The 256,196-nt window shown below is 35.1% G+C and overlaps 1 protein-coding gene across 9 annotated transcripts; it reads right to left on the bottom strand.

Annotated features, from left to right (window-relative positions):
• Positions 1 to 13,907: 13,907 nt before the first annotated feature.
• On the bottom strand, positions 13,908 to 229,509 carry LOC136034934 (uncharacterized). 9 transcript variants are annotated; one of them, XR_010619299.1, is made up of 14 exons: positions 229,091 to 229,509; positions 198,054 to 198,222; positions 188,796 to 189,100; positions 177,085 to 177,210; positions 147,272 to 147,444; positions 142,730 to 142,934; positions 131,548 to 131,704; positions 74,483 to 74,672; positions 61,569 to 61,806; positions 48,129 to 48,333; positions 41,115 to 41,186; positions 35,646 to 35,741; positions 22,147 to 22,205; positions 13,908 to 14,035 (listed from the first exon to the last, which is right to left on the bottom strand). XR_010619299.1 is itself a non-coding variant. In XM_065716462.1 (13 exons), exons 5-12 carry the CDS (start codon positions 147,436 to 147,438, stop codon positions 35,650 to 35,652), a joined length of 1,326 nt encoding a protein of 441 aa, XP_065572534.1. In that variant the 5' UTR covers positions 147,439 to 147,444; positions 177,085 to 177,210; positions 188,796 to 189,100; positions 198,054 to 198,222; positions 229,091 to 229,509; the 3' UTR covers positions 13,908 to 14,035; positions 35,646 to 35,649. The 9 variants fall into 9 exon arrangements, 7 of the variants coding, with proteins under 7 accessions (XP_065572534.1, XP_065572535.1, XP_065572536.1 ...); XR_010619300.1 differs by lacking the exon at positions 41,115 to 41,186; XM_065716462.1 differs by lacking the exon at positions 22,147 to 22,205.
• Positions 229,510 to 256,196: the final 26,687 nt, after the last annotated feature.

Below are 256,196 nucleotides of genomic sequence, written 5' to 3'. Positions count from 1 at the left end.
GAAAAGTGATAACAAAGTTGGTTGATTTTCTTCTTTGGCTTTGATGAAGGGAAATCGGAGAAGAAAGCCCTAATTAAGAAGTGTCTCATTTCTTTAAAGAAAAAAGAGATGAATGATTAAGTAAAGAAAACACAAAGAAAATGTGTCTGGGTAAACAATTGAAGGAGAAATTGATAAAAAGTAGATATGACTTTCCTATTGTTCATAAATCTGAATCCTTTTGATTAAAACCAATTAATTGAAGAAACTGACAATGCTACCAGAATTCACAAGGAATAATGGCCAAAGTTTTTCACATTTAGATTTATGTAAATTCTCCAGCTTATAAAAAGGCAGGGAATATTGTACATTTGTTCTTAGAAATTCTTGCCACCTTAAATAGTCCAACTAGTTTAATCCAATTAGTTTGACTTTTTCTAATCTTCCCTAATAGTTACCCTTCTCACTTCTTCTGCAATATTTGTTTGAATATAAATGTGTCTACTCTACCCAGTTAAACCTGATGGACTAGAATGATCTTTTAAAGTTTTCAAATATATTTCTTCTAAAATACAGCAAAACCGATTCATTCTAATAAAAGCCTCTTATAGAGATCTGAGCTAGAACTTGTGCCACATAGGATCTAATTAACCATACTTAGAATTAGTATTCAATGTCAGGTGTCAAGCGGAAACCACGTATTAGGTCAAATTTGTGATTTCCACTTTTTGACACAGTTCTACTCGCCGAAAGATTCTGCATCGAACGGTGCGGATGTCGGTTGCCTCCAACTCATAGTTCGGGAGATACAACCAAGCCTGAAACCACGTATCTCATATTAACATAGAGGGCTGTCAAGCGGAAACCACGTATCTCGCAGCTTCATCCACATGACATAAGTTGCTTCCAGAAGAAAAGAGTCGTTAGCAGTGAAACAACAATCACAAATACATTAAAATAGTTATTTTTCCTACTGAATCGCTAACTTTAATTAACAAATTTGTAGGCAAGCGTAGTGATTAAAAGAAAGCACTATACTATAACCCTTGTATATTTGAAAGGTCAGTCTAGAATAGAGCACTTTGAAAATAATCTTAGTAAATTGAATAATGACGAGACAATTACCGACGATGAAAAATTAATTTTGTATCAAGATGACCTTTGACGATTCGATAGGCATAAACCCTACTGCTAAATGCTGCTCAAAGTGAAGATAATTTATCACACCCTGTCTCAAAATTCACCACCACTAAAACAAGAAGAAAATTTGTCTAAAGGCTTAGAAATCGTTGTAGACTTAATAACTCAGTCGTATCGTAAGCAATGTAAAAGACTCTTGACCGATCTCGCTGAAAGTGAGCATGTACACATGGATGGTAAAAAGAGTGAAGTTATAATCCGTGGCAAGACCTACAATCTAGTTGATTTGGTATTGGATTCGACTGCAAATGGTAAAAGACTTGAATCATTTGACAGTCACTTGAATATACTTTTAAACTTATGAATCTTCCCAAAAGTCTTATTGGGATTAAACATATTTTAAATCGATTAAGAGAATATGGTTAAATATCAAAAGATGATATTAAATCATTTTAGGAAAATACTAGCATATCAAGTGGAGGTAATGATTTTCTTTTAAAAGGTACCAAACGAGGGCCTCTTAATATAAGTACATTACCATTTAGTACGTACAAGGGTAGTGGGCAATTTATAACAAGTTTAAGTTTAAAATGGCTCAAGTTTTGATACTTGTTATTAGAATTTTGATACAGTGGGGAGTTTAATAACCCCCAAAACACTTTCTCGGGTCACTGGACTTCAAAAGGAAATATCGACAGAGTAGTAACAGAGTGAACCAAGTTAGACTCTTCATTTAAATCATAAAGTTCACGGTGGTCATTACCGAAAAACTAAAGTCTTTTTTCCATTACATAGATTTTATACTCTATAAGACAAAGGCGGCACAATAGTCCATACAAGTATGTTTTACACTATGCTACTATGTTTTTGGTCACTATGCTTGTGCTGTTCCATTATAGTCAAAGAGAGACGTTGAAGTTGCTAAAGCTGTTGAATCCATCCTTTATTGTTATAGGATAAAAAACAGATCAATTTAGTGAATTCGTTAATCGACATATAAAAAACGTTTCATTGAAATATAATACAGTACTATGTTATAAACATAGTCTAATAAAGGTGGCATCGACTGAAAGATTTATAAGAGGTTTTAGACTTTTAATCTCGAGGAATAATACTGCTGCTTTTATTAAATATATAGACAAAATCGGGTTGATTTATAATCAACATGCTCATTGATTCCTGTCCAATCTTAGTCCTCATGAACTTCATCACAATGGTAATAATACACTTGACATTTTCTTAAACGATATTATAATGAAAGGCAAGTGAAAAAGAAGACACTCAATGTTGGTGACACAGTTCCAATCAATAGATATAGTAATATTTTTGAGCACGGAATTGACTTGTGGCCCAATGAGCTTTTTAAAATGTCAAAAATCTTAGACACTAAACCTGTAACGTAACGCTATGTCATGTCAAAGATGAAGAGATTTTCTGTGGTTTTTATCATTATGAATGACAAACGTTAAAAATAATGGAATGTATCAGACTGTTTGTTGGCTAAAAGCAACTCAGAGCTTGATTCTTGGTTTACCGCTGAAGGCGTTCACAACACTCAATGATTTTTCTGTGACACTCATGTCCAACGTTTCCGACCCCCCTCCCCTATTATGATTTGAATAGGATAAGTGACTTCTGGACAAAATTCCCCCCCCCCCACTATGAAATTCGATGTTAAGTGTGAAGTTGTTCTTGTGGAATGTATTCTTAAAAATATAAATAATATTCTGAGAAAATCTCATACATATAACATTAAAGTTAGACCAAACGATTGGATAGCTTATGGCGAGGAAAAGGAATGGTTAATTTCACTTAACTCTTATATGTACCCACATCTCACCCTAAAATAAAAAGAATATGGTAGCATGAATGATTTGTGTCGTCCAATCAAAAGAAAAGTCTCTGTTCGTAAGAATGATGCATTCCACTTAAACTATTCAATGTAACAAGGTAGAGTTTGCATTAACTCTCCCATCAAGAATGAAATGGTTCATCTCAACCATAATCTGAGAGATTTCTTTGGTATTAAACGGAATAAAATCAATGATAACAGTGTTGAGACCATTAAAAGAGATGAAACCTGTGATTTTTGCAGACTTTCCATCAGGCTTCTCATCGGACAATGTGTATTTCTTTTTAAACCTTTTGTTAAAACATCAATATTCTCTAATATCAATGTCCCCCTCCTGTGTATTCATGCACAAAAACCACTCACGATAATTGTCACCCCTACAACATAAATAACCTTCAATATATTCCTGTAAACAATTCGAATTTGGAACTCATTAATATTAAGAGTCAGTTAACCATAAAAAGTGAATTAAGCGAGTTTTAGAAACAACAAAAGGTTTGACTGCAGTTACTTGTTATTTTCAACACATTTAGTGAGACAGCTAATAAAAAATGTAATTTTATTCGTCCTAATATTTATTGATGTGTATCTATTATGAGACCACGACAATCAGATTATGGAATGGACTGTTACAAGGGTTGTTCGTCAATGTCAAGCTACGGTCTTGGCTGTAGGTTTACTAAGTTGTTTCACTCTGCACTAACCCTGACTAAAAAATTATTGCTCCAGTTGCCAAGGACTTTGCGTCCTCTACACTACACGATTTGGGCTCTGTGAAAGATTTTAAGGAAATTGTTTCACAAAATCTCAGGCCCTCGGAATCGCTCGGTGAGCGATTGAAATCAAGACTAAGCAAGCATGGTTTAAAAAGGGCGAGAAACATCTCATTACTCATCAATCTCCACTCAGGTCAGAAGCAAAAAACATCAATCTTGACAAAGAAAAAGAATAAACCAAGAGTAAAAATTCTTAGGTTGAAAAAGGATTTCTTTTTCTAGAAATGGTATATTTATCCCACAAAGAGTCTGATTGCTCGGTAGCCTCATCGTTGAATCTTTTCAATGGAGAAATTGTTGATGTAAGTGTCAAAAAAGGTTACTATGAACAATATTATTCGCAACAACCGCTCTCTGAAAAAGTGTATTTTCAAATTAATTCAAGTGAAGACTATTTCATGGATTTGATTTCCACATATAGAAATTCATATGTCGTTGTCAAACAATCTAACAATGAAAAACCTAGTGATGCTGTGGGGTAGTCCTATGAATGTTGTGTACTGCATAATTTGTTTTGACAAATAAGGGTCTACATTGGTGAGCACAAGCAACAATCTTTCAAATTATGCGAGTTATATACAATTCATGCCGTTGACTCCAGAGTCCTACAAAAAATTGAGAGGGTTAGCTATTGGATATGAATACAGAACATACACTGACACTATCAATATACTCAGGTGACAACAAATGATTTACATTTGGTTGGGAAAATAAATCATGAAATATTTAATATACCTTAATGGATACCTCCAATTGTTAAGATTGATATAAAGTTATAACTTGCCCCCTCCGATTTTATTTTGCGAAAAATACTTTGTGCTGCACCTGAGGGAACAGTCTCTCTTACTCAGGCAACACTTGATGTTAGGTAACAAAAGGTTATGAGTTCTTTTGCTTTGAAAATTAAAAAACCAAGAGCTTGTGGAAATTATATCACACTGTTCGTTCCTCACACTATAAAAAAACAACGACACATTGCTACGGGTCAACTTGACTAAACCGACTATTCATTTGTTAATGGCTAAATTTCTTAAAAATTGGCTTGGGCTTTCGTAAAAAGTGATAGTGCAATTGGATCATAGTCGAGTTCCCCACACGAATTTGAAATGCTGGTCGTTTTCTTTCTTGTATGTAAAGTAAATGGAATTCCGATCTACGTTATATCCTTTGATAAACCCTGCCCGACCCAATAAAAATTAACAATGAAATCCCTAAATTGAGATTCGCAACTAATTTAAAATGGTAAAACTGATACAATGTTTACAAAAACTCATGGTATCACTGTATTAGCTTTGTCTGCTACTCAAGACATGAGTATTGTCAAGATACTGGAAGTTTAAAGTGTACCTTTGCCGAGGCATTGACGGAGATTATGGCATGAATGCTAATAATTCAATTGAAAATTTATTGAGTCTGATAGTATTGCTCTATTATACTTGACACCAAGAACATAAATAAAAATGACCAATGTATTCAACTTAGAGCGGTACATGTCCAAATACAAAACCTATTGCATACCCTCAGATATCCTTGAACATATCCATAAAACTATTGGTAGTATTATCATTGTTAATAGTAGTCTCTCAACTATAAGGACGAGGCATTGGCTAAGCGTCTTTCAAACAGTGAAGAATATTGAATTCTTTGATTCTCTTGGCCTATCGGTTGTATTTTACACACGTCAAATCAAAAATTTTCTGGAGCAAAGTGGGAGATCAATTATATAAATCGGATACGAGTTCAAGATTTATCGACCAAAAGCTGTGGTTTGCATGCACTACTAAATTGCATTTTTTGGTGTCAGGGCTATACTTACAGAGAATTTCTCAGCATTTATGTAGGCAATCCTCGATTGAACGACCTTTGTTTTTATAATACATATTTCAGTGCCCTAAGATTAAAATGCTTTAAAATTGTGAATTTGATTTTTGAGAAAAAATGTATGCACAATAAAAGTACCCATTCACTGAATTTCTTCCTCCATGCATAGGTAACCATCGGCAATGGTAAGGGGCCACAGCTAGTCAGACTTCAGGATCTGTTGATCTCGGCACGCAAAATTAGGGTCATATTCTCTTCAATACAATTTAACTTCTTTTTTATTATATCTCTTTATAAAGTCATTAATGCTTTTGTGATATATATTAAAATTGAAGTGTTTCAATTTGCTTATTTGAAGCAATGTCACACAAGATATTCTCACATGAAGAATAATTTTCTGAACAGCAAAATAAAAATCTGTAGTTTTATAATCACTGTGGCCAGTATCTTCACATATGTGTCGTAAAACCCAGACTCTCGTATTATTCGAACAATCGAAGCGTATACCAGGTTCTTCCTGCCAAAAATGTAACTACGACGACACAGGTCTCTTCAAAATAAACTAAAATCAAATTTATGGTTTTTTCCAATCATACCACGGTAAGTGTTTTCCCATTAATCACATTTATCATGCTGAGAAAAAGAACAGAGAAAACTTCTATTGTGAGAGTCACAAGGATGTTCAAGACAAGAATAATATTCCTTAATTTGCAGTGTATATCCTCGATGCAATTTATATGGATTGCATAATCTACGCTTTTCGTCTTAGTCATCAAAAATAGTACCATTTTCACAGGAAGACCAGCAGCTCAGTGTATACAAACATAGTAGATATGTAGAAAATATTTGTCACTGTTTACTGTATCACTTCCAAAAGGAAACTGACTTGCAATCGATATAATGAATGTTCCTTTTACTTCTAGGAGGAGGAATAGTGACGTCACAAACCTGTTTAGTCAGGGTTTTTGACTTATAGGTTCTAGGTGGTATGCAGAAGCAAATTCACGATATCATTTTGTTTTATTTCAAGTATTATGTCAATAAATTGAGTAAATGCGTCTGGCCAGTGACGTAAAAGTTTCATATTTTTTCACTACATCGCCAAGTATTCTTTGAGAGAATATCTTCCTTTGAACTGATAACTCTTGAAAATAAAAATTTAGAATGAAACATTATTCAAGAGTCACAAGATTCCGCAAGATTTTTTTTTCTTAAATCCATCCCTTTTATCTTGACACTCTCACTACCGATTATAGACTAACCAAGCAAAAGCAAAAGAAATGGGAATATTAACAAACTCAATTATTTTTATATAATGATTCACAGCATTGTCGTCATTAAATTTCACTAATGCATTTAATCCATCTTGTAGTTTCTGTATATACATTATAATCACTTTTGTTACAAAACATAGATTTTCTTCAAACTTAAATTTGCTCAATTATATCACATATCTTGCAAACATCTCGTCCCATTCAAGTATTAGCCGACAACCCCTTGTAATTTCTACTCCAACGTTAGATACTCTAGGTTTTATTTCACCACTGCCAGCGTCTTCAAGTTCAAATACTTCAAAAGCCTCTATTACTAAAAAATATGCCAAGAACAATATCCACAATGTTACCACACTGAACTATTCTGAATACTCAGGTAAGAGGACCGTAAGATATAACACAACAAGAGATGTTGACCTTAAAAACCTTTTTTCACTGGATTATAAGGGTCCCTCGGAACCAAAAGAACTGACGCAAGATTACATCATCTATAAAAGAAAACATATGACTAAGATTATTTTCTATAACCGTAAGTTTCCGACTTGACTGTTGGACCCTGAGATTTTTTTTCATGCCATCATAGTTTTTCAACAAATACGTAACAACCAAAATAGTCTTGAAGAAAAAAAATTCCATATTACATAACAATCACCTGCATATTAAAGAAATTTTTTAAACAGTGCTGGGACCAAAATTCGAAGGGATACGGGTCCGGTCAGACAAATCTATGCCTCACTACCGAGAATAAATAATTCCTGAGACCAAACTGCCTAATCATGACAAAACACAAAATCGCGAAAAAAAGAAGAATGAGGACATCAAACAGCCATTGAAAAAATTGAAAATTATACAAATATTTTGGTAAAGACCTCCGCTTGACCGTCTGCAGTGCAGAATAAACTGACAAAAATATAAAAAGAACTTACAACAAAACAAAAAACTATAATATGATGACCGATTCCCAGTAATGGTGAAAGGGTAACTCTTTCACCCTTTCACCGTTTCACTGATGTCCCGAAAGAGAAGGAGCACAGCTCCTACTTAAAAATCAGCTGGAACAGCATGGCCAAAAAAGTAATCACTGGCAAACTCAAAATGGTGAACACAAATCCCATCCGAGAAACAAGAAAACTTTTTTGAGCTTCGGTATAGCCTCTTTAATCAAATTACCTCCAACGATTACCTGCTCGGATCTAGCCTGACTATTAAAAAAACTCATAATTTCTTCATCAAACTTTTTAGCCTGCATACTGTGAGGGGCTTTATACTGGGCAGAAACATCAGCCACTCATTCAGACTCAGGTATTTTTAAAGCACCAAAATCAGTAGATAGACCGAGGCGAGGTCTCTAAAGCAAATCTGGATAGTCAGCAATTTCTACCGCCAGTTCAGCTTTGATATTGGCAACATGATCACGGATTGCTTTACAAACCTTTCTTAAACTTTTCTTTTTAGACCAGAGCACTTCGTATCGGAGGAGTTTTTGTAGGAACTTTAAAGGACTCATTTGATTGGAAACTGAAAGGGCTAGTGTCCTTTTATAGTTGAAAGTATTATATAGTAATAGTTGAAAGTATTTGGAGGGCAACTAACCCCGCTTACACGCCCACTATTTATCCAAACGCATCCAATCAAAATTTCGAGATAGCTATTTTGTTCAGCGTAGTTAAAAGGTCCGGGAATTATTTTTTTGAGGATGACAACCCCAACTGCTCTCAGAGAAAATGCTGTAAGTTTCAAAAGTTTCAAAGGGGTATCAAAGGTTTTTATAGAGCATGCTGTCGTAAAAACTTCAAAAAGGGCCTATTCGATTACAAATAGACAGGGATAGTGCCCGTATTATAGTCGAAAGTGATCCGAGGACAAATGCCCCTTCCAAGCCTATCATTTTCCCAGACACTTCCGTTTAAAATTTTATATAGCCATTTTGTTCAGCATAGTTGAAAGGTCTGAAAATTCTGTCTTCGACAATAACACTCCCCCTCTTCGGGGTCCTTCGGGTAAGGGTTGTAAGTTATTCCCTGGGGGCATATAAGGTTTTTTTTATAGAAAAAGTTGTCTTAGAAACGTCAAAACGGGCTCATTCAGTTGCAAAATGGGAGGACTAGTGCCCTTCTTAATATTCGAAATTGATAGGACGGCAAATACCTTCCCCCTTGCGCCCGTAATTTCTCTAAACACTTCTTATCAAAATTTTGAGATAGCCATTTATTCAACATAGTTAAAAGGTCCGAAAATAATGTCTTTGAGGATGACAACCCCCACAGCTCCTAGGGCAATGTTTGTAAGTTATGCAATGGGGGCATATAAGGTTTTTTTTATGGAAAAGTATGGTCATATAAACATTCGGACGGCCCTCATTAAATTGGCAATCAGAAGTTCTAGTGACCTTTTTTAGAGTCAAAGTGATCTGAGGGCAGCTAACCCCCCATCCCACACACACATCGTATTGTCCTTAAAGTCTTCTATTAGAAGTTTTTATACAGCCATTTTATTTAATATAGCTCAAATATCGTATTACAAGGCTTTTCGTGTTGAGATAAACCCCCAGAGCTTAGTGGTAAGGGTTGCAACTTATGATCCGGGGGCATCTAAAGTTTTCATGGAAGGGATGATGCTCTTTTGGTTGAAAACTGGAAGTTCAAGTTCCCTTTTAAAAGTTAAGGGTGATGGAGGGCAGGTAGCCCCCCTCCCATTCACAAGTATTGTGGGAATAAGGTTTAAGTCAAGCCCTGGGGGCATATAATTCCCTTATGGAATAGATGGTCGTATAAACTGTATCGGGGGCCCACTTGATTAGAAATCGGAAGCTATAGTGTCCTTTTCAAGAGTTAAGTGATTTGATAACAACCAGCCCCTCCCCTCATTTTCCCAAAGAAATCCAATCAAAATTTCGAGATGGCAATTTTGTTCATTGTAGTTAATATGTCTAGAAATTATGTCTTTGAAAAAGACACCTCATCCCCAAAGCTTTCAGGATAAGGGTTGTAAGTTATTCCCTGGAGGCATATAAAGTTTTTTTTTAGAAAGGGTGGTCATACTTACATTGGATTGGTAATCAGAATTTCATTTGCAATTTTTAAGAGTCAAAGTGACCGAGGTATGGCTACCCCCCCCTCCCCAAACACGTCATGTTTTCCTGAGATGCATCCAATAAAAATGTGACAACATTCCTTTTATTCAAAATAGTCCAAAGATCATGTAACAAGGCTTTCGGAGTTAAAACAAACCAACAGAACCTGAGGGTGTGGGTTGTCAGCTATGCCCCTTGGCCATTTAAGGTTCTTATGGAAGACTTGGTTGTATAAGCTTTAGTGGTGGCTAATTTAGTTGAAATGGGAAGTTCTAGTTCCCTTTTGAGAGCAAAAGTGGTGGAGGTCAACTAGCCCCCCCCCCCCCCCCCCCCCCCAACCACTTGTATTTTTACAAAACGCATCTGATTGAAATTGTGCTATGGCAATTTTGTTTAAAATAGTCAAAAGAACATATGGGGTCTCATTTGATTTTGAATTTGAAGCTATAGTGTCCTCTTAAGTCTCAAAGTGAGTCGACAGAAAGCAACTCCCCACGCTCATCATTTTCCAAGAAAAACATAAAAATCAATTTGAGACATCATTTAATTTCAGTATTGTTGAAAGGTTTAGTAATTATGCACTTGGGGATATCAAAACTCCCTCCCGAGGCCTCAGGGCAAGGGTTGTAAAATATGCAATTTGTTTACGGGGATACCATAGGTATTCTGTGGTAGGCACAACACTGGACTGGGTAGAGAATTTAAAGTGCCGAAATCCTACAGGCAAGTGTATTCTCCTGATGAGCCCTTGTGTTGGGTTGTTGCCTCTGAATTATTTGTCTTTACTGTTTTTATTGTTTGGTAAATACTTATTGACGACATGACTGCCTGTCCATAGATTATTCTTTATGGTTGATTGTGTATGGCTATGCTGTTTGACCTGTGTGATTGTATGGATGAGTAGGGTCAAGGCCTCATTCAAGTGTTGGTCTATATTAATCACTAATTTAGGAACAGTCTTCCTTTTCTCCTTCTGTCTCCCTTTTTTTTTATGTGTTTGTGCTGTTGCATTTGTGCTGTGTGCTGTTGCATTTAGCGCTAATACCACTACTACTTTTACTAATGCTACTGCTGCTACAAAACTACTCCAACTATTACTAACACTGCAACAACTTGTAAGGCGTAGAGTATTACGGTGAAAGGGGCGTCAAAAAGGTGTCAAAAGCGAGCATCAATAATATTTTTGGAACGGTTTAACTTGTCAAGGTAAAAATTTCGGGGCATCATGAAAGCGGTGTTCAGCTGACGAAAAAGGTAATATGCACATGCTACAACCGCTATTAATACTGCTACTACCACTGCTAATAAGACACTAGCAACGCAACTACTTCTACTACCACCGAAACTATTGTAATAATAGTAATACTAAGGCTGAGCCTATGAAGATAAAATTTGAGGGAATATTAATGGTAAACGTGAACTAACAAAAAAAACTGTGCATTTAGATTGTCAAAATAGCGTATCTTAAGAATTCATTTGTGTATTAAGTTGGAAATCTCAGAGAGTAGGACGTGTACAACACTATTAATACCACTACTAGTGTAATATTTACTAGTTGTACTACGACTGTTACTATTGCTCCAACTACTACTTCTATCGCAACTACTTGGAAGGTTAAGAGAATTAAGATGAGAATTTCAAGAAGTGTATGAATATATTGGTTATCAAAAGAACAATTCGACTGTGTCACAGCAATGGGTAATAGTATTAAGTTGAATAGTTATATTACTGCTGTAACTGGTATCAAAATTATATCTAAGGGTATGAAGGTGAAAAATCAGAGAATATTTCTGATAATTTCTGTTGTACGGATGACAACTTGCCATCTGTATGCAGGTTGTCAAAAGGGAATATTAGTAATATCTTTGGAACAGTTTCGCTTCTGAAATTAAAACTTTCAACACTTGTTTGGGGGGGGGGGGGGGGGTGAGGGTGGTGTTGAACTAACCAAATGACAATATTTGCATCATAATTCTACTGCTTCTACTCCTATAATTACTACTACTGCTACTGCTAGTACTACTACTACTAAAGCTAAGACTACTACTATTAACTCTGCTCCTACTGCTACTACTATAACTACTGGTGTTAATACTACTGCTAATAAATCTAAGGGTAATAGAGCGAAAATGTTGGTCAATATTGTAACTCTATTGGAATAAATTGAAACAGGATATGCCCACATAGATTTTTAAGAGGACTTATCAGCAATGCTGACTGGTTGATGGCATTCAGTTAAAAATATCATCGTGTGTTGAAGGGGATGTTGAAAAAAAGGTGTTACGTGCATATTGCTACTAATGCTGCTACTGCTACCACAACTATTGCTACTACACAAGCTAAGGGTATTAAGGTGAAGTTTTCAGGGAATATTTAGGTGGATACTGAACTAAATCAAAACAAACTATTATCATTTAGATTGTCAACAGGGTGACAGCTTAGATTACTTACCTTTCAGGTAAGTTGTGACAGATTTTGAATAATTTACACTTTACTGAAGAAAAAATAGAACTTTTAATATTTTCTCATTTATGACTTTAATAAATAAAACATTATTAACATTTTAAGGAATAAATATCAGCATATGTATATTAAACTGACAACGTACATTCATGTTTTTCAGTAAATTGCAGATTGTGTTCTGGCTTTGGGAAGGCATAGTTGTTTTGAGCCATACTCTTGTTAATTTCTACTTTTTTTTTAGTTTGACTCGGTTATTTATTGTAATTTCTGTTTTTTGGGGGGTTTCATTTATTTATCGATGCTGATTTGTGGCAGTTTTAGGCTTGGTAGGTTATTTGATTGTGTTTTTTTCTAAATTTTGGTTTAATGAAGTTTTTTACTTTTCTTTGAAAAATTATTTTGAGGAAAAAGTTTTTAGTCAATTCTAATTAACGGTTCCTGTATTTCAGTAACGGTTCCTAAAAACTGTCAAACTTTAGCCTATAGAAAGGTATTGAGGAAGAGGCAACCCTTCATGTATGGAATAACTTCTGTTTTGAGTCTTAATGTTGCTCCTTACTTTCATTTAAAAAAAAGACTTGCTTTTTATATTTAATTTCTGCTTGTTTTTGAAATAATACAGCTAAACCTGGCTCACTTTCCATGACACATACCTCCCCCCGAACGGAAAGCTATCCCTTGGAAATTTCATCAAACATAAAGAGCACCCTCCCACGTCAAGCTCCCTCCAGACAGTTCTACCCTCACTAAGAATCCCCCTCCCCGTAAAGTTTCTGGCGTTCGATTCAGCCTGACAAATTATCCTTAGCATACATTAATTTGAAAAAGATTGTAATCTCTAATCGGTTGCCTGATTACTTGAAAAATACCCCTGCCGTGGAATTTTTTCCCAAATATCAAAGCACGAGGAATATAGCCCCCAGATATTTCCTCTGGAGCATCTTCACATGCAAGCCACCGAAAATATCCATCCTCAAAGAAGATTCTCCCAATAGGAATCCACCCCAAGCTTGATATACCACCCCTCCCCGTGCAAAATCTTTGTAAAATTCCCAATAACAAACACTATACGTAAACAATGGCAAATTTCATAATTTACAGGCTCTCTCCACGGACTTTGGGGGTGTGATTTTCATCTAAATTTTAGGAGGTGTTTTCCCCCCATTTCAGCAATCAGGCAAATTTTCTCAGGGTTCTAACATTTGATAGGTAACACTAAACTGGATGAATCTAAATATTTTGAATCAGCATTATTAGTTAATTCTTTTGATATACCTACAGGTATCGAAGTTCCGTTTTTTAGACTTTCAGTTACTATTGACCCGAGTCACTCCTTACTTACAGTTCGTTACCGGGTACTGTTCGATTTCAATTCTAAATAATTTTGATGATTAAAGAAAATTTAGGAGAAAATAGGCCAGTATCGTATCCTTTACAAAGGATCCATCAACCGATGACTATTACCGACTATCTCTAAATTATTGGGGTTGGGACCTAAATTACGGGTCTAAATAGTGACGTTAAACATATATCTTATGGAAAGTTTAATTACCCTAAACTTCGTTTCACAGTATTTTGCAACAATGCTCAATTTCTAATTTATCGCGCACATGTCTTCAACCACCTGGAGTAAACCGTCCAAAAGAAATAGTGTCCCCTAAAAAAGAAAATAAAAGAAGAAAGATTTAAGACCAGCAATTCAAACACTAAAAGAGAACGATCTATAACCTACAAAAAAGAAAAAAAAACACTTGAAAAGTTTACTCGGGTTGGTAAAAAGGCAATGGCGTTGATAAAACAAAGAGTTAGTCACGTAAACATGAAGAAAGGCGGGGTAGAACTGTGTGTATGTGGTTCAAATTTTGCTATACTTTCAGATAATTTTCTGCTCTGTGTTTTCCTTTTGAGTAGAATCGACCTTTCCGTGTGCAACTGGTCATGTCCATGTTTTGGACTAACAAGAGGGATGCCATTCCATTAATCTTTAAACGTTTTAAGCACTGGCATGGTCTAAGACATTCAATTCTGTGAATAAAATAAACTCAGGCCTTAACATTTATCCACTAGGAAAATCAGAATGACATACAATAGAGAATTAGTTTTCACAAATAAAATAATTAGGGAAAGAGAACGAGAGAGAGGATAAGAGAGAGAGAGAGAGAGAGAGAGAGAGAGAGAGAGAGAGAGAGAGAGAGAGAGAGAGAGAAAGAGAGAGAGAGAGAGAGAGAGAGAGAGAGAGAGAGAGAGAGAGAGAGAGAGAGAGAGAGAGAGAGAGAGAGATAGAAAGATGGAGAGAGAGAGAGAGGGAGGGGGATGGAGATAGAGTAGAGAAGATACAAAGAAAGCAATTGTTGTGACAGAACCCGAATTTATGTTATTTTTTTTTGGGGGGGGGGGGGTGGAAACTAACTGTAAGAAAGTTTAATCATACTCGTTGTAAAACCAATATACTTTTACTAATTATTATTTAGGGTTTTACATTTCAGGGTCTGGATTTCCTAAAACTTCTGTTGGCCAATTTAATCAATCTATCTGTGCGGAAACAATAGAAAAAAAAAATAATTATCTAATGATAATCATAACACAAAGAAGATCTAAACCACAAGCAATACAGAAAGACAGACATAGTAACATAACCTCACATAGAGCTATGCTTTCTTGGAAAATGTCCTCTATAGAGCGGAAAAAAAAAAACAATTGGAAACCAATATAGTAGCATGATTCTAAAGGAAACGATTAGATAAAAAAGTTAGACCATATTGAAATATAACTATCACTAAATATAGATGAAGAAGAGGGGGAGGGCTCTGGAGCCGAAAAGATAAACTGGGCAGCAGATTTCTGTTATTTTTCTTAAGAAGCATGTAATACCGAAAGACAAAGATTCAGCAACAACAATAAAAGACAGTTTTCTAGGTAGTAACATGAGCTTCAAGTTTTTCTCCTTTTTATTTGAATACTAGTAATTGAGGTTAGAGTTAATGTATTACGTTGAAAGTTTGAATGTTCCTCTTTATACTGAAAAAGTTAGGCTAATTTACTCCTTTTTATTCTTGTTACATTACTTTCGTAATATTTTATTCGTATTTGTCATTACATAGAACTTCTCTTTTGATTTGCAATTCAGTAGTAGGATCTGTGGACTTCAACTAAAACTATAAATAAAAAGTATATTAAAATAAATTAGAATATTAAACAGATTAAGAACATGATTTGGACGCAAAAGAAACAACATACAATTCAAAACTGAAGTTACACACCGGAATTTGTATTGTTTATTTAATAAGAATGTTTGACATCATTAATCTACTCATTAAACTGATATCGTCTTAAGAACTGGCTTAGCCTGCCTACCATTCCAGCGGAAAAGGCAGATAAGCTTAGCAGCGACTCCAGGGGTGAAATTGGGGACCCCCCTGGTACTATCTCTTTTTATTTTTCTGCTTGATGCCTACATCTCTGCTTAGCTGTAATATGACCCTTCTAATAATTGCTTGTGCCAGCCAGGAGATCCCTTGTATTTTGCTGCTTTCTTGGCTTGTAGCTTGATTAGTCTAGTTTAATCGGAGATCACTTTACCCTACATCATGGGTGATACATCAAAAAGAGCTGTAAGCATCCTAGTACCAGAAAGATGAGATCAGACTACTCCATCCAGTACGGTGGAGCTGAATCTATTAATGAACAGATTGATCAGCTCACTTTAAATCTGAACGCCCCAGTAAACAAACAGAAGCTACTAGAAGAATCACTCAATGATCAAACCCTTAAATCTACAATGGTAGAAGTTGTGAGTGAAGCAAGGTTTACTGAGGCTGGTTCTTTGGGTGAAGCTTCTGTTAAATAAAAAAAAAAAAAAAAAAAAAAAAAAAAAAAAAAAAAAAAAAAAAAAAAAAAAAAAAACTAGCCACTAGTAATGCACCTGCTGCTTCTGATGCTGACAATATGGAAATCATTAAACAAGAGGTATACACGAGTCTGAAAATGGATTTTGATGGGCTTGTTGAAAAATCACTTAAACAATATGACTTGAGGATGTCAAAGCTTTTGTCCCCTTTAAATTTGCTTTACTCAGGGTTTTCACAGCTACAGAAGTCCCTGAAACCAATTCAGTCTAACATTGATTGTCTGATTGGTCGGATTGATCAAACGAAAATTTCAAATCAGCTGATCCTATTTGGTTTCAAAGAAGACCCTTATCCAAAAGATTCTGAGAACAAACTCCTTGGATTTTGCAGTAATATACCTGTGACTCAGATTGACATTGTTTCTATTAGAAGGATTGGAAAACAAGGCTCAGGCTAGAGATCTCGCCCCCTTTTTGTGGAATTTAAACATAAAAAAACAAGTTTTTTAAATGAAAGTAAGGAGCGACATTAAAACTTAAAACGAACAGAAATTACTCCGTACATGAAAGGGGCTTTTCCTTCTCAACGCCCCGCTCTTTACGCTAAAGTTTGACTCTTTCTCTTAACTCTACATTTTAAAACAGTAAAAAAACTTTAGCGTAAAGAGCGGGGCGTTGAGAAGGAAAAGCCCCTTTCATATACGGAGTAATTTCTGTTCGTTTTAAGTTTTAATGTCGCTCCTTACTTTCATTTAAAAAACTTGTTTTTTTTTATTTAATTTCTGAACGTTGTTGAATCAACGCATGTTTTTATTTTGGCTCTCCGCAGAGGAATAATTAAAACGAAATTTGTATATTTATTTTTTTTGGCTAAATGGCTTTCTTATAATTTTGATCGAATGATTTTGAGAAAAAAAGAGTGGGAGAGGAAGCCTAGTTGCCCTCTGATTTTCGGTTAATTAAAAAGGCAACTAGAACTTTTAATTTTTTACGAATCTTTTTATAAGTAAATGATATACGTAACTTATAAATTAGCTTACGTAAAGAACTTTTGTATTCACATGTTTTTATTACATATGTGAGGGGGCTCACCCCCTTGTCAGTACCTCGCTCTTTACACTAAAGCTGAAATTTTGTCCCAATTCATTAAGAATGACCCCTGAATCACAAAAGCCGCTGAATAAATAGTTGAAATTACTAAAAATACTTTAGAGTAAAGAGCGAGGTAATAGGAGGAGGTGAGCCCCTCATATGGGTAATAATTTCTGTTCGTTTTAAGTTTTAATGCTGCTGTTTACTTCCAGCTGAAAAAAACTTTTTCATATTTATTTTTTCATTGTTTTTTTAAGTAATGCCAGTAAATCCTGCGCTCCCTTCATGGAAATTTTCTTCCCCCATGACAAATTCCTCGATGGAAAGTTCCCCCAGCATATCCCCCTCTTCTCAACCCCTGCCTCCAACCAAAAAATCCTCCTGAAAACGCCTGTACACTTCCCAATAACCATTACTATATGTAAGCACTGGTCAAAGTTTTGAGCTTGTAACCCCCTCCCACGGGGACTGTGGGGGAGTAAGTTGTCCCCAGAGACATAGTTATAAGGTTTTTCGACTACGCTGAATAAAATGGCTATCACAGAATTTTGATCCGTTGACTTTGGGAAAATAATTAGTGTGGGAGGGGGCCTAGGCGCCCTCCAATTTTTTCGGTCACTTAAAAAGGGCACTAGAACTTTTCATTTTCGTTAGGATGAGCCCTCTCGCAACAATCTAGGACAACTGGGTCGATACGATCACCCCTGAAAAAAAAAATAAATAAACACGCATCTGTGATCTACCTTCTGGCGAAAAATATAAAATCCCACATTTTTGTAGATAGGAGCTTGAAACTTCTACAGTAGGGTTCTCTGATACGCTGAATCTGATGGTGTGATTTTCTATAAGATTCTATGACTTTTAGGGGGTGTTTCCTCCTATTTTCTAAAATAACGCAAATTTTCTCAGGCTTCTAACTTTTTATGAGTAAGACTAAACTTGATGTAACTTATATATTTAAAATCAGCATAAAAATAAAATTCTTTTGTTGTAACTATGAAACATTGATACCTCTTTCCTTCGGTTGCTACTTTTTTGTTTTGCCTCTTTGTTTATTTTGTTTTTGCTTTTGTCCTTGTACTTGTTTATTACTATTTTTCCTTGAGATTTGTAGTTTGTTACTGTTCTTTGCTCTTGCATATGTTTTTTCCTTTGTTGCCTATAAGTTTTGCCTTTATAGTTTCAATCCACCCTTTGGTACTTCCACCTGCTTGTATGGATATTGTGTTCATTTGTAAAGATACTGTATGCATTTGTTAGGTGCGATAAATCTGGGTGATTTCTATTTCCTTTTAAATCCTTCTATTCTTGAATCAGTTATTTTTGATCACCCAAGTAGTGCTGGTAAACAAGAGGCACACACATTTGACCCTCTCCTTGAATCTGTGGTTAAGTTTAGTTGCAATTATCGCCCTACTATTGATTATCGTGATAAAATTACGCCCTCCTTCTCTTTAAATAGTACCTTTAATGTTTTTTGTTTGAATGTGCGTTGGATAAGAGATAAGTAGGATAGTCTGAAATCGTTCTTATGGTCTGATAATTCTTGGCCTTTTACGTAAAAGAATTACCAGAAAGATGGTTATCTGATAGTGAAAATTTAACAGCTCATGATTATATGGTTATATTGCTATCCATGTCCCTAGAATTGTAGAAATCTGCTCAGGGGGTACTTATTTATTAATAAAATTGGATATTGAATTTAGTAGACGGTCTGACCTTAAATCCTTGTTTACATCAGTAGTGTCTAATAGTAGAACAGTTTATTTTTTTTTGTCATCAATCTGAAAAGCCAGTTTGCTTGTGATACTGTTTATTTGCTTTATAAGCCCCCTCCTTTTCCGAAACATCTGCACTGAAATTTGCTTGATTAGCTTTCTTGCGTTGGGAATTTCTCTTAAAATCGTATTTGTGCTTTGGGAGATTTTAACTGTAATAAGTTAAATGTTGGATCAAGTGACGTTTATGACCATCTTTCTTATGTACTTTTTTCTTCTTGGCTACTTCCTTCAATGTTTTTCCTTCTCGTGTTGACCCCTACAAGAAATATTGTCACTTTAACCGATAATATTTTCATTTCTCATTCTCCTAATTTGAAGTTTACTTTGATCTTGTGTTCACGGATCTTTCTGATCGCTTCCCTATTGATCTATCATTTTATCTGCCTAAAGCTGAGATTTCTGTGGATATGCCAGGTAAATTTTCTTTTAGAACTTTTATAGACAAAGAAATTCCTAACTTAATGCAAAGTCTTCAGAGTAGGACTTCTGGTCTTGTGTTCACGGATCTTTCTGATCACTTCCATTTATATATAATTTTTTCTGCCTAAAACTAAGATTGCTCTGGATAAGCCAAGTGAATCCTTTCTTAGAACTCTTATAGACAAAGAAATTCCTAACTTAATGCATAGTCTCCAGAATAATGATTGGTCTAGTGATCTTGAAACTAGTAATATTGAATGTGTGACGAGTTTATTTTTGTGTCGTACGGGGACTCTGTTTAATAAGCATTTTCCTCTTAGAAAGAAGTCAAGGAATTCTAAACCCAAATGCAAAGGATATCTAGAAGTCTGATCAATGCAACACATATGCTCAAGGCTGCTCTGAGTCTCTGCTCAAGGCTGCATTTAAAAGTAAGACACAGGATGATCTTTTGAAGCGTTATAGAAATGTGCTTACTTCTTCAGTTTGGCAAACAAAAAGCTGTATTTTTCGTGTCAAATTGATGACTGTAAGGGAAGTTTGCTAAAAGTTTGAACTGAAATTAATGAAGCTCTTGCCCTCAAGGAACTCAAACAGCCTCCTCACGTCTTTAAAGGAAAGCTGATGGATCCACTGTGGACAGAATCTTCTCAGTGAGTGCCTTCAATTCACATTTCACCACACTTCTTTCAGTTTTCATTCCACGTCAGAGTAGAGTAAGTAGTGTTCCCTTAGCAGAAGTTTTTTTTCCTTTCCTCATGCAGTGATACTGAGATTTCTAGTATTATTTCTCAGCTTCCAAGCAGCTGTTCAGTCGACAGTTTTGGTTTGAGGAATAATTGTGTTGCGAGAGCAACACTTTGGTTTTGTCGTGTTTTTTTTTTTTTGTTCCTAGCACCCCGATTTCAGCTTATTCCTAGAAAGTGGTAAGGGTCTAACCTCTGCGGTTTTTACGGAAAGTGTGGACCTTAGGCCGGATTGATGAATATGACTTTACATTTTGGAAAGCTTCGTAGAACTCTTGCCTGGGGCCAAAAAGGATGGCTTTTGCTTGTCCTTGAGCCAGAGCCTATAGTGTGTGAAGTGAAAAGGAGTTGTATAGCCTATGTCAGAGAGGACTATCTGAAGTTATGCAGCCAAGCTTTCGTTTCATCAAACCATGTTTCTGCTTTCGAGTGGAAAGCTCCGTTCTAGCAGGCAAGCAGGCAGGCACCAGTTTCAAATTGAAGATGGACTAAAATCTATAAGTGTTAAATATATGCGACAGTTACCCTGCCCCACAGCCAATATATCTTCTTTGAGTGATAAATAGAAAAATTTAGAGAAGCAAAAAGTGGCATTTTCCCACGGGTCCGAAAGTGCTGTCATCTATTGTTTCTACCCATTTCTGTTCGTGATTTCAGCTGAGTTTATCATTCGGTTTTTCGCACTTGGGATTGCGGTAGAGAAATGGTATCAGATGTGCCTCTTAAACTTTAAAAGTTCTCTCATTGCTAAAGAAATTAGAGTTTATCCTTTGCTCCTTTCTAAGTGATGACGTTAGAAAGTTGGCCTACGGCAAAAAAGTCAACTTTTGAACTAAGACAGATAGATTTCTTTTTCGACCGGCAGTCGATAGCTTTTGATGAGCTGATCAAAGTATATGTCATCCAATTTTTTGTACAAAAATTCCTTCATGAGATATACCAGTTTGAAAGTTTAAAGGGGTTGACAACTTCAGTAGTAAGGTACACACTGAAACCAAAAATAGGCCGATACCAATTGTGAGACATATAGGGGAGTTGTAAGCAACAGTCGGCTGTTAGCTCATAATCATCCTCGGCAATGAGGGGTTCGCAACTCTTACTAGTTGGTGTACCTATTTTTTGTTTCCGTTGTATTTGATGGTAAGACCAATTTGGTTCCAGTGGTAAGACATGTTGGGGACTTGTAAGTAATAATCGGCTGTAAGGCTACAATCATCTTTAGCAATGAGGAGTTTGCAACTTTTGCGAGTTGGTGTACCTAGTATGTATTTTAGCATCCTTACAGATTAACAACTTCAGCGTTTAGTCGCAGCGAGGAAACAAAACCAAAGTGTTGCTCTCGCAACACTTTACTCGGCGAAGCCGAGCAAAGGTTGCCGCAACACCTCACGTTGCCCATGCAACGTAGATCTAGTTATTCTTAAAAATATTGGTCAATTTGTTTCTAACCCCATCTCACACAAAACTAACTTTTCTCTTTTTTTTCTAATGTTTTTCCTCATTTATTTAAAGTTGCTAATGTCGTATAAATGATTCATCTCTAATTTCAAACTATAGACATATTTTCTTCTTCCTGTCATCTCTAATATTGTTAAATAAGTAATGTATCGTGGACTCTCTTCGTTTGTATGTAGTACTAACACGACTGTAGGATTCTCTCATAACTAAAAATCGGTATGGTTTTTGTTCCACTTTCTCTACCTTGTATGCACTTTCAGATGTAACAGACTTTTTGCGTGTTAATCTGGACAAGGGCTTGTGCGTTTTGGGTCTATTTCTTGACTTTTCTAAGGTATTTGATATGGTTGACCACTCTGTTCTTTTGTCTAAACTATCTTTATTTGGAGTGCATGGAGTTTCACTAGAATGGTTAAGGTCTTACCTCTGTCAAAAAGCCAACCATCACTTGTGTTTCATTACCAATTTTATTTGATTTCCCAGCTAAAAATAAATAAATTGAAGCACAATTTTCAGACCTTGCCTACTTTACAAAATAGTATAGCCTAGGTGGCCCTGCACGACATATGGCACAAAGTGTGCCAAGCTTGGTGCAAAGAAACGCAGAATGGTAAATATTTATCACTCCCCAACACCTGGTGTACTGCTCAGAGTGCAATTTATTCCTTCACGCGCGGAAGGACAAAAGTGAAGGCATATAGAGAGAGGGATAAAATGTGGCACTCTTTTTTAAACAGCAAAAGACTGTGGCGCAGAGAAATACTGATTTCTGACATTTTATGCCCAAGATCTAAAGTTTTGGCTCAACATTACCCAAGATAGTATTGAGTGAAAATTCTTAGATTAGAACTAGCGGAAGCATATTTGGTCTCCCATTTATAGTCCATGTAACAAGAAAGTACCAATTTCGGTCCTTTTGTCCTGCAAAACAACGATTTGTCCTGATTAATGCAAAAATGCTACCATTATACGACTCTGAAATAACTATTTGGCTTAGAGCTATAAAAAATCTATAATTCCAGTATCAGAAGCCATTCTGCCGTAGAGTGGTGCAGTCGTCCATAGACATGTAAACAGTTAATACAAGATGAAAAGTTTTTTTTATAGATGCCATGTGCAGCAGAACTAAAAGTTACGAAGCATTTATTATAGCTTTTTTAAATAAAAAGTTAAAAATTTTAATCTAAAGCATTAACAAGCTCATTTTTAGACTAAATTTTTGTAAGAGATCCCCAGGACTGATATCTGTCAATTGAATCCACCCTTCTTGAAGAATTTTGACAAGTATCCGAGAGCACAAATGTGAACAAGAAATCAAAAAATGTTCTAAGGGGTTAAACGAAATTTCGAGTAGTTTGAATTAACATGAAAAAAAAACGAACAAACTTACTCTAAAAGGAAATTATAACAACATATACATAATAGTATTCGGGAGATATACAAATATATTAATTGTATATTTATATCAGTGCTGTCACTTACTTGAAGTACTTTTACTTGAAGTACTACTTAAGTAAAATTTTCCATTACTTGTACTTGTACTTAAGTAAAAACTCTAGGGTGTACTTATTACTTGATACTTAAGTAAGATTACGAAATACTTATTACTTAAGATACTTTTAATGTACTTGTTTTTCAAATACTTTACCTTTGACACGAAAATTTTGTGTGTGTTTGCCTTGGCAATGTACAAGAAAACATCACCTTTAGATTTAGAGCGAACTCATATATAGCTTTTGTGTGTCTGTGCTTTGGTAATGTACAAGGAAACACCACCCTTTAGATTCAGAGTAAACTCAAATATAGTTCCATGCCCTATTTTTGGATATGAAATAAGGTATTTGCTTTTGACGAAAAAAGAATTATAGTATGATTATCACTTGGTTTAATTTTTGTTAAAAGTTATATAACAAAGAAAATTGAAATTATTTCACAGTTCACGGGTCGACAGTGAGCTAGAATCCCTTGTTTTATGCTTAATGTTGCATATTGTAGTCCATTTGGGCTTATATTTCTGACATTACTGTTTAAGTTTTGTCGTCTCGTCAACTGAACCAGACTTCTACCATTTCATCATCTTCAGAACCATATTATTGGTAAAGCTACTAAAGCTGTGAATCTTTGCCCATCTAAATGTTGTCTGCAATAAACAAGTCTTGGGAATTCTAGCTGGATCCAATGCAGTGGTATTTTGTCAAATTCGTTCCAGCGAATTCAGGTATTCAGACGAATCTGACTTCAGATTTGTCACTCCATTCATAAGTTATAAGCCTTACTAAATTAAAGGAAAACTCATCCTTCTTAAGACTTGAAACCCTCTCCCCCTCGCCCTATTTGAGATAGGGTTCGTGCTACGAGAATTTGATATGAGCCCTGATGTTAGGCGTCTTTGGTCTAGTTTTCATTCGTATCCGTTACTCCATTTGCAAGTTATACTAAATTAAACAGAACACTTAAATTTTTCAGGGATTAAAACCCACTCCCCCTTGTTAAATTTGAGCTAGGGTCTTCATCTCAAAAATTTATATGTGTCATGGTCTTAGGCCTCTTTGGTTCAATTTTCATTCAGATTCATCACTCCAGTCGCAAGTTACTCTGAATTAAACGAAAAACCGTTTTTAGCAGGTAAAGCCCTCTCCTTCTTGTTTTATTTGAGCTAGGGTCTTCATCTTTCAGCTTGATGTGTCTCATGATCCTTGGCACCAAATCTGCCCATCAAAACTCCATCGAAATCCAACCAGCGTTTCTCCCCCTATACGTGATGACACAGACGGACGGACAGACAGACAGACGGACGGATGGATTTTGCAACATCTTAGGTAGCCATGTTGGCTAATTGGATCCAAAAAAAGGAAAACAATGCCATATCATCATCCAGGTATCATCACCTATTTTGATAGTGGAAAATATCCACCAAGATAGGTTTTTGAGATCTATTTTTCTGTCCGCCCGTCTGTGCAATCAAGTATAGCGGGAGAACTGCCCGTCAGATTTGTATTGAAATTGAACTATTTGGATTAAAATTGAGCTTAATTAGGGCGATGGGGCTTTAAGTGTTAAAACAAATTCGAGTTTTCCATTTAATTCACTGTAACTTGCATATGGAGATGAATTTCGATGAAAATTGAATAAAGATGCCTAATAGTATGATATGTTTTGAGTTCTGGGATGGAGACCCAAGCTTAATTAAAAGTTGAGTTTTTCATTTAATTCAGTGTAGCTTGCGAAAGATTGATGGATCTCAGTGAAGATTGAACAAAGGTGCCTAAGACCGTGACAGGCATCAAGTTTTGAGATGAAACCCTAGCTCAAATAGAACGAGGGGGAGTGGGTTTTAAGCGCTGAAAAAAGTCAAGCTTTTGGTTTAACTTAGTATAACTTGCGAATGGAGCAACGGATCCAAATGAAAGCTAGACCAAAGATGACAAAGATCAGGGCTCATATCGAGCTGTGATATCACAAGCCCTATCCAAAATAGGGCGAGGAGGAGGTGGTTTCAAGTTTTGAGAAAGTCGAGTTTTCCTTAAATTTAGTAGGGCCTATAACTACTTCCATCCACGAGTTGCCCAAAGCTTGGAAATAACCTTTTTCCAAAATAAGTCATACTGAAGCCAACCTTCAACCAAATATTCCGTCCCCAGAGAAAAATTACTTTGTATGGCACTCGGTATTTACCAAGTGACGTACAGTGATCCTAAATTCTTCAGGTCTGTCGGTCTGTCAGTCTGTCAGTCCCGGTCTTGCTAGTTTAGGCACTTCCAGATAAGCTATGACGATGAAATTTGGCAGGCGTATCAGGGATCAGATCAAATTAAATTTGAAATAGTTGTTTCCCCGATTCGACCATCTGGGGGGGGGAGTGGGAGGACAGTTAATTTGGAAAAATTAGATAGGATCTTAATCAAATTTGAAATTTAGAAGAATATCATGTCTCAGAGCTCTTACTTTAAATTCCGACCGGATCAGGCGACATTGGAGGGGAAAACCTAAAATCTTCGAAAATGCTTAGAGTGGATGGATCAGATGAAACTTAGTGGGAAAATAAGCACAAGTCCTAGATACGTGATTGACATAAACAGAACGAATTGGGGAGTTGGGGGGAGGGTTAAATCTGAAAAATTAGAAAAAAATGAGGTATTTTTAACTTACGAAGGAGTGCTCGGATCTTGAATTTCATCGGATGAAACTTGGTGGGTAAAATAAGCAAATGTCGTAGATAGGTGATTGACAAAACCGGGCTGGATCCACTCTCTTTGGGGTAGTTAGGGGAGTCCAGTGCTTTGGCGAGTTCGATACTTCTGGACAAGCTAGGACAATAAAATTGGTAGGCATGTCAGGGACCTGCACAAATTGAGTTGATAAAGTTGATTTCTCCAATTCAACCATATGGGGGGGGGGCTGAAGGGAGAGGAAAAATTAGAAAAATGAGGCATTTTTAACTTGCGAGTGGGTGATCGGATCTTAATTAATGTTGAAGATTAAAAGGGCCTTGTGTCTCAAAGCTTTTATTTTAAATGCCGACCAGCATTAAGCCTCTGATTTTTATTTTAAATTAATCTATTGATTCTTATAATTTTGCTAGAGTTCATCCCATGTGAGCTCTTGGTTCTTCCAACCTCGTCACAAGTGCCATATGAGCTCTTAGCTCTTGTTTTATTCCTTTTTTTTCAGAAGATTTTTGACTTAGTTTCATGGTTTTGCCACTTCATGGTGTGAAAACTGCTGTTAGAAATAGATAGGTCGCAACTTCTGCCGTATTGTCTTCTAGTATATTTAAATGTGTGCTTGCATCGTTCCTGGGTCCCCTTAAAAGTTCTGTTTCTTACGGTAATATTGGTTTGTCTTCTGTTGCATATGCAGACGACGTTCTTCTTGTTGCCCGGACTCGCCGTGGATTGCTTTCCAATATTACTATATTAACCAATGAACTATCTAAGATTGGACTGTTAGTTAATGCGTCTAAATGCCAGTTTATTTGTTTTAATAGCCCTTATGCGGTTGCTCCATTCGTTGCTGGGACTGCAATTCTGCCATGTTCTTCTTTAGTTAGTTGGCTTGGTCTGTGTTTCGGTCCAACACTTTCCACTACCTATTCATCCCTAGTGAATCAAGCCGTCAAAAACCTACGCGTTGCTTACGGAAAAATATCCCCCAAACAAAAGCCGTTACAACCGCAACGGTTTGTGCATGATTTATAACGCTTATTGCGCCCCTGTGCTTTTGTTTTTATCAGGCATGGCTCATCTGTTTCGTAAGAAAACTCCCCATACTCTAGGTGTGGCTTATTTCAGATATTGCTAATTCCTCCTCCAGCTTCCTAGATGGCACCAAAACAGAAAAATAATTGTTCGATTTGGTTTAAGAGATATGCCTTCTTGGATTCGGTCTTCCAATGATGATTTGTGTAAAGAGACTATATACTTTATTCACGTTTACGACCTTCTGCAGCCTTTTTACCATATTGATACTGGTTAACTAGTCCATGTTGTCTTTAGTTATTTTGAATTTTTTTCTTGCTGTTTATCGTTTTTGTTTACTTATAATACTTCATACTTTGCGGGTTTTTTTTTATACTTTTACGTATAATAAAGTTCATTCATTGATTCATTCATTCATTCATTCTGCAGTTTGATCAGCCGTATGGAATGCGTCTGAATCAGCGGGCTTGCTGCAGGCCCGTGATTTTATAATATATGTTTGTAGGGAATTTTACTGACCATCTGAATTGACTACACAGTATGCGGCTTGCTTGAGTGAAAACCAGCCAAAGGAGATAGATGCCATACATTTTCATAGCGTGTCTGAAATTTAACTTGAAAACTTGAGGCAGTTTCCTTGTAAAGGTGCCGAGGGCGAGACATGTCATCAATTAATTTTTGATTATTGAGCTTTGATTTCTCTTATTAAAAAAGTCTGCAACTGACTCACTTGGCTCCTTACTTTTAAATTGGAGTTTTTTTGTTGCTAAGGTTTTTACTTATTGAATCAGAGAATGAACTACTTTAATAACTTTTATCTGTTTTAAAGCCAATCCAAAGTTTATTTTTCTATTTTCAATATTTTTTTCACCATTCCGACATGTTTCAGAATAACCCTGTATTTTTTCACACGTACCAGATTTGACTGAACACTAATCGCCAGAAGTTCAACTCTGTGTGCACTGTATTAATCCTGTCATGTGATCTGTCTGATCCAGTCAGAAGTTTTTTGACTGCACTTAATTGTTTTGATAGTCCTTTTCTTTCAAGCCGTTGTGTTGAAAATTGTTTCAGATCATTTTTTGGACTTCCGTTGGGTGTCTACCAGGCAAACAAGGGAAAAACTATTTTACATATTACATATTTTACATATGTATTTACATTTTACATTTTTATATCACATTTTTATATTACATTTTTATATTACATTTTTACATATGTATACAACTATTTTACATATTTTTTTTATCATTCCCGCATGTTTCAGAATAACCGTGTATTTTTTCAAACGTGCCAGATTTGACTGAACACTAATCACCAGAAGTTCAACTCTACATGCACTGTGTTAATCCTGTCATGTGATCGGTCTGATCCAATCAGGAGTTTTTTGACTGCACTTAATTGTTTTGAAAGTCTTTTGCTTTCAAGCTGTTGTGCTGAAAATTGGTTCAGATTATTTTTTGGAATTTGTTGGGTGTGTACCAGCCAAACAATGGAAAACAATACTTTCAGTATTTTTTCCATCATTCCCACATGTTTCAGAATAACCCTGTATTTTTTCAAACGTGCCAGATTTGATCGAACACTAATTGCCAGAAGTTCAACTCTACATGCACTGTGTTAATCCTGTCATGTGATATGTCTGATCCAATCAAGAGTTTTTTGATTCCACTTAATTGTTTTGATAGTCTTTTCCTTTCAAGCCGTTGTGTTGAAAATTGGTTAAGATTATTTTCTTGGACTTCATTGGGTGTGTACCAGCCGAACAAGGGAAACGGTTAAAAACGATAAAATGGAAACTATGGTTCTTGATTAAGATTTCTAAGAGAGGAATGACAGGGGACATTTTATAGGCAAGGGAAGGGGCTAAGAAGCCTTCAGAATGGCTTTAAAAAAAGGTAGCATGGGCCTTATATCAGAAATATATATATATATATACATATATATATATATATATATATATATATATATATATATATATATATATATATATATATATATATATATATATATATATATAAAATAGCGACGAAGACCACACTGCCTTTCCATAACAAACAAATACAACGTAGAGACAATAGGGACATAGGGACATAGGGCCGAAATATCTACAGAAATAATTTCCACTGTCTTAAATATATATATATATATATATATATATATATATATATATATATATATATATATATATATATATATATATATATAATACTTGATATATTGATACTTAAGTAGAATTTTGGAAAGTACTTATTACTTGATATTTAAGTAAAAAAAACAATGAGTACTTAATACTTGATACTTAAGTAAAAATTTGGAGTACTTGTTGCAGCACTGATTTATATATACGAATGGAAACTTGCCATTTTTTTCGATATCTACCATTGTCTTTGTCGTTTCTTTCGCTATTTTTTTTTTCATTACTTTCATAATATATATCCCCTTCTATGTATTGAGAAAAAGTAATTTTATCTTTTCCTGAAAGGTAATTTCTTTTATTCCAAAGGAAATAAGAATGATATGAGAAAATACTACCAAATAAGAAAACATCCAAGAAAAGAAATGATTACAAATATGGGAAGGGAATTTTCAGATCGATTTGAGCAATTAGCGTCGAGGCTTAACCAATAATCTTAAAAGAAACCACATTGCCGCGATTTAATTCCTTCCCATGGTCAATTTTAATTTTGTTATGCAATCTATATGAAAAGAATTATAAAATTCTTTGTTCTTGTTTAGGACCTTTAAAATCACGCATCAAAATTTGTCAATAATAGTTGTTGGGAAATTAAATTTTGCCTAGACGTCTTTGCGTTTGTTTAAAAAAACTATGAACTTTTGAGTTCAAATGGTAGCATTTTGCGTTATTTATTCATCAACGTCATCATTTGGAAATAATCTAATCAATGTTTTAATTTCTTCTAATAGTCAGTCTTAATTCAAAGCATTAAAGATGCTTCCGTAATAGATAAGAAAAATGGAGATTAGCGTCGGTCATTTCCGTGTTCAAAATTGTGGTTTAATTTCGATTGTTGCTGGTTTTTTTTTTTATGTCAACCATCACATTTTTTTATCAACAATATTTGTGCTTAAGCGTCCGTCAGAAATGGAAGCCTTATAACCCTGCCATTTTATTCATCGTTTGTATTTGCATGTTACTGATGTATCAAATTTCAACCCAGTCAAAAGGAGGTAATACCTGATTGACTGTTTCGTAATAAAATATTAATGATAGAAAGGGAAGTAAAAACGACAAAAAGTTTTGGATCGCAGCCTTTTTTACAAGTAAAATGTAAGTTTCTCTGTGGCTATGCTTTATATGGATCTTTGCCAGGGAGGGTTAGGGGTGAGGTTTTGAGAATTATTCTTATTAGGAGTCTAGAAATGTAATTTCTCGTGGAACATGTTTTAAGAGGAGGATCAGAGGAGGTAGTATATACCTTGTTCTGCGCTTACGTTTGTTTCAAAAACAACATTTTAACTCATAGAAACAAAAGTTTAAACGGTAAGGATTGATGCTATTTCTTCATAGCCACCTACATTTAATACCTGATTGACTGTTTCGTATAAAATATTAATGATAGAAAAGGAAGTAAAAACGACGAAAAGCTTTGGATCTCAGACTTTTTTACAAGCAAAATCTTAGTTTCTCTGTGGCTATGCTTTATCAAATGTATCTTTTCCAGGGAGGGTTAGGGGGTGTGGTTTTGAGAATTATTCAGATTAGGAGTATAGAAATGTAACTTCTTGTGGAACATGTTTTAAGAGGAGGATCAAAGGAGTTAGTATAGACCTTGTTCCTGTACACTGTTCAACTCAATTGTATAAACATTCCAAAGCAGTAAATTGGAGGATTGCCGATTTTAGCTGAAACCCTGGGAATGCGAACTATTGCTTGAGGTTGCAGTAAAACCATGCCAACTGAGTGCAGAAATAAGGTGGTAGAAAAGGGAAACCAAAAAAAATGTTATTTCTAAAACATTCCACCGTTTAACTTGCTTCTGAAGTTGAATAAACTTAGAATAAGTAAAATATAACTTGACATTGCTTATTTTAAGGCAAAATCATATTCTCTTCCGGAAAATTTATGTGCAGTCTAGATGCGCTTACGTTTGTTTCAAAAACAACATTTTAGCTCTTAGAAACAAAAGTTTAAACGGTAAAGATTGATGTTATTTCTTCATAGCCACCTACATTTAATGCTTTTCAAAAAACAACATCAGAGAATTCCGTTAAAGTATTTATTGAGGAATCCGTCTATTTGATATCTAGAACCTCCGTTTACACGAAGCCCAGAGTAGTTTTCAGCCCCCCACCTCCAAAAAACATGACAGAAGAAGAAAGCCAAGGATAATAATTACGATAAAAATAGGTTATTCATCCTTCGATCATTATCTATCCTTATGATAGAACTAACCTATTTGAAAAGCCGGAATTACATAAATTACTTGCAGGTAGCACTGCCGAGAGGTAGTGCTTCAGAAGCACTACCTTCAGTACCTTCAGAGGTACCTTCAGAGCACTACCTTCAGAAGCACTACCTTCAGAGGTAGTGCTTCAGAAGCATACTGCTTCAGAAGCAACTACAAAACAGGCTCACTCTGAAAATTAAGGTAAATGCAATTCACAGGCCGTGTAAAAACTGTAAGAAATATGAGGTTATCTGGTGGAGGAGTAGTCCCAGAGACTTTTCGTCGTTTGTGCTCATGGCTGGGATTTGTTATTATTCCGATGTTTAACCTGCATATAATGTTTATACACCGTAATTGCGTCTTCAGTTAGCTACTTCACTTTGGTGATTCAGTGAATTAAAAAAAAAAACTTTTCTTTCTATTTGTTGTTAATAAAAAAACTTCTTATGAAAGATGAACTTTTCAGCTCTTTATTAATGACTCTGTTAAGTAACTGAGAGGAAGTAGTCAGCATGGACTTGTCCCAGATAAAGATAAGAACTGTTGCTTCAATTAGTGACAAAGAAAGTGTTGAAGAAAGAGGAACAGGACATATTGAGCATGTGTTCGTGATCAACTTGTAGGAAATAATTTAGAAAAGGATGAAAAGCTGTTAACAGATGGGAAGGGAAAGAAGATTTATTTTGCGTAGATTTAGAGACATTACAAAAAAGGAGTTAAAAAATGATAAGTTGTCAGACAGTGATTAAATCTTAAATGACTCTAATAGATATGGTGGTTGCAAGACTAAAGATAAATTACTGAAGATCCTGAATATGGTTTCTAAAAAAAAATTAAGTGCCTAACGATGTTCGGAAAATTTTAAGGAAACTCCTTCTCAGTATAGGTTATTAGAGCAAAATCGGCAGTTAAAAATAGATTTGCCAGAATTAATGTAGGAAGCAAATTACCGAGCTTGATTATGCTTTTATACTAAAAAATACTGCAGATAAATTTTCAAGAAAAGAAAAATGTTGTTTTAGGAAGAGAAGAGAATGCGTGGACTAAATTTTTACTCATAGACTAATCATCGAGAAGAAAATGAGCAACCAGACATCTTTAGTCTTCAGTTTCATTGATTAGGAACAGCCCTTTGATTGAACTGAAAAATAACTTCTAGTGAAGGTCTTGTCTTTCTAAGGCATACCAAAGAAGTACATCAAAGTGATTAGTGGTATTTAACAAAATAATATTGTCACTGTTAAGGAGGAAGCGAGGGCAGCAGTTGTGTGTGGGATCAGGGATTGAGAAGGGCTGCGTCTCATTCCTGTTTTTATGGATAGATTTTATGGAGTTTTCTCCAAGAAACAAGACAGAATATGGCAGCATGATATCAAATGAGAAGAACATAGTTTAATGCCCATGGAATAGGTTGCAAAATGGGACATGGGAAACTTAGTATCACACAGGAAGTTAAATTCTCCTAGACCTAGACTCCGCAGATGATTTGAATGCCAAACATAAAATACTGGCTAAGTGAATGAAGTTTTGGAAGTTTTGAGACTTCAAGATGTAAGAATATGTTTGAAATGTTAGGAAGACTAAACCGCTTAGACATGGATTACTGAATGGTAATGAAAAAGCTACTGATGTCGATAGCGTCACTTACGTGGGTAGTATAATTAGTAAAGATGGTGGATGCAGTGATGATGTTGAAAGTAGAATAGCCAAGGCTGAGGGTATTTCTTCACAGTCGAAAGCTGGGAAGATCTATTTATATAATTAGATCTGTGAACTATGATTAAGATATTAGAAGCCATGGTCACGACAGTGATTAAGTAAGTCATTTTAATGCTACCTTGAGAAAACAAATCTGCAGGATTCCATTTCAAAAAGGGAAGGTTGGTGTATAACTCTAATCAAACAGTTCGTGGTAACGAACTGTAGTAAGGAGCGACCCGGCTCAATAGCAACCAAAACTCTAAAAAATTGAATTTTGATATCAATAGCTACATCAAAAGAATCGCATTTTAATGCTGATTTTAAATATATAAGTTTCATCCAGTTTAGTCTTACCCATTAAAAGTTACGAGCCTGAGAAAATTTGCCTTATTTAGGAAAATAGAGGGAAACACCCCCTAAAAGTCGTAGGATCTTAACGAAAATGACACCATCAGATTCAGCGTATCAGAGAACCTTACTGTGGAAGTTTCAAGCTCCTATCTACAAAAATGTGGAATTTTGTATTTTTTGCCAGAAGACAAATCACGGGTGTGTGTTTATTTATTTATTTTTTTTTCCCCAGGGGTCATCGCATCGAATAAGTGGTCCTAGAATATCGCAAGAGAGCTCATTCTAGCGGAAATGAAAAGTTCTAGTATCCTTCTTAAGTGACCAAAAAAATTGGAGGGCATCTAGGCCCCCTCCCACGCTCATTTTTTCCCTAAAGTCAACGGATCAAAATTTTGAGATAGCCATTTTGTTCAGCATAGTCGAAAGTTATAATAACTATGTCTTTGGGGATGACTTACTCCCCCACAATCCCTGGGGGAGGGGCTGCAAGTTACAAACTTTGACTAGTGTTTACATATAGTAATGGTTATTGGGAAGTGTACAGACGTTTTCAGGGGGATTTTATTTTGTTTGGGGGTGGGGCTGAGGAGAGGGGGCTATGTTGGAGGATCTTTCCTTGGAGAAATCTGTCACGGGGGAAGAAAAATTCAATGACAAGGGCGCAGGATTCTCTAGCATTACTATAAGAAAACAATGAAAAATAAACATGAAAACGTTTTTTCAAATGAAAGGAAGAAGTAGCATTGAAACTTAAAACGAACAGAGATTATTACGCATATGAGGGGTTCTAAAAATACTTTAGCATAAAGATCGAGGTATTTAGGAGGAGATAAATACCTTGCTCTTTATGCTAAAGTATTTTTAGTAATTTCAACTATTTATTCTACGGCCTTTCTGATTCTTAAAGAATTGGGACAAAACTTACGATTTAGTGTAACGAGCGAGGTATTAACGAGGGTACAAACCCCCTCGTATACATAATAAAAATATAAGGTTATGAAAGTTTGTTACGTAAGTTAATTCTTAAGTTACGTATATTTTTTACTAATAAAAACGTTCGTTAAAAATTAAAAGTTCTAGTTGCCTTTTTAAGTAACCGAAAAATTGGAGGGCAACTAGGCCTCCTTCTCCACCACTTATTTCTCAAAGTCGTCTGATCAAAACTAAGAGAAAGCCATTTAGCCAAAAGAATTAATATACAAATTTCATTTTAATAATTTATGTGCGGAGAGCCAAAACCAAACATGCATTAATTCAAAAACGTTCAGAAATTAAATAAAAAAAACTAATTTTTTTAGCTGAAAGTAAGGAGCGACATTAAAACTTAAAACGAACAGAAATCACTCCGTATATGAAATGAGTTGTCCCCTCCGCAATCCCTCGCTCTTTACGCTAAAGTTTGACTCTTTGCCACAATTCTACTTTTTAAAACAAGTAAAAGCTTTAGCGTAAAGAGCGAGGGATTGCGGAGGGGACAACTCATTTCATATACGGAGTAATTTCTGTTCGTTTTAAGTTTTAATGTCGCTCCTTACTTTCAGCTAAAAAAATTAGTTTTTTTAATTTAATAAGACTCAAAAACGGAGAGTAAATGGATAATCCAAGAAAGCTTTTGACGCATTTTAGACTTAGAGAGCTTTTTAAGAGGGGAGTAGAAGTGGTCAAATATTCCCTGCATAAGTGAGTAATATCAAGTTCAGGTAGCCCTCAGGAGATCTGAGGACCATTTTTAGACCCAAGGAAACCATCATAAAGAAGATCAGAGCCAGAGAGAAGGAAACCATCATAAAGAAGATCAGAGCTAAGTCGTCTATTATAAAGTCATAAATAGCTTTCTCCAATGGCCCAAGAAATGCACAAGCCTAAATTTTGGATTTCTTCTACATCTGCTTTTGTGCGAAAAAAAAAACATTTCTAAGATTTTCAAGTTTGAATAGAATGACTAGAGACAGTGAATTGTGTTGACATAAAAAAAAAAAAATTCATTACTGACCAACAAAATCTGACTGATTTCAACAAAAAACTAGAAAAAAACCACCAGTATTTTTTAGGGGGAGGCACCCTACACTTATTAGGAAATGCTTCAAGGTCTTCAAGTTAAAATAGACACGGAGCTACTTTATAAAAAATGACATTTTGTACGAAAACAAAAGAAAACAAGAGGCCTGTCAATACATGAGGGGATTTTCGTGCAGCCCTCTGCTTATAAGGCCCTATTTGAAAATTTTATATAAAGTAAGGAAATGTACAAAACCAGCTACCTTGCTAAAATCCACTTTTCTTCTGATGATTGGCTTTAATGGTATTATTCAGCCTACTGTTATTTATGTGAAACTTGAAGTTATGTCTGTGTTTTCCTGAAATATAAAAGAAAATTTAATATCCGATTAAATAAGAGAACCAATTTTTTTTTAACTAAAAGTTAGGGACGACACTAAAACTTAAAAAGAACAGAAATTATTCCGTATATGAAATGATTTGTCCAGTCCTCATCGCATCACTCTTTACGCTAAAGTTGGACTCTTGTCACAACTCTAACTTAAAGCAATAAAAACTTTAGCGTAAAGAGCAAGGCGTTTAGGAGGGGACAACCCCTTTTATATACGGAATAATTTCTGTTCGTTTTAAGTTTTAATGTCGGTCCTTACTTTCAGTTAAAAAAGCTTGTTTTTGTTATTTAATGTTTAAGCGCTTTTCAACTAATGCAGGTTCAAATTTGGCTCGCTGTACATGAAAAATTAAAACAAAATCTGCGTAATAATTTTTGCAGATTTATTATTCATCCTGAAAAAATCTCTTTAGCATTTTTTCGTTTGAATAAGACTTCAATCTCTGATTGGTTTCTCAATCACTCCAGAAATGCCCCATTCCGTGGTAATTATTTCTCAGAAATTAAAAACACGTGGTAAAAAGCCCCGTGATAATTGCCCCCGGAACATCTCCACACGAACAATTTGGCAAATAGAATGTAAGACAATTAAAAAAACAAAATTCGTACAGTATTTCTGTCAAATCCCCCCAGTGTATCATTTCCCTTGGAATATTAATACCCCAGAAATGTTACTACCCGAGGAAGAATTTCTCTATAGAAATATACCTCAAGCACAACCATCCCATCCCTAAAAATGTAACTATACTTCTCAACAGCAAATACTACCCGTAAACAATGGGCGAATTTCATAAATTACTGGCCTTTCCCCATGGACTGCGGGGGGGGGGGTCATTTTACACCTAAAGACATAACTATTTACACTTTCAACTATACTGTACAAATTGACTATCTTAAGATTTGGATCAGTTTGTTTTGGGAAAAAGTGGGCGTGAGAGGGGGTTTAGTTGCCCTCCAATCTTTCTGGTCTCTTAAAAAGGGCACTAGAACTTTTAATTTCCATTTTATTACACCATCTCCCGATCTTCTAACACCTTATTTCGATACAATCAATCCTGGAAGAAAGGAAAAGACAAATAAACACGCATCCGTGATCTGTCTTCTAGCAAAAAAAAAAAAAAATCTTCATTTTCGCAGATAGGAGCTTGAAACTTCTACAGTAGGGTTTTCTCGTACGCTGATGGTGTAATTTTCATTAAGATTCTTTTAATTTTAGCGGATGTTTCTCATTATTTCTAAGAATGAGGTAAATTTTCTCATGCTAATAGACAATATTTATATATATATATATATATATATATATATATATACATATATATATATATATATATATATATATATATATATATATATATATATATATATATATATATATATATATATATATATATATATATATATATATATATATATATATATATATATATATATATATATATATATATATATATATATATATATATATATATATATATACTAGCTGGGACCCGGCGGCTTTACCGCCAGGCCCCAGCATGGGACGGGGCAGGCTTCTATATATGGATTCTCATTGTCCGTTGTGTTCTAACTGCAGACAGTGCTGGGTCCTGGTGGCTTCGCCGCTGGACCCCACCATGGCACACGGCAGGCTTCTATATATGGATTCTCATTGTCCCTTTTGTTCTAGCCACAGACAGTTTGCTGTCTTTTCATATTGCATTTTTTTTTCATATTTTTACAAAATTTTGCAAAATATTGCAGTTTTTTTTCAATTATTACAAATGATGATTCTCTATTTTGGCAAGGGATTACAACAATTCAAAAACCTTAAAAAAGGAAAACAAAACATTGAGGCTTAGTACATGTCATTGTTAGAAATCGGACTGCCTTCAAAAACCTAATATCTTTAAACAGACTGCCTTATGAAAGGCATTAAATTGCCTAAAGAGCAAAAAAACTGGTAATTGCAAAAATATTTATAAATATTTTAACAAGGGATTACAACAATTAGAAAACCTTAAAAAATAAAACTAGGAGTAAATATTCTTTAACGTACTGTCTCCACCACCTTCCCCTAAAGAACCAAAAAATGAAAAGCGAAAAGATTTAAAAGTTGCTTTTTTCCATAAAGTATGCATGGCTATTATAACCGAAAAAAAAATCTTTTTACAGTGAGCCCAACCCTCAGAACCAAAAATAAATAAATAATAATACTGAAAAATAAAATAAATTAATTGATACAAATTCCAAGAAATGTGCAGACGTTTTTAGCTTCTTATGTACAGGCATATACTATAAAGTCCTGCTTTATTAAATAAGTTTCGCAGAATGATAGAATTAGCATAATGCTATCCCAACAGTAGATGTCTTTAGGTCTCGAAATTAGCAAATCGGTATCCTGATTTTAGATTCCAAAGGGTACTGTCCCGGATAGTGAAGACCCGGTTTTAGGGAAAGCCTTCCTGTATTTTCTTTTACACCATCAAAAATACAGAGAGTTTCTATTTCACTGAAAAAAAAAATGATGTTTCAAGTATTTAATAAATACTATAAGAATGTGAAGCTTGAGTTGGGTAAGTCATATTAGGTGTAATCTGCTTAAAATGGCTGCTAAAGGACTAGCTAAGTTTTTATTCAGATCTTGACGACACCCACTGTAGAGGAATATCAAAAACACTTTTCTGCAAATAGCGCCGTAATTTAGAAGAATACGCATCTCAGTCAAATTGGAGGATGTCACTGCTGCAGAACATCTTAGAGACGGAAGCATCCGCCAATAATTAAAAAAATATGATTGTACAAATTTGACTCTTAAGGAAGATTGATGTGGGGAGGACATCTACTGGACGCAAAATATCAAAATAAATCTATCACATATTTTCTTTTGTATGCAATATTGCTTCAATTTTCCTGGAATAGTTCAAAGTAAGATCACACTGGTATCCTGTGTGCATGGAGGCACTATTATTCTATCTGGTGTGCATTAATTTTCCTGGGCACCAAAACAAGTAATTCGTATCTCGTTTTCAGATACTTTCAAATTTCTTGAGTATCGAAATAAGCTAGCTGCTGTTCTAGCCTTAAGAGGCCGAAGAAGTCTAGCCTGGGTATCGAACGACCGACTTCAGTTATCCATAGATCGACACCAGCACCTTTGAAGGCAGGAAGAATTCAGAATTTCAGAGATTCAATAAATCAACAATCAAATATTCCCGTATATTTGTGTTATAAATTTTTGACCAACTTGAAAATATTGAAATGCCTCAAATTTAAGTTGAAAGGTTTACTTGCTTTTTGATTTATTTTTCAGATTTATTTTCATTTTCTTTATCTTTAGACACTTTTTTCTCTACTGATTTCTTAAACCAGGCATTGGCTGTATCTTTTTAAGCTGCTATTAACACCATTTAAATTATATTTGTGAAATGAGACCAATTAAAGCCAAATTTTATCATAGCAGATAAAATGAAACGTTCATCCCCTTTAATCAACACTAATTTAGTGTTCGTTGATTATAGAACTTGAATTCGAGGAATCTACAGAGAAACAAGATACATGAAAGCGGAATAATAATCACATTTAGCCGACTTGATTTCACAGAGGAAACTTTCTTTTGCTCCCTCAAGGGGATTGTTGAGACAGTAGTATTCCGTTTGAAGCATTTAACATATATTTTATGTTGAAAACAAATATGTTCTTATATGTTTTTATGTTCTAAAAACCCTAGGGTTCTTAGAACAAATTTCCAATTTCCTCGTTCAAATGAACTTCGAGTTTTCATTTAGTTTCTTTTTTTATCGTTGGACACTTTTTTCTCTACTGATTTCTTAGAACCAGGAATTGGCTATATCCTTTTAAGTTGCTGTTCATACTATTTAAATTGTATTTGTGAAATGAGACCAATTAAAGCCAAATTTTATCATAGCAGATAAAATGAAACGTTCATCCCCTCTAATCAACATTAATTTAGTGTTCGTTGATTACAAAACTTAAATTCGAGGAATCTACTGAGAAACAAGATACATGAAAGTGGAATAATAATCACATTTAGCCTACTTGATTTCACAGAGGAAAGTTTCTTTTACTCCCACAAGGGGATTGTTGAGATTGTAGAATACCCTTTGATGTACTTAACATTAATTTTATGTTGAAAATAAATACCCGAGAGTTTTTAGAAAAAATTCAAATTTCATTTTTCAAATGAATTTTGAGATGATGCCCCAAGAAAACCTCAAATTTGCTCTTTTTGTTTACCAGGCTTCCAGTGATTGAACATCCTCATCAGGCATAAAGAACTCTTCAAAAAGTTTAAAAAATGACAGAAAGAAACATTTTTTGAATTTTTTAATATGTAATGGAGGGGAAAAGGGAGGAGTTTGAGAAGATTTAAGCTCAGGAAGGGAGGTTAAAGAAGTGTTAGAACAATGTCACATTGTTTTGCTGATGATCCTTATTTGACCGTTGCTAGGACCGAAGTTGAATTGTTAGTCGTTATGCTCCGGAACATTCAGTATTGAAAAGTGGATATGGTTAAATAAACTGAAACTAAACCATAATTGATCAATTATATATCGGAGACTTATAACTTGATTGTCCATCGATAAAAGGTGAAAATGTTAGCAGTTAGAGAACTAAATGTTGCAGTAGTAATCGCATTTGGGGAATGGTTATTAATGAGTTAATGAATTTTAATGATAGTATTGCATCACTAAATAGCGAACTAGCTAAGAATAATGGTATCACTAGAAATATTAAGCATATTTCACATCGTAATATACTAAGAATGTTGAACTTCTTTAGGGTGCACCCATATCTGTTACATTGTTATTTGTTGTTATTTTTTTATATTGTTGTTTGTTTTGGTAAAAACAACTTTTTTAAGTCACTCTTTGTTCTCTGACAACTGCTGCTGCCAGTATTTGTGACACAGAGCCAACAGTGGCAGCAGTTTTTGGATTCTACCACCACCAGTGTCAGCACCAATGCCACTAGAGTAGGTATCACGGCCGTTGAACCATGAGATTTATCTGCGATGCGCTACAGATTCTACGAGTCCTGGTCTTACCAGTATTTGTGCTTTGGGGGAGGGGTGCCACAGGTACAACCAGTATGGCTACTACAAGTGTGCTATATGTAGGGAGTATGCGCCACAGTCTTTGGCCCACGGTGTCACAAGCCCGCAATGCCCCTTCCACAAATCTTATCTTCCTTCGTGAACCATATCTCAAAACAGTTTAGGACCTCTTTCCTATACCTATAGAAAAAATTATGTACTCTCTCCCTCTGCTCCAGGAGAGCTCTTTACCTAGCCGAATAAATGATGAAAGGAAGACCTAGGTAAAAAAAAGTGAAAAATTCTTACTGTTAACTCCTTCAAGATAAGGAGTTGGACATGAGTAATATGCTGGACGTCCCTGCTTGCATTTGGCTGATGCTTGAAAAAAAAGACGGAAGTTTGGAAAATTAATTGGGAAGCTCTGTTTTGTAATAAAAAAAAATGTATCGTGTTAATTAGTTTAAAAAAAGGAGCATGATAAAATTCGAGTTCAATTAGTTACTGCAAAAATTAAAAGGTATCAAATGCTGGAAGTTGGACATTGTAACCTTATGGAAATCATATAGGAAGATAGATATTACTTGATCGAGTCTCGAAGATCGAGTTTGGAATATTCCTTTGATCTAACGTATCAACGTATCTAATGTATTCCTATGTTCCAAGAAATATAGGTAATTTTTTTAATCTGTCACGATTTCCAGTTGATCCAGAAGACAGAACACCTGAGTAATTTCTTGTGAGGCCACTTCCAGCTGTCGTTAAGCCGTTTAAGCGAGTTGAAACAGATACTATTGGCCTACTACCTAGCTTCTAAAATAGGTACGAATGGGTTCTTATTGTACTTTACTCGGGAAAGTCATATCACAAGACTATATATGTAAGGATTACCTCACTCTGGCAAAATGTCAATAGAAACTGTGAAAGTATTTCCAGGGGGGTCACGATAATCTGTTGCAACTTGATCGATCTCCTTTACAACTTTACTCAATGATTTGAATCAAGCCTGCAAAATTATTACCCTGCCAGCCATAGTGTGACAGACTTTGTGAGGTTTTGGTGGAATTAGTTTTTGTATGCTTAGAATGTTTTGGAGAGAAGTGTAAAATAATGGCTACCTTATAGCTTTATCTGATATTTAAACGTAGAGAAAATTAGTAAAAAAGTACTAGTCATCTTCTTTTAGTTCCGATGTTTGGGCATAAGTCACAAGGGTCTCAGAATATCTTGAGATGTGAGTGGCAAGTCGATACTACAAAATAGCAATTCCATTCGTTGCTTGTACATGAGAGAACATCAACTGGCTTACTGAGCTGGTAAAAAAAAAGAAGAAGAAATAACAACAACAAAACTAAGAAGTCTATTCCAGAAAACAAATAGCTTGATATGAAAATGAAATTTCTGAACATCTCGTAACGAAGTCCTTCACCTTCTACTAACCAGTTCTTCCAAAATAGAGGAGGAATTGCTACGCTCCTTCATCAATACAGCCTCTGACGTAGACCGTTTTGCAAAGGCAAAGAACTCTAGAATCATCCTTGTTAACCTCTTCTTGATGTTCTGCAGCATTAGCATTAGAAAATTGCTTATTATTATAGCGATGTCAGTCTAGAGAGAGATAGAGAGTGTTGTTACTGAATCCTAAGAGTGGAAGTTCTGCCAAGAATCTGCGGAGTATTTTACCACAAAGCTGTGTATAGTAATGTAAAAACTATTAAAAGCAAAGATAAGTCTACCTATGATTATAAATATACAAAGACAACGAAAGAAGAAGGATTTGGCATATGTTTCTTAGGGGACAAGGCCTGATTCCTCTTCAATTTATAGCGCTTACTGTTCCACCAAGGATTATGACTTATAAAAACCAAGACATTGTGTTTTGGACCTTTTTAACCAAAATACTCTATAGACTACTCTACCTTTTGTAAAGAGCTAATGGTTAAGAATACTCAAGTTTATGCTAAATTTATCGCCCAGACTGATGCAAGTGCCGTAATCTGTGTAAGTTGAATCATTTCCTCGCTAAAACCTCAGTAAGGCTCCTCTCAAGAAAACACATAATTCTTCTTTTAAGAATTTAGAATTTGTGTAGGTGCAAAGTATCTTAGTGTAAAACGTCTTTAACATTGCTTTTAAATAGAGGAATCAAAGGGAAACCTCTCGAAATTTAATTGACTGGAAGTGTGAATTCTCACTGAGTGAATAGACTTGAATGACTGCAATCACTTCACGTTTCAAAGATAAATTTTGTTTGGTTTTCATTGTTTACTCACTGGCTTGGCTTTCAGCCAAAGGAGAGAAGGGACTTTACTGAAAATTATTGAGTGTAAACAGAATTAGGAAAAAAGTCGAACCAAGGGCTGAATGTAATCGGTGTATCCAGCTGCCTTTGGCAAATTACGCTTATACAGAACTTCTATGTTATCCTATTGCTTAGCGTCTTCTATGATCCCTCAAACGCTTACACAGGAATTGGTTGAGGAGAGGGTAAGAAATAAAGCCTGATGAAAGATTGATTTATGCCCTTAAGGACCGGTTATTTCCTTGTTTTAAGTTTGTTAAGTCACCGTGTTTATCACAAGGCACTTTCACAGGAAGTGGTTTGGGGGAGGGAACTAAAGCCTTAAAACATGAATTAATTTACGCCTTAAAATAATGATTGTTCTTAGGGAGAAATTTGGGAGACTGGGTACACTGTAAAATGTTTTGAAGGAACGCTTTTTAAAAAAAAATCCAAGTCTCAGATTCGGTCAAGTTAGCTAACATCCTTCCTTTTAAAATGGAGCCTCTCGATTTATGTATTTTTTCAAATGTATGCTAAGAAAATATGTTTGATAATACAAGTTTTTTGACTAACAACTACTAAGCTTGATCTATATTTATCTTTGGACTTGTACGCACAATGTTGCAGCAAAGTACTTTGTATAGACGAAGAGGTGTTAAGAAGGGATTTAAGAAGTTCAAAAAACTATCAGACAGAGTAATGAGTGTTGCTACCGCTAATTACGAGCTCTTACTTCTCGTTAGTAATTAGCAGTTAGTAGTTAGTAGTAGTTAGTTGTTAGCTCGTTAGTTTACGAGCTCTTACTTCTCACCTCCCTCAAAAATTAACAACCGAGTCATTGAAAGCAAATAAAAAACTTTATTTTATTATTTAAATAGCTTCGATTTAAAGAATTATTCATTTTCAATTATCTGTCAACACGAAATACTTGCAGCTTCCTTTTGAAACTACAGTGTGTTTATCGTTCAAATTTTTATTCTTCATCATGACAGCATCAAAATTACTGGGTATTACAGAGGGTTGCAGAGGGGTAGCAACAGACCTAACGTTGAACCACACTTTAAATACAAGATAAAAACAGCAACATTTGTTCACATCCTGACAAAAGGTAAGCATTTAATGCAGTCTCCATTCACCTCTCCTCCCGAAACAAAACTTTCAGTTTTTACACTTTGAGGTTGAGCTTATTGCGTCTTTTCTTACGACACTGCTCTGAAATTCGGTATGCCCCAAGGATTGATCCTCGGTCCTCTTTTGTTTTTAGTCCATGTAAGTGACCTAACTCGTATCCTTAATTCAAATCATGACGATCCAAAATGTTGTATCCTATGCTTTGATAGAACATCTGAGGACATTACTAACGAGCAAGATGAACTTATAGCTTTCGCTGACAAGACCTGCTGCAGAATCGACATGCCTTCAGTCCAGCGGAAGCATGAAATCATCATAGAAGAGGCCTATTTGTGGATGGATGCCAACAAACCTGTCGTCAATGTCGGAAAATCTTGCATTCCTATTATTTTCTAGGGTAGGAACCCTTTACCCGGAAATAACAGAAATTGTGAGGTCTCGTGTGGAAAGGTTCAAAGACCAGCAACTGAATGTGCAAAATATTTAGGAGTAATAGCAGATGAAAACTTTTCTTTCCTTCCTCACATCCATGCTGTGGAATTAACGCTTTCAAGGAATCTTGGTATGATGAAGAAACTGAAGCACACATTCCCACGTAAAACCCTTACCCTTTTCTACAATGCAATCATTAAACCCCACTTACAGCATTGCGCAAAGCTATGGGAATCGACATTCAAATTCCATCTGAAAAAACTGGATTCCATCCACAAGAATGCCTTGAAGATAATCAAACACACAGAAGATTATCTCTCACTGAAATCACTGTTTGAGCTTTCTTGCTTGATTTTTGCTTTCAGATTCCTCTCCGGCTTTCTTCCACCGCCTTTTAGGAATCTATTCCGTTTGGTAGCCGAACAGCATCTTCTAATTACAAGACTATCTGCACAGATCCATATTCGACATACGCCAACGGTGAGGTTGGATTTTTCGCCTGACATCGTCTGTGCTAACGCTTACAATACCCTACCGCTTGAACTGAGAGGTAGGAGCTCCCTTGGTTCTTTAAAAAAGAGAATGAAAAATTAACTTGTTTTGAATTAGTTTAAATTGAATAAAGAATCTAAATATTAAAGTGATTTTTAGCCAATATTGAGTATTTTTGTGTGTGTGTGTGGAAATTGGAGTGGTTTGCTCCTGGATGAAAAGGCGGGGACTTGTAAGGATGTTTTTGTTGGTAGGGGCCATCGTTGTATTGAGAAGTGAAGGGAGAGCCATAGTGCGTATTTATTTTTGAGGTGATAAGGGACTCAGCATGCATTTTTTGTATATAGATGAGAGACTATGTATGTTATGACTGTTATAATTTTTTTTAACAAACCCGAATGAACTAAACTGAACTGCGAGGCAACACTATAGTGTTGCCTATAGTAAAGCTTCAATCTTCTTGTGTTTTACGTATTTTTTCCCAGATGCACTTCAATTGGATGCATTGGGGGGTACTATTAACTTCGGAAAGGCTCATTCGAATGTAAACGGAAAGTCCTAATTCCCTTTTGAAGAGTCAGAAGTGGCCGAAGGGTAACTAGCCTCCCACTCCCTCTTTTCCCCGAATGCATCCGATAAAAACTTAGATATAGATATTTTGTTCAAAACAGTTTAAAGTTCATATAACATTGCCCCTAGGGTTGGCAAAACCCCCAAAAGCCTGGGGGAAAGGGTTGTAAGTGATAGCCCAGGGGCATATAATGTTTCTATTGAAGGAATGGTCGTGTAAACTTTGGAGGAGGATCATTTAATTGGAAATTGAAAGGTCGAGTTTCTTTTTTAAGATTCAGAAGTCATCAGAGAGCAGTCCTCTCCCCACACACTCTTTTACCAAATGCATCCGATCTAAATTTTGAGATAGCCATTTTGTTCAAAATAGCTGAAAAATTATAGAACAGTGCCTCCTGGTGGACACAACCCCACCCCCCCCTCTCAGAGCCATACGTAAGGGTTGTAAATTATGTACCGGGGCATATAAGGAATATATGGAAGGAGTGGTTGCATAAGCTTTGGAGGAGGCTCATTTGATTTTAGATTGAAAGTTTTAGTTCTCTTTTTAAGAGTCAAAAGTTATCTGAGGTCAACCAGCTGTCCCGAACCCCCCTTTTACCATAGATGCAACTGATCGAAATTTTGAGAATGCCACTTTTTAAGAATAGTCCAAAGATCACATAACAATGACCCATGGCTGATAACATCCCAGAGCTCAGGGGCAAGGGTTGTAAGCTATGCTCCGAGGGCATATAATGTTCTTATGAAAAGGGTCGTAGTATAAACTTTGGAGGAGGCTCATTTGACTGGAATTGAAAGTTGTAGTTCCCTTTTTAAGAGTAAGAAGTAATCGGAGGGCAAGTAGTCCCCCCTCCTGCTTCTCTTTTCTCCAACTGCATCTGATCGAAATTATGAGATGCCTGTTTCGTTCAAAAAATTTCCAAAGATCACAAGACAATGCCTCTAGGATTGACACAACCCTCTGGAGTCGGGGGGCGAGGGTTGTAAGCTGTAACCCGAAGGCACATAAAGTATCATTGAAGAAGTGATCGTATAAATTTTTGAAGAAGCTCATTTCAATGTAAATTGAAAGTTCTAGTTCCATCTTTAAGAGTCAAAAGTGATCAGAGGGCAACTAGCCCCCTCGCCCTCTTTTCACCAAATGCATTCAATGGAAAAGTTGAGATAGTCAATTAGTTCAAAACACTCCAAATATAATATTACAATGATTCCAGGTAGACACAACCTACCTCTATGGGAATTATATTAAATGTCTACCCCCTTAAAATAGGCTATTATTAACTAAATACCTTGCAATAAATAACGAAGAGAAATTAATTAAAAGTTAATTAAAAAAGAAGTTTTTCAAAGAAAAGTCAAGGCAATATTAAACTTCCGATCAGCAGAGATAAATTCCTATAATAATTCAAACTCGAAACAACCAGAATTTACTATTAAAGAATGACTGAATACCAAAACAAACAAAAAATTAAATAAGCAATCATATCAAACAAAAATACAACAGGTACTAATGGAAATGAATAAACAAATCTTAACAAGAGTAAAACTTAAATGCAATATGTAAATCAAACTTAAAACGAACAAAGGGTTTTAAAACAAAGAGTTAAAGAGTTTGACTAATCTCCCCTCCCCTAGCTGTAAAAGTCTAAGGCCTACTGCGTTGTTAGCAATTTACTGAAAACTGCACATGTCTTGAACGGTTTTGGAAAGAACTAATGAAATTAAACTGAACATTTGATATAAAATGATACTAATTACTGAAAGATAATCAGTTCAGTGTTTTATTTCACTGAAATTTCACTGATAATTTTTATTTTCTATATTGTAACAAGTGCAAATCAAATATTTGTGATGTAATTCGTTTGAAAACTACAAAACTGTGTCTCAAAAAGTCCTTGGAAAGAACTAATAAAATGAGACTGAAGATTTGATATATAATGAAATTAGTTGCTGAAAGATCAGCCGTTCAAAGTTCTATTTCACTGTTATTTTTATTTTTATTTTCTATGTTTTAAGTACAGAAGAAAATATTTGTAATATAATTAGTTTTCGGTAAATTGTAAATGACGTAGTAGGCTTTAGATTTTTACAGTTAGGGAATATTTTTCTTCGTAGTAATTTTGTTTGTTTTAAGGTTGACTTGCATACAAGTTTTGCTTGTTTTAAGATTTATTGATTCCTTTATATTATTGTCTGTTGTGTGTTTGTTTGCTATGATTTTTTACTTAATTTGTTTGTTTTGGGTTTCAATCATTTTTCAATAGTAATTTCTGATCGTTCTGAGTTTGAACTATTAAAGGAATTTATTTCTGCTGATCCCAAGTTTAATACAGCCTCTATATTTCTTAAAAAAACTTCTTTTTTAGAATTCATTTTTCATTTAATACACTTAAACACATTTGACGATTTACCTGCAGAAGTAATGCTAAGGGTTTTTCTAAGCTTCCAGAACAAAGAAAGAGATCCTTCTTCTAAACTTAATGGGTTCAAGTTGTCAGAACTGAAAATGCCAAAACTAGCTTGAGAGGTGACCTTTTCAAATAGCTCGAGAAAATTCCGTCCACTTACCCTTGTTCCTAGGCCAAGGCCAAAAGCCTCTGAGGAAAACTCTTCAGCCTAAAAAAACACTAATTAATGACTTAAAAGATAAATTTGTTTTAAAACTAATTAAACTTGAAGTATGATTTTGGCTATAGATATGAAGTCGAAAGGCAAAAACAATGTGAAAAAAAAAAAAAAATTATGCTGAGTAAAATATCGATGATGAATAGAGAAAATTATATACATTTTTAGTGATTTGTAATACATAGGGTGGAAATACTAAATATACGAGTTTTCTTTGACCTTCAATTGGATGGACCTATTTGCACCTATTATGTCCAGTGAAGTAATTTTTTGACAAACACTCTTATCTTTCGCTTTCTATAATAAAAAATGATTAGAGCAATTTTTCAAAAAGATCAGTTAAATACGATATTTTTGTTTTCAATTATATGTATCAATTAGAGTTACTTGTCAAAAACTAGTTTTAAATTTCTATTATTTCATACAAAGACCGAGAAATCTCTTAAAAACAGAAATTCAAATTCAGCATAGTTTACAAACGTAACTAGGGTCAGCCTTCGACCTAGACAACTAGAAAGTATGATAATTCCACTGGGAAGATTAATTAAGAATGTGTCTTCTATGAAAGGGGAGGGGAGGGGTAAATTAAAAGAAGACACATAGGAACGGAATATTTCACTTCTAATTCCTTTCTGAGAGAAAACAGAGATCCACAGTAAAAAGTTGCTACTTTTAAACATCTTCTGCCCAAAATTTACTGTTTCGGTCTATGTGCAATGGTGTATTTTTGTCTCTAAGCATAAACCTAGTTCGTAAAACATAACTGTTACTAGCACAATTAACATTCAGCAAGTTTTATTTTAGGATCTTAATTCATTTGTGATTTAAGATCCATCCTAGATAGCTGACCTAAGGATTTTAAGGTAAAAATTCGAAGATTTTCTTTGCTGGGAAGAAGCTGTTAAGGTGGAGGAGGAGGGCTGGATGTCTGAAATTGCAGAGAGTACATTCTTTGGCTCAAATTTTTATGGAAAGTCATTCAGATCTGCAATAAGGGGAGAGAAATACTGTAAAACCTTCCTTAGTTTTCAAACAGGACACTTAAGATTAATTTAGGAGATATTCGATGAAGTGCTCATTGTCCATCACCCTTTTAAACATACAAAATTTGGAATGCAAAAAATGGATTGAAATTTATGTGTATATTTATAAACAAGAGGACGTAAATTGTTTTTTGATTTAAACAAGCTTGGATCGGAAGCCTCTTAGAAAAAGTTCAAAATTTATTTGTGCAATTTTGTTTTTCTGGTTTTTCATCCTCTCTCCCCTCAAAAATTATCTGTTTTTCTTATTAAGGACGAGGAGAAAAGAATAGAAAAGAAATCGGATTATTCATTGTAAGTAGAGTATGGTTATTTTTGTATAAATTTAATTATATTTTTGTTTAATTGTATAGATTTTTTAAAAAGAGAATTAAATACAAAAGTGAACAAAAAAAGCTTACTAACAATTAATTTTTCAAATCAAAGCACAGAGTGATGCAAAAACTTGAAGGTAACGTACATTCCCCTAGATGAACGGGGGACTATCATCGCTCTCAGTCCAAGTCATTTACGTTAAAATGTCCTTTGCATTTAGTAAAAACGGTACACGTCTTCAGAAGCGTACTCTTGATTTGATATTTGGAAAAATGAAAGAAATAACCTAGTTATGTTTCGGGTAAAATATATCTTTTTTCGTAAAATGGATGTAATATTTTAAAATAAAAAAACAAGTTTTATTTTAGCTGCAAGTAAGGAGTGAAATTAAAGCTTAAAACGAACAGAAATTATTTCGTATATGAAAGGGGTTGTCCCCTCCCCTCCTCAACGCCTTGCTCTTTACGCTATAGTTTGACTCTTTGTCACAGTTCTACTTTTTAAAACAATAAAAACTTTAGCGTAAAGATTGAGGCGTTGAGGAGGGGACAACCCCTTTCATATACGGAGTCATTTTTGTTCATTTTAAGTTTTAATGTCGCTTCTTACTTGCAATTAAAAAAAACTTGTTGTTTTTATTTAATTTCTGAACGCTTATGGATTATTGCATGTTTTGATTTTGGCTCACCGCATATGAATAATTAAAACGAAATTTGCATATTAATTGATGTTTTCTAAATGGCTTTCTCATAGTTTTGATCGGACGATTTTGATAAAAAAAAAAGGTGGGAGAGGAGGCCTAATCCTCCTCCAATTTTTGGTTACTTAAAAATGCAACTAGAACTTTTTATTTTGTTGTATGGACGTTTTTATTAATAATAAATATACGGAACTTACGAATTAGCTTACGTAACGAATTTCTATATTTATATATTTTTATTACGTATATGAGGGGTTTTGCCCCCTCGTCAATATCTCGCTCTTTACACTAAAGCTTGAGTTTCGTCCCAATTCCTTAAGAATGATACCTGAATCACAAAGGCCGCGGAAAAAATATTTGAAATTACTAAAAATACTTAAGCGTAAAGAGCAAGGTATTTTGGAGGAGACGAGCCCCCTTATAAACGTAATGTTTTCCCTTCGTTGTAATTTTTAGTGCTGCTCCTTACTTCTAGTTGAAAAAACTTTTTTTTCTCATTGTTTTTGTTTTAATAATGTTACGAAATCCTTATTCCCCTTCATGGAAATTCTCTTCCCTCATGATAAATTTCTCCATGAAAAGATCCTCCCACTTAACCCCCCTCCCCCGACCCATCCCCCCAACGCGAAGAAGTACCCCTGAAAATGACTGTACACTTCCCAATAACCATAACTATATGTAAACAATGGTCAAAGTTTGTAACTTGCAGCCCTTCACCCGGGGACTGTGGGTATTAAGTTCTCTCCAAAGGTATAGTTAATAGGTTTTCTGACTATTTTGAATAAAATGACTATCTCAAAATTTTGATCCGGTTTTGGGAAAAAATGAGCGTGAGAGGGGGCCTAGGTGCCCTCCAATTTCTTTGGTCACTTAAAAAGTGCACTAGAACTTTTAACTTCTGTTAGAATGAACCCTCCTGTAACATCCTAGGACCACTGCGTCGATACGATCACCCCCTGAAAAAAAATAAACACGCATTAGTTATCTGTCTTCTGGCAAAAAATACAAAATTCCACATTTGCGTAGATGTGAGCTTGAAACTTATACAGAAGGGTTCTCTGATACGCTGAATCTGATGGTGTTTTTTTGTTAAGATACTAGGACTTTTAGCGGATATTTCTCCCTATTTTCTAAAATAAGGTAAATTTCTCAGTCTCATAACTTTTGATGGGTAAGACTAAGCTTGATGAAATTTATATATTTAAAATCAGCATTAAAATCCAATGTATCAAAATTCTCGCTTTTAGAGTTTCGGTTACTATTGAGCAGGGTCGCTCCTTACTACAGATCGTTACCACGAACTTTTTGGTAGTGGAAAGTTGTGTGGGATAGCTAATTTCCTCGTTTTGAGGACTCTTTAGCTCACTACAAATTTTGGCACCATTCTTTGCTTTTAGTTGAAGATGCAATGTCTTGTAATATAATAGTGTAATAGTAAGTTTTTAATAGTATATAAAGCAAAATTTGAATTTTTTTCGATTTTATTTGATAACAAAGAAAGGCATTTGAGTTTAACAAGAGACACAAGGGAGCCTTTAATTTCGGCCAAATAAAGCTACCATGAGTTTTACAGGACCTTTGAAATGCTCAGTTCATGTACTGGTAGAAAGAAAACGGTCTACCAGAGCATTGGACCAGATAGGGAATCTCAAAGTGCTGAAATTCACACAGGCTGGTAGTATCTCTTTCATGAACTCTGGCTAATACCATCAGGTTATCGGATTTTTTTTTTCTGTTGGAATATATTTTGTGTGGAGGCTATGTATTTTTAATGTTCAAAGTTTTTACAATGTAATTCCGATTACGTCCACTCTTGACTTTTCTGTTGATATTATGTTCGTATGTATTATGTATTCGTATATATTGTATTAGGTATTATGTATTCTGGGCAAAGATAGAAAACTAATAATCTGCTCAACCGTCACTAATTTGTCCGCTATTTGTTTAATTACGATATAATTTGTTACGATTTAATCATAATTTTTGTAAAGGAATATGGTTATTGTAAAGACTTTAAAGTATATTTTCGCTGCAAAGGGAACCTGGTAAAAACCTCTGGATGCTAAACAGAGCAATTTGATAGTAATATTGCAAGTAGTGTTGTATAGCTTACTTGTTGGGTGCTTTTTCCAGTTTAGTTTTCCGGGTTCTCAGTCCGAGCCTAAAACAAACCCAATAATTCGACGATGGTAATAAATTACGTTTGCTTTGTTTCGAAGAACAAGGAATTCTGTTATGCATGCCATGCACTTTTATGCTTGCTGGGGTCTATGCTTGCTGCAAAGTTCTTCCTTTTGGAAATTCTTGATCAATAAGAATGTTAAATTTTTTTGATTACGGAAGGGCACAGGGGGCCTCAGGACCTTATGTAAAATTCAAACACTTCGCTCAATTTCTGGGTAGTTTCAAATTCAAACTGAAAAAAATTTTATTTTTCATCGTCATCCCCCCCCCACCAAAAAAAAGTCCTGACTGTAATTCATAGTTGCACTAAAACTTTTACTAAAACTTTCAACTTCACTAAAACCCTTTCACTAAAACTTTTAGAGAATAAATGTTGTTTTGTAACAGCTGGTATATTAACTAATAAGTCTGATGACGGTCGGGTCAGGAGAATTTTGAGGCTTTGTCAATTTTGAAGATTGGATGGGCTCTCATTTAGAGGTTTACCTTCTGCTCAGTTATATATACCTTATCCTCCTCTGTCTATCAAATAGGCAGCCAAGTCAAGCCCTTTAGCCTCAGTACTGCCTAGAGTTAAACAAAGGAAATCTGCAAAATTAATATCAGTTTAATGTCTCGTATACTGTTTTGGTATTATCCATTTTGATGTCTTAACCAAATGCATCAATGAAATAGAGTATCTGTTATCACAGCTGACCTGTTTACTGTTTACACAGCTGACTGTTTACTGCTGTTTACAGCTGACTGCTTACTATTACTACACACAGCTGACCTGAGGTAGAGGATATGACCCTAAGGACGATGATTTTAGTTTAAGATAAAACGAAAAATAAATAATAAAAACAAAGAAAGAAACCGAATAAAAGCCAAAAATTAATATGGAAATTATAATCTAATTTTTTGAATTTATTCATTTTTGGTCTTTTACAGGCCTCTAGCTTTTATGTTTTAGGTAGAATCTAGACATGGTCGCGTCTAGAACCCTTTTTTCCAATCTTTCTAGGTTTTCATGACCTTTTTTTAAATATTTAGTAATTAACATACGATTTTTGCATTTATTTTTTCTTCTTTTCTTATCGTTTCAATGATTTTACTTTAGTTTTGGTACACAGAAAAATTACATTCTGTCTTATTAGTTATTTGTCTATATATTATGTTTTGTTGAACAGCTTTAAAGGAAAAGATTGAAGAAAATAAGTGAATAGACATAACTTTTAAAAATCAAATTTAATCCTTTATCAGGCATATTCTCAGAAATCCAGTGAACAAAATGTCCTAATCTAAACATAAAAGATAAAAGAGAAGAAGCAGAAAAGATAAAAAGAAAGAAAAAAACCAAACAAAACTGAAAATAACCACTGACAATGCAGTTTTGTTTGTTTTTTCTTTTGATGTATTTTTGCATTCATTTAGACCAAAATATACCCAAAGACCAATTCCTATTCAGGCCTTGTTAGGATCAAGACCCTTGTGAGACTAGTATCGACATCACAACCAATATAAAATCTGAATTTGTGGAAGTCTATTAAGAGAAAATTGACATTATACGAGTCCGTATTGTTAGAGAGAGGGGAGCGGGTTAAACATAGAAGAAACCTTATTTCATTTTTTACTATAAGGCGTGATCGTGTCTTACTAGATTGCTAGCTACCGCTACAACCCGGATTATTTTATCGAATATGTTTTTTTTTTATTTATTACTTAGAAAGCCATTTGAATTATGTCAGAAAATATTTTGGAGGGAGAGGGGGCCGATAAAGCTCAAAAATAGTTCTGACTACGTCACTATAGATGATCAAAAGAAGACAAAGAATTGAATGGGTACATATGCATAGCATACATATGATTGCTAATTTTTTTTGGTACTTTCAAAAGAGCCATTTATTCTAATTTAACCCTTTGTGATTTAGAAGTCATTCTTATAGAATCAGAACAAAATTTGAACTTTAGTGCAAAGAGTGAGGCATTAACGAGGGGGCAAACCCCTCATATACGTAATAATTTCTCTTCGTTTTGAGTTTTAATGTTGGTCCCTATTTTCAGTTGAAAAAACTGTTTTTTATTTATTTAACAAACAAAAGACTTGGCATACTCAAAGGTAACTGGCATATCTTCTCTTGTTCTGTCATAAGCTATGGTATCTTTGATTTCAGATTTCAGCTGCTTCATAAAACTTGAGTTTGATCAATTTGGTAAAAGACTCGAGAACCAACCCATGACTAGTTAGAATAAAGCCAAGACGTATAGTCTTTACAAGAGCGAAAGCTCTCATAACTTTTTCAGAATTGTATAAAATGATTCATTTCACTTCTTGAAAGATAGTCTATTATCCATCCTAGGGCAGAACTAAGGTAGAAAGGCGTAGAGTAAGGTTTATTCAAACTGATAATTCCGTTGATTTTTGAATTTGATCAACTTGGTGGAAGACTTGAGGGTCAAGCCATGGTTAGAATGCAAAGACAGATAGTCTTTGTGAGATGGAAAGCTGGCACAACTTTTTCAGAATTGTATAAAAATAAATTCATGTCACTTGTTGATAGAAAGTCTACTACCCATCCTATGGCAGAACTAAGGTAGATAGGTATAGAGTACAGATTCCTGCACAGAACCGCTTTCTAATGCACATGTTTTTACATCTGCAGTGAACGGTGATACGGCTCACAGAAATTGACCACAGTGACAATGAATTTATCAGAGAAATAACCCCAAAAGCGTCACTGAATGCCCATACAACATTTAGGGGGCCTAAGCCTATTGGTTCACTTACCGTTGCCTGTAAAATGGTTCCCCGCTGATATACAGCTCTATGTTTGTGCTAATTAACACTGTTTCCAGTGGGAAGAATGATTATATTTTAGAGCTGCTTTAACGCAGGTGATCTTGTCCACAGGATATATAAGGCTCGTCGTATCAGTGCCACTAAGGCTATGCAGAAGTCCAATACTGTCGACAAAGTTTCTTGGAAGAGAAAAAGCCAGTTCATGCACAGGAAAAATTTGGTAAGGAAATTGGACAAATAGTTCCTTCATTTTTCGCCCTTCCATAGCTAACAGCTTAGACGAGTGTTGCGGTGTCATTGACCCAAATAATTACAGAAAATCGTCCATTTCTAAAGCTGGAATCGACAAGGACTGCAATACGTATGTCTGATTCTTCGTTTGTGATTCCAAGCTCAAAACTAAGAAGAGGTAAAGGTTCCATTTATTCTTCTCTGGACAATATCAACACGTCGACGATCAGGGAAACCTCCAGCTAATATTACGTTAAACTTTCTACTAATACTCCCAAAATTGCTCATAAACTCATAAATAAAAGCCACTGAGTTAGCTTTGGCAGAAGAACTTCTGAGAATCGATTGCCAGAAATCACCGAGTTTGATACTTTCACTATATGTCGTACTGACCTCCAAATTCTGCTCATCCCTTCGTATATAAGAACCACCACTGCCTTTAATGCAAGCGGGTGAATCAGTTGGGTCCTTAATTCCATAAATTCCATCATACATGTCATAAACCACAACCAATTTGCATAGATTTTCTGGGAGCTGACTAAAAATCTTACTTGTCAATTTTCTTAAAAAATCTGATAATGTTTCATTCCTTGACGGAGTCATAGTCTCCAAGAATGGCTTTAAGTCCATAATAAAAGAAAGCTTCGAATCGACATCCAAAAATTGCAAAGATCAGGCCCTAGAATCTAGGCAAGACATCGCTTTTATCAAGTTTATCAGATCATACTTTTTTCACGTTCTTAATCTGAGTCCGTCGGATTGGGCTTCAAATAATACCGTGGAATACTGAAGGAATTCCTGCTGAAGTATTTCTCTTAGCATGTCGGTTGCTGAAACTGTATTTTCGTCAAATTTCAGCAGAACTTGTTTAACTGCTTCTAATTCTTGGACTAGAATACTGCTTCGAAAGGACTAGAATTGCTTCTTAGATATTTATCTATTGCATCCAATCCTATTTTCTCTGCTGAGACAATCCGTTCTTTTTGTTTTCCTTTTTAAAATTGCACGCCTTGCAGAAGCCTTGTAACGGGTAGCGTTACAAGCTTGAAAAAACTGTAAATAAAACTCTCGAGATAGTAATTTTATAATATTTCAAGTAATTTTTAAGAGTCAAGCACCCCTCGGAGGTACCTATTCCCGGGTATGAATGTAATCAGCGGGTTCGATATGATTAGAAAGCGCTTTCATATTGCGTGAAACAAATGTGTCATGACGACCTGAAAATAAGTGTCTTTTTGTCTACTGGTGCCTGGACAATATTACCTTATATTCATTTCCGCTTTAAAATTAATGAATTCTGTAGATGGAAGACTTCTAAGGAGGAAAGATTTGTGAGAAATAAAATTTCTCGTAAAAGAGCATTCTTCATAATCCAGGGAGGAAAAATTCGTTTTTTTTTATTTCTGTAGCAAAAATACGAGAAAAAACAAGCCCCCTTTCAATATCAATACCAAGAAAAGATTTTTTGAATGTAAGAGAGGGAAAGCAGGGAAAATTGTAGGAAAATCCTTCCCCCAATTGAAAGTACTGGTATTCATACATGCTACTTGGTAATAACACAAGTCATATTCGTATTCGTTTAACGAAATAGCTATCGTAGCACTAAAAAATAAACGCTAAGTTACGCTATTTTTACAATCACAAAATGATCACTTGTTAGCAGCACTTATGAAATATGGCACAACTTTCAATTCACTTGCCAAATCCACTTAGGAAATGTGGTTCAAAGAAGTTTGTGAATCTGTTTGTATGGCATTTGATTCTAATTTTTTGTAATCCCTAGTATCTCTGCTGACTGATGCGAGTGGTGGAAGTATGGATCGGTGCTTCTGGCTTGTTAATAATGATTTCCCGAATTTCATTATTAGCTCATGTGATCGATCGAATGAGGCTGGCAAATTCAAGAGCTTAAGGGCACTTTCGCAATTTGCTGAAACTGGGTCCGAATATTATTCTAGCAGCCGTTTTGAACATCTTCTAGCTCAGCTGCCAAGTAACCTGTGTTCTGAGTTTTGGGGACCCCAAACAGAACACCAATACTCGAAGATAGGCCTGATGTAGGTTGTATACGCCAGCAGGAGCTGACGATCAGAGAAGCCTAGCCTGGGCGTACTTGTTTAACTCTGGATCGAGTAGTGACCTTTTTGCAAACTATTTTCTAAATGCAGCTTAAACGAGCAGTCATTTGTAAATCTGAAGCCTAGGATTGTTGCAGAGGAAACAATTGGAAACAGAAAATCTGGGATTGTGATGTCTCGCTTAAGCGGATTAAATCGTAAAACTTTTGATTTCTGTTCTTTCACTTGTAGGCTATTCGACTTCCACTGGTTGATGAAGTCTATGAAGAAACTTAAGTCAGACTGCTGCTCTGCTAGTGCATTTTCGACCATATATTTTAGAAGTGCAGACAAGTCATCAACAAAGTTGAAACGCTCTTCGAAATCTGCAAGGATGGGGTTAATGACGGCAAAAATAAAAGAGCAGCAAATTTTGTTCCTTGAGGGCATTCGCAGGTTAGTTCTGCCCTCTCAGAGCAGGTATCTTCTGCAAACAAAGAATTAAAGAATTGCCGTCTCCCCTGTAAAAATTCTCTCACTAATAGTAGTATTTGTTGGTAAAATTCTAGTTGATTGACTTTTGGCTATCTCAGAAAGAGATTAGATTAGGAAAATGAAACTTTCAGGGATGGGTTTAAAGGCTAAAGTACGTCCCGGGAAGGTATTTTGAAGTACCCATCTCCACTCCTTCTCCGTCTTGAGGGCCCTGAAATTCGCCTAAATGACAGGTCTATGCCTATTGAAATTTTGACCAAACAACATTTTACCTTAATCTTCAGTTACCAGTTGTCTTTTCTCTGCCTTTAGTTCTAAAAATGCAATTTCTGTTATTTGAGTAGAATTTTGAGCCATATGCTATTTCAGAAAGGGGTTAGGTTAGGAAAGTGAAATTTTCAGGGATGGGTCTACAGGCTAAAGTATATTTCTTTCAGATTTGTTAATGCAGTCATGTGTTTGATAAGGTTGAATACTTTCCAGTACCCCGCCAAAAATAAGTCAAAATTACTATTAGAAGCGTCCAACCATTGGACGATTAAGTGATACATTCGCACTACATATATTGCGGTGTTACTGCCACGTATGCAACCATATTGATACGGACCAGCCACAGGAGCAATTTGCTGTAACATGGAACGGTAGATAAAACCCTCAGCTACTTTTGCTAAGTTAAGAGTTATCGATAATGGTCTCAGTTGGTCACACGACTGGGGTGTCTTGACTTTCGGTATGACACGGACATATGCAGTCTTCCACATGTTCGAAAATTATTGTTCTAAGAAGTATTGGGTTATCACTGATGCGATAGGCTTGGCTAAGAAAGGTGAGTACTCTTTCAGTAATTCCACCTGGAGTACACCTGGGTACGAGGCACAGTTATTACGTGGATGTCCGATTGTATATAAAACTACCATTTCTGACACCTCTACGATTTCATTTGTATTACCGTTGTTAATAATGTCACACAGTTGTTCGTCACTTACGGTTGGGTGGAGAGTACAAATCTGAGTAAAGAATTAATTGACTTCCAAGGCTTTTATCAGATCTGGGTTATTGATTCGTGCTTCGTTTCCTTTCTTTTTTCCACTAAGCTATTTCACTGCGTCATGCCACTTGTGAGAATCTGACTTGAGGAGCAGCGCTTTTTTTCCCGTACATATCTTTCTAGGGAAGCTCGGAGGAGTGAAACGACTTTGTTTCTCATTTTGTTTGCATTCAGTGTGTCTCCTGCAGCATGGAGTTTACATCGTTCTTTCATCATTTATTCTTATATTAGTATCCAACCGCGGCTTCCTTGTCTCAAATATCGCGCGTTCTTTAACTGGAAAAAATTCATGGTAAATTTGCTGCAGAATCAAGTACAACATTTCAACTGTTTCATCAATATTTGTTATAGCACAGATTGGATCGAAGTCAAAGTTAGTGATCCGCCTGCCAAATGCTTTCACTGAGGGTTCTGTAAACCATTTTAACCTTTTTGTTTCGGTATATGATTTCTGCTCTTTAGTTTCCACCAGAGAACGTTGCTGCCTTACCTAGCGCGTGGTCCTAGGGAAACTGGATGTTCGTAAAACACCTCAAGATTCGTCAATATGAGGTCTAGTATGCGTCTTGCACTGCTGGAATGACATACATGAGAAAGTTCTCGGTAAACTTCTCGGTCTTCCCCACAGCCAGATTGTTTCATGACAGGTATCTGAAGGGTTATTAAGTTGTCTGCATGGCAAGTCTTCACGGCAATAGATAACAACTCCACCTAAACGTCTTGTGTCGTCTCTGTCACGCCTGGTATTGAAGAAGTTCAGATAGCCTTTTATAGTACCTGTTTCAGTAGTAATATCACCACATTCGGCAATCATTGCTAGTGATGGCGAGTTGATGCATAAGACAAGTTCTAACTCGTCTACTTTATTCGACAGTAATCTGGAATTGCCCAGAATCAGGCTTGGGAAATTCGTTTTGGCTCTTGGAGTCACAGGTTTTAGCACGAGAGGGGGGTTATCCGAGTTGTTCGAAGCCTCGTTGGAGCAGTAGGGCTTCAATGTTGGTAATATTCGTTTAAGTTCTGAGCAATGTATAGTAACTAAGCATGTCTCGTGTTGCTTATTCTTTGACTTTTTCTTTCCACTGTCATTGTGAAATACACTGATTACTGGAATACTGTAATCACATCATAAACTATACAGCAGTCTCTGTGTTCTCTGACCGTTCTACCTGCACGCTTCCCGCGCCATTTCTTTTTGCTTTTTGGGTTAAGCTTAACGATAGTGACATCTTCAAATACAGTTGGTATGCAATGAGGATTTGAATAGTAGATGGCGTCAAGAGTCCTGAGTTTAAACACTTACGTCTGTTGCGAGCACCTTCGGGAAAGTATGCTGCTGCTAGAATGATACATGAGTAAGCTCTCGGTAACCCTCTTCGTCTGCACTACTATCAGATTGTTTCATGAGAGGAATCTGAAGGGTTATTAAGTTGTCTTCTGTGACACTATTAAATTTGCTCCAAATATGGACACAAAAGCTGGATTTTAATCACCCTAGCAAAATATACAGCAACAAAACAGTGAAACTTTATCAGGTAATTGATTGCTTACTTCGATTTTACTAGCTATATTAATTTTACTAATTATTATTATTAGTTTCATTACTTTTAATAATTTTATCAGTTTTTGGTTTAAGAATGAATGTAGTTTGTTGACAGATGACTTCTAAAGGAGAAATTTTAATAAGAAACAAAATTAATGATATTTTCTAAAACAAGTTTGGAGTGGAAAAGAAATTTATTTAAAGGCGTGTATAGGAATCAAAGTTGGATATCCAGTTTAGATCAGCATTTTTTAATCACTGGGGATGGAACTTCGATTATGTAAAAAATTTAAGTAAATTTAACAATCATATATGTTGTAAGGACAGCGTTAAAACTACAGGTGACTTTCAAATGACTGTGGGACACGCAAACATTATTTTAATTCATTCATGCATGCACTACAAAACATAAAATTAAACCCACGACCTTAATGACAGTAACAACTAACAAGCAATGGAAAGTTGATCTTGGAAAAGCTTGTAACACATTAATTTACCAGAAGGCAATCGTAACTTAGAGCCAAAGTTGCATAGCTAGCACCAGGCAGTGGATTTGGAAAATGTTGAAGTTTTTAATCAGCCTTATACTCAGTAATTAAGGATAGCCAATTCACTACTTCAATCATAGAAAATAGAAAAAAAAAACATATTTTACAAATTTGATTATAAACACGATTTTCTCTAAATGATCTTTTTCGTAAACTTTCATATATCTCATTAATTTTTCCACGATCTCTCTTTTCCTACTTTTTAATGCTTAGTACTGTTTTTTTTTTATTATTCTTCTTGTGCCTTGGGACATTTCACGAACCTTTAACTAAGTTTAATCACCTGAAGGGCTTTCTTAACAGCAGATGACTTTAATAACGAGGCTGAAGAAAGAGGTTTCTCATGTAACTGTATTTTTCCATTGAACTTTTGAAGCTGAAAATTTGCGTTCCCTCTATCCAAATCAAAGATAGCAGCACCAGAGAAGTCAGTTTGGAATGATCCTTTTATCTGTGATCCTGCCTTTAGAGATTTTTTCCCAAACAGAAATCCTATCTTAGAGACAGCTTTGGTATTTATCCTAAAATAAAAGTCGTGTCTTAAGAAAATGGAGAGTTAAAAAAGGAAGGCATTTTCCTATTTCTAATTTATGCAACTTAAAAAGAGAAATAAATAGCCATGTCTGAAAAACATATTTGAAAAAATCCTTTTCTATACAAAGTTCCCATTTCTTGTTTCTTGGTAAAACAAACTTTTCGGAAATAAAGTGAAGGAAACCTATTTGTACGTTTTATGGCGTGTGACTTGATAAAGAAAAATAAATTGCCATGCCTGACATACAAAATAAACCGATGAACAAGTCTTTCTCTTTAAAATATATTTCTTTTTCTTTTTGTGTGTAAAATAAACTTCTAAGTAAGATAGATATACATGCAAGAGCTGAAAAATGCGAAACATCAGAAAAGGAATATTATGGACTGTGAATTAATTAATGAATTTATTTTAAATAGGTTTTAATCATTGATAGACCTGCATTACTTAGTGTTTAATGTATTTGTGTCTTCAAAATAAAAGTTCTTTAAATGTGTTCTGATCAATTTTATTATTTTATTGTATAAAACCGTTATTAAATTCCAACTTGAAATTCTGACTTAAATTCTGATCTGTTATTATATAAAAATAAGTTGTAAGTTTTCATGTTAATCGTATTAAGAGACAATTAATTCTAGTTTAAGGGCTTTCCTGTTGACAGTCAGACAAAAACAGTTACAATTGGATACGAAAATTTATTTGCATTGACAGTTTAGTGTAAGAATTAATAAAATTTATTAAAGTTTATTCAATACAATGAAAATTGGTATTTTGCAAATTGACTAGGATTTGGAAGATGTACCCAGACAGCATAATAGCGAAATATTATTTTGATATCTTATGAAATTGAGAGGAAATAGCCAGCTCGAACTTGTCCCAGTTAATAGCACAGATGGAGTTCAGTTACTGATAAAGAGAGTTTTGATGATAGTTTTGAGGAAACCTGATTAACTTGTAGGAATTAATATATAATTCAAAGTATTCGGAAGATAGATTTAGTAGTTGGTTTGACATGGAATCAAGAGTTGAAGAAACTTGGTGTGGAATTGGAAAGTTAGTTTGTTAAGTTCAAGAGGTTTCAAAGTCTCCTTTTCATCAGTAATTTAATGTTTAAATGCTGAATTACAATCAATATTAGGGATTGTGGAAATATGCTTTATCATTATTAACCTGGCAATTCGAGTCCAAAATACAGACTGTAATTGATCGTTTGTAAGGTGGTCGTTTGAACATGCAATTTTCCGATGCTACAACTTTTTGCGGGAGCAGTCGCTCGTAGATGTTCTATTATCGTATGCTTCCGTGGTGCAATTTCTGACATGTTCAAGCTTCTTGGGCTTCACCTTCCTTTTGCAAAGGATTACTAAATTTTGGTTTGATTGTCATGTTTTTATTATTCCTTGAAATACTTTAAAGAAGGAAATAACTGCTATTTAAAGTAATAGGCTCATAAGATAGAGAATGTCAAACTTATTATAACTTATTTTCCTATAGATAAAATGAAATATAGGCTCAAAGAAGTGTCACACGGCCTTCTGAACACGAGCAGTCAGCTAATTTAAAATTATTTAATTTGGGTCTTTCAGCATATTTACAAAAAATATTCGGAAGATAAGGGCAGAACAGTACAGTACTTGGGTGGTATATTAACACACACAGGAAAGTTAATAAGATGGAATAGAGAGAGATATAAAGAAGAACGGATAGACAGACCATATGACAGACAGAGAGGCGAGAAAAGAGGGACAGAGAGAGATAGATACACTAGGAGGAAAAGAAGAGACATAAAAAGAAGGAGAGATTCAGAAGAAAATTCTATAGCATGGTATTAAAGAGAAAAGTTTAAAATTTGGAAGCATTTTTTAAAGAGAATGTATTTCTCTAAGGAAAAAAACAATTTTGTGACAGTTTGACTGCAGTTGAAATTAAATTTTGGAACATAATTGATTTATGTTTATGTCACCTTAAATGCAGTTGAAAATTAATTTTGAATGCGAAACCTTTTATTAAAGCGAAGAGCATGGCTGTAAATGTTAGAAATAAAGCAATATTTCAGAAAATCTTTAATATTCAGATATAGACATTAAACATCGAAAGATAGATGAAATTAAAGATTATTCAATTTATTCGTAATTAGATCCAAATTTGAACGATAATTGCGTCAAGTTCAGTTAATTATTGCAATATAAAAATAATTGTTTCGACAAAGTCATTTTGGGCGGATTTGGGTGGGTTTAAAATTGCTATGATAAGAAACATCTAAAAAAAAAAAAAAATAACAACAAAAAAACAAAAAAACAAAGAACGTACAACATATATACGACACTGATCCCTTCAAAGGTTCTGTGGCCCGTAAAGGTGAGGGAAGATACATATACTATTTAAACAATAACTTTTAAACGGAAACATTTGCAAGAAAAGGAAATAGAAGGAGAGAGAGAGAGAGAGAGAGAGAGAGAGAGAGAGAGAGAGAGAGAGAGAGAGAGAGAGAGAGAGAGAGAGATAGTGGTTTGGATTTTAGTGAATTATGAGGATTTGTTCTGATCACTGAGCTAAAAAAGTTAATTAAATAAATACAAATTCATGACTAATATAATAATAATAGAAAGAAAACATAGAATAATACTAAGCAAAAATCATACAGAAACCAGAAAGTTTTCAAAAAGTGTTTTGAGGGCGCCAAACGAATGGCATTCTTGAGCCAAACCAGGAACATTATTCCATATAATATGACACGAAATTTAATTTAGATCAGATTTTGCTATTGGATCATATAAAAGGATTCTTTTTTTCTAACTAGGAAAATTAGGTTATTTACTCAAATTAAAAATAATACTGGCTCTACAATTACCTCGAGGGACATCATGACCGGCTTTTGTTTGAACGGGAAAGCGAATAAACAGGGCTTATTCTACCAGACACGGAAGAATTAACCCAAAGAAACGGAACACCTATTATGCCTAATAAAAAAGTTCTGAGAGAAGAATTTTGTCGGCAAAAAAACTTAAGGCTTTACAAACATTCAACAATAAAGCAGAAGGAATCAAAAGAATCCAGTGCAGAATGAAGATAGTTCAAAATCAGGAAAAAAATATTTAGAAGTAAGAAAATTATTAAGACGAGAAATTTTTGAAAAAAAAACGCAGTAAGACACCTATAACTAAATGAGCATATATTACAGTTAATAAAAGAATAGGAATAAGAAGACATGTAGAAGTTCATTCAATATCACTTGATCAAAGAGCTCGTGGTAACAACCTGTAAGTAAGGAGTGACCTGGCTCAATAGCAATCGAAACTCTAAAAAATGGAACCTTGATACCAATAGATGCATCAAAAGAATTAGATTTTTATGTTCATTTCAAATATTTGAGTTTCACCAAGTTTAGTCTTACCCATCAAAATTACAATCCTGAGAAAATCTGCCTTATTTTCGAAAAAAGGGGGAAACACCCCATAAAGGTCATAGAGTCTTAATGAAAAATCCATGGAATTTTGCATTTTGTGCAAGAAGAAAGATCACGGATGCGTGTTTATTTATTTATTTTTATTTTTTCCAGGGGTTATTGTCTCAACCCAGTGGCCCTAGAATATCGTGAGAGGGCTCATTTGAAGGGAAATTAAAAGTTCTAGTGGGTTTTTTTAAGTGACCAAAAATTGGATGGCAATTAGGCCCCCTACCATGCTATTTTGTTTCCCAAAGCCACCGAATCAGAACTTTCAGCTAGTTTTTGTGGAAGTATTGTTCCACGCAGAAATTTTTCATGAGTGAAGAGAATTTTCCTTGAAGGGGTGCCGGATTTCCCAGTATTATTTAAAAAACGACCAGAAATCAAATAAAACAACAATTTTTTCAGCTAAAACAAGAAGCAGCATTAAAACTTAAACAAACAGAAATTGTTAGGTATATGAGGCGGTTCACCCCCTCGTTAATTCCCCGCTATTTACACTAAAGTTTTTTTTAGTATTTTTAATTAAAAAGCCTTTGCGATTCCGGGGCCATTCTTAAAAAAATGGAACAAAATTCGAACTTTAGCGTAAAGAGCGAGGAATTAACGGCGAGGCGAATCCCCTCATATATTTAATAATTTCTGTCTGTTTTAAGTTTTAATGTTAGTCCTTACTTTCACCTGAAAAAAACTAGTTTTTATATCTAATTTAAGCAAGGACCATGACTATTGGAACGTAATAAGGAATAAATGAACACATCAAAATATTTAATATCTTACTCTTTTTTTATAAATATTTACATATGAGCGTCAGCTTTAAAGCAAACCATCATTTTAATCAGAAAATTTTGTCAAAATGGTTTCATGGTTTTGAATTGTTTAGGGACTTCTATTGATACTGCTTGGTTTGGAATGGCAAGATATGATTTTGTATTGTTTAGTATTGTCGAAAAATAGTTTTGACTGGGCGTCGCAAATGGGTATGATTTCATAATAGTCATCACAAGTAAGTATTTTAATGATCTTGAATAGCATGTATTGTTCCCTTTTATTGATGACTTTGGATTCTCTAAGAGCACTAGAATCTGAACATAATTTGTAAATACCTTCTTACATTCTAGTTTTAGGAAATATTCAAAAATTTCGATTTCGGATTATTGTTTTTTCAACTATTTAATTATGGATAGTTTTGTATTATGATACAAAATCTTTCTTCTATACTATGTTCATTAAGGAAATGTATTTATGCGTTATATGAAAATTAATTTTAAAAACTTTTACCACAAAATAAGTCTTTCAAAGAAAAGTAAAGAGCCCCATTAAGCCAAAATTGAGCAGAAATGAATTCAAATTACCTTCCAAGCGTAAACTACCACGAATCACCATCAATAAATAAATGAAACCCAAAACACATAGAAATTACAATAAATAACCAATTCAAACTCAAAACGAGCAAACATTGACATGAATAAGGCTGACAACCCCTATGCGTTCTCAAGACTAGAACATAGTTTGCACTTTACTGAAAAAAAAAATGACCGTGGATGGTTAGTTTAATATACGTACATTGAAATGTGTTCCTTAAACTTTTGATAATTTTTATTTATTAAAATTAAAAGAGGAAAACATCTAATATGTATTTTGTATTCAGTAAAGTGTAAATTTTGTTCTAGTTTTGAGAAGGCGTGGGGGTTGTCAGCATTACTGATGTTAATTTTTGCTCACCTTGGATGTGTTTGGGGAAATGTTGACGTGGGGGGAGCTGGTTTCCCTCCAATTACTTTTGGCCATGAAAAGGGACTCAGACTCTTCCAGTTTCCAATCGAATAAGCTATTTTCGAAGTCTCTACTACGACAAATCCTTTTACACGAAGTGTCTTGATCTAAAAAAAAAAAAAAAAAAAAAAAAAAAAAAAAAAAAAATTGGGCCCACATCATCCTGTACTTAGGGATCGGTATTACGCTACCTATGATACATTTTGGAAATAGTTGGTTCTAGATAAAAAAAAAATATGCATGCCTAAAAAGCGTTTCACCTTTATAGATATTATAGATTATACCTTGATTACTTGATTTCCTAATATACTGGGCTAACTGATTATTATTTCAGATTATAATGATATTTATTCACAGGAATCTCGGCAATACTTTTTAAATTTTAGTTGCTATGAGAAAATACATTTTTAATATACATTCTGTTTTCAGTAAAGCTCCATTTACACTCTAGAGAGTTCAGGGGGATCTGTTGCGGTAATTTATGTTTGCTACAAGTCTGACTTGATTTCATTTTATTTCTGTTCATTTAAGGATATATTTATTCATCTATAGTAGTGTATGTTATCTTTATATTTAATGGGATTATCCATTTTAATATTTGTTATATTTGACTGCAGTTATTTATTGATAGCATTTTCTCTTCGTGAAAAGTTTGAATTAATAAATAACTTTATTTTTGCTTGTCTAAGGTTTCTATATTTGCCTTTGCCTATCTTTGGGACAATATTTTTTTCGAAAAACACTTTTTGAAATTAAGACGCTCCTAAATTGCATTCTATCAGGCATACGTATTGTAATTGAGCTTTGCTGAATTCTCAAATTCAAGCTCAATTTGATGCTAAGTCCGATTATTACTCAGGGCAATATTTTGGATAAGGAATTGTTGTAACTTTTAAGCTCCAGGCACAATGATATACATACTTCAAATGCATTCTATCATCTAGATGCATTAAGGACCGTCTTAATTTGTATATAGCGGTCATATGGATTCTATAGGCCAGCGTTGGAAAGCCTATAGCAAAATTGCAGAGAATAGATTTAGCCTTTTCTTAATTCATGTATAAGACCATATGAAGAGGCCATGCCACGGCGATAAGAAGAATCCATGCCTTCCTATCACTCTGAACCAAAAGCCACTCAAAGCCCGTAGCGGATATCACCTCAGTACTGAGATGAATGAGGCAAATTGAACGGTGATCAGTTTAGCCTTTAGCTTTAGTGCGTCTACAATCGGTGTTTTCTACGAAATGGGAAAGAAAAACTGGTAATCTGGATCTGGATTTCGTATACACCGCTACTGCCGTTCCAGTTTCCCCTTCTGGGCAGGCAAAAAATAAATGGGCCGGAATATCAAAAAATAGCAAGTAAAGATGAACTGTTCTGTTTTCTGGGAATTTTTATCAAGCAATAAATTTGAAAGGTAAAACACGAGGTTTACCAAGAAAAGTAAGGAAGCTAAAAAAAAATCTAAGAAACGGTCAAAAGAAGAGACTATCTCACGAATCCCAACCTGGAAGGACGGAAAACTGGGAAAGAGATAGCAGTCCACATTAGCTAAAACAGCTTTACTTCCTGTCTCCCCGTTTTCCGTTCCAAATTTCTAGAAATCACCGAATGCAGACACACTCCATCACAAACTGAAGGATTCTTCTTACTGTTATTCCACTACATCAATTAAGACAGTGCTTTATAAGCAAAGCTTGTTGGAGGCTTAAGTTAAAGTTTATTGTCAGTTGTTAATTTCTGTTCCAACTATTGTTATCTGTGTCGAACATTCGCTCAACATCATAACGAAGAACAGTGACCAAAAATAATATACAAGATCTTCTGGTTAAACAAAAAGAAAGACAGAAAGTGGTTATTATTTTTGTTTTTCCATAAACTTTCTTGAATAGCTATTAGTTGAAACTATTTAGAACAATAAATTATTTTAGGAACTTTAGGTGACTCCCTGGATGTTGTGAGGGTGAAAACAGATCAGCGTTACTTCCAAATAATCTTCAAAATCTTTCGAGAAAAATTTTTTCGAGATCCCTGTTTTGAGGAAAAGGGTTCATTTAGTATTATTTGCCCTCCCCCTCCTAAGTAAAAATATACATAATAAATGCTGGTATTAGTGCGTTTCAAGAGTAGTCGTTGCGGTCCCGCCTTAACATCGTATCTGACATATTCAAGCTTCAAGTTACGATCAGACGTCGTATCTTGATTTTTCAATGTCAAGCAATGATCAAACGTCTTATCTGACATTTCCAAACTGTAACTTCCGATCAAACAGTGCTGATCTTCCCTTTGAGGATTAGATAAAAAAAAATTAATGCAAGAAAGGAGCGAAATTTAAATTTAAAACGCACAAAAATTATTCCGTATATAAAATGGGCTGTCCCTTCCTCAACGTCCCCCTCTTTACGCTAAATTTTTTATTGTTTTAAAAAGTAGAACTGTGACAGAGACAAACTTTAGTGTCAAGAGCGTGATGTTGAGGAGGGGACAACCCCTTTCATATACGGAATAATTTCTGTTCGTTTTAAGTTTTAATTTCGCTCCTTACTTGTAGTTAAAAAAACATGATTTTTATTTAATTTCTGAAGGTTTTTAAATAAATGAATGTTTTGATTGTGGCTAACTGCACATGAATAATTAAAACGAAATTAGAACTAGGACTTAGGGCACTAGAAATTTTAATTTCTGTTAGAATGATCCCTCTCGCGAGATTCTAGGACCACTGGGTCGATGCGATCACCCCTGGGGAATAAAAGCAAAAATAAAAAACAAAAAACAAATAAACACGCATCCGTGATCTGTCTCCTGGCAAAACTACAAAATTCTACATTTTTGTAGATAAGAGCTTGAAACTTCTACAGTAGAGTTCTCTGATACGCTGAATCTAATGGTGTGATTTTGTTAAGATTCTGTGAGTTATAGGGGATGTTTCCCCCTATTTTCTAAAATTAGACAAATTTTCTAAGGCTCGTAACTTTTGATGTGTAAGATTAAACTTGATGTATCTTATATATTTAAATCAGCATAAAAATAAAATTCTTTTGGTGTAACTATTCGTATCCAAATTCCATTTTTTAGAGTTTTGGTTACTATTGAGCTTGGTCACTCCTTGTCATAGTTCGTTGCCTCGAACTGTTTGAAAACAAAATTTGCATAGGGCCTATCAATTTTTTGGCTAAATGGCTTTCTCTTACTTTGATTGGACGATTTTGAGAAAAAAGGGGTGGGGGAGGAAGCTTTGTTGCCCTCCAAGTTTTTGGTTACTTAAAAAGGCAACTAGAACTTTTAATTTTTTACGAACGTTTTTATTAGTAAGAAATATACATGCCTTACGAATTAACTTACTTAACGAACTTCTATATTCATATATTGTTATTTTGTATATGAGATGGTTTGCCCCCTTGTTAACACCTTGTTCTTTACAATAAAGCTTAAATTTGTGTCCCAATTCTTTAAGAATGACCCAGAATCACAAAGGCCTTGGAATAAATAGTTTAAATTACTAAAAGTACTTTAGTGTAAAGAGCAAGGTATTTAGGAGGAGAAGAACCCCTCATATGCGTAATAAGTTCTGTTCGTTTTAAGTTTTAATGATGCTCCTTACTTTCATTTGAAAAAAAACCTTTTCATAGTTATTTTTTCGTGTTTTTTTTTCAAATAATGCTAGAAAATCCTGTGCCACCCTCATGGAATTTATCTTCCTCCATGACAAATTCCTCCAAGGAAAGATCCTTCCACGTAGATCCCTCCCTCCACCCCCCTCCTCCAACAAAAAAAATCCCCTTAAACCACCTGTGCACTTCTCATTAACCATTAATGTATGTAAACACTGGTCAAAGTTTGTAACTTGCAGCCCCAGCCCCGGGGACTGTGGGAGAGTAAGTCGTCTCCAAAGACATATTTATTATGTTTTTCGACTATGCTGAACAAAATGGCTATCTGAAAATTTTGATCCGTTGACTTTGGGAAAAAATGGGCGTGGGAGGGGCCCTAGATGCCCTCCAATTTTTTGGTCACTGGAAAAGAGCACTAGAACTTTTGATTTCCGTTAGTATTATCCCTCTTTTGACATTCTAGGACCACTGGGTCGATACGATCACCCCTGGGGAAAGAAAAAAAAAACAATAAGAAAACAACAAATAAACACGCACCCGTGATCGGTCTTCTGGCAAAAAATACGAAGTTCCATACTTTTGTAGATAGGAGCTCAAAACTTGGGCACACACAAGTGGGGTTCTCTGATACGCTGAAAAGTCATTCTGTCACTTTTAGGGGGTGTTTCCCCCTATTTTCCAAAATATGGCAAACATACTCAGGCTCGTATCTTCTGATGGGTAAGACTATGTTTGATAAAACTTATATATTTAAAATTAGCATAAAAATCTGACTCTTTTGATGTATCTGTTAGTATCAAAATTCCGTATTTTAGACTTTCGTTTACTATTGAGCCGGGTCACTCCTTACTAGAGTTTGTTACCACAAATTGTTTGAAACCGGCTTAGTAACCTTTTTTATGTATTTATCTCAGAAGATCTAAAATTTCAGATCCATCCAACCCTTAGAGATGAAAGTGACAAAAGGACTCTTTTTATTAAATCTTTTAGTTTTTCTAATTGGTTATGAATTTTATTATCAAGGATCGATTTAGTAATTTATTAGATCAGTTTGAATTAACCCAGACAGTTAATTAATCAGAAAAAGGTTCTAAGTGATCGTTACACAACTTTATAGACAAATTGCATGTTCACACTTCACAATTTGCCTATTTCCCCCCTTTAATGCACTCACGAAAAAACTGAAACCTATTATTTCTTCTTTCTCCGGTGAAGTTAATTACTACGCAGTTATCTGTGGAAGAAGAGGAATTTGAATTGTTTTCCAATGCTCTATTTTCCAACAAATTCAACTATAGAAGGGAAATTCGAGTAGGAAGTTTGGTTGTTACTCTGATGGAAAATTTGGAGCTTCTTCAATTTTGGATTATAAATTACTGATACACTCGTGGAATTTGGTAACTAAGGATATGGAAAATAAAAACATAATAGATTTAAATGATAACAGGAATAGAATAAAATATATGCTATTATAAAGAATAGAATAAAGAGTAGTTACAAAAGGATGCCATTATTGTGACTATTAACTTCCTATGTATAAGAATGAGGCACAAGCACGAAAAGGAGAGGGAAATATGAAAAGTGGAAAATGAGAGGAAATTCTGAAAAGGAGAAATGGAACAAGAAAACTGGCACGTACGCAGAGGGAGGCCTTCGGGCCCAGGATCCCCCCCCCGAAATTTTGTTAAATATTTAATTTCCCCATGGTTTATTGGGATTTCTGGCAAAAGTAGGGCACATATTAAGAATCTAGATACAGGTGTGAAGCCTTTTTTTTGGATTTTACAGCATGGAATTATCCGGTCAAGTCACTGCCCAATTATTAACTCATTTTCTGTCTAACTTTTTACCCTCTTTGAAGTAATTAGCGATTGTACTGTTATTTTTTTTTTTTCGTAAAGAGAGTTTGCTTTCCACAGCAATAATAGAATTATCCTTGATATTAGGGCGTTTATCCCCCATTTTCAGGATAAAGTACAGCATTTAATGGATCAATTTTGGAAATTATCATTTTTCATTACAGTCGACGTTTTCGCAATAGAAGACTTACCCCCCAAAGCATTCATATTGCACTGTTAACCCTAAAATTTCCCTTTCAGTGGAATATAATAGATTAATCACTGGTTCTAAATCGCTATGAACATAACCTGAGCCTAAAATGTACTTTTGAGGCTTCAGTCTTCTTTCCCCCATCCGCTACAATACTACAGATTAAAGTTAATCTGTATTTTCCGATGTACATGCTTTTTTGCATCTATTTAGCTACTAAATAAAAAAAAAGTGCTACTTTATATCTACTGTTTCGAAGGTTTCGGGCCCCCTCCGAAAAAAATTCCTGCGTACGTGCCTGCAAGAAAACTATAGGAAAATCTGAAGGACGATAAAACGAGGAATTATATGCAATATACTGCAGACTGCCAACAAAATTGTAAAAAAAGTTGAGATTAGGGGAGAAGTTTAAGAGGGCTCCAGGGAAAAATTCATTCCTAAAATTCTCTCTAAGAGCTCGACCCAAACAAAAAACTCTTTTTTTTTCCTGTTATTACAGTTGAATCTGGTTAGTAACAAGCACTAGTCCCCCTCTTCGCAAAAACAGGATATTTTCTAGCCGTGAAAGTATAAAAGAAACTTTTACTAATAGTTTAGTTACTAGGCTCTACAATATAAACTTTATGGTGAAGGTTTGTTTATTCTAATCAAAAACATATCTTTTGAAAATATTTGTAACTGTAAACTGTAATTTCGTTTGAAGTAAGTGTTGATGCAAGAAGGGCTCTGCAAAAATAGTAATTCAAAGCGAATTACTATTATTTATCAATACTTTTTAATTTCAGTTTCCTTACTTTTGGCATATTATCAAACTAGTATTTAAGTCATTAATTACCAAAAAACCTACAAAACTGCTTCAGTGACATATTTTCAATCAAATTTTTACTTTGGTGGCTGCAGATAAGTTTAAGTAAGCAGAAAGAGAAAAAATACAAAAGTTGTACTTCAAAGAATAAAAAAAAGCAAAGCGGTTGAAACTTATAAGCGGTGAGCTTTCAGAGACGACTTTGGCCCCTGAGCCCTCAAAATCTTTGTTTCATTGAAAGGCCTGACTCTGTATTGGTGGTCTGGAAGCAGTAATAAGTAATATTTGTAGAAGCTGTAGCATCGTAGGAATAGTCCACCACAGTCATTTACGGTCTTACGTATTTGATGACTAGTATTTAGTCATCAAGAACCATTCCTTAAATAGTCTATTATAGTACCAAACACACAATAAAATAAAAAATATTATTCCTTAGACCTATAATCTAAAATCTATCTTAAATCTATTCACATATGAAAACCGCAACATTTTAAGATTTTGTCTTTGGCTTGTTTCAAAATAACGAAGTTTGTAAGGCAGCATCATATTCTAAGGCCGTAGCATTGGCAAAATTTAGTAAAGTATAATTAGCTAAATTTGACAAAGCTTTTGTTCCGTAAAAATTCAACGACTAACAATGTTTTTATTTCCAAAAACAATTATTCCTTCAAAGGAAAGTTGTATCTTATTAAATTGTTTGGTGGCATATATTATTAGCCTATTTTTTTTTGGTTTCTCCCCATGTAAATTTTTTCGCTGTTTATTTAACATGACCACAACAAAAAACTGCAGAGATGCATATAGAGGTCTTTTTTTTTACTAAAGTCATATTTCCTAGTTCTCCTAATTTTTTCAGATGTATAAGGTTGTATAATTATCCACTTAATCAATCCGAACAATCATATTTTATTCTAACCATCCTTGATACTTTAAGGATCTCCTAATGTGCATATTAACCTCTACATTGACTCACCCCACTGTGGCATCAAAGTTTCCTTCTAAAGATGTCTTTGAAATTTCCATATCCATATTCAAATCGTCTACATATACCATCATATTAGCAGCAATCTGGAATTTTGTAAGGATGCCAAGGTCATTTGGAAAAGCAATCGTAAAGTCAACGAGAGGTTGAAATGCAAACCATTGCTTCAAGTTCTTTGGACCTGAAGAAGGGGAATTTTGATGATTATGTTTATTGTGAAAACATTGAGGGGGCAGTGACTAAGCTTTGTGTTGGAATATATAAATATATATATATATATATATATATATATATATATATATATATATATATATATATATATATATATATATATATATATATATATATATATATATATATATATATATATATATAGTATATATATATATATATATATATATATATATATATATATATATATATATATATATATATATATATATATAAACAGTTTGTATTTGCTGAATTGTGTCATGTTAAACTACTGAAGACATCAAACTAAAACCATTGTTTCTCCCCTGAAACAATCTTAGGCCCGTTGAAACCTGAACACTAGGATTTTCTTTCGGTTATCTCAAAGTTCATAGTGTCACACTAATGTCAGTGTTGCCAAGTTGGACAACAAAATTAAAGAAGCGACCGTAGCTAGTTCAATTTGACGGCCCATATCGTCCTTAAAAACTTAAATATTAACAAGCTGTTTATTCTCAAAGACAACTGCACTTTTTGAAAAAGCTGCACCTTCTTAAGATACTTAGATATTTCACCCAACTTTTTCTAAAGTCCGTCAGTGCTGCCACGTTGAACAGCAAAATTAAATAAGCGACCGTAACTAGTTAAATTTGACGACCCATTTCGTCCTTAAAAACTTAAACATTAACAAGCTGTTTATTCTCAAAGACAACCTCACTTTTTGAAAAAGCTGCACCTTCTTAAGATACTTAGTGTCATTTGTTCTTAGTTTATTTCCTACGGATATTTCACCCAACTTTTTTTTCCATATTTACCACCCACTACTGCCTAAAACTGCGTAAATACACCTTTTTCACTAAAATTCAATTTTTTTTCTAAGGATAAGTATGGTTGTGAAAGTTTCCTCTTACCCAGCTCAAATATACAGCTGTCATTTTCAGTGTCCCTGGTACTTGAAAATAGATTAAAACTTATTTCACAAGTAAAAAATAACTCAGCGTAAAAATCTCTCAAAATCTCAATATACTAGAAAGCATGCTTAATTTGAAAGTTAGCAGCTATATAAAAAAAATTTGGCTCTTTATAGTTTGGAAAAGAACATGTCAATCCAGCCCGTAAGATTTAAAGGAAACAAGTTGGTATTAGTTTGGACTCGTGAAATTCGATTTGCATTTTTATAGAACAAGTACAAAGAAATATTGTTTATATTTTCCCCTTTTGAAATCGAGCAAGAATGGAACAGTTTCACATGCTCATATTTGACTTTCAAATCAAATGGAATATTTTATGCAGCTATATTTTTTTTAGAGCGTTTGCCTCAAAGACTGTTATGAGAGATTTCTGGAAAATATTCAGAGCTAAAGTAATAAGGATTTCCATATTATTTGACAAACTGATTCTAAAAATATTTTATTCCGTGTTTATTATATGGAACTATGATGTTTTATTTTGTATCATATCCTATTCCGTGTCAAAAAATATACATGGTTACTACGTTACTACAGATCAAAAACAATTTTGTACTCGTATTGTTCTAGATCTAAACGTTAGGGTAGTAGAAAAGGGAAAAAATCATATTTCTTTTCAAAAATGATTAACAGGGAAGTTTTTGCTTAGACGAATCTTTTGTTTTTCTTTTTTTATCACTTCTGAATGCTTAAAACATAGGTTTTCTTTATATTTTTTTTCCTCGTTAAAAAGAAAAAAACAAGAAGAAAAACTCTGGACATAAATTAGACTATTGTGGTTTTATTTGTATTCGTTCTCACTGTTTTTACTAAACTTTCTTAACGATTTCTTGATTTTTATTTAATTTCTAATGAAAAAGGGTGCAACCCAAGGCCATATTTCAACAGTTTACCTATTAAGTGATTCTAGCTACATTCCTAATTAAGCAGAAATTAAATCAAACACTTCGTGGTAACGAAATGAATCGGCTCAATGAAACTCTTAAAAAAATTCTATAGATTCAATAGGTTTACTGTTACCTTTTAAAAGCTACAAACCTGAGAAAATTTCCCTGATTCTTGAAAAGGGGTAAACACCCCTAAAAAATCCAGCAATCTTAATAAAAATCGCACCATCAGATTCAGCGTATTAGAGATTCCTACTGTAGAGGTTCAAAACTCCTATTTACAAAAATGTGGAATTTCGTCTTTTTTACCAGAAGAATGATATCGGATTTCTTTTAATGTGGATTCTTTTTAGGTGTTAGGATATAAGAAGAAGCAATATTCAAATGGAATTGTAAGTTCTAGTGCCCTTATTAGGGGATCAAACAGAATGTGGGGCAAGTAGCCCCTTCCCACGACCCTTTTGTTTCAAAAGTCACCAGATCATAAGTTTTAATTAGCCAATTTTTCCAGCATAGTTGACAGGTGCAATAACTATGCTTTTGGGGATTAGGTGACCCCAAACAACCCCTGAAGAACGGGTTGACAGTTTTGAAATTTGTCCATTTTTCAAGTTTAGCATCTGTTATTAGGAATTATGCAGAAATTTTTCGGGGGGAGGGGTGAATTTTATGCTAGAGAGGATATTTCACGGGGATAGTTTTCCTTGAGGAAAGAAGTCTCCGCGGGTAAACTTCCAAGGGGACTTTTTATAAGGGGGAATTTGAGAAGATTCCAATATAAATTCATTTTATTTTCTTACTTTCCCTATGACGACTCAATTTTACATTTGCAGATGTTGAAGAGAAATTTTCAGGGGAGTTGAAGTTGCCTAGAGGATGTTTCAGTGGGAGATTTTTCCACGGGGGAATTTCTTCGTGGGAGAATTTTCAGCAGCAGAAATTTCCATGACAGAATTTTTCGTGGGGGAAGAAGAATTTCTGGGAAAAAACTTCAACCAGACAGAGGAGAGATCTCCGGCATGATTTTGAAAATGATAAATATTAACCTCTTTCAAAATTTTAAAAAGCATCACATGGAGAATTTTTAAGGAGAATCGTCCGCAAGAAACTTTCCTGGGGAACTTTTAGCGAAGAATGGAATTGTCTAGGGGATTTCCTTGTGGGATGGTATTTTACATGGGAGGAACTTTCTATGGATGAGTTTTCTGTAGGGTTATGAAGTTTTCCATGGAGGGAGAGCTAGATTTCCTGCATTATTTGAAAAGATGATCAGAAACTAAATAAAAAACCATGTTTTTCAACAGAATTTAAGGAACAAAATTTTTTCTCATGTGAGGGGATCGCTCTTTCTCAATATCTTGCCCCTTAAGCTATAATTTGACTATTTGTCTCAATTTTTATCAGAACAATTCCCGAATTACAAGGGTCATTTAATTAGAATAATAAACTTTTTTTAAAACTACTAAAAAAATTTAGTGTCAGGAGCTAGGTATTGAAGAGGGGCTCTTCATTTACAGAATAATTTCTTTTCGTTGTTTTTTTTTAATGCTACTCTTTGCTTTCAGTTGAAAAAAACTTGTTTTTATTATAGATTAATGATAAGCAGGGATAATTTTAATAAATTGGGACTTACCCAACATTTGCAACTACAAGAAATAAAAGATGCCCATAAATTGAGCTCCATCAAGACGAGTAGTTAGAGCTATAGGTCATTCAAGGTATGTTCTTATGCAAGTCAGCCGAAAGGGTCAAGTGTTAGACCTATTGGGAGTATGTTAATTGGAAATACGAGTTTAGAAAAAAACAGTCAATTAGTGCATGGTGGGCAGTCATTCATAGCGTGATATTCTTTTGTTTATGAAAATCATCATGATCAAAACGTGGAATATATGCGAAAGATTCGTGGAGGGGTTTGAGACAAAGGGACTAGACATATTTTTCACGCCTTTAAATTGCCATCAGAATTCGAGTTGAAACTTTCAGGAGATGTTGATTTAGATCTATAGAATATATTATGCTGACGTTTTCGAAGAAAATTAAAACACAACACTAAAACCTTAAAGAAAATAAATAAGGAATTTAGTAGAAACAGAGGCTTCCCTATGGGGTAGATCTTAATTATTTTTGATTATATACATTCTTAGTCTTCCCTATTGAATTTATCCCCCCCCCGCCTCACTCGGATTTTTCGATGTTTCCAAATGTAGCAATCATACCTGACATTTTTTTTTTTTACTATGAATTCTACAAAAACTAAAATTTTCAACTAAATACACGGTGTTCACACTTTAACTTTGATAGACAAAATTTTTTTAATTAAAAAAAAAGACAACTGTTTTTTGCAATGTTTATTCGACATGGCTAACCCATTCTTAAGTAACATTTGTTATTTTAGATGATTCTGCCATAACAAAATTGATTAGGTAAAATCATATGATATATTCTGCTCTTATCCGTAATTTACTGCACTTTTTTACTTAACTAACATATCCTTAGACTACATTTCCTTGTTTAATAAAATTATCTACTTTAATAAGTAGATTTTCGTGTGTCATAGTTGCTGTAGATACTTTGATATAAACATTGCACATATTCTGCTCTCATATGTAACTTGCAGTATTTTTTTTACTTGGTTAAAAAAAATGCTTTTTTAGTCAACACAGTCACCTCCAGCAATTTGTTTGGTTGTCATAACACTTTCTTACGTTATATTTTCTTTTTTGAGACTAGTTATCGCTTACATTTTAGTAAGTCAGAGTTGTCATAGACCGTAAGTGTATTCGCAAAATAACTTCTGTTCTCATTTGTAAGTTACTATATTTATTTTATTTGGTTAACATGTTCTTATACTGTAATTTCATACTCAGACAACCGATAGTGTACATTTTGTAGATAAGAGAATTGTATTGACAATTCTTTCAACAGGTCATTTTTTTTATCAGAAATGAGATGTCTGTTTTGCTGGATTTATTTGACATGAAATCTTCCAGTGTCCATAAAAATTGTTTCTTAAAGCCAGGGTTATTACTTAGTTGATATATTCTTAGGTTTCTTACCACCTTTTCAGACATTTCATATCCAGTATCATAGCAGTTCATTTACTATAAAACTAAGTTTCGAGTTGCATCACAGTTCATCTGTTTTATCCAAAATAATAAACGGAACTATAGAATACATGTTGCAATTTCTTGTAACTTGCAATATTTGTAAGAGTAGATCGAATTATTATAGATTGCTTTGGACTAATCTGAGTTATCTACAGGACGTAAAAAATATTATTTTAAACATTAAACTGAGTTGCGAGTTTAAGTATTTTTGGCATGTTTTTATATTTATATCTCATACTGATTTATAAGCAGTTCAGATGACAGTCCTACTGTTTTCACCTTGTGATTATTAATACGTAGCATTTAATTCAATCTTAAGAATCCATGCACTAAAAGACATTCTTGCGTCGTAGGTTATTTTTGATGTTTAAATGTACTTTACCAGCTCTATTTCAAGTGGTTAGTAATATCCTCAATTACATCTTAAAATCTTATGGAACATAAAGTATTTATGAAAGTGTTTGAACATTATCATCGAGCACCTACAGTTAAATTTCACTACCTACAGGACGGGCCGTGCCGGTCTTATAATTGTCCGATGAAATGTCTTACAATAGGCAGTCACCGAATGAAACCATGTATCGAATATATTCAATACAAATTTTCTCACATGAAAAAATGTAGGTGAAACGATTATTTCAATTTTTAACGTGATGACCTTGGAATGGAGGTTAACAGTCATTTAACCTCCAGTCATTCACTAGCTATTGAAGAGTGAACTCCTATAATCGGATTACTTTTTTCAAGTTAAAAGGATTAAATTTGATATTGTTTTGGACTTTTTATTGCGTAATTTGATGCAATAATAGACTTCTACGTGCGGATTATAGAAATTATTATGGCGGTCACTCAAGCAAAGTTTGATGAAGGAATGAAACGGCTCCAGGCGTCACTGGATAAAATATTAGCGGAACAGAAAAGTTTTTCGGTCTCAATAGTTGCTCTTCAAGAAGAAGTCAGGAAAATATCAGCAGAAAATGCTAATCTACAAGATGAAGCAAAAAAGCTTCGAAATGATCTAGAGCAAGAAAAATTGCGGAATAACGATTTGGAGAATAGGTTTTTGGAAATCGAAGTGAGAGAAAGGAGATTAAATTTGATTGTTCATAGTCTGCCTCCTGAAAAGCATAATCAATCAGTGACTAGCAACGTAATGTCCCTTCTTTCTGACAAATTGCAAGTTACCGAGGACATTTCTCTTACAAAATGTTATCGCCTTAAGAGAAATAGCAGTTCAAACATTGCTAGTAGGAAAACCAGTGTTCGACCGGCCCCTGTTTTTATATCGCTAGACACGGATCGTAGCATTCAGTCGATTCTCAGTGAGGTAAATAAGTTGAAGGGTAGTGGAATTCGCATTTGCAGTGATCTCCCACCAAAGCTAAATTTTCTACGGAATGAGCTATTGTCTAAGGGAAAGGAGATGCGTGATTCAGGTTCGGTTCATCTTACGCGTATTAAACAAAAAGGGAGCAAATTATCGCTAGAATGTAAAAAGTCTCCGTCTTCACAGTGGATTAAGATTGACTAGTTACGGTGATTAATAATGACATTTCATTTGGTGAGATTAATTTTATTATTTTACAATATGTAATGTTTCTCTGTTCATACGATAGCATTTTTTTTTCCTCTGTAGGGAAAAAATATTCTATGTTTTGTCCCTCTGTAGCTTATTATGTGTTTATTTTATGTCTTTTTCTATCTTTTTTTGTGTGTGTTTCTATTTATATGAAGTAATAGGGTGCAATAATTTTTCAGTGTCCGCATTTCATCTTACAAAGAATATGTTCCATTTCTCTCTCCTGTTTCTATTTATTTTCAAGCAGTTTCTTTTTCTTTCATTATTTTCGAGTTCTCACTGGTTCAGTTGTTTTTGCTACTTTAAGACTCAGACGGTATGCATTTTGCGAAAGTTTCTGCTAGTTCGGATCATAATTCTGATTTTGTACATTGGATGATAATTGTATTGGGGATAGACTGAGATACCTTGAGTCTAACCCTTTTGATTTTTCCATATTCCAGAGCCATGATAAATTTTCAGGAAATAAGATAAATGACGGTGGGCTAATTAACTTTCCAAATTGTAAATATAAATTACCTTCCGAAGTTTCTGATCTTCCCAGTACCGGTGTTGTGAGAACAAGATTTTTAAATTGTAGGTTTTTTTTTTAGTTCACAGTATGATCTTGTCGATGTAGTTCATAAACTATCTTGTCATGTCGTTGGATTCTGTGAGACTTTTCTTACAGACCTGACTTCTCAGGTTGTTTTTCCTGGATATCAATTTATTTTTAAAAACCGATTGACTAGGCGCCAGGGTGGTTTAGCAGTACTAGTTAACGAAGGTATCTCTTTTCGACGCGTTGCAAATCTGGAAGGTTCTCATGAGGAAATGCTTTTTGAAGTAATGGTGACTGAAATTAGTCTTGGAAAAAAAGATGTTTTTTTTGCGTAGTATACCGACCGCCTTCTTCTCCAGTCAAATCTTTCCTCTCTAAACTCAATGATTTTTTGCATCAACCCCATTTTCAAAATAAAGATGTAATCCTTTCCGGAGATTTCAATATTGACCTTCTAGAAGCTTCAAATGAATCCTCTGTTGAGTTATTGTCTTCTTGCTTTTCTGCGTGTCTGCTTCCTACTTGCCTGATACCTACAAGAATTTCATCTAGTTCTGCTTCTCTCATTGATAATATTTTTACATCTTTACCTATTCAAGCAAATTTTGCTGTTTTAAGTGATATATCGGATCATTTCCTGCTGATTTCAGATTTAGCTCTTACTTATAAAATACCACAGGTAAGTAAGGAACGTCAAGGACGGTTAATAAATAAAATAACATTAAAGCACCTGAATGAAAGTCTTGGACTATTGGATTGGCAGGAGGTAATATCCACGGAGGATTCAGATATGGCAACTGATAATTTTCTAAGAAATTTTAATTGCTGCCTTGATTCTAGTTGCCCATTTGTTACGATTAAAATTTGCAGAGAAAAATTTCCTATAAGGCCATGGATAACGTCTGGAATTTTGATATCAGTTAAGAAAAAAATCCGTTATTTAAAAAGCAGTTAAAGAATCCAATTGATTATAATATTAAAAATTTTAGGATTTTCAAAAATAAATTAACCACAATGATACGTTTGTCGAAACAATTGTATTATAAAAAGTCCTTCAAAGAAGCTCAAAATTCTCCTCGCAAAACGTGGTCTTTAATTAATTATTTTATAAAAAAAGAAAGTAAGTCGAATTTTCCTGAAGTTATTAGTTTAGAAGATGGTTCGACTACTAATAAATCGGAGAAAGTGGCTGATATTTTGAATACTTATTTTGCTAAAATAGGAGAGAAAATTGTTTCATCAGTAATGAACCAGTTTGATTCACGTAGTAATAAACATTTTTCTTCATACCTTCCATCTCCTCAAAGTAATTCAATTTTTCTTGGGCTTATTTCTCATTCTGAAATAACAAAAATAGTATGTGATCTAAATCCAGGTAATTCAGCGGGAATTGACGGGTCTAGTTCCAAAATTGTTAAAGAAATACTGTCTGCAATAATATTACCATTACAGCATATAATTAATCGTTCATTTAAAACTGGAGTTTTCCCATCTGCTTTTAAAGAAGCGCGGATAGTTCCGCTTCACAAAGGTGACTCTCCTGAAAATCCATCAAATTATCGCCCTATTTCTATTCTGTCAGCATTTTCTAAAATACTTGAGAAGGCAATTTATAAGAGGTTTTATCAAACAGTTCGTGGTAACGAACTGTTGTAAGGAGCGACCCGGCTCAATAGTAACCAAAACTCTAAAAAATGGAATTTTGATACCAATAGCTACATCAAAAGAATCGCATTTTAATGCTGGTTTTAAATATATAAGTTTCATCAAGTTTAGTCTTACCCATCAAAAGTTACGAGCCTGAGAAAATTTGCGTTATTTTAGAAAATAGGGGGAAACGCCCTCTAAAAGTCATAGAATCTTAACGAAAACCACACCATCAGATTCAGCGTATCAGAGAACCCTACTGTAGAAGTTTCAAGCTCCTATCTACAAAAATGTGGAATTTTGCATTTTTTGCCAGAAGGCAGATCACGGATGCGTGTTTATTTGTTTTTTTGTTTTTTTGTTTTTTTTCTTTTTCCCAGGGGTGATCGTATCGACCCAGTTGTCCTAGAATGTTGCAAGAGGGCTCATTCTAACAGAAATGAAAAGTTCTAGTGCCCTTTTTAAGTGACCAAAAAAATTGGAGGGCACCTAGGCCCCCTCCCACGCTAATTATTTTCCCAAAGTCAACGGATCAAAATTCTGAGATAGCCATTTTATTCAGCGTAGTCGAAAAACCTTATAACTATGTCTTTGGGGACGACTTACTCCCCCACAGTCCCCGTGGGAGGGGCAACAAGTTACAAACTTTGACCTGTGCTTACATATAGTAATGGTTATTGGGAAGTATACAGGCGTTTTCAGGAGGATTTTCTTGGTTTGGGGGAGGGGTTGAGAAGAGGGGGATATGCTGAGGGAACTTTCTTTCGAGAATTTGTAATGGGAGAAGAAAATTTCCATGAAGGGAGAGCAGGATTTACTGGCATTATTTAAAAAAAAAAAAAACAATTAAAAAATAAAAGGGAAAAAGCTTTTTCAGCTGGAAGTAAGGAACAGCAATAAAACTTAAAACAAACAGAAATTATTACCCATATGGGGGGCTCACCTCCTTCTAATACCTCGCTCTTTACGCTAAAGTATTTTCAGTAATTTCAACTACTTATTCTACGGCTTTTGTGATTCAGGGGGTCATTCTTAATGAATTGGGATAAAATTTAAGCTTTAGTGTAAAGAACGAGGTACTGACGGTGGGGTGAATCCCCTCATATATGTAATAAAAACATGAGAATACAAAAGTTCTTTACGTAAGCTAATTTATAAGTTACGTAAATCTTTTACCAATAAAAAGATTCGTAAAAAATTAAAAGTTCTAGTTGCCTTTTTAATTAACCAAAAAATCGGGGGGCAACTAGGCTTCGTCCCCCGCTCTTTTTTTCTCAAAATCATTCGATCAAAATTATGAGAAAGCCATTGAGCCAAAAAAAAAAAAAAAAAAAAATGCAAATTTCGTTTTGATTATTCCTCTGCGGAGAGCCAAAATCAAAACATGCATTGATTCAAAAACGTTCAGAAATTAAATAAAAAAAACAAGTTTTTTTAACTGAAAGTAAGGAGCGACAGTAAAACTTAAAACGAACAGAAATTACTTCGTATATAAAAAGAGGCTGCTTCCTCATCAACACCCCGCTCTTTACGCTAAAGTTTTTTACTGTTTTAAAAAGAAGAATTGAGAGAAAGAGTCAAACTTTAGCGTAAAGAGCGAGGCGTTGATGAGGAAGCAGCCTCTTTTTATATACGAAGTAATTTCTGTTCGTTTTAAGTTTTACTGTCGCTCCTTACTTTCAGTTAAAAAAACTTGTTTTTTTTATTCAATTTGACTTTCTTAAATCGTCTAATTTCTTCACAAATTCCCAGTTTGGTTTCCGGTCTGGACACAACACTGAACATGCTATCGTTCCTCTCATCCAATATATTCATGAATGCTTAGATAAGAGGTGAAATTCCAGCAACAATATATTTAGATTTTAAAAAAGCATTCGACACAATATCCCATTGTATTCTTTTTAGTAAATTGGATAATTGTTGTGTGCGTGTACCGGTGTTGGATCTAGTTAAATCTTATCTTGATAAGAGAAAGCAACGATTAGATGTAGGCAATTTCCACTCTTCCCCTGTACCTCAGTCTTCGAAGGTTGGGGTACCTCAGGGCTTTGTCCTAGGTCCTCTCCTTTTTTTAATTTATATAAATGATTTTCACCGCTCTTTTACATCCCCGTGTCTCAACACATATTTTGTTAATGATACGGCAGTTTCAATTTCTGAAAAGAATGACGAGGAGCTGGAGGCAAAACTGAATACTGCATTTTCTATTGTTCTTGATTGGTGTTCTTCAAATTTTATTGCTTTGAATGTATCAAAAACTAATTTCATAATTTACGGCAGAAAGTAAAATATCTGCCCTCGTATTACCCGAGTTACTTCTTCAAAGTATCTATTATCAATATCTCGTGTGAAAATGATAAAGTACCTTGGACTTGTGATTGACGAAAGCTTATCTTTTAAAACACACATTCAAAATCTACGATTAAAGATTTCAAGGTATGTTGGTTTAATGCGAAGGTTGAAGCTTTGTTTGCCCTACTCTGCTTTACGAAGTATTTATTTTGCTCTGATTCAGACTAATATTAATTATTGTTCTTTAGTATATTTACCTACATTTAAAAGCCATATTAAACCAATACAGATTTTACAAAATAAAGCCCAAAGAATCCTTAAACTGTTTATTCCATCACCTATTGAACTTCCAAATAAGTCTTCTACTGCATCTTTATATACTTATCTAGATATACTTCCAGTCTCTCAACAATTTGCTTTTGGAGCAATTCTTTTCAAAATCAATTATGACATTAAGAAATTACCGCCATATTACCTCCATCTAAGTTTGTTCTCCCAATCACAAGATTTACATAATTATAACACTCGACAGAAAAAGGTTATCTACATTGACAAGTATAATACTGAGAGATCTAAATTCGCTCCGTTTGTGTCAATAGCTCGGTGCTGGGATGCTCACAAGACTCTTATTGATAATTCTTCCTCTATCCATTTAATAAAAAGGAAACTTAAATTTCATTTAGTTCAGGATTATTTTTAATTAAGTATCTTTTTAGTAAGGCAAAGTTTTTGTATGATTCGTTGCTCTGGGTGATTATGGGCCTCTCAGCTATCTTCCAGTATTAATTTATATTTAATAATATGGAAATTTTTAATTTCTTCAATAGTATTGAATGATCCTGGGCTAGCTGCTACTTTCATATTATTGTTGTGTTATTTTATCTTTGCCGTCATGTTTATCGTTGTATTGTAGTGTGTTATTATTTTATCTTTGTCTAGGCCTAGTTCTTCGAGCTTGTCTTCCCATAGGCCTATGTCATTTATATATATATATGTATGTGCGATTAATAAATAAATGAACTTGAACTTCAACAGTTATCAAATTATTCAATTAGAAATATCAGTTAACTGTGACTGTAATATTTTTAAAGGGTGCTATGACACATATTGTACATATTCTGTATGTACATATTCTGAAAACTCGATGCATTGGAACTCAGATTCGAAAACAGAAAATAGATAAGATAAAGCAACACCAAATGAAACTCTACGAAGATCAAAAAATTTTATCAAGTTTTCTTAGGAATAATCTTCCATCTGACATTTTTCTGACAATTAGAGAAATGACCGTTAGATCTTTTCACAGTGATCTCCATTTGCCAAAGGTTCCGTTTGGCCGACAAGTTCAAAAGACATTTGGTTGAGAAATTTCAGGATTTGGATATTTTTTATCCTCGTTTTTGTCTGGGTCCTGCCACTAATAACTTGTCATCTAAACCCCTTAGTAGTCAACAAGAGACAGTTTTCTCGAAGGGTTTTAAATTCTTCTTTCCAACGTCAATTTCTTATTCAAAAAGAATTTGTAAGGTAGAGTCAGGAATAATGCCTTTTTTTATAAAGTCGAGGCTCCTCAGGAGCTTAGAGCCAAGATCGTAAGGAAACTAAACACTTTTAACACGAGAAAAATTGAAAATGATATACAAAAATGACATTAAAATACTTTCTGATTTGAACTAAGATAAGGTCCTTACTACCATTAGAGCAGATAAAGGCAACACTATTGTAATTATCGACACTGATGATTATGATCATAAAGTGAATACAGCTATTTCTGATACCACTAATTATAAAAAATAGATTTCGATCCTACGGATAAATATGTAAAGTTGATAAGAAAGGAGTTGGAGTCACTGAAAAACAATTTACACATTACCCTACAATTTTATAATAGATTTTTGTCCAAGAGGTTCTTTCGTACCCAAGATCTATGGTATAACTAAAATTCATAAGACGAGAGTCCCCCTCCGACCCATTGTATCAACTTTCTTGTCACCTGTTATAAAATTAGGAAAGTGGTTGTGGATGGTATTCCATCCACTCTTAGGAATACAAAAATCATTTTTTTAAAATTCCACCAATCTTACTAATAAGTTGAAAAAATTCACATTGGAGGAGAATTCACTTCTCTGTAGTTTTGATGTAGTTTCCATGTGTTAGAATTGTCATGAGGAAATGTGTGAAGATATATTAAGGATAAAATTACAAAAGCACTTTGATTTGATACAAGATGTGACCATGGCTAGTTTGAAGATTGAAGTCATTATGAATTTGATTATTCTTGCAAATGAATGTTTTCTTTATTTTGGTTTTAGAGATGAATTTTACAAATATGTGTTTGGTTTGGCTAACAAAATACCTTTTCTTGATATCCTATTTATTAAAAGTGATTCCCATTTACTGTTCTCAATATATAGAAAGCCTGCACACAGTGATAAGTATTTGAACTTTCATTCGTGCCACCGTATTTCAGCGAAATGAGGAGTTGTGATTGCACTGATGGATAGAGTTTCAGATTTTGTTCGAATTGTTGCATTTGAGGGGTATTTTTTTTTTGTAATAGTTACCCGATTAAACTCATTGATAAAATAACAAAAAATAGACGCATTAAACATAACAATAGGGTTATTGGAGTATCACAGTATACAGAATTAAATATGCCGAAAAGTTCCATTTCTTTTTGCCTATGTACCTATTTTAGGGAAGATGCTTAAACGAATTTTGCGTAACATTGATACATAATTCCAATCAGTGAAACCATTAGGTAGTTTCCTTAATTCTGGGGAGGATTTAAGCCGAGAAGCCTCCTGAAGCTCTTGTTTCGGCTCTGGCTGAACATACATTCTTTCATCCTGAACCTTTATATCAAACAATTCGTGGTAACGAACTGTAGTAAGGAGTGACCCGGCTCAATAGTAACCGAAACTTTAAAAAATGGGATTTTGTTATCAATAGTTACATCAAAAGAATCGCATTTTAATGCTGATTTTATCAAAATATATAAGTTTCATCGGGCCTGAGAAAATTTGCCATATTTCAGAAAATAGGGGGAAACACCCCCTAAAAGTAACACAATCTTAACAAAAATCCCAACATCAGATTCAGCGTATCAGAGAACCTTGTTGTAGAAGTTTCAAGCTCCTATCTGCAAAAATGTGGAATTTCGCATTTTTTTTGCCAGAAGACAGATCATGGATGCGTGTTTATTTCTTTTTTTCCCGGGGGTGGTCATATCGTCTGAGTGGTCCTAGAATGTCGCGAGAGGGCTCATTCTAACGGAAATTAAAATTATAGTGCCATTTTTAAGTAACCAAAAAATTGGAGGGCACCTAGGCCCCCTCCCACACTCATTTTTCCCCAAAAGTCACCGGATCAAAATTCTGAGATAGCCATTTTATTCACCATAGTCGAAAAACCTAATAACCATGTCTTTAGGTACGACTTACTCCCCCGCAGTCCCCGTGGGAGGGGCTGCAAGTTACAAACTTTGACCTGTGTTTACATATAGTAATGGTTACTGGGAAGTGTAAAGACATTTTCAGGGGGATTTTTTGTTTAGGGGGGGGGTACATGGAAGGATATTTCCATGGAGAAACTTGTCATGGGGGAAGAGAATTTCAATGAAGGGGGTGCAGGGTTTTCTAGCATTATTTGAAAAAAAAACAATGAAAAAATAAATATTAAAAATTTTTTCTACTGAAAGTAAGGAGCAGCATTAAAACTTAAAACGAACAATAATTATTACGCATATCAGGGGTTTACCTCCTCGTTATACCTCACTCTTTACGCTATAGTATTTTTAGTAATTTCAACTATTTATTCTACGACATTTGTGATTCAGAGGTCATTCTTAATGAATTGGGACAAAACTTAAGCTTTAGGGTAAAGAGCGAGGTATCGAAGAGGGTTGAGCCCCCTCATACACGCAATAAAAACATACGATTATAGAAGCTCGTTACCTAAATTAATTAGTAAGTTACGTATATTTTTTACCAATGAAAACGTTTGTAAAAAAATTAAAAGTTCTAGTTGCTTTTTTAAGTAATCAAAAAATTGGAGGGTAACTAGGCCTCCTGCCTCGCTCCTTTTTTCTCAAAATCATCCGATTAATTGTAATTAATTAATATGAAAATTTTGTTTTAATTATTTATGTGCGGAGAGCCAAGATCAAAACATGCATTAATTCAAAAACGTCCAGAAATTAAATAAAAAAAACAAGTTTTTTTAAATGAAAGTAAGGAGCAACATTAAAACTTAAAACGAACAGAAATTACTCCGTTTATGAAAGGGGCTTTTCCTCCTCAACGCCCCGCTCTTTACGCTAAAGTTTCTTACTGTTTTAAAAACAGAGGTAAGAGAAAGAGTCAAACTTTAGCGTAAAGAGCGAGGCGTTGAGGAGGAAAAGCCCCTTTCATATACGGAGTAATTTCTGTTCGTTTTAAGTTTTAATGATGCTCCTTACTTTCATTAATTTTTTTTTTTTTTATTCAATGTAATTTGATGAGGCCACAGTTATTCCTAATGATATGGGTTTTTATCAATGGGAGAGGGAGCCTATAGTAATTAGAAAATATCTTTGGATATAACATGACCCTCAACCCACAGTACCAAGGGAAAGGTCTTTAAGTTATAAAATTGTCCATTGTTCACCATAGTATTTGTTATTTGGAAGTATACATACATTTTAGGGTGGGAAGACGAATTCTCTGTGTTTTTTCACGGAAGAACTACCCATGGGGAGAGAATTTTTTCCACAGGGTGAACTTGTCAGAGGAAATTATACACAGGGGGGATTTGCCAGAATTCCTATTCTTTTTATATTTCTTGCTTTCTCTTTTCCATCTCAATTTGACGCATGGAGTTGTTAACGGTAATTGTCCTGGGTAAATTTTCACCGGGATTGAATCGTTTAAAAGATATCTTCGTAGGAAGGGTGTTTCTTCGTGGAGATGGGTCCAGGTTTTCGTGAGATCATTTAAAAAATATTACAAGCTAAATAAAAAATAAAAAATTTTCATCAGAAAGTAAGGAGCAACATTAAAACTTTAAACGAAGAGATATTATTATGTATATGAAGGGGATTGGTCCTCCTCAACAACTCGCTCTTTATGCTAAAGTTAAAATTTTGTTCCAATTCCTTAAGAACGACTCCTGAGAAACAAGGGTCGTTTAATTGGAATAAAAAGAAGCTTTTTTTCAAAAGCACTAAAAAACTTCAGCGTAAAGAGCGAAATGTTGAAGAGGGGGCAACCCCCTTCATGTACGTAATAATCTCTGTTCGTTTCAAGTTTTAATGATGTTCCTTAGTTTAAGTTGAAAAAACATCCTTTTATTTGATTTATAAAAGTGCCGAATACAATCAAAAAGAGGTTTGTAACACTGTGATGACTTTGATTATCTAAGCACTGGATCATAAGAGCCGAACATTCAGTCACTTTCAGTCATTAAGACTGTGTTCAACAGGCTTGCTTGCAAATATAGCTCATCTTCTTCAGACTTAGATTCTGATGTAGGTGACCTTGCCTGTTCTAATGCGTCCCCCACCCTTGTTAACAAAAGTGCTGGTTACGGCCCTGAGGATTATACATCAATTTCTATCTCTCTTAGAGCTAATTCTCTATTTATCTGAAGATTCTTTCGAAACAACTGCTGGAATACAAGGGTGGTTAAACTAGAATATTAATTTGTGTTAAATGCTGTAGTCAACAGTAACTAATTCCGTTGGAGCTCGTTGAAAAGAAGATTGAATCTTAGAAAAGGGCACTGGAACTTTTTATTTACATTTGACTGAGCCCCCTTCAAAGCTTATTCGACCACCCCTTCCACGTGAAATGCATCTGGGAAAAAATAAATGAATAAATATTAATACATTGAACCCTTATGGGTCTTAATATTTACTATTGGTAATGCAATACGACTGCCCCTGACTTAAACAGGAGGGTAGAAATTATAATTTCCCTTCTAATGAAAATCTTGGAATTGGGGTATTTTCCTGTGGAGGGGGGGTAAAAGTTGGCTCTTGGGGAGAAGGCTGCATGAACAGAAGATTCCTCTGAGATGTCAAATTTAAAATGAAAATGAGGATAATGATTCTATTTTGACCCTCCACACTTTTGAAAATCCAAATAATGTAATACTTTTTGATTAGGCAACTTTAAAGTTTGGAGCAAATGGCTTCACGCATTCTCTAAGGATAAAATTAAAATTAAAAAACAATCCATAAATAGAGCTTACTTTAAAAAGAGGTACTGGATATATTCCTATAAAGCCAATTTACAATAACTTAAAGCTAAAGAATTCAAATAAAACTTTTCTTCAGTTTAAATTAAGATCATCTGTCACAATTTTTAATGAAAATCAGGTCATTAGACAAGCTAAGACAATCACAAAGCAGAGAATTCTTGCCCAATCTAATTGGTGAATAGTCTTTCATTTGTTGTTATTTGGTTTTTTCGTTTGTTTGATTCAGTCTTTCTTTTGCTCAGTTACAGTTATTTCAAAAGATTAGATTTCCTTCCTTTTTCTAGCTCTGAAGGCGGCTGGGCATAAGCCCCTGACAAATGTCTGCCTTTATCTTTTTCGCGGCCGTTTTGTCCTCTTGCTGACATTACACTCATTTTTATCGGTTATTTAATTTAATTATTCTTTTTCTTATTTGTCAATCGCGCCAATCTTGCTTCTTGCCCTTTCTGTCATTAAAAGTTCACAAAACTAATGTAATTTTATTTCAGCTAATATTTCAACATTTTAAACTTATAATTACCGATACTACAATACACTTTATCGTTCTGATAACAATAGACCTAAGTCAGACAGACCGCTTTTTAGACCAGGTAAAAGCTATACACAAAACAAAATCATATTCAATTATTTTCTGACAGTCTCTTCGCGCTTTTATGCTCTGAAAATTGCAAGGTGTCTTAGAACATGTCAGTAAAATCTGTAAGATACCGGTAAAATACGTAAAATGCCGGTAAAATAGGTAAAATATATAATCTACGTAAAATGCTTAAAATACCAGTTTTATGAGGGTCGTAAAATTACGCTAGAATACATAAAATACCCAACTTTGCCGTAACCAATTTTACCAGTTACAACACTAATTAAGATAGCGTTTTTTTTTTAAATTAGTTCGACATCCCTCTCAGCATTCCATACAAGTTTTAACTTGTAACTCTTAGCCGTTCCGTGGAGAGTGCAGATATCTCATTTTGACAACGTGGATGCGTGTAGTATCTTTTGATTTGGTTCAATTCCCTTTAAAATTTTCAAAAATTTTACGCTTAATTCCTTCAACCTTATCTGAATGTGTTTTTGATCTAATTCCGCATTCTCCTCAGCAGTTCCTTAAAGCTTAAACTTAGTTCCAACTGCCGTTCTTGAGATGCAAGTTTCAACTTAATACCCTTTGCCAAATCTGAAATATGGCAGATATGTCGTTCTGACAAATTGCTTGCACAATGTGTCTTTTGATTTAGTTCAAGATTCCTTTAGTCTTCCTTTGAAACTTTCACTTTGAATCATGTAGCTGGTTTAACCTTTCCCAATACTAAAATTTGTGTGTAAACAATGGGCAACTTATATAATTTGCAGGGGCTCTGGAGAATCATGTAATCCCAGGTGGAATAGTTATCGGATCGTTGAACTATTTTGAACAAAATGGCTATTTGAAACTTTTTATCGGATATTTTTGGGGTTTAGGAGGTTGGCCACCAAAAAGGGCGTTGGAAGGGGGCTGGTTGCCGTCCTGTTGTTCTCAACTCTTAAAGTGGCATTATAGATTTGAAATACCAATCAATTTAGCCCCCTCGGAAGTTTTGTCCACAAACGAAGTAGCCTAATAAAAAAATAATACATTGAAATCATATTGCTCTTTATTTAAGCAGCACCATTGCACTACCTATGATTTAAAGGTGAAGAAGATCTAGTAGACAAGGAGGATTTATAGATGGTATGAAAAGGAATGAAAAATAATTCAGCTTAAGGTATTTATAGTAGGCACATAGATAGTAGGGTCAAGGATTTTTTTCTTAATGGTCGTATCCAAGTTAGACATAAGATGCTGACTATTACAATAACAATTTCAGATAAAAGAAAACCACCAAGTAATCTTAGAAAAACGGTCAGACTAATTTGTTATGGCTTTATTAGTAGTTAGATTAATTTGTTATAGCTTTATTAGTAGTTAGACTAATTTGTTATGGCTTTTTTAGTAGTTAGACTAATCTGTTATGGATTTATTAGTAGTTAGACTAATTTGTCATGGCTTTATTTGTAGTTAGACTAATTTGTCATGGCTTTATTTGTAGTTAGACTAATTTGTCATGGCTTTATTTGTAGTTAGACTAATTTGTTATGGTTTTGTTAGAAGTTTAAAGAGAAAAACGAAAATCTTTCAATAAAAAGAGAAGATGTGTTGACCCAAAATTAACACTTTTGCTAATAATTAAATAAATAAAAACAAGTTTTTTTTTATCTGCGAGCAAGGAGCGACACTAAATCTTAAAACGAACAGAAATTATTCCGTATTTGAAAGGGGTTGTCCCCTAATCAACGCCTCACTCTTTACGCTAAAGTTTGACTCTTTGTCACAACTCTATTTCTTTATTTCTTCTTCTAAAACAATAAAAAAACTATGGCGTATAGCGTAAAGACTATAGCGTAAGGGGACAGCCCCATTCATATCTTCTATATATATAAAAATAAGTTGTCTGTGGATGGATGGATGGATGTGTCAGGTGACGTCACCTGAAAAAACTGGATCAGGTGACGTCAAAACTGAAAAAACTAAAAAAAGGCAAAAACTACAAAAAAAACTAAAAACTAATAAAAAAAATAAAAAAGCTAAAAAACTAAAAAAACTATAAAGGTAAAAACCAATAAAAAACTAAAAAAAAAACTGAAAAAACTAAAAAAAGGCAAAAACTACAAAAAAAACTAAAAACTAATAAAAAAAGTAAAAAAGCTAAAAAACTAAAAAAACTAAAAAAAGGTAAAAAACTAAAAAAAATAAAAAATAAAAAAAAACTAAAAAAAAGGAAAAAACTGAAAAATAAGCTAAAATAAAGGTAAAAACCAATAAAAAACTAAAAAAAAAAGGAAAAAACTAATAAATGACGACACTCAAAGAGAAAAAAAAGGCAAAAACTACAAAAAAAACTAAAAACTAATAAAAAAAATAAAAAAGCTAAAAAACTAAAAAAACTAAAAAATGGCAAAAACTACAAAAAAAACTAAAAACTAATAAAAAAGCTAAAAAACTAAAAAAACTAAAAAAAAGGCAAAAACTACAAAAAAACTAAAAACTAATAAAAAAAATAAAAAAGCTAAAAAACTAAAAAAAACTAAAAAAACTAAAAAAAGGTAAAAAACTAAAAAAACTAAAAACTAAAAAAAACTAAAAAAGGTAAAAACTAAAAGAACTAAAAAAGAAAAAAATAAATGACGACACTCAAAGAGAAAGCGACCAGGACAAAAGGAATGTTCGATTAGCAATCAACAAAGCACCGGGACACAGGGAGTATAAATGACGACCCGGGGGAAACAGGGGGATATAAATGACGACCGGGACAAAAAAACTAAAAAGAAAAAAAAACTAAAAACTAATAAAAAAACTAAAAAATCTAAAAATCTAAATAAGCTAAAAAAGAAAAAAAAAGGAAAAAAATAAAGGAGAAAAACAAAACTAAAAAACGAATGTATATACAGACCGGGACACCGGGATACAAATGACGACCGGGACCCGGGACACAGGGAATATAAATGACGACCGGGACACAGGGACACAACTCCGGTACACCGGGATACAAATGACGACCGGGACACAGGGAATATAAATGACGACCGGGACACAGGGACACAACTACAACGGGGACACCGGGGGAAACAGGGGGATATAAATGACGACCGGGACAAAAAAACTAAAAAGAAAAAAAAACTAAAAACTAATAAAAAAACTAAAAAATCTAAAAATCTAAATAAGCTAAAAAAGAAAAAAAAAGGAAAAAAATAAAGGAGAAAAACAAAACTAAAAAACGAATGTATATACAGACCGGGACACCGGGATACAAATGACGACCGGGACCCGGGACACAGGGAATATAAATGACGACCGGGACACAGGGACACAACTACAACGGGGACACCGGGGGAAACAGGGGGATGTAAATGACGACCGGGACACCGGGACAGGGAATGGTCGATTAGCAATCACCATCAACAAAGCTCAAGGGCAATCATTAGAATCATGAGGTATAGATCTGAATACAGATTGTTTTCCCATGGACCATTATATGTTGCATGTTCAAGAGTCGGTAAACCTGACAATCTATTTATATGCAAAGACAATGGGACAGCAAAGAATGTTGTATATTCGCAAGTTTTACGTAGTTAAAACCATATATATATATCTATCTATATTCACAGGTGGGACATAGGGACACAACTACAATGGCGCGTAACTATTATGGCGCGTAACGACTTACGCGCGCGGGGGGGCTTGGGGGGGGCGCGAAGCGCCCCCACCAACTAGGTGTTGGGGTGGCGCGAAGCGCCACCCCAACAGCTAGTACAGAATAATTTCCGTTCGGGTTTTAAGTTTTAATGTCGCTCCTTACTTAAAATAAAAAAAAATTATTTAAATTCTGAACGTTTTTGAATTATTGCATGTTTTGATTTTGGCTCACCGCATATGAATAATTAAAACAGAATTTGAATATTTTTTTTTGGGGGGGGGGGGCTAAATGGCTTTCTCATACTTTTGATCGGACAAATTTGATAGAAAAAGGGGCGGGGGAGGAGGCCTAGTTGCCTTCCAATTTTTGGTTACTTAAAAAGGCAGCTAGAACTTTTTTTTACGAACGTTTTTATTAGTAATAAATATACGCAACTTACGAATTAACTTACGATACGAACTTCTGTATTTGTTTATTTTTATTACGTATATGAGGGGGTTTTCCTCCTCGTCAATACCTCGCTCTTTGCACTAAAGCTTGAATTTGTCCCAATTCTTTATGAATGACCCCTGAATCACAAAGGCCATAGAATAAATAGTTGATATTACTAAAAATACTTTAGCGTAAAGAGCAAGGTATTATGGAGGAGACGAACAACCTTATATCCGTAATACTTTCTGTTCGTTTTAAGTTTTAATGCTGCTCCTTACTTCCAGTTGAAAAAACTCTTTTTTATTTATTTTCTCATTGTCTTTTTTTAAATATTAATAGAAAATCCAGCGCCCCCTTCATGGAAATTCTCTTCCCTCATGATAAATTCCTTCATGAAAAGATCCTCCCGCGTAACCCCCTCTCCCCGACTCATCCCCACCCCAACGCGAAAAATTCCCCCTGAAGGCATTTGTACGCTTCCCAATAACCATTACTATATGTAAGCATATTGGTATGTGCCCGCCAATTATTTGGTCACTTAAAAGGGCACTAGAACTTTCAATTTCCGTTAGAATAAGCCCTCTTGCGACATTCTAGGACCACTGGGTTGATACAATCACTCCTGAAAAAAAGGAGAAAAAAAACAAATAAACAGGCATCCGTGATCTTTATTCTGGCAAAAAATACAAAATTCCACATTTTTGTGGATAAGAGCTTGAAACTTCTACAGTAGAGTTTTCTGATACGCTGAATCTGATGGTGTGATTTTCGATGGTGTGATTCTATGACTTTTAGGGGGTTTTCCCCTTTTCTAAAATAAGGCAAATATTTACAGGCTCGTCACTTTTGATGAGTAAGACTAAACTTGATGAAACTTGTATATTTAAAACCGGCATTAAAATGCAATTCTTTTTATGTAACTATTGGTATCTAAGTTCCGTTTTCTAGAGTTTCGGTTACTATTGAGCCGGGTCCCTCAATAGTTCGTCAGTAGTTCGTTACCACGAACTGTTTGATTGAGAAGTGTTTGAAGTATCAAGCTTCCTTAATCGTTAGTTTTACAGATTACGAAAAGGCATTTCATACACCTGACTAAATAGCTTTAATGAAGGTTTTACCCTTGCATGGCACACTAGATGAGTACATTTCAGTAGTATGTGCTATTTACGACAATAGCAGTGCTTTTGCTGGGATGGGAAGTGAGTTCCTTCGTTGGTTTGGTGTGGAATCATGACTTCAAAAGTGTTGCGTTTGATACCAATATATATAGACTGTTTTAATGGACTTAGGCCTAAACAACACAGCAAAGAATATAGAAGAGCATGACTCTATGGAAGAGAATATTCTGTTAGGTTTAATATTACAAAATGATTCGAGTGTCCTGGTTAAAAAAAAATGGCACAGTTAATGAATTTATGGAGGTTACGATAGTTTCGAGTGTTTCAAAAGCCTAGAAAATGAGCGCTAAGAATCCTGAGTTTCTTACAGAGGGAATAAATGAGTGTCGAGAGGTGGCTTTAAACACAGAGATGGCTGACTGAATGGACAGATTCCCTTACACAAATAGCATTATTATTGCGAGGGTTATATGCAATGAAGATGAGTATCTGAGAGTACCTAAAATTAGAGTGACTTAGAGTGCCCAAGGCGCAGAGTACTCTTTAGCAGCTAAAATGATCTGGAAGAATAAGAAAATAAGCTTCAGAGCTAAAATTAGGATGTTAGAATTCATGGTAAGGACATTGGTCATGTAAGCTCTGAAACCTCGGCACTTTGCAAGGTTAAGGAATGTATGTCAAATGTTTTCATGAAGTATTACCTTAGGTTACTTTTTGGTGCATGTTTGAACTACAATATATCGCATAATAGGCTATAAAAAATGTGGCTCAACCTTCTTTGTAGGTCAATAATGAGAAAAAGATTATTATAGTGAGGTAACGTGTAGAATTGAAGGATGATAAGTTATACAATATACTTTTCGGCAATAAGTAGGAACCAGTAAAAGTACAGCATTCTTGAATTGGGTTAAAAACAGGTTGTTAGAAAATATTCAAAGGAGCCAGAAGGTCTTATGAAAGGGGATACAGAGCAAAACTCTTAACATGAAGGGACGGGGGCAGAGCTTGCTCACTAGGATTATCTCAGGCTGTTTGGTTAAATCCGATTTATATTCAAATTTATGTTTAAATGTAAATATGCACAAACAAACTAAAATGTTGCTATGGTAGTAAAAAAAAACCTACTTATCGGTTATATAATGGACACTATAAAATTTCGACACAAGAAACTGGTCAAGTAACTTCTTTATACTGTCAATCATTTGGATGGCAAACATCAGATGTATAACAGGTTAGTTTGCTTTGACTGGTGATAGAAAATAATATCTCACCATGGATGTTCAAGTCAAGATTTGGGATTTGCCAGGGAACGAAGAACAGGCAATTATATTTCTCCAGGATAAGGGGCTGTTGCCCAAAACAAAAAACTATAAGTTGTAATTTACAATTTTCCTAATAAAGTATTATATTTTTATATATTTGTTTTATTTCATTAGCTTTATCAAAAGTTTAGGCTATATGTTTGAACATAAGGGGGGGGGGTGGAGGTAAAGAATAATATGTATTAAATACAGCAATTGTTAGTTTATGCATTTAATATATACTCTGCTTTACCCCCCCCCCTAATGTGCAAATATATAGCCCAAATTTGTTTCTAAACTATTATATATTCATCATATTTTGTTTCATTTGAGTAGCATTAATCGAACTTCACTTCCCGGGTGTCTATTATATAACCGATAAGTTCCAAAAAAACAAACACTTTTCTGGTTAAAAAGCCGTTTACTAAACCTGTTTTACATCTTTTGATAAATTGTTCCACATCCCATTCTTACCCTGGTAAAAAGTCTGTCGCCCTTAAGTGAAAAGCAATGTAATTTCTAAGATGGAATACCTTCCAGGTTTAGTCAACAAACAAGACACGAAGACTACCAAGACAAGGCAAAACAAGACTACCACCGAAGTTAAAAATATATTTTGCACAAAATAATTAAGGAAAATCCTGTTTTATTCAAAAGAGTGCCAAACTTTATTATTCTTCTAGGAATTTTCGTGGTAATTTATACTTGATTATCTACCTTCAAAAACAAAAAAAAATTGGAACGATTAAAACTGCTTATTAGCGGATATAGATTTGTCACTTTTTATGATATATTTTGAACGACAAAATGAAGGCGGATTTTGCGCAACATAGTTGAAGATAATGAGCTTTTTCATTGCTCAATAAAATTCCTTCGGAATTTGTTGAGATAGCTGTGTAACTGTTTGTAGGGCCACATGGCAAAACAATTAAAGGAATTTTTAGTGGCAAGGAGTTCTTACTTTTTTCAGATTTTATATTCTAATATGCTACTACTACTAATGACACCAAATTCCATCACCAAGCTTCCTGAGACCAACATATCTGCACATCTTCCTGTTCATCCCGCAATATATTCAAAGATTCAATCATTACACCCCCCTCCCTCTCATAAAATTTCAATTTAATTCAATTCCACTCTCTACTCCATTCAGGGCTTCTTGTTTGGCCATAAATGGGTGGTTAGAAACCATAATCTTTGGTAATCTGCCATCCCCTTGAAACGTGGCCTAGTCATCTTAGCTTTTCGCCCTAGAACGCCTTATAGCCCTAGAAAGTGGAATCAAGCCAGACTTTTCCCTGAAAATGTATTTCCTGAAATAGGACCATTTTTTGGGCTTTTTTGTGGGCTATTAAGAAATTTAAATACTATTAGGATTAGCCAGAAATTAACAAAAAATTTCTTGATATGAGTTGTCAATTGGATGGTAATTTTGTTTTACTATATTAATGTGGCAACAGATTTTACCAATATTCTCACCCATTCCTTTTAAATTGTTACAATTTCGATAATTGCGTAAAACTTTCAGAAACATCGATTGGTAAAACTTTAAGTAACATATTATTTAACAGAATTATTTAACAGATAACTAAGAGACAAGTTTTGACGAACATAATCTATAAAAAAAGGGTCAAGCCGCCACTGCCATTTGTGCCTTAATAGAAATAAAATTAAAAAAATAAGTTCTTTAACTGAAAGTAAGGAGCGACCTTAAAACTTAAAACGAACGGAAATTATTCCGTATATGAAAGGGGCTGTCCCCTCCCCAACGTCCCGCTCTTTACGTTAATATTTGACTCTTTCTTACAACTCTGAATGAATAATTAAAACGAAACTTGCATATTAGTTTAAGTTTTTTTTTGAACAAATAATAACCTTTTTATAACCTAAGTTTGATTTTTGTTATAGTTGTTTAAGAATGACTCCTGATCATTTTTTTTAGATAATGTCGGGGAAGCCATCTCCCCCTCCATGGAAAATTCCCTTCCCTCACAAGAAATTTCTCCATTGAAAGATTCTCCCTCGTAACTTAAATTAGCGATATTTGCGGAATTTATTTTGTAAGGCATAGTAACAAAACGGCCAAAAACGTCGAAACTATTTTTATGAAAATGAGAGTCACAAGTTGAGCAATTCTCAAATGACTGACATGAATGAAGGAAAAGATCTTTAAATGACAGGCGTAATAATTTATGTTCGTTTTAAGTTTTAATGTTAATCCTTACTTTCAGTTGAAAAAACTTATTTTTTTTATTTATTTAATAACAACCACAAGCCGGAGACAAAATATCTTTGGTTTATTATCACATAAAAATTATAGTTATGAAGCTGCTTAGGATAAAATTAAATGCTAAGGTTTGCCGGAAAATAACACAAACAAATTATTGCTTATACCGGCCATTATTTTACAAAATTCAAACTTTAGCGTAAAGAGCGAGGTATTGACCAGGGGGCGAACTTCAACATATAAGTAATATAGGGGAGTCGACCCCTCGTCAATACCTTGCTCTTTACACTGAAGTTCGAATTTTGTTTCTGTTTGTTTTAAGTTTTAGTGTATCCTTTTACTTTCAGTTGACAAACTTTTTTTTTAATTTTTGATCTTTTTTTTTTAAATATTTCTGGAATATCAAGTGCCTCCTTCATAGAAATTATCTTTTCCTATGAAAAATTCCTCCCTGAAAAGATCTTCCCATGTAACCCAATCTTCCAAATCCGCTCACTAGAAAAAATCCCCCCTGAAAACGTCTGTATACAAACCAATAACCACTATATGTGGTTATTGCTTTACATAACTATATGTAGTTATTTTGTCTACATAACTATATTTACCCATCGTTTTACACTATATTTTGCCCATTGTCTGCATAACTATATGTAGACAATGGGCAAAGTTCATAACTTGCAGCTCTTCTATCGGAGACTATCGGGGATTAAAAAACATAGTTATTAGATATTTAGACTATGCTGAAAAAAATAACTATTTAAAAATTTGATTCGGTGACCTCGAGGAAAAATGAGCGTGAGAGAGGGCCTAGCTGCCCTCCAATTTTCTGGTCACTTAAAAACGGCACTACAACTTTTAATTTTTGTTCGAACGAGCCCCTCGCGAAATTCTAGGACCACTGAGTCGATAAGATCACCCCCCCAAAAAAAAAACAATAAAAACTCATCCGTGATAATTCTTCTAGAAAAATACAAAATTCCATGTTAGCGCAGATAGTAGCTAGAAACCTCTACAGTAGGGTTCTCTGGTACACTGAATCTGATGGTGTGACATTCAATGAGATTCTATGACTCGTAGGGTTTTGTTTCTCCCTTTTTCGAAACTAATTTAAGTATTCTCAGGCTCGTAACTTTTAATGGGTAGGACTAAACTTGATGAAACTTATATATTTAAAATCAGCCTAAAAATCTGATATTTTTCTGCATCTATTGGTATTAAAACTCCGTTTTTAAGGTTTCGGTTAGTATTGAGCCAGGTCGCTACTTACTTACAGTTCGTTACCACGAAGTGTTTGATATAATAATTTTCGTAATAATTTATGTTCGTTTTAGGTTTTAATCTTATTCCTTACTTTCAGTTGGAAAAATAGTTTTTTTTTATTTAATAACAACTACAAGCCGAAGGCATATAATATCTTTTTTTATTATCGCATAAGAATTATAGTTGTGAAGCTGCTTAGGCAAAATTAAATGCGAAGATTGGCTGGAAAATAACGCATACAAATTATTGCTTATATCGGCCATTATTTTACAAAATTCGGACTTTAGCGTAAAGAGCAAGGTATTGACGAGGGGGCGAACTTCCTCACATACATGACATGAAGGGAGTTGTCCACTCGTCAATACCTCGCTCTTTGCGTTAAAGTTAGAATTTCGTTTCTATTCTCTAAGAATGACCCCTGAACCACAGAGGTCGTTTAATTAGAATGAATAACTCTTTTAAAATTACTAAAAATACTTTAGCATGTGCAGCGAGGTATTGACGAGGGGACGAACCTCTTCATATACGTAATAATTTCATTTCGTTTTAACTTTTAATATTCCTCTTTACTTTCAATTGGAAAAACTTATTTTTTTAAATAATTTCTTATCGTTTGTGAAATAATGCTGGGATATCCAGCCCCCTTTTTATAGAAATTATGTTCCCCTATGAAAAATTTCTCCATGGAAAGATCCTTCCACGTAACCCAATTCCCCCGATCCCCTCTACCAGAAAAAATGCCCCCCTGAAAACGTCACTATACTTACCAATAACCAATACTGTATGTAAACAATAAGAGAAGCTCATAACTTTCAGTCTTTCCCCTGGGGACTGGGGGGTTTAGGGCGCACTCGAAGACATACATAGATATTTCGACTAAGTTGAACAAAATAGCGATCTCAAAATTTTGATCCGGTGACTTTGGGAATAAAAATGAGCATGGGAGGGGGCCTAGCTGCCCTCCAATCTTTTTAGTCACTTAAAAAGGGCACCAGAACTTTTTATTTCCGTTCAAATGAGCCCTCTCTCGAAATCCTAGGAACACTGAGTCGATACGATTACCCCTGGGATAAAACAAAAAAACTTTGTGGTGGTGGTGGTTTGAATGATGGACTGGGAGTATCCTAGGCTAACCTCAGTGTTTGCTATCAATTTTTTCATGAATAGCTCGCAAGCCTATCACCCAACCAACAAGTTAGAATGCCCGTATTAGATACCGTTTCATCGCTTTGAAGATTGATAGCGTTCAACTCCTTCACCATTGCAGCTGCCCAGGTGAAAGATTCAAGCCTCATTGTCTACAAATTCATAAGAGCCACGGCAATTGTAAACTCACTCTTTGCTTGCCATCTAAATCAGCAGGGCACGCGAAAGGCTTGTATATATTTTACTATCCCTGTCGCTTCTCCTCAAACCGCAGATAATGTGTTCTCTTTATGTCATGGCGTCATAGGTCCGATGCAACCACTCTTGGAAACATACGAACTCTTCCTTAACGACTGTTTTTGAAGCCAAAAATATCAGTTTGCTAGTTAAAAAAAAAAAAAAAAAAAAAACAACATGCGGCCAGTTTCAAGGAAAAATAAAAATACATATAAGCAACAATTGTTCCTTGTTTGATTCATTTAAAAAATGTATAGAGGCTATTATCAGCAAAAAAATGTTTCATTGGGAGTGTTCAATGCTTCCTTCGTCCAGCATTACATGATCATTGTTCGTTTTCAGGTGGTAGCATGATTTTTAAACTACGTTGTCATTTAAGACGAGAAATTGCCACATACACCATACGTGGTTAAAAACGGATGTACGGAGGTTGACACCAACAAATTGGAAAGTTTCCCCTTGTGATTTATTTATTGTCATCGCAAATACCAGTCGAAATTAAAATCGACGTAGTTGAACTGTACATCCAAGTTGACTTTTTCTAGAGTCGAGTCTAACTTGAGACAATGAACTTATTTTCAAGATTTTCTCCAGTATTTGCATGTGCATTGATTATGTTAAATTACCTTAATTGTTCTATCTTGTTACATAGTTCAGTAACAAAAAGGCGGGTTCCATTAAACATCCTTTCTTAAATAATGAAGTTACGCATAAGCATAACCATTGTTTTTCTTTGTTTTGTTTTTCATGTCATGTGGTGGTAAATTTGAAGTCTCAATTGAATTGAGGAAAACACACATCCGTGATCTTTCTTCCGGCAAAAAAAAAACAAATTCCACATTTGTGCAGATAGAAGCTAGAAACCTCTACAGTAGGGTTCTAAAATACGCTGAATCTGGTGGTGAATTTTCCTTTAAGATTCTATGACTTTAGAGGGTGTTTTCCCCTTTTTCGAAACTAAGGCAAATTTTCTGAGGCTCGTAACTTTTGATGGATGCGATTGAACTTGATGAAACTTATATATTTAATATCAACATAAAAATAAAAAATAAAAATATAAGTAAAACATAACTTTACTCCTTGGGTGTGTTCAAATGGGTGTTTCAAAATGCACAACTAGAGCTCAATACTAGCTCAACTACAGTAAAAAGAAAATATTTCCTGTATTATTTTGAATAATAAACTGGGGTTGGGATCGACAAGTGAAAAAAAAGTAAAAAAGATAAAGCATTTATTTCGATTAGATCACCGATAACCATATTTCAGTGATTGGGGTATAGGCCAAGGGTACTAATTCTGGATGATAAAGTGAGGAGGTAAGGATTTTGTTCTATTCTCTGCATAATGATGCAAAAAGGTATTCTTCAAAATTCAAAGGAAAATTTTCGCTTGAGAAAAAACAAAACGTCAATCTAAAGATGTTTTTCCACTTCTAGAAGAAGAAGGGGTAATTCAACCCCTTTCTGTAGGTGTGCCTGCATAGAAAATGGGAAAGACACAAAACAGTTATTAATTACAATGATAAACAATATTATAATTATAGTTATTTCTAGTTAATAATTTAGTGATTTATGTGCTGATTTAGTAATATTTTCATGATGCTTTTTCAACGGGTGGCAACCCTGGTTCTCACAAGAGAGTTTCCGTCTTTCCTTCTTTTTGTTCTTCAAGTCAGTCGGCTAAATCAAGAGTGCAAGCTATCAGAAAGTTTCATTTAAAGCTGAATATTTTTATGCGTAGCTTCTTAAGCATACCCTGTTTTGTATTTTGGTTCTAGGACTAAGCTGGAACTTCCAAATGAAAATAATTTTATTTAACTGAAAGTAAGGAGCAATATTGAAACTTAAAATGAACCAAAATTTTTCCGTATAAGAGTAAGGATTCCCCTTTCTAAACACCTTGCTCTTGGCGCTAAAGTTTTTGTAGTACTTAGGAAAGCTCTTTATTCTAATTAAACGGCTCTTGTGTTGCAGGAGTTGCTCTAAAATAATCAGGAGAAAAATAAAACTTTAGTGTAAATCTCAAGGCATTGAGCATAGGATATCTCCCCTTCTATACGGAATAATTTCTGTTACTTTTAAATTTTAATGTTGCTCCTTACTTTCAGTTGAATAATCTGTTATTAAATTTTTGATCGTTATTCAAATAATGCCGGGAAATCTGCCTCTATACAAAATTATCCACAGGAAAATTATCCATGGAAAATTACTTCTGCATAAAACCCCATCCCTCGCAATATTTACCCCAGACAATCTTATTCTAGCAGAAAATTTCCTCCGGAAACTTTCTCGCGGACAATTTTACCTGGAAAAATTTCCTTACCCTGCTACCATTTGAATGAAGAATTTCTTTCATTAATTTCTAATTATTTTTTAAATTATGCCGGAAACCCTTCCTCCACGGATATTCTTTCCTGGAAATTCCCATCCACCAAAAAAAATTTCTCCCACAGAAAACTCCTGGACGTGGAAATTCTCCCCTGGAAAATACCCATGGAGAGTTCCTCCCACGGAAAATTCCCCGTGGAGTTTCCCCCACGTAGAATCCCCCCTTCCTATGAAAAATTCTCAGACAATTCTAAACCCTTTGAAAATTTCCCCAAGACAATTTCCCCAGAATATTTTCTCTTGTAAAATTGATTCACCAAAGAGAAAGTAAGACAAATATTAATAAATAAGAAAACATCGAGAAATACTTGCAAATTTTCTCGTGTAAAATTTCCTCTTTGAAATTTATCCCAAGAAACTAACCTGCCCACGGAAATTTCTCCCCATGACTACCCCACTTCCCCTTCTTTGCAGAAATTCTCCCTCCCCCCAAAAAAGTATGTATACTTCTTAATAAAAAATACTACTACTACTACTACTACTACTAATAACTCACTGCAGCACCAAGCCGCCTGAGGCCAACACAGCCACGCACGCTCCTCCTCCAGCCTAATCTATTTAAAGCCTCCCTCTTTACACCCTCCCAGGAAGTTCCCATTTCCTTTAAATCTTTATTCATGACATCCTCCCAACCCAGACAAGTACGACCTGCTTTCCGTGTAGCCCTAGACGGTTGGCTGAAAAGGACATTCTTTGGTAATCTGTCATCCTTCATTCGTAAAACGTGGCCTAGCCATCTCAACCTTTCTTTCATTATAGCCCCAGAAAGCGGGATTGAACAACACTTTTCGTACAATCTACTGTTTGAAATACGGTCAGTCAGCCGGGTACCCAGAACAATCCGTAGGCAATTTCTCTGGAAAACATGTAGTACATTTTCATCTGCTTTTCGGAGTGCCCATGCTTCAGAGCCATATTTGACCACTCATCACTGTAGCTTCCAATATTCTAATCTTGGTATGTGAACTTATCTTTCTATTCTTCCAAACTTTTTTTAACTGTGAAAAAACACCCTGAGCTTTAGCTATTTACTTTTAGCATCTTCACTGCTCCCACCATCTTTACTAATAATACTACCAAGGTAACTGAAGTTCCCAGCCTGATCAATCTTTTCGTTACCTAATGTCACCTGTTCATCTTCACTTATTCCTAGCCTTAGTGACTCAGTCTTCTTAACATTAGTTTTCAAGCCTATTTTAGCACCCTGAACTCGTAAAACCTCTAAAAATTCACTCATTTTGCTCACACTTTCATCTCCCCATTGATAACATTGATAACCTCCCCATTTGATAACAAATTAGCTACCTCAAAATTCTGATATGATTTAGGGAATAAAGAGGCGTGGAAGAGGGGCTAGTTGCCCTCCAATCTTATTGGTCACTTAAAAAGGGGACTGGAACTTTTAGTTTCCATTCAAATGACTTCACTTCTTTATCTCGTAGGACCATTACGAGATTGGTTATCGTAGTTACCAAGTGACATATAGCAATCGCCAATTCTGTCGGTCTGTCGGTCTGTCTGTCGGTCTGTCGGTCCCGGTTTTGCTACTTTAGGCACTTCCAGTTAAGCTATGACGATGAAATTTGGCAGGCGTATCATGGACGGGACCAGCTTAAATTAGAGATAGTCGTTTGCCCAATTTGACCATCTGGGGAGGATGAGGTAGTTGGAGGGGGGGGGGGTAATTCTGAAAAATTAGAAAAATGAGATGTCTTTAACTTACGAACGGGTGATCGGATCTCAATGAAATTTGATATTTAGAAGGATATCGTGTCTCAGAGTTCTTATTTTAAACCGGACCGGATCTAGTCACATTGGGGGGGGGCTATGAGGGGGAAACCTAAAACTTTGAAAACACTTAGAGTGGAGGGATGGGGATGAAACTTGGTGGGAAAAATAAGCACAAGTCCAAGATACATGATTGACATAACCGGAACGGACCCGCTCTCTTCGGGGTAGTTGGGGGAGGGGTTAATTCTGAAAAATTAGAAAAAATGAGGTATTTTTAACTTACGAACGGGCGATCGGATCTCAATGAAATTTGATATTTAGAAGAATATCGTGTCTCAAAGTTCTTATTTTAAATCCTGACCGGATGTGGTGACATTGGGGGAAGTTTGGGGCGGGGAGCCTAAAATCAGGGGAAACGCTTAGATTGGAGGGATTGGGATGAAACTTGGTGGGAAAAATAAGAGCAGAAGTCTTACATGCGTGATTTACATAATTGGAACGGATCCGCTCTATTGGGGGGGGGGCTAATTCTGAAAAATAAGACAAAATGACATATTTTTAACTTACGAAGGAGTGATCGGATCTTCATGAAACTTCATATTTAGAAGGACCTCATAACTTAGATCTCTTATTTTAAATCTCAACTGGATCAAGCGTAATCGGGGGGGGGGGGCAGTTGGTGGTTGGAAATCTTAGAAAATACTTAAAGCGGTGAGATCAGGATAAAACTGGATCGGATCTCAATGAAATTTGATATTTAGAATGATATCGTGTCTCAGAGCTCTTATTTTAAACCAGACCGGATCTAGTTACATTGGGGGGGGGGAAGGGGAGTTATGAGGGGGAAACCTAAAACTTGGAAAACACTTAGAGTCGAGGGATCGGGATGAAACTTGGTGGGAAAAATAAGCACAAGTCCTAGATACATGATTGACATAACCGGAAAGGACCCGCTCTCTTCGGGGTAGTTGGGGGAGGGGTTAATTCTGAAATCTTAGAAAAAATGAGGTATTTTTAACTTACGAACGGGTGATTGGATCTCAATGAAATTTGATATTTAGAAGGATATCGTGTCTCAAAGCTCTTATTTTAAATCCTGACCGGATGTGGTGACATTGGGGGAAGTTTGGTGTGGGGAGCCTAAAATCATGGAAAATGCTTAGATTGGAGGGATTGGGATGAAACTTGGTGGGAAAAATAAGAGCAGAAGTCTTACATACGTTATTAACATAATTGGAACGGATCCGCTCTATTGGGGGGGGGGGAGGTTAATTCTGAAAAATAAGACAAAATGACATATTTTTAACTTACGAAGGAGTGATCCGATCTTCATGAAACTTCATATTTAGAAGGACCTCATAACTTAGATCTCTTATTTTAAATCTCAACTGGATCAAGCGTAATTGGGGGGGGGCAGTTGGGGGGTGGAAATCTTAGAAAATACTTAAAGCGGTGAGATCAGGATAAAACTGGATTGGATCTCAATGAAATTTGATATTTAGAATGATATCGTGTCTCAGAGCTCTTACTTTAAACCAGACCGGATCTAGTTACATTGGGGGGGAGGGGGAGTTATGAGGGGGAAACCTAAAACTTGGAAAACACTTAGAGTCGAGGGATCGGGATGAAACTGATGAGTTTGTGATGGGGAGCCTAAAATCATGGAAAATGCTTAGATTGGAGGGATTGGGATGCAACTTGGTGGGAAAAATAAGAGCAGAAGTCTTACATACGTGATTTACATAATTGGAACGGATCCGCTCTATTGGGGGGGGGAGGTTAATTCTGAAAAATAAGAAAAAATGACATATTTTTAACTTACGAAGGAGTGATCCGATCTTCATGAAACTTCATATTTAGAAGGACCTCATAAGTCAGATCTCTTATTTTAAATCTCAACCGGATCAAGCAAAATTGGGGGGGCAGTTAGGGGGGGGCGGAAATCTTAGAAAATACTTAAAGCGGTGAGATCAGGATAAAACTGGATGGGAAGAATAGAAACCTGTCCAAGATACGTGACTGACATAACCAGACTGGGTCTGCTCTCTTTGGTGGAATTGGGGGGGATAATTTTGAAAATTGAGGTACTTGTAACTTACGAAAAGGTGACCAGATCGTAATGAAATTTGGTATTTAGAAGGATCTTGTGCTTTAAAGTTCTAATTTTAAGTTCCTACCAGATCCTATGACAATGGGGGGAGTTGGAGGGGGAAACCGGAATTCTTGGAAAACGTGAAAATTGGGGTATTTGTATCTTGCGAATAGATGACCGGATCTTAATGAAATTTGATTTTTAGAAGGAATTCATGTTTCAAATCCCAAACAGATCTATTGACATTGGGGGGAGTTGAAGCGGGAAATCGTGGAAAAACACTTGGAGTGGAAAAATCGGGATGATGCTTGGTGGATAGAATAAACAAATGTCCTTGATACGTGATTGACTGAATCGTACTGGATTCGCTCTCTTTGGGGGAGTTGGGGGGAGGGGCTCAGTGATTTGGCGAGTTTGGTGCTTCTGGACGTGCTAGGACGATTAAAATTGGTATGCGTGTCAGGGAGCTGCACAATTTGACTTGATAAAGTCGTTTTCCCAGATTCGATTATCTGGGGCTAATGGGAGAGGAAAAATTAGAAAAAATTAGGTATTTATAACTTACGAGTGGGTATCGGATCTTAATGAATTTTGATATTTAGAAGGACATCGTGACTCAGAACTCTTATTTTAAATCCTGACCGGCATCAAGCCTCTTATTTTCCTTTTTAATTCAATCTATTAATTCATAGAATTTTGTTAGAGCTCATACCATATAATCTCTTGGCTCTTAGCTCTTCTCGCCTCGTCACAAGTGCCATATGAGCTCTTAGCTCTTGTTGGGGTTGTTTTAGCCTAGGGCTTATACAGGATTTTCGGTCGGGAAGGGGGTGTCTCTCTTTTTTGGGAGGGGCTGGAGAATGAAAAACTTCTAAAAAGACATCAAAATTTGTTAATATGCATTTTTGTTACATTTGTAGGAGTCGGACAAAAAATTAGGGGCTTGGGGTTCAAACCCTGAAACCACCCCCTGAATGTGGCCTTGGTTTCCCCCCTTTTTCAAAAATGGGGCAGATTCTCTCAGGCTCGTAGCGTTTGAATCGAACTTAATGAATTTAATACAATTTAGAATCAGCATAAAAAAAGAATTCTTTTGATCTATATTTTTATCATCAAAATTCCATTTTTAAGAGTTTTGATGACTAATGAGTTGAGTCATTCCTTGCTTAGAGATCGCTACAAAGAACTGTTTGAAAGTGTATTTTTTGGAGGGACAAGGTCAAAGATTTTTGTTGTTTGTTTGTTCTTGTTTGTTGTTTGTTTACTAAAGTGTTCTATTTGTATTTTGATATAAGCGGATTATACATAAATATTATTATTATACAGAGTTGTTTAAACGTAAAATTGAGAATTAAATTGTTTATTTTTTGTGGTAAATGGTTTGTTAATTTCTTATGGTTTATGTTGACTGACACTTAAATAATATCTTGTAAAAAGTAGTCAAAGACTACTGTTATTTTCAAACAGTTCGTGGTAACGAACTGTAGTAAGGAGTGACCCGGCTCAATAGTACACGAAACTCTAAAAAACAGAATTTTGATGCTAAAAGATACACCAAAAGAATTGAATTTTCATACTGATTCTAAATATATGAGTTTCATTAAATTTAGTCTTCGTCATCGAAAGTTACGAGCCTGAGAAAATTTGCCTTATTTTGGAAAATAGGGGGAAAGAATCCTCTAAAAGTCATAGAATCTTAACAAAAATCACACCTTCGCATTCGGCGTATCAGAGAACCCTGTAGCAAAAATTTCAAGCTCCTGTCTACAAAAATGTGGAATTTCTTATTTTTATGCCAGAAGACAAATCACGGGTGCGTGTTTATTTGTTTTTTGTTTTTTTATTTCTTTTCCCCAGGGGTCATCGTATCGACCAGGTGGTCCTAGAGTGTCGCAATAGGACTCATTCTAACGGAAATGAAAAGTTCTAATGCCCTTTTTAAGTGACCAATTAAATTGGAGGGCACCTAGTCCCCTCCCACGCTTATTTTTTTCTCAAAGTCAACGGATCAAAATTTTGAGATAGCCATTTTGTTCCGCATAGTCAAAAACCGTAATAACTCTGTCTTTGGGAATGACTTGCTCCCCCACAATCCCTGGGGGAGTAAGTCACGACGCTATGTGGGAGGATTTTTCCTTGGAGGAATATGTCATGGGGAAAGAAAAATTAAATGAAAAGGTCGCAGGATTTTCTATAATTACTATAAAAAACAATGAAAAAATAAACATGAAAACGTTTTTTCAATTGAAAGTAAGGAGTAGCATTGAAACTTAAAACGAACAGTGATTATTACGCATATGAGGGGCTCTAAAAATACTTTAGCATAAAGAGCGAGGTATTTAGGAGGAGATAAATACCTCGCTCTTTATGCTAAAGTATTTTTAGTAATTTCAACTATTTATTCTACGGCCTTTTTGATTCAGGGGTCATTCTTAAAGAATTGGGACAAAACTTACGATTTAGTGTGAAGAGCGAGGTACTAACGAGGGTACAAACCCCCTAGTACACCTAATAAAAATCTATATATATAAAAATAAGTTGTCTGTCTGTCTGTCTGTCTGTCTGTCTGTCGAGTGACGTCATGTCTGTGTGTCGACTGATGCCATGTTTGTCGACTGATGTCATTATAAGGATTGAGCTGTATGTCGTCATGAAGTTGTTTGTCCACTGACGTCATGTTTGTAAACTGATGAAATTACAGACCGGGACATCGGGACACAAATGGCAACTGGGACACCGGGACACAGGGAATATAAATTACGACTGGGACACTCAAAGAGAAATTACAGACTGGGACACCGGGACACAAATAACGACCGGGACACAGTGACACAACTACAACGGGGACGCTGGGGGGCACAGGGGGATATATAAAGACGACGGGGACACAGAGAACGTTCGATTAGCGATCACCGTCAACAAAGCTCAAGGGCAATCATTAGAATAATGAGCTATAGATCTGAATACGGATTGTTTTTCCCATGGACAATTATATGTTGCATGTTGCATGTTCAAGAGTCGGTAAACCTGACAATCTATTTATATACACAGACAATGGGACAGCGAAGAATGTTGTATATTCGCAAGTTTTACGTAGTTAAAAACATATATATATATATATATATATATATATATATATATATATATATATATATATATATATATATATATATATATATATATATATATATATATATATATATATATATATATATATATATATATATATATATATATATACATATATATATATATATCCATATTCACAGGTGGGACACAGGGACACAACTACAATGGCGCGTAACTAATATGGCGCGTAACGACTTACATGTGCGGAGGGGCTCGGGGGGCGCGAAGCACCCCCACCAACTAGGTGTTGGGGTGGCGTGAAGCGGCACCCCAACAGCTAGTTTACGAATATAAAAGTTTGTTACGTAAGTTGATTCTTAAGTTACGCATATTTTTTACTAATAAAAACGTTCGTTAAAAATTAAAAGTTCTAGTTGCCTGTTTAAGTAACCAAAAAATTGGAGGGCAATTAGGCCTCCTTTCCCACCCCTTATTTCCCAAAATCGTCTGATCAAAACTAAGAGAAAGCCATTTAGCCAAAAAAAAGAATTAATATACAAATTTCATTTTAATAATTTATGTGCGGAGAGCCAAACATGCATTAATTGAAAAACGTTCAGAAATTAAATAAAAAATACTAGTTCTTTTTTAACTGAAAGTATGGACTGACATTAAAACTTAAAACGAACAGAAATTGCTCCGTATATGAAATGGGTTGTCCCCTCCGCAATCCCTCGCTCTTTACGCTAAAGTTTGACTCTTTGCCACAATTCTACTTTTTAAAACAACTAAAAGCTTTAGCGTAAAGAGCTAGGCGTTGAGGAGGGGACAACCTATTTCATATACAGAGTAATTTCTGTTCGTTGTAAGTTTTAATGTCGCTCCTTACTTTCAGTTAAAAAAACTAGTTTTTTCATGTAATTTCGATAAGAAGTTGATTTCAGGTCTTACTAGTTTTAAATATTATTAAAGAGAGCAAAAGGATGTCTATCAATTGCACTGGCATTTTCCACGAAAAAAGAAAATTCCAGTTAAACAAAAAAGAAAAAAGCCCTACTTCCCTTTAATTTGATAGAAAACTATGTGATAAAAAGGGATGAAATTATTAAAGTTCTTACTGGTCATATTGACTGATATGTTGATGCTCCTTTACATGGAAAATATTAAAAAAGCAATTGGTGTTTTATCACAAGAAGGTAATTTCATGCCTTATTCATTTCCCGTATAATTAAAGGCCACAAAAAACATTTAGTAATTCTACGAAATTTCCCGAGCAAAATATACAAAAGAAATAAGCCCTCTTCCCTTTAATTTAATAACAAAATACGTGATACAACAGGCAGGATTAGTATGGTAATCAGTTTTATTTTTGAGTAAACAAAGAAAAGTGAAAAGAACAACTATTGTATTATTAAAATAAACTCTGCAAGAATATAATAAAGCACCTTGCGTTCCTGTAAATGCTGTGAAAATAAATAGTAAAAGTAAACACACTAGGGTTTCTATAAACGAGACATTAATTCATGCGAATGTAGAAGAACGGGTAAAGTATATTTTAAAAATATAAGTGATAGACATTTTTGTGAGCTTTTATTCCTTTTACAATGAAAATACACCAAATTGTATTTTTTAATGAAAATACTTAGAAAAGGTTGTATTAGAAATCTAGAAGGTTATTGCAGAGTAATTATTTTGTTCATTTCGCGTAAACAGTGGGAGCATAGGGGAGGAAGCCACCCTCGTGCATAGCCACCCTCTGTTCATTTTAAAGTACGATGTGACTGGCTACTTATTACATGGCTTTAGAATTTGCACCATAACTTGAAATTCTCCATTGAATAGGAAGAAATAACCAAATTTCTAGAGTTCATAGTATGCCTTATTTGCTCTTCATTTCGAATATATTCTTGTTTTCTATATTTGGCTTTTGTGTTTTCACTAGTTTCCTATAGTCCACCATGCATAGGAGATATAATCAGTTGGTTCATTTGTACTAGTTTTACTGATATATTGTAGATAGAATGTGAAGCAATAATTTTGTTCGTTTTGTGCATCAAATTCACCCTTTACATCCTTCAGAAAAGTTTTGCCTGTTTTTTTTTTTAATTAATCTTTGCCCGTTTTTAATTTAAGTTTAATGTAAAAGCAACACTGCCATGATCTTTTTTATTTTTTCGAGGGGACAGCCCCCTCATTTCCGGATTTATTTCTATTTCTTTTAAGTTTTAATGTTACTCCTTGCTTTCAGTTGAAAACTTATTTTTATTTAATTTCTGGTAATTTCTGATATTTGAGAGATAGGACACTCCTAGAGAATACTGCAAACAACCTCAAGAGTTACTAAAAAGTTTCAGTTTACAAGAAAAAGTCTGTTATTCATACTTTACAAAACAATACATGTTTGGGCACTATACAAATATAATATGTTTATTTTTTTACAAACATGCTATGGCACTATGTATAGGAAATACATATAATGAAATAGAGTAGAAAAGTTTCAGTGAAATTTGTAAAATATTCAAAAATTTTGAAGAGAAAAAACTATGATAGCTCAGGAAGTACACTTTTCAAAACAATTTCTTGTTGTAGTACTATTGAACATTAAATTATCTTCCTGGGAACCAGTGAACGCATTTCCGTATCTATAATAAATTTCTAGGAAATAATTCAGGAAAAGTCTATGTCGACTCCCCAATTCTGATTTTTTGTGTGTTATGCTTCGCAAAATTGTTTCGTTCACTTATAATTAATTTTAGAAGTGGTCAAATTAGTTCTAAATACTAAAGGCAGTTTTTCTAGACATAGTAGAATGATTTCCTCCAGCGCAGATAGGCTGATCTTGATCCTGTTAGAACTGAAGCCGATGTTGGTTTGGGTTTAATGTTTTAACATATTTTATAAGCTTAATGCCATGTTGAGAAAGCAAGAAAATATGCACTCTTCCATATTAAAAATGAAATTCACACTAAGAAATAATTTCTAAGATTGTTATCGCGCATCGATTTCTTTGGGATTCCAAAAGTAAACATTTTTCTGAAGAAGATTTTTGAGGTTTTCACAACCTAAGCAAAATTTCAATATCTCTAACTTATTTTACTAAACATACCCCTCCTGCTAAACACGAAAAATTTTTAGACATACAAAAGTGGGATAGAAATAAACAAGTAAAAGTTTGGAATGTAGCCTGACAAATCGAAAAATATTATAAGAAAAAGTAGGTTTTTAGTACTATGATTTCTCTATATACATTGCAAATAGTTTTATCCTGTCTATTAAATAGTAAAAATAAGTAAATAATTTGAATAAGTAAATATAACAATAATTAATCCTTTTTTATATACATCTTTGAGTGATTCCAGCACTGTATACCTACACTTCTCCAATCCCTAAGTGGCAAGGGGCTAGGGTATGGATTTAGTATTATACTAGGAATATAATTGTAAACTGTGAAACTGGATGACCTCATTTTTAAAAAAATGAAAATGCTTAAAGTTTACAAAATAAGTGCTTCACACTTATAAATATTGTAAATTATCAGAAAAGTAATCATATGGAAGGTACAAAACCATGATTGAAAAAATTGTCCTTCAAGGGCTTGAGCCCTTGACATTACATTCTGATTCAAAATATACTACTACTACTACTACTACTACTACTACTACTACTACTACTACTACTACTACTACTACTAACAACTCACCGCAGCACCGAGCCGCTTTAGGCCAACACAGCTACGTACACTCCTCATCCATCCCAATCTATCAAAGACTCCCTCTTTACAACCTCCCAGGAAGTTCCCATTTCCTTCAAATCTTTCTTTATGACATCCTTCCACCCCAGACTAGAACGAGCTGCTTTCCAATTAGCCCTAGACGGTTGGCTGAAAAGAACAATCTTTGGCAATCTCTAATCCTTCATCTACAGAACGTGCACTAGCTATTTCAGACTTTCCTTCTTTATAGCCCTAGAAAGCTGGATTAAGCCACATTTTTCGTACAGCCTACTGTTTGAAATACGGTCAGTCAGTCGGGTACCCAAAACGCAATTTCTCTGGAAATATAACACCCTAGTATCTACCACTTCTGTTAATATAATTAAATCTATTGGTTTTTCTAACGCAATAATTGCGTCCTGTGCAGCCCTTTTCCCAGGTACTATAGAGGGCAATGCCATAGCCAAAAGCACAGTTATTAGATCATTAAGCTATGCTCAAAAATGGCTATCTCAAAATTTTAATAGGAGGAGTTTAGGGGAATGGAGCCTTATGGGGAGAAGGGCCAGTTACCTTCCAATCTTTTTAGTCTCTTAAAAAGGGCCCTAGAAAATTTAATTTCCGTTCAAATGAGCCATTAGACATGGCTTACTAATGTTCTGGTAACCCGCTAGCCTTGGAAGAAAAAAAAAAAACAAAAAAAAACGGGATCCTGTTTTCATCCATATCCGTGCTTCCCATACAAATCACGGATTTTTATTGTTTTTCAATGTGGGGGACTATAATTCCCCTATACATAGTTTTCGAACATGCTGATTCCAAAGATACGCTTTTTTTTTCAATCTGACGGTATTTTCGAGGAGTTTCGGCCTTTTTTTCGAAACTATCATATTTTTTTTTTTGCATTTGAATTTTACTTTTCAGATGAACCGAAATAATTTTTACCATTCCTGGATTAGTTTCTGATGGCAATTTTTCCTCGCTAAGCAGTTTTTTTTTTCAAATCGCCTTTCTGATTTTTGGTTACTATGGGAAGTGGTTCACTCTTTACTAAGTTGCAGCTACTACTACAACAATGAATGACGGCTTTTTCTTCTGGATTTTGTTTGTTTTAGCGGCCTTTTTTGGGCTTAAAATTTCTTCTCAGCTAAATTATCTATTATGGGGGTGCCTCCCTACAGTGGTATAATATTTGTTGGCATGGATATGCAATGATTCGTAGGTAAAAGGCTTGACGTTGCTTCTACAGGATTTTGACTGTATTTGATTGGAGAATATTGCCAACTCTCCTGCACCTGTCGGAACCCGCTGTTTTTCCCGAGGCCGCTCAGGAAAACCAGATCATTTCAATAATTTAGATAGTTTGACAACTGCAACTCTGAATTTTACAACATAAAAAAAAAACAAGAAAAAAATCATGGTATTAATTTTTTGAATGACAAATTCAGTCGTTCTGAACTGGGCTCGGAACTCATATCCCCGTATTGAAGTCGTTTGGAACTCATATCCCAGGGGTAGGAAACCTGAAATTAGGTGAAATAGACCTTATTTACTCAAACAGGAAGCAGTAGTGTAATTTCATCAAAATCCTGGGAGGTGGGTGGTGTTCAAACTTGGAGCCAATTGTTGCCAATCAAGTGGAAATGACAGTGAAAAAGATAAATGAGCATTATAGTTCCATAAGGGCAAAGATGTACTAAAGAAAACTGACCTATTCCTCTGGATGCTTGAATCATGCAGGCTTATCTTAGTTTTGACAGGTTTTTTTTTGCAGAAACTAAATTTCAGGTGGAGGAGGACAAACTGAGGTCAGTGAGGGGTAGAGGGAAACTGAGGTTTTGGGGGGCAAAATGAAATCTGGAGGTGGTAGTTGCCCCCTTGTCCCATAGAATATTACGCCCCTCGTGCATAGGCAGAGAACAGGGCTCATGGTGGATAAAGAAGCTGCTAAATCTTGTTTATAGTGGGAAGACACTAATAATAAAACAGTAGTTGCACATTTTACGACTAGATAGTACAAGGTATCGGTCATAGTTGTGTATGCTCCTGTAGAACCGACTGAGATAATTATAACTTGAAGAATTTTATTTACAGGTACATGAACAAATTGACAGCACATAAGGTAGAAATATGGCATTTGGGGGGGAGAGGGATTTTAATGCCTAGGCTGGTAGAAATAAGAACAGGTAGTTTACTATCCTAGGTAAGTTTGGTACGGGAGGATAAAAAGACATGATCCCAGGTAGAAATGTAGCATTTTTTAGGGGAATTTAATACCCAGGCTGGTAGAAATATGGACAGATGGCATCCTAGCTTTGATAAATTTCCTGTAGGAAATCAAAACAAAAACGGTTAGAGACTGTTGCAATTTCGCATATACAACAACCTAGTTATAACTAATATAGTGCCTGGTCATAAAATGACCCATAAGTTAACAAGATACTTACATGATAGTAAAATGGTAACCTTATAGATTATTTTTTTTTCAGTAAACCAAAGACAGACAGGATCAATACAAGAAGTTAGAGCATATATGAGTGATATTATTGCTTTTAAGAGTAAAGATCACCAACTAGTAGCGTATAGGGTTAATATAAATCTGAAATTTAGGAAGGGTAACTACATTCCGGGAACTTTTGACTTTGTGAACTCCAGGATAAGAATTTGAGAAAACTTTCCAGGAACAATTATATGTTAAAATATGTGAGTAAAAATTAACAATCTAAAAGATACATGGAAAAAGTTTCGAAAATGGTTTGCGAAGTAGGAGAAGGTATGTTAGGAGGAGAGTTAGAAATGCATCCAGGATATTAATGACAACGCTTTAAGTTTAGTAGAAAACTTGAGTGGTTTGTCAAAAAAATATTTGAGTGATAGATCGTACGGCAAAAGTAGGAATGCCAGGATAGTGGAAAATTCAAAGTAATAATTAAGGAGGTGAGAAAAGGAGATCATGGATTAAATTGCTGAAGACCTAGAGGATGCAGCCAGATGGCATAGTATTATAATCGTCCATTGACATGTTGAATAACTTAGGGGGAATAGTGAACCTGGAATTGTCACAGTTAAATATAGAAAGGGTCCGTAATTAGCGATAAGGAAAGACAATGAGAGAAGAATAGAATAAAATTGAAAATGTGCTTCACTATGATAAAATTAAAGAAAATGAAAAAGGATTGACGCTTTTGAAGTGAAGGAAGATTTATTTTGCCACGAAGAATTAGAGACAGTACTAAGTGGATTATAAAAAAGAAGGTCCAAGGTGGGGATTGTGTGCTAAATGAGTTTTTCTAAATATTGCAGTTCTGAAGTTAAAGATAAATTACTGAGAATTATACATAGGGTTATGGTACCTAGCAACTTTAGGAAAAGTTAAATTGAAACCCTCTATAAGAAAGGTGTCAGCTTAATAAAGGCATTAGCTTGGATTCTGTTGGATGAAAATTGCGGATGATATTTTGGACTTAGAAATACTGTAGATAAAGCTTTAATACAAGAACAACGTGTTTTTATGAAGAAGAGAAGAGGTATCGCTCAAATTTTTACCCTTACATTAATAATTGAGAAATGTCAGATCAGACTGCTTTAGCCGTCAGTTTATAGACTGTGAGGAAATTTTTTAATTCAGTTAATACAAGAGCTTTAGCGAAGGTATTATCCTCTTATGGTGCAGTTCCCAACTTCTATTACGGATAACCCCAGAAGTATGTATGAACCTCTGGGGGTATACAAAACAGTATCAGTAATGGAAGCATAAATAGCTTGGTAATTTGGTTTAGAAGCTTGCTTACTTAAGCGACGTATTTTTTCAGAAATTAGTAAACTTAAATTAGAATTATAGAACAGTTCTCTTGACACTTCTAGGTATCTGACAAGCTTCAGTCCATGGTATAGAAATCTAGGGAATCCTGTCTCATTAGGAGCCAGAGTAAAGTTTTCGGCACACTTCTTAGTTTCCTTACGGAGAACAATCTCAAAGTATCAGAGTAGGTAAAATGTGATATTACATCACGCTTAAAAGCACTTCAAAATATCATTCAGAAGAAAAATTGCGGAGTTAAATTTCGAAGAGAACTGGCTTTCAAATCCCTTTGTTCCTTCCTTTTTGAGCAAGCAGCCAACTTGTCAACCTCATAGAGAGAGACAATTTCAACAGTTTTCTTAACGTTCTGGGCTTAAGCATGCAAATATTACCGGGTTCTGGGCATTATCAATAGTTGTTTTTAGGCACCGGGTCTGAAGCGTGTTTTGAGTGTAATCGACAAAAATCGTTTTCAGGTTTTCCGTGTTAAATCCAGTAAAACTTTAAAGTGTTTTCATCTTTCGGGTCCCAAGCGTGTTTGACACGGGCTCCTCAAAGTTGTAGTACGCTACAAAAGCATGGATGAACACGGGTGCTGAGAAGACATTCGCCGTGTTAAACACGGCACTCAAAACGATGATCTCCACAATATGTGTCGAATTCCGCTTTGGATGTGGTTGGCCTGAAAACAAGGCTAGGGAAAGATCATAAAATCATCGATCGTAAGCCCTTGAAGTGTCAGTTGCGTTTCCAGAACTCAGTACCTAATTAGAGGGTATTTTCGTCCTATGCATTTATCAACAGACATAAAGATAAACTGGAGGCAGCTTGATATTTAGGGCTCTATTTCCACCTTTTGGTCCAAATTTTTTAAAAGCTCTGATTGAAAACTGAAGCTAATTGAGAAGTAATGTTTTCTGTTCATAAATATTAGTAATAAACTGTTAAAAAAAATTACAGGCTTGCGTCAAAGACATCCCCAAACATGATGTTCTATGTGTTGCTGGTGATCTGAAGGCCAAAGTAGGAGCCGATTGCAAGTACTGTCCCGAAGTCCTAGGACGGCATGGACTTGGCCAGATTAACAAAAATGGTGCATTACTAGTAGACTTCACGCTAAGTAATGACTTTGGCGTTGGTGGATCACTCTTCGAACATAAAAATGTGCACGAGTAAATATGGACATCTTCAGATGGTTCAACGTGAAACCACATTTACAATTTCTGGGTCACCAGAAGGTGGTGCACAAGCCTGTTAGACATGTGCGGATATAGAGGAGCAGACACCCAGTCGTATTACATCCACATGATCGCCAAAGTACAGATCAAACTACGTGACCAAAAGAAGACACAGCAAGATCTGAAGAAACTGTGCGACACGGACAAACAACAGGATCGAAAAGTCCGCAGAGATTTCTGTATGTCGCTATGGAACAAATTCGTTGCCTTAGATTTTGAGTCGAAAGACCCGAGAAAGCGTGGAAGAGAAATTTGAGAAAATAAAAAGTGTATACACGAAGATTGCACAACGATCTCTGACGTAACACGGAAACTGATTGGTGAACGAAAGGTACTCAAGCAGACCACGTTCTTAGGTACTACAAGGAGTTCAGAGCTGGCGACAAAACAATTATATAAAGAAAAAGATAAAGAGCCAAAAAAGAATGCAAGAAAGGACAAGAGACAGTTACTTGAAAACAAAGCAGCTTTAGCTGAAGAAGCTGCTAGGAGGGGTGACTCCAAGACTATCTACAGATTGACAAATGAGATGTTCCATAAACGGCAAATGAGATGGAAGGAAAAAGAGCAGCCAAATCACCGTTGTCAAGGACGAAAATGGATTAATCATATCTGATCTAGAAAAAAGTTGATGAGAGACGGGTTTCCCATTTCGGAAGACTTTCGAACAGACCGAGAACCTATGACCGAGCGAATGTACCTGATATCCATTGTATGATTTTAGACATCAATACAGATCCTCCGAGTGCTAAGGAGATCATGCATGCAGCAAAGAAGTTAAGAAATGGACGAGCCTTGGATATTGATGGCATTCCAGCAGAAATGCTGAAGTACTCAATTATTACCTGCATATCCATTTGGCTCTCCCTCTACACCAAAATATGGACCTTAGGGAGGGTCCCAAGAGATTGGAGCAGAGGTATTATAGTCAAACTCTTCAGAAAGGGAGAACTGATGAACTGCCATAACTGGTTAGGCATAAATATTCTCCCTGTCTTATTCAAACTATTAGCCTCCGTCATTTTGCAGCGTCTGCGAAAATCACTAGAGGCAACTCTACGAGAAGAGCAGCATGGTTTCAGAACTGGGAGATCATGTTCTGGTCTAATATTTATACTGAGAATGCTTATCAAAGAATCAAAAGAAAAAAACAAGAAGCTCTACCTCTTATTCATCGACTTTAAAAAGGCATTTTACTCAGTTGACCGAGATTGCTTGTGGAGAGTTCCGAATTACTACGGAATTATCGAGAAAATAATAGATATTATTATAGCGCTTTATGAAGAATCGGATTGTTGTGTAAAGACCGAAAATGATACGACCAGATTTTTCAAGATCATGTCTGGTGTTCTTCAAGGATATTCGTACTTTCCCCGATGCTCTTTATAATTATAATGGATTATGCCCAGAGATTTGCTTCGGGCCACGGGGTAAAAGTAAGCAACATGCTTACATTGAATTTTAAATGAAAATTGTTCTATGCGGACTTCGCGGAAGAAGTTTTCCTTTTTAAAGAGTCTAAAGAATAGTTGCAGCAGCTACTTGACATTATCACCAAGAATGCAGAGAATGTCGGGCTAAAGATAAACATTGACAAATCGAAGAGCATGGCCATCACCAGCTCACCACTTGTTCTTCATTGCAAAAATAAGGATCTAGAACCAGTCCAGGAGTTCAATTACCTGGGTAGCTGGACTGACTATGATGGAGATAACTCGAACGAGATTAAACGTAGAATTGGACAAGCTACAGGTGCCTTCAGTAGGTTGAAGCTTATTTGGAAAAGTAAAAAGTAACAAATATTCAATGCGACTGAAGCTTCGACTCTTCAACAGCAATGTACTCTCAATTCTCCTTTACACAAGTGAGTGTTGGAAAATAAACACCCAGCTTGAAAAAAGGATCCTCACATTTGAAAATATGAGCCTCACAAGAATCTTGAATACAAGCTGGCAACAAAAATTTACAAAAGCAGAAATATGCAGAAAACAAGTCAACCTTCAGTAATTGAGTTGCTGAAAAGAAGGTGGGGGAAATACCTGGGACACGTTCTTCGTATGGAAGAGAGTCACCTTCCTCGAACAACCTATGAATGGAAGCCAGACGGTAGAAGAAAGCGAAACTGCCCCAAAAATATACTGAGACGAACATATGATCGAGATATGTTTAATAGAGAGTAGAAAGGGTTCGTACAGAAATTATCTCAGTGATAGGTCGTATGAAAACAAAAGGAATGTAAAGAAAGTGGAGAAAGCATTAAAATATGAACAAAGGAGATGTGAAGTGGAGGCCATGGATAAAATTGCTGAGGATCTGGAAGATGCAGCTAGACAGCATAATAGTAAATTATTATACTGGCATGTTAATAAATTGAAAGGGAGTAGTCGATCCGGACTAGTCCCAGTTAAAGATAGGAATGAAACCACAATTCGTGACAAAGAAAAAGTTAAAGAAAGATGGGCGGAACATTTTGAGAATGCGTTAAACCGAGATACAGTTGCAGGAAAAGATATAGATGAAAATGAAAAAGTTTGTGATACCTTGGCTGTGAAATAAGATTTGTTTTGTGAGGAAGAATTAGCAACAGTACTAAAAGGATTAAAAAATAATAAAGCTCCAGGTGCTGATAGTGTGATAAATGAGTTCTTAAATATGGTGGGTCTGAGGTTAGGAATAAGCTACTGAAGATTATGAATATGATTTTTGAACAAGAGCTAAGAGCTCATATGGCACTTGTGACGAGGCGAGAAGAGCTAAGAGCCAAGAGATTATATGGTATGAGCTCTAACAAAATTCTATGAATTAATAGATTGATTTAGAAAGGAAAATAAGAGGCTTAATGCCGGTCAGGATTTAAAATAAGAGCTCTGAGTTACGATGTCCTTCTAAATATCAAAATTCATTAGGATCAGATCACCCACTCGTAAGTTATAAATACCTAATTTTTTTCTAAATTTTCCTCTCCCTTTAGCCCCAGATGGTCGAATCTGGGAAAACGACTTTATCAAGTCAAATTGTGCAGCTCCCTGACACGCCTACCAATTTTAATCGTCCTAGCACGTCCAGAAGCACCGAACTCGCCAAATCAATGAACCCCTCCCCCCCAGCTCCCCCAAAGTGAGCGAATCCAGTACGATTCTGTCAATCACGTATCAAGGGCATTTGTTTATTCTATCCACCAAGCTTCATCCCGATTCCTCTACTCCAAGTGTTTTTCCAAGATTTCCCCCTCCAACTCCCCCCAATGTCAAAAGATCTGGTCGGGATTCGAAATAAGAGCTCTGAGACATGAATCCCTTCTAAAAATCAAATTTCATTACTATCCGATCATCTATTCGTAAGATAAAAATACCCCAATTTTAATGTTTTCCAAGAATTCCAGCTTCCCCCTCAACTCCCCCAAATGTCACAGGATCTGGTCGGAATTTGAAATTAGAATTTTAAGCACAAGATCCTTTTAAATATAAAATTTCATTAAGATCTGGTCACCCTTTCGTAAATTACAAATACCTCAATTTTCAAAATTACCCCCCCCCCCCCCCCAATTCCACCAAAGAGAGCAGATCCGGTCCAGTTATGTCAGTCACGTATCTTAGACAGGTTTCTATTCTCCCCATCCAGTTTCATCCTGATCTCACCGCTTTAAGTATTTTCTAAGATTTCCAGCCCCCCAGCTGCCCCCCCCCCAGTTACGCTTGATCCGGTTGAGATTTAAAATAAGATATCTGAGTTACGAGGTCCTTCTAAATATGAAGTTTCATGAAGATCCGATCACTCCTTCGTAAGTTAAAAATACGTCATTTTTTCTTATTTTTCAGAATTACCCCCCCCTCCCAATTGAGCGGATCCGTTCCAATTATGTAAATCACGTATGCAAGACTTCTGCTTATTTTCCCAACCAAGCTTCATCCCAATCCCTCCAATCTAAGCGTTTTCCATCATTTTAGGTTTCCCCACCCAAGACTTCCCCCAATGTCACCAGATCCGGTAAGGATTTAAAATAAGAGCTTTAAAACACGACATCCTTCTAAATATCAAATTTCATGGAGATCCAATCACCCGTTCATAAGTTAAAAATACCTAATTTTTTTTTTATTTTTCAGAATTAACCCCCCCCCCCCAACTACCCTAAAGAGAGTGGATCCGTTCTGATTATGTCAATCATGTATCTAGGACTCGTGTTTTTCCACCAAGTTTCATCCGATCCCTCCACTCTAAGTGTTTTCCAAGTTTTAGGTTTCCCCCTCCCAACTCCCCCCTAATGTCACCAGATCCAGTCGGGTTTAAAATAAGAGCTCTGAGCCACGATATCCTTCTAAATATCAAATTTCATTGAGATCCGATCACCCGTTCGTAAGTTAAAAATACCTCATTTTTTTAATTTTTCAGAAATACCCCCCCCCCCCAACTACCCCAAAGAGAGCGGATCCGTTCCGTTTATGTCAATCATCTATCTAGGACTTGTGTTTATTTTTCCCACCATGTTTTATCCCGATCCCTCCACTCTAAGTGTTTTCCAGGTTTTGGTTTCCCCCTCCCAACTCCCCGCCCCCGTCACCAGATCCGGTCGGGATTTAAAATAAGAGCTCTAAGACACGCTATCCTTCTAAACATCAAATTTCATTGAGATCCGATCACCCGTTCGTAAGTTGAAAATACCTCATTTTTTCTAATTTTTAAGAATTACTACCCCCCCCAACTACCCCAAAGAGAGCGAATCAGTTCCGATTATGTCAATCATGTATCTGGGACTTGCGCTTATTTTTCCGATCAAGTCTCATCCCGATCCCTTCACTCTAAGTGTTTTCCAAGATTTTAGGTTTCCCCCCCACCAACTCCCCCCAATGTCATCAGATCCGGTCGGGATTTAAAAAAAAAGCTCTGAGACACAATATCATTCTAAACATCAAATTTCATTAAGATCCAATCACCCGCTCATAAGTTAAAAATACTTCATTTTTTCTATTTTTTCCGAATTAACCGGCCCCCCACTCCCCCCTCCAGATGGTCAAATCGGGAAAACGACTATTTTTAATTTAATCTGGTCTGGTCCCTGATACACTAGCCAAATTTCATCGTCCTAGCTTACCTGGAAGTGCCTAAAGTAGCAAAACCGGGACTTTAGGTTTCCCCCCTCCAACGCCTCCCAATGTCATCAGATCCGGTCGGAATCTAAAATAAGAGCTCTGAGACACAATATCATTCCAAACATCAAATTTCATTAAGATCCAATTACCCGCTCATAAGTTAAAAATACTTCATTTTTTCTATTTTTTGCGAATTAACCGGCCCCCCACTCCCCCCCTCCCAGATGGTCAAATCGGGAAAATGACGTTTTCTAATTTAATCTGGTCCGGTCCCTGATATGCTTGCCAAATTTCATCGTCCTAGCTTACCTGGAAGTGCCTAAAGTAGCAAAACCGGGACTTTAGGTTTCCCCCCTCCAACGCCTCCCAATGTCATCAGATCCACAATATTATTCCAAACATCAAATTTCATTAAGATCCAATCACCCGCTCATAAGTTAAAAATACTTCATTTTTTCTATTGTTTGCGAATTAACCGCCCCCCCCCCACTCCCCCCAGATGGTCAAATCGGGAAAATGACTATTTTCCCGATTTGCCTAAAGTAGGAAAACCGGGACCGACAGACAGACCGACAGACCGACAGAATTGGCGATTACTATATGTCACTTGGTTAATACCAAGTGCCATAAAAAGGGGAAAAAACCTAATGATTTTAGGAAAACGTTAATTAAACCAATGTATAAGAGAGGTGACAAGAGTAAGTGTCGTAATTATCGAAGCATTAGTCTTGTCTTTGTAGGTAGCAAATTACTTGGTAATATGATACTTTTTAGACTGAGAGTTGCTATTGACAAAGTTTTCAGGGAAGAACAGTGTGGTTTTAAAAAAGGTAGAGAATGTATTGACCATGTTTTCACTCTTAGTTTAATAATTGAGAAGTCCCTTCTTTGACAAACACCTTTGGTCCTCAGTTTTATTGATTATGAGCAAGCGTTCGATTCTGTTGATAGAAGAGCGTTAGCAAAGGTATACATGGTATACCAAAAAAATACATTAAAGTGATTTGTGCTATCTGCGAGAATAATACTGCTGCGGTTAAGGTAGGAAATGAGGTTATCAGCTGGTTTCGTATTAAATCAGGAGTAAAGCAGGGTTGTGTTCTATCCCCCTTTATATGGATCATTTTGATGGACTTCGTCTTAAGGAGTACAGGAAAGGCAATTGGAGACCACGGAATCAAATGGGGAGGAAAAACGCTCCTGGACTTAGATTATGCTGATGATTTAAGAATATTAGATGAAAGTTTGAGCAAAATGAATGAGTTTTTAGAGGTTTTGCGAGTTCACGGTGATAGAGCAGGCTTGAAAATTAATGTTAAGATGACTAAGTCACTGAGGCTAGGAATAAGTGAAGATGAAAAGGTGACGTTGGGTAACGAAAAGATTGATCAGGTTGGCAGCTTCGCTTACCTTGGTAGTATTATTAGTAAAGACGGTGGGAGCAGTGAAGATGTTAAAAGTAGAATAGCTAAGGCTCAGGGTATTTTTTCTCAGTTAAAAAAATATTCGGAAGAATGGAAAGATAAGTATGCAAACCAAGATTAGATTATTTCAAGCTACAGCGATGACAGTGGTCAAATATGGCTCTGAAGCATGGGCGCTCCGGAAGCAGATGGAAAGCAGATGAAGGATGACAGATTGCCGAAGATTGTCCTATTCGGCCAACCATTTGGGGCTACACGGAAATCAGGTTGTCCTCGTCTGAGTTGGGAGGATGTCATAAATAAAGATTTAAAGGAAATGGGAAAGGAATTGGAGGAAGAGCGTGGGTAGCTGTGTTGGCCTCAGGCGGCTTGGTACTGCAGTGAGTTATTATTATTAGTAGTAGTAGTATGATCGAGATATAAGGACGGCTGATACCTCACTACTGCCTGAATGGGAAGACGTCATCACTGCAGCATTAATGCGGGACGAATGGAGCGGCCTTGTCGACGCCCTATGCGCCACCGATGGCTCTGGAGGAACTAAGGTTTAAGGTACGGTTAAAAAAAATAACAATGCAAAATGTTCCATCATTTTAAAATTAGGTTAAAAATATATTCAAGTTAGATTTAGTGTTGTTTTCTGAATTATAACAATAACTTACAAAATTTTCTTTTTCCTTTAATTTTGTTGAAAAAGAATTCAAGTTAGCTTTTAAAGCTCAGTAATTTTTGCTTTTAAAGCTCAGCCTTTGTCAAGATGACAAGGCAAATAAAACTGGTTGATTAAAAATATTACAGCTTGGGATGGAAGAGGAGCGTCCGCAGTTGTGTTAGCCTCGTGTGGCTTGTTGTTGCAGTGATTTGTTAGTAGCAGTAGTATTATTTGTTCTTGAGGCATTGACAAACTGATCAAACTTAATTTTAAAGAATGAAAAATCTAGGGGAGGGGGAAAATCTGATTTGTTTAAGAGCAGCTCATTTGACAAGCATTTCTGTGGGGAGATACAATCAGTTCTTTACCTCCTTGTGCATGAGTGTGACGTTTAATTTCGCTTTAAAACTATTTCTATGGTATGAGAGGAGCCATCAGCACCTCAGCGTTAATACTAAATGATTGGTCTAAACGTCTTCTTCAAAATAAATGTTTATGGTTAGATCAGCCCCCAAGTTGATCTAAAGGATTTCTCATGAAAAGTTGGACATTCGGCCATAAAAATGAATTTTGGAGGTTTCAACTTCATTCATGATAATTGCCAAATAATAATTCTTGGTGACGGTCATATTCTCATGATTGTAATATATCTCCAAATCCCATTTATATGCAATTTTTAATGGCTTTTTGTTTCCCCGGGGTATCTTCCCTTACCAGCATTCATTGGAGCATCCCTAAATTTGAAAAAATCCAAAAATTTGCCTCCAAAACCATGGAAATGATGAGTCTATATTTAATTTTGGATTTTTCTGACCCCTCTTCTAATTGACATTAGGAGGAGTACCTTTGTCTCGGGGATGATTGTCATTCTCGAAGTACGGTCTTACAAATATTAAACTTGAGCATAAGAAAACGCTGGTTGAAGGGGGAGTAATAATCTTCCATCACTTTTAAGAGCACTTTGGATTAAACAGCCCGTAGTAATAAACTGTAAGTAAGGAGTAAGTAAGTGTAAGTAAGGAGAACATATGAATTTTAAAAACATTTTAGATATAGGAAATAAATTCCAGCTGAAAAAGGTGCAATCGACATGAAAACTATGCAATAAAATTCAAAACTTGTGAAAACCATAAAGGCTCAAAATTTCTCCTTTTTCTGGTGAAGCAAACGAATATTCAGATGACTGGGTATTTAATATATTCATATATATTGCGAAGATCATTGTTGATTTCGATGATTATACTTCATTTTGAAAAGCATATACTCTAAAAGAGCTCTTTTCCCAAAGCTTTTCTGTGCAAAAGCTGAATTTTGATTTAAAAATTTTTATTTAAAGGAACAGTAGTCCTCATCGAATTTGGGGTATCCCATGGTCTGATATTAAACTCGCAAAGAAAATTTCATACGTTTTTCTTAATAGAAGCAAAAAGCGACATTAAAAACTAAAACGGAGACATTATTCGATATATTCGACGGACTGTCCCCTCCTCAACCCCAAGCTCTTTAGGCTAAAGTTTAATTTTTTCCCCCAGTTCCTTATGAAAGGCTGCTCAAGCACAAGGGTCATTTAATTGGAATAAAAACTACCTTCAAAGCACTATAGAATTTAACATAAAGAGTAAGGGGTTGGGAAGAGGGCAGCCCCTTTATATACATTGTACTTGCTGTTTATTTTGAATTTTAGTTTCAGTATTTACTTTTATTCTAATTTTTTTTACATTTAATTAAAAACATTTAGATATTAAATAACATTTTCTTGTCAAAGCAGCCTTCTCTCGGTACTCTATGACCAGGTTCTAAACAATCGCAACTGAAAAAAAAATAAATGGTAAAAATTATCAGTACAATATCTGTTTCATTGTATTTGATATGATTGCTCGTTTTAATTTCTGATGGTTTTGTATTTTATTTATTCACTGATGATAATTTCGTTTCGTTATAAGTTTCGATTGTGCATATTTAAAAGAAGCACATAACAAATAACACTGCAAAATAAACACGTAACAAAAAAACCTATTGAAAAGAAAATACCAAAGGAACTTACAACTCTAAAGTGCAGATCGGGTTTAATAAATTTCTAAACAATATCCAGCATGGTGACAGAGAACAAGAAACTAAGTAAATCAAACTCTAGCATAATATCCTTTAAATTCTACAAAACCTAGTTTTCATTTCAATTTGTTTATGTATCGACAGAAGTTTCCTACTTGCCTAAAAAAAATATAATTCTTTTTTAAACGTACCAAATTGACATTAGCAAAGAGAACTAGCGGAAAATGTTCACAAGGGGAGGGGGGTCAATGACCACGAATAGTTGGGTTTTACCCTGATTTGATTTGAAGTATTTCTTATTTTTCTACTTTGATCCATTTTTAAATGGATTCTCTTTCAAAAAAGGGCGTGACCACCCCTGGCCCTCCTAGGTGGCATCTGTTGGAAAGGTATCAACTTAATCTCAAAGAAAAAATTCCAATTACCTCTGAAAAATTTTCCCACATCTTGAAATGAAGTAGAAAAAACACTTTCGATGGATTCCATAAGAGTAGCGTGAACATATATTTCCTTGTTTCCATTTTTTGGATTGCTTAAATTGAGCAAAAAATCTTCCATATCTCCAATAAAAGATGTCTCGATCTGTAAAAAAAAATATAACCCGATATAGGTCAATAAAGTTATATGTGTCTAGGAAAAGGTGATATAAAATGGAATTTGCTGGAAGGAAACAGTCTAGTGAAAGGATTCATTATAAAAGATTTTCCTTCAGATAAAAGACAAAAGAATATTTTCTTTGGGGCAAAAAAGGAACTCTGAATTTATTAGATCTTGTTACAAAAAAACATAGAATTCGCCAGGGATTCGAATGTCTGGTTGTCGGATAATAACCAGGATAATAATGAAAACTGAAAAGAAAAAGAGTCACTACAGTTATATACTTCCGGATTAAAAACCGTGCTTTAATTCCCTTGGTTGAATAAGCTAAACACTTTATTGCTTAAACGTATGTCAGAAATAGAAGCCAAATAATCCCTCTTTTTTACTTTTTGTTGTATTTTCCAATTGTTGCTATGTCGAATATTGAGCAATTAAAGAAAGACAAACCTAGTTGGTTCTTTAGGATGAAAATCTAGGCCTGTAAAAAGTTTGAGACTTTTTTTTAGTCACAACATTTGTTACAGGTATGCAACCTGGTTATTTTTTCTGTTTAGAAAGTAGAGTTGAGAGAAAGAGTCAAACTTTAGCGTAAAGAGCGGGGCGTTGAGATGCGAATAGCCCCTCTCATATACTACTACTATTATTACTACTACTAATAACTCACTGCAGCACCAAGCCGCCTGAGGCCAACACAGCTACGTACGCTCCTCCTCCAACCAAATCTATTTAAAGCCTCCCTCTTTACACCCTCCGAGGAAGTTCCCATTTCCTTTAAATCTTTATTTATAACATCATCCCAACCCAGACAAGGACGACCTGCTTTCCTTGTAGCCCCAGACGGTTGGCCAAAAAGGACAATCTTCGGTAATCTGCCTTCCTTCATCCGTAGAACATCTTTCGATAATGCTAAAAGATGGCAGTCAATTGGTGCCTTCGGGGAGCTGCTGTGTGACGCGTGGCCTAAAGAGTGAGTCACCAAACTAAAGGATAAGCAAAGCTAATGAAAAGGTAGGCAATTTCTGAGCTAGAAACTGGAAATAAAATGAAAAGGTGGGAGATTCCTTGTATGTCATATGTGTATAAAATATATACAATTTAGAGTTACTGTAGTTGAAATTCAAGAAGCATGCAAGTATTTGGATCAGTAGCAAAATACATTTTCTCATGTTGTAAAAATACAACATCGGACGATCGTTGCTCAAAATTGTGAAACGAATAATGCGTACCAAAAATGCTTGTGCGATAATAAAAAACATATTGTTTGTCTTAGGCTTGTGGTTGTTACTATTATAGACCAGCGTATCCATAGGAATAATCTATATTATATTTTAGAGGTTAACTAATTTTTTTTTTCTAGAAGGCGGAATCTTACGACAGACTAAGAAAACGAGCTCAATATCGCCGAATTGACGCAGAATAGGCCACCAAGTATATTTTGACATTCCAGGAGACATTTTGTCGGACTTTTCTGACGATGATAATGACGCTGATCCAGACTTCCTGTCTCAAGAAGATCTTATCGATAATCCTGATGAAGACTTGTTGCCTCTACTGGACAATGGCCACGTGGTGTAAAATTGACAATTTTAAATAAATCATGCAAAAAATTTTTTTTTGTCAATAGTCTGGCATAGAGATCACATAGGAAGCGTTGGAGATTTTCCTGGTATTTTTTCTTATAGTGGCCTGTATAGGGTTAATTTCGGCTTGTTTACCCTTTGCTGCTATGTCAAACTCTGAGCTAATGCAAAACATCAATAGTTCTTTTGTATAAAGTTTTAATTCTGTACAAAAAAGAAAAATTTTTGAGTCACAAGATTTTAAAACACTGAACTCTCCATTTCGCAATACTCGGCACAAGCAGGCTTTTATATATGTGACTGAAATTATGCTTATGCATAATTACCGTGTTATTCTTAAGTTTTTACTCATGATGTGGCAAATCTGCAATTTCAATTAAATTAAGAAATTATGGCGTGAATTAAATTCCTCATTCCTGTTTATCCTTCACATACTACTGCAGTTTGTGTGATTTGTATTCACCGCGGATTTGTTGTAAGTCTATTGTTTCCCTTCTAATCGCAGATTGTATTCTAAACGCATATTTCGTTATGCAGCATTTCCTTTGTAATTCAATCTAATTACCGTTCTGTTTCATTTTCGCTCATCATTACCTCAGACACTTTTTTCATGCCTTTTTCTTTAGCTTTTAGGATTGATTCAACAAAACTTTCTTCCCCAGCTTTTCCACAGTAATTATTGTTTTCCATTTTAACGTTGTTCTATAATTAAATAACAACCAGGTATTTTCCATTTCATATACCTTCTGAAATATATGAAGCAGTTGCATAATTCGAGTTTTATTCTTTAGTTTTACCTTGCCGTTACTCATTACCTAAGACATTCTGTCCACGCCTTTTATCTTTAGTAGTTCGGATTCATCATTATTTTGTATAATTTTACGTGACGTCATAGATAAAAAAAATTCATTTTAGATTTTCTCCAGTAATTATACTTTTGCTATTATTACGTTATATTGTAACTCAGTAACAACGGGATGTTCCATTTCATATACAATCTAAAATATCTAAATCACGTAATAGTAAAATTATTGCGTTATTCTTAGTAAGTCATAGGGTGGTAGATCAGCAATTTCCTTCTAATTAAAAAATTTTCGCGTGAATTCAATTGCTCTTTCCTGTTCATCCTTCATTGACGCCAAAATGACACGTATTTATTTTATTTTTTCTTTATTCGTTCGTAATTTTGAATTTTTTTCTAACCGCAGAATTCGTTGAGAAGAATTTTTGTTTGTAATGCAATGTAATTTTGTCGAGTTTCATTTTTGTTCATCATTACCTAGTACATTCTTTCCGCGCCTTTTGCTTTAGCTATTCTGATTCGTCATTATTTTGTAAAAAATTTCATGTTAGCTTTTCTCCAGTAATTATACTTTTCCTATGAATATGCTATTATATAATTCAGTAATAACGAGGTATGTTCCATTTCATATATAATCTAAAATATCTAAATCACCTATATTATAATTATCGTGTTGTTCTTAGTATTAAGTCATAGGGTGGGAGATCAGAAATTTCCTTCTAATTGAGAATTTCTGGCGTGACTTCAATTCCCCCTTCCTGTATCCTTCATTGACGCCAAAATGACACATGTACTCAGTCTATCGTGATTTTGAATCGTTTTCTAACCGCAGAATTCATTGTGTAGAATTTTCGTTTGCAATTCAATGTAATTTTCATCGTGTCTCATTTTCGTTCATCATTACCTAAGACTTTTTTTCATACCTTTTACTTTAGCTGTTCGGATTCATCGATTATCTCGTATAATTTCGCAGGAAGTTACGTATTATGTCGTATGGTGGCAATCAGCAATTACAATTCAATAAAAAAAATTCTGGAGTGAACTCAATTCCTCTTTCCTGTTTGTCCTTTACTGATTCTAAAATAACACGATGCTTCATTCCACTGTAATTTTGATAACTACATATTTCGTCATGCAACATTTTCGTTTGCAATTCAATGTGATTTTCACCGGGGTTTATTTTGATTCGTCAATACCTCAGAAATGTTTCTCTAATATTTTTCTTATTCTGTTCGTGTTTATCAATCATCTTATTTAAGTTCGCATGAAGTCGTAGGTATAAGATAAACTTCTTTTCCAGCGTTCTCGCTATTTTTGAGTAGATTACATCCAGTAGATTATCAACCAGGGTTGTAACCTCTGAAAGATCTGAACCCCGCATTAGTTTAAATATCGTGTTATTCTCAAGTTTTAAGTCATAGGGTTGCAAATAAATAATTTCAATTGAATTAGAAAATTCTGGCTTGGATTTAATTCCTCCTTCCTTTGTATCCTTCACAAACACTAAAGTAATTTGATTTATCTCCTAACCACAGATTTCGATATACAATATTTTTGTTTGCAATTCTACATGATTCTTGTCAATGCTTTTTCCATGCCTTTAGCCTCAGCTGTTCGGAGTCATTCTTTATCTTGTGTAATTTTACATGCCTCTTGGATGTCAATTTGATGTCAATTACATGGTAAATGTTTTTTTGAAAATTAAGGCTCAAACTCGAGACCCATCTAGATATTTTTTTTTTCAGGCCAGAAATTCTCAGTATACCAATTTAAAAAAAAAATTGGAGCCATTTTCTGGAAAAAATAAATACATAATTATATACTTGCATCCATACAAACTCAATTGCTCGTTTACAAAGTAACATTGACGACAACTCAGTGATTAATTTTAAATTTATTTTGCTGGTAGTCTTTTCGATTTTTCTTAGGAGAAAGCCCCTTAAGCTTCGCCCCTCCCTTTAATAAAAACTTCAATTTGGTCAAAGACTGCAAATCAAGTCCCTTTTAAAAGCTGAAAACACCAGGTAAATACAAAAGACATTCAAAACAATCTACAGAAACTCTGCTAAACCTAATTTTGGTCCTTGAAAGCTATCAATTTCTCAAGACTTCCTTTTGTTATGGTTCGTGACATGAAAATAAGGCATTATTCAGTCTCTCCCAATAACACTGAACGACTACTTTCAAGAAGTTTTTTCGATCTTTGTCTTACGTTTTTTAATAAAAAGTTAACAGTTTCAAAAGAAAGATTCGTAATATAATTTTTTAAATAATAATGATAATTTGTTGTTGCGCTTTGGGCATAGCAAAGACGCATTAAGAGAAAATATTTGTAGAACCCAAAGAGCAACGATCAGATTTTTTTTTTGTGAGAGACGGGAAAAAGTTTCCAAAAGGGTATCAACAACATGACAAGTGATAATAAAAACGCGTTATATTGCTGACCATGGGATCTCATATCAAATTGGCACTTCACCAATTTGATTTGATTACGAGCAATGGGCTCGTAAAATCTTCTTAGTTTTTCTTTCAAGGGATCAATTATAAGCTGTTCTTTGGATGTAATTGACGTTTCAAATGGAAGGCCTAAAGACCAAAGAAAAGTGGAAGATGAAATTGTAGCTGGACCAACTTGGATTGTTTCAAACATAGAGACTACTTTTTTTGACTTTCTATGCCTATCAGGAATCGCTAAAGAAGTTGTATGGGTGTTTTGCACGCCAAGTCTTTCACGAAATTCGAATTAGTTGTCGCCGTGATCACGCTTCCTGCCAATTTCATTACAAATAAACTTCCCAAAAAAGATTTTCAATCGTTAAACATGTAACTACCCGTGTATTTCACTCGCAAATATTTTAGTCTCTTAAGAAAACACTTCACTAGACCTTCAAATAGCGCATCAAGAATATGCTGCTGGCCATACAGACCCGGAAAAAGATGGCTAGATGTTGCATTGATTTTGCAGTCCCGTAGATCAGCTGTTCGGGTACAGGTCGTCTGAACCTGAAGCTTTGTCTAGTTTTAGATGGTAAATATGTGCCTGAAAAGATTCCGGTGTGATGGTGATGAAGTTTCTAGCTTGGTCTTACTTTGCAAAATGACTCAAAAGCATATATCGAATTGTAGTGTCATGAAAACATGGATCATCAGAAAATAAGGAGAAGAAATTGTTTCCCCAAGAGCTCAGATCCATCAAGTTGTCCTCAGATGTAGAAGACGAGGTCAATATTGATAAATGAAGCCACAGCAGTTTGGGCTTATTTTTAATATCCCGCAATATATCAGATTTGATTTGATACCGTTGCCATTGCGGCAAACTGTTTTTATTAAAACACATCGTATATTTGACACTCTAAAATAAACTACCCAACCTTGGATAGCCGCAGAAGGCCCATATATAACGCTAGAATTTGTGTCGATGTTTACAGTTCTCAAATTCTACTCCACCCTTTTTACGTAACTCAACTTGAATACCATCAAAAAGAAGGGGGCACAGAAGCAGCGACCTTAATTAAGTGAGCTAACTCCGCCAAGTAAAAATACAAATCAAGTGTTCTTGTTTATGGACGTACATAATAGATGAAATGGAATACAGATTTTTGACAACATAGAATCTAATGTGGTCTGATATAGAAAGGGATGAAGGCAATCCCAGTAAGCTTAAGGAAATACTCCAGCTTTTGCATGTGAAAAAGTAGAAAATAATTGAGTCGAAACTACAAGCTTAAGCAATCACTTTTTAGGATGTCACTTGAAATGTTAACAACAGTTACCTCGTATCTGTGGTTTCTTCGTCAGGACGAAATCTATGTTGGAGTTGAAACCTGAATTCTGCACATAAGGGAATGGCTTCGATTTTGGCAGATGAAAGAAACCAATAGGAAGGAAAGAAAATAATGTTTGAGTAAGCGTTGCAGTCTTATCTTTAAGATCCGCTTTAAAATCGCCACAAATAAATACTGACTTATTTGCTTATCGCACCTTATAAATGTGTTTTTTTCAATGGGTCCTTCTTGTAAGGGGGGGAGGTGCTCGAAGGATGAGGAGCAAAACTTCATTGCCAACGTCCAAGGTATTTCAATAAATATAGAGGAAAAGGAGAGGGATTAGAATTTAGGCCCCAAATCTTCTTGACTTCGTCAAGTTTTCCAATAAATATAAAAAGAGGGAGGAGAGTGTGTGGGATTTTCCCTCTAAATATCTCAAAGTGCCATATCAGAATGTATCCTATCAGCTCACCAGCAACAACGTCATGGAAACCGCTTTATAGTTGTATGCTATGCACCGACAAACAAGGCCTGATACCCGAAGTTCAGGACCAGTTTCACGCAGACCTTACGCAACTTACATCTTCTGTCCCTCCTCACAACGTACTGCTTAAGACTTTGACAGATTTGCTTAGGATCTTCCGATTTTAACGCTACTGTTATTAATCCCGTAGAAATGTCGAAAGTCCTCGAAGAAAGCTTTTCCCCCAGACGTAACCGATAACAATGGAAACCATCTGCTCCAGTTTAGAAGCATTCACAAGCTTGTTATCTAAAACAAAACTTTCGAATAACCTCAAACTTACCAGTACACCTGGCATAGCAACGACGGCTTCAATGCATAAAGAGAATGATTGTATCATTAGCTCTCAGCGCTGGGGGTCGTCGGTTTCTAATTTCCACTTCTTTTGGGGTGCTGACCTGGGTAACACACATCATTGGCTTGTAGTTTCAAAAATTTATCTAAAGTTGGAATCCCAAAAGGCTGATAAACACGTTATAATGTTATACATCCATAGTCTTGATACTCATATGATTAAACAAATTTACGCAGTCAATATAGCGAACCGTTTTGAAAGCCTGTTCCAGCTTTTGAATATTGAAGTCCTGTGGTGCTCGTGTCAAACTTCAGTTACCGACACAGCTAGAATAATTTTGGGCTTACAAGTTCTTATTCAAAAGATATGGCTGTCACAAGACTTTGTAGATGTAAGCACACTCCAAAGGTAGGGAAAATTGAGGTATATTGAACTATCGATGTTTCAACGGTGTCATTAATAAACTGATACAGAGAGATTTCAAGTCATTCTTTGACGCAAAATCAGATGAGCTACAAGAAGCCGTCTTCAAAAAGGACACTGGAACAGTGTACAAACGCTTGTGTGACCTCACTGATCAGTATCCTCAGTCAACGGAAAATGTATTATTTCTAGAGGGGTGCTTCTTTAAGACAGAGTATCCATCCTTTCAAAGTTGACTGAACGATTCTCGTCTGGGCTTAATGGAACCCCTCTCTCTCTATCCGTAGCGCCTCTTGCCATCCCCAAGCCTGTGATCCATAGCAACTTCGTTACTGATGATATTGAACCGTTCTTTGTGGTAGAAATTTGAAATTCAGTGAAGTACTTAGAAACCTCAAGGCTCTTGGCGTCTGTAGAATCTCCGTGGAGGTGTTTAAGACCGGTGGCTGTGCTATGATGATATGAATCCAAAAGCTATTCACTACAATAAGGGACTCAGAAATTTTCCTGAAAGACTGGCGTACGGAAGGGATCCTACCAATGTGGAAGAGAAACAGATTCCAAGAAGGAGTTCACTCCTTTGATCGAGATTCTCACTTAAATATCCTTTCAAATACTGACCTCCAACCAAATATGTCCACCTGCTCAGGTTCATGCACCTAGAGCAAGAATGGTGTGTGCCAGTAATCGGTAGACACAACACATTCTTTTCAATAAGAACTGGAGTTAAGCAAGGTGGATCAGTTACTTTTGAGCTATTCAATTGTATCATAAACCATTTTCTGACATTCACGACCCAGAAGCTGAGCTTTGGAGAAAAGTACGAGGGCAGAGTTATAACCGATTTTGACTTTGCTGATTGATATAGCCCTGGTCACAAGCTCTAATTCACAGCTACTCATGGCTCTGAAAACGATTCAAAAGGAAGGTGCAAGGACCGCTCTATCCATTAACTGGAAGAAGACAAAAGTATGATAGTGCAGCCAAAGTCTGACAACGAAAAATCCAATTACTCGATCGACGGAAACCAAATTGAAACGGTTTACCATTTCATTTACCTTGGCTCTATTATATCTTTGAACGGATGCATTGGCTACGGAGTTGTTTTCCCGTTCGACCAAGGCCTTAACCGTTTCTGGTTGGCGGAAGCGTGTTTAGCAGTATTCGACGATAAAATAAGCTACCAAGATTAAGATCTTTTGAGCCTCAGTCTGTTCGATCCACAAGTGTGGAGCTGAGATTTGGCCTGCAACTGTAGCTGTCTTGCGCCCTCTCGATAATTTTTAATCTAAGTGACTTCGAAGAATTGAAGTAATCCGATGAACAGACTTTTTGACCAATAACCACATGCGAGGTGTGAATTACCGGTCACTCTTTTTTCACTAGGCTGCCCAGCGGACACTTCGCTGGTTTTGACATTTTCTGTGGCTGCCCGGTGACACTCTAGCTCGGATTTTTATGAATCTAATTCCAGTGAAATTAAAGGCTTAGGGAATTCTCGGACCAGGCTGAAACTCCGCTACAGTTGCAAAGGCCCTTGCTGATGACTGCCCCAAATGGAGAAGTCTCTCAGAAGCTCTCAACATAGCCCCGGCTTAAGGATTAAGTAATTAAGTATTTATGTTTTAGTTTCATAATTGGTGCCGTCCAGACTGTTTCACAGGAGTATTTCGCGATAGATGTGAAGTTTATTCGAGTCTACCAATATCATAACTCCTCGGGAAGTAGTTACCCTTCCGAAATTTCAGCTTTAAATTAATCCTAGATGGTGATGCTTACTTTTAACATCAATAAACAATACTCCTATATACAATAGTATCTTTTATTGCTGCTGCCAGTCTTCTGTTTACTATAACATAATCTATAAGGTTTACTGACTTACCATCGCGTGAGTATCATGTCAACTTATGGGCCATTTTATGACCAAACACCGTAGTGATTATAACTAGATTGTTATACTTATAAAATTGCAAAAGTCTGTAGTCATTACTGTTTTCTTTTCCTACACCAAATTTACCTAGGCAAAGGTACCATTTATCCCTATTCCTACCGACATTCGCGTTGAAATCTCCTTGTAATAATACCATATTTCTACTTGGGACTCTGTCTATTTTCTCCTGCAACTGTAAGTAAAATTCATCTGGGTTACTAGTATCTCCGTCAGTCGGTTCAATAGGAGCATATACTACTATAACTGATACCCTGAACTTTTTAGTCTTAAGATGAGCAATTAGTATTCTATTTCTAACACCTTCTCAGCATAAACAAGACTTAGCAAGGTTCCTTATTCATCATGAGCACTAATTCCTGTGTATGTACACCCTCCTTCTTTCCTGAGTAAACAAAATCTATATAACCTAATTTCACGTCTCCTTCCCCTGGGGTATAAGTTTCTGAAACTCCTAATAACTCCAGTTCGAATCGTCTGAATTTTTCAGTCAAAACGTTACTACAATAGTCATTTTTTACCGTCGTAAAATTCCAAGTTCTAATTTTCATCTTCTTTCAATCATTGAAATTATTTTGAATTCAGGAAAAGCAATGATCCCGGATACCAGTGCAGGACGGGGTCAACATATCTTCTGAAGTCTACACCGAAGCACTTAAGCTGGCTTAGATTTGGACAGCAAGAAGTCCCTGGGACCTCCATGGAGGCTTTGTGCAATCCTGGGCCTATCTTGCTCACAACATGGTTTTCAGCACATGGCGATGCCCTTCTATCAACAAGAGTCAAAATCCTGCACAGACAGTCCCAAGCCTATTACCTCCGACTCAATATATATTCATGCCTACAAATATTATACTGCTACGGGGAGGCAACCCATAGTAGCTAAACTAGCTAGGAAGAAGTTTTTCAGTCCGCTAACATCCGCCAAAACAGATCAAGTCCAGAAGAATTATCCATTAATCATGATCCATTGCGAATACTGTGTCGTTTACTAGGCTATGATTTCCTTGAGGGGCACCGCTCTTAAAGTGGGAATAGAGTTGACTGCAATGGGACAGCAGGTGGATATATATATATATATATATATATATATATATATATATATATATATATATATATATATATATATATATATATATATATATATATAGTATGAATAACACTGTTTTGCTTTAACTGATATAATTAAAATATCAATAATAAGGGAAACTTACTACTACTACTACTACTAATAACTCGCTGCAGCACCAAGCCGCCTGAGGCCAACACAGTTACGCACGCTCCTCCTCCAACCAAAGGAAACTTACAGATATTTAATCCAATTAATTTTTGTTATTGGAATTGATTTATGTTTTTACGATTGATCTGTGTAATAGGATTGGTTTCTTTTATTTCTTTGCGTTTTCATCCGTTTTCCTTCTTAGTATTTAACCCTGTGATCCTCAATAAATCATGTTAATATATTATTATTATTATTATTAATATTGTCTATTATATATAGGAAGATATATCTATCATTATAATATATCATAATTTCACCGTATAAGAGTCCATAAATTTAGTCAAATTCAGTTGGGTACGCAACCACGATTTTATCTTGGAGGAGGGGCTTAACGAAGTAAATATTTTCTATGCAGCCTATTATATTTTCTGTTATAAAAACACTTACTTCTATGGCATCAAAGTCAAAAGGACCAATATTCCAATTAAATCTTGCATATAAATTTGTGGGTTTTTTTCCACCAGAAAATAGTTCAGAACGGATATAAGCTCCCAGTTTTTCATGCCTTAAATATTGGGACCAAATCCGATTAGCATTCTGTGGATCAAAAGTTGGCTTCGATAGAAAAAGTGCAGCAGTTGATTTCTCCTTTCTAAAAAATATGAAGCTAACTCATAACAAAATTAAAGAGCTCATGCTAGATATTAGTCAGAAAAGAGAGGGATTTCATTTCATAGTGACTAATGAAAAAAAAATCATTGATTTTTCTATAGCAGAAAGAAGAGCTATTCTTTGCTGATTATCGAAGATCTTCTCAAAGAAAATATAAAATGAAGCTTTTTATTATTTGAAAAAATAGGTCGCCATTTTTCCGGGAAAAATTTATAAATTTGAATTCATGATGAAGACAAAGATTATTTTATGAGCTTGGCAACTATTAGTACTTATGCTGGTATTACAGAGTTGCATAAGTAAAACATCCCTTTTCCATCAAACAGTTCATGGTGACGAACTGTAGTAAGGAGTCAAACAGTTTGATCGTTTCGACCTAGTGGTCCTAAAATGTCACAAGAGGGCGAATTCTAACGGAAATTAAAAGTTCTAGTTCCCTTTTTAAGGGAACAAAAATATTGGAGGGTACCTAGGCCCCATAAAATCGCTTATTTTTCACAAAGTCACCGGATCAAAATGTTGAGATAGCAATTCCATTCAGCAAACTCGAAAAACCTAATAACTATGTCTTTGGGGACGACTTAATCCCCCTCAGTCCCCGGGAAGAGGCTGCAAGTTACAAACTTTGACCATTGTTTACGTATAGTAATGGCTATTGAGAAGTGCAGAGACGTTTTCAGGAGGGCTTTTTTGGTTTTTGGGGGTTTAAAGGGGGGGAATTAAATAGGAGGATCTTTCCATGGAGAAATTTATCATGAGGGAAAAGAATTTCCGTGAAGGGGGCGCAGGATTTTCTAGCATTGTTTAAAAAACAGTGATAAAATAAATATGAAAAAGTTTTTTCAATTGAAAGTAAGGAGAAGCATTAAAACTTAAAACGAGCAGAAATTATCATGTATATAGGGGCGTTTGTCTCCTCCTCAATGCCTCGCTCTTTACGCTAAAGTATTTTTAGTAATTAAACTATCAACTATTTATTCTACGGTCTTTGTGATTCAGGGGTCATTCTTAAAGAATTGGGACAAAATTACAGCTTTAGTGTAAAGAGCGAGGTATTGACGAGGAGGAGAACCCCCTTATATACGTAATGAAAATATAAAAAAATATAGAAAGTTAATTTTGCGTAAGTTAATTCGTAAGTTACATATATTTATTATTAATAAAAACTTTCGTAAAAAAAATAAAATTCTAGTTGCATTTTAAAGTAACCGAAATTGGAGGGCAACTAGGCCTCCTCCACCACCCCTTTATTTTATCAAAATCGTCCGATCAAAACTATGAGAAATCAAAAACATGCGTTATGCCAAAATCAAAACGTGCGTTAATTCAAAAAGTTCAGAAATTAAATAAAGAAAACAAGTTTTTTCAACGGAGCAACATTAAAACTTAAAACACACAAGTAATTATTCGGTATATGAAAGGGGCTGTCCCCTCCTCAATTTCCCGCTCTTTACACTAATTTTGTTTTGTTTTAAAAGTAGAACTGTGACAAAGAGTCAAACTTTTTCATTGTTTTAAAAAGTAGAGTCGTGAGAAAGAGTCAACTTTAGCGTAAAGAGCGGGGCGTTGAGGAGGGGACAGCCCCTTTCATATACGGAATAATTTCTGTTCGTTTTAATTTTTATGTCGCTTCTTACTTTCAGTTAAAAAACCTTGTTTTTTTTACATAATTTCGTAACGTTTTTGAATTAATGTAGGTTTTAATTTCAGCTCAACGTACATGAATAGTTAAAACGAAATTTGCACACCAATTTTACTTTTTTCTGGATACATGGCTTTCTCAAAGTTTTTATTCGACGGTTATGAGAAAAAACGGGGTGGTGGAGATGGCCTAGTGGCTCTTCAATTTTTTTTGTCACTTAAAAAGGCCATTAGAACTTTTCTTTTCATTTAAGATCCTTTTTATTAGTAATAAATATACGTAAATTACAAAATAAACTTATACAACGAACTTCTATATTCGTATATTTTTATTACGTATGTGAGGGGGTTCTCCTCCTCGTCAATACCTCGCTCTTTACACTAAAGTTTTATTTTGTTCCAATTCTTTAAGAATGACCCCTGAATCACAAAGACCGTTTACTTAGAATAAATAGCTCTTTTGGAATTGCTAAAAATACTTCAGAGTAAAGAGCGAGGTATTGAGGAGGTTAAGAAACCCCTCATGTGCGTACAAATTATTTTTCCTTCTAAGTTTTAATATTGCTCCTTACTTTCAGTTGAAAAAAGTTTGTTTTTTTCTATTTAATTTCTGAATGTTTTTGAATTAATGCAGGTTTTGATTTTGGCTCACCGTGCATGAATAATTAAAACGAAATTTGCATATTAATTTTACCTTTTTTGGCTGAACGGGCTTCTCAAAGTTTTGATCAGACGATTTTGAGAATAAAGGGGTGGGAAGGGGGCCTAGTTGCCCTCCAGTTTTTTGGTCACTTAAGAAGTCCACTAGAACCTCTAATTTTATTTTAATAACGTTTTTTATTAGTAATAAATATATGTAACTTACAAATTAACTTACGCAACAAGCTTCCATATTTGTATATTTTTATTACGTATATGAGGGGGTTCGCCCCCTCGTCAATACCTCGTTGTTTACACTAAAGTACAAATTTTGTTCCAATTCTTTAAGAATAACCCCTGAATCACAAAGGCCGTTTAATTAGAATAAATAGCTCATATGAAATTGCTAAAAACACTTTAGTGTAAAGAGCGAGGTATTAAAGAGGGGACGAACCCCTCATATACATAATAATTTTCCTTCAATTTTAGTAATAATGTTAATCCTTACTTTCAGTTGAAAAAACTTGTTTTTTTTAATTTTTTATTTTTTTAAAAATAATTCCAGAGAATCCAGCGCCTCTTTCATGTAAATTCTCTTCCCCCATAATAAATTCCTCCATGAAACGATCCTCTCACGTAAGCCCCTCCCCGCCACCAGAAAAAATCCACCCTGAAAACGTCTGTATACTTCCCAATAACCAATACTATATGTAAACAATCGGCAAAGTTCATAACTTGCAGCCCTTCCCACTGGGACTGTGGGGGATTAACTCGTCTTCAAAGGCATAGTTATTAGATTTTTGACTATACTCAACAAAATGGCTAACTTGAAATTTGGATCCGATGAGTTCGGGAAAAAATGAGTGTGGGAAGGGGCCTGGTTGCCCTCCAATTTTCGATCACCTAAAAATGAACTAGAACTTTTAATATCCGTTAGAATGAGTCCTCTCTCGACATTCTAGGACCATTGGATCGGTACGATCACCCCTGAAAAAAAAAACAAAAAAAAAACAGTTCGTTACCACGAGCTGTTTGATCAGAGTGAGTGCTTGTTCATTAGAAACAGTTTTCTGTCATTCTGACCTTAGAAAGAAAATTTTAGTAGCCTCAGTGGGGAAAAACAAAACATAGCATAAGCTATATAAAAACAAAATAGTAATACAATCTGAATCATTTTTCTTTATTCGTAAAGATAAAGTGCTTGAATCATTAATAGAAGAGTTGATGCTTGTGAAATAACGAATCAATTACTAAATCCTTATAATTTGTAGCTACGCTAGTTTTTTAACTGCCTTTATCTATATATAATTTTATTTTCAAGTACTATGAATCTGTTAAAATAGAAATAAACTACTGCTACTATCCTACGGCTTCTTTCATAAAAGACAAAATTTAGCAACTAATATGTAATATAACGTTTTTAGTTGTCATCTACATTAAGTTGTCCTCAAAGACATAGTTATTTAGATTTTTTCACTATGTTGAACAAAATGACTATCTTAAAATTTTAATCCGATGAATTTGGGAAAAAATGAGCATTGGAAGGGGCCTAGTTGCCCTCCAATTTTTTTATCACTTAAAAGTGCACTAGAACTTTTAATTTCCGTCAGAATGAGTCCTCTCATGACATTTTAGGACCACTGGATCGATACGATCACCCCTGGAAAAAAAAACAGTTCGTTACCACGAACTGTTTTATCAGAGTGCGTAACTGTTCAATGGAAATATTTTTTTTTGTCATTCTGACCTTAGAAAGAAAATTTAGTAGCCTCAGTGGGGAAAACAGAACAAAAAATGAGCTATATAAATACAAAAATAGCAATATAATTTGAAGCAATTTTTTTATTCGAAAAGAAAAAGTGCTTGAATTGTACCAGCACAGATTGTACCTTCTGATGCTTTAAGGTATAATCACACGGACATAGCCTCGCACCATTGGTCGTTCGACCAAGTGCAAAACCAAATGTCCGTTCGGATAGTCTAGTAGGTTCTTTCTACTTTATAACTAGGTCGTATTTTGCCAGGAAAAGTACTTACAAATCAGTGAGAAGAGGAACAGAGGTTTCAAATTTAGACATTGCGGAGAATGAGGAGTAGATAAATGAAGCAACAGTAGAATCAGGTTCAAACCAAGTCATAAATGCTATTTGAAACCATCTGTGAATTGGAGGATTACTAAGGACAAAAAGAGTAAATGCACCCATCCTGACCTAAAAAAGAAAATTATTACCATAAATACAGATAATTAGCCTAATGAATTACAAAAACTAATCAGAGGTAGCGCAATAGTTTTGCAGCATGCCATTGGAATATGAACGCTCTAGTGCTCGCTCTAATTTTTGAAAGTGTGTGGGCGCATCCGATCCCTTTCTTCACCCTTTTTGCTACCTAGGCCCCACATAGCCCCTAAAGACTTCTGATCAAAATTTCAAGATAGCCATTATTTTTTAAATAGTCCAAAGTTTCAATAGCTTTGCCTCCAGTGATGACATGAGCCATTATTTTCTAAATAGTCCAAAGTTTCAATAGCTTTTCCTCCGGTGATGACATGACCCCCATAGCCCCAAAGGCAAGGGGCGTAAACAATGCAAATTACCAATTATTTAAACATGGATTTTTTAATTGAAAAGTTAAGTTTTAGAGTGTGTGTGAGATCGGCTTGAAAATCTTGGGAATTGTTCTTTGAACACACAGGATCAAACATATTTTTTGTGGGAAGAAGGAAGGAGGAAGGGGACCCAGAACTGGACCAAAAAACGGCCTTTTTGGATCAATTTGAAACTTAAATTCTTAAGCACTTGGACCAGGAAGAATCTAATGCACAAAAGATTACGAGGCGTCACCCCTACCCTCCTAGAGTGGCATAAAAACCTATTTTCCGTTGATTAGTTCGAAGATAATGTATTCAAGTCCATTGGGGAAAAAATTGCAATGCCAAAGGAAAAACAGAAAAACATATCCCCCTCCCAACCCCTATGAGCAAGCCTGTCAAAGGGCCAAATAAGACCAAAACGCTTTTGCCCCGACCATTTCACATGAAGGGTGATTATAGAAACATGGGAGGTGAGAGCACTTATTTAATTGGAAAGGGCCAAAAATGATTGGAAGGCAGTAAGCCTCAACAAAAATCAACACAAACTTAAAAAACAGAAATTATCATAAACAAAACTAGGGCTACCACCCCCATTAAGGTCTAAAGGCCATAGTGCCATTTCCACGTTGCAGAAAACAAACAATTTCTTATGTTTCATGCTTTATCATTTCAAAGACTTTCAAAGAAAAGTAATGAACCCCATTAAAACCAAAGACGAGGGACATATAACAATTCAAACTTAAAAAAACATAAAATATTATCTTTTGTGAATAAAACCCACATGGAATAGTTACAAAAATAATATAATCAAATCAAACATAAGAATCAAGTGCCTCCCGTGTATTTTTTTTCTTAACCGCTGTGTATGAAGACGTGGTCGAAGAAGCTTGGAAGGGGCCGCGTTCGATCAGAAACACAGCATAATTATATATACAAATATATATATATACATATATATATATATATATATATATATATATATATATATATATATATATATATATATATATATATATATATATTTATATATCTTCGTATATATTTATTGATGCTCGTAATTGTATTTATACTCGTAAATGCTCGTATGCTCGTGACCGTAAATTAAAAGTTTTATTGCACTTTTTAAGGATCTAAAGCTATTAGAAAGTAACCAGCCTCCCTCCCGTCCAAATCGTGCGTTTAGTGTAGGGCAGTGCGGGGACCGAAAATTTCTTTTATTTTCAATCCGCCTAAAATTTTGTGCACTAGAAACCACAAAGGAAGTTATAATCTATTCACGTTGAAATAGAGAGGCGAATCAAAAAACACCATGTTTTTTCAGGTTATAAGTCACCGTATGTGCTTAGCTTGGGTACGGCTAGGGAGATCAATCAGGGAGAACGCTCAGAAAATTTTAGGAGGCGAAAAATCCAAACTTAAAGTTCGGATTTTTTGCATTTTATGTTTGTTTGTGATCCTATCACCATCATGTTGCATGGCTTCTAGAATGTCCTTGTTATGTCTGCACACTTGCAGCTCATGGAATTTTGACTGGTCCCATATTATATTTTGGGCCAATATTATGATTAATACATGCCATCCTACTGATATTTTTTTTTATTTTTGTTTTTGACCCTTTCACCTTCATGTAGGCCAATTTCTATAATATTTTTGTCAAGTCAGCATAATTGCAGCTCTTATAATCTTGACTGGCTCCACATTATACTCTTGGCCAATACTTTGATAAATATATGCCATCCCACTATTATTTCCTTATTTATGTTTGTGATCATATCACCTTGATTTTGCCTTAATTCTACCATATCTTTGTTTTGTGTGTTCACATGCAGATCACAAAATTTTGATTGCTCATATCTATTTTGGTCTAATACTTTGAACATTGTGCGTCATATCATTGATGTTTATTTACATTTGTTTTTGTTCCTATCACCTTCATGTATGCTATTTTCTATTACACTTTTGTCATGTCAGCACACTTACAGCCCACATAAATTTTACTGGTCCCATATTGTAAATTTAGCCTATTCTTCAAATATTATGAACCATCCAACTAATGTCTCTTTATGTTTGTTTGAGATCCTATTGCCTTTATACAGCCTGATTTCTGTCACTGTTTGTCACGCCTGCACACTCGCAGCTCATCTATTTCTGACTGGTGCCACATTATTTGACCCTTTACTTTGGGTAATATTTGCTATCCCACTGATTTTTCTTTATCTTTGTTTATGATTTCATCACCTTCAAGTGTACTATGGATATTGTGTCATTTGTGAAGGTATTGTATGTCTCTGTTATGTGAGATAAATATGGGTGATTTCTCTTTCCTTTTGAATTCTTCTATTCTTAATTCAGTTATATTTGATCAACCAAGTAGTGCTGGTAAATAAGAGGCACACACTCTTGACCCTCTCCTTGAATCTATGGTTAGTTCTAGCTGTAATTATCACACCACTATTGATTATTGTGATAACATTATGCCCTCACTCTCTTCAAACAGTTGCTTTAATGTATTTTGTTTGAATGTGCGTGGGAGATAAGTGGGACAGTCTTAAATCGTATCTGTGGTCTGATAAATCTTGCCCTTTTGATGTAATAGGCTTGACAGAAACATGGTTATCTGACAGTGATAATTTTACAGCTTATAATATCCATGGTTATATTGCTATTCATGTCCCTAGAATGGTAACAGAGTGTTCTGGGGGTATTTCTTTGTTCATAAAATCTAGTATTGAATTTTGTAGAAGATCTGACCTTGAATCCTTGTTTACATCAGTGGTGTCTAATAGTAGGACAGTTTATTCTCTTGTTATTGATCTGAAAAGCCAGTTTGCATGTGATACTGTTTAAGCGCCCTCCTTTTCCAACACATCTGTTCTGTGATTTGCTTGATCAGCTTTCTGGTGTGGGGACTTTCTCTAAAAAACGGATTTGTGTTTTGGGATTTGATATGTCTTTAATTGCAATATGTTAAATGTTGGATCAAATGATGAATGTGACCATCTTTTTGATGTATGCAATATGTTAAATGTTGGATCAAATGATGAATGTGACCATCTTTTTGATGTATTTTCTTCTTCTGGGCTACTTCCTTCAATTTTTTTCCTTCTCGTGTTGACCCTTCAAGAAATTCTGCCACTTTAATAGATAATATTTTCACTTCTCATTCTCCTAATTTGAAGTTCTCTTCTGGTCTTGTTTTTACTGATCTTTCTGGTCATTTCCCTATTTATCTATCACTATATGTGCCTAAAACAGAGATTATTGTGGATGAGAAAGGCGAGTCTTCTTTTAGAACTTTTACAGATAAAGAAATTTCTAATTTAATACAGAGTCTTCAGAGTAATGATTGGTCTAGCGTTCTTGAAGCTAATGATGCTGATTGTGCAACTAGATTATTTTTGTGTCGTATGGGAACTTTGTTGGATAAGCATTTCCTTCTTAGAAAGAGGCCAAGGAATTTTACACCTAAATGCCCATGGATTTCTAGAGGTCTGATCAATGCAACCCATATGAAGGCGTCTTTGTTCAAGGCTGCATGTAAAAGTAAGAAACAGGAAGATCTTCTGAAGTATAAACATTACAAAAATGTGCTCACTTCTTCAGTTCGTTTAGCAAAAAAGCTGTATTTTTCGTCCGAATTAATGAGTATAAAGGGAATTTGCGCAAGGTTTGGACTGTAATTAATGAAGCTCTCTTCCGCAAGAAACTCAAACAATCTTCCCCATCTCTTTATAGGAAAGCTGATGGATCTGTTGTGGACAAAAAATCCTTAGTAAGTGCCTTCAATTCGTATTTCACTGCACTTCCCTCAGTTCTCATTCCACCCCCGAGTAGAGTAAGTTGTTTTCCTGTGACAGAGAAGTCTTTTTTCCTTTCCCCATGTAGTACTACTGAGATTTCTAGTATTATTTCTCAACTTTCAAGCAGCTGTTCAGTTGATAGTTTTGATTTGAGTAATAATGTCCTTAAAAAATCAGTCAGTTTGTTTCTTATTCCATCTCACACATAACTAACCTCTTTCTTTCTTCTGGTATTTTCCCTCATTTGCTTAAAGTTGCTACTGTTGTACCTTTGCATAAAAAAGGTGATTCTTCTCTAATTTCAAATTACAGACCTATTTCTCTTCTTCCCGTCATCTCAAAGGCTGTTGAAAAGGTAGTGTATCGTCGACTCTCTTCATTTGTATTTAGTACTAATTCGACTGCTGGAAATTCTCTCATCACTAACCATCAGTATGGTTTTCGTCCCTCATTCTCTACCTTCCATGCACTTTCTGATGCAACTGAGTTTGTGCGTGTTAATCTGGACAAAGGCTTGTGTGTTTTGGGTCTATTTCTTGACTTTTCAAAGGCCTTTGATATGGTTGACCACAATTTTCTTCTTTCTAAACTATCTTTGTTTGGAGTGCATGCAGTCCTACTAGAATGGTTTAGGTCCTACCTCTCAGAGAGGGCTGAGTATGTTTTTGTTAACCGTACTTCTTCCTATACTTTGCATATATTGAAAGGTGTCCTACAAGGCTCTGTGCTTGGCCCACTTTTGTTCCTAATTTACATTAATTATCTTGTTGACGGTCTTCATCCCCATATTCACCCCATTCTTTTTGCTGATTTTTTCATTGCTGCAGTGGACCTGCCATCTGCCACTTCTATAGCTCAAGGTCTTCTAGATAAAGTAAAGGATTTGTGCTGGTCAAATGGTATGGCTCTTAACAGCCGAAAGAGTGCCATTGTCAACTTTAGGACCCCTTACCGCATGCGAGACATACAGGAGCCAATCATCCTGACTTTCGGGAACGATATTATACCACAAGCTACTATGGTGAAATTATCTTGGCGTGTATCTTGACTGTTTTTTTTCTTTTAAACCGCATATAACTCACACCCGTTCCTTAATCCTCCGCCAGTCTTCAATGTTGCACCGGATTAACTCATTTCTTCCTCCTGATATTATGGTTTCTCTTTATTATGCTTTTATTTATCCTTACCTTTCTTATTGCTGCTCTGTCTGGGGTAATACTAATAAATCTCTTCTCTGCTCACTTCAAAGAGCCCAAAATAGGGCAGTGAAGGCTACTTTTCTTCTCCCTCGGCTTTACCCTTCCTCTGATCTTTATAATGATACTGGAATAGCTCCACTTGATCATATTATAGGTAAAAGTACTCTTTATTTTGCGCATTCTGCTTTTCTAGGTACTCTCCCACCGCCCCTACAGCATTTTTTCTCACGGACAGGCTTAGGTAGGTACTTTTCTTCTTTACGTAATTCTTCTCGACGATTTATTTTACCAAAACGACCTTCTACAGCAGCCCAGAGGTCTCCAGTATATCAGTCAATTCTATTACGGAACTCCATCCCTTCGGATGTCCCTCTTTTTCTTTTTGCAAAGGCATTATTTCGTCGGGTCTTTCCAATTCAATAATTTTTCTCTCTCTTTATTAATCCTTTCCTAATTTGTATGTCTCTTCTCTTCTTTTAAAATCATTTTCAGCTATATGATAAATCTCCTTCTAAATCTTCTATTTGTTAAATATCCTATCTGTTCAATGTCCTTGTCTTGTTCCAGTGTTTTTTTTTTTTTTGTTTTTTTTTTGTATATATTTTATAATAGTGTTTTATTCTTGTTCTCTGTCGTCCATTACAAGCAAAGCTTCTTGGACCTAGTAACCGCTTCACTTTTGTAATAGTTTTTTCTCTAAGTATCAATAAATTGATTGATTGATTGATAGGGGGCCCTATGATTTACGATTGATTTATTCCTATGGCAAAACTACCAAGAAAATAACAAGAGAAATGACAACTTTTGCTGCTTCTCTTCAGTGCTTGTAAAGTAACCATAATCAAATTGAATATTTTTATTTCCATTTAGGAAACAATCAAAAGAGAGATGAGAAAGGCAGATTTTACGGAGGATATGGCTACGGCTATCCATATTACGGATACGGTGGATATGGCCTTGGAGGATATGGAGGCTATGGTGGCTACGGAGGCTATGGAGGCTATGGTGGCTTTTATGGTTAAAATGGAAAGGTTATCCTTATCAAATAATTTGGTGTTACTGCTGCTGATCGCTGTTACAAGCAAAAAGTTGTGTTGCTTCTTTGTTAGAATATCTTTATAATATACATAGTATTTTATATGAATTTCTACCAATTCTCTAAAAACCAGCAAGGGATTTATGGAAATTTATGGAAAAAATGACAATCAAGCTTTTAGAGGGTCTGAGAGAAATGATCAAAGGGATTTTTTTTTTACTTTTACCCACCCAAAAATTGTTGCACTATGAGCCTTTGTAGAATGTTTAGGAGGTAAATAAGAAAACACAATGTGTGCCCAGGCTGCTAAAATAGCGTGTCTACTTGTTTGGGTACAGTTTGGAGGATTCGTTTGAAAAAAATTGATTGCTCATATTTTAATAGGAGCACTCACTCTTAATAGGAGGCAACGTAGTTCTTACGTGTAAGCCCTTGTTAGCATTGTGACTTATAATTGCTGTCTTGATGCGGATAATATGACAAATACGAATTTCTAAACAGTTTTGGTGTCAGACATTCAAGCCGGAATTTGCAGAGACATCATTTCTTTTAGGGAGCTGGCTCTGAGATTTAATGCTCTTGATTAAAACTCGATAATGTATCCCCATTGAGCAATATCGAGAAAAAAAGAGCTCAATAAGAATGCTATTGTAACAAAACTGTAACACGTTTCATCTTCTTTATCTAAAATAAAATGCTCAGATTCTTCTTTAAGCAAGGAGCTTCATTTAAGAATTGCAAATGGTGCCCCTAAAATGTAGACTACCTATTCGGAGGATTGACGAATAAAAAAAATTATATCAGAAAAATGGTTTTTTAATTACTTGAAATTTTTTCCAAGGGTCAAATGCTTTCGACATGACCAGCAATAAAGAGTAATAAATTGAGGGGAGGGCAACCCCTTCATATACGGAATAATTTCTGCTCGTACACGGAATAAATATATAACATGGCCTTGCGACATAGGTCATGTTTAATATTCCGTGTATGAAGGGTTTACCTCTCTCCTATATATCTTGCTCTTTACGCTAAAGTTCTTAAACATTTGAAAAAAAGTTTTCAATTCTGAAGTACGCCCCCAAGGTTTCTTCTCATTTAGCTTTATTTTCATGGACTGCTATAATCCTAACTCTAAAGGAACGTTTAGCGTAAAAATTTCTAGGCAGATCGACGGAAAAAAACATCCCCTCCTCTGAATCCCCCGCTTCATGTAAAAATATGAGCAATCAATTTTTTTCAAACGAATCCTCCAAGCTGTACCCAAACAAGTAGACACGCTATTTTAGCAGCCTGGGCAGACGTTGTGTTTTCTTATTTACCTTCTAAATATTCTACAATGGCTCATAGTGCAACAATTTTTGGGTGGGTCAAAGTAAAAAAAAAAAATCCCTTTGATCCTTTCATTCCGGCACACTAAACACAAAATTAAGATGGGAGGGAGTTTGGTTGCCTTCCAATAGCTTTAGGCCCTTATAAAGCCCACTCGAAGTACTAATTCCCGATCAAATGAGGAACCTTCCAGCGTCTACGACAAATCTTCCATACGAAGTGGTTGAGAAAGAAAGAAAAATAAATAATAGACGAGTGGCACAGGAATTTACTATGGCAACACTGGTAACTGATTCGACGTTGTCTCTAATAGTTATTAAATAAATGAAAAAGTAAGTTCTCTCAAGTTTTTTAGTTCTTTAAAAAAGCTTTTTATTCCAGTTAAATAGCCCTTGTGATTCAGCAGTTGTTCTTAAAGAATTTTAACAAAAAGCGATACTTTAGCACAAAGATTGAGACATTTAAAAAGGCCCAAGTCCCTCGTATACGGAGTAATTTCTTTTTAAATTTTTATGATGCACCTTACTTTGAGATAAATAGAGCCTTTTTTTGTATTTAATATTCAATTTTTTTTCAAATTCCGCTCGTAAATTCACTCCCCCTTCCCTATGTAAAATTTCCCCTTGAAAACACTTGTAATCAGGAAAAGAAGTCAATTCTATTGACGCATTAATTTACATAAAAATTGCTTTTTTAGAGTTTCGGTTACTATTGGGTCGGGTCATTCATAAGTTACGGTTCGTTACCACTAACTGTTTGAAACTAAATGAGCTGTCTGAAAAGTTTCTAAATTGAATTCTTCTATTAATAGTAATTCCCGTTTATAGGTTTCACATCATTATCAAAAAGTTCGTGGTAACGAACTGAAGTAAGGAGCGACCCGGCTCAATAGTAACCGAAACTCTAAAAAATTGAATTTTGATACCAATAGTTACATCAAAAGAATCGTATTTTTACGCAGATTCTATACGAACCTATACTTTCATCAAGTATAGTTTTAGATCAAAAGTTACGAATCTGAGATAATGCATTTTATTTTAGAAAATAGGGGGAAACACCCCCTAAAAGTCAAAGTATCTTAAAGAAAATCACACTTAAAATAGTAAAAAACTTTAGCGTAAAGAGCGGGACGTTGAGGAGGAAAAGCCCTTTCCATATACGGAGTAATTTCTGTTCGTTTTAAGTTTCAATGTCACTCGTTACTTTTAGTTAAAAAAAAAACTTGTTTTTTTTTTTTAATTGATTAAAAACTCAATAGACTCATTCAGATATTAAAAATCTTGTGTGTGAAAGTTAAGTTAAGCTATCAACATTAGTATGCATCTGAAAGGGGCGGACGTAAAAGGAAGGAAACCTTGATGAAAACTAATGTTTTGAAATAGAGTTAATTTTGGCAGCTAATGTCAAATATAAATTACATCGTAACTTCTCTGAGGGGGGCACCCACTTTCCACTACTTGGCGTAGCCTACATCCAGAATAAACCCTTTGACATACAATTCGGCCACGCTTTCAAACATATCAAATATGAACAAATTCTAGGATAATTTTCGGGCATAGTTTTTCTTACCAAAATAGAATTTTTTCTCCAGCACTTACTGCATTACTTGATTTATAATAGTTAAAATTCAAAACTGGGAGGCAGGAATAAGTTCAGTTTTGAATTTTTAGTAAATTCAAACTACCACATTGTTGCTCTTTTCTTAGACAACGTTAGAGCGTTACCTGTTATTTTTGAAAAATTGACAATTTTTTGACTTTCTCCCTAATTTCTACTCCCTCTACTTTTATCACGTTACAGTCTCCCGTATTTTTCCATTCTCTTGATGCATTATTTTAGTACAATAAATCGATTGATTGGTTTATAGATTAACATGTTTTCCTTAATAACTTTAAATAATTTTTGCTAACTTCTAGATTTTAGGCTTTACAGTTTCTGAATGGTTGTTGAATAAAAAAAAAAAAAAAATTTATAGAAGTATTAATGATAGTAAAAAGTGTAATAACACCAATAAATTGCGTAGGAAAAACGGTAAAAAGATAAAATATTATAATGTATTACAGTTATCTGGATTTGTCTATCTGTATTTGTAGGCGTGATTCTAGTCCAAATTTTCCTCGTTCTGACTTCAGTGACAAATAAAGAATCGGAGAAGCGTGAAATCAAGATAACTTGAAAGCACTTTGACCAAACAGTTCCCGGTAACAAGCTTTAAGTAAAGAGCGGCTCTGTCCAATAGTAACTGAAACTCTAAAAACAAAGTTTTTATAACAATAGATATATCAAAAGAATTGACTGTTTATGTTGCTTCCAAATATATAAGATTCATTAATTTTAATTTTGCCTATCAAAAGCTAAGAGCATGAGAAAATTTGCCCGGTTCTCAAAAAAAAGGACAACCATCCATAAAAAGTCAAGCATCTTAATAAAGATCATACCATCAGATTCAGCATATCAGAGAAAAATTCTGTAGAGATTAGGTTTCCAGGTCCTATCTACAAAAAGGTCAAATTCGTTGGTTTTTTTTTTTTTTTGCTGGCAGAATGATACACGTCAAGTACACGTGTTTATTATTTTTTTTTTTTGGGATGATCATGTCCATCCAACGGTCTTAGAAGATCGGCTAAGGACTCATTCAAACGGACAGGAAAAGTTCTAGTGTCCTTTTTAAGAAGCCAAAAGGTCGAAAGGAAACTACCCTCTATTGTACTCCCGTTTTTGTTCAAGGACATTCGACCAAAATTTTGAGATGGCCATTTGGGGTGATATAACCCTCCAGAGTCACTAGGGAACGGGCTGTAGGCTGCACAGTTTCCCATATATATATATATATATATATATATATATATATATATATATATATATATATATATATATATATATATGTTATCGAGAAAAATGCCGGTTTCTTTTGAGGGGTAGTTTTCTGCGGGGAGGGCATTATTCACAGGGATAGTTTTTTTGGGGAGAAGCATTTTCCTAGGGATTTTCCAAGGGTAATTTTTACGGAAAGGGGATTCCTGGGATGATTTGAAAACAGTAAAAATTGAAATTTAAATAACAAGACTTCTTCAGATGATAGTAATGCGAAATATTGGAACCTAAACGAACAGAAATTATTTCGTATTCAAGGGAGGGGCTCTTTACGGTAAGGTTTACCTTTTCGTTATAATTCCTTAAGAAAGACCTTTGAAACACAAGGGCCGTTAGATTTGAATGAGAAGCATTCTCCAAGAACTTTAAAAATTCAGGAGAAAAACAAGGTACAAGGAAGGGTTATCCCCCCTTTATGTACAAAATAATTTCTGTTAGTTTTAAGTTTTAACGTTACTCCTTACCTGCAGGTGAAAAAACTTGCTTTTTCTTAAATTTAATTCATAGGAAAACCTAGCTAACCATGCTACTGGCATGTACCCATGCTTCTGGTTTGCTTGATCATGAGAACTTAGTTGCAGAAATAATCGTGGAACACCTGAATAATGACAAGCATCACACTTTATCTATCTATCTCTTCAAACGAGCAATAATTGTTTATGTATGTTTATGTATATGACTGTTTTTCTCGAAAACGGCTCAATATGTTTTAGGGAAAATTGGCAACCTGAAACTGGCACTCTGAAGAAACGATCTCAACAAATCACGAGTTTGAGAAAATTAGTTTAATTTTAGAAAATGATTAATACATTATATTAATATATTCATATATATTAGTATTAAAATCGCGTCCTACACTAATATAAAAGTTTTATATATGTTACAGCAATAAATGAAGTCAAATAACACATCACTCACATTTTAAGATCATATACTCACATTTCTTTAGGGGGTTCAGTTAAAAGCAACTAGAAAGGAAGAAGGGTGCTGGTTGCCCGCAAATCACTTTTGGCTCTTAAAAAGAGCCCTAGAACTTTCAGTTTGTAATCAAATGAGCACCCTCGGACGTTTCCATAGCACCTACAAAAGAGGTCTGGGGAAAACATATTAAAAACTTTACTTACCACGGTTTACTGAGGCGTGATTGCGCTATTGCAGCACTATTGCGCTACCTATAAAATAAATATGTTCTTGCTAGCCTAAGGAGACTCTACCAGCCTGTCCTTTGTATTTAAAATGATAACTATATAATTCAAGTAAATACTGGATAGTTGATCAAAGTCTGACGGATGTTAGTTTTGATTAATTTAGCGATGAAAACAGTTTTATATATTTTGTTTTTATCTCTTAAATTTAGATAGAAAACAAGTTACGTAGAATACAAGGGTAGCAATTCAAAAAAGCTGTATTTTGTGCATTATAAAGTGTTCTATCTCTAAAAAGAAAACACAACTTATACGACAAAAGCTCAAAATTTCAACGGTTTCTCCACTTAAGAAAGCATTATATAATGTATTACAAAAACCGTAGCAGCTTACAATTATCTCAGATGGTATTAATTGTCTGTATAATTATATAATTACCTATAGGAACATGAATTTGACCAATCGATCAAACATGTGTTATTAAACAGGATTGTTTATAACTACTTTTTTGACAAAAATGGTCACATAAAACCTTTTGAATTACACAGCAGAACAGCCAACGAATTTTCTTTTTTGTACCACAGTTACTTTTTTAGCCGTCAAGATCTACTTTTCTTTTTTCTTTTCAAAAACAAGCTTCTTTTTTCTTACAAGAAACCTTCGTGAAAAATATTTATTCTGGCAAATTCAAGAGGGTCAAGCAAATAGCAATTATGCCTTTGTTTTTCTTAATTAATTTACTCTTATTTTGGTCTTATCCCTTTCCCTCTCTCCTTAAGTACTTGTTAATCATAGCTCTTTAATTATATTTTGTACTACCTTCCCAACATAAAAAGTAATTAACACTGGTAATGAAAACAAGTCAACTACTTCCTCTTTTTTATTTCGTAACATTTACTTTTTACATTAAAGGGCTCTAATCTGTATTTAACGTAATGAACTGATTTGAGTTGGAAGTGAATAAATAAATCTGAGGCCGAAGTTGATTTAAATCGAGTCAAAATAAGGTTAAAGTCTATTATCTTTGTATTTGTTATTTATAGTAGAAATAAAATGTTTATTTCAGTGAGCTTAATCGAAATAAAAAAAAGTTGAAAGATTTTTGGTGTTTTTGATTGCGAATACATTGGGTTAAGGAAGCCATCGTATGGAGCAATTTTTGAATGTGCATTTCTATTGACGAATACAGACTATAGTGAAGTGTCCTACTATCACTGGCAAATCAACTATAATATGTGTGTTTACAAAAAAAACATGTGGAGCACAATATTACGCCATATGAAAAGACTGGGATTCTATGACCGAGTGATTCCACCATTCTATGAATGTGGCATGGAGCTAGAGACTGTTCAAGAGGAAGTCAAAGAAATATTTAGTTTTTTTGAAGTTGTAGCCCTAAATGTAAAAAGTAATGTACCCACTGATAAACATTTAATTGACATTTGCATGTCAAATATTCTCATATTCAATTTGGAAAATTTCAACTGTCTCCCATATCCATATAGAATGCAGAGCCTTGAGGACGAGGTAATATTTTTTAGTACATAGGTCCCTAGACTAAATCCCTCTCGGAATATGTGTATATATATCCCAGGAAGAAGAAGAACGAAACCAGTTATTAAGGTTAGGACCACACGAAGTGGGTGATGAATGGCGAATGTTTATAACTCTCCCATGTATTTTTCATGTGCTTTTGGGCTTGGAATAACTTTTATGTTTCTTTTGGACTTAGTATTTTATGTGGACTTACAATTATTTTGGAACACCGAGAATTTCTTCGCATTTTCCCAAGAATTTCAAGAATGATGCCTCGTCTGCTATTGCTTAGTCATTTATGTTGTCAGTGAAAAAATGCAATACATCTGGTGACAGCCATCACATCTGGTCATTAGAGTTAACAACTTAGCCCAAAACATTTTTAAAAACCATCTAAGGAGTTTTCCATGGTGTACATTAAGAAACAAAGATTTTAATTTCTACATGACATCACAAATGACTTCCCACTTAGGTTACACTATGTTAACTGATTTGGAATTAGGTTCATTTGGGCTCAGTAAGCGTGCGTGCCTAGTTAGTTAAGTCCAAAAAACGTTCAAAATAAAAAAATTAAGATTTGCCTCAAGGGCTAAGCTCACAAGTCACCTGAAGGTAGTTTTTATGCGCTTTTGGGTTTTCATATTGCTCTTGACCGTCCCCGGGAGGGGACGTTCAAGAAAAGTTCAGAAAAGGCTCATAAAACCTGGATTATGAAGTGTTTAAAGATTTGGTGACTTTTAAAAAGGCCTTTGGGTAGGAACAGTTGAAAGGGAGAGTTTTAAACATTCACCATTCAATAACCACTTGGTGTGGTATCAATCTATATCACTGGTTTCGTTCTTCTTCTTCCTGGTATATCTCATACACATATCCCGATAAGTAATCAGTCTAGGATCCCATGTACTAAAAAATCTTAGCTCATCCTTGAGATTATGTATTCTATATGGATATGTGAGACAATTGAAATCTTCTATATTGAATGTGGGGATATTTGACATGCATGTGTCAATTAAAAGTTTATCAGTGGGTACAACACCATTTACATATAGGAATTCCACTCCAAAAAACTACATACTTCTTTCACTTTCTCTTGAAAAGTATCTAGTTCCTAAAAACCCAGTCTGTTCACTCTGTTCACTGTTCACTCATAAGAACCCAGTCTGGTCACTTGGCGTAATGTTGTACTCCACAAGTCTCTATTGTAAACATACGTATTATAGTTGAGTTTTAGTGATAGCAGGACACTTCATTACAGTCCGTATTCAGGACTAGAAATGCATATTTGAAAATTACCCCACACAATGACTTCTTTAAACCAATCGATCCGCAATCAAAAACACCAAACATCTTTGAAACTTCTTTGATCTCCATTAATCTCACTTTATGTAATAAAAATAATTTTGACAGTAATTTTTTTATAATAAAATACTTGTCTGAGAGAATGGGGTACTGCCCGTTTGTATTCGTGGCGATATTTCAGAAAGAATACCTAATATACATTTCCAAGTATTTCCCTTATCACCCGTAAACTGAGATAACACTATGGGCCTGCTGGTACAGACAAAATGGTCTCACCAAGAATGTATTGTTTCCGGAAATAGGTTAAATCTCTTAGAAGATTTCAGCTTGATATGAGGGACTAGCAACTCCAAAGAGTCACAGGAATGGTGGGAGAACTGGTCACCGAAGGTAATGGTGCTACTGGCCCCTTGTTTTCGTTGCAATGTTTCAGAAATAATACCTGGCATGCTTTTCCAAGGATTTTCTTATCGTCCCAGAAGTTATAATAACACTCCGAGCTTGCTTGTATCAACTGAATGGTTTCACCAAGGATATATTGTTTTGGAAAAAAAATGTTAAATCTCGTAAAAGTTTTTGGCTGTATACGGGAGAATCGCAACTCCAAATAGTTGTAGGAATAGTCAGAGTACCTGGCGGCTTAAAGTAATGGGGTACTGATCGCTTGAATTAATAGGATAGGGCTGGCTAAAAAGTAAAGAAGGAATACGAGAGGCTAGTGACTCTAACAGTACATCGGGATAGAGCCTTCATGAAAATGCATACAAGGAAATGAGGGGTTAGTGACTCTAATAGTACTTCGGGATAGGGCTATTTTAAAGTGCATACAGGGATACTACTGACTTCTTTCAACTGCGACTGCTACTATTTGAAACTTGTGACTTCTTGTGACCAAGATTGCAAAAACTTGTAACTGCTACTACAACTACTTGCAGCTAAGACCACTTTCGACTAAGACTACTTGAGGCTTCGACAGTGACTTCTTGCAATTCTGACTACTTGGTACCTGCAACTTGAACGATATATGACTGTGAAGGGGACTGCTTGAAACTAAGACTACTGGTGAGTGTGATCGCATGTAATTGAGACTGCAACTAGTTTTGAATGGGACTGCTTTGCGACTGCAACTACTTGTGGCTGCGTCTAAGACTACCTGTATTTTCATTTGTAACTACTTGTTACTGTGATTAGCTGTGACTGTGGCTCCGACTACTTGTGGTAAGGTAAATAAAACTGCTTGAGATGCTACTAATACTATTACTCCGATTGCAACTGTGACTGAGACTGCTACTACTTCATCTGCTACTACTACTACTGTTGAACTAAATGAAAAAGAGTTTAAGTGCATACAGGTTGTCAAACTGGCTTATCTCAGTGGCAGATCCAGGTGGGGGGCTCGGAGGACGTACCGTCCCCCAAACGTTATGGCGGACTTGGGGTTGAGCGCGCTTCATCTGGTTTGAGTTGGGACGAAAGTTATTTTTCTGTAATAGGTTTTTAATTATTGAGTTTTTAATAAGTTTGTGATTACTTAGATTGTTTCTTTATGCAAGTGAGTTTGAAACAAAGTTTCAGTTGCTTTGTGTGGTCTCTGTTTGATTTTACTGATGACATATACCACTAAGAAGTATCTAATTAAATTTAGGTTTATTTCTTTGTTTATAAAATCTAATATTGAATTTTGTAGAAGATCTTACCTTGAATCCTTGTTTACATCAGTGGTGTCTAATAGTAGGACAGTTTATTCTCTTGTCATTGATCTGAAAAGCCAGTTTGCATGTCATACTGTTTGTTTGTTATATAAGCCCCCTCCTTTTCCAATACAACTGTTCTGTGATTTGCTTGATCAGCTTTCTGGTGTGGGGACTTTCTCTAAAAAACGGATTTGTGTTTTGGGAGACTTCAATTGCAATATGTTAAATGTTGGATCAAATGATGAATGTGACCATCTTTTTTATGTATTTTCTTCTTCTGGGCTACTTCCTTCATTTTTTTCCTTCTCGCGCTGCCCCTTCAAGAAATTCTGCAACTTTAATAGATAATTTTTTCACTTCTCATTTTCCTAATTTGAAGTTCTCTTCTGGTCGTGTTTTCACTGATCTTTCTGATCACTTTCCTATTTATCTATCACTATCTGTGCCTAAAACATAGATTACTGTGGATGAGAAAGGCAAGTCTTCTTTTAGAACTTTTACAGATAAAGAAATTTCTAATTTAAGACATGGTCTTCAGAGTAATGATTGGTCTAGTGTTCTTGAAGCTAAAGATGCTGATTGAGCAACTGTATTATTTTTGTGTCGTATGGGAACTCTGTTGGATAAGCATTTTCCTCCTAGAAATAAGTCAAGGAATTTTACACCCAAATGCCCATGGATGTCTAGAGGTCTGATCAATGCAAACCATATGAAGGCGTCTTTGTTCAAGGCCGCATGTAAAAGTAAGACCAAGGGTGATCTTTTGAAGTATAAAAATTACAAAAATGTGCTCACTTCTTCAGTTCGTTTAGCAAAAAAGCTGTATTTTTCGCGTCGAATTAATGAGTGTAAGGGGAATTTGCGCAAGGTTTGGACTGTAATTAATGAAGCTCTCTCTCGCAAGAAACTCAAACATTCTTCCCCATGTCTTTACAGAAAAGCTGATGGATTTGTTGTTGACAAAAAATCCTTAGCGAGTGCCTTCAATTTGTATTTCACCACACTTCCTTCAGTTCTAATTCCACCCCCGAGTAGAGTAAGTTGTTTTCCCTTGACAGAGAAGTCTTTTTTCATTTCCCCATGTAGTACTACTGCGATTTCTAGTTTTATTTCTCAACTTCCTAGCAGTCGTTCAGTTGATAGTTTTGGTTTGAGAAATAATGTACTAAAAAAAACAGACAGTTTGTTTCTCATCCGATTTCACACATAACTAACCTCTCTCTTTCTTCTGGTATTTCCCCTCATTCATTTAAAGTTGCCACTGTTGTACCTTTGCACAAAAAAGGTGATTCGTCTCTAATTTCAAACTACAGACCTATTTCTCTTCTTCCCGTCATCTCAAAGGTTGTTGAAAAAGTAGTGTATCGTCGACTCTCCATTTGTATTTAGTACTAATTCAACAGCTGGAAATTCTCTCATCACTAACCATCAGTATGGTTTTCGTTCCTCATTCTCTACCTTGCATGCGCTTACTGATGCAACAGAGTTTGTGCGTGTTAATCTGGACAAGGGCTTGTGTGTTTTGGGTCTATTTCTTGACTTTTCAAAGGCCTTTGATATGGTTGACCACAATGTTCTTCTGTCTAAACTATGCTTATTTGGAGTGTATGGAGTCCCACTAGAATGGTTTAGGTCTTACCTCTCAGATAGATCTCGGTATGTTTTGGTTAACTGTACTTCTTCCTCTACTTTGCCTGTATTGAAAGGTGTCCCACAAGGCTCTGTGCTTGGACCACTTTTGTTTCTAATCTACATTAATTATCTTGTTGATGGTCTTCATCCCCATGTTCACCCTGTTCTTTTTGCTGATGACAGTATCTTTTTCATTGCTGAGGCGGATCTTTCATCTGTCACTTCTATAGCTCAAGGTCTTCTAGATAAAGTAAAGGATTGGTGCTGGTCAAATGGTATGGCTCTTAACAGCCAAAAGAGTGCCATTGTCAACTTTAGGACCCCTTACCGTATGAGAGACGTACAGGAGCCAATCACCCTGACTTTTGGGAATGATATTATACCACAAGCTACTATGGTGAAATTTCTTGGTGTGTATCTTGACTGTTTTCTTTCTTTTAAACCGCATATAACTTACACCCGTTCCTTAATCCTCCGCCAGTCTTCAATGTTGCACCGGATTAACTCATTTCTTCCTCCTGATATTATGGTTTCTCTTTATTATGCTTTTATTTATCCTTACCTTTCTTATTGCTGCTCTGTCTGGGGCAATACTAATAAATCTCTTCTCTGCTCACTTCAAAGGGCCCAAAATCGGGCAGTGAAGGCTACTTTCTTCTCCCTCAGCTTTACCCTTCCTCTGATCTTTATAATGATACTGGAATAGCTCCGCTGGATCACATTATAGGTAAAAGTACTCTTTATTTAGCGCATTCTGCTTTTCTAGGTGTACTTCCACCGACCCAGCAGCAGTTTTTCTCACGGACAGGCTCAGGTAGGTACTTTTCTTCTTTACGTAATTCTTCTCGACGATTTATTTTACCAAAACGATCCTCTACAGCAGCTCAGAGGTCTCCTGTTTATCAGCCAATTCTATTATGGAACTCCATCCCTTCGGATGTCTCTCTTTTTCTTTCTGCAAAGGCATTATTTCGACGGGTCTTTCCAGTTCAATAATTTTTGTCTCTCTTTTTAATTCTATCCCAGTTTGTATGTCACTTCTCTTCTTTTAAAATCATTTTCAGATATATGTTAAATCTCCTTCTAAATTTTCTATCTGTTAAATGTCTTTGTCTTGTTCTAGTGTTTTTTTTTTGTTTTTTTTTTTTTGTAAAAGTTTTTTATTCTTGTTGTCTGTGGTCCATTACAAGCTAAGCTTCTTGGGCCTAGTAATCGCTTTACTTTTGTAATAGTTTTTCTTTTAGTATTAATAAATTGATTTAATGATTGATTAGGAGAATCTGTCTGAATTACCACAAAAGTCAACTGAGAGGTGAAAATCTTCATTTCGTAATAACAGGGAGGGGAAATTTAAAATCCTAACTTCATTAGGCTGTCGATATAATACTTCAGGATAGTGCTGTCATAACGGGGCTGAAAAGCAAAATATTTCAACTTCTTTTTATTGTCAAAAATTTATTTTCGAGTCTTGCTATGGCAGTGAGGCGAAGAAATTGATATCATTACTTTTTTGGCTATCTTAAAATTTGGGATTGCTTTTTTTGGGAAGCGGGTTGGTTTTTACCACATTGTTGTTTTTTAAGGGGATTTGTATAATAGAAAGTAAGTGTATGAGAAGTTCAAACATTAATAATTTATGTTTTGGATTTTGGTGAGCAAATGCTGGCCTCATTACTGCCTATTTTTATCTATTTAAGCTCTGCACTATATGCGATATCACCTCTTCTGTTCAGCCTAGAACATTAAAATAAAGGCAAAATTCTTTAGAACTTTAAGAAAGGCTCTTAAAAGTACATACTTCAAACTAAGTATATGAGTCAAAATACTCCTTCATAGGTCGGAGTAACCATTTAAGAATAACAGATTATCAAAAAATTATTTATAAGAGAAAGCAAATAACCACGTGTTTTTTTTTCTAGATGGTTAGAATGGGTCTCTGAATCCTCAGTTTGAATCAGTGGAATGACGCCCTTTTTTTCAAAGATTTACTAATAAAACGTTGAAAAAAAGTAGAAATTCACACTATTTGAGGTAGCCACAGAAACGGAATGCAACTACAATGTTCCTTCAGAATTTATTACCTTCCCAATACCAAACAGTCACAAAATATTGCATATATTTGTCCATAAAATTGCATAGACTGCTATATATACCGCTGAAGATTTTTTAGCTTATTTTGATACATGCCATCCAATCAGATTCCCAAGATTGGAATTATGATTGGACGGCTCCAAGCCAAGGTGAGCTTGCCTCAATATAGCATGGCTTAAGGTGTGCAAGGATGCAATTGCATTGGTCTTGTTTGACAGAGAATTTGAAACATTCGTTGGTTATAAATCAAAAGTTTTTAAGGGACAATTCTCTTACTTAATGCTAAATCTGAGTCAAATTTCAAATTTCATTTTTGTGCTTAACTGACATATCGAGATTTAAACGTTTGAATTGAATATCTGAAAATATCTAGATTAAAGAGTTAGATTTCTAATTAGAAGTCAATCAAAACTTGAAAACCTGAGTTGTTTAAATTACCAATCTATAACTATCAAACACAAAATTGATAGAATAATTATTTGTTTTTTAAGGAGTATTTCGACTCATATACTTAGTTTGAAGCACATACGTACAAGCATCTTTATTAGAGTACATATTTTTCTGACGATTTTTGTCTTTATTCGAATATTTTATGATGAATAGAAGATGAAATACTAACGAAGAGCTCTAGGACTCGAGACTGACAGGACTAGCAATTATGAACGTTCACTGAAATATTGAGGTGGACATTGACCGTATAATAAATAGATAAGGCGGGAGTGGCAATAAAGACATAGACTTTTTCTTATAAAATTGTGGATTATTTAATTTAAGCAAAATTGTGGAAATATGTAAAATTGAGGATTCTTTAATACGTTTTTATGAAAAGAAAAATTTTGGTTTGTAAATTTTGAGATTTCTTAAAAATTAACGCTGTTTATTGAAACGCTATATTTAAAAACAAATAGTGACTAATAAATGCTTTTTTGCCTATTCCTAAAACCCACGTTTTGATTGACTTCCTTGTATTTCTATCGCTTTGTTCTGTTTTTCTTGTTACACCCCTGAGAGAATTAGTATTTAATGTTTAATATACCTTTTACGAATATATAAGTTGCATCTTTATCCTCATTTCCTACTCTTCATTACTATCATAGTTACTAAGCGAAGGCACAAAATTAGGTAACATCCTAAATGATTTGATCTATACAAATTGTTACAAAGGGTGCAAGACCCCAAAAGATGGTTCAAGAACTTTTTTTTACAATAAAAAGCTTAACTCACTCCTTGTAGTGGTCAAAAGTGCAAAGGCAAAAAATTATGCAGAAAATATTAATATTATATTTTTTATAGATAATGAACAGCTTTTATTTTTTATAATTGGGTAGTTTTTATATCTTACTATTTTTTGTATCAATACTTTTATACCATTTAAATTTCAACAGATTTGTTCAAACTTCAACCATCACCAGATTTTAGATTAAATTTACGACCATTTCCACTACCTACCTACGACACATAATTGTTGAAGTTCCCTTTAAATTGCCGGTATTTCTTTGTTCGCAAGTGTAACCAAGCAACCTATTATGTTCTCCACTCTGAAAAAATTCTCGATCCGCCCCAGGCTTATCTCTAATATCACAGGAATAGCTAAGGTTCTAAATAAATCCATGTACTCAAAAGTGTGTATCTGTATTGGTCTCAGGTAAGGCTACTGGTTTTGAAGAAAGCTTCAGGGAATGTCTAAGTGGAAATTTAAACTAAATCAAAAGACACTAATTGTGTCCAGGTTGTCAAAACAGTATATCTGTAATGTCAAGAAAAATTAAATTAATACTTTTGGATAATATTAAATTGGACTTTAAACTTAAAAGACATTATGTCCACCCTGGTTGTCAGAAGGGCGTATCTGCATTTTATTACGAACAGCTAAGACTATGGAGTGAAACTTACACGAAATTACACGCTAGTCCTGCCAATTGGAATGTTGAACTAAATCAAAAGACTTCTTTTGCATTCAGAGTATCAAAACAGGATATCTGCAATATCTTATGAACATCTAAGGTATTAAGTTGAAATTTTCAGAGAATTTTGAGCGGAATGTTGATTTTAATAGCAAGAAATTATGTACAACTCAGTTGAGAAAAGTATATCTACAATATCTCAGGGACAGCTCACGGTATTAAGTTGAAATTTTTTGGGAATATTGAGGGAGGTTATGGAACTGAATCAAAAGATACTTCTGCATCCAGCTATTAAAATGGCATGTGCAATATCTCATGAACGGTGAGAGTATTAAGTTGGAATTTTCAAGGAATATTGAGCAGATGTTGAAATAAATCAAAAGATATTGTCTGCACTAAAATGTCAGTGCAGCATCTTTTCAATAGCCCACCAAGCAAAGGTTATGTCAAAGTCACAAATTAAAGAATTTAAAAGGTATATATTTATCATCTTATCCTCTTTTCGCTCATATGTAATCTTATCATGAGGATTTCTTCGAATATATTGTTAAAAAATAGCTGTTCAACTGAAGTCTTAGTTCAAGACCCATCCTAAACCTTGATTTCAAGTTAAAGGAAATTTATGTAACAATTATATCGAATATAATTCAAGGCAATACACAGATATCCTTATGCAACTTGGAATTTAAATTATAACTCGAAATTTTTAATCTACAGTGAAAAACTGGAGAAATATTCATACTATTAATAAATAATAAAACTTTTGCCATCAAAATCAGACAGAAATTAATCTAAAAAAATTCCCTAAAATGAATTTTTTCAAAGAAAAGTAAAGAGACATATAGGAGGTTTTGTCTTAGATTAAATAAAAAAAAAGTTTTTTAACTAAAAGTAAGGAGCAACATCAAAACTTAAAACGCACAAAAATTATTCCGTATATGAAAAGGGCTTCTCCTCCTCAACGCCCCGCTCTTTACGCTAAAGTTTGACTCTTTCTCTTGACTCTACTTTTTAAAATGGTAAAAAACTTTAGCGTAAAGAGCAGGCCCTGAGGAGGAAAAGCCCTTTTTATATAGGGAGTAATTTCTGTTCATTTTAATTTTTAATGTTGCTCCTTACTTTTAGTTAAGAAATATTTGATTTTTTTTATTTAATTTCTGGACGTTTTTGAATTAATGCATGTTATCTCATGCGTTAATGCATGTGTATCTCAGCATATAAATAACTAAACCAAAATTTGCATATTATTTTTTTTTCGCTAAATGGCGGGAGTAGGCCTAGTTGCCCTCCAATTTTTTGATTGCTTAAAAAGGCAACTAAAACTTTTAATTTCTTACCAAAGTTGTCATTAATAAAAAATATACGTAACTTACGAATTAAATTACGAAACGAACTTCCATATTCGAATGTTTTCATTGCATATATGAGGGGGCTCATCCCTCGTCAATACCTCACTCTTTACACTAAAGCTTAAAATGTGTCCCGATTCCTTAAGACTGACCCCTGAATCACAAAGGCCGTAGAATAAATAGGTGAAATTATTAAAAATACTTTAGCGTAAAGAGTGAGGTAATAAGAGGAGGTGAACCCCTCATATGCGTAATGATTTCTGTTCCTCAATACCGTTCGTTCTGTTTGTTAATGTACGTCAATACCTGGCTCTTTACACTAAAGCTTAAATTTTGTCCCGATTCATTAAGAACGACCCCTGAATCACAAAGGCCGTAGAATAAATAGTTGAAATTACTAAAAATACTTTAGCGTAAAGAGCGAGGTATTACGAGGAGGTGAACCCTCATATGCGTAATAATTTCTGTTCGTTTTAAGTTTTAATGCTGCTTTTTACTTTCAGTTGAAAAAACTTGTCATATTTATTTTTCATTTTTTTCAATAACGCTAGAAAATCCTGCGCCCCCTTCATTGAATTTGTCTTCCACCATGAAAAATTTCAACAAGGAAAGATCCTCCCAAGGAAAAATCCTCCTTCAACTTCTCCTCCCCCTCCCCTTGAACACGAAAAATCCCTGTGAAAACGTCTGTACACTTCCCAATAGCCATTACTATATCAAGTTCAAGTTCTATTTATTTTCATAAAATAACAATAACAAAAACAATATCCCAAGGGGCTCAATGGCCCATTATTTGGGAAACGCCATACAATAAATAAAGAATCATAAAACTTGTCATAAATATACTAACCCACATCTAAATATAAATATGTAAGGAAAAGAAATCAACTCACCGGCAGTCCCCACGAAACAGCGACCCTCACATCACCCGACTAAACATTAGTCGAAGTTTGTAACTTGCAGCCCCTCCCACGGGACCTGTGGGGGAGTAATTTGTCCCCAAAGACATAGTTAATAGGTTTTTAGACTATGGTGAATAATTATTTAGAATATGGTGAATAAATAATTCGTTACCACGAACTGTTTGAAAATCCAACAGGATATTGCAAAATCCCAAGGAGGCTGTCATTTATTCTAAAGACTTTAAATCAAAATTGAACTTTTAATTGTAATCTATTTAAATACTGCTCTTTACTGTTAAAAACTACGATGTCTGTAATAAGGAAAGATCTCTCACCGCATCAACAATCAAATTGTAACCTAAGTCCAAAGAGATTACTGCAGCGAAGGTAGGTTAGAGGATATGCTCTCAACCCCCATATTACATGACGATTAGAAAAACTTATCATGGAATTGAAAATACAGCCTTATTTTTGGATTTGTCTCCGCCCCCTCCTAAGAAAGATATTCATTGATTCCCCTAGTATATGCTTTATTATTACTCTGTAAAATATCTGTCATTTGTAACGTGACTGTCATTGTAACATTGATTTTGAATGGTTTATTGTATGGTTCAGTTATGGTTCACTCGTATATTATTTACTCACAAATTCATGTATCAAAATGATGGCATGGACTTGAAAACTAGTAAGTAGTGTAAATAGTTTTGCGATGTTTTTCAATAATTAACTGTTATAAATTGTCCACCCAATTTCATTTTGCTCCAATTGATCCAAAATTAAAGTGACCTGCATTTTCCAAGCATCAGATCAGTCTTCTTTAGTATACCTCTGCTTTTATGGTACTATGGCTCATTTTTCATTTTCACTGTTATTTTCACTCAAGTTGGGAAATTTGGCTCCAGATTTGCCCTCCCCCCCATGAAGTTGACGAAATTACGCCCCTGGTAATATCAGTGCATTACGAAATAAAGTGGCCAAATCAGCTCTTAGGTTCGACCCGATCTCTTTTGTTGTTGAAAAAGGCTGTTAAAACTTAAAATTTATGGTCAAATGACCCCTCGATGTCCCATTGTCCCATAGAAAAAAGGAAGCAAAACAAAAAAAATTAAGTTGCATATGTGACTATCCTACTCAGAAGTGAAAAATATGTAATTTCATATTTTTGTAGGTAGGGGTTAGAGACATCCACCCTATAGTTTCAGAACTGTTAAATTTAGTGGCGCAATAATCATTAGATTTTTTTTTCATTTTTGGTGGATGTTTAGGGTTTTATGATGTATTGTTATTATCATATTTTATTGTTATATTACTATTCTGATTATTATTTTGCTATTATTGCTATAATACTATTTTAAGGTTATTATTTATTATTAACGACATTGATATTAATCATTAATGATTATTAGGGATTGAACTTGATGATGTAAGTTTCGAAAGAACAGTGACCCTTTTTTGCGCGCCCCCTTCTCTTCCTAAAATTAATTAGAGTTTCGTTTACCTTTTAAGTATAATGATTTTTAGACCTCATATTAAGATTTAGAGTTAGAAGCCAAACCTTCTGATGTGTATTAAAAGAAAAAAAAAGACAAAGATTTCAACTGCAAACAAGGAACAACATTAAAACTTATAACGAACAAAAATTATTTCGCATATGAAGGGGATTGCCCCTTCATCAACCTTCGCTACTTACGCTAAAGTCTGAAACTTCTTTAAGATACTTCTCGTTTAAATAGAACTGTCCTTATGTTTCAGCAGCCTTACTTAAAGAATTTTGACAAAAAGGTAAATTTTAGCATAAAAGCAATGGTTGAGGGAGGGGCAACCTCCCTAATATACACGATAATGTCTGATCATTTCGAGTTTAAATGTAACTTCACTTTCAGCAGAAAAAGCAAGCTTTTTTTGTTTAATTTCTCAGTATTTTTCAATCTTGCCAGAAAATTCTCTCCTCCCCGTGCAAAATTTCCGCTGGAAAACTCTCCCGGAAATTTTTCCCCATAAAAATTCTCCCCGTGGAAATCACCCCTTCAGAAAATCAGTCCCAGAAAGATAATCGTGTATTTTTCAATAGCAAACACAATTTGTAGCCAATGGGTGAACTTTACAAATTACAGCTTTTCCCCTAGGGCTGTGGGGGGTCATATCATACCCAAAGACACATTTACTGGATCTTTCAATTATGCTGAACAGCTAGGTTATCTCAAAGTATTGAACCTATGTCTTTGGGGCAAAAGGGGTGCGGGAGAGGGATAGCTGCCTTTCAATATTTTGGTCACTTAAAAAGGGCACTAGAACTTTTGGTTTCCGTTTGAGTGAGGCCTCTCCTAATATGTTAGGACCGTTGGTTCGATAGAATTATCCCAGGAAAAAAATTCGAGGCCTCTCTTCTGGCAGTAAAATAACATCAAAATTCCACCTTTTTGTAAATAGGAGCCTCAAACCTCTAGAGTAAGGTTCTTTCACGTGCCAAATCTCTGATATTCTGAATTTGTGTAATTTTCAGTAAGATCGCTTGATAACTTAGGGTTGGTCCCCCCTTTTTCAAAATTAGGCAAATTTTCCCAGACTAGTAGCTCACGGATTAGTGTTTATTTATTTTTTTTTGTTGTTTCTTTGTTTTTCCCATGGGCTATCGTATTGTACCAATTGTCCTAAAAGATCGGAAGAGGGCTTATTCAAACAGAAATTAGAATTTTTTAGTGCCTTTTATAAGTTACAAAAAGATTGGAGGGCAACAAGCCCCTCCCAGTGCCTTTTTTTCCTGAAGTCGTCCAATCAAAGTTTGGAGATAGTCATGTTGTGCACCATATTTTAATGTTCAATAACTTTGCCTTTGGGGATACCATGATCCCCCACGGCCCCTGAGGAAAGGTCCTAAAATTATAGAATCTGTCCATTCTGTCCACGTGTGGTATTTGTTACTGAAATGTGACCACGTGTAGTGTTTGCTATTGACAGTATACAGATATTTTTCGCGGGAGGGAGTGAATTTTTTGTTGGGGGTGTTTTCCAAGGGAAAACTTCTCCTTGACGAAGAGCAATATTTTTTTTTTGGGTGGGGGAGGTTGGTGGCTGAACATTCCAGGGAAATTTACACTGAGGTAATATGCCAGACTTCCTAGACGAAATTCTTTGTATTTGCCTTACTTTCTCTTGGCCGACTCAACTTTACATGTGGAGATGTTAAGGGGAAGTATCCAAGAAGAAATTTTTACCGAGTTTGAATTATCCTGAGGATCTTTCTCTGCGAGGGAATATTTTCCACTGGAGAAATTCTCCATAGGAAACATTCCGCGGAAGGAGCTCTCAATGGAGGAACTTTCTGCTGTAGCAACGTTCCACTAGGATGGAGGGGGGAGATTTCCGGGGAAAATTTTCGATGGTGGGGAAGTTTCAAGAAATATTTGAAAACAGTCAGAAATTAAACACTTTTATAAATGATAGTACGCTAAGAAGAATTTTACTGGCGGAATCGTCTGCAAGAAGTTTTCCGAGGTGAATTGACGGCGAGAATAGAATTGCCTGGGGAATTTTCCTGACGGGGAGAAGGTTTATGTCGGATGAGCTATGCTTGGACGGATTTTCTTTTGGAAGAGGGAATTATTGATGGAGGCAGAACCGGTTTTTCCGGCATTATTTACAAAACGATCGAAAACTAAACAAAAAAACAGTTTTTTTCGGCTTAAAGTGAGGAGCTTCATAAATACTTTAAATTCCTCAATACTTCACTCTTTACAATAAAGTGATTTTTTGTCCAAATTTGCTAAACAAATTGACTTCTGAAACACGGGGACTATTTATAAGAAGCTCTCTAAGAAGTACGGAAAACAATTCAAACTTTTGCGCAAGGGTGAGTATTGAGGAAGAAGCAGCCTCCATCATATTCCTCTTCCTCAGCCCTCAGTCTTCACGCAAATGTCTTAGAGTTCTTTAAAGGTACATTGAAATATTCTCATTGAAATGCAACGGTGCTTTTGTTTCAAGAATTCTTCTTGTAGAATTGGGACAGAAGGTCAAACTTTAGCGTGAAGAGAAAGGATGAGGAAAGATTGTCCCCCCCCCCATATACGGAACAATTTTGTTCACTTAAATTTCTAAAGTTGCCCCTTAATTTCAGTTAAAAAGACTTTTTCTTTTAATTTTATTTCAGACTGTTTTTCAAATCTTGCGAGAAAAACCCCCAACCCCCTATAAAAATGATTTTAAAAAATTCATCCTAGAAAAATTCCTCTCTTGGTAAATTTTCCCTTTGAAAATTACCCCCAGAGAATGTCCCGCACCCCTTGAAATACTTCCGTATATTTCTCAAAAGCAAATATTGTTTATAAACAATAGGTAAATTCCATAGCTCATAGCCCTTTCCCCGGAGGCCGTGGGGGTCATGTCATCCCCAGAGGCATAGGTTTTGGGTTTTTGAACTTTGCCGAATCAAATTTAAGGAAGGGAGGTTATTTGCCTCCCATTCTTGTTGGTCACTTGAAAAGGACACTAGAACTTTCAATTTTCGTCCATTGGCGCATCTACCGGTTTTCTATGACCTTTCGTTTGACATGATCACCCCAGAGAAACTAAAACAAAAGTTAAACACGCATTCGAGAACTTTCTTCTGATAAAAATAAACGGTTCCGCATTTTTGTAGATATTAGCTTGAAACCTCTAGAGTAAGGCTTTTTCATGTGCCAAATCTGGTGGTGTGATTTTCATTAACATTGCTTAGCTCTTTGGGGGTGTTTCACCCCTTTTTGGAAAATCTGGCAAATTTTATCAGACTCGTAGCTTTTGTGGCAGCCTTAAACTTAATGAACTGTTATATTTGGAAACAGCACAAGGAGCCAATTGTCTTAATGTATTTATTTTTTTCAAAATTCTTTTTTTTTATAATTTTAGCTAATATCGAGCCGAACCATTCCTTATTTACAGTTCGTTACCAGCAACTGTTTGAAAATAATTCGGCGTTTGCTGAACAGTCAAGCTTTTTGCACGGTTGCCATTTTCTTTTCCGTTTTTGGTAATTATCTTATTCTTCCCCTCCTTTTCTCTATGTTACTAGCCTTTGGGTCTTTTGTTGGAAGAAATAAGGAGTTTTGTTTTTAGTTTATATGCTTCGAATAAATATTGAAGCTTGAATTGGAGGTGTGAATCTCTTCATGTGAGATAGTTATTTACTCCCCCCACCCTACACTACTGGCCATCCAGCCAGTAATAGGGGGGAGGGGGATTTAGAAGAGTTTGTGTTTTGTTCATGTGTTCTGACTTAATCTTAAACAGAAAGCATGGATGTTTCATTGAAAATCTCCGCCAAATTCTTATACAAGACCATCAATAACGCTTTTTTTCTCTTTACGCATTTATTTGAGATGATCCAGCTTCGTTAACATTTCTAAGCATAGAATGCTTATATAGTTTCTTTCTAAACTTAGGAGGATTTTCTCTCTAGGGAAAATATTTGAAAAAATAAATTTCTTACCTGACCGTTTTCCTTGTAGTCATTAAGAACATTGTTCAGGATCTCAACGACTTCCGGGAGTTCAGCATGAGCTAATCTGTGGAAAGCAAGAATTCCTCTTGTTCTCAACTCTGGCTCTCTGCCTTTCTTAAAAGAAAATTCATAGAATAAAAGATTTCGAAGTGCTCTAAAGTTTAATCAATTTGCCGTATCTACATCATTACCAAAAGAAGAAGAATCCTTATTCTCAATGTTTGTTGTTTGAGACAGGCAGGGTTAAGAACGATTAGACGTCGTTATTATCTATCTACATTGAAAATATAGAAATTTATAATTTACAATTTCTTTTGCATTGTGAATAATGGCAAATTATGTGAAAATCATGGTTGTGAGGTCATGGCAAATTATACAACTGACGACAATTAAATTCATCTATCTTCAGAAAAATCCTTGTGATCAGCTGCAGAGTATCCATTGGACTTACTAAGTCCCGTTTCGATTTATATAGTTACAAGCCTTAACCAGCTAATAGTGGTAGTTAGGATTGTTCCTGTTTGTGCAACTACATTTTTTAACTGAAAGTAAGGAGCGACATTAAAACTTAAAACGAACAGAAGTTACTCCGTAGATGAAATGGGTTTTCCCCTCTGCAATCCCTCGCTCTTTACTCTAAAGTTTTTAATTGTTTTAAAAATTAGAATTGTGGCAAAGAGTCAAACTTTAGCGTAAAGAGCGAGGGATTGCAGAGGGGAAAACCCATTTCATATACGGAGTAATTTCTGTTCGCTTTAAGTTTTGATGTCGCTCCTTACTTTCAGTTAGAAAAAAGTAGTTTTTTATTTAATTTTTGAGTGTTTTTGAATTAATGCATGTTTGATTTTAACTCTGAGCACATGAATTATTAAAATGAAATTAGCATACTAATTCTTTTTTTGGCTAAATGGCTTTCTCTTAATTTTGATCAGAAGATTTTGAGAAATAAGGGGTGGGGAGGGAGGCATAGTTGCCCTCCAATTTTTCGGTTACTTAAAAAGGCAACTATAACTTTTAATTTTGAACGAACGTTTTTATTAGTAAAAAATATGCGTAACTTAAGAATTAACTTACGTAACAAACTTTTATATTCTTATATTTTTATTATGTATATGAGGGGGTTTGTCCCCTCGTTAATACCTCGCTCCTTATACTAAATCTTAATTTTTGTCCCAATTCTTTAAGAATGACCGCTGAATCAGAAAGGCCGTAGAATAAATAGTTAAAATTACTAAAAATAGTTTAGCACAAAGAGCGAGGTATTTATCTCCTCCTAAATACCTCGCTCTTTATGCTAAAGTATTTTTAGAACCCCTCATATGCTTAATAATCTCTGTTCGTTTTAAGTTTTAATACTACTCCTTACTTTCAATTGAAAAAACTTTATCATGTTTATTTTTTCATTGTTTTTTTCTATAGCAATGCTAGAAAACCCTGCACCCTTTTCATTGATTTTCTCTTCCCCCATGACACATTCCCCCAAGGAAAGATCCTCCCACACAGCCCCCTTCCCTCAACCCAACCCCCCAAACCAAGAGAATCCCCCTGAAACGTCTGTACACTTCCCAATAACCATTACTGTATGTAAACACTGGCCAAAGTTTGTAACTTGCAGCCCCTCCCCCAGGGATTGTGGGGGAGTAAGTCATCCCCAAAGACATAGTTTTCGACTATGCAGAACAAAATGGCTATCTCAAAATTTTGATCCGTTGACTTTGGGAAAAAAATGAGCGTGGGAGGGGGCCTAGGTACCCTCCAACTTTTTTAGTCACTTAAAAAGGGACTAGAACTTTTCATTTCCATTGGAATGAGCCCTCTTGCGACATTCTAGGACCACTTGGTCGATACGATGACCCCTGGGAAAAAAAACAAACAAACAAACAAACAAATATACACGCACCCGTGATCTGTCTTCTGGCAAAAAATACGGAATTCCACATTTTTGTAAATAGGAGCTTGAAATTTTCGCTACAGGGTTTTCTGATACGCTGAATGTGATGGTTTGATTTTCGTTAAGATCCTATGACTTTTAGGGTGTGGTTCCCCCTGTTTTCCAAAATAATGTAAATTTTCTCAGGCTCGTAACTTTTGATGACAAAGACTAAATTTGATGAAACTTATATATTTAAAATCATCATGTAAATCCAATTCTTTTGATGTATCTTTTAGCATCAAAATTCCGATTTTTAGAGTTTCGTCTACTATTGAGCCGGGTCGCTCCTTACTACAGTTCGTTACCACGAACTGTTTGCTAGAGTGAATAAGGGGAAGCGATATCATATTTCATTAGAATGTACAAAAAAAATTTTGTTATACTTGCAATAAGTTTTTTTTTCATATCAATTTTGCCTTAAACTTTTGATAAAGCCATAATAAGGGTTAAAAAAATACATAATTCTTAAAACCTCATTTTAGTGCCAAGGTATACGAATTAAGGAGAGTGGGGATATAGTTAGAGTAAGGATTTACCGGTGAAATAGCAAAATTCAGAACTTTCCAAGTTTATCAATTTACACCAAATTTCTTTATTATTAGATTAAATAAGAATTTTTATGCTGTTCTTGTAAAAAGTTTGTTTTTTATATCAATTTTGCCTTAATCTCTCGATAAAGCTATGTTAAGTGTTAAAAAAAATATGTATTTCTTAAAAAAAAAACTTTTCAGTGTCAGGATGCATGAGTAAAGAGGGGTGAGGATATAGCTGGAGTAGGGTTTTACCTATGAAATAGCAAGATTCAAAACTTTTCAAGTTATAAATTTACACCAAATTTCTTATTGTTTGATTGCATAAGAATGTTTATGTTATGCTTGCAATAAGCTAGTTTGCTATAAAATTTTACCTAAATTATTCGATTAAGCTATGTTAAGGGTTTAAAAAATACATATTTCTGAAAAACACACTTTAGTGTCAGAGTGCATCAGTTAAAAGGAGTAGTAACTTGACAACTAAACGTACCAGCCCCCCCCCCCCTCAGGACCGGTACCTACGCTCAACCTATAACTAATGCAGGTACCTACAACCAACATGTCGCACGCAGGATACCTGCAGCCAACCTTTTTTTAACAGCTAGAAAAATATTTTGGCTCATATGGTATTTCATGCAAACTCACAAGGCTTATAAGGATTCAGTCTTTTTCTGAGATGCGACTTGATTAGGTTAGCCTAACTTACACACGGTAAGTTAGGCTAAGTTAGATGGCACACAATCTAACCCAACCGACTGTGTGTAGGCTAGGTTAACCTAACCTAGGAGCATTTAAAATCCTTAAAAACGGTATGAGTTTGCATAAAATACCTATGTGAGCCAAAATGTTTTTCTAGCTTGTAAAACAGGTCGGTTGCAGTCACCTGGGGTGAAAATGCTGTTGGGCTAGTTATATGTCGGTTATTGGCACCCATGTTGAGGGTGGGGACTTTTATTGGTCAAGCCTCCACTCCCTTTAACTCATGCACCCTCACAATAAATTATTGTGTTTTTTAAGAAATATATATTTTTCAAACCTTTAACACTGATTTATCGAAAGATTAGGATAAAATTGATATAATATACAAACTTTTTCAAATCATAATATAAAAATTCTTATACAATCAAATAATAAAGAGATTTGGTGTAATTGAATAGCTTGGAAAGTTTTGGAGTTTGCCATTTCACAGGTAAAACCTACTCTAGCTATATCCTCACTCCCCTTAACTCATGCACCTTGACGCTACAACGTCAATTTTTTTAAGAAATATGCATTTTTAACCATTAGCATAGCTTTATTGAATGAATAAGGCAAAATTGATATAAAAAACAAACTTATTGCATAAATTGAAAAATTCTTATGAAAAATAATGATTAAGAAATTCGGTGTAAATGTGATAAATCGGAAAGTTGTTAATATTTTCTATTTCACAGGTAAAACCCTACTCTAGCTTCATCCCCGCTCCCCCTAACACATAAATCCTTACACTAAAATAATTTTTTTAAGAAATCTGTATTTTTTAACACTTAAAATAGCTTTATCAAAAGACTAAAGCAATATTGATATAAAAACTAACTTATTGCATGCATAATATAAGAAAGCTTTTACAATATAATAAACACAAAAATTTGGTACAAATTGATAATTTGTAAAGTTTTGAATCTTGTTTTTTTATGTAAAACCCTACTCTAGCTATATACCCACTCCCATTAATTTATGAATCCTTACACTAAAATTGTTTTTTTGAAGAAATATATTTTTTTAACACTTAAAATAGTTTTATCGAAAGAATAAGCAAAATTGATATAAATAAACAAACTTATTGCATTATAACATAAACATTCTTATACAATCTAATAATAATAAAGCTTGGTCTAAACTAATAACTTGGAAAATTTTAGATCCTACTATTTCATAGTAGGGCAAAACCCTTCTCTAGCTATATTCCAAATCCCCTTAACTCATGCAATTTGACACTAGAATGTGGTTTTTAAGAAATATGTATTTTTTAACGATTAAAAAAGCCTTATTGAAAGACTAGGGTAAAATTGATATAAAACACAAACTTATTGCAAACAATAGATAAAATGCTTATAGAATCTAGTAATAAAGAAATTTGGTGTAAATTGAAAACTTGGAAAGTTTTTAATCTAGGTATTTCATAGGTAAAATTCTAATCTGGCTGTATCCCTACTCCCCTGAACTCATGCAATATGACACTAGAACTTTTTTTTTAAGAAATATGTAATCTTAACCCTTAACATAGCTTTATCGAAGGACTATACAAAACAGATATAAAAACCAAAATTATTGTAAACATAGCATAAAAGAGCATAACAGTTCGAAACAGGGATGAAGCCCTTTAATCGCCAGTGAACAGATATAAAATTTTAACTGGGTAATTCGAACACATATAGTGTTCATCATCAGCAATAACACTCCAGATGCAGTTTATATTTTATAAAAATATAAAAATAAATTTTTATATCTATTCACTGTCAATTAAAAGGTTTCATCCCTGTTTTGAACTGCTATACTTTCGTCATGGAAAGGCAGTGTGGTCTTCAAAGTTATGTATAACATAAGAATTCTCATAAAATATAATAATAAAAAAATTTGGGTGCAAAATTGATAACTTAGAAAGTTGTGAATCTTAGTATTTCGTAGAAAAACCTTACTCTAGCTATATCCCCACTCCCCTTAACTCATGCATCCATACACTAAAATCGTTTTTCAAGAATATGTATTCTTTAACCCTTAAACAGCTTTATCGAAAGATTAAAGCAAAATTGATATAAAGCAAAAATTAACTGCAATCATAACATAAAATTATCATTCAATTTAACAATAGTAAAATTTGGTGTAAATTTATACCTTAGAAATTTTTGAATCTTGCTATTTCATGGGTAAAACCCTACCCTAGCTATATCCCCACTGCCCTTAACCCATGCAATCTGACACTAGAATATGCTTTTAAGAAGTATTTATTTTTTCACCCTTAAAATATCTTAATCGAAAGATTAAGGCCAAATCCATATGAAAAACAAACTAATTACAAGCATAACATAAAAAGTCTAATATAGTTCAATAATAGAGAAACTTTCTGTAAATTGATAATTCGGAAAGTTTTTAATCTTGCTATTTCATGTTACGTATATGAGTGGGGTTGTTTCCACCTCAACACCTCGCCCTTTTGCGCTAAAGTTCTTTAGTACCTTTTAAAAATATTCTTATTGTTCTAATTAAATGATTTTGTACAACAGGAATAAAGAATTGGGAAAAAATCAAACTTTAGCGTAAAGAGCTGGGTGTTGAGAAACGGGTTTCCTCCCTAATACGCAATTATTTCTGTTCGTTTTAAGTTTCAATGTTGCTCCTTGCAGTCAATTGAAAAAACTTCTTCATTTAATTTTTGATCGGTTTTTAAATAATGCCAGGAAACCCAGCTCCTCCTCCATAGAAAAATACCTACTCCCCACAAAATATCTTCTAGACTATTAAATCCGGGTGAAATTTTTACGGAAGTCTCCGCGCGTATTTTTGAGTCGGCAAAAAATTAAAAACACTATTTGTAAAGAAAATAGAAGGAAATAGAGGAACACCGTAAAAATATTAAAATTTTGATAGGGGACGGGTAAAGAAAAAGTGGAATATCAAGCACCAGTCGTGAGCCTGACATTAAAATCCTCGAAATAAATAAGTAAGGTGAAGCAGCTCAATTTGTAATCATTAATTCATGAATTCGGATTTAGGCAGAAAGATGTATGTTTTGGCTCATTTAGACACAAACAGATTTTGAAAGATTCCAATTTGGTTTGGTTTGACCAAAAGACGACACAGTTAAGCCATACTTTGCCCAAATTTGATCTAAAGCTTAGTTTGGCTCCAAAACACTTTAAGGTGCCAAACATTTTGGTCATTATAACCTAAGATCTCACTCTTTTACAGAACGGACCATCCCTGGTATTTTTTTTATCTTATTTTCTTAACTTCCAGACGTAATTTAGAAAAATTGTATGAAAAATCCGTTTTCTACAATTTAGAAACGAAAAGCTGCTTACTTTTTTTTTCATTCTACCTCTCTGAAAATGTATTTCCTTCCTCTGGTGAAAGTTTCCAATAAGCTGATTGTTATAGATTTTCCATTTTCAATTTATATAATGATAGTTTTACAAATCTCTATACGAGCTGGGTGGTCTCAAGTTCTTTGTATAAAGTTATTCACATGTTACAAAGGAAATTAATCAAACAGTTCGTGGTAACTAACTGTTGCAAGGAGTAACCCGGCTCAATAGTAACCAAAACTCTATTTTAGAAAATAGACCTCTCTATTTAGAAATAGAGCCTGAGAAAATTTGCCTTCTGGCAAAAAATACAAAATTCCACATTTTTGTAGATAGGAGCTTGAAACTTCTACAGTAGGGTTTTCTGATACGCTGAATCTGATGGTGTAATTTTCGTTAAGGTTCTATGACTTTTAGGGGGTGTTTCCCCCAATTTTCTAAAATAACGCAAATTTTCTCAGGCTTGTAACTTTTGATGTGTAAGACTAAACTTAATTAAACTTATATATTTAAAATCAGCATTAAAATGCAATTCTTTTGATGTAGCTATTGGTATTAAAATTCCATTTTCTAAAGTTTTGGTTACTATTGAGCAGGGTCGCTCCTTACTATAGTTCGTTAACACGAACTGTTTGACCAAAAAATCGGAGGGCAACTAAGCTTCCTCCCCCGCTCTTTTTTATCTCAAAATCATTCGATCAAAACTATGAGAAAGCCATTTAGCCAAAAAAAAAAAAAAAAATATGCAAATTTCGTTTAAATTATTCCTCTGCGGAGAGCCAAAATCAAAACATGTAGTGATTCAAAAATGTTCAGAAATTAAATAAAAAACAGGTTTTTTTAAACTGAACGTAAGGAGCGACATTAACGCTTAAAACGAACAGAAATTACTTCGTAAATGAAAGGGGCTGCTTCCTTATCAACGCCCCGATCTTTACGCTAAAGTTTGACTCTTTCTCTTCACTCTACTCTTTAAAACAGTAAAACACTTTAGCGTAAAGAGCATGGCGTTGAGGGGGTAGCAGCCTCTTTCATATACGAAGTAATTTCTGTTCGTTTTAAGTTTTAATGTCGCTCCTTAATTTCAGTTATAAAACTTGTTTTTTTTTTATTTAATATATCTCTTGAATTGCATTCACAAATAGAACAAAAACTCCTTTCAATTTTAACGAGGGCTTAAGAACTATGAAAATACTATATCTGCAAGCTGATGTTGTAAATGAATATGTAAAGGTTCATAAAGCAAAGATCTTTTTGAACGTGGTCTATCGTGATCATTTTTCAGGGCTGGGGTTGAAAGATATAAAAAAGCTTTTCATTGAAAAGGGACATATTCTAATCTTTTGTTTTTTTCACATTAGGCACCAAGAAAGAATAGGAATAGAATAGGACAGTAGTAAGAATAGGAAACCAGGTCTGAAAACCAAGATAAGAGTACTGGAAGCTACAGTGATGACGGTAGTTAAATATGGCTCTGAATCATGGATGTTCCGAAAAGTGGATGAAAATTTACTAGATGTTTTCCAGAGAAATTACCTACGGATTGTTCTGGGACGGAAATTCTAAAAGCTAATATGGTATTCACGTGATAGGGCTAGCCTTAGTGATTAAATTATTTTAAATCGAAGACTGGCAGGATCGATACAAGGATTATATGATACACACACACATATATATATATATATAAATATATATATATATATATATATATATATATATATATATATATTAGATGCATATATATGCTGGATTATATGCATTAATATGATTATATGTATATATACCTGCATATATATATGCAGGATTATATGAGTGCTGTTATTAACTTCAAAAGTAAAGATCATCTTCTAGTAGTGTCTAAGGTTAATTCACAGCTAAAATTTAGGAAGTCCGGTAGAAATAGGGAGAGATTGTCTCCTAGTCTAGGTAAATTAGGTGTAAGAAAAGAAAACGATAATAGGTACAGACTGCTGCATTTTTGCAGGTATAATGATCTAATGATAGCAAAAACAGTGTTTGGTCATAAAATTCTAAAAGCTAATATGGTGTTCACGTGATAGTAAGACGGCTAGCCTTAGTGGATAACTACTTTCAGGGAGGTGTAGTGCTGGTAGACTCCAGCATGAGAATTTGAGAGAAATCTTCCAAGAACCGTTGAATACTAAACTAGAGAGTCTAAAATTTGACAATGTAAAAGATGGACGGAATTTTTAGACGATTTTCTTTTTTTTACCCAAATCGTAAATATCCGTCAATAAATAAATAAAGCGCAAAAGGATAGAAATTACTTAAACATAATACACTGAATCTAACTATTCTTAAAAGTTAAGGGAACAAAAAAGAGAACCTGTGTCTTTCCATGACAAAAATGGAAAATTGGAAAATCTCAAAGAAAAAAAAAGAAAATTTGTGTATGGTCTGAATAAAAAAGAGAGAACTACGAAACTTAACAAAATAAAATTTAAAACTTTTATTTTATAAAAAAAAAAAAATAGCGACGAAGACCAAATAATGTAAATAGCGAAAAAGCGACAACCACTGTATAAGAAAGGTGACAAGAGTGAGTGTCGTAATTATCGAGGCATTAGTCTGGTCTCTGTAGGTAGCAAATTACTTAGTAATATGATACTTTTTAGACATGCGGTTTTAGAAAAGGTAGAGGATGTGTCGACCATATTTTCACTCTTAGGTTAATAATTGAGAAGTCCCTTCGATGTCAAACACCTTTGGTCCTTAGTTTTATCGATTATGAGCAAGCTTTCGATTCTGTTGATAGAACAGCGTTAACAAAGGCTTATTGTTATATGGTATACCAGAAAAATACATTAAAGTGATTTGCGCTATCTACGAGAATAATACTGCTGCGGTTAAGGTAGGAAATGAGGTTAGCAACTGGTTTTGTATTAAATCAGGAGTCAAGCAGGATTGTGTTCTATCCCCCTTTATATGGATCATTTTGATGGACTTCGTCTTAAGGAGCACAAGAAAGCCAATTGGAGACCATGGAATCAAATGGGGAGTAAGAACACTCCTGGACTTCGATTATGCTGATGATTTAAGCATATTAGATGAAAGTGTGAGCAAAATGAATGAATTGTTAGAGGTTTTACGAGTTCAGGGTGCTAAAATAGGCTTGAAAATTAATGTTAAGAAGACTAAGTCACTAAGGCTAGGAATAAGTGAAGATGAACAGGTGACATTAGGTAACGAAAAGATTGATCAGGCTGGGAGCTTCAGTTACCTTGGTAGTATTATTAGTAAAGATGGTGGGAGCAGTGAAGATGTTATAAGAAGAATAGCTAAAGCTCAGGGTGTTTTTTCACAGTTAAAAAAAGTTTGGAAGAATAGAAAGATAAGTCTACAAACCAAGATTAGAATATTGGAAGCTACAGTGATGACAGTGGTCAAATATGGTTCTGAAGCATGGGCACTCCGAAAAGCAGATGAAAATTTACTAGATGTTTTCCAGAGAAATTGCCTACGGATTGTTCTGGGTACCCGGCTGACTGACCGTATTTCAAACAGTAGGTTGTACGAAAAGTGTGGTTCAATCCCGCTTTCTGGGGCTATAATGAAAGAAAGGTTGAGATAGCTAGGCCACCTATTGTGGATGAAGGATGACAGATTGCCTAAGATTTTCCTTTTTGGCTAACCGTCTGGGCTAAACAGAAAGCAGGTCGTCCTTGTCTGGGTTGGGAGGATGTCATAAATAAAGATTTAAAGGAAATGGGAACTTCCTGGGAGGGTGTAAAGAGGGAGGCTTGAAATAGATTAGGTTGGAGTAGGAGCGTGCATAGCAGTGTTGGCCTCAGGCGGATTGGTGCTGCAGTGAGTTAGTAGTAGTAGCAGTAGTAGTAGTAGTAGTAATCTTAATATTGATAATTTAGTATCCTTTTTTAGTAGTTATTATATTTTTTTAGTTTATTTTTAGTTTATAGAAAAGTAAAAATTGTTTTTACTTGATAATTAGAACAAGAAGTTTCCAGAAGTTTGGGAGAATATAGGATTTTGGGAGTACCTAGAGTCCTCAGCTCCCATGTCTGATTTTCTTCCTCAGGTATTCAAGAAATATTTACTAGATATTTAGAATGAAAAATGATAAAATAAATGCACTTAGTTTTAGAGATAAACAGAGATACGGACGGGGGCAATATGTTAGCCTTACGTAGCAATACAAGCTTCATACTAGAATATCTGCTTTATTTCAATTTTTCAGGTGTTTAACACACGTAAGAGAACATAATAGAAGGAAAATCAAATTAACAATTCTGCAGTGAAAAAAAAGGGTAAACTATAAAGCTAAATTATGTAAACCATCTTCAAGGTATGAATATTTCGCACACAAAAAAACTTAAAATACAACTGATTTTGACTTCAATTGTTTGCCCTGTCCTTTCAGATTAAAAAAAACCCTATTATCAAACTTTTCAAAATTGTGCAGAAGATAACTCTGCTGAATATCATATCTTATCTTCTTCTTCACAAGTAGCTGATTCTTCTTCGCTAAATAGCTGAGTCTAGGCAAAGTTAAACGAAGCAAAATCCAAACCCTTATATTCTATAAGACTTCAGAAGGAATGTTTTAGAAAGTGTTATTTGTTCAAGGTTAATTAGTGGATATTTCGCTTCTATTAATCTTTTCATAATAAAGTTTAACATTATTTAATAAATGAATCGAAAAAATCTTCCTTAAAAGGATGGAAAATCTTCCTCTCAGTGTCAAAATTTTAAATATTTCTTAACGGTTTTCGCTAAAGTATCGATTACGGTCAGTTGAGTAGAATAAATCAATGAAATATAACATAATACTTAATTAATCAAATATAAAATCATAAAATATAATAATATATCATGTAATAACATATGCTAATTACTAATATATATTATATATTAATATAACAGTATTACTGATATAGATATCAAAAAGGATATATTATAAAACATAATTATATAAAATAAAGCAAAGTCTTATATCAATTAGAATCCACAAAATTACGACAGACATAATGCCAAGCACACACACAATTTGATATATCCTAACCAGAAAAATAAAGTTCGTTCTTGAGGTCATAGGGTTCATACCACTTTATCTTTTCTTCGAGCCTATCCATCCCTAGGACGAGTTTAACCACAAGTAATCGTATTTTTGAAGTACCAAATGTAGCATACCTTAGAAGATAAGAAGTCCTTTATAACAGGTAAAATTGCCTCATGACCAAGAGTTGTAAGAGAAGATAGGCTGCAATCCGATCCGCCTTTTCAGGTCCGTATTTCAGACGCTGAGCACAATGTTGAACTAGATGCTGAATTACAGGATTTGTAGAATTACAATATGGTCCGTTCATGCCAACTGGAAATCGAACTGCCGCATGGGACGGGCTAACGCACGCCATTCTTACTAAAGAAGAAATTGACGCTAGGGCTGTCCTTCGTATAAAAGCTGAATTTTCGACGAAGTGAGAGCTAAGAATACTCTGAAACAAAAGGGTTTACCAGTAAGATTTGATTAAGGAAGTTTATAAAAATGCCTTATAGACTTGCTAAGACGAATTGTATTCAATAATATCAGGGTCACACTGCAATTACAATCGTTTATAAATAAAAATTACACACAACTACAGTACCAATTACGAATACCTTTTGTAATCTCTGTTTACCCGCAAGATTTATCACCGGGAAAGGAGGAATTGTTTGATCGTGGGTGAGTCCAAAAAGGTTAAGGACATTGGGGTAAAGCTTCATGGAATGTAGAGTAGTATTTCGAACTAAATCAAAAGTCACTGTATGTATCTAAGTTATCCAAATGGCATATCTACCATATCTTATGAGTGGCTAAGGGTATTAACTTGAAACTTTCGGGGCAAGTACTACCGCTTTTACTACTACGACCGCAACTCTGACTACTTTTTACTGTGAGTACTTGCTACTACAAGTATGATTACTTGCGACTTTACGACTATGGTTATTTGCAACTATATTTGCTTGCAACTTTGACTATGGCTACTTGTAACTGTGACTACTCACAACTGGAACTGCAGCTACTTGATAATGCGACTAACTCCACTTGCAATTACTGTCATAAAATTTTAAAGGCAATATTAAAAGAAAAACGTGAAACCAACTATATGTATGATGGTTCGGCTCAGGATGAACTGAAGGCATAGAATTGAAACTTTCAAGGCATGTTGAGGAGAGTGTTTGAGAGAGAATATAAACCAGCTAGCCTGAGATCACCCTTTTTAGATTTTTCAAGTCCCCCAACATTTATAAGAACTATTGAAAAAGCATTTTTTTTTTTACAGAGAACATGTTTGATTGCAACCGTATTCTTTTGTTCTTTGATAAATAAATAAAAATCCTAAAAAAAATATTTTTAAAGAAAATTAAAAATATGCATCAAAACCAAATACGACCGGAAATAAAGTCATATAGTAATTAAAACTTAAAGGGAACGGAATTACCACATTTTGACGTGGGTCTGACACTGTGCTAATGAATGACCCTCTTCTGAAGTTTTTAAAACCACCTTTTTATGCGATGCGGTCGGGAAAAAAAAATACATCGCATACACTTGGTTCTTTATTTAGAAAACGCTTTCGCGCAGCCCATGTTTTATGCTTTTTTTTCTTTGTAGGTATGATCTTTGAAATTATTTTTTTGTTGAATTTGTTTTTATATAAACACATATAATATTGCCCAGATATTTCCGTTGAATTCAAATGATATATGATAATTTTTTTGGGTGAAATATACCTGTATTTCCTGTTTATTAAGCACCAAAGCGCGTGGCACAGGCTATCAAATGGTTACATACTTGGTAACTAAGGAAAGCTTAAAAAAGGCATAAAGACTTTCCTAGAGAAAATTTCTTTTGTCAAGTTGTAAAGAACACAGCAGATCGTTGTGCTTTTCATAATCTGCGAGGGAGGACTTATCAAATTATTAGCGCTAGTAACTTCTTTGACTTACTATTTTTAGCCTTATTCCACCCTTTCTTTACTTTTTCTACGTTTAGCTTGGATTTAAATCTTTGATACTGCTTTGATAGAAAGAAAAATAAAAGATACCATTTAAAAGTTTTATTTGACAAAAAGTTGAGCTAGCAATTCTATGCGATTACAAGTGAGAAATAACAATCAATATATCATTTGCAAGAAGTTCTCCGGGAACTGACGTCTCTTTGACTTCGAAGGCTTCATCAATCAAGTTTATATTTTCCGCTTTTCTAGTGATTAATATAGACAGAACATAGTTTTAGAATAAGGAAACATTAGGGTTTCTTGTCTAAGAGCTATTCTTGCAATACACTACTATTTTCCACCTTTTTGGCTTCTTTATTTCTATGAGTGGAGGAAATATTCTTGTGGCTGGTAGAAAAAACTGAGGGTCGCAAAGGGGATCAGAGTGTAAGATCAACCATTCAAATTTAAATAATTTAATCAATAATTATAAATAAATACACTAAAAAAACAGGATTTATATACATGCATATAAAACGTGTAGCACAGCATACAAAGGATCCCAGAAAAAGAAATGTGGCACCAAGATTCAGAAAATTGGATATGAACAGAAGAAAGATCTTCAATAGACTGAATTTATCTTTTCCAGCTATATTCACTTGCTATTCTTTGCCTAAGGTTTTTTATGGAGGTAAGTGTATCTCAGGATAATTGTCAAATTATCATTACACAAGTGTGCATTACACTCTATTAATAGTAGAATTAATATCAGTAAATATTTTAAAATCAAAGAATTTTTGTACTGGCTTCGTTGAGGGGCGGGGGGGGGGCAAGAAGGGTATTTGCTCCTAAGTAATTTGAAGATAAATATTAAGTGAATTTAAGGCTGTTGCTCGTTTGAAGTTCCAAATTCGTTCTTTACTTTGTCCAGATATTTTTTTTTTAATTAATCTATCAATGTTCTTAATATATATAAATCGTCAAGTAAGTAGGTGAGCCTAGTTAATTGCAAAATTGTAAAAATGTACTATACTTCTTGTTTCGCCATGTCTGCTGAAATCAAATTGTTTTCTCTGATAGGTAAGGGTATTTTACTTCCTAAAATCTTTTAGTTCAATGTAAGACTATCTTGCTTTTAAACTTTCAAAAATGGATATGAATACACCCTCTACAAATGAAAATAGGACAGTGATGGAATCAGTCAAAAACGAGAAATCATTGAAACACAAGAACTTTTATCATTGAAAAACATGAAAAGAAATCATCGAAAAAGAAAATATGACTTAGTACTTTTTATAATAGTATTGGTACTGTAGCTAGATAGGTCAAATCGGTTGTAGCTTAGTCATAGAACATACTAAGAGGGACGGATTAGCTCCAGAAATCATTTAATTGTTTTAATTTTTACTTCTAATATTCAAATCAAAACCCCAATATAGCTCCAAATTCTCTTATTTGCATTTGAAACACGTAGTGAGTGCTGATAACGTCCTATTCCTTGCGTTTTGGATTCACATACATAATCTAGAACTGCCTCTATATCCAATACCATGGTAACCTCTCGCTTTTTAAAATATTTATTTTATCAGCTCAAAAAGAATTGACATAAATGAACTGAGGGTTGTTACTATTATTATTCGTAGTTCACGAAACGCTACTTGTGAGGCATTTATCTATGCATCAGCATACTGTACGAGATATCTACTGCAAGAAGGATAAAATGAATCCAAACAATATATGTAGAAACTTTATGCTCACAAATTAGGGGTACCAATTCATACTCTTTATCTATTGTTATCAGTTTTAATAAGCGACACTAGGAGACCGACCTTCACTTAATGATACATTTCCCCTTCTGGAAATGTGTACCACCCATACCCTGATTTACACAAAAAAACTTTTGTTGAATTTGTTTAGATTTTGTAGATTTTCTTAAAAAGGAAATTATACAAAGGGAAAGGTTATTCCATTCTCTAGGTGTCAATTTTTCCCATCCGATTCGCATCCCATGTAAGTTTTAATTATTATAATGTTTCTGCCACAGTACTACCAAGAAGTGTTCATATTTTCTGGATATTCCTAATCAAACAATGCTCAACGAGCTATTTAATAATTCAGAAATTTTTTCAAGTACTTTCAATTAAAAAGTACCGTCGTTATTTCAAATGTAAGGAAAATTTCCATGGGAATTTTCCACAGAGGAGAGTTTTCCACAGGGGTGAGAAGAAATTTGTCCAACGAATTTTTTCAATGGACAACATTCTTCTTTTTTAGTCTTTATTTTAAAAAAATGAAAAAAAACACCCAAAGCGCAGTTTTTGGGTGTCAAGTGTCACTTTATGATTGCCTTATAAAGTCAAATTTATAAATAGCAATTAAATATAAAAATTAGTTTATAAATGACCCATAATCAGCTCTCTATTATGTCCGTGTGTTCAGCCCCGCCTTTCCATTCCAAAGATGGCAACAGAATTACACTTTTAGCGAATCATGTGGTACTTTATGACGACCTTATCGACTCTAGGCAAATAACAAAACGATAATATATACCATTTATCTTTCATGAATCCTGGAACACCTCTTTATGGTGTTCCAGTGCCTCAATAGCGACGAAGAAAAATAAAAGGACATATCACTCCTGCCCATGCAAAAACAGTGATTTTTTTTCGTAGTTTAATGAGGGGGGTTGCGATTTTCCTGCATAAGATGATTTAAAGGGTGTACTCTTTAATTTGCTGAGACGTCATTTTCAAATCACATGCAAATGAACGCAATCCACGGGGCTGTTGGAACAGTGCGTAGATCCACTGTGAGATTTTGTGTCCCATGATAGACGCGGGAGTTGAAGGAAGTGGAAGGATATATGCACTTCATGTTAAGGGCAAAGAATACAGGCTTATTGAAATCACCATCATCAATCACATCACCATTACAGTACAATACTGTCATCTGCTCGAACTCATTGTTGATGGCCTTAGCATAAGCTGACTCCACTGCTTAATTTATGTTTGTCTGATGTGTGTGCATGGTTTATTTACGTATTCTATAATATTTTTAAGTTTAATGAAGTAATGTCTTTGCTAAATAGTAACTTATCTTTGCCATCACTTGAAGAAAAATGTCACATTGAATACTAGGAAGGAACGGGCTATCTTTACTTTTTAACCGCGTGGTGCATCTCCCCTTCCCTATCAGGTGGAAGAGTGTACATGTCATACTAGGATCAGGAAAACTGGGCTGCTACGTATTATGTAAATTATTAATTCAAAATAAGCGCGTCTTTAGGCTCAGCAATATGGTTGCTTAACCAGTTCCGTAATAACAAGCTTTGTCCAACTGTCAACTTTGATGTGTTTTATAACGTTATTAAAAATATTATTTGTATTAAAAAATACAGTTTTGTATCGTTTCAAAAAGTGGAGTTATGAGACAGAGTCAAACTTTAGCGTAAAGAGCAGGGCGTTGAGGAGGGGACAACCCCTTTCATATACGGAATAATTTCTGTTCGTTTTTAAGGTTTAATGTCACTCCTTACTTTCAGTTGAAAAAACTTGTTTTTTTTCATTTAATTGGATACTTGATTAGAAACAAGGATAAAATAAAATAGGATATGCAGTCTGACCCACTGAGATGTATTGATTACATCTTTCAGACAACATATCTGCTGTGTCCTGACCAACTATTTTCTGTTTTTTCAAAGACAAGCTGCAGATTTATTACGAAATTGTGGCTTCATCTTTTTCAGATTTAGGTCAAGGATTACTGAGTCAAGAGCCAGTCAAAACTTTTGTGAATTATTACAACGGGCCATCTTTTCTTTTTCCTTTGAACTTTATAATTGCAAAGAAGCTCTACCACCACAATTCCCCACGGGGAATAGAGCGAAGTGTTCTAAGAATTTCTTTCGAGTTGAAGCACCTAATTTGTTTCTTTTCCAGCAGCCTTCTGTCGTGTGGATACTTGATTGGAAACAAGGGTACAATAAAATGGAAGAAGCAATTTACAAGCAAGATTTGCTCTATGAATAACTTACATATAGCTGCATCTTAAGAAGAGAGGAAATATCAAACAAAAAGAAATGTTGATCTTTTAAAAGAATGAAGAAAATCAGTAAAGTTCCCATCTCTGCGGATTGGAGCATGAACTTTGAAATAGAAAATAGATGTCGTTGGACTTTGGAGGGCGTTCGATAAATGCTTTGGATCACCGCTCACGGTGCTTCATCAGCACCGAAGTAAGACAATATACAAATAGATAATAAATTAAGACTTATGAAACCCATCAACTAACTTAAACTGGATACTAAAAAACGACGAGGTAAAGAAATAAAATAGAGATGTCATTTGAAATATAACAGATCCAGAAGAACGGTTAATTTGTGTAGCTTCACTTAACCACTAATATCATGGCACAATTTCTTGACTTCAAGAGTTTTTGTTTCATTGCGATAGAAAAATTGTTTCAGACAACAAAGGTTAAGCACCAAAATCTCTGATTTCTGTCCTTTTTCACGAGCGATTAAAAGCGAAAAAACTGTCTCAGGAAAAACTTAAAATCGTCTTCAGATGAAAATAAAAAAATAGACATGGGATTGGACAATATAGTGGTTTGCATGATAAAGTCTGACAGAGTACTGCCCTGATCTTTTTATTTGGTATTTCACACTAGAACTTGCAAGTTTCATCACTGAAACTTGCAACAGGCAGAAATTAAACTATACAATAGAGGCTGGTAACCATCTTGATTCCACCCTTTTTTAAGCTAAGATAAAGTTTCATAATTTATGCTACCAAAAAACATATTATCATGAACTTGGAGTGTATTTTCTAGGAAACATTGAGTAAGGCATGTGCGTTATGTTTGTGTTTTCTTTCGTTGTTTGGCCACTTTGAATCGAAGTTTATACGAAATTGAAGTGAAAATCGTCGTATTTCAATCGTAATTTCTCGAAAACAAATTTTGATGATTGGTAATTGAAATTCTTTTGCTTTAAAATGATAAATTTAATCGTTGAACTGATAAGAAAAGAAACACCTCAATCCGGATCCCAGTTCGCAGCTTTATATTTTGTTCAATGCGACTATTAAGGCAAAAAAAGTTTTAATAGAGGATATAGACTTGACCAGGTTCTAAGTTTCGTCAAAGTAATAAGAAATAGTAACTATTTGATAACATGGTAATGTAGAGTGTTATGCCACCGTTTCTAATGCATTTACAGTCTTGGCTCAATACCTTTAATATTGAGATATCTTGACATTGAGCTTATGCTACAATCATGAGCAGCAACTTTCATAGCAACACGTAGTATCGAAGGAATCTTTTAAATGCAAGTATAACGCAACACTCAACTCCTGGTCTTATAGCCCATAACATATATTCGTTTAGTGGTATGTATTTGGCTGTATTAGTGCCGTCCTGGCTTAGTGGTTGGTGCGCTGGCGTGGGAATTCTGTGTCCAAGGGGAACGGGTTCAATCCCAGTTCTTACCAGTTATTTAGTTGGGGACGGGGGTCAGTGGCGTGACTGTAAGCTCAGGCAGAGTCGACCCAGCTCTGAATGGGTACCTGGAGAAATCTGGGGAAGGTAAACAGGAAGGGTGTGCGAAAGCACTAGGATTGTTGACCCCCAACCCCCCATTGCACTTCCTGGCTGAAGAGCCATGAAACGGAGATCAGCACCGCCGGTTTGGACCTTAGGAGTCTAGTGCGGTCTTACTTACTTACTTATTTGGCTGGATCGCTCTGGTTTTCCAAATTGAAAGTTGTTCGATCACTATCTCATGTGCTGAGAAATATTATCCAGAATTAACAGGCTGCTACACGGATTTTATACTCCTTGCAGTCCCAAAATTAGCGAATTGCTATCCCATATCAGGTTTCCAACGAGTACCCTCCCGTTTACAAAAGACCTGAATCAAGCGGGAACCTTAGGTCGTTATGCAAAAGGTATAATGGAATTTTGATTTGGGACACAGTGGGGTGTGACATATCTATGAGTCTCTGCATCAGTCATCTTTTAATCCTTTTTTAAGAAATTGCAGTAGCTCTTAGTATCTTTTGTTACGACACTTTCCGTAACCGTGAAAGAAATTGAGATGGGTAAGTGATCAGCCATAGAAAGACTTGGGTCAGCATAGGTTTTGCGGAGAATTTTTTTTAGCATTAGAGCATAGTCAAATCAATTCTTGTAGTTTAATTATACACGTAGGTATATGCATACTGGCTTATAAACAAGACCTAAACCAAAAATTGTTAAGGAGGATTACAGTTCCTGAATTTTTTTTTTTTTTTGGTACAAATGATTTTGCAACTAATAACCACAATTATCCCAACATTTTCACAAATATCAAAATTAGCGTCACAGTTCGGACTGCGAGCAATGATGAAAAATAGTGACTTTTTGATTAAAATAATATATATCCGTAATTCAACAGTTTATGCGTCATAGTCATGTAGCCCTTCTGCTTCTAGGCGTCGCGAGGGCAATATTATTACTCTACCGCTATCCCACCTTAATATACCTCGTCCCAAAATTCCTTCCTTAAATACAAAACAATTTATTCCAATAAATTTTTCCAAGTCAGGTGGCCTTAGCACTAAATTTTTCATATCGTTAAGTCTTACGCATGGATTATAGTGCTTGTATAGATGATCTGAGTAGTCTACTGTCACAATTAAGACAGAGCAATTACGAAAACTATTAATTTTTACACACAAATTATGTGACTGACATACTACTCAAAAATTGATTTGTCATGCTCATGTCACCCCTCCTTCTTCTGTACTTCACGGGTACACACAGAGAACTCGAGTCCATCCTCGTGAATCTTCGAGTCGATCTCGTGTCAAAAGTGACCGTAGATTTTCACATAGCCCTTTCAAGCTTTTTTGTTGGGTCTAAGCATACCATGAATTATTTAGGGTTGCTTTAAACCCCCGCCCCTTGTTCGTTTATATTATTGTGATGAAAAGTTTCGGAAAATCATTAATAGTCTTAGATCCCAGTGTAGAGTTTGTTTTTTTCGGGGGGGGGGGCTAAGTTTAACAAAGAGTCATGTGGAAGATTTCCCGAAAAACCTGGAAACGAAAACACGGCAAATGAGTTTTAAACATAAAACTCCTTGCGTCATAGTCAACCCCCTCCTTTTATGCGTCATGGGTACAATTTTCTTACTCACATTTCTTCTTTTTCAGTCCATTAAGTTTTTCAATCCCAGTCAACCCTAGTGCTGAATTTTTTCGGATCATCAAATTTCCTCTCAACCAAATTGAGAAAAACAATCTTCTCAGGCTATCGAGGAGGAAAGACATCTCCAAAAACTAACCAGTTTTGCAAAAGACTCAGAGCAAATAAAAGAATACCGAGGTTTTATATAATTAAATTACGAGATGCAAGAACTTTCTAGCTGCTTTCTATTTCAGATGTTTTTGTTAAAACGTTAGGATTGAAAGTAAAACTCCATACTTACAACTAGTTTCTCCAGAAGAGCTATACTTGGCTCTTTGATACTGAACACTAAATTACTTAAGAAAAATAATGCTTCCTCATTGCTCAATCGGCCAGTTCTTAGGAGGTCAGCAAAATAAAAGACGGTCTTATCGGTTCCCAGGGATGCCAGAGCGTAGAATATCGCCTTCCTAAAATAAAGCAAAAATGACAAAATAAAGTATAAATTAAATATAAAATGTAAAACGAATATGAAACATTAAATTTATAAGTAAATATAAAAAGTATATAGTTAAGTAGTTAAAAGTGTGTATAGAGTATATAAAAAGTATAATATATACTATATAATATATAAAGTATATACAAAATATAGTAATCTATATAAAGTATATCAGAAGCATAGTATATAAAAAAAGTGAAGATAAAGTGTAAAAGACGTGTAAAAAATCTTTAGTTAAGTGCAAGGATCGCTTTATTAATTACAATCAATCAACTTAAATGACTTAAACTAGTTTACTGATAATTTCTGGTGTTCATTTGCCTAGTCCATCTTGTTAGTTGTTGTTTTTGGTGGATAGAGGAGATTCGAGCGGAATATGCTATATTTATGTGGATTTGTTATGGAAAGACCATACGAAAACAATATTTTTTTTTTAGCTTTAATTGTGTTTTTGGGGTGATCTAGTATGTGGTTGTGCACAGATTATCGTATTATGTGGATTTCAGATAAATTTTGTAATTGAAGTTATAAACAAAAAAATGAACGGCACGGGATCAACATACTGCGGATAAATTTTTAGAAAATATTGCTAGGAGCAACAAAGGGATAAAGTCCCACCAAAAAATAATTTATTACAAATATCTCAGCTTATGGTTCTAACTTTCTGTGGTGAATATAAAAAAGGTAGTGAATAGAAACACCCTAAATCAGCAATTTTTCCAACTATTTCAGGTACAATCAGGGAAATTCCATGGTTTTTCCCTCCACTACTGCCTACATGTAACCTTAGGCTATATGCAAAAGTTTGCTGATTTTGTTTGATTGAAATTATTTCTGTACTCATTTCTCTTCAACTGTTGCCCCACAAAGCCACTTCGAAAAAAAAATCAGCCAATTTTGCATATAGTCAAGGGCTATACCCAAATATTAGCGGGGGGGATTATAAGCTTTGCAAGAGTTGCCAACACAACCATATGAGTAGATGAAACGTAGTATGGTTAAACACAAAATTTAATGGAACGGGATCGGTAGATTTTTCTTAGGGTGGCAGGGGTGATAAAAAGTCAAAATTTTTTGTTATTATTTTTTGTCAAAAATATTTGTCCTTATTTTGGAAAATAAATGAAAGATTAAAATTGTGTTTACCTTTATACAGGATGAAGGCAATTAATAGTCATTGAAAACACAGAGAAGGCTCGTCTAGGTGACATCTTTTTAGTCTCACTGCCCTTTTATTCATAAACAAGACTTACCTTGGTAAACTGCTTCTTTCTACTCTTTTCGGCGAAAGAGCAACAATCATGGCCCACAATAAGCTAAAAACATTCTAACATAGATTTTACAAAATTTATGTAAAGGTAAAAAAAAAGGTAAAGAATACGGCATTGGACTTTGCAGTCATTACCGGCGGTGCTGATCCCCATTTTTTGGTCCTTCAACCAGGAAGTGCAATAGGGATTGGGGGCCAACCATCCTGTAATTTTGCACACACTTCCTGTTAACCTTCCCTGATTTCTCCAGCTACCCATTTAGAGCTGGGTCGACTCTGGCTGAGCTTAGAGAGTCACACAACTGATCCCCATCCCAAACCAAATAATTGGGTACACTAGGATTCGAAGCCCTCGTCCTCTTGGAAAAGGATCTTAAATCCTGCACACCAATCCACTTGGCTAGGATACAACTAGGACAAAACTTATGTGATATGTTTTATATATTTAACAATTTGCAAGTTTTTTACTTATTCATTATTTATGAAAAAATGGAACAAAGAAATTGAAAAATCTAAAAAAGCCATTTCGTTTACAAAACATCTTTACAAAAAATTTAGACTTAAGTGTAAATTGTGAAAGACTAAGAATGTGAATTCCCTTTGTATTTAGCTACATAGCAGCTTAAAATGAATAAAAATTATTCCTTATATTAAACTATATGTATAAGCTAAACCAAAGAGTTTAGTGTAAATAAATTAAGCTTAAAGTAAAGAGTGGAATTCTTGGGAGGATAAGTTTTCCTCACAAAGGGAACAATTCAGTTCATTTTCAGTTTTACTGACAATTTCACTTCTCAGCATGTGAAACTTGATTTTTTATAATCATTGTATAATCAACCTCTCGTCTACTATTACTTTTTTTCTGGACACCTGAATGGGGAAATCGTCTTATCCTCCTCCAAATTTCGTAGGTGTAAAGGTTTTCACCTGATTTTTAATGAAATTTACTGTTTATTGCCTTTTTTACTTTTCCAGTATGACCCCCTTACCAATCAATATGACGTTTATGCACCTGTATTATGTCCATGACATAAAAAACAATTTCCTGTTTTTTTTGTATTTTACAATTTGCAAATTATTTCTTTATTCATTGTTTATGAAAAAATGGAAAAAAATACATAAGAAACTGAAAACATCTAAACAAGCCATTTCATTTACAAAATATCTTTAAAAAAAAGTTAGATTTAAATGTAAAGAATGAGACTGAGGATGTGACTACCGTTTGTATTTAGCTAACAGCAGCTTAAATGAATAAAAATTATCCCATATGTGAAACTATATTTATAAACTAAACTAAAGTATTATAAGACTTTAGCATAGGGATCGGAGGTTTTAGAAGAGTACACTCTCCTCACATAGGAACAATTATTGGTCATTTTAAGTTTTATTGTCACTTTTCAACTCTTAACATGTGATACTTTATTTTTTTAAATTATTGTGTAACTACCAACTATTCTACTATTAATTTTTCCCCGACGCATAAGCAGGGCAATTGCCTTAGCCTCCTCCAAATTTCGTAAGCTTTAAGGTTTTCCCTTAATTTCTAGTGAAATTTGCCATTTATTACCTTTGTTTACTTTTTCAGCCTGCAGTCTGACATTATGTTTATGCACATGCATTATGTGAATGACAAAAAAAAAAACAATTTCCTTTTTTTATTTGTTTTGTTTTATCGCGTGTGGACCAAACTGTTCACATTATTTCCCGTAATAGCTAATAGCCGTGATAAAACATTAAAGTGAAAGCAATAGTAAAAGAGAATTTCCTCTTTAATTGGGTATTTAATGAAGTAATTACATCCGCTATTAAGAGAAAGAAGATAATGTCGAAAATGATTGACCAAATTCTAGCATCCTTTCCCAAAAAGTGAGATCTGTTCTCTGATTGTATTTTCTTGATTCCTTCCAGAGGGATAGGTTCATTAGAAAATTCACTCTTCGGATTTCCCTCTAAAAAAAGAGCACACCATGGATAGATACTATCTTAAACCGTTGGGATTCGTTTTATTTCAAAATAGGAAGGAGACTTGGAAGTGGCTAATACTAAAGAATTCCTGGGATGTACTATCATTCTGAAACCTATTACTATTTTTTTTTTGATTTATTCGCCGAAAGTTTGAAAGAATCTATAACTATAAAAGAAAATAATCTAATACAAGAGAGAGATTATTGCAGTTTCCGTGTCAGTAAATCGTATATGTAGGCGAAATCTTTGTATAATCGTCCTATAAATTTAAGAAACGAAGTGTTCTGGACGTCTTCAAATACTACATACCAGAATATCTCTAGGATTTCATAATAATTTATAATCAAAAATCGAATCTAGTTTTCAAAAACTTATCAAAGTGCGTGTGGTGTGAAAATTATTATGAATTTTCAATTACTGTATTTTAGCTTTCCTGTAGAAGCACGCACTTTGTTCATGTCTTTATTGAATTAAATAAAAAAAAACACGTTTTTTTAACTGAAAGTAAGGAGCGACAATAAAACTTAAAACGAACAGAAATTACTCCGTATATGAAAGGGGCTGTTCCCTCCTCAACGCCCTGCTCTTTACGCTAAAGTTTGACTCTTTCTCTCAACTCTACTTTTTAAAACAGTAAAAAACTTTAGCGTAAAGAGCGGGGTGTTGTGGACGGAAAAGCCCCTTTCATATACGGAGTAATTTCTCTTCGTTTTAAGTTTTAATGTCGCTCCTTACTTTCAGTTAAAAAAACTTGTTTTTTTTATTTAATTTCTGAACGTTTTTGAATTAATGTAAGTTTTGATTTTGGCTCTCTGCACATGAATAGTTAAAAAGAAATTTGCAGATTAATTTATTTTTTTGGCTAAATGGCTTTCTCATAGTTTTGATCGGACGATTTTGAGAGAAAAAGGAGCAGGGGCGTAGGCCTAGTTACCCTCCAATTTTTTGGTTACTTAAAAAGGCAACTAGAACTTTTATTTTTACGAACGTTTTTAATAGTAAATATACACGTAACGTAACGAACTAACATACGTAAAGAACTTCTAAATTCGTAAGTTTTTATTACGTATATGAAGGGTTTCGCCCCCTCGTCAATACCTACCTTTTTACACTAAAACTTAAATTTTGTCCCAATTCGTTAAGAATGACCCCTGAATCACAAAGGCCGTAGAATGAATAGTTGAAATCAATAAAATTGCTTTAAAGTAAAGAGTGAAATATTAGGAGGAGGTGAACCCTATCATGGGCGCAACAATTCCTGTTTGTTTCAGGTTTTAATGCTGCTCCTTACTTTCAGTTGAAGAAACTTTTTCATATTTATTTTTTCATGGCTCTTTAAAAAATGCTAAAGAAAATCCTGCGCCCCCTTCATGGAAATTATCTTGCCCCCATGACGAATTTCTCCATGAAAAATTTCCCCCGCATAATCCCCCCCAACCAAAAAAAATCCCCCTGAAAGCGTCTGTACACTTCCCAATAACCATTACTATGTGTAAACATTGCTCAAAGTTTGTAACTTGTAGCCCCTCTCACGGGGACTGTCGGGGAGTAAGTCGTCCCCAAAGACAAAGTTGTTAGGTTTTTCTACTATGCTGAATGAAATCTCAGAATTTCGATCTGATGACTTTGGGAAAAGAATGAGGGTGGGAGGGACCTAGGTGCCCTCCAATTTTTTGGTCACTTAAAAAGGGCACTATAACTTTTAATTTTAGTTAGAATGAGCCCTCATATGACATTCTAGGACCAATGGGTCGATACGATCACCCCTGGAAAAAAAACAATAAAAAAAAAACCAAAAAAACAAACAAATGACGATCTGTCTTGTGGCAAAAAAAAAAAAAATGCAAAATTCCACATTTTTGTAGACAGGAGCTTGAAACTTCTGCTGTAGGGTTCTCTGATACGTTGAATCTGATGTTATGATTTTCGTTTAGATTCTATGACTTTTAAGGAGTGTTTCCCCCTACTTTCTAAGATAAGGCAAATTTTCTCAGGCTCGTAACTTTTGATGGGCAAGTCTAAACTTAATGAAACTTATATATTTAAAATCAGCATTAAAATGCAATTCTTTTGATGTAACTATTGGTATAAAAATTCCATTTTTTAGAGTTTCGGTTACTATTGAGCCGGGTCGCTCCTTTCTACAGTTCGTTACCACGAACTCTTTGATTAAATAAAAGCAGACAAGTTTTTTCAACTGTAAGTAAGAAGCAACATTGCTAAAACAAGTGCTAGAAACAAGTTTTTAGTGTTGTCTTTCAGTGTTGTCTTTTAGTTTTTAGTGTTGACTCGTTCTAAAAAAAATTTGGACAAACAGTCACACTTTAGCGTAAAGACCAAGGTATTGAGGACAGAGGTAAGCCTTTCATTTACTGAATAATTTCTCTTCGTTTCCAATTTTAATGTTGCGCCTTACTTTCAGTTGAAAAACTATTTTTTTTTTTATTTGATCTATGATCGTTTATTTAAATAATACTGGTAAATCTGACTCACCAACCATGAAAAAATCACTCCACCCAAGAGAAGCTCCTCCATAGAAAGTTCAACCACGTAAAATACGCCTGCTACCACCTTAAAATTGTCTTCGGAAGGTTCCAACCGCACTGAAAATCTCCCCCACAGTAAAGTTTTTGCGGATGATTCAGCATGAAAAATACATTTTAGGATTCTTTCACTTGAAAGAAAACTCTAATTTATAATAGTTTTTCCGATCACTCCGGAAATTCCCCCTTTGGTGGAATTTTTTCCTTGGAAATCAAAACCTATTTAAAATTCCCCTGACAATTCCCCAGGAACACCTCCACACACAAAATTGAGCTGACAAAGAGAAAGTAAGACAAATGAAAGAAACTTCGTAAAGGAATTTTTCAGATCCCCCAGTGTAAAATTTCTACTGAGAATTTCATCGCTTGGGTTTTTTAACTGTGTTAAACAAATTGGCTATCTTACAATTTTGATTGGGTGACATTGGGGAAAATGGGGTTTGGAGGGGGGCTACTTGCCTCCAACCTTTTTGAGCACTTAAAAAGGGCACTAGAACTTTCTGTTTCCGTTTGAATCCACCCTCTCCCGATCTTCTAAGACCATTAGTTCGATGCAATAACCTCTGGAAAAAAGAAAAGAAAGCAAATAAAGACGCAAGCACCAAAAAAAAGAAACGCGGAATTCTACATTAAGGTCCTCTGGTACACTGAATCTGATGGTACAATTTTCATTCAAATTAATTTACTTAGGAGGGGGGGGGAGTGTTTCCCCATTTTCCAAAAATCAGCTAAATTTTCTCAGGATTGTCGTTTTTGATGGGTAACACTAAACTTGATAAATTTTATATATTTGGAATCAGCATAATAAGCCAATTTGTTTGATGTATCCAATGGTACTGAAATTCCTTTATTAGAGTTTTGGTTACTATTGAGCCAAGTCGCTCCTTACTTACTGTTCGCTACCACGAACTGTTTGATTTCCTATACACTTAATCTATACCCGCTGAGAATATAAATATTACTAAAAATGTTCTTTTCTTTATAAAAAAAAAAACAAAAAACAGAAAGCACAGGAGATATATTACTCATATTATTGTTAATGGATAGAAGAGTTAGAGGTAGCATAATTTACTGATTAAAATACTTAAAAGAAAATTGCTATTTCGAGTGAACTATCAAGCGAAAATAGCCCATCGGCGTTGCTCTATCAAAAAGCCAGTTGTATAACTCTTCAATTTCAAAAACCATACATCCACAGAGTGGCGCATTTGTTTCAAACACTAAAGCAGTTCATACTATATGAACGGTTGTTATAGACCATTTTTCGAGTGACATGAATAACAATATATTATTACATAGTTTTACACAAGCTATTTTGGGAATGGGCCCTGGATCTTTCTGTGAAGCGGTATGCATAGCCTCAAAATGAATTCTTAGGCAACAATCTTAAAATTTCTATAAAAATTCCTTCATAGTAGTATCGAGGGAATATTTGACCCTAACTTTGCTTTACTCGGAGAAATATATTTGAGGTGAGTTTGGATTTTGGGGACTCAGGGTGGGTGACAATTCTTCTCTTATTAAGAAAACCGTTGAACGGGAAACGTTTACTTTGAAATGCCAAAGTTACACGATGAAAAATTTACTTAAGCGTAAAGAAAGAAACTTTGATAAGGACAACAGTCTGCTTTACGGTTTCGGGAAGCCTTATAGTATTGTCCAATAAAAGTACTCAGTAGACAGAAGAGGTATAAAAGGAAAAAAGAAGAAAAGTGAACGCAAGAGTTTTTAATTCGTGTTAAGGGAGTACACTCTTAACGAATGGAAAATATGTTCCATCAACTCGGCGTTGTTATGATAAAAAATGATAAGTAACACCAATCGGAATCAGAGACTTAGCTGTAATTCAAGGGCCAGTTCTTTGGACCAAAATCAGTACAGACTGATGGTGTCTGTTAGTGGACCTGATTGATGACTTATGGCTTTTTTCATCGATTAATTTTAAAGAGGGAATACTAAATTCATAAACTCATTAAACAGCATAATCCTATACATTCAATAAAATGTCATAAAGAGATTTCCCTTCAAATGGTGGTGTTTGTGCGGATAGGTTGTAATCAATGCCAGAAGAGTTGGAGTTCGAGCTCTGCATCCTATCCTAGACCAAAACCCACCAATGTTGGTTGCGGTAATCTCTCTTATAAGTTCTGATTCATTATATTTCGGTAGGTGTAAATCTTTTCAATAAACATGCATTTAATTTTAATCCCATAAATTGTCAATAAAGTGCATTCTCATTGCAAAATCAAAACAGAAAGCATATCCATCCTTTGCTGAATTAAATAAAAAAAATTTTTTAACTGAAAGTAAGGAGCGACATTAAAACTTAAAAGGAACAGAAATTAATCCGTACATGAAAGGGGCTGCTCCCTCCTCAACACCCCGCTCTTTACTCTAAAGATTACTCTTTCTCTCAATTCCACTTTTTAAAACAGTAAAGAACTTAAACGCGAATTATGTTTTGGCCTTGGGATGGCATAGGGGTTTTGACCACTACTCATGTTAATTTTTGCTCGTTTTAAGTCTGACTTGGTTATTTATTGTAATTTCTGTTCGTTTGGGTTTCATTTATTTATTGATGGCGATTTGTGGTAGTTTTATACTTGATAGATTATTGATTCTAATTTTGCTCATTTTTGGTTGAATGGAGTTCTTTACTTTTCTTTGAATAATTTATTTTTTGGATAAATTTTTCAATTAATTTCTGTTCATTTTATATATAATTAGTCTTTACAGGGAAAAAGAAAATAATAATTTAAATCTTTTCAGTTTTTCTTTAAGAATTAATGGTTTGGCCTTCTATTTGTATGCTGGAGAACATTTTTCAAAAAAATTTTACATCATACAGCCTTTTAAAAATCTGAACACAAATAGTATCGTTAATTTAGTTTTTACCTCAACCTAGTTGACCTGAAAAATGAAACTCATTACCATTTGCAAAAAAATCTATCTTTGCTCTTTGACAGCTTGGATACACTTAAATCCTTCGTACCTAGTTAAATTTAAAGAGCAGAAGTAGTAATTGAAGTAGCCTCAAAAGTTCGAACATAATACCCTGATTCGTTCTTGGGATATTCCTGAGATATCTTATTGGTAATCGGTACAAACGCAGTGCTTTTTGTGTTAATGTTAAGGCAACATTAAGTTTTTAGACATAATGGACAAACTGCATAACTGTGGGGGGTTGGCCCACTGGATAGCCTTCAAGATACAGTTACAAGACCGTTTGGCTATGCTGAACAAAACAACTCTCTTAAAATTTTTATTGGAAGTATTTGGAAAATTATGAGCTAAAGAGGAGGGGAGGAGGGCTGATTGCCCTCCAATCACTTTTGACTCTTCAAAATGTTAGTTGAACTTTACATTCCCAATCAACTTTGTGTCTTAAAAATATCAAGGATACTACTAGATATGATAGACATGCACTGGCTATGATATTGCTTAAATGCTCTTTTAATACTTGCATGCGTATAGTTTTTTCATTTAATTGAAACTCCCCCAAGACGTTTCAACTTAACACCTTTAACGTCACTAGTTACAGTAACCGTACAGGTAGAATCAAAAGCTTACACATATTGTCTTCTGGCTAGTTCAAAATCTGTCACAACTTACCTGAAAGGTCTAACTTAAAAAAGTAAGCCGTTATTGTGATATATTGCTTTGTCACCCTGTTGACAATCTACATGATTATTGTCCGTTTGGAATTTGTTCAGTATCCGTCTAGATATTCCTTGAAAAATTCACCTTAATACCCTTAGCTTGTGTAGTAGCATTAGTAGCAGTATGCACATATCATCTTTTTTTCAACATACTTTTCAGCACACAATGAAATTTTTAACTTAATGCCATCAACCGGTCAGCATTGCTGATAAGTCCTCTTAACAACCTATGTGAGCTTTCTGTGTTTCGATTTCAATACAGTTACAATATTGCCCAAAATTTTCTTCTTAATGCCCTTAGGTTCATAAGCAGTAGTAGTAGTACCAATAGCTATAGCAGTAGCAGTAGGAGTTAATAGTATTAGTCTTAGCTTTAGCAGCAGTGGTACTAGCAGCAGTAACAATAATGGTATAACTAGTAACAGTCGTAGGAGTAGAAGCAGTAATATTATGATGCAAATACTGTCTTTTGGTTACTTCAACATCCCCCACAACAAGCATTCTAAGTTTTAGCTTCACAAGCAAAACTGTTCCTGAGATAGTGCTAATATACCCTTTTGACAACCTACCCATAGATATTAGATTTTCATCCGTACAACAAAAATTATCAGAAATATTCTCTGAAAATTTCACCTTCATAACCTTGGTATATTTGCAATAGTCACAGCAGTAGTATAACTACTCAATTTAACGCATTTAGCCGTTTTTATGACATTGTTGACTTGCTCTTTTTTTATAACCTGTCCATTCAAATACTTAAACGAGAAGACCAACTGACCAAAAGGCAGGATGTGTACACTACTACAAATAATACTACTACTGCAATATTTAATAGATCCATTAATAAAGTTCTTGACCTTACAATTAGTGCGATAGAAGTAGTAGTTGGAGCAATAGTAATAGTAATAGTAGATTTGGTAAATTTTGCAGTAGTAGTATGCACATACTGCCTTTTGGTCAGTTGATCTTCCCCTTTAATAATTCTCTAATGGTCCTACCTTATGCACAAATCAATTCTCAAGATACATTATTTTAAAATCTAAATGCACATAGTGTCTTTTGTTAGTTCGAATTTGCCACTGAAATTTTACCTTCATAGACTCACCTTTAATAGCATTATTATCATAGTATTTTCAGTGGTAGTAGAAATAGCTGTAGTGTTAGTGTTGTATTAGTAGTAGTATGAGCAGAAGTAGCACCAGTATTAACATCGGTAATAGTATGTACATATTGCCTTTTGCGTCAGTTGAAAACCGCTTTCATGATACCCCGGAAGTTTCACCTTGACACGTTAAGCCGTTCCAAAAATATCATTGATGTGCGTTTCTGACACCATTTTCACGTTAATACTCTAAGCCTTACGAGATGTTGCAGTTGAAGTAGTAGTTGGAGTAGTTTAGTAGCAGTAGTAGAATTAATAAAAGTAGCAGTGGTGTTAGTGCTAGTAGTGACATGCGTATATTGCCTTTTTGTCAATTGGTCTTCCCCCTTCAGTATTCTCTGAAAGTTTCAATTTGATACCCAAGCCAATCCTCTAGATACGCCCTTTCAGCAATCTGCATTGGCATAGTGTGATTTGATTCATTTCAAATTTCCCATCCATATTCTGCAAATCTTTACCTTAATACGTGTTGCCTAATTTACACTAGTATTATAGTATTAATGTAAATAATGACGAAGACCACACTGCCTTTCCATAATACAACAACAAAAGAGAGAATAATGAGGACTTTTTTCCCAAGACAGTGAACCAACAAAACCTATTTGAATATTTCGGCCCTATATCTAATGGCCGTCTTCAGCAAAGAAAAAATAAAAAACAATAAAACACTTACAATAAAAGCTCTCAGTTAAAAATCCATTTGTTTTTATTTTAAAATAGCCAAGGCATCATTACTTCTTAACGAAAAGTTCAGCCAAGACTGTCTGATAAAAGCTAACATTTTGCAAGATAAAAAGGTTCATTCATTTCACTAACTGTATTTATTAAAAATTGGAATGATTTCTTATTGCGATATTTGCCTTCTCTGCAGCTAATCTGATAGTTCTTTTGATATTGGGCTTGTTTTTGTTCGTTCCTATTTTTGTTTTATTTTGAATTAGATTATTTTCTATAATTAATTTTGTGTACATAGGGTTGAGTGTGTATTCACCCAAGTCTCTATTTAGGGATGTGTTATTGTTTAAGTTTCGTTTGATTTCGATTGCCTCACGGACAGTTTGTTTGATTCCTAGGTCATTGCTAATTAGAATTGTTTCGTCAAATAGAACATAATGGTCTGGATTTTCAAAAATATTATTACTTAAAGCTGAATCGAAAGATATGGGGTTATTTTTAGATTTTAATGCTTTTTCAATACTTTCTTTGTGTTGCTGCAATCTTGTCCCTAAATTTTGGTGGGTTCGACCAATGTAATAATTTCCACAACTACATGGTATTCACAAGCAATTTAAGTATAATGAATCTTGTCAATTCTGGTAAGGATAAAACCCCAATTACTCGTCTACGAGGGGTGTATCAAATACCATGTAGTTGTGGAAATTATTACATTGGTCGAACCCACCAAAATTTAGGAACAAGATTGCAGCAACACAAAGAAAGTATGGAAAAAGCATTAAAATCTAAAAATAACTCCATATCTTTCGATTCAGCTTTAAGTAATCATATTTTTGAAAATCCAGACCATTATGTTCTATTTGACGAAACAATTCTAATTAGCAATGACCTAGGAATAAAACAAACTGTCCGTGAGGCAATCGAAATCAAACGAAACTTAAATAATAACACATCCCTAAATAGAGACTTGGGTGAATACACACTCAACCCTATGTACCACAAAATTAATTATAGAAAATAATCTAATTCAAAATAAAACAAAAATAAGAACGAACAAAAACAAGCCCAATATCAAAAGAACTATCAGATTAGCTGCAGAGAAGGCAAATATCACAATAAGAAATCATTCCAATTTTTAATAAATACAGTTAGTGAAATGAATGAACCTTTTTATCTTGCAAAATGTTAGCTATTATCAGACAGTCTTGGCTGAACTTTCAAACAGTTCGTGGTAACGAACTGTAGTAAGGAGCGACCCGGCTCAATAGTAACCAAAACTCTAAAAAATGGAATTTTGATACCAATAGCTACATCAAAAGAATCGCATTTTAATGTTGGTTTTAAATATACAAGTTTCATCAAGTTTAGTCTTACCCATCAAAAGTTACGAGCCTGAGAAAATTTGCGTTATTTTAGAAAATAGGGGGAAACGCCCCCTAAAAGTCATAGAATCTTAACGAAAATCACACCATCAGATTCAGCGTATCAGAGAACCCTATTGTAGAAGTTTCGAGCTCCTATCTACAAAAATGTGGAAATTTGCATTTTTTGCCAGAAGGCAGATCACGGATGCGTGTTTATTTGTTTTTTTGTTTTTTTTTTTTTTTTCCCAGGGGTGATCGTATCGACCCAGTTGTCCTAGAATGTTGTAAGAGGGCTCATTCTAACGGAAATGAAAAGTTCTAGTGCCCTTTTTAAGTGACCAAAAAAATCGGAGGGCACCTAGGCCCCCTCCAACGCTAATTATTTTCCCAAAGTCAACGGATCAAAATTCTGAGATAGCCATTTTATTCAGCGTAGTCGAAAAACCTTATAACTATGTCTTTGGGGACGACTTACTCCCCCACAGTCCCCGTGGGAGGGGCAACAAGTTACAAACTTTGACCAGTGCTTACATATAGTAATGGTTATTGGGAAGTATACAGGCGTTTTTAGGAGGATTTTTTTGGTTTGGGGGAGGGGTTGAGAAGAGGGGGATATGCTGGGGGAACTTTCCTTCGAGAATTTGTAATGGGAGAAGAAAATTTCCATGAAGGGAGAGCAGGATTTACTAGCATTATTTAAAAAAAAAACAATTAAAAAATAAAAGTGAAAAAGCTTTTTCAGCTGGAAGTAAGGAACAGCAATAAAACTTAAAACAAACAGAAATTATTACCCATATGAGGGGCTCACCTCCTTCTAATAACTCGCTCTTTACGCTAAAGTATTTTCGGTAATTTCAACTACTTATTCTACGGCTTTTGTGATTCAGGGGGTCATTCTTAATGAATTGGGATAAAATTTAAGCTTTAGTGTAAAGAGCGAGGTACTGACGATGGGGAGAATCCCCTCATATATGTAATAAAAACATGAGAATACAAAAGTTCTTTACGTAAGCTAATTTATAAGTTACGTAAATCTTTTACCAATAAAAAGATTCGTAAATAATTAAAAGTTCTAGTTGCCTTTTTAATTAACCAAAAAATCGGGGGGCAACTAGGCTTCGTCCCCCGCTCTTTTTTTCTCAAAATCCTTCGATCAAAGTTATGAGAAAGCCATTGAGCCAAAAAAAAAAAATATACAAATTTCGTTTTGATTATTCCTCTGCGGAGAGCCAAAATCAAAACATGCATTGATTCAAAAACGTTCAGAAATTAAATAAAAAAAACAAGTTTTTTCAACTGAAAGTAAGGAGTGACATCAAAACTTAAAACGCACAGAAATTACTTCGTATATGAAAGAGGCTGCTTCCTCATCAACGCCCCGCTCTTTACGCTAAGGTTTTTTACTGTTTTAGAAAGAAGAATTGAGAGAAAGAGTCAAACTTTAGCGTAAAGAGCGGGGCGTTGATGAGGAAGCAGCCTCTTTCATATACGAAGTAATTTCTGTGCGTTTTAAGTTTTGATGTCACTCCTTACTTTCAGTTGAAAAAACTTGTTTTTTTTATTTAATTCGTTAAGAAGTAATGATGCCAAGGCTATTTTAAAATAAAAACAAATGGATTTTTAACTGAGAACTTTTATTGTAAGTGTTTTATTGTTTTTTATTTTTTCTTTGCTGAAGACGGCCCTTAGATATAGGGCCGAAATATTCAAATAGGTTTTGTTGGTTCACTGTCTTGGGAAAAAAGTCCTCATTATTCTCTCTTTTGTTGTTATAGTATTAATGGTAATAGTATGGACTGTGGTAGCAGTATTACTATTAGTAGTAGATAATTTCTTAGACCACATTGGACTGCAATAACATAAAGGAAGAAAACGATCAGAAATCGGGTTTTTAAAAGCCAAATGAAAATACTTAAGAAAACAAAGAAAGCGAATATTTCGAAAGAACAACCACCTCTCTTCTTCAGCGCGAACAAAATAATATAATCAAACAGTTCGTGGTAACGAACTGTAGTAAGGAGCGACCCGGCTCAATAGTAACCAAAACTCTAAAAAAATGGAATTTTTATGCCAATAGTTACATCAAAAGAATCTCATTTTAATGCTGATTTTAAACATATAAGTTTCATCAAGATTAGGCTTATCCGTCAAAGTTACGAGCCTGAGAAGATTTGCCTCATTTTAGAAAATAGGGGGAAATACCCCCTAATTTCATACGATCTTAACGGAAATCACACCATCAGATTCAGCGTATTAGAGAACCTTACTGTTGAAGTTTCAAGCCCTTATCTACAAAAATGTGGAATTTAGCATTTTTTGCCAGGAGACAAATCACGGATGCGTGTTTATTTGTTTTTGTTTTTTTTTTGTTGTTGTTGTTTTTTTCCCCCAGGGGTGATCGTATCGACTAGAATGTCGTAAAAGAGCTCATTCTAAAAGAAATTAAAAGTTCTAGTGCCATTTTTAGTGACCAAAAAAATTGGAGGGCACCTAGGCCCCCTCCCACGCTCATTTTTCCCCAAAGTAAAGATTAAAATTCTGAGATAGCCATTTTATTCACCATAGTCGAATAACCTAATAACTATGTCCTTAGGGACGACTTACTCCCCCGCAGTCGCCGTGGGAGGGGCTGCAAGTTACAAACTTTGACCTGTGTTTACATATAGTAATGGTTACTGGGAAGTTTACAGACGTATTGAGGGGGATTTTTTGGTTTGGGGGGAGATTTGAAGGGGGGGTTACGTGGGAGGATTTTTCAATGGAGGAACGTTTTATTGGGGAAGAGACTTTCGATGGAGGGGGCGCAGGATTTTCTAGCATTATTTAAAAAAAACAATGAAAAAATAAATATGAAAAGTTTTTTCTACTGAAAGTGAGGAGCAGCATTAAAACTTAAAACGAACAGAAATTATTACGCATATTAGGGGTTTACCTCCTCGTAATACCTCGCTCTTTACGCTAAAGTATTTTTAGTAATTTCAACTATTCATTCTATTGCCTTTGTGATTCAGGAGTCATTCTTAAGGAATTGGGACAAAATTTAAGCTTTAGTGTAAAGAGCGAGGTATCGACGAGGGGTGAGCCCCCTCATATATGCAATAAAAACATACGAATATAGAAGTTCGTTACGTAAGTTAATTCGTAATTTGCGTATATTTTTTACTTATGAAAACGCTCTTAAAAAATTAAAAGTTATAGTTGCCATTTTAAGCAATCAAAAAATTGGAGGGCAACTAGGCCTCCTCTCTCGCTCCTTTTTTAAAATCTTCCGATTAAAACTATAAAAAAGCCATTTATCCCCCAAAAAATTAATATGCAAATTTCGTTTTAATTATTTATGCGTGGAATGCTTAGATAAAAAGAAATGCATTAATTAAAAAACGTCCAGAAATTAAAAAGAACAAGTTTTTGTAAATGAAAGTAAGGAGCGACATTAAAACTTAAAACGAACAAAAATTACTCCGTATATGAAAGGGGCTTTTCCTCCTCAACGCCTCGCTCTTTACGCTAAAGTTTGACCCTTTCTCTTAACTCTACTTTTTAAAACAGTAAGTAACTTTAGCGTAAAGAGCAGGGCATTGAGGAGGAAAAGCCTCTTTCATATACGGAGTAATTTTTGTTCGTTTTAAGTTTTAATGTCGCTCCTTACTTTCATTTAAAAAAACTTGTTTTTTTTGTTTAATCAAGGAAAAAAATCAAAAAAGAAACACGGAAAGTACAACAAATCCAATTAAAAAATAATGAAAAAATAACACCAAAAAATTAAATAAAATTCATTAAAAGACCAAAAATTAAGAGAATTAAAATCAAATCCCTGACAACAATAAAGTTAGCTATTTACCAATACCCCCGATTCGCACAAAATCCAAACAAATATGAACTGGCATCGACAGATACTAACGAACAACTGAGAAATAAAAGACAAAATTCATTCATTCATTCGAACAAACGAAGCAGCAAATAAATAAATTGGAGAACTAGGTCATATGATTTCTGATTTTAACCATTACATTTCTTGCAGATACCCTTTGAGACCTAAGGAGTTGATGACGTATTTGATAATGTGATTGGGGAAGTGGTTCAAAGTTTATTTCAGGGATTACTAAAGTATTGGCTTCTCTTTTGAGAGAACTTAAGTACGACTCATTTATTCTTAAGTCACCTGAATCTATCTTCAAAGCTAGACCTAAATGTTGGTAAATTGGCTACTTAGGTCTACTTTTGCAGTATCAGCAGAATTTCTAATAAGTTTTCTTATTCATTTAAATTATCAAAGGTGTTTTTTTTTATAAGGTGTTGGCTTGTGAGATGTTTCAGACAGGCTAAATTGGCTACTTAGGTCTACTTTTGTAGTACCAGCAGAATTTCTAATTCTGCACATACACTTCAAGTAAGAAAAATACTTATCTCTATAGTCAGAATTGCATCCTGAATCCAAAGTTATTGTGCATTTGCATCAGAAAGGAAATTAATATTCACCATATACAGACCTAGCCTATACCAATTCAGGGTATATATTTGCACGTTAGTGAGTATATGTGTATGTATGTGTATATGTATTTATGTGTATATGTATATGTGTATGTATATGTATGTATATGTATATGTATATATATATATATATATATATATATATATATGTATATATGTAAGCCCTATAGATAGGTAGAGTAGCTCCATAGGAGGCTTAGGCCAAGTAGGACCTTGTCCCAGTGGGGCCCATAATAGAAACTGGGAAACCCTCCCCTGGGGGTCATAATTTCAGGTGGAGGAGGAAGAAGGCCCCTCAAATGTACACTCAGCAGGGCCAACTGCCGTGTTCACGCGTCAGATGAGTTACAAACCTTCTCCCAGTAATGGGTTAAATTGCATGGTGAAGCAGAACACCATCGTGGGAGGATCCTCTATAGGAGGACAACTGCGGCAGGGCGTAAGATCCAGATTTATGGACAACGGCCTCTGTAAAGGGCTGCCTCGACCCTTTCGGGGTACCTGCAAGACTGGGAAACTTGCGGTCAATTTTTCCCACTTGAGGAGTGGCGCCCCTCGAGGAAATTATAGCCTAGTAAACAACACAGCACTCGTACGGGATTCTGATTATTGGATAATTTTCTGGGCTTGGTTTGTTTTGATGGGCGTTTTCGGGCTGAAAAACCTCTTCCTAGCTAATTTATCTACTATGGGCTGCCTCCCCGTAGTAGCATAATATTTGTAGGCATGAATATATAATGAGTCGGAGGTAATAGGCTTGGGACTGTCTGTGCAGGATTTCGACTCTTGTTGATAGAAGAGCATCGCCAAGTGCTGAAAACCATGTTGTGACCAAGATGGGCCCAGGATTGCACAAAGCCTCCAACTTACTGGAGGTCCCAGGGACTTCTTGCTGTCCGGTTCTAAGCCGGCTTAAGCGCTTCGGTGTAGACTTGAGAAGATATGTTGGTCCCCATCCTGCACTGGTATCCGGGATCACTGCTTTTCTTGAGGCCAAAATAATTTCAAAGATTTAAAGAACATGAAAATTGGAACTTGGAATGTTACGACGTTAAAAAATGACTATCGCATCGACATTTTGACTGACGAATTCAGACGGTTTGAACTGGATTTATTAGGAGTTTCAGAAACTCATATCCCAGGGGTAGGAAGCATGAAATTAGGTGACATAGAATTTGTTTACTCAGGAAGGAAGGATGGGGTACATAGACAGGGAGTAGGGCTCATGATGAATAAGGAAGCTGCTAAGTCTTGTTTAGGCTGGGAAGGTATTAATAATAGAATACTAATTGCTCATTTTATGACTAAAAAGTTTAGGGTATCAGTTATAGTAGTATATGCCCCCATTGAACCAACTGATGGAGATACTAGTGACTCAGATGAATTTTACTTACAGTTACAGGAGCAAATAGACAGGGTACCAGGTAGAAATATGGTGTTTTTGCTAGGAGATTTTAATGCCCAGGTTGGTAGAAATAGGGATAGATGGTATCCTAGCCTAGGTAATTTTGGTGTAGGAAAAGAAAACAGTAATGGCTATAGGCTTTTGCAATTTTGTAGGTATAACAACCTAGTTATAACCAATACGGTGTTTGGTCACAAAATGGCCCATAAGCTGACATGGTACTCACGTGATGGTAAGACAGCAAACCTTATTGATTATGTTATTGTAAACAGAAGACTAGCAGGATCAATACAAGATACTAGGGTGTATAGGAGTGCCGTTATTGATGTTAAAAGTAAAGATCACCATCTAGTAGTGTCTAAGGTTAATTTAAAGCTGAAATTTCGGAAGAGTAACTCCCTCCCGGAAAGTTATGATGTTGGTAGACTTCAGGATGAAAATTTGAGAAAAAAATTCCAGGAACAGTTGAGTACTAAACTTGAGGGTTTAAAATTTGACAATGTGGAAGATGGATGGAATAATTTCAGAAAAACAATTTGTGAAGTTGCTGATGGTGTCCTAGGGAAGAGTGCTAAGACAGCAACTAGGAATATTAGTGAAAAAGCTTTAGGTTTAATAGAGAGTAGAAGGGGTTTGTATAAGAATTATCTGAGCGATAGGTCGTATGAAAACAAAAGGAATGTAAAGAAAGTGGAGAAAGCATTAAAATATGAACTAAGGAGATGTGAAATGGAGGCGATGGATAAAATTGCTGAGGATCTGGAAGATGCGGCTAGACGGCATAATAGTAAAATATTATACTGGCATGTTAATAAATTGAAAGGGAGTAGCCGATCCGGACTAGTCCCAGTTAAAGATAGAAATGGGGTCACAATTAGTGATAAGGAAAAAGTTAAAGAAAGATGGGTGGAACATTTTGAAAATGTGCTAAACCGAGATACAGTTGCAGGAAAAGATATAGATGAAAATGAAAAAGTTTGTGATACCTTGGATGTGAAGGAAGATTTGTTTAGTGAGGAAGAATTAGCGACAGAAGGATTAAAAAATAATAAGGCCCCAGGTGCTGATAGTATGATTAATGAGTTCCTTAAATATGGTGGCTCTGAGGTTAGGAATAAGCTACTGAAGATTATGAACATGATTTTTGAAAAAGGGGAAGTACCCAATGATTTTAGGAAAACCTTAATTAAACCACTGTATAAGAAAGGTGACAAGAGTGAATGTCGGAATTATCGAGGCATTAGTCTGGTCTCTGTAGGTAGCAAATTACTGAGTAATATGATACTTTTTAGACTGAGACATGCGGTAGACAAAGTTTTAAGGGAAGAACAATGCGGTTTTAGAAAAGGTAGAGGATGTGTCGACCATGTTTTCACTCTTAGGTTAATAATTGAGAAGTCCCTTCGTTGTCAAACACCTTTGGTCCTTAGTTTTATCGATTATGAGCAAGCTTTCGATTCTGTTGATAGAACAGCGTTAACAAAGGTCTTATCGTTATATGGTATACCAGAAAAATACATTAAAGTGATTTGCACTATGTACGAGAATAATACTGCTGCGGTTAAGGTAGGAAATGAGGTTAGCAACTGGTTTTGTATTAAATCAGGAGTTAAGCAGGGTTGTGTTCTATCCCCCTTTATATGGATCATTTTGATGGACTTCGTCTTAAGGAGCACAGGAAAGGCAATTGGAAACCATGGAATCAAATGGGGAGGAAGAACGCTCCTGGACTTAGATTATGCTGATGATTTAAGCATATTAGATGAAAGTGTGAGCAAAATGAATGAATTTTTAGAGGTTTTACGAGTTCAGGGTGCTAAAATAGGCTTGAAAATTAATGTTAAGAAGACTAAGTCACTAAGGTTAGGAATAAGTGAAGATGAACAGGTGACCTTAGGTAACGAAAAGATTGATCAGGTTGGGAGCTTCAGTTACCTTGGTAGTATTATTAGTAAAGATGGTGGGAGCAGTGAAGATGTTAAAAGTAGAATAGCTAAAGCTCAGGGTGTTTTTTCACAGTTAAAAAAAGTTTGGAAGAATAGAAAGATAAGCCTACAAACCAAGATTAGAATATTGGAAGCTACAGTGATGACAGTGGTCAAATATGGCTCTGAAGCATGGACACTCCGAAAAGCAGATGAAAATTTACTAGATGTTTTCCAGAGAAATTGCCTACGGATTGTTCTGGGTACCCGGCTGACTGACCGTATTTCAAACAGTAGGTTGTACGAAAAGTGTGGTTCAATCCCGCTTTCTGGGGCTATAATGAAAGAAAGGTTGAGATGGCTAGGCCACGTTCTACGGATGAAGGATGACAGATTACCGAAGATTGTCCTTTTTGGCCAACCGTCTGGGGCTACACGGAAAGCAGGTCGTCCTTGTCTGGGTTGGGAGGATGTCATAAATAAGGATTTAAAGGAAATGGGAACTTCCTGGGAGGGGGTAAAGAGGGAGGCTTTAAATAGATTAGGTTGGAGGAGGAGCGTGCGTAGCTGTGTTGGCCTCAGGCGGCTTGGTGCTGCAGTGAGTTATTAGTAGTAGTAGTAGTAATAGCCTCTCTGTATTTAACCCAAATCTACCAAGGTAAAGACCCTATCCCAATACATGAAAACTCTGGTGTCTACAGAATTTCTTGCTATTGTAGTCTTTGTTACATTGGAAGAACTGATCAACAGCTTACGGATGGATTAGCTCAGCACTCTACCGGAATTAATAACACCCTTAAAAAGCGAAAAAAAACAGAAAATTTTGTTTCTGCCCTCTCAGTACACATATTTAATAATCCATACCATAATGTTTTATTTAACCAAGCTAACCTAATTTCGCATGACAAAGGTATTGTCCAGCACTACAGAGAAACTATAAATTTATAAATACCAACATTTAGGTCTAGCTTTGAAGATAGATTCAGGTGATTTAAGAATAAACGAGTTGTATTTCGGTTTTCTCAAAAAAGAAGCCGATACTTTAGTAATCCCTGAAATAAACTTTGCACCACTTCCCTAATCACATAATCAAATACTTCGTCAACCCCTTAGGTCGCAAAGGGTGTCCACAAGAAATGCAATGGCTAAAACCAGAAATCAAGTGACCTAGTTCTCTAATTTATTTAATTGCTTCTTCGTTTGTTCGAATGAGACAGGGTTGTAAGTCATGTCCTGGGAGCATATAAGGATCTTATGGAATGGTTGTTCGTATAAACTTCAGATGGGGCTCATTTGATTTGAAATTGGAACCTATAGTGCCCCTTTTAAGAGTTAAAAAGTGATTATTCTGGGGGGAGGGGGCTACCTGCCGTACATCACCTTTACAACCAAACGTTCCATAAAAACCTTAATTGGCCCCCGGGCATTGCTTGCACCCCTTACCCTCAGGCTCCGAGGGTCTGTTTCAAGAGCATTGTTATCCAATATCTGAACTATTCTAAATAGAACGGATATCTAAAAATTCCTATTTTATTCATTTCGCAACAAAACGACGTGTGTCCCTGAGGGGGGGGGTCAGATGCCCTTAGAATTACTTAGACTCTTAAAAAAGGCACTAGAGCTTTTGATTACCAACCCGATGAGCCTCGTCGTATATACGACCGTATAAACGAAAGTTTATACGACCTTACTTTCTATAAAAAAAACCTGATATGCCCCCACGGCAGAACTTGAAATCCTTGCCTTGGGGGTTTCGGAGGGTTGTCATCGTCAAAGGAATAATTTTTGGACTTTTCAACTACATTGTAAACGTCATGTTTATTTAACTTTTCTTGAGAGGTTGAGCAAAAATGTTCCATTCGTTTTCTTAAATCCTTCTTTTAAGAAAGACCTGTCTCCTTACTCAGAATGGATTATTCTGAGAGTCAATTCGTTTTTTTCTTACAAAATATAGAAAGTTTTGTTCTTCTTAATTGGAAATAGCAGAGATGTAAACTTCTTAATTGTCATGGAAGGATTGCAGACAGATCACGTGAAACAGAATGAAATTCAAAACGATTAGGTTTATTCCCCATAACAACAGGTAGCGCTGTTTCCTTAGTTTGTAGTTTGGATACGAGACTTTTTTCTATTATTTCTAAATAACAGTTGTGATTATTAGATGCAACAAGTAGGTCGTATTAGATGGGGCTATCATATATGTAGCTACGTTTTATCACCATGATCAATATGGCCAGTGAAGCTGGAGCCAATCGATCAAAATGGTCGTCAAACGTTTGCTCAATGTTTTCTTGTGCGGGTCAGGCAGTAAATCGTCTGGTTCCGCCAAAATTGAGAGAAAGTGAATAAGCAAGCCTCATCATCTTACTGTATGAAAACCACTTTTATATGCGAATATGCTTTTAAGTTTCACTTTTCTTACCTTCTCTGTTTACAAATAACCAATTTGTTATTTTGGATCTTTAAAATCATAGGCAGCGCGATAGCGCTGCCTAAGTAAAGAGTGATGTTGGTACAATGTATTAATTAATTATTTTTCAGACCAAGGCAAATCGTATCAAAGGAATTGTCGTAAGAAAAGGGCTAATTCGATTGGAAATTGAAAGGGTTATTGTCCTCTCTAATAATCGAAAGTAATTGGAGGGCAACTAACCCCCTCCTACGTCTACTATTTCCTCAAAAACATCCTATCAAAATATTTGAGATAACCATTTTGTTTAGTGAAGTCAAATGGTTCATGAATTAAGTCTTTGAGGATGACAACCCCCCACAATCCTCGGAACAAAGGTTGTAAGTTATGCCCTAGGGATATATAAGATTTTTATTGAAAGATCTGTTATATAAACTTCAAAAAGGGCTCATTCAGTTGGAAATTGAAAGGACTAATGTTCTTTTTAATAGTCAAAAATGACTGGAGGGCAAATGCCCCCTCCCAAGCCCACCATTTCCCGAGATACTTCCAATCAAAATTTGATATAGCCATTTTCTTCCACGTAGTTGAGAGATCGGAAAATTATTTCTTTAGAGGGATAACTCCTTCTTCCCCCAAATCCCTCAGGGCCAGGGGCAATGGCCCCTAAGGCAATTTTTAAAGTTATGCATTGGGAGCGTATAAGCTTTTTTTTAATAAAGAAAGCGGTGTCGTAGAAACTTTAAAAGGGCTCATTTGATTTGAAATTGAGAGAACTAGTTCTCTTTTCATAACCAAAAGCAATAGGAGGGAAAATGCCCCCTTCAACTTTTTCCAAAACACTTCTATAAAACTATGAGAAAGCTATTTTGTCCGTTTCAATTTTCGTGTTATTTAAATCATTGAAGTTATTTTGACCTCAGCAAAAGCTATGATCCCAGATACCAGTGCAGGACGGGAATCAACATATTTTCTCAAGCCTACACCGATGTGCTTAGTCCAATTTAAACCAGAAAGTACGAAGTCTCTGGGACCTTCAGCATGAATGAAGGCTTTGTGCAATTCTGGACCCATCTTGGTCAGATGATGGTTTCCGGCACTTGGCGGTGCTGTTCTATCAACAATAGTGGAGATCCTGTAGAGACAATCTAAACCTATTACCTTTGACTCATTATATATTCATGCCTGCAAATATTATACTCCAACGGAGAGGCAACCCATAGTAGATAGATTAGCTAGGAAGAGGTTTTTCAGCCAGAAAAAGCCCGTCAAAACAGACCAAGCACAGAAGAAGTTACCATTAACCATAATCCTCTGCAAATACTGTATTGTTTACTAGGATATAATTTCTATGAGAGGAGTCACTCCTCAGGTTAAAATAAACCTGACTGCAAGATTCCCAGTCTTGCAGGTCTTTCAGTCTTACAGAGAGCCTCCCATAATAGTGTTCTACGTCAAAATTCAATTTAGCTCATTACTGGTATAAGGCTTGTAACTCATAGAATGTCTGGACACACCGTTGGGCCCTGTTGAGGTTACATTTGTTGAGTCTTCTTCCTCCTCCACCTTTATTTTTGGCCCCAGACAAGGATGCCCCAGTTTCTATTATGGAGCCCCAGGGACGAGGTCTCCCCTTGGTCCATGCCTCCTATGAAGGATCTCTAAACACCTGTAGGGCGTTCGTATTATGCTGCAATAGAAATTACGAGGACTTGCTGGCTAACCATAAGTGGGACAGATTAAAAAAAAAAAAAAAAAAAAAAAATTCTCTTGGTTCAGGTTGAAGGGATAATGATCCAGTGAGACCAGGAAAAGGCAGATGCTCTTGAACAAGCCTTTTCAAAAGGTCTCCCAACTTGATGTACACGGAGTCTCCCCTCCTCCTTTCCACCACGAATCGATGCAAAAATTACCAGTGTTAAAATAACTTTTGGTAAGTAGCTCAGAATCCTGAGCAAGCTGGATGTCATCAAAGCTTTAGGACCTGACATAATTCCCAATCTCATCATTAAAAGATGTACCCCTAAACTTGCTGGTCCTCTTGCCTCTCTGTATAGAAAATGCTTTACAGCGGAATCATTCCCAAAAGCATGAAAAACTACTATATTTTATATTCAGCACAATATTTGCCTTCTCCCCTTTGATATCACAAAACCCTTCGATCGTGTATGGCACAAGGGACTTCTTTGTAAACTGAAAGCCTATGGGATTGATGGTTGACTATTTGAGGTGCTTGCTAACTTTCTTCGTCAACGATCATTGCAAGTTTTACTCGATGGCTTCATATCAAAAGAACACCAGGTCTTATAAGGAGTCTTATTTTTGGGCCAACTTTTTTTTTGGTGTTCATAAGCGACCTAGGGAAGAACCTTGTGAAGAAACCTCGCCACTTTGCTGCAGTCACGATAACAAAAGCATCGTTTGCAAAAGACGAAGATCCCAGCAAACCCAACGAGGAGCTTCAGGCTGACCTGGAGAGAATTGAGACGTGAGCAGATGCATGGCTTTTAAGTTTTAACATACCAAAAACGAAATAACTCCCAATTTTTAAGGCGTGTAATATGAGAGCAAGTTGTTGCTTTATATCAATCTTAATAGTGGGGATTAACCTTTGAGGCATATAAAATATTTCATGATTTTTTTTTCTATCAATTGTAAATCTTTAGTTGTCGTATTTCTTAGTATATTGCTAGTGTCAGTGCCCGTTTTGTATTCATATCCAATAGGCATACCTCTCGAAAGCCTATAGGACACGGGAAACATCAACATGAATTGAATATAACTTGCATAATTTTTAAAATTGTTGCTTGTGCTCACCAACATTACATTTATGTAGACACCCATTTGTCTAAATAAATTGTGAATAATACAATTTTTAAGGGATGACTCTTTGGCTGCACTCGGCTTTTCATTTTTTTATACTTTATAGAGTGTCCTTAAATGGTTTACTTTTACTGTGCCGAAATGTATATTTGGTTTTGTGTTTTCAGTAAAGCACTAATTTTTTATAATCATACAAACATAGGGAAACATCATCAGTTGGTTTATTTGCACACGTTATATTGATATATGTAAGATAGACTATGGGGAAATTATTTTTTTAAGTATCAATAATTTAACAGTAAGATTTGAGTTGCTAATTTCTCTCATATGAACAACCTTAGGTCTAAAATTAAGTTTATCTGTTTTTGCTAACGTACTTATTCAAAAGCCTTTATTTACTAACTTTTAATTACCATTCAGGTCAAAGTTTACCAACATTATTAGGCCAGTAGTTAATGAAAAGAACTGGAATTGTGAAAATATCTTTATAGAGCAAGCAAAAACAGAATTTTCTTTTAAGAAACATCAGCTTTTTCCTTAATGGAATAATTCTATAAGTTAAATTTCCGTAATTTTAGTACTTAACTACTACTTTTAGTCTTAGTGGCCAATGAGTTAAAATTTATTCCCTCCTGAAAGACAAGATTTTAGTGAAAAACGAGTTTGTTATGCAGTGGATAGATTTTCTTATGTATGCAGCAGCATTTTCTTTCAGCAGTTTGAGGGGGGAGTTAAGTTTTTTAGTTAAGTGTTTAGTTAAGCCATATCATGTCTTTGTTAGTCCTGGGCATGATTTCAAAACGATCACGAAATACCTAATAAAAATAAAGTAAAAGTAAGGTGCAAAGTGAAATCGTAAAACAAACAAAAACTACTCTGTACATGAAAGAGGCTGCTCCCTCCTCAACCTTTTATTCTTTAAACCTAAGTTTGACTTTTTGTCTCAGTTCCTCATGTGCTTAAACGCAAGAGACATTACATCAGTATAAGAAGCTTTTTAAAGTACTAAGACTTGAGCGTGAAGAGCGAGGGGCTGAGAAGAGGGCAGTATCCCTCACATACAGAAAAATTTCTGCTCGAATTAAGTTTTAATGTTGGTCTTTACTATCGGTTGAATTTTAGTTTTATTTAACAGTATTTTTAGGATTATCCTAAATATAAAGAGGCTGAATTAAAAATTTAAATTTTTATGACAGTTTTCCGAGAAGAACTCATTTAGAGGTGTCTCCTTTTTGAAAAACAAAGAACTTCCTTTCTGAAAAAAAAAGACTTTAAATCCACTAAACTCCCACTTTAAGTTCTACTGTAGCTCTTTACTTTAGTTTAAAAAAACATATTGTTTTTTAATCAAATTAAGCACTGGTTTTCCTTTGTTTGTCCTTCATGTGAAGTTTTTCTTCGAAACGGAAATTCAATATTACTTTTACCTTGCATTCAGCTTTAATGCTGGCTTGGCATCTTCGGAAACTACTCTTAAATATTCCAATTCACGAATTTTCATTTATATCGCCAGACAAAACACTTTTCAATTCAGAATTATAAAAGACTGAGACAGGAATATTGAAAAATATGTCTTTTTGAGTATAGATAGAGCTGAAGAAACGGCTATATATTGTAGTCTGAGGTAAAGCAATTATAAATTAATTTGACTTGTTAGCTGAAAAGCCGTAGGCTCAAAATAGTAGGGTCTTTATAGTAGCTAAATTGTTATAATTAGGTAAATTATTTATATTAGGTAATTATCTTTATAATTTGGTAAAATACTGAAACATGCCGTTTTTTTGTTGGGATTACAAGAAAACAAAAAAGAAGAAATAAAAATCTGGGCAGGTGAACAATTATTAATATTGTTGTAATAACAAATTAATGTGCTATGGTATGTTAATAAGAAGCAATTCGTGAGAAACAAAAAATCTAAGAAGCATACCTATAGAAAAATCTCTAAAAGAAGAAAAATATTACAGACGAAGAACAAAGAAGAATAAGCGCAAAAACGAAGAATATACAGGGTAAACTTATCCAAAAGCTGCACATGGTTAACAGATCCAAAACAATTTAAGTTTTGACTATTTAAGTGATTTAGATGATTTTTGTGTATTCGGTATTTCATTATTTATGGTTATACTACGATTTTTTGTTGCTTAAGAATGTTGAATAAAAAAATTGGTTAAAAACCTCCCACACCTTCCAAGGAAACTAATATAAGGCACGTTTAAAAAACAGCTCCATCATTAACTGTTTTCGTGTAATTTATATTTTTGAAGCTTTTTACCGTTTACATTTTTCATGACAACTAATCCGGAGAAAAGGCATATTTAAAACATAGCAATAAGTTTTAAATTTATGTTTGATCTGGTATCATGGTTGCCAACATCCCATCTTTTATATTTAAAAAAAATGAAACAACTTAAAAAACAAATAGACATAGAATTAAGCAACGGAATGTTAAAGTTCGACTAGAATTAATATCTGTTTACTTTGATGACCATTTCTTTAGTCACACGCAGAAGATAGGGTTACAGTTGTTTGAATGAGTCTCCGTCTATAAGGCTGTCTTATACCGTAAATCTTATTTTGCGAGTCTTAGCATTGGCTGACAGGCTGAAAGACAAAGGGCCCATTACTAAATTTTCCCAGCACTACAGGGGGCTTCCAAATTATTTTGGTAAAAATTACTGGGGATCTTAAATGTGTCAACAGTTCGGAATGTGTGAGCAAAACGCTGTCTAATCAATTTAAATACAGCATAAATAATGTGCATCCTTTGTCCGCAAAGATTTTAATATAATCAGTTAGAACACAAGGAAACTTCCAAAGCCGTCATTGTTATTTAATGATGCTTCTTTTGAGCTGATTTTAAGGGTTTCCAAGCAGGTATACAAGAATATTTTTAGGCACTGCCCTTTTTTGAACTTAAAAAAAAATTACGCTCCGTCCAATTTCAAATACAAAATTTGAGCTTTATTGGAATATTGGAAGCTACAATGATGTAATGTAGCTTCATGGAGAGTCTTTGTTGACGCCCTATGCGTCACTTCTGGCTCAGGGGGATCTGAAGTCAAAGGTACGGTATGGTCTCAAGTCTAAGGTAGGAGGATCTGATGTATAAGGTAAATGGAAGGTCAAATATGGCTCTGAAGCATGGCTGCTCCAAAAAGTGGATTAAGATTTGCTAGATGTTTTCCAGAGAAATGGCCTATGAATTGTTCTGGTTACCAGGCTGACTGACCGTATTTCAAACAGTAGGCTGTGCAGAAAGTTTGGCTCAATCCCGCTTTCTGGGGCTACAATAAGAGAACCGGTTGGATGGCTGGGTGCGCTTTGCGGATGAAAATTAAATGGGAACTTCCTGGGGGGTTTTAAGAAGGGAGACTTTGAATAGAATGGGATGGAGGAGGAACCTGCACAGCTGCGTTGGCCTCAAGCGGCTTGGTTTTGTGGTGAGTTGTTTGTAGTAGTAGTAGTAATATTTGGATCTCTTGTTGAAGTTGCATAAGCGATAGCAATGCCACCCAAAATTACTCAGTTCCTGTTAGAAGAATAGCGGATGACGTTTCGGTTTTCCTGGAAATTCTGGGTCATCAACAAGCCTTTATTCATAGGAATATCAGTAGTTTCTCTAACGGTTCTAGTTATAGAAAATGGCCGCGAAAATCCCCTGTTTGCTAACACAAAATGGCTATAAAGCACGAAAATGTTGGGATGGTGTATAGACCATGCCCTTACTTGAGGGAAGACCCTGAAGGCTTTTTAAAGGAAATCCTGATTTGGCGGGCACCCTGAAGGTTTTTTAAAGACTCTCTATTATGTAACAACCAAGGAAATCCTGAAGGAAAGAAGCCCTGGGCCTCGTGGGTTTTCCCCTAGACCTTTAGGTTTTTCACAAGGAACAGACACCTGCATCTCAAAGAAAATATTAATCTATTATGTAACAGACCCTTGAAAACATTCCCTATTATGTAGGTATACTATACACGCGCACTATAATATTGCGTCAGACACAGGTATACATAATAGCGTCTTGAGGGACTAGTAGCTTTAATAGTTTACACCCTACCTGGCTTCCAAAAAGTCTTATACTATCACTACTCCTATGCTTCGGAACTAACTCTGACCAATGTCATCACTGTAGCTTCCTATATATTGCAGACTTATCTTCCTATTCTTCCAAACTTTTTTCTAATATGAAAAAACACTCTGAGCCTTGGCTATTCTACTTTTAACACCTTCACTGTTCCCACCGTCTTAACTAATAATACTACAAAGATAAGTGAAGCTGTCCACCTGATCAATCTTTTCGTTACATTACTTACTTTACTTACTCCTAGCCTTAGCAGCTGTAGTTTTCTTAAAATTAATTTCCAATCCTACTCTAGCATCCTCAACTCGAAAGCCTACTCTGTGCAATAAAGAAGTCATGGACTCCTTTGCCATGGTTCCAGAGATTGAAGAACTAGGTAGAGGCCTAATGAAAAAGAAATTGTCTTTGCTAGAAGATCTTTAATGCTGGGCAATCAGGACAGCCAGTATACTGGCTGCCAATCCTGACCATCCAGATTACTAGTAAGTACAGAATACAGAATAATAATAAGGTATAAAATGTGTTCAAAAACTGTAAGCTATAAAAACAAATAAAACATTATCTGTCAAAAACCTGAAATTTTAGTAAACTGACTTACTTTTCCGATGATTTAACAATGATTTTCTTTTTTACAAGCTTAGAAAAATTATTTTAATTTATTAAACATACATCAAAACAACAAAATTCGATTGTTTAATTTAATAATAAAGTGAACCAAGCAAAAGACTTAGCCATCGGTGTACAAAAAAAGTTAACCATCGGTACCATCGGTGGATTTCATTACCTGCCTCCCCTTCTCTAGTCTCACGATTTACCGTATTAGTTTTCTCTATAATTTACTACAATTTTGCTAACTATAATAATTCACTAGGTATTTCTTTAAATCTGTTAATCCCAGTACTCCTTCACGCATAATTATGGAATATTTTTAAATAATATCCTACCATTGGGCAACGTTCTGCTTTAACAAAAGAAAAAAAAAGTTTGACTTAGCTCAAAACAACAAATCATTTCCTAGGAACATTGCTCATAGGCACTAAATCTAAAACTTTCAAACAAAACATACCTTTGAAAATCGTCTTCATTTTTCTTTGCTGCTTCCATAAGTGTGTTCCATTTTTCTGTGTCATGATGGATCAAGTTTTCACCCAACTCAACGATAGAATCAATAATTTTATCTTTACTATTCTTGAAAACATCATCCGTGAATTTTTCCAGCTTCTCTGTCAGCTCCTTGTAAGGATTTCCCACAAAATTATAAGGAAGCGGCTCTCCGGTATTTTTCATCAGACTGTAGCTGTGTTCAGGAGAACAATCTTCTTTGGCTTCGAATATAAAAGCTTCTTGCTTAGTAATGGCATGGATTTGTTCCGTGCGTACCCCCCAAGGACTTGAAATGAATGGGTTAAAATTGGAGACGGATAACGGGAAACTATGTGATACTCCTGAGCAAATTTTGTATCTTGTTGATGATGCTCTCTGAAAAGAAAAAAATACAGTCAGTGCTTTAAAAGGAAATCGTAAAAACGAATGATTTATTTTCAAATGTCTTATCCACTGAGTTATTTCCTTTCAGAAAAAAAATGTTTTTTCATCTGTATCATAAATAACTTAATAACTGCATAAATAAATCATCAAAAATTTGTTTTGCTTACAAAAATACATCCCTGGTCACCATTTCATAATAACACAGAATGAAATGGAAGTGATACCTTAACCTAATTGGAGGGTGAAGTATTATAGTAAATTGAAAAATTCACTCGGTGTTGAACAAGGCCTTAAGTAAGCCATAACAATTAAGGGAGTAAAAATTAGCTACTGTCCAGCTAATCAGTATACAATAGTCAAATAGTATTTTCAGATGCAATACCGTGGTTATGCACTACCCTAAACATTTCTGTAGTCCACACAAAATACCTTACCTTAGACTTCAGATCATCCTGAGCCATCAGTGACGTATAGGGCGTCAACAAAGCCTCTCTATTCATTAAGAAGCTTTGTTACGATACCTCCCCATTGTGGACTTATAGAAATGTTGGTCTCTTTCAGGTTCTGAATATACTGCCTTCGCAGTATGTGCCTTGTTCGGCCTCATTTTCATCTTCTTTCAGGCTGCCGCTGATACACTCTTGAGGGCAGTCTGTATTCAGCCATATGTAGAACACGACCAAATATGTCCATATTCGTTTCTTCATAACATCGGTCACTATAGGTTGGTACATTTCCAGCCAGATTTCCCTATTATAAATTTTCTGATGCCAACTGATTTTGAGGATCCTTCGAAGGGAAAATGTTTTCGAATCCAAGAATACATCTCTCAAGTTGTTGGTTGAGTTTCCAACATGCACTGGCGTGCATCAATGTAGACAGCACATTGCTGTTGAACAGGCGCAATTTTAAACGAAGTGAGTACTTGTTACTTCTTCAAGTTCGTGTCAGCCTTTTGAAGGCACCTGATGCTTTTCCGATCCTTATCTTATTCTCAAATGTTACATCTCCAGTATTCGCTATCCAGCTCCCTAAGTATTTAAAATCTTGGAACTGTTCAACAGTTTTATCGGAGCATTGAAGAGCTAGGTGGGGAGCCAGATGTGGACATACTTTTTGATTTGTCGTCGTTGATCGACAATCTGACCTCTTAAGCTTTTTCTAAGATTTCAACGAAGAGCAGCTCTAATTGATCTTTGTCGTCTCTTAGTAATACTATACATCTGTAAAGTCAAGATCTACAAGTTGCTTGCTGTTGACGTTTACTCCAAAGCCCATAGACTGTCTGAGTACGTAATCCATTACTATTGTGAATTAAAGTGGTGATAATACACATCCTTGTTTGACACCTGTCATGATTTTGAAGTCTCTTGTAACTCTGTTTTCTGCTCGTACACATCATTCTGTTTCTTTGTACAGGGCAATAATCAGTTCTACTATCTTGGTGGGTATTCTATACCCACCAAGATAGTAAAATCATTCTATATTTGATGATTTTCCATAAGATTTTTTGTTCAACCGAATCAAAGTCCTTTCCCAGGTCAATGAAAAGAAGATACATCTTTTATTCCATTTCATTGAGTCTTCAAATAAAATTCACAGTGTAAAAATTAGGTCTGCACATGTTAGGCCACGTTGAACGCCCTGTTGTTCATCATGAACAAGTCTGTCCAGTTTCTGCTGTAGGTGCTGTAGTATAATAATTGACATAAGTTTACTAGAATTCGACATTATGTCAATGCCTTTCCAGTCGCAACAAACAAGCGAGTCGCCTTTTTTGAAAAGCTTAATAATGGCTCCTTTTGTCCAGTCACTGGGCACTTTCTGGTCGCTTCGTATCTGAGTTAGCAGCTCAACCCAAACTTTCATGCCGTCGTGGACTGAAGTTTTCAGCATCTAAGATATAATTAAATCTACTCCTAGAAATCTTCTGTTCTTCATCTTTCTGACTGCAGCTATTATTTCTTTTGGAGACGGTGGCTTGGCTGTTCATTTACATCAAGAATCATAAATGGAGAATTAGGATTTATGTCTCGGTCATTTATTCTCGGTCTATTTAGTAGGTTCTCGAAGTGGGTTGCCAACCTCTCGTCAATATTCAAAGGGTCTGTCAAAAGAAATCCATTCTCGTCCTTTACTAGATTAGTCCTGTTAGGCTTGACTCCAATTATCTCATTGGTTAATCTACAGACAGAATTCGGATCTCCCTTCTTTGCTTTTTCTTCTATCAAACCTGCTTTGTGTTCAATAAATCGCCTCTTGTCAGTCCAGGCACTCATTTTTACTTGTTTGTGTATTTCTTTATATGAATCTTGCACAACAATTAATTCAGATGCGTCTGAGGTAAACAGAATGGAAGGTTTGGCTACTTTTCTTTCATAAATTAGTTTCCAGGTTCGTTCGGAGATCCATCTGTCATTCTTTTTCTTCTTATAGCCTAATTTCTCCTTTGAAACTTCTCTGTACGTGCCTTTCAGTTTCTCCCACATACTTTTGACGTCAGTATTTGGTTCTAATTCCGATTGCAGGGCTTTGAATCTATTTGAAAGTTCTAACTGAAAATCATTCAGTTTTTCAATGTTGAAGGGTTTGTATGTTGTCAGTTTATTACTTTTCTGTGCCACTTTTAACTTTAGAGGGATCTTGGCAACCATGAGGCTATGGTCTGGTTATATATCAGCGCCTTTATAGCTTCTAACATTGCGTACTCTTCCGCCACTTGCGTGAGAAGAGGAGGTGATCAATCTGGTTGCGCTTGTTGCCATCTGGTGAAGTACATATATATTTGTGGATGGTCTTGTGTTGAAAAAATGTACCTCCTATGACAAGGTCGTTGTTCAGGGCAAAGTCGACAATTAGCTCTCAATTTTTATTCATGTCACCAATTCCATGTTTCCCCATGACTTCAGACAGTAACTGTGACAAGATCCTACTTTGGCATGAAGATCACCTACGACACATGTGACATCGTGTCTAGGAATTCCTGCAACAACACCTTGAAATGTTTCATAAAAGTTGTATTTCTCTATTTCATCCGCTTCGTTAGTCGGTGCATAGCAGGCGGCGATTGAGAGTTTTCCATGGCCTGACCAGAATCGTGTAAATACAGGGTTGTTATAATATACAAAATGCAGGGTTATTATAAACAATTTATGCGTAATATTACCGGCTATACAGTTTAAGTAAACGGGGGCCAGGTACTAGGAGGTAGTCAGTGTGTCTGTTTTGCTGACTAGAATTGAACTGCGCACTCCTAGACTGAAAAATTCTCTACGAGATCACACAAATCAGTATGGAGCTCAGGTCTACCCTTTAGTTCAACGAGGGGGTGAATGTCTGTTAATTCATAAACAGCAGTTTTCAGCAAAAAAAGAGAAAGAAAAATGTAGTTCTTAATTATTGAAACATCACGATTAAAAGTTGAAACCTAAAATAAAGATTTGGGCTTTGGTAATTTGGCTGCTTTCTTCTTATTTATAAAAATTAATATTGATATATCAAGATGCGAAGTCCATTTGAAATGTCCTTATTCCGGAATCGTCCTTAGTCCTTATTCCTGAATTGTTGTTAAGTGAAAGTTTAACTGTTAATTTAAGAGTTAAGGGTTGAGTTGTAAAAATGTTATAATTAGGATATTCCTAGATATTACAGAATCTAATAAAGAGCCCAATCTAATAAAAATGAACACTTTTATCAAAGAAAACTAAAGAGGAACGTTATATTTTAGAGCTATGAAAAACTATCCTAAACACGAAGGAGGGGCCTAACCCACGATCCTCCACAGCCTCCTACTCTTTACATCTAAGTTTGACTTTTAATGTCAATGCTTCGGAAATTTATATCCTAGCAGTCCCAACTTTTCCCCCTCCCCCACAGTCTTAAGTTTTTGCACTAGAGTTGGATTTTTCCTCTCAATAGACTCTGTACTCTAGCAGAAGAACAATAAGTTAAAATTTCTTGATTTCTTTTTATATCGTACTATATAATGCTTTCAGGAAAGCACTATCAAAACTTTGGCAAAAAGGCCAGAGGATAGAAAGAAGTTACAGCCCTTAACATAATTAAATGTTGTCATAATTAAAAAGTGTTATAATTAGGATATTCCTAGATATTACAGAATCTAATAAAGAGCATAATCTAATAAAAATGAACACTTTTATCAAAGAAAACTAAAGAGCAACGTTAAATTTTAGAGCAATGAAAAACTATCCTAAACACGAAGGAGGGGCCTAACCCACAATCCTCCACAGCCTCCTACTATTTACATCTAAGTTTGACTTTTAATGTCAATGCTTCGGAAATTTATATCCTAGCAGTCCCAACTTTTCCCCCTCCCCCACAGTCTTAAGTTTTTGCACTAGAGTTGGAGTGTTCCTCTCAATAGACTCTGTACTCTAGCAGAAGAACAATAAGTTAAAGTTTCTTGATTTCTTTTTATATCGTACTATATAATGCTTTCAGGAAAGCACTATCAAAACTTTGGCAAAAAGGCCAGAGAATAGAAAGAAGTGACAGCCCTTAACATAAGTATGATCATTGTACATGTGATCGAGATATCCAGACTTTTGTATTTGTTGTCACTGTCTAATGAATAGACTTATCCCCATTTGAACGTTTATTTGTTCGTCATAGGAAGGCAGTGTGGTCTTTGAAAAAAAAACCTAGTTTAAGATATTACGCCGAAATAACGATAGGGCATACTGGTTTTGAGTCTCTTGAAGAGTCCCCATCTCCTTCTTTATTTTTGTAAGTGTATGTGAAGGTTAATAACATTTAAAGCATACATTTTTTAACAGATCTTCGTTGCAAAATCTAGTAGTTCTTATTCGTAAAATTCCTCTAAGGAATTTTTTCAAGCTGTTTATTGTAAGTTCCAGTGCTTCCTAACATTGGGTAGGTTTAGATCAATATTTTGGAAATGGTATCTCTTCTACTTTCTTGTATTTACAACAAAATAGTGATTCCGCAATAATAGAAACAAGATTTTTAACATGTAGACACTTCCTGAAACGAGACCTCATTAAAAGTTTGTAAGATCTTCGGCTTTGCCAAAAGTTAAGGGGTAATAAGGATACAAAAATTACTTTCCAGAAAGAGAGTTTGCTAAAATTGTTTCGTATCCTTAACCTAGGCAGAAGTTTCTGCAAGTTAGACATATTTTTGGTCTTTTAGCTTGTAGTTCTAACCAATTTAAAGTCTTTTGCTGACAGATAAATAACAAATCAGTTAAAAGATCATGTAAAACGTATTATTTCTCTCTTGAGAAACGATATCTATTAACGTTTATTTAACACTGTGTAATATCATGTTCCATACGATGTAAAAACTAAAAAGCTGCAAAGCTGCAGGTTATCCCGTTTGCAGCTGTTCAGTTTTTGCATCGTGTGGAATAAGATATTGCACAGTATTAAATAAAGGTTAATAGATATAGCTCTTTGGGAGAGAAATAATACATTTTTATGTGACCATTGCGATCATGACAGCCGAAATTGGTCTAGAGCAGTGTCCTACAGCCTGTGGACTGCAGGGTTTCGAAGCATCTCTAGGGAGCTGTGAGGTCGGGGAAAATAAGTAAAAAGCAAATAAATGTTAAAAAGGTAGTTATATAAAGAAAAAAGAAATATGATGATATCTTTTTGTTATTTATTTATAAAATTTTATACAAACACTAACCAAAACAATCTTCGAGTACTCCTTCATTTCAATGTGAAAATTGCACTTGAGCTTGTTCGATCAATTTCTTTCATCGTGGATCCGTTTTTGCATCATTAAGTTTTAAATTGTTTTAAATCGTTAGATGACTTTTTATTTTTGCCATTGATAAAAATGCTAACTCGCAAAAGTAACAGGTAGAAAATGTGATCAAACACCTTAAAGCCTCAGTTGTTAATTTCAGGTATTCTGTTTTCCTTTTAAACGAAAGGTTTTCAAATTTTCAGACTTGGATTCAAAAATAACATTCCATCAGCAGATAATTCCAGCATGTTCTGTTTGAGCTTAGCTGCTAAATATACTTCCTTTGTAGCTGCATTTAAAACCGGATTTAAGATCTATCTTTGCCCAGTGTTATCGGATATCTATTGCACTTAGAAGTAGTTACACAATTCTTTCTTAACACTATCTAGCACCACTTTCATACCAGATATATATGAATTGATTTTTATCTTACTTCCGACTTCATCAATGAAAGACTGTATCAACGGAAATGAATCAAAGTTGTTTTGATGTAAAGATAATGATAACAATTCAACTTTTTTATATATTGCCTGTTTGCATTTATGCTGTAAATTTGTCTTTTACTGTAATGATATTTTCATCCATCCTTGATGACGTTTATTTAAGTTATTTAAGTGCCCAAATAAATCAGGAAGAACAGCCAATTTCAAAAGGGATTTCGGGTGAGAAATGAATTTCCGAGTAAAGTGACTTTGCTTGCAGTAAATATTCTATTTGTTCAGTGTTAAGTTCCATAACTCTAGTCAGTATCAGTACTTTGCCTTTCAATAACCCCTTAACCTCTGTGGTAAAGCAAGTGGTGATGTAGTGCCCCCTATCATCAAAAATGATTCGAAATAATTGGGTCTGAAACGCTTTTCTTTATTATAATTTAGAATATTAATAATAATATTTAGTACTTGGCCGTATTCTTGTGGCAAAGTTTCAGCTGCAAGAGCTTGGCGATGAAGAAAGTAATGCATCCAACAAGCGCTTGGCATCTGTTCTTTCAGTCTAGCAATAAATCTACTATTTAAATTGTGCATGACTGTCGCTCCGTCACTAGTATAATAGCAAAATATTTTTGTGCCTAAATTTATATCCACATCTTGCAGAACTTAAAGGAATATGTCTAGCAACCACTGGCCGTTTGTTTTTACGAATTGTTGAATAGTATTTCTCGCATTAATATGCCCACAGCAATTAATATCCATTTATTCATCAAATTGCAAGGACATAAAAGAACTTTTCTTTTTTTTTGTCTCTAACTTGATCGCAAGGGTCTGTCGCCCCTATTACTTTTCCTGCGTTGAATAGCGTTGTCAGAAAGAGGTATACTTTTGAGCTTTTTTACCTCCTGCTTGCCAAACATGAACTCTGCTATATCTAAAGTCGCTGGTAAAATCAAGTTTTCTGCAATAGTGTGAGGTTTTTCTGCTTTAGCCGCACAAACAGCTACTCAAGAACTAGAGAGCAGCTCTTTCTCATTTAGGTTGGACATTTGAGCAAAATTGAAATTCATATCTTGCATAGTTTCAAGGAACATGTCATAAAAGCACTAGCCTGTGACAAAATTTGGGAAGTGCTTTGCAAAATAGCATTTCCTCCATTAATATTTTGTTGTATTCAAAATACAAAAGCTAGAAACTACGTACATCCCATATCATCCCTTGATTAGTAAATTCCAAACACACAATAGAACTTTTTTTTATCTCTGACTTAATCACGAACGTCAATCACCCTATTGCTTATCCTGCGCTGAATGGTATTCTCAGAAAGAGGTACACTTATGAGCTTTTTACAGCTTGCCAAACATAACCTCTGCTATATCGAAAGTCGCTGGTAAAATCAAACTTTTGGCAAGAGTGTGAGGTTTTTCTGCTTTAGCCGCACAAAGAGCTACTCTGTAGGTAGGGATTAGCGCTTTCTCATATAGGTTGGAAATGTGTGCCCAGTCGATATTCATATCTTGCATAACTTCAAGGAACATATGAGAAAAGCGCTGGCCTGAAGTAAATTTGGGAAGTACCTTGCAAAATAATATTTCTTCCATTAATATTTTGGCAAAATAGTATTTCTTCCATTAATATTTTGGCAAAATAGTATTTCTTCCATTAATATTTTGTTGGATTCAAAACACACAAAAGCTGTATAACTGCACACATCCCATACTTTCCGTCGATTCATCAAATTCCAAAGACGCAACAGAACTTTTCTTCTTTATTTTTTGTTGTCTCTGACTTTATCTTGAACGTCAGTCATCGTTTTGCTTATCCTGCGCTGAATGGTGTTCTCAGAGAGAGGTATACTTTTGAGCTTTTCAACTTCTTGCTTGCCAAACATTGCCACTGCTATATCTAAAGCCCATGCTAATATAAAATTTTAGGCAATACTATGGGATTTTCCTGCTTTATCCACCCGAAAAGCTACTCAATAACTAGTAAGTAACTTTTTCTCATTTATGTTGGACATCTGTCTTATAGCAGTTTCTTTTAGGTTCAAGAGCCTTTAATTTTCGCTCAAGAAATTCCATGGATTTATATATTTTCACTGGGATGTTTTGTGTTTAGGCCTATCATATTTGATAGCTTCATGCTTTCTTTTTACAAAATTTCAAAGCTAATTACGCACTGTGGTTTGCTGTCAATCAAAGTAAACCCGAATTTTAAATAATTGTCATCATAAAGACGTTTTTTATACCACTACGCCCACTGGATGTTGCTAGTTCAGGTGATGTTTTCAGGAAATTATCCATTTTCAGTTATAACGAACAAGTCACATAAACCTGTAAAACAAGTGATTCATGGTCTTCAAATTTAAGAGGAGACACACGTATTAAGCTCACAAATCACTGTTATTCCAATTTCAATGCAACGTGCACAGAGTTCATATGTAACATCATAGCACCGTGGTCCACTCATCATGGTCTTTCCAATTCATCTTGCTTCGTGGTCTAACACTCAACTACAGCCGTCGCGGTGGACCATCCTATATTTATAGGTGTTATTCTAGCCGGAATCATCCCAAAGCATAACAAAATGTCTCAAGGCTTGTGAACCGTGTAGAGGGTACTAGTTCCAAGTGCTAATATTGCTTGAAGATACAGTTTTTGCTTATGTTTTGACACCTGCTCTTTTTACACCATTGACACTTTGACACCATTTTACACATTGGCGTCAATAAAGCAGAAAACCTACCCTTGCATCTCGATCAATAGTGAACTCAGTCAGTTTTCTTAAAAAACAGTCAACATTCGAAAGGAAAGAAAGAACAAATAGTAATTAAATTTGAAGCTAATTCCAAATTCTGGGGAAAATATGATGAATACATGTTATTACTACTTTTTGCTACGAAATAAACAAAAATAAACGGTTGAAGCTATTTTGATTAAAAGATGTTCTTTGTAGACTGAAAAAAATTATTGGCGTGAAAATAAACCTAAGACAAGCCGAGCGGGGCAATTTAAGACGCAGTATGTGATTTTTTATTTCCTTTAAATTTTGAGCTTAAGATAGAAACTGTATTTCTCTTACCTAAAAGGTAAAATTAAAACAGTATAAGCAGTAGAATAGTACTGCCTAAGTGAAGGGTGATATGGCTTAAATATTTCATTAATGGCTATGGGGATGAAATGATTCCTCGCAGCCACTAGGGCAAGAGCTGTAGATTAAGTACGTAACCCATTGCTTATATATGGGTTTCAATATTGGAAAAAGGAGTCATAATTGATCCTGGGTTTCTAAAATGGGTACGGGAATACTTCCAGAGAATGTTGAGGAGGATGTTTGACTAAACCAAGGATTATGTCTGCATCTAGATTTCAAATAGGACGTATCTGCAGTATCTAAGGAAGGATTGTTGATAATACTTTGAAACTTTCTAGTCATGTGGCTAGGGATACAAGACGAATTCGAAAGACATCATGTTCTCCCAGGTGGTAAAAAGGGCGTATCTGAAATATCTTCAGAAATTTCAGGAATATGAGAGCATTAAGCTGAAACTCTCAGAGAATATTGAGGGAGATGCTCAAGTGAATCAAAAGATATTATGTATATTCAGGATCTCAAAAGGTCTTATCTGCTATATTTCAAGAATAGCAGAGGTCACGTGGTTGATACTTACAAGGAAAGCTAAGGGGGATGCCAAACAAAACCTAAGGACACTCATTTTAATCAATGATATCAAAAGGGCATATTTGAAATGAATCATTTGTGGCAAAGAGCATTAAATACAGCTTTTAGAATGTTAAGGGGGATATCGAACTGAATCAAAATCCATAACGTGCATCCAAGTTGTCAAAAAGGATTATTTGCAATATCACAGGAACTGGCAAAAGGATTAAGTTGAATATTTCAGAAAACGTTGAGCGGGATGTGGAACTAAATAAAAGACGCTACGCTTATTCAGGTTGTCAAAACAACGCATTAGCATTATCTCAGGAATGGCTAAGATTATTCTTCTTAGCCATTCCTGGTTAGAATAAAAAGATCTATCTGTCTGCACAATCGGCTTTCAAGTTGTCAGAAGGATGTATCTGCAAGATCTAAAGAATGGTAAGGGTATCAAGTTAGAATTTTCAGGGCATTCTCAGAAGATGTTCAGCTGAATCAAAGGAAACTGTGTATTCACGTTGTCAAAATGAAGTACATGCAAAATCTCAGGAACGGCCAAAGATTTCAAGCTGAAAATTTCAAGGCGTGTTGAGAAGGGAATTTTAACTAAATCAAAAGAGGTTGTCAAAAGGGCGTATGTGCAATAACTCCAGAACTGCTAAGGGTACAAGTTGGAACTTCAAGTGAACGTTAAGGGTAGAACTAAATCAAAAGTCTCTATATGCATTCATGTTATAAAAAGTGTGCACCTTTAATATATCAAAGACGGCTACGGATGTTAAATTGAAATTTTCAGGGAATATAGAGAGGGATATTGGACTAAATCAAAAGACACTCAATTGGTCAACGTTGCCAAAAGTATGTAATATCTGCAATATATGAGGAACAGCCAAGGATTTCAAGTAAAAACCGTCAGGGAATGATGAGGACACGTTAAACTGAATCAAAAAAGATTATATGCATCTTGGTTGTCACAAGAGCTTGTCTGTACTCATTTAATAATGACTAAGTGTGTCAAGTTGAAACTTTCGAGGAATATAGAGGAGAATACTAAAAATTCAAATACACCATATGTGTCACGTTTGTCACAAGAGCTAATGTGCATTATCTCAGAAACGGCTAAGGGTTTTCAAAAGAAAGGTTGTGCAATATATCAGGAACGATTAAGGCTATTAAGTTGAAACTTGAAGAGAGTTTTGAGGGGGATGCTCAATTGAATCAAAAGACATTATGTGCATCCATGTCATCAAAAGAGCGCCCGTGTAATATGTCAGAAACGTGTAAAAGTATTAAGTAGAAAATTTCACGGAATATTTAGAAGGATGTTGGACCTCTCCAGGGATATTTGTCATTTTCGACACACTATTATACAAACATTGAAGCTCTTTGTATAGGGCTATACTTGGCGCAGTGTGAAAGAACCAGGTTGAAGGAGGGAGTCTTTCATATTAAATGGAACCTTACATCAAACAGTTTCTAGTACTAAGCTGTAAGTTTACAGCAACTCTTGCTAATAGAAAATAAAACGTAATAAACGAAACTTTTGATGATAATATGCGCAAAGTACAAAATCTATTATTTTTTTTTTAATTCTAAACATGAATCAACATTAATATCGAAACTGCTTATCAAAACCTATTTACGAGTTAATGCTGTGATATGATGGAGAGATGATATTATCAAAAATATTTACACCTTCACTTACCTAGGTAGTATTATTAGTAAAGACGGTGGAAACAGTGGAGATGTTAAAAGTAGAATAGCCAAGGCCAGGGTATTTTTATTTCAGCTGAGAAAGTTTGGAAGAATAGGAAGATAAATCAGCAAAATAAGATAAGAATATTGGAGGTTAAAGTGATGGTAGTCGTCAAGTGGGGTTTAGAAACATGGGCGCTTTAAAAGATGGAGGATGATTTGTTGGAGGAATTGATGGAGGAGATATTTTCAAGACGACTTGCCTATGGATTCTTTTGGGTATGCATCTGACTGACTAAATTTCAAAAAGTAAGTTGTATAAGAAAATGTGGTTCTATCTTCCTTTCTTGAGCTCTAATGAGGGAAATGTTTTGATAGCTGGGAAATGTTCTGCAGATGAAAAATGGTAGATTGTCAAGATTGTACTTTCAGACCAACTATTTAGGGCCAAATGATAAGCGTGTTTTCCCAGAACTAGATGGAAAGAGGTCGCAAGAAAGGATTTAAGCAAAATTAGAACTCTTTGGGAAGGTGTAAAGAGGGTGGTTTCGAATAGATGTGGACGGAGAAGGAGCTTGCATAGCTGTGTCGGTCTGGTGCTACAATGAGTTGTTAGTAGTAGTGGTATTGACTTGCAACTTGACACATCATCTGATTATGAGAAAGCCCAAATTATAAGGGTTCCCCAGCTATAATCAGATCACTCTGTTATACTAGTGTCCATTCAGGATTCGTGGTACACTCTTAAACCCTGTACAAATTCTATATCAATGCCATTGAAAACTTACCCCTGCTTCAGAAGATCTTGAAGGAAGTTGATCTTATCGTTTAAATGGATGTTTTTTTTTCGATTCACACTAATTCTATTGGTGTAAATGATAATATAGCCTACTGTCACTTTGAGTGTGACGTATTTCTATAAGAAAAAAAACAGAAGATGACGCAATACTAAGCTACTAAACAATTGAGTTGCGGTTTCTTTTGTCTCTATTTTAACTTTGAAAAGCAAATAGCGAAAATATCTCACTGACAGTTTAGTTTATTTATAGGTGTCAAAATTTAGCTCTTACAAAAAATAATTTTGTTAGAATAGTTGAGGTTGTCAAATAGTAAAACAAATGTTTTGTTATTAATGATGCGAAACACTTTAGAACAGAATGGAAATAACATCAGATTTGAAAGTATCAAGTCAGAAATTAAAAACGGGCTTTGATAATTTGCTGGTTGATTGCAAGCTTCGTTCGTGTATAAAGAGGGGAAACGAGTACGAAATGAACAGAACAGAAAGTCAAAAACGTTACAGTACACAAGCCGCCATGGATTTGGAGGCCAATAGCCAGTACGCGACTGAAATTCAGACAGAAACAAGCTATTCTCAAGTAGATGTCCAGGAAAGTAAAAAAGAATCATTAAGAGGAAAAGTAAACTCTAGATCTCGAGACAAAAATATTTTTAGTTTAGAAATTTTGGATAACAGCGATGCTTCTAGATCATCCTTAAGAAAACAATCTCGAAAAGCTAAAATTTCACAAGTCACAGGAGAAATGTTTGAAGACAAAGAGAAGCAAACAATGAAAAACGAAGACTATGAACCAGATACTAAGCTCGAAGTAAAACAAAGAGATGAAGATAAGGAACCTGCAAGGACAATGGCTGATAATATGTTAAGCAGTGGGATACAAAACTTTGCTTCTAAGGTGGTGGGGGATACTGATGAGATTAGTAGTGAAACGCTTTTACTGGAAAAAACCCATCAAAAACATCAAAGGCATCAACCAATGGAAGATAATGAAGGGAAAAAAGTAAAAAATAATGTTGTTGGTTATGGTTTATGTACCAGCCAAGAAAACGCTGAAGATAATGGAGGTTCAGAAACATTTTCAAACGTCAATAATTTCCGAAGTCCAGAGGCTTGTCATTCGTTCAGTACAGATTCTACAGCAAGCATCGAATCACATACACCTAAAAAAAATAAAGGACTTGGACAACAAAGGACTTGGCGAACAAAAAATGCTCTAAAAGTTGAAAAGCGAAATCAATCAAAAAATATTCAAGCTCTTTTATCAGAAACAAAAGGGAAAAGAGAGCGTAATAAAGAAGCTGCTAGAGCTTACAGAAAGAGAATAAAAGATTACATTCTTGGACTTGAGCGCCTAGTCACATCAAACGTCGGTCTTCCAGCCAAATATCTTAGAACAAAATTAGCTAGAGGTAACACAATTGACATATTAAGGAAAAGGGAGTCTTTTCAGTCAGAAAAGAATTCAGGAGGTGAGATTCAAGAGCCTTTAAATTTGTCAACCAAGTCACAAGCTGGTGGCTCATCTTTATCCAACACTCTACCTTTTGAAAAAGTAAAGACAAATATTGCCGAACAAAACTCTATAAGTGCTTTAAAACAATCAACGAAGAATTTTGGGATTATGAGAGCGAAAAACGATGAAAGAAAAAATGATGGGTGTTTTGAAAGACATGAAGATATAAATAATTGCCTTAATAAAAGAAAAAAAGATGCTATACCGAAGGAAGATACTGGAATAGCCAGCAGAAGGAATGCAAGGATAAAGAAGATTAAAATCGAGGAACTTGAAACACATATAGTAACGCTAGAAGAAAGAATCGCAACGCTGGAAAAAGTGCAGGGAGGAGAAATTGCAATGAGAAATAGTAAAAAACCTTAAAAGATCTGGTTCCATGCTTTATTTAGCCATAATTGAAATTTTAAAAAGGGCAAAATACCATTTATTTTAGGAAACTGCATCCTTCTACCTAAAGCAAAAGAATAGATAGCCATTGTTTTCCGAAATCTGCATAAAAATTGCGCCAAAAAATCGTTTTCAGTTACACTTATCCAATTATACTTAAACTGCACTTATCCAGCTGTACTTCGCTTTACAGTTCTTAGATAGTTGAAATTTACTCCCAGCTCAAATATGTTACTCAATGATACAAAGCAGTTTAACACCTTTCTCGACTGAGCTTTTAAGAAAACCGATTGTTTTACTTAAGTTACCAAAATCCTACAGGAGGTCTGTGAAAATATTATAAGTTTACAAAAATATTGACTGAACGTTGTAGATCTTATATTATACTAGCTGTTGGGGTGGCGGTTCGCGCCACCCCAACACCTAGTTGGTGGGGGCGCTTCGCGCCCCAACCAAGCCCCCCGCGCGCGTAAGTCGTTACACGCCATATTAGTTACGCGCCATTGTAGTTGTGTCCCTGTATCCCAACTGTGAATATAGATAGATATATATATATGTTTTTAACTAAGTAAAACTTGCGAATATACAACATTCTTCGCTGTCCCATTGTCTGTGCATATAAATAGATTGTCGGGTTTACCGACTCTTGAACATGCAATATATTATTGTCCATGGGAAAAACAATCCGTACTCACATCTATACCTCATAATTCTAATGATTGCCCTTGAGCTTTGTTGATGGTGATTACTAATCGAACATTCCCTGTGTCCCCGTCGTCATTTATATATCTCCCTGGCCCCCCGGCGTCCCCATTGTAGTTGCGTCTCTGTGTCCCGGTCTTCATTTATATTCCCTGTGTCCCGGTCGTCATTTCTGTCCCGGTGTTTTTTTCTTTTTAGTTTTTTACCTTTTCTTTCCTTTTTTTAAAGTTTTTTTCTTTTTAGGTTTTTTCTTTCTTTAGCTTTTTTCGCGCCATATTAGCTACGCGCCATTGTAGTTGTGTCCCTGTGTCCCACCTGTGAATATAGATAGATATATATATATATGTTTGTAAAACTTCCGAATATACAACATTCTTCGCTGTCGAATTGTCTGTGCATTTAAATAGATTGTCAGGTTTACCGACTCTTGAACGTGCAACATATATTTGTCCATGGGGAAAACAATCCGTATTCAGATCTATACCTAGTTATGATAATGATTGCCCTTGAGCTTTGTTGATGGTGATTGCTAATCGAACATTCCCTGTGTCTCGGTCGTCATTTATATATCCCCCCGGTGCCCCCTGGCGTCCTCGTTGTAATTGTGTCCCTGTGTCCCGGTCGTCATTTATATTCCCTGTGTTCCGGTCGTTATTTGTGTCCCGGTGTCCCAGTCTGTAATTTCTCTTTGAGTGTCCCGGTCGTCATTTGTGTCAGGGTGTCCCGGTCTGTAATTTTGTCAGTCGACAAACATGACGTCAGTCGACAAACAACTTCATGACGACATACAGCTCAATCCTTATAATGACGTCAGCCAACAAACATGACGTCAGTCGACACACAAACATGACGTCAGTCAACAGACAAACAGCTTATTTTTATATAGATAGATAGATAGACTAGCTGTTGGTGGGGGCGGTTAGCGCCCCCCAAAGCTCCCAGCGCGCTTAAGTCGTTACGCGCCATATTAGTTACGCGTCATTGTAGTTGTGTCCCTGTGTCCCACCTGTGAATATAGATAGTTATATATATATATATATATATATATATATATATATATATATATATATATATATATATATATATATATATATATATATATATATATATATATATATATATATATATATATATATATATATATATATATATATATATATATATATATATTTAACTACGTAAAACTTGCGAATATACAACATTTTTCGCTGTCCCGTTGTCTGTGCATATACAAAGCCTTATATACTTATAATGACGTCATATGCAAACCCTCTTTTTACAAACAAACAAACATGCATACATACAACTTATTTTTATATAGATAGACAGATAGATAGATATACATATGCACTATAAATTAACTATGTAAAACTTGCGAATATACAACATTCTTCGTTGTCCCATTGTCTTCGCATATAAATAGATTGTAATGTTTACTGACCCTCGGACATGCAACATACATTTGTCCATGGGAAAAAACATCTGTATTAAGATCTATACTGTATTTTTCAAATGATTGCCCTTGAGCTTTGTTGATGGTGATTGCAAATCCTAATCGAATTGGGAATTGCAATGTTTTAAATTGAAAAAGCAGATCCGTTGGAATCATGGGAATGCGAGGAATAAGGACAGCCTCACCCTCGAAAGGCCCTGTCAAGATTGTTGCCTCTATTACGTTTTCCATTGTTTTTTTTTACGGCAAGTCGCGTACCATTGCAGAGCTTTGGTGGGTTAATATTTCGTAACAGTATTATTGGTACGCCTATTTTTAGTTGTAGCACGTGTGATGGAAACCCAGGGAGATCCAGGGAATTTAAAAATCCAGATGGATAATTAACTGCTTCATAAGGTTCCAGAGCTGTGTCGACTGACTTTTGAATGGCTGCTTGGTCTCGAATCTTGGTCAAAATAATATTGTTGATTTCGTGGACGTCTTTATTCTTGGCTGCCAGAATCGCTCGTTCACTTAGCCATTTATGATTTTTATAATTGGTCAGAATATTCGGAAATACCTTTTCAACCAATTCATTTTTGGACGTCACTAAATTACAGAATTCAGCAGGCAGTTGTATACGTCCTGAAATTGAGTCTACTTGTAGCTTCCCGTTTCCAATTGCCAGCAATTGATCTGAAAATATTTCACCAGAGTCATCGTTTTGCAATCGGACACGCATATTTATAGTTAATTTTAATGTCTTTACGTGTGCCCATAAATTAGAATTTTTCAGGCAAGCATTCATTTCGTTCAAAGGGGTTGATCTAGGTATTATAGGTAATGTTTGCCTGGAATCTCCCGCAAGCAATATTTATGTGCTGCCAAAGGGTTTCAAATTTCATCGCAAATCTCGCAATGATCGCTCCAGAGCCTCGAGCGATTTTTTGTGTGCCATTGTGCACTCGTCCCAAATAATAAGTTTGCGTTGCTGCAATACTTTACCCATCCCAGATAATTTGGAAATATTAAACGTGAGAGTTTCTGTAGAATGCAAATTCAGAGGCAATTTCAAATCGGAATGAGCAGTTCTTCCACCAGGCAGCAACGTTGCGGCTATTCTGGACGAGGCCATTGCCAACGCTAAGACATTTTTTGATCGAACTAGCTGTTGGGGTGGCTCTTCGCGCCACCCCAACACCTAGTTGGTGGGGGCGCTTCGCGCCCCCCCCAAGCCCCCCCCCCGCGCGCGTAGGTCGTTACGTGCCATATTAGTTACGCGCCATTGTAGTTGTGTCCCTGTGTACCACCTATGAATATAGATAGATTTATATATGTGTTTTGAACTACGTAAAACTTGCGAATATACAACATTCTTGGCTTTCCCATTGTCTCTGCATATACAAAGCCTTATATACTTATAATGACGTCATATGCAAACGCTTTTTTTAAAAACAAACAAACATGCATACACACAACTCGTTTTTATATAGATAGACAGATAGATAGATACAATACAAATTAACTGCGTAAAACTTGCGAATATACAACATTCTTCGCTGTCCAATTGTCGCTGCATATAAATAGATTGTCAGGTTTACCGACCCTCGAACATGCAACGTACAATTGTCCATGGGAAAAACAATCAGTATTAAGACCTATACAACATTTTTCTAATGATTGACCTTGAGCTTTGTTGATGGTGATTGCAAATGCTAATCGAATTGGGAAGGCAAGCATTCATTTCGTCTGCAGGGGTTGATCTAGGTATTATAGGTAATGTTTGCCTGAAATCTCCCGCAATGCCAGAATCAGTTTTATCACAAACGTTATACCAGTACCTCCTGGCACATCCAAAAAGAAAATTTCTCCAACGTTGTTATCGACACAATGCATTATCATATCATAAATGTCCTTTTGTTCCGATGTTAACTTGGAAATGTTATTTTGTACATACAACAATAGATCACTCGTACTGTAACTTTGTTCTCCGGCCACCCCAACACCTAGTTGGTGGGGGCACATCGCGCCCCCCCAAGCCCCCCGCGCGCGTAAGTCGTTACGTGCCATGTTAGTTACGCGCCATTGTAGTTGTGTCCCTGTGTACCACCTATGAATATAAATAGATTTATATATGTGTTTTAAACTACATAAAACTTGCAAATATACAACATTCTTGGCTTTCCCATTGTCTGTGCATATACAAAGCCTTATGTACTTATAATGACGTCATATGCAAACGCTCTTTTTAAAGACAAACAAACATGCATACACACAACTCGTTTTTATATAGATAGATAGATAGATAGATACAATACAAATTAACTGCGTAAAACTTGCGAATATACAACATTCTTCGCTGTCCAATTGTCACTGCATAAAAATTGATTGTCAGGTTTACCGACCCTCGAACATGCAACGTACAATTGTCCATGGGAAATACAATCAGTATTAAGATCTATGAAACATTTTTCTAATGATTGACCTTGAGCTTTGTTGATGGTGAATGCAAATGCTAATCGAATTGGGAAGTCAAGCATTCATTTCGTCTGCAGGGGTTGATCTAGGTATTATAGGTAATGTTTGCCTGAAATCTCCCGCAATGCCAGAATCAGTTTTATCACAAACGTAATACCAGTACCTCCTGGCACATCCAAAAAGAAAATTTCTCCAACGTTGTTATCGACACAATGCATTATCGTATCATAAATGTCTTTTTGTTCCGACGTTAACTTGGAAATGTTATTTTGTACATACGACAATAGATCATTTGTACTGTAACTTTGTTCACGATCCAATTCTACAAATGTCGAAACAGCAGCGGTACGATTAGGTGAAGGCATTCCCAAATCCTGAAGAGATTTGTTTGCCATACATACGCACAAATCTATATATATAAAAATAAGCTGTCTGTCTGTGGATCGACTGACGTCATGAAGTTAGTTGTCGTCATTTTTGCTATGATGGTGACGTCATTAAAGATATTTAAGACATATATGTTCACGTAGAAATCTATTAATGTTTAAGTTTAAAATGACTGATGAACTTATAATGGCAAAAGCCGATGAAGATGCTCAAAGAGTCTATGCCAAAAAACGTGCTGCTGATAGAGAAAGTCAGAAAAGAAAGCGTGCCGAGGAATCAAAAGAACAACAAGGAAACAGGCTTGAGGCTAAAGAACGCAAAACCGCGCAGTTAGATGAAGATCCACCTGGACAGCGAGAGTCAAAACATATCAAAACTGAAAATGATAGCGATGATGATTGGGTTTGGGATTTTGACTTGGATAAGGTCATCAATGCCTACCAGATTTTAGTTAAAAAAAACAAAGGTTCGGCGATATGTATTTCATAGTGAAGCTGAAAAATAAAGAAGAAAAAGAAAACTGAAAAAAGAAAAAATGTAAAAAACTAAAAAATACTAAAAAGAAAAAACACTCAAAGAGAAATTACAGACCGGGACACAAATGACGACCGGGACAGAGGAAATATAAATAACGACCGTGACACTCAAAGAGAAATTACAGACTGGGATACCGGGACACAAATGACGACCGGGACACAGGGAATATAAATGACGACCAGGACACAGGTATTTAAGAATATCGTTCAAAGACAAATTTTTAATTGTAAGAAGACCGTTGAAAGAGAAATTTCTAATTGTAAAATGACTGAAGAACCTACAATGGCAACGGTACCACCATCGAAGTAGATAACCAGTAGATAACCAGTCTTTACGCGCCATATTAGTTACGCCCCATTGTAGTTGTGTCCCTGTGTCCCACCTGTGAATATAGATAGATTTATATATGTGTTTCAAACTACGTAAAAATTGCGAATATACAATATTTTTGGCTTTCCCACTACTGGGAGCTTTCCGTTTCCAATTGCCAGCAATTAATCTGAAAATGTTTTACCAGAGTCATCGTTTTGCAATCGGACACGCATATTTGTAGTTAATTTTAATATTTTTACGTGTGCCCATAAATTAGAATTTTTCAGGCAAGCATTCATTTCGTCTGCAGGAGTTAAACTACGTAAAAATTGCGAATATACAACATTCTTGGCTTTCCCATTGTCTGTGCATATACAAAGCCGTATGTACTAATAATGACGTCATATGCAAACGCTCTTTTTACAAACAAACATGCATACACACAACTCGTTTTTATATAGATAGATAGATAGGTAGATACAATACAAATTAACTGCGTAAAACTTGCGAATATACAACATTTTCGCTGTCCAATTGTCGCTGCATATAAATAGATTGTCAGGTTTACCGACCCTCGAACATGCAACGCACAATTGTCCATGGGAAAAACAATCAGTATTAAGATCTATACCACATTTTTCTAATGATTGACCTTGAGCTTTGTTAATGGTGATTGCAAATGCTAATCGAATTGGGAATTGCAATCTTTTAAATTGAAAAGGCAGATCCGTTGGAATCATGGGAATGCGAGGAATAAGAACAGCCTCACTCTCAAAAGGCCCTGTCAAGATTGTGGCCTCTATTAGGTTTTCCATTGTTTTTTTACGGCAAGTCGCGTGCCATTGCAAAGCTTTGGTGGGTTGATATTTCTTAAATCTGACGTCTCTAACTGTTTTCGATGGAGTATATCTTCGGACATTTTTGACTTATATTTTTCCCATAACTCTGTAGGAGCTGATGGAGAGCAAGTTGTTAAAATGATGCCAAACAATGCACGAATTTGACTTGGGGTTGTCGTTTCGCACTAATGGGGAATATGGAACAACCCATTGGTTATCTACTTCGATGGTGGTACCGTTGCCATTGTAGGTTCTTCAGTCATTTTACAATTAGAAATTTCTCTTTCAACGGTCTTCTTACAATTAAAAATTTGTCTTTGAACGATATTCTTAAATACCTGTGTCCTGGTCGTCATTTATATTCCCTGTGTCCCGGTCGTCATTTGTGTCCCGGTATCCCAGTCTGTAATTTCTCTTTGAGTGTCCCGGTCGTTATTTGTATTCCCTCTGTCCCGGTCGTCATTTGTGTCCCGGTCTGTAATTTCTCTTTGAGTGTTTTTTCTTTTTAGTATTTTTTAGTTTTTTACATTTTTTCTTTTTTCAGTTTTCTTTTTCTTCTTTATTTTTCAGCTTCACTATGAAATACATATCGCCGAACCTTTGTTTTTTTTAACTAAAATCTAGTAGGCATTGATGACCTTATCCGAGTCAAAATCCCAAACCCAATCATCATCGCTATCATTTTCAGTTTTGATATGTTTTGACTCTCGCTGTCCAGGTGGATCTTCATCTAACTGCGCGGTTTTGCGTTCTTTAGCCTCAAGCCTGTTTCCTTGCTGTTCTTTTGATTCCTCGGCACGCTTTCTTTTCTGACTTTCTCTATCAGAAGCAAGTTTTTTGGCATAGACTCTTTGAGCATCTTCATCGGCTTTTGCCATTGTAAGTTCATCAGTCATTTTAAACTTAAACATTAATAGATTTCTACGTGAACATATATGTCTTAAATATCTTTAATGACGTCACCGTCATAGAAAAAATGACGACAACTAACTTCATGACGTCAGCCGACACAGAAACATGACGTCACCTGATCCACAGAAAGACACACAGACAGACAACTTATTTTTATATATATGGATGGATTTGTGCGTACGTATGGCAAACAAACCTCCTCAGGATTTGGGAATGCCTTCACCTAACCGTATCGCTGCTGTTTCGACATGTGTAGAATTGGATCGTGAACAAAGGTACAGTACGAGTGATCTATTGTCGTATGTACAAAATAACATTTCCAAGTTAACGTCGGAACAAAAAGACATTTATGATACGATAGACTCAATTTCAGGAAGTATACAACTACCTGCTGATTTCTGTAATTTAGTGACGTCCAAAAATGAATTGATATTCGGAAAAGTATTTCTGAATATTCTAAAAAATTATAAAAATAATAAATGGCTAAGTGAAAGAGCGATTCTCGCACCCAAAAATATAGACGTCCACGAAATCAACAATATTGTTTTGACGCGAAGCGCCACACCAACTAGGTGTTGGGGTGACGCGAAGCGCCACCCCAACAGCTAGTAATATATATAAAAGAAAACAAACTAGAATGTAAAAACTGGAAATTGCATAAATATTTCGAAATATTTTGACAATAGATTAAAGTAATTCGAAAAAAGAAAAATAGTAAAAAACTAAAATAAACTAAAAAGAAAAAACTAAAAAAAAATTAAAAAAATAAAAAAATAAAAAAAAGAAAAAACCTAAAAAGAAAAAACGTAGAAAAATAAAAAAGATAAAAAACTAAAAAGAAAAAAACAAAAAAGCTAAAAAACTAAAAAAAAGAAAAAACTAAAAAAAAACTGGGAATTGCACAAATATTTCAATATATTTTGACAATAGATTAAAGTAATTCGAAAACCTTAAAACAGATACCCCAAATTTTAAGGTTTAATATAAATTGTTGGAGCTTTAGCATGCTTGGCACGCAAAGATTTTTCCAAGTGTCAATGTTAGAATGAACATTGACAAATTGAAGAAAACAAATCAATAAAAAGAAGAAACTAAAAAAAGAAAAACTAAAAAAGAAAAAAACTAAGAAAAGAAAAAACTAAAAAAGGAAAAAAAAACTAAAAAAGAAACTGTATCTATATATATATAAAAATAAGTTGTATATATGCATATTTGTTTGTTTGTGGGTTTGCATTTGACGTCATCATAAGTACATAAGGCTTTGTATATGACGTCATTATAAGATGACACTACAGACCGGGACACCGGGACACAAATGACGACCGGGACAGAGGGAATATAAATGACGTCCGGGACACTCAAAGAGAAATTACAGAATGGGATACCGGGACACAAATGACGACCAGGAGACACGGAATATAAATGACGGCCAGGACACAGGGACACAACTACAACGGAGACGCCGGGGGCACAAGGGGATATATAAATGACGACGGGGACACAGGGAATGTTCGATTAGCAATCACCATCAACAAAGCTCAATGGCAATCGTTAGAAAATGCGATATAGATCTGAATACGGATTTTTTTCCCATGGGCAATTATTATGTTGCATGTTCAAGAGTTGGTAAACCTGACAATCTATTTATATGGACAGACAACAGGACGGCAAAGAATGTTGTATATTCGCATGTTTTACGTAGTTAAATACATATATATATATATATATATATATATATATATATATATATATATATATATATATATATATATATATATATATATATATATATATATATATTATATATATATCTATATATATAAAAATAAGTTGTCTGTCTGTGTGTCTGTCTGTCAGGTGACGTCATGTTTCAGTGTCGACTGACGTCATGAAGTTAGTTGTCGTCATTTTTGCTATGACGGTGACGTCATTAAAGATATTTAAGACATATATGTTCAAGTAGAAATCTATTAATGTTTAAGTTTAAAATGACTGATGAACTTACAATGGCAAAAGCCGATGAAGATGCTCAAAGAGTCTATGCCAAAAAACTTGCTGCTGATAGAGAAAGTCAGAAAAGAAAGCGTGCCGAGGAATCAAAAGAACAGCAAGGAAACAGGCTTGAGGCTAAAGAACGCAAAACCGCGCAGTTAGATGAAGATCCACCTGGACAGCGAGAGTCAAAACATATCAAAACTGAAAATGATAGCGATGATGATTGGGTTTGGGATTTTGACTTGGATAAGGTCATCAATGCCTACCAGATTTTAGTTAAAAAAACAAAGGTTCGGCGATATGTATTTCATAGTGAAACTGAAAAATAAAGAAATAAAAGAAAACTGAAAAAAGAAAAAATGTAAAAAACTAAAAAATACTAAAAAGAAAAAACACTCAAAGAGAAATTACAGACCGGGACACAAATGACGACCGGGACAGAGGGAATATAAATAGCGACCGGGACACTCAAAGAGAAATTACAGACAGGGATACCGGGACACAAATGACGACCGGGACACAGGGAATATAAATGACGACCAGGACACAGGTATTTAAGAATATCGTTCAAAGACAAATTTTTAGTTGTAAGAAGACCGTTGAAAGAGAAATTTTTAATTGTAAAATGACTGAAGAACCTACAATGGCAACACCCGAGGAAGCTGCTCAAAACGAATGTATTCAAGCCGAAGTAGTTGAGTTGGTAAAGCGTTATGTTTCAGGTTCTAGGTCCAAGAGGCTCCGGGTTTGAACCTTGGCTTTAGCATTAATACAAAAGAAGAAAAAAACTAAAAAAGGTAAAAAATACAAAAAAACTAAAAAGAAAATATATATATATATATTTATATATATATATATATATCTATATATATAAAAATAAGTTGTCTGTCTGTGGATCTGTCAGGCGACGTCATGTTTCTGTGTCGACTGACGTCATGTTTTCGACTGACGAAATTACAGACCGGGACATCGGGACACAAATGACGACCGGGACACCGGCACATAGGGAATATAAATGACGACCGGGACACAAGGAATGTTCGATTAGCAATCACCATCAACAAAGCACCGGGACACAAATGACGACCGGGACACTGGGAGTATAAATGACGACCAGGACATAAGTAAAAAAAAAATTAAAAACTAAAAAAAAGGTAAAAACTACAAAAAAACTAAAAAGAAAAAAAAACTAAAAACTAATAAAAAAGTAAAAAAGCTAAAAAGCTAAAAAAACTAAAAAAGAAAATAAAATGAAAAAGGAAAAAAAATGAAAAATAAAGGAGAAAAACAAAACTAAAAAAAGAAAAAAAAAACTAAAAAAAGGCAAAAAACTAAAACCTAAAAAAAGACCAATTCAAAAGCGAATGTATATACAGACCGGGACACAAATGACGACCGGGACACCGGGACATGACGACCGGGACACAGGGACACAACTACAACAGGGACGCCGGGGGGCTCAGGGGGATATATAAGTGACGATGGCGACACAGGGAATCGTCGATTAGCAATCACCATCAACAAAGCTCAAGGGCAATCATTAGAATCATGAGGTATAGATCTGAATACGGATTGTTTTCCCATGGACCATTATATGTTGCATGTTCAAGAGTCGTTAAACCTGACATTCTATTTATATGCACAGACAATGGGACAGCAAAGAATGTTGTATATTCGCAAGTTTTACGTAGTTAAAAACATATATATATATATATATATATATATATATATATATCTATATATATAAAAATAAGTTGTCTGTCTGTGTGTCTGTCTGTCAGGTGACGTCATGTTTCTGTGTCGAATGACGTCATGAAGTTAGTTGTCGTCATTTTTGTTATGACGATGACGTCATTAATGGTATTTAAGACATGCGTTCACGGAAAAATGTTTAATTGTAAAATGACTGAAGAACCTACAATGGCAACAGCCGAGGAAGCTGCTCAAAGAGTCTATGCCAAAAAACTTGCTGCTGATAGAGAAAGTAAGAAAAGAAAGCGTGCCGAGAAATCACAAGAACAGCAAGAAAACAGGCTTGCAGCTGATAGAGAAAGTAAGAAAAGAAAGCGTGCCGAGGAATCACAAGAACAGCAAGAAAACAGGCTTGCGGCTAAAGAACGCACAACCGCGCAGTTAGATGAAAATCCACCTGGAAAGCGAGAGTCAAAACATATCAAAACTGAAAATGATAGCGATGATGATTGGGTTTGGGATTTTGACTTGGATAAGGTCATCAATGCCTACCAGATTTAAGTTAAAAAACAAAGGTTCGGCGATATGTACTTCATAGTGACGCTGAAAAATAAAGAAGAAAAAAAACTGAAAAAATGTAAAAAACTAAAATAAACTAAAAAGAAAAAACACTCAAAGATAAATTACAGACCGGGAGACAAATGACGACCGACACAGAGGGAATATAAATGACGACCGGGAACCTCAAAGAAAAATTACAGACTGGGACACCCGGACACAAACCACGACCGGGAATATAAATGACGACCGGGACACAGGGACACAACTACAACGGGGACGCCGGGGGCACAGGCGGGATATATAATTGACGACTGAGACACAGGGATTGTTTGAATAGAAATTACAGACCGGGATACCGGGACACAAATCACGACCGGGACACTGGGACACAGGGAATATAAATGACGACCGGGATACTCAAAGAGAAATTACAAACTGGGACACCAGGACACAAATGACGACCGGGACACAGGGAATATAAATGCTATTTATATGCACAGACAATGGGACAGCGAAGAATGTTGTATATTCGCATGTTTTACGTAGTTAAAAATATATATTTATATCTATCTCTATTCACAGGTGGAACACAGGGACACAGCTACAATGG

The sequence above is a fragment of the Artemia franciscana genome, chromosome 13 (genome assembly GCF_032884065.1).
Source record: "Artemia franciscana chromosome 13, ASM3288406v1, whole genome shotgun sequence".
NCBI lineage: Eukaryota > Metazoa > Arthropoda > Branchiopoda > Anostraca > Artemiidae > Artemia > Artemia franciscana.
Note: the sequence above shows the minus strand (reverse complement) of the source record. Positions and strands in the feature narration are given on the sequence as shown.

Coding starts and splice junctions, on each gene's coding strand:
- LOC136034934 (XM_065716462.1), bottom strand. CDS start 147,438: ATGGGTGCATTTACTCTTTTTGTCCTTAGTAATCCTCCAATTCACAGA. Junction 131,705..142,729: donor TTGACTTTGATGCCATAGAA/GTAAGTGTTTTT, acceptor TTTTTTTTACAG/ATCGAGACATCTTTTATTGG. Junction 74,673..131,547: donor TGTGGGAAAATTTTTCAGAG/GTAATTGGAATT, acceptor CCCCTTCTTCAG/GTCCAAAGAACTTGAAGCAA.